This window comes from Bos indicus x Bos taurus, chromosome 9 (genome assembly GCF_003369695.1).
Source record: "Bos indicus x Bos taurus breed Angus x Brahman F1 hybrid chromosome 9, Bos_hybrid_MaternalHap_v2.0, whole genome shotgun sequence".
NCBI lineage: Eukaryota > Metazoa > Chordata > Mammalia > Artiodactyla > Bovidae > Bos > Bos indicus x Bos taurus.
Window position 1 is genome coordinate 17045570 of NC_040084.1, and position 288358 is coordinate 17333927.

The following is a 288358-nucleotide window of genomic DNA, read 5'->3' on the forward strand; positions in this document are numbered from 1 at the left end:
AGCAGGTAAGGGATATGGAAACTTAGCAGCAAACATTGGCCCAACAAGTGAAAAACCCTTCACCAATACAATTTCTAATCAATCTTTTAACTGCTCAAAGGAATCTGTATTTAGACAGTTTAGAACATCTCATGCCTCTCACAGTTGGGAGGCTCTGAACAATCACATGTGGCCGGAAAAACCTATTCAGGCAGGCTAGAGGACTTTCAAAGGAGTTTGTAGGTTGAAACACTGTCACACCCAGGAATTATTAACTGGAACTGTAAGTTAACTCTTTTTTCAGAGAGAGGTAGTGGGGGACAGCCCCCCGTAAAGTCAGAGGTGTAGGTGAAAGCACAAAGCAGAAAGTAGGCATACTCTGGTTTTGGGGGTAGATGTTCGAGAGTTTCCAGGGGGACTCTTGAGCCTCCTTCCTCATGACCTTTGCCATGGGCGGAGCTCCTGCTCCCGGCACATAGGATTCTGAATATTTTTAAATTTGTCTCTGCCTTGGCAATTTTTTTCATTATGTCCTGAAATTTATTGCCTTTTTGTTCATCACCAATCTGCTATTAGGTCCATCCAGATATTTATTTCAGATATGACATTTTCTGTTCTAGAATTTCCATTTGTTCTCCATTTAAAGTTTCTATTGATGATCTGAGATTTTCTATCTCTCTCATTTATTAGGGGCAAATTTTCCTTCATACCCATGATCTTAGATGCAATAGCTGCTTTAATAATCCTTGTCAGCTAATACTGCTGTATCATCCCAGTTTTCATTGTCTTTTCTCCAGAATTTAAATAATAATTTCCTATTTCTTTTTATTTGGCAGGGTATATAGTAGATTTTATCCACAGTCTTGTGAAGTATACATTGTATTAATAGACACTCCAGACTTTGTTACATTTCTCCAAAGAAAAACTTTGTGCAGGGAGCTATCTTGTCTTAACTCAGATTCAAATTGGAAATAGTCATGTCTGTAGTGAGTGGTTATTGAAATTTCGCCTCAGATCTTTTAGCTTAACTGGGCTGCTTGAAATATTTCTAGTATCTGTGAGGTTCATGGGTCATACAGAGAGATCTGCATAGAGACTACACAAACAATTTTGGTCTTCCCTTTTTGTCTCCCTCCTTTCCATTATTTCTACCCTCATTTTTCAGTTGCAGTAATTGTCTGAAAGTCTATCCTCTGAACAATGAAAGTTGCTTTTTTTTTTTTTTTTTTTTAATGTCTGTGTTGCCCACCTAGGATAACACATACTGTCTGTATGCCTTTTAGACCTGTCTTGGTCTAAAACTCATTAAAGCTCACATGGTACAGTTTCCTTCTTCCCATGTGGAACCCATGCTTGCTTTTGGCCACTTACCAGTGTCCCCAAATGGTTACTTTTTATATTGTGTCCAGAGGAGTTCAAAGTTGTTATCTGTAGGAGACTTGGTCCAATAGGAGTTATTTTGCCATTATATTGAAAACTTTGAAGCAAGATTTTTAGTAGCAGAAAAGCACCAAAAAACAAAGGAAGAATTATTTCCAAGAATGTTTATGTGATTAAAAGTTATAAACACAGCCCCAAACAATATCCACTGCAGCTGCTATTCTCATAATTGACTAGAAGCACCCCCAATCCAATCCACCCCCAACGGTAGTAAGGACTCAAAAACTTAATTGCTTCCAGGAATATCTCTAAGGACTCCAGACCTCTTATTTTATTTTTAAAAGCAATATCATATTATAATGTTTACTACCCGTAAAAGCACCATTATATAAAACTCTTACTACTTCACAAAACAGTCAGAAGAAACTGTTGGCCAACAAAAAATAAAGCACACATCCTACATGATTTTATCTATCATGGTCTCACAGCAAATTAATCTGATTCCAATCTGTTAAGATTTAATTTAGACTCATACATTGGGCACTAGTATAAGAGTTGTGGTAGGATTTGGTCTTCAATCCACATAAAACAACAAGACTCCTCCTCTTAAGATGAGCATTATTCTTCCAAATCTCCATATAAGCTATATCCTGGGATGTTCCATCCTTTGTATTCCCTAAACTTTGGGACTGCCAACTGATCATATGCATTTTTATAGGCATAATTTTAAAACTGCTTAATTATTCCACTTAAAAATTGGTATTTTCTAAAGGCAGACTTGTTTTATTTACAGTCAAAAGTTTTTCAGGTTTCACCCTGTTCAGCAAAGTGGTAAACAATCTGCTTAATAATGCAGGAGACTAAGGTTTGACCCCTGAGTCAGGAAGATCACCTGGAGAACGAAATAACAACCAGCTCCAGTATTCTTGCCTGGAAAATGCCTTTAAATAATGACACTGATTTTCCTCAGCAATTTGTATAGCTATTAAGAAGGCTTTTAACAGACATATTTAACAATGATACTTTGCTAAAATAAAGGACTAATTTCCCAAAATGTTTCCTTTGAAGGACGATATTCCTTAGTGTGTATGTTCTGGCATATTCAGTTTAAAGGAAGATCAATATCATCATTACAGCCGCACATCTGACATTTTTGGATACATGGATGATCAAAGTAGCAATCACACTAAACTTTTTCCCGCCTCCTACTTCTCCCTCACCTTTCTAATCTTCCTGATGCAGATGAATTTCCTGAAAAAAAAAAAAATAGATTGCTTCAGAAAATGTGGTACTGAAGCTTTGTACTATAGAACACTTCAGTTCATTACTGAACCTATGTGACTTCATATTCTTGATGTTCTCAGGTTTCAGTTTCAAATTAATTCTTTACCCAGAGAAAGGGACTGTATTTAATCAAATCAGCAGAATTCCCAGCATCAGACCATGCACAGGGGATCCCTTTAACAGAGCCTTGTTGAAGAGAAATGTAATGACGTCTACTCAAAAACTTTCAAGTTTGAGTATTCACACTGGAATCAGAGCTCTGACTACAACTAAATGAAGAATAAATACCAGAAATTGAAGTAAAAACTGATTTTGGAAAATTATGGACGCTTGTAAGAGAGACCTCTAATAGCTATGGTGACAAGCACCCCTTCTTTTCAGGAGCTCTCATTAGTGAAGCCACCATGCGCCCCCCGGTTTGGAAAGTCCATCTTCAGAAGGACAGGCAAACCACTCGTGTGTCCTGGTTTCTGTTGGCCTCTGCTCGGTTTTTGGCACGCGGCACACTATAAGTCACATTCCTACTGTTCTTTCATTTATAGGATTTTCTCTCTTGGGACTCGATGAATGTGTCTGGCCTAAAAACATCCATTTCCAGCCTGAAAATTATTTTGCAGGATCTGAAATGGATTGACTGCTTAGAGCTTCATTTGGCATCATCAGTAATAATGTGGGATATGCTATTCCTCATTGCTTTTCTTGCTCTGTTCTGGTTCCATTCATGAGCTTCGTCCAGGAAGTCAGGATTGAACTCAAAGACATTATCTTCCCTGGAAAAAGAAAATCTGTGCCAAAGATCAGAGCCCTGGAAAAGTCCTGCTGCAATTGTCTAGCCAGTGCAGTTTTCCCAGAGCCATGAGGAGGAGGTAGGAGGAGGTAAGGATGTTTCTGAAAGCTGTGGTGGCCCGAGGTGCCCTACGGGTGGGGGTTGGCAGGAGAGGGGAGTGTTTGTGGCCTCTTGTCCATAGAGTGGGGACTGGTTGCATGAGTGTTGTGTTCCTTTTCCTGGAGACCCAGACCTCTTATTTCAGCACACACCTGTTCATTTCCAGAAGAAAAAAAGGACCAAGTCCATTTTATAAAATGCTAAATGGAAGAAAAATATAAACCTGAACTGTGTGGAAGAGAAGCAGTAAAATGCTTGACAAAGTAAGCATTTTTTTTTTTTTAAGATCAGGGAATGTAGAAACAAATTGGGGATGTTGTGTAATTGGTAGTTATTATTTAAACACATGGAGAAAGGAAATGGAGATTTAAAACCTTTGGGGATTGTAAAAAGAAAAATATACATTTAAAAATAAACAATGTATTTTGAATGATGAGAGCACAGTAATTTACTTCATTTTAATATAAGGGAAAACACTAGAACAAAAAATAAATTTCCTTTATAGAGACAAAATGCACGACACATTCACCATGGCTTTGTGCTCAGGTCAGACTCAATTTAATGTCCAACTATTATATAAAAGTAGAGTAGCTATTTAATGGAGAAATGGGAAATGACATCCAACTGGCTCTTGCTTGTGATTTTTAACTAATATCTGTTATCCTCAAAAGGCCAAGATGAAATGGTCTTGGCTAGAGGTTTTCAAAATATGGGAAGCAAAGAATTCTTCCTTCAGGTTAAATCTTATTCCAAAGACCCAAATTTAAAATGGCTAAAATTATTGATCTGTCAGTTAAAGATGATGTATAAGCCACTGGCTATGGTCCTGGATCCCTCTCCCCACATACACCCAGTATCAATTAAGCCTCAGTGTGACTCTGCACAGTCATTCATAAAGGGTGATTGAAATGTGGGTAGAACACGGAAGGAGAGATTGCTGCCTCAAGGCTTTACAAAGATATATATTGATGGTACCTCCCCCTTCTGTTTTTAAAGGTGTTTATGCAAAATATATCTTTATGAATCCGTGATCTCATAATTTGCCTATTTTAAATCATATAATTAGGGTTAGGGTACCTACTTTACTATGTACCAAACTCTAGCCACATGCACTTTACATAAGATTTATGAACTTGCAAGATAGGTATTTCCATTTCTTTTTTTTTTTTTTTTTTAATTTTATTTTATTTTTAAACTTTACATAATTGTATTAGTTTTGCCAAATATCAAAATGAATCCACCACAGGTATACATGTGTTCCCCATCCTGAACCCTCCTCCCTCCTCCCTCCCCATACCATCCCTCTGGGTCGTCCCAGTGCACTAGCCCCAAGCATCCAGTATCGTGCATCGAACCTGGACTGGCAACTCGTTTCTTACATGATATTTTACATGTTACAATGTCATTCTCCCAAATCTTCCCACCCTCTCCCTCTCCCACAGAGTCCATAAGACTGTTCTATACATCAGTGTCTCTTTTGCTGTCTCGTACACAGGGTTATTGTTACCATCTTTCTAAATTCCATATATATGCGTTAGAATACTGTATTTATGTTTTTCCTTCTGGCTTACTTCACTCTGTATAATAGGCTCCAGTTTCATCCACCTCATTAGAACTGATTCAAATGTATTCTTTTTAATGGCTGAGTAATACTCCATTGTGTATATGTACCACAGCTTTCTTATCCATTCGTCTGCTGATGGACATCTAGGTTGCTTCCATGTCTTGGCTATTATAAACAGTGCTGCGATGAACATTGGGGTACACGTGTCTCTTTCCCTTCTGGTTTCCTCAGTGTGTATGCCCAGCAGTGGGGTTGCTGGATCATAAGGCAGTTCTATTTCCAGTTTTTTAAGGAATCTCCACACTGTTCTCCATAGTGGCTGTACTAGTTTGCATTCCCACCAACAGTGTAAGAGGGTTCCCTTTTCTCCACACCCTCTCCAGCATTTATTATTTGTAGACTTTTGGATTGCAGCCATTCTGACTGGTGTGAAATGGTACCTCATAGTGGTTTTGATTTGCATTTCTCTGATAATGAGTGATGTTGAGCATCTTTTCATGTGTTTGTTAGCCATCTGTATGTCTTTTTTGGAGAAATGTCTATTTAGTTCTTTGGCCCATTTTTTGATTGGGTCGTTTATTTTTCTGGAGTTGAGCTGTAGGAGTTGCTTGTATATTTTTGAGATTAGTTGTTTGTCGGTTGCTTCATTTGCTATTATTTTCTCCCATTCTGAAGGCTGTCTTTTCACCTTGCTAATAGTTTCCTTTGATGTGCAGAAGCTTTTAAGGTTAATTAGGTCCCATTTGTTTATTTTTGTTTTTATTTCCAATATTCTGGGAGGTGGGTCATAGAGGATCCTGCTGTGATGTATGTCGGAGAGTGTTTTGCCTATGTTTTCCTCTAGGAGTTTTATAGTTTCTGGTCTTATGTTTAGATCTTTAATCCATTTTGAGTTTATTTTTGTGTATGGTGTTAGAAAGTGGTCCAGTTTCATTCTTTTACAAGTGGTTGACCAGATTTCCCAGCACCACTTGTTAAAGAGATTGTCTTTTATCCATTGTATATTCTTGCCTCCTTTGTCGAAGATAAGGTGTCCATATGTGCGTGGATTTATCTCTGGGCTTTCTATTTTATTCCATTGATCAATATTTCTGTCTTTGTGCCAGTACCATACTGTCTTGATAACTGTGGCTTTGTAGTAGAGCCTGAAGTCAGGTAGGTTGATTCCTCCAGTTCCATTCTTCTTTCTCAAGATCACTTTGGCTATTCGAGGTTTTTTGTATTTCCATACAAATTGTGAAATTATTTGTTCTAGCTCTGTGAAGAATACTGTTGGTAGCTTGATAGGGATTGCGTTGAATCTATAAATTGCTTTGGGTAGTATACTCATTTTCACTATATTGATTCTTCCAATCCATGAACATGGTATATTTCTCCATCTATTAGTGTCCTCTTTGATTTCTTTCACCAGTGTTTTATAGTTTTCTATATATAGGTCTTTAGTTTCTTTAGGTAGATATATTCCTAAGTATTTTATTCTTTCTGTTGCAATGGTGAATGGAATTGTTTCCTTAATTTCTCTTTCTGTTTTCTCATTATTAGTGTATAGGAATGCAAGGGATTTCTGTGTGTTGATTTTATATCCTGCAACTTTACTGTAGTCATTGATTATTTCTAGTAATTTTCTGGTGGACTCTTTAGGGTTTTCTATGTAGAGGATCATGTCATCTGCAAATAGTGAGAGTTTTACTTCTTCTTTTCCAATTTGGATTCCTTTGATTTCTTTTTCTGCTCTGATTGCTGTGGCCAAAACTTCCAAAACTATGTTGAATAGTAATGGTGAAAGTGGGCACCCTTGTCTTGTTCCTGACTTTAGAGGAAATGCTTTCAATTTTTCACCATTGAGGATAATGTTTGCAGTGGGTTTGTCATATATAGCTTTTATTATGTTGAGGTATGTTCCTTCTATTCCTGCTTTCTGGAGAGTTTTTATCATAAATGGATGTTGAATTTTGTCAAAGGCTTTCTCTGCATCTATTGAGATAATCATATGGTTTTTATTTTTCAATTTGTTAATGTGGTGTATTACATTGATTGATTTGCGGATATTGAAGAATCCTTGCATCCCTGGGATAAAGCCCACTTGATCATGGTGTATGATCTTTTTAATGTGTTGTTGGATTCTGATTGCTAGAATTTTGTTAAGGATTTTTGCATCTATGTTCATCAGTGATATTGGCCTGTAGTTTTCTTTTTTTGTGGGATCTTTGTCAGGTTTTGGTATTAGGGTGATGGTGGCCTCATAGAATGAGTTTGGAAGTTTACCTTCCTCTGCAATTTTCTGGAAGAGTTTGAGCAGGATAGGTGTTAGCTCTTCTCTAAATTTTTGGTAGAATTCAGCTGTGAAGCCGTCTGGACCGGGGCTTTTGTTTGCTGGAAGATTTTTGATTACAGTTTCAATTTCCATGCTTGTGATGGGTCTGTTAAGATTTTCTATTTCTTCCTGGTCCAGTTTTGGAAAGTTGTACTTTTCTAAGAATTTGTCCATTTCTTCCACGTTGTCCATTTTATTGGCATATAATTGTTGATAGTAGTCTCTTATGATCCTTTGTATTTCTGTGTTGTCTGTTGTGATCTCTCCATTTTCGTTTCTAATTTTGTTGATTTGATTTTTCTCCCTTTGTTTCTTGATGAGTCTGGCTAATGGTTTGTCAATTTTATTTATCCTTTCAAAGAACCAGCTTTTGGTTTTGTTGATTTTTGCTATGGTCTCTTTTGTTTCTTTTGCATTTATTTCTGCTCTAATTTTTAAGATTTCTTTCCTTCTACTAACCCTGGGGTTCTTCATTTCTTCCTTTTCTAGTTGCTTTAGGTGTAGAGTTAGGTTATTTATTTGACTTTTTTCTTGTTTCTTGAGGTGTGCCTGTATTGCTATGAACTTTCCCCTTAGGACTGCTTTTACCGTGTCCCACAGGTTTTGGGTTGTTGTGTTTTCATTTTCATTCGTTTCTATGCAAATTTTGATTTCTTTTTTGATTTCTTCTGTGATTTGTTGGTTATTCAGCAGCGTGTTGTTCAGCCTCCATATGTTGGAATTTTTAATAGTTTTTCACCTGTAATTGAGATCTAATCTTACTGCATTGTGGTCAGAAAAAATGCTTGGAATGATTTCTATCTTTTTGAATTTACCAAGGCTAGCTTTATGGCCCAGGATGTGATCTATCCTGGAGAAGGATCCATGTGCGCTTGAGAAAAAGGTGAAATTCATTGTTTTGGGATGAAATGACCTATAGATATCAATTAGGTCTAACTGGTCTATTGTATCGTTTAAAGTTTGTGTTTCCTTGTTAATTTTCTGTTTAGTTGATCTATCCATAGGTGTAAGTGGGGTATTAAAGTCTCCCACTATTATTGTGTTATTGTTAATTTCTCCTTTCATACTTGTTAGCAGTTGTCTTACGTACTGTGGTGCTCCCGTGTTGGGTGCATATATATTTATAATTGTTATATCTTCTTCTTGGATTGATCCTTTGATCATTATGTAGTGACCTTCTTTGTCTCTTTTCACAGCCTTTGTTTTAAAGTCTATTTTATCTGATATGAGTATTGCTACTCCTGCTTTCTTTTGGTCCCTATTTGCATGGAAAATATTTTTCCAGCCCTTCACTTTCAGTCTGTATGTGTCCCCTGTTTTGAGGTGGGTCTCTTGTAGACAACATATGTAGGGGTCTTGTTTTTGTATCCATTCAGCCAGTCTTTGTCTTTTGGTTGGGGCATTCAACCCATTTACGTTTAAGGTAATTACTGATAAGTATGATCCCGTTGCCATTTACTTTATTGTTTTGGGTTCGAGTTTATACACCGTTTTTGTGTTTCCTGTCTAGAGAATATCCTTTAGTATTTGTTGGAGAGCTGGTTTGGTGGTGCAGAATTCTCTCAGCTTTTGCTTGTCTGAAAAGCTTTTGATTTCTCCTTCATACTTGAATGAGATCCTTGCTGGGTACAATAATCTGGGCTGTAGGTTATTTTCTTTCATCATTTTAAGTATGTCTTGCCATTCCCTCCTGGCTTGAAGAGTTTCTATTGAAAGATCAGCTGTTATCCTTATGGGAATTCCCTTGTGTGTTATTTGTTGTTTTTCCCTTGCTGCTTTTAGTATTTGTTCTTTGTGTTTGATCTTTGTTAATTTGATTAATATGTGTCTTGGGGTGTTTCGCCTTGGGTTTATCCTGTTTGGTACTCTCTGGGTTTCTTGGACTTGGGTGATTATTTCCTTCCCCATTTTAGGGAAGTTTTCCACTATTATCTCCTCAAGTATTTTCTCATGGTCTTTCTTTTTGTCTTCTTCTTCTGGAACCCCTATGATTCGAATGTTGTAGCGTTTAATATTGTCCTGGAGGTCTCTGAGATTGTCCTCATTTCTTTTAATTCGTTTTTCTTTTATCCTCTCTGATTCATTTATTTCTACCATTCTATCTTCTAATTCACTAATCCTGTCTTCTGCCTCTGTTATTCTACTATTTGTTGCCTCCAGAGTGTTTTTAATTTCACTTATTGCATTATTCATTATATATTGACTCTTTTTTATTTCTTCTAGGTCCTTGTTAAACCTTTCTTGCATCTTCTCAATCCTTGTCTCCAGGCTATTTATCTGTGATTCCATTTTAGTTTCAAGATTTTGGATCAATTTCACTATCATTATTCGGAATTCTTTATCAGGTAGATTCCCTATCTCTTCCTCTTTTGTTTGGTTTGGTGGGCATTTATCCTGTTCCTTTATCTGCTGAGTATTCCTCTGTCTCTTCATCTTGTTTAAATTGCTGAGTTTGGGGTGTCCTTTCTGTATTCTGGCAGTTTGTGGAGTTCTCTTTATTGTGGTGTTTCCTCGCTGTGTGTGGGTTTGTACAGGTGGCTTGTCAAGGTTTCCTGGTTAGGGAAGCTTGTGTCGGTGTTCTGGTGGGTGGAGCTGTATTTCTTCTCTCTCCTTTCGAAGAGTTGGGTTGCTTTTCTGGGTGCCTGATGTCCTCTGCCGGCATTCAGAAGTTGTTTTGTGGAATTTACTCGACGTTTAAATGCTCTTTTGATGAATTTGTGGGGGAAAAAGTGTTCTCCCCGTCTTACTCCTCCCATTTCCATTTCTAATTGAAGATTCATAAATGAAAGTTCAGAAAAGTTAAATCTCTTGCCTGAGTCAAAAATAAATAAATAAATAAACAAAGCCAGTGGCAGATCCCTACGCCAAATTTGGACTCTCAGATATAACATGTTGCCTTCTAATGAAATTTTTCTAGAATCACATCTTATCATCTTTAAACATAAAAAATAATCTTATCTAGCATAAATTAATGAAAGGCAGATTTTTTTCCTCTTTTAAGCATTTGAGCAAAGTGATAAATAGCTACTTGCAGTGTCTAAGTTGTTAACATAAAAAATATATATATTTAATTAGTTGATGTCTTCATGAGTGAGATTTTCTTTTCCAATTAAGAATTACTGATGGAAATCCTGCTTAGATATTAACCAAGTGACAGAGGTAAAGGCATAACACTTTTAGAGATAATTGGTAAATCAATATTAAAAGTAGCTTGTTTGGCTGTTTTGTTGACCTGTCAATCCACTGAACAGAATTTTAAATCTTTTCTGTGTATTATGACTGTATAAAAGAAATTTTGGATTTTCTTCATTCCATTTTAAAGTTACATTTAATTAATTCTGTTATGATATCACTTAAATGACAGAATCACATTAATATGATTTCCAGCTTATCCTTTGGAATTAAATATGATTGATTTCTTAGTAATGAGATGAAAAATAATATTAGTAGTAGGCAAGTTTATTAAAAGCTAGTTGATCTTATAATAATTTCCCCCAGGGTAAGATGTTAGAAGATCATAGAGAACAGAATTGTACACATTAAATCTTGGACATGATTGAAGAAAGATCTTGTTCTAATAACAGAATCTTGAGCTACAGATTTTATCCTGATTTTCCCCAAAAGGTCCAACAGACATTTACAGGAGCACTCATTCACCCCAATTAGAAAAATCCATATATTTCATGGTCAGTTTGGATTATCCCTGTCTCTCTACTAATATCTCTAGGAATCTAGAACACTTTAGTCCATTGGTCAAAGGGGTAACTTATTGAAATCATCTGCTGAATGAAGACTATATTAAGTGTTTATGTGGCCCATTGGCTGTGTGACTAAACAAGTAGTTGTTACTCTGGCTCCTGAATTAAGATGAGAATAAATAAAATCAGCAACTGAGAGAGTTTCATAACTCTCTGTCCTGTGGTTAACATGGTGGAAAAAGCCAAGTAGACGATTATGATCCTCACTTCTCCTATTAGTCAGGATTCTCCAGCTGAACAGAAGATGATAGATACATGCATACACACAGAAATAAGGAGATTTATTATAGGAATTGACTCACATTTGGAGACTGAGAAGTCCTACAGTATCCTGTTCATAAGCCAGAGAACAAGGAAAGTTGATGGTGTACTCAGTATAAGCCTGAAGGCCTGAGAACTGGGGGGAACAATAGAATAATTTCTGGAGTCCTAAGTCTCAGAAGGATTTCCATGGTGGCTCAGTGGTAAGGAATTTGCCTGCGAATGCAGAAAACACAAGAGACACAGGTTGGATCCCTGGGTTGGAAAGATCTCCTGGACTAGGAAAAAGCAACTCACTCCAGCATTATTTCCTGAAAGTTCCATGGACAGAGGAGCCTAGTGGACTATAGTCCATGGGGTCACAAAGAGCTGAACACACACACACACACACAAATCCCAAGAATGAGCAGTTTTGATGTCTGAGAACAGGAAAAAATTGATATCTCCGTTCAAAAAGAGAGAAGAAATTTACCCTTTCTTCAAATTTTATCTATTTCAGTCTTCAGTGGATTGTCTGATGCCTACCCACACTGGTAAGGGTGGGTTTTCTTTACTTAGTCTACTCAATCAGAAGCTAATCTCTTCCAGAAACACCCTCACAGAAAAAACACCCTTACATACCCAGAAAAAGTATCTTACCAGGTATCGGGGTATCCCGTTCCCAGTCAAGTTGATAACATAAAATTAACCATCACATATTTCATTTCAAAAAAGTAAAACAAATCACAATATCACATGTCTGGCTGAGTCCTGGAGATTAGTGCCACCAGTGAAGACAATATATATAGAAGTGATCATTCCAAACACATCATGAGTTAATGTACTTGTTGTCTTGAGCAGAAGATAGGTAGATCTTAGAGAATGAGTGGATTGTCATAAACTCAAATACCTAGCATTCCACTTGCTGATAGTGTTTCATATTATATGCATTATCATTTTGCATTTTATATATTTAAACATTTTATATTTATTTATAAATATGTATTATTTCTCCATCTCAAAGGTCAGTAAACACCAGTCTTTGTGTTAGTTTAATAGGAGTAATATCATATCTTTATTAATTTGCTTTAATGGCTCTTTACCTCTCAAATCCTTTTATCTTCTTCTCAAATCTGTATGAGGCTTTGCAACCTTGACTGCATAAGTCTGATAGAACCTGGTGAATAGAAAACAGTAGGTCTGCAAGATGACATGGTAAGTTCCTATTGCCAGAAGGTGGGAAATGATTCTGATTAAAAGCCAGGGGCCTGACTCCTCAGTAATGTTCTGGGGAATTTAGAAGCCTGGAAATTTCAGGATATTCCTTCTAAAATGAATATAGTCTGAAGCTCCTCATACTCTTTACCACTAAGAATGAGACACCACATATGATATATCCTTTTGTATTTTGCAGGAAAATATAATTGTCTGGGGCGTGCTGCTCTGGTTCACTTATTGAGTAGCTCAAAATTCTACTATTAAGATAAAAATAGAAAACAGTAGGTATTTTAACTGATTTGGGCTGTATGACTATATATGCATTTTTTTTTAAACTGGGACCCTATGACTATGAAATTCAGCATTATTCATAGTACCTGTGGCATACCTGGAAGTTAGGTGGCATTTGTGATGAGCCATGACATGGAGAATTCTATGTTTTTGCGTAAAGCCAGGTAACAAGTAATTCCCCAGTAATTATTTTCCCTTAGAGAAATAATTATTGGCTTGCTGCTGAGCCCTGTAGAGATTGAATGCCTGATTATAGAGCTAGGTACCACAGTAATCTGAGCTGCCCCTCATGAACTGGGAGTTATCAAATGTTACAAAGCAGAAAAATCAGGCATGTTCCTTGAACTAAATCATAAAATGTTATTGTGGGCAGTATCTGAAGGCACAAGCGTGTCACTTTCACGAGCAATTCACGCTCCCACTGTGTTTCCCTTTGCCACATGTCCACTGCTCCTCAAACCACAACTGCTGATAAAGGGACACGCTGTCAGTAAGAGCCAAAGATTTCCTGAAGACCTTTCATAGCACTCTGGAAACAGGAATTCAAGAGTTGAGGAACTACAGCTCCACTCACAAGTTGAATTATATGGCACCTAATTCTTTTAGCAAAAGAGAAGACGGCTAGAAAAGACAAAGATGAGGATCTACATGAGAAAGTGGTGAATAATTGTTTGGACAGAAAAGAACTTGGAAAAATTGGTATCAGGAGTGGGTTTCTAGGATGTTTTGGAAAGAAGCATATGGATGGAACTTTTGGAATGGATTCCGAGTGTGAGGATGTACCGTGTGAATGTTTACCAAAAGGCTCCCAGTGCAATGGGGACTCTGAATACTCCGGTAGTTTTCAGTCACCTCTTTCCCAAGCCTCCTTTCTGCTTGGCCAAAGGATTCCATGACCTTGATGGCAAGGTCAGAGACAGTGTAACAACAAATATTTCCCCACTCCATGGCCCCACTGGGTCCCCTTTCTGCTGAGTATCCAATTTTCCAGCACCAGTAAACGAAAGTAAAGTTATTACTTCCTAGGGAGTTAGCTCAGAGAAGGCAATGGCACCCTGCTCCAGTACTCTTGCCTGGAAAATCCCATGGACAGAGGAGCCTGGTAGGCTGCAATCCATGGGGTAGCTAAGAGTCAGACAGGACTGAGCGACTTCACTTTCACTTTTCACTTTCATGCATTGGAGAAGAAAATGGCAACCCACTCCAGTGTTCTTGCCTGGAGAATCCCAGGGACGGAGGAGCCTGGTGGGCTGCCATCTCTGGGGTCGCACAGAGTCGGACACGACTGAAGCGACTTAGCAGCAGCAGCAGCAGCGGCAGCAGGGAGCTAGCTAGCTATCTGATTGTGGACTGAACATTAGACCTTTTCCATCATGAAAGGAAGAATAATTTTCCCTAACTGGACCAAATATATACTCTGGATTAGGTTTTCCTTCCATTTGTGACACCCTTCTCCCACCAACCCCACCTCTGAGTTTGCTGAATGCCTTATTCACAGCATTGTGGCTGATCAAAGAGCTAATTTCATGCAGACAAATTAAGAACTAATTAAGCTAACACTCACGGAATTTACTGCTAACTGTGTATCTTATCACCCCAAATCAGCTGACCTTACAGAAAGTTGAAGCTGTCTGAATGGAAATAAGATAGAAGATAACATCTGATAAAATTAGGGTGCTATCCTATGTGTATATTCCCTGAACCAGATCTGGAATATAAAAAACAAAGACTAGAAGCAGGTTGTACACCTCTCACTCTCATACCTAGTGAACCCCTCAAAGTTCGTGGTTTCCTTTATGGTTTTGTGTCCAACTCTCTTGTCTTAGAATCCCCCCCAGGAGATTTTATAACACACTTTAAGTTCTTCTATCAGGGGTCTCTACAATAGTTTCAATGAAGTGGTGGCTGTTGCTTCCGTTTGTCCAGCTCAAGCTTTTCTTATCATAAGACAAAGATGCAAAATACAGGGTTATTGATCTCTTCAAGGGAAAAAAGTCTGCTTGAGGTAAGGCTGTAATATTTTTAAAATCCAAAGTCTTCCCTAGGGTTCCTTCTAATATAACAGCAAAACTTATTGGGAGACTCCAGAAAGTTCAGAAAGACCACAGAAACATCATAGAGATAAGACCACCAATTAATTCTCTTCCCCAGAAATGGTTGTTTGCTTCACCTTATGAAAACAATCTCAGTCACCTGAAATACTGGCTGAGAGCAAATGAAATATTTAATGATTCAGAGGGTCAGAAATCATAAATACTAGTGATGGCTTTGTGACAACTGTACGTACATAATGCCTTCATCTGGGTGCCCTCGAAAATATAACTTAAGGAAAACTTCACGTGCTAATATTTTTGGATTGACGTTCAATTCAATGATGCAATAGTAAACTGTACAAACATTTTGAGGCAAATTTCATTGTGTAGGTATATATTTTAAATTTGTTCAGTTGTTATATACTCTAATTCCTTTGTCTTCTCTTGTTTCTCAAGGATTTAATTATTTGAATACAGAATACAAAACAAAGCAAAAATTCAGCTGCTTTACTGCTAGTGTTGCTCAAAGGCATATTTCTACTGTCTTCCTAAATATTTCATCAAAATATGCCTGACTGTATTTTATAGAATATTTTATTTACACTCTGCTGTGGCTGCTTTTTGATTTTTTAAAAAATACACTTTTTCTTCCTTTTTAAGACAATTTATTTTAAAATAATTCTGCTTTTCAAGTTCATTTCATAAAATAATGCTAATTTCGTTTTTAGGATTGTTTACAATTCCCCACCAAGGCAATTCCACTTTGGAATAGCTTTATCCCAGTTTTAAAGCAATCATGAAATGTAGGTTTTTCCCTTGGAAGTCTAGGTTGTTGTTGTTCAGTCACTAAGTCGTGTCCAACTCTCTGTGACGCCATAGACCGCAGCACACCAGGCTTCCCTGTCCTTCACTATCTCCCGGAGTTTGCTCACTCATGTCCATTGAGTCAGTGATGCCATCTAACCACCTCAGATGCTTTACTGAAAGATATCTAAATAAGAAAGAGCAAAATAAGAATGATCCATTCTTTATTAAAGCCAAAATGAGAGAACAAAAAATTACTGTAAGGCAACAAAGTGTGGAATGTGGTGTCTACAATTTAATTGTCAAAGGTGTATATGAATTCAAGCTAGTCAGTAGATCGCACATGTAAATTATCTTCCCACAAGCATCAGGGCAGGGCAATCTAATGGTTAAAGGGAAAGGCACAATAGGTTGGCCCACTTATTTGTGTCATCTTGCCAATCTCTGCCATTGTACTTTTTTTCTCGGTGATGACATGCTACCGTTTTTGCATAAATTGTTTGTTCTGCTTTCCATGGACATTTCCTAACAAACCATTAGCCTGTCTCAGATTTCTAAGTAATACCCCCAAATGAGTAATAGACCATACTCTATCTGCATGGCCTTTTATGATTATTCTTTATTTTAGATGATGGCTGTTGTGTGCATTATTTTAAATTAGAGACGGAAGCAATGTGGAATAAATTAGTGAACATTCCTTTTCTACCAAAACAGCTTTTAATTAAACAAATATTTACTAAGATTCTGCCTTTGCTTTCCAATATTTTAAGTGTCAAAGGTAATAAATCTTATTCTTTGGTTGTCTTTTCACAACTTATATGTCTTTTCACATATAAGAAATGGAAGATCTTGTAATAAAGGGAAAAAAATAAGGAAGAAATTTCCATTTATTAATCGTCTAAATTAAATCATGTCAAACCTTCTCCCTTGTGAGTTTAAGGACATACTATGTACCTTGCTGGTATCCTTTATCATCAACCGAAGATACTTTGGGGTGTGAAATGGAATGCTTTAATAATTACTCTAGGAAAACCAGGACTATCCCAGGCAAAGCAGGAAATACTGTTACCCCATAATATTTTTTCTTCCAAAAACTTTATTTTGTTCACTTTTTAAGAAATATTGGAAAAAATGGGAAAAAATTCATTCTACTATTCTTTCTTTTCCATAATTTTTTCCCTTACATGGCTTTGCAACAAAAATTCTTAATGTTCTGTTATTGTTATTCATGGACCACTTCTTTAACATGTTTGAAATGCATAAAATGTATAGAATTATAAATAAAACTGTTTTATTTTGAGATGCAAGAACTAAAATATTATTAGAAAATGAATTTGTGGTGTAGTGACGTATACACTGTTTTATAAATGCATTCAATTATGAGATAGAGCAGGTAGTTTACAATAACTTTAAAATAGTTATAACAGTATTTTGAGTTTTATATTATAAAAATACTTATAATTTCTTCTGGTAACAAAATCATAGATACCACTAATATTACTGAAATATGTTGCCTAGGTAATAAAGGAAGAGACCTAAATTTCAATTAGGTATTAATGACTATAAATGTGCATTTCTTCCCTTCCAAATTCGAGAATCTCTTAAATAATCTAACACAAGTTAAGGACACTTAGCTTAGAAAGCCAATATAGTAAAATAAACTATTTTACCAGTTGGGCCCTTATAATTATTATGGCCTTACAAATTAACTTTCCTAGAAGTTGTGTCTTCACTTTTTAAATCACAGGAAAAAAAGTAAAAGTTACGTAGACATGAGTTTTACATAACATTTTACTAAGATATTGTATTTATAGCAGTGTTCAAGAGCAACATGATCCTGAAAATTAATTATGTGACATATTCCACTTATAGATTATACCCCTCATTTACCACACTGCAATAAAGTGGATGTTACTTTTCTTTAATCTTTTTTTTTTTCCCTTATTGAGCTACAACTATTATATAAGTGGCTAACAATAGGACTCAGATCTGTGTCAATCAGGGTTTCTAATTTTTTATAGTATGGCACATTTTTCTGAACTTAAATGACACAGTGCTTTGCTTTTAGTGAAACTGCATTGTTTATGTCAAATGGTAACGAACTATTAATACAACAGGTCAACTTTGGTTGCATTTCAAATAAAAGTACCCTTGGTACTTCTAAATGGAGTTATTTAAGATCAGAGCTGCTCGTCCTTATTTTCAGAAATGTATTCGGTGCAATTAAAGCATGAAATTAAATCATTCTTGTTCCTTGGAAGAAAAGCTGCGACAAACCTGCTGTTGCTGCTGCTGCTAAGTCGCTTCAGTCGTGTCCGACTCTGTGCGACCCCATAGACGGCAGTCCACCAGGCTCCTCTGTCCCTGGGATTCTCCAGGCAAGAACACCGGAGTGGGTTGCCATTTCCTTCTCCAATATGACAAACCTAGCCAGCATATTATAAATACAGTATACTAACGCATATATATGGAATTTAGAAAGATGGTAACGATAACCCTGTATACGAGACAGCAAAAGAGACACTGATGTATAGAACAGTCTTATGGACTCTGTGGGAGAGGGTGGGAAGATTTGGGAGAATGGCATTGAAACATGTGAAATATCATGTATGAAACGAGATGCCAGTCCAGGTTCAGTGCACGATGCTGGATGCTTGGGGCTGGTGCGCTGGGAAGGCCCAGGGGGATGGTATGGGGAGGTTGGGAGGGAGGAGGGTTCAGGATGGGGAGCATGTGTATATCTGAAATTTAAAAAAAAAAAAAAAAATCAAAAAAAAAAAGTACCTTACCATAAAGTAAAAGACTCAACTTCAACTAAGTTGAATTTAAGAATTAAAAAAAAAATAAAAAATAAAAAATAAAAAAAAAAATAAAAAGCAGAGACATCACTTTGCTGACAAAGGTCCTTAGAGTCAGACCTATAGTTTTTCCAGTAGTCATGTATGGATGTGAGAGTTGGACCATAAAGAAAGCTGAGCAGGGAAAAATTGATGCTTTCAAACAGTCTTTCTGGAGAATACTCTTGAGTGTCCCTGGGACAACAAGGAGATCAAACAAGTCAATCCTAAAAGAAATCAACCCTGAATATTAATTGGAAAGACTGATGCTGAAGCTGAAGCTCCAGTACTTTGGTCACCTGATACAAAGAGCAGATCATTGGAAAAGACCCTGATGCTGGGAAAGATTGAAAAGATGAGGAGAAGGGAATGACAGAGGATGAGATGGTTGGATGGCATCACCAACTCAATAGACATGAATCTGAGGAAACTCCAGGAGGTGGTGAAAAACAGGGAAGCCTAGTGTGCTGCAGTTTATGGAGTTGCAAACAGTCAGGCATGTGTTAGCAACTGAACAACAACAGCAAAGGATGAATAAATTCTGTTCATCTAATAAATTTGCTCAGTATTTTTTTATACCATCTTAAACGTCTTCAACCTATCAGCTTTCTAAGAAGCAAAATGATTCACCTTTCACTTGATACTCTATAATGAAAGAAGAAGCAGTTAAACTGAATACCCTTTGCCTAAACAGACATGGAGATTGGGATAAAGGAATTGTAGGCTGAAGCAGCTATATAAATGATAAAGCAAACACAGTGTGATACCCATGATATTATTTGGTTTAAAGTGTTCTCTTTCAAATTACCTTTAATATATGCTAAGTACATAGAAAAGGCAAAGAAAGAAATAAAAGCAACAAAAATACTCTCATAATATTTCTCAAAGTCCTAGAATAATTTCCTCCATGGAGTCAATGGAAAAAATTGAAAAACCCACTTTTGGCCAAAGTGCCCTATGTTGTTAGAAAGTGTGCTTTTTAACAGAAAGTAGAATGCATGTCTTTTTATTTTGCTTCCTCACTGTTATTGGGTCATACAATAACCTTTGAGCATACTAAGTTTTAACCAACATGTTATTCTTGAGATTTTTTTTCTAAAGAATTTAGAGGCCTCTTCAACCTCTGCTGCCCCCAGTCAGATGCCCTCTTTCCCTGTTCAGTCTAGAGAATTGACTGGATGGCCAATACAGCTTCAATAAAGTCAGAGAAACAGCTGGAACTCAGGGACATCAGGAGCTCTGGGGCCAAACACCAACAGGACCACATTTTCATCTGTCTCTGGGGCTTTCTGCTTGCCCTATTTCTTCTCTGAGGCTAGCATCTTTTCTGAAGATCTGGAAACATAGGCCTTCACTCTTTCCATAGTTCATAGCTCATATGTCTGTCACTCTAAAACATTTTATGCATCAAATGTCAAAGATTATTATTTAACATTATCTTTTGACACAGTTCTACTCCAAAACTCTCTGTGGAAGGACTCAGGTTAGCCTAGCTTTGGTCAGGGCCAACTGCTGTGCAAAGCAACTCTGACTATCCAGACAAAACACAGGAAATGGCATCCCCATTGGAAAGACACATTTGGAGGGTACAAAGAAGAAATTACCAAAATTTTAAAAGTTACCCTTTTAAAGTGAGCAGTACTTTAAAAGATAGTACAATATGTGCCCACTGTAAGATATGCAATGTAAGAATGATGATGTAATGGTGGTAATTCACGATGTTTTAAAAAGCAGGTTATATTATAGACTATCAAAAACTAGAAAGGACCTATTGTGTAGCAAAAGGAACTGTACTCAGTATCTTGTAATAAAATATAATGGGAAAGAATCTAATACACACACACACACACACATATATCTGGAGAAGAAAATGGCAACCCACTCCAGTGTTCTTGCCTGGGAAATCCCATGGACAGAGGAGCCTGGTGGGCTACAATCTGCTACTGCTGCTGCTAAGTCACTTCAGTCGTGTCCGACTCTGTGCGACCCCATAGACGGCAGCCCACCAGGCTCCCCCGTCCCTGGGATTCTCCAGGCAGGAACACTGGAGTGGGTTGCCATTTCCTTCTCCAATGCATGAAAGTGAAAAGTGAAAGTGAAGTCACTCAGTCATGTCTGACCCTCAGCAACCCCATGGACTGCAGCCTTCCAGGTTCCTCCATCCATGGGATTCTCCAGGCAAGAGTACTGGAGTGGGGTGCCATTGCCTTCTCTGGGCTACAATCTATGGGGTCACAAAAGAGTCAGACATGATTTAGTGACTAAACAAAAACAACAACACAAGTGTATATGTAAAACTGAATCACTTTGTTATATATCTGAAACTAACACAACATTGTAAATCAACTATATTTTAATAACTTTTTAAGTTAGAAAACTAAAATGAGTTTACATTTTCATTTATATTGGCCCACATGCCATGAAAAGGAAGAGTTTATCATGATGTTTAAGAAAGATTACAACTAAATAAAAATGATTCAAATAATGTACTTTAAAAACTCATAGAAAGCAAATAAAATATTAATAGAAAGTTTTGTAAGAGTACTTAAACTACAGTTCAAACAAGTGTGCATAATATGCATGCAATATATGAAATACAAAGAATGCAAATAATATAGTAAACTTGGAAATTCATTTTAAAAAATTAAAGCTTTTCTTTTCAAGCAGTCCCTATGTAAAAAGAATGGATGGCATATTAGGCCACAGGGGTAACACCAGTAATTTCCTGAAAAAGTAAATCATATGAACTATAATATTTCTACACCATACAATAAACCAGAAACAAAGGGATAATAAGCAATTAAAACTCAAGAAAAAACTGTTAAATGCTACTATATTACATAAAGTTCAGAATTATGATTCCAGAATTTTACAGAATAGCTAAAATTAGAATATCATATTAGATCTCATGGGAGATGAAAACACCAAACTTAAAATCATTACTGTCAATATTTTCATTTTTAAACAGAAATAAAGCAAATATACTGAATGTTCAATTCTGAGAAAAACAAAACAAATTTATATAAAGGATAACATAATAAGAACCACAGAGGAAATCAGTAAATTATAAAATGGAGTACAAATATAAATGAATACAATAAATTATACTTATGAGAAGTTAGCAATAACCGCTGGCAATTCCAAATAAGAGAAAAGACAAACACAAGAAAATCAAATTAGGAATGAGATAAAAGATACAATGACCTGCATTGTATAAGATTGCAGATTTTGTAAGAGAATATATGAAATTTATCCCTGTATTTCTCAAGGCACAGTTTTCAGCTCTTCTATTTAAGAATTTCCTGGAATATTAAAGGTACAAAAGTTTAGGTCTATCAGAATTAGAGCTAATGGGTCAGAATATTTGGAGAAGGAGCCAGGAATCTGCATATCTATCAAGTCATACTTATTCATATTAAAGTATGAAAATTACTGCTCTCCTCTAAAAAAGTTAGGTTTCTATTTGTCTATAAAATTGCATTATAAAAACTGAATAAATAATAATGGTTAAGACATGGAAATGCCCCAAGAATTTTATCTTCATAAACTATCTGAGCAAAACAAAGTCTTTTATAAGAAGGTTAAATAAAGTCTAGTTACAAGAAGGTTTCTGATATCAAAACAGGATAAAAACAGTATTGCAAGCTATCCCAACCAAGTTCACTTTAGACTATAACACAAGAACTCTAAATTATTAAGAAATAAAATTCAAAAGCACATTAAAGGAATTAGCCACAACAAAAATGTGGGCCTTGAAAAAGGATTGATCATTTAATAAAATAATATCCTGTGCAGGATAAAAGCAATAGAAAACATCATAAAAGAAAATATTATGAATTTAGCTACATAAGATGGAAAATAAATTAGGGAAAACATGAAGCATAGCTGGGAATATAAATATAGTAAAGATGACAAGAATGGTTTATAGACTCAATAAATATGAAAATTTTAATAGAGAATTCAGGAAACACTGCAATTGAAATTTTGGTGTGGAAAAAACACAAAAATCCAGAGGAAATATACAAATGAAATAATGATAAATGAAAATTTCTCAACTTATATAGTATTCAAAGTATTACATATTTTTAAAAGATAATAAAGCTGTTAAAATATGAAAATCACCATCCAGCTAGCAAAGATTATGAAGATGCTGATTGGTAGTAATATAGTAATCTACCTCAAGCACAAGCTTGAAAGAAAGATTCTGAAAAAAAAAAATGTATCCATCATGTAAAAATTCTTTTATTAGGCACGCCTAGGTGAAACCAGCTCAGAAGGAGTCAACTTACCTGGGCACCTAGCAGAATCTGTTTTCAGGAATGGTGATGGTGGAGCTTTGGAGTCCTATTCACAGCATCATTGGAACTGGTAACGTGTCTGAACTAGGCTAAGCGACCTCCGTGGGGTTTCCTTGCTGAACAAACTCTGTTGTATAGTTAGATTGTTCCTGTTTTCATTTTCTGAGATTAACTATCAGACGTTACTTTTTATCAGAGACAATCTTGAGTGAATTCTGTTTGTTGCAACTAGGAGCACAGATTGATTCAGAAGCTAGTATGATGAACATTGGGGTACATGTGTCTCTTTCAGTTCTGGTTTTCTCAGTGTGTATGCCCAGCAGTAGGATTTCTGGGTTGTATGGCAGTTCTATTTCCAGCTTTTTAAGGAATCTCCATACATTTTAATCAGTTCTGATGAGGTGGATGAAACTGTAGCCTATTATACAGAGTGAAGTAAGCCAGAAAGAAAAACACCAATACAGTATATTAACACATATATATGAAATTTAGAAAGATGGTAACAATGACCCAATATTTGAGACAGCAAAAGAGACACAGATGTAAAGAACAGACTTTTAGACTCTGTGGGACAAGGCGAGGGTAGGATGATCTGTGTGAATAGCACTGAAACATGTATATTATCATATATGAAATAGATCACAAGTCCAGGTTCAATGCATGAGATAGGGTGCTCAAGGCTGGTGCACTGGAATGACCCTGAGGGATGGGAAGCGGAGGGAGGTGGGAGGGGGATTCAGGATGGGGGACACATGTACACCCATGGCTGATGTCAATGTATGGCAAAAACCACTACAAAATATTAATTTACATACAATTTAAAAATGAATTAAAAAAAAAAGCTAGTATGTGTTGCAGACAGCTGAACTTGAAGGAGTATATCTAGGATTATTTTTCCTGTTTGATTGGTTCTGAGGTGGTAAGGTTATAACTTATACTATAAACTGTTAACACTCTCTGGCCCAACAGATGGCTCATTACTCTCACCTGTGGTCACCTGGCATTAAGTGCGCATTGATGGAAAGACTTTGAAGGACCCAGTATCCACTTCTATAAAGCACTATGATGACCATGAAGGTTGTGAGACGGACCAATGGCCTCTAAGTGAATTGGAATGTTCCAGAAATAAAATGACAAATTCAAAGTTCTATTTTTTTTTTTCAGGCAGTCAGAAAATCAGGAATTTTCTGTGATTGTGCTAAACAAATTTCTTATTACTGGTAGCCACAGGGCTGAAAGTGCAATAAATAAAAGTAAACATGAAATCCTATGACTTGACAATTTATCACATCAGTTGAATTATAACTTGTAATGAATAAGGCACCAAATTGTAATGAAAAAGGCACCAAGAACTGGCATAAGGACTCACGGAAAGCTATACATGGTTTAAAGCAGTAGTTCTCAACCTGAGATGTGGCCAGCCCCAGGGAGTTTCCATAAGAATTTGTAGGTGCTTTCACTGGTGGATGCTACTAGCATTTATCACTTGAGTATGAATGACTTTAAATTCCCTAAAACACGTGGAAAAACCCTGCACACACACACACACACAAATTGTCTCGCCTAAAATATACTTAGCACTCCTATTGAAAAGCACTACATTTGAATGGTAAGTACTCTTCAGTCAACTGAGTCCCCTTTGTCTACAAAAGCATCCCCTGGTCTCCTGGCAGTTATGGTTGAAGTCCACCATATGGTCTTGCTTGAAGACCACCCATGAACAACCCTACCAATATATTCACCTGAAAATATGAAACAGGATCAAGTCTAGCTGTTTTATCAGGAAAAGATATTAGCAGTGCTTTAAAGCCTAATACTCTATCTCACTTAAGAGTATTAAAACATTTAGTGTTAATAGTCCCAAACAGGTAGTCCGAACTTGGAATGGGTCCTCCATAGTCACCAACACACCAGCTCCAACTACCTTTCTAGTTCCCATCTTTAGTGTCCTGTCACATTGTCCTAGTTCTAAAATTCCAGTCAGGAAGAGAATAAGAGTGAACTCCATTCTATAAGGAACTTCTCAGAAAGACCATGCAACTTATGCCTCTCATTGGAAGGACTTGATTATGCAATAAAGCCAGATGAAAATGGAGGGGTATGGTTTTCCTTAAGGCATATGGTTGTTCCTATAAAAAGTGGGTTCTGAGATTAATGTAGAAAGAGAAAATGAGTATCAATGTAGTGGGCTGCAACTAACAATTTCTGCCACACAAAAGGAATTCAATACTTCCATGTCCCTTCCCAAGTTATCCTTTTTCATAGACTCTGGAGTGTAAAGGATTATGCACCAAGCAAAATTCAATGTTACTTCCTAATTGATATCAGTTAGCATTTGTAAAAATGTATGAGAATGGGATCCAATGGTGCTAAATAGAGAGAAACATTGTTACATCTGGCTGAATTTACTGAGATAGATGTATTGACCAGAAATTTTATATTCAGTTTTCTCAATGAGGTACATAGAAGTAGTTTTAACCTCCTCTATCATCTTAGTGAAGTATGTACTTCATGGTATACTAGACTAAACAAGTTTAAAATGCAAGAAATTTCTTTTTATACCAAAGATAAAAGAATCCACAAGTTTATGGAGAAAAATGTTATGTAAATATATTATGTGAAATTTACTGTGATTTTGAAGGTAAGAATACCAAGTTATGACCGAATTGGTACCAGTCATAATCCAGAAGATAATATTTGGCCATAACACAGAAAAATACATTGGATCTGAAAGGCTTCTAAATCTTTGAAAAATATCACAGTGGCTAACTCTTTTATGACAAGAATATTGATAGAATTGCTGGACATTTAAAATGGGCTTGTTAATTTCAAAGATGATGAAGGTATCATGGACTGGCAGAGGTGACATTGTACTACTTAACAGAATTGGGCATGCTTACTGTGATACACTGCAGGGTAGAGTGGTCATCAGAATGATAGAAACAAGAAAAAAGTCAAATAAATAACCTAACTCTACACCTAAAGCAACTAGAAAAGGAAGAAATGAAGAACCCCAGGGTTAGTAGAAGGAAAGAAATCTTAAAAATAGGGCAGAAATAAATGCAAAATAAACAAAAAAGATCATAGCAAAAATCAAAAAAGCCAAAAGCTGGTTATTTGAAAGGATAAATAAGATTGACAAATCATTAGCCAGACTTATCAAGAAACAAAGGGAGAAAAATCAAATCAATAAAATTAGAAATGAAATTGGAGAGATCACAACAGACAACACAGAAATACAAAGGATCATAAGAGACTACTATCAGCAATTATATGCCAATAAAATGGACAACTTGGAAGAAATGGACAAATTCTTAGAAAAGTACAACTTTCCAAAACTGAACCAGGAAGAAATAGAAAATCTTAACAGACCCATCACAAGCACAGAAATTGAAACTGTAATCAGAAATCTTCCAGCAAACAAAAGCCCAGGTCCAGATGGCTTCACAGCTGAATTCTACCAAAAATTTAGAGAAGAGCTAACACCTATCCTACTCAAACTCTTCCAGAAAATTGCAGAGGAAGGTAAACTTCCAAACTCATTCTATGAGGCCACCATCACCCTCACACCAAAACCTGACAAAGATGCCACAAAAAAAGAAAACTACAGGCCAATATCACTGATGAACATAGATGCAAAAATCCTTAACAAAATTCTAGCAATCAGAATCCAACAACACATTAAAAAGATCATACACCATGACCAAGTGGGCTTTATCCCAGGGATGCAAGGATTCTTCAATATCCGCAAATCAATCAATGTAATGCACCACATTAACAAATTGAAAAATAAAAACCATATGATTATCTCAATAGATGCAGAGAAAGCCTTTGACAAGATCCAACATCCATTTATGATAAAAACTCTCCAGAAAGCAGGAATAGAGGAACATACCTCAACATAATAAAACCTATATATGACAAACCCACAACAAACATTATCCTCAATGGTGAAAAATTAAAAGCATTTCCCCTAAAGTCAGGAACAAGACAAGGGTGCCCACTTTCACCACTACTATTCAACATAGTTTTGGAAGTTTTGGCCACAGCAATCAGAGCAGAAAAAGAAATAAAAGGAATCCAAATTGGAAAAGAAGAAGTAAAACTCTCACTGTTTGCAGATGACATGATCCTTTACATAGAAAACCCTAAAGACTCCACCAGAAAATTACTAGAGCTAATCAATGAATATAGTAAAGTTGCAGGGTATAAAATCAACACACAGAAATCCCTTGCATTCCTATATACTAATAATGAGAAAATAGAGAAATTAAGGAAACAATTCCATTCACCATTGCAATGGAAAGAATAAAATACTTAGGAATATATCTACCTAAAGAAGCTAAAGACCTATATATAGAAAACTATAAAACACTGGTGAAAGAAATCAAAGAGGACACTAATTGATGGAGAAATATACCATGTTCATGGATCGGAAGAATCAATATAGTGAAAATGAGTATACTACCCAAAGCAATCTATAGATTCAGTGCAATCCCTATCAAGCTACCAACAGTATTTTTCACAGAGCTAGAACAAATAATTTCACAATTTGTATGGAAATACAAAAAACCTCGAATAGCCAAAGCTATCTTGAGAAAGAAGAATGGAACTGGAGGAATCAACCTGCCTGACTTCAGGCTCTACCACAAAGCCACAGTCATCAAGACAGTATGGTACTGGCACAAAGACAGAAATATAGATCAATGGAATAAAATAGAAAGCCCAGAGATAAATCCACACACCTATGGACACCTTATCTTTGACAAAGGAGGCAAGGATATACAATGGAGAAAAGACAATCTTTTTAACAAGTGGTGCTGGGAAATCTGGTCAACCACTTGTAAAAGAATGAAGCTAGAACACTTTCTAACACCATACACAAAAATAAACTCAAAATGGATTAAAGATCTAAACATAAGACCAGAAACTATAAAACTCCTAGAGGAGAACATAGGCAAAACACTCTCCGACAAACCGCACAGCAGGATCCTCTATGACCCACCTCCCATAATATTGGAAATAAAAGTAAACATAAACAAATGGGATCTAATTAAAATTAAAAGCTCCTGCACAACAAAGGAAACTATAACCAAGGTGAAAAGAAAGCCTTCAGAATGGGAGAAAATAATAGCAAATGAAGCAATGGACAAAGAACTAATCTCAAAAATATACAAGCAACCACTGTAGCTCAATTCCAGAAAAATAAATGACCCAATCAAAAAATGGGCCAAAGAACTAAACAGACATTTCTCCAAAGAAGACGTACAGATGGCTAACAAACACATGAAAAGATGCTCAACATCACTCATTATCAGAGAAATGCAAATCAAGACCACAATGAGGTACCACTTCACGCCAGTCAGAATGGCTGCTATCCAGAAGTCTATAATCAATAAATGCTGGAGAGGATGTGGAGACAAAGGGAACCCTCTTACACTGTTGATGGGAATGCAAAATAGTACAGCAACTATGGGGAAAAGTGTGGAGATTCCTTAAAAAACTAGACAGAGAACTGCCTTATGACCCAGCAATCCCACTACTGGGCATACACACAGAGGAAACCAGAATTGAAAGGGACACATGTACCTCAATGTTCATCGCAGCACTGTTTATAATAGCCAGGACATGGAAGAAACCTAGATGTCCATCAGCAGATGAATGGACAAGAAAGCCATGGTACATATACCAAATGGAGTATTACTCAGCCATTAAAAAGAATACATTTGAATTAGTTCTAATGAGGTGGATGAAACTGGAGCCTATTATACAGAGTGAAGTAAGCCAGAAAGAAAAACACCAATACAGTATACTAACGCATATATATGGAATTTAGAAAGATGGTAACAATAACCCTGTATGTGAGACAGCAAAAGAGACACAGATGTATAGAACAGTCTTTTGGACTCTGTGGGAGAGGGAGAGGGTGGGATGATTTGGGATAATGGCATTGAAACATGTATAATATCATATATTAAATTAATCGCTAGTCCAGGTTCGATGCAGGATACAGGATACTTGGGGCTGGTGCACTGGGATGACCCAGAAGGATGGTACAAGGAGGGAGGTTGGAGGGTGGTTCAGGATGGGGAACATGTATACACCCATGGCAGATTCATGTTGATGTATGGCAAAATCAATACAATATTGTAAAGTAATTAGCCTCCAATTAAAATAAATAAATTTATATTTAAAAAAATAATAATAAAGAAAAATTATTGAATGCATTATTGAACATGAAATGTGTAAGTTCAAATAGATGCAAAGTGAACTAAGGTCTGTGTGCTTTGCATAAACAAATACATTCTAAGTCTAATGACAGAGAGATAACATTAACATCATAGCAAAAGAGCCCGGCCCATCCCCAATCCCAGATCTGAGTCAGGTAAAGACTGAGAGTCATTTGCATACAGTATGGGAAAGAACTGCAATAATATCCTGGTCTATCTGGTAAAATTTTATTATATCCTTTTTCATGCAACTTCTGCCCCTAACTGTGAAATGGGAAATACTTATATTATTCCAAGGGGCTTCATCTTCATGGTTACTGCTCAGAGTACAGCTCATATGAATTGTGTGGTCTATCTGCTTAGCTCTGTGAATCATGAGTATGAGAAATACCCACCAAACTCATTTTTTTTTTTTAAGTAATGAGACGTTTAGGAGGTAGCAGACCAGAGTGTTGTATTTCTGGGCACTAACTTTAGGCAAGAAAAAGAAGTTGGCAAAAGAAAATGTTAGTTGTTTTTTTTTTTTTTTTTCCAGAAGGCTTTGCCAGATTTTTCTCAGGAAGTAAAGTCCTAACATCTGATTTCCATTAACCAGAACTATGTCACATAGTCATAGCTGCAGAAAAGCTAGGAATTTGAGCACAATATGGCCAGTCTCTAGAAGAAAACAGCATGACTGAAGCAGGCGTGAATGGGTATTCAGGCAGGCAAATCTTCTTAGCTCAATTGTAATATGGAAATTGATCAAATTCCATCTCATTTGGGGCCTCATAGGAGTCCATGCCCATCTTGTGATAGCCCTAGTTTCTAAGGATGCAGGTTTAAAAGCTAAATTTAGGAAACACTATTGACTAATGAAGAAAAGGTTACAATTTTAGAGGACTTCCCTGGTGGTTCAATTGGTAAAGAATTTGCCTTCAAGGCAGGAGACCTGGGTTCAATCCCTGAGTTGAGAAGATCCCCTGGAGGAAGTCATGACAACCTGTTTCAGTATTCTTGCCCGGAGAATCCATGGACAGAGGAACCTGGTGGGCTGAAATCCATGGGGTCACAAAGAGTCGGATACCACTGAGCGACTAAGCACACAGCACATGTGAGGCCTCTTGAGGGGGAAGGAATTAGGGGCAAATTAGGAGGTTGGGATTAGCATATATGGGCTTCCCTGGTGGCTCAAATGGTAAAGAATCTGCCTGTAATGTGGGTGACCCAGGTTTGATCCCTGGATTGGGCTGTCCCCTGTAGAAGGGAATGGCAACCCACTCTTGTATTCTTGACTGGAGAATTCCATGGACAGAGGAGCCTGGTGGGTTACAGTCCATGGGGTCACAGCTGAGAGACTAACACTAAGACACTAAGATTAGCATATACACACTGCTACATATAAAATAGATAACCAACAAGGACCTACTATACAGCACAGAGAAATCTCAATATTCTGTAATAATCTATATGAAACAAGAATCTGAAAAAGAAGATAGGTAGAGACATAGATACAGGTATATCTGAATCTCTTTGCTGTACACCTGAAACTAACACAATATTGTAAATCAACTATGGTTTGGTCACTAAGTCGTGTCCGACTCTTGCAACTCCATGGACTGTAGTCCTGCAGGTTACTCTGTCCATGGGATTCTCCAGGTAAGAATACTTGAGTGGGTTGCCATTTCCTTCTCCAGGGGATCTTCCCAACCCAGGAATCAAACCCAGGACTCCTGCATTGCAGGCAGATTCTTTACCGACTGAGCTACAAAGGAAGCTGCAAAAATCAACTATACTCCAATTAAAAAAAAAAGAAAAAGAAAGGCCTCTTGAATGTCCCCTCCTTATCAAAATAATACACCAAAAACAATACCACCTTTTTGGGGGAATCACCACCAAAGACCAAAGAAAACAAGATTGATGATTCCTATCATATCACCATTTACCTGGACTGTCCTGTGTAGACAGAGGACTGTTGGAAATAATATTTGATTAGCATAGTTTAATCAGGTGGTGAATGCAATTGCAGCTGCTCTTCCAGATGGAAACTCTTTCTTGGAGCAAATCACCATGGCTCTGAATACCTGGAATATATTTATTGTCTGTTTTTTTTTTTTTTTTATCACTTCTATCACAGTTATCAGGAAACCCCAGAAGTGATTTACTTTCACATGGACAGCTGCACACATTCAGCATCCCACAGTGGGGCTATGCCAGCTTATCAGCACTGAGACTCAATTTAGTCCACGGGAACCTCAGTTACCTCATCACCTCCAAGGCATCATTGTGAATCTACTTAAGTGAGAACACTGTGCTCAAATAACATGGTGAAAATGGAACTTGAGACATCTTTGTAAGACACATGTCTGAAAGCAGGAGATAAATGGTATTTGCCACTTAAGTAATGGGAATGGCCCAGAGCCCCAAGACATGATGGAAGATCCCCTTTTTTCTTAGAAGGTGCTCTCCAAAATGCAGAGCTGGATACAAAAAAAGGTAAGAGTAGTGTATTTGGAAAGTGATTCCAAGAAACAGAAATAAGGGGAATAGGGAGAGTAAAACAGGAAAAAAACAAGAGCCAACTTATTGAGTCTTGTCAATTCCACCCAACTTTGTGAATTGCAGAGAACGTACCTCAGAAGTGTCCACCTAAGGGAAGACAAGAGGGTGATTTATTCATCAGCTCCATCTTCCACTAGTCAAAATTTGTAATTTTCTAAACTGTGACTGCATGAATCCTGAATGGGTTTACACAGAGCCCCATACCACATCCTCATAGCTGCCCAAGGATAGGAAGTAAGAAATATATAGTTAACATTGGACTTTCTGTGTAGCAGTACAATATGCCTCAAACTTTTCTGCTTGAGCATGTATTCTGCATTTTTATATGCTGCCCATGGAGCATAATTCCTCTGTACTTCCAGACTGCCCATGCATAAACACCCTGTTAACACCAAGTGAGGTTCTGCGAGTCTCCCACACCAACACATCAGGGGCGCCCAGAGACAAGAAGCAAGGACTGTGCGAATGCGGCTGAGGCAACAGTGTTTGCTGCCACTGGTTGCGAAAGCCATATCAGAAGCAAAATGCAGGCTAAGAGAATGTGAAGTGATGTAATGGAAGTTTTAGATAAATGCTCCACAAAGCATTTGCCTTGCATACTCCAAAGCATAATACTCGAAACTCTTAGGACTTTCACAGTAACAAAAAATCCATTTGGATATGTTATTGCAACCATTGGCTGAATGACCCAAAGGCTGCCAGTTTTAACTATGCCCTGAACAAAAGAAGGCTCTCTGGTATGACTGGTATTACTACACAGATGCACTGTTCTTGAAATATTTATGGCAGATTGTGATGATGGGTAATGACTCTTACAAACCTCAGTAGGAAATTAATAGCAGATGTCTCTAAAGTTTGAAAGTAAATAATTTCCTCTTGAGAGGAAGCTTTTGTCTTCCTTTGAGCTCTAATAAGATCAGAAGGCCTAACTCTAAAATTAAAGACACCATGAGCCTGATCTGCCTTTCATGAACCGAGCAGCATCTGATCAAGCCATAAAATTTGGGGTCAACAGCAGCATGCCAACTGGATTTTGTGTATATGAGATTGAATGTAGGTAGGTGCACAAGTGAGTTCCATAAGCAAGTTTCTCCTGTAAATTTTGGCTCTGCACTTCCTTTACCATCCTGCCTCTACCCTCAGGTCAATCTCGTGGAGTTCTCTACAACCAGATGATTCAGAAGAAAGCGTTTGAGCCTGTTTTCCATATTGCTGAGCAGTACACACTGGCACTTTATTGAAGTAGGTTTTGGGAGAAAGTCCCACTTGTGTGACTCTGAAGGGCATTGGAGATAAGAAGTAGTCATGATAAGCAGAAATTCCAACAGTCATTCTTATGATTCATCGATTCCTTTATAATGGCTACTAGTTTGATGAACAATCAATTGTTCAGAACGAACAAGGTTAGAGGATGGAAGACAAGGATGTTTGAGGACAGCTTATGTAGATAGAATGGGTCTTGAGTGTTAGATTATTTTTACTAATGTGTTTGCTAAAAATGTCTCCACTGCAAATAAAGCTTTCATAATCAAGCTTTCATAATGATCAGCTCTGTGGATGTCAAACTGGCTCATTGTGCAGCCAACTCAATGATTTTTCATTAAGCTTATTAGCAAGGAGTGCATGTTGGTAGGAACAGATGTCATGTGTAGGCTCAATGACATGAATTTTCTCTTTCCAAGACTCACCTGGTTGTTATTAGAATTGAATATTCAATTTGCCAGTGGCTGGATTTGCCCCTGATCCTCTGATAAGTAACAAACCCTAAGGGGATCCTTCGACCAGCTTGTGGAAGATTAATTATACTAGACACATTTTACTTTCATAAATGAGGTAGTAATTTGTCCTCCCTGCAACAGACGCTTCATATAGATTTGGATTTTTTTCTTCTTGACTTACCAAACTTCTGACAGTAAAACCATCTGTGGGTTTTATTTAGTTCTGCATCAAACATCATAACATCCTAATGCATCATCTTTAGAGCCTAGGAACTTATTTTTCAGCAAAACAAGTAACTAATTAAGATATATATATATATATATATTATATATATTACATATATTTATTTATATATTATATATATATACATATTTCACTACTTTTAATGTTCAAATTGTATTTTCTCCCTAGAAAACATCTTTGCTATCTTTTCAAGAGATATTTTCTGAATTTCAATATGTTGCTTAACCAAATATACAGATATGATAAAGGTACAGAGGATGTTAAAATATATGTTAAATTTCCTTGGCCCACTGAAAAGTTATCTTTACAAAGGTAATGAAATGTAAAATGATTGGATTGTAGGATGTCCCAGAAAACTCTTAGCTATCTCCAAACACCAGGATATTGTAAATTTCCCACTGGGATTCTGATGCATAGGCATGAGTCTCCTCCATGGTCACAAGCATCTTTTGAACACCATTTCCTTAAGATGGTTTCTATGGTAATGTAACGGAGAGAGCAATAGAGTGATATAGATGCTGTTAAATGCATTTTTTAATGGTGGCACATCTGATACTATTAAAATAAACAGCTTCAATGTTATCACTTAAAGAGACACAAAACTTGGCCTCATTGGCTTAGAACACTGCAAACATGTAAGGCAACATTACAAGCTGGGGAACACCCATGTTAATTAAAGTCTATTATTTTATTTTAGATAATATTAATTAACTATATTGCTAAAAAAGAGAAATAAAATTATTCCATTTTCTCTCTCTCCTCTCTGAAGAGTATGCAGCGGGGGTGGGCATGGTAAGTCAAAAAAGGTGAAAATTATTTGTGCCATCTGTTGGTGAAAAATGTTGATTTGATTGCAAAGTCTATTCCTTTCAAACTTCTAATGGCAAAAACTTGGAATTGTTCATTCTTTCATAATGATTTTACACTTTTATGACTATAGCCTGCTGTTTATATGCTTTAACTATATCTAAGCTTTCTATACTATTTAGAAAACCACCAGATGCCTTTGAAGCATATATTAATAAAAGCAGAGTAGGATTATTCATATTCACAAGCTAAAAAACTGAATAAGCTTAATTGTTTTCTCATAAAACACTTGATTCAGTCCATTTAACACACGTTTACCTAGCCAAGTGTCTGGTACTTCCCAAGATTCTATTGGTTGTTTTGTTAATTTATCCAAAAGCAGCTCTCAAATTGGTTACTGGTTCACTAAATAAATGATTCTATTTCCTTCTCCAGATCATCCACATAACAAAAAAAAACCACCATACCATTTTCTGAAAGGAGCCAGAACTGGACGTGACTGGTTGAGATGGAGAGGAGTAGCTAGAAAGTGGGGGGAAAAAAAACTAGATAATCTTTCTGCACTAGATTATAAAACTCCCAGAGTAGTAGGTGATCCTGTCAGATTAGGGTTTCAATCCAAGCTCTGCCAAAACTTACTTTCTTGAGGTTGGGAAGATGTTTATCCTTTTGGACAACTAGAATGTATCTTTTTATGGAATATAATGAATCTCAGCCCATCAGCTAAGGTAAACAAAATAATAATACATGTATTAGGTCCTAATACACATGCATGCATCAGTTAATGGAGCAAAAATCATTGGATTGAAATTCTACACGTTGATGTTTGAGGTTGATATCACTGTCATTCCCTTTGATAGTAACCCTTACAAGTATTTGACTACTCTGTCATTAGATTCCAGTGATATTGTATTGACATTTTGGACCAAACAATTCTTCGTTTTGAGAGGTCTACTCTGTCCATTGTAGAAATTTAGCATCATCTCTGGCCTCTACTCAACAGATGCATGTAAAAGAGAAAGAATAAGAGGAGCTGAGAATGATCTTGATGGTTTCTAAGCTGGGGAATTACTATTGCCTGACACAGAATTCCTATTTACCAAAGATATCTTGTTGACTAATCTCCTCTTGAAAAATGACAAGTACTTGGGATTGGAGAGAAAATAGCAATCTATGTGTTCTGGAGTGGTGACAAGAAGTTAAAATATTAAGAGATACACTTAGTGTCTTAGCTATCATCTAAGAGTCAAGGTGTGGAAAATTCTGAAAGAGATGGGAATACCAGACCACCTGACCTGCCTCTTGAGAAACCTATATGCAGGTCAGGAAGCAACAGTTAGAACTGGACATGGAACAACAGACTGGTTCCCAATAGGAAAAGGAGTATGTCAAGGCTGTATACTGTCACCCTGCTTATTAAACTTATATGCAGAGTACATCATGAGAAACGCTGGGCTGGAAGAAGCACAAGCTGGAATCAAGATTGCCAGGAGAAATATCAATAACCTCAGATATGCAGATGACACCACCCTTATGGCAGAAAGTGAAGAGGAACTCAAAAGCCTCTTGATGAAAGTGAAAGTGGAGAGAGAAAAAGTTGGCTTAAAGCTCAACATTCAGAAAATGAAGATCATGGCATCTGGTCCCATCACTTCATGGGAAATAGATGGGGAAACTGTGGCAGACTTTATTTTGGGGGGCTCCAAAATCACTGCAGATAGTGACTGTAGCCATGAAATTAAAAGATGCTTACTCCTTGGAAGGAGAGTTATGACCGATCTAGATAGCATACTGAAAAGCAGAGACATTACTTTGCCAACACATGTTCATCTAGTCAAGGCTATGGTTTTTCCTGTGGTCATGTATGGATGTGAGAGTTGGACTGCGAAGAAAGCTGAGCACCGAAGAATTGATGCTTTTGAACTGTTTTGTTGGAGAAGACGCTTGAGAGTCCTTGGACTGCAAGGAGATCCAACCAGTCCATTCTAAAGGAGATCAGTCCTGGGTGTTCTTTGGAAGGACTGATGCTGAAGCTGAAACTCCAATATTTTGGCCACCTCATGAGTTGACTCATTGGAAAAGACTCTTATGCTGGGAGGGATTGGGGGCAGGAGGAGAAGGGGACAACAGAGGATGAGATGGCTGGATGGTATCACCGACTCGATGCACATGAGTTTGAGTGAACTCCGAGAGTTGGTGATGGACAGGGAGGCCTAGCGTGCTGCAATTCATGGGGTCACAAAGAGTCAGACACAACTGAGCAACTGAACTGAACTGAATTGAGTAGTCAAGGTAGTTATGCTTTGACTGCAGACCATTCTCTGGTCTACAGTGGGGTATAGAGATCAATATCTCTCAAGGTGTACTTGCACCTTGAGAAGATTTGTGATTTTACTGACCTTGAATGACAGAAGACTCATGTCCAGTTGGAACAGATACTAAAAGTCATGTGATTTCTTATTGTTGTTGTTTTAAGGAATCCTTCCTGGAAACCAGAAAAAAGAAGCTTGTCATTTCATCATTATGGCCTCTTGACTTTAGAGTTGGGGGTTCAACCTGCCTGAAGACATACATTCAAGCCCATCTCTCTGCCAAACCCCTCATCATGCCCTATATGCACTTATAGTCACTCTGCCCATATCACAGGTGGGTTTTCCATTCTCCCTCCCAAAACAGAGGTTATATCAACAAGTTCTGACTGTTTCCACTCTTGGGACTCTCTTGTCACTTCTATCTTCATCATTTCCCATCTTATTTTCCTCTATAGTTTGTTCTATAGTTAAATGCCAGCTCCAAGATAAATTCCCAATTGTCCTAAACTTTGATCAACGTCCTCTAAAATATTCTTGAATGAAATAAAAATTGACCATTTTCTAGAATTCACTATATTCCAGTACATCTCTTACCTTTACTCAAGAAAGACTCAAGCTTTTCCAATGGCTCCAACTCTCTAAGAGATGAGGAAAATATAATTTCTTGCCCCAGTAAACCTTTCAGATGAAAAGCTGTCTTTTTGTACAGAGATGCTGAAGAAAGGGACAGAGCACTACTCACGCCAACCATTTTTTGTTTACCTTCTTCTTGGTCTCTCCCTACCTACTTTTCATCGCATTTTCCACTGTATCTCTTATAAAATTTCTTTTTCATGTAATACATACATATTTCCTTACCTTCTTAATCTCAGTGAATTATCTCACTTTATGCTTTCTACAAGTAAAAATGTTCACCCAGATACATGACATATACATACATAAATTTTTTTTGAATCATCATACCTGAGAAATGCATTTAAAAAAAAAAAACCTACTTCAGAACAAAATATATATTTTCAAAAAATTTACTGTGGGAATTGTTGACTAAAAAAATATATTCACAATCTAAAAGTTGAGATCTGTATTTTATTTGGCAGGAATTTTTAGGACTTCTAGCCTGAAAGGCAGCATCTTCAGTCACCCTGAGTGAACTGTTCCAAGGAGGCAATGGGGGAAACCAAGATATATAGCATTTTTGTAACAGAAGAAAACAAGATATCTCAAGGAATTTAGCACATTTTTATGTGTGCAAAGATTCAAGAGTCAGGGTTCACTGAAATCATTCCTTTGATATGCGCCTTAGACATGTCAGGCCGCTGTTCTGTTTTCACATCCTGAGTTTTTTCAGAGCTCACTGTTGGGGTTGGCTGCAGTTCTGATGGCTGCTAGATGGCAAACATTCTTTACTTTCTTTTGTTTTCTCGGGGCTCACCAGCTCATCATGGTTATGGCTGCAATTGCTGATATCTCTGAAATTCTTTGCTTACTGATATGGCACCAATAATCCATTTCTCAAGCTCAGTTCAATTCAGTTCAGAGTCACTCAGTCTTGTCTGACTCTTTGCCATGCCATGAACCACAGCACGCCAGGCCTCCCTGTCTCAGGCTAAAGAGAACTTGTTACAACATACTCAACTATTGACACAGAGCCTGAGATTGAGCAGGTAATCAGTAATTGTCTTCTCAGGGAGACTAGATGGGAGAGGGGTGGTGAATAAACTCACAAGCCACTGAAAACATGAAGTAAGGTAATTTTCAAGGACATCATGAAACCAAAAACACTCTAACCTTCAATTTGCCCATTAATTTTCAGAAATTTGGCCATAGTCAACGGAAATTAAGACTCTACTTCTTAATGAGCAAAAGGAAATGAGTAAAGAACAACTTTTCATGGAGGACTTCTCAGGAAAAGTTAAGATCCAGGCCCCTGCTGGAAAAACAAAGCATCCAAATAGGATGCCCCTCATCATTGTCAGACAGATGCATATCACATAACTGCTTGCACATAACTATGATCTTGATTGATCAAGAAAATAAACCATTTAGAGTGTGTTATGCCTAGCATGGGTCCAATTAGAATATACTCCACTATTCACACATATTCTATATCTTATTACTCAAAATATTCATTTTCATTTCTTAAAAAATAAGACAAATGAACTATTAAATGAAAGTCAGTAAAGGGAATGCCCACTCATTAATATCACACGTGGCTTTAACTTGAGAGTTACAGGACCCTTAGGTGAACTTCACTAAAAAAGTCTGACAAGCTTCCATGTAGATCTTTTGACTCTCCAATTTTATGATCATTTTCATAGCAAAATGTTATGTATTAAAAATGCAACAGCACTCTAAAATTTTACTACTTAAAACAAATTTTATATTACTATTCAGGGTAGCTGAAATGTATAAATATGTCACTTTGTAAACAAAGATTAAGCGAAATTTTTAAACTAACTACTAAGTGACAGAGAAGGTTCTACAACAAACAAAATAAATAAAACCCTTGCTTCTTTCATTCTAATTTAGAGAGACAACCAAGCTTCAAATATATAAGTATATACATTTTTTAGCTAATAGATAATACTACGGGTTCTCTTTTACTTCTGATATTTTTGACTCAGCTCTCTTTTTTTTTCTTAGCCTAAGATTTTTCTTCACATAAACAAATGAAAAAAGTAAAACAAACACACACACGCAACTCTTAGTTTCATTGATTTTTCTATTGTTCTTCTGTTCTCTAGTTCATTTATTTATTCTCTAATTTTTATTATTATTTTTTCCTTTTGCTAACTTTAGGCTTACTTTGTTATTTTTATAATGTCTTCAAACATGAATCTAGGTGGTTTACTTGAGAAATGCAATTTAAAAAGAAAATTTTAATTTTTAAGTAAATGTTTGTTGTTATGAACTTTCCTCCTATTACTGCCTTTGTTGCGTCCTACAAGTTTTACTAGGTTGCATTTTCACTTTTGTCTGTTCTCAGGTATTTTTAAAATTCTCTTTTGATTTTCTCTTTGATGCAATGGTTTTTAGAGTGTGTTGTGTAGTTTCCATGTGCTTGTGATTTTAGTTTTCTTTCTGTTATTGATTTCTAGCTTCATTCCACTGTCATCACAAATTCCTTGATATATTTCAAACTTCTTTACTTCTCTGTGATTTATTTTATGGCCTATTATGTAATCTATCCTGAAGATTTTTAAGTGTATGTTTGAAAACAGTGTATATTCTGCTCCTAGAAAGTTCTAGGAACAGAATACACACACATACATATATGTGTGTGTATATATGTTATGGACATATCAGTTATGTCCATTTGGTCTATAGTGTTGTTTAATGTCAGTTTCATGATTGGATATTCTATACAGCATTGTAAGTATTGAGGACTTCCCTGGTGGCTCACATGGTAAAGCATCTGTGTACAATGAGGGAGACCCAGGTTCAATCCCTGGGTTGGGAAGATTCGCTGGAGAAGGAAATGGCAACCCACTCCAGTACTATTGCCTGGAAAATCCCATGGATGGAGGAGCCTGATAGACTACAGTCCTTGGGGTCGCAAAGAGTTGGACACAACTGAGCAACTTCACTCACTTCACTATAATTGTTCCCTTTGATTTTTTGTATTTGTTATATATATTTAGGAGTTCTGACATGGGGTATGTATATATTTAAAATTGTTATATGTTCTTTGAATTAACTCTTTTTATAAATATATAGTGAATTTCTTTGTCTCTAGTGACAGTTTAATTCTTAGAGTCCCTTCTGTGTAATATAATTATATTCACCTTCTTTTTGTGATTTATCATATTCATAGAATTTTTTTTTACCCTTCCACTTTCAGTCTATATATCTGCAGTACATCTTTATATCTGCAGTGACTCTCTAGAAGACATGATAGCAATAGATTATTTTAATCCGTTCAGCTACTCTATGTCTTTTAATTGGGGATTTTAATTCATTTACATTTAAAGCAATTATTGATTGATAAGGACTTACAATTGTCTTTTTCTTAAGTGTCATCTTTTATACAGATCTTTTGTTCTTGCATTCCTCTCTTAATGTCTTCTTTTGTTTTTTGATATTTTTAGTGGCAATTTTGTTTGATTCTTTTCTCTTTATTTTTTTGCATAGGTTTTCCTTTGTGGTTGCCATGAAAGCACAGAAATTAAAATTGAACGGTTGTGAAAAATTATTCACCAAAAAAATGATATCTTGGGAGAATGGATATATTCCTAGAGATAGACAATCTGCCAAGACTGAAACAAGAAGAAATAGACTGCCTGAACAATCTAATAGTAACAAGGATACTGGATAATAATAAAAAGTCTTCCAACAAAGAAAACCAAAGGACTGGATGGCTACATGTTTATATTCTACTAAACATCTCAAAAAGAACTAATAACATTTAACTCTTTCAAAATAAAAGAACACCCCCAAACTCAATTCATTAGGAAAATATAACCCTGATTCCAAAGCCAGTCAAAAAACACAAGAAAAGTACATTCCAGTATCCCTGATAAATATTGATATAAAAATCCTCAATAAAATACTAGCATATTGAATTCAACAGTACTTTAAAAGGATCATACACTGATCAAGTGGGGTTTATCCCTGGAATGCAAGTATGGTTCAACCTATGCAAATCAATAAGCATGATAAACCACATTAACAGAATTCAAAACAAAAACATACAATCATTTCAATAGATGCATAGAAAGGATTTGAAAGAAATTCAATATCCTTTAATGATACAAAAAAATCAACAAAATAGATATATAAGGAACATTCATTAATACAATAAAGGCAACATGTGAAAAATCCAGAGCTAACATCATAATCAATGAGGAAAAACTGAAAATTTATCCTCTAAGGTCCAGAACAAGGCAAGAATACCCACTATCACAACTTCTATTCAACACATTACTGAAAGTCATAGAGTAATTAGACAAGAAAAAGAAAAAGGGTATCTTAATCAAAAGAGAAGTAAAATCATTTCTGTTTGCTTATCTCATGATTATATATGTAGAAAATCCAAGACTCCTTCAAGTCCAAGACTCCTTTATCACCCAAAAAAGTGATAAAACTAAATAAATAAATTAAACAAAGTTACAGGATACAAAATCAACATGCAAAAATCAGTGGTGTTACTATGTACTGCCAATAAACAATCAGAAAGAGAAATTAAGAAAACAACTTCATTTGTATTACCAATAAAAAAATGCTTAGGAATTAACTTAACCAAAAAGGTGAAAAAATTATATACTAAGGATTGTAAAAGAATGTTGAAGGAAATTTTAAAAGAGACATATAAATAAGGAAAAAATAAAACATGCTTATGACTTTGAAGAATTAGTATTGTTAAAATATCAATAGTACCAAAACCTATCAACAAATTCAGTGCAATCCCTACCAAAATCCTAATGACTTTTTTTGCAAGAATATATAGAAAAAAAAAAAAAACTAAAATTTATAAGAACCACAAAAGATCCCAAATAATCAAGGAGCAGGAAAAACAGAGTTGGAATCACCACAAGTCCTTTCTTCAAACTATACTGCAAAGCTATAATAATCAAAATAGTATGGCACCAACATAAAAACCAGCCTAAGTACAGACTAATGAAACAGAAAACTCAGAAATAAAGCTACATATTTATTGTCAATTAATTTTCATCAAGATACCAAGAACACACAAGGGTAAAGGATAGGCACTTCAAAATTGTCCTTGGGAAAACAGGATGGCCACAAGCAAACTAATAAAATTAGGTCTCAGTGTCACACCATATAGAAAAATTGCCTCACTCAAAATGAAAGGTTAGAGTTTTACAAAGGAGTTGCAAAGCTCCTAGAAAAAACTGGGAAAATATTCTTGACATTGGTATTGGAAATAATATTTTGGATATGACACCAAAAACATAAGCAAAAAAAAAAAAAAGAAAAAAATAGACAAGTGAGATTATAACAAGCTAAGAAGCTTCTGTGAAAGTGAAAGTGAATTCGCTCAGTCATGTCCGACTCTTTGCCACCCCATGGACTGTAACCTACCAGGCTCCTATGTCTGTGGGATTTTCCAGGCAAGAATACTGAAGTGGTTTGCCATTGCCTTCTCCAGGAGATCTTCCCCACCCAGGGATTGAACTCGGGTCTCCAGCATTGCAAGCAGAGGTACAGCAAAGGAAATAATGAAATTAAAAGCAACTGGTAGAATGAAAGAAAATATTTGCAAACTATACATAAGATGGAGGATTTATATCCAAAATATGTTAGGAATTTAAACAACTCAATACCCAAAATACAAACAACTCAATTTAAAAATGGGCAAAGGAACTAAGTAGACACCTCTTGAAAGAAGAAATTCAAATGGGTACCAGTATGTGAAAAGATTCTCAACATCTTTAACCAGAGAAATGCAAATCAACACCATAATGAGATAACACCTCGCACCAGTCAGAATGGCTACATCAAAAAAGACAAAAATAACAACTTTGGAGACAATGTGGAGAAAAGGAAACCCTATACATTGCTCATAGGAAAGTAGATTAGTGCAACCACCATGGAAAATAGTATGGAAATTCCTCAAAACATTTATGCAGCAATCACATCTCAAGGTATATATGTAAAGGGAATAAAATCACTATCTTCAAAAGATATCTGCACTCCTATGTTCACTGCAGCATTATTCATGAGGCAATATGTGCAAACAATTTTGGCATCTGTCTATAGATGTTGTTCAACCACTAGGTTATGTCCAACTCTTTGCAACGCCACCAACTGCAGCACGCCAGGCTTCCTTGTCCTTCATCATCTCCCAGAGATTGCTCAAAGTCATGTCCATTAAGTCAGTGAGGTCATCAAACCATCTTGTTCTCTGTCATCCCCTACTTCTCCTGCCTCTATCTTTCCCAGAATCAGGGTCTTTTCCAATGAGTTGGCTTTTTGCATCAGATGGCCAAAGTATTGGAGCTTCAGCTTCTGCATCAGTCCTTCCAATGATTATTCAGGGTAATTTCCTTTAGGATTGACTGGTTTGATCCCCTTGCAGTGCAAGGTATTCTCAAGAGTCTTCTCAACACTACAATTCAAAAGCATCAATTCTTTGGTGCTCAGCCTTCTTTATGGTTCAACTCTCACATCCATACATGACTACAGGAAAAACCATAATTTTGACTATACAGAACTTGGTTGGCAAAGTAATGTCTCAGGCTTTTAATATGCTCTCTAGGTTAATCATAGCTTTTCTTCCAAGGAGCAAATGTCTTAATTTCATGACGGCTGTCACCATCCTCAGTGATTTTGGAGCCCAGGAAAATAGAGTCTTTCCTGTTTCCATTGTTTCCTTGTCAATTTGCCATGAAGTGATGGGACTGGATGCCATGATCTTGGTTTTGTGAATGTTGAGTTTTAAGCCAGGTTTTTCACTCTCCTTCACCTTCATCAAGATGCTCTTTAGTTCCTCTTCATTTTCTGCTATAAGGGTGGTGTCATCTTTATATCTAAGGTTATTGATATTTCTCCTGGCAATCTTTATTCCATCATGTTATTCATCCAGCCAGCATTTCACAAGATGTATACTCTGCATATTCATACACATACATAAGTTAAATAAATAGGGTGGCAATATACAGCCTTGATGCACTCCTTTCCCAGTTTGGGGCCAGTCTGTTTTTCCATGTTCAGTTTTAACTGTTGCTTCTTGACATGCATACAGGTTTCTCAGGAGGCAGGTAAGGTGGTCTGGTATTCCCATCTCTTGAAGAATTTTCCACAGTTTATTGTGGTCCACACAGTCAAAGGCTTTGGCATAGTCAGTAAAGACGAAGTAGGTATTTTTCTGGAATTCCCTTGCTTTTTCTATGATCCATCAGATGCTGGCAATATGATCTCTGGTACTTCTGCCTTTTCTAAATCCAGCTTATAAATCTGGAAATTCTCAGTACATGTGCTTTTGAAACCTATCTTGGAGGATTTTGAGCATGACCTTGCTAGCATGTGAAATGAATGCAGTTGTGCAGAAGTTTGAACAGTCTTTGACATTGCCCTTGTTTGGAATTAGAATGAAAACTGATCTTTTCCAGTCTTGTGGCCACTGCTGAGTTTTCCAAATTTACTGACATATGGACTGCAGCATTTTAACAGCATCATCTTTTAGAACTTGCAGTAGCTCAGCTGGAATTCATGAGTTTGAGCAAGCTCCAGGGAAGCCTGGCATGCTGCAGTCCATGGGGTTGCAAAGAGTCAGACATGACTGAGCGACTGAACAACAACAGCTGGAATTCCATCACCTCCACTAGCTTTGTTCATAGTGATGTTTTCTAAGGCCCATTGAGTTCACACTCCAGGATACCTGGCTCTAGTGTGAGTGATCACACTATCGTGGTTATCTGGGTCATCAAAATCTTTTTTGTATGGTTCTTCTGTGTATTCTTGACACCCCTTCTTAATATTTTCTGCTTCTGTTAGGTCCATATCATTTCTGTCCTTTGTTGTGCCCATCTTTGCATGAAATGTTCCCTTGGTATCTCTAAAGTTCTTGAAGAGATCTCTAATCTTTCCCATTCTACAGTTTTCCTCTATTTCTTTGCATTGTTCACTTAGGAAGCCTTTCTTATCTCTCCTTGCTATTTCTTGGAACTCTGCATTCAGATGGGTCTATCTTTCCTTTTCTCCTTTGCCTTTCATGTCCCTTCTCTTCTCAGCTATTTGTAAGGGCTCCTCAGACAACCATTTTGACTTTTTTCATTTCTTTTTCTTGGGAATGGTTTTGATCACTGACTCCTATACAATGTTACAAACCTCCATCCATGGTTCTTCAGGCACTCTGTCTATCAGATCTAATCCCTGAAATCTATTTGTTTTCTGCCATATAATCGTAAGGGGTTTGATTTAGGTCATACCTGAATGGCCTAGTTGTTTCCCTACTTTCTTAAACTGAAATCTGAATTTTGCAATAAGGAGTTTAGGATCTGAGCCACAGTTAATACCCAGTCTTTTCTTTCTTTTTTTCCTTTTTTTTTTTTTGCTGACTGTATAGAGCTTCTCCAACTTTGGCTGCAAAAAAATATAATCAATCTTATTTCAATATTGGTGGTATCCATGTATAGAGTCATCTCATGTTGTTGGAAGAGTGTTTTCTATTACCAGTTCGTTCTCTTGGCAAAACTCTGTTAGCCTTTGCTAACATTTTGTACTTTGCTACTTCATTTTGTACTCCAAGGCCAGACTTGCCTGTTATTCCAGGTATCTCTTGACTTCCTACTAAGTATCTCTTAGTACTTCCTACTACTTCCTACCCATTCCAGTCCCCTATAGATTTCAAGTATGGGGACTGGATAAAAAAAAAGAAAAATACATCTATTTACCCATCTCTCTATGGACCTAACAGAAGCAGAAGATATTAAGAAGAGATGGCAAGAATACACAGAAGAACTGTACAAAAAAGATCTTCATGACCCAGATAATCACAATGGTGTGATCACTGACCTAGAGCCAGACATTCTGGAATGTGAAGTCAAGTGGGCCTTAGGAAGCATCACTACAAACAAAGCTAGTGGAGGTGATGGAATTCCAGTTGAGCTATTCCAAATCCTGAAAGATGATGCTGTGAAAGTGCTGCCCTCAATATGCCAGCAAATTTGGAAAACTCAGCAGTGGCCACAGGACTGGAAAAGGTCAGTTTTCATTCCAATCCCAAAGAAAGGCAATGCCAAAGAATGCTCAAACTACCGCACAATTGCACTCATCTCACACGCTAGTAAAGTAATGCTCAAAATTCTCCAAGCCAGGCTTCAGCAATATGTGAACTGTGAACCTCCTGATGTTCAAGTGGTTTTAGAAAAGGCAGAGGAACCAGAGATCAAATTGCCAACATCCGCTGGATCATCGAAAAAGCAAGAGAGTTCCAGAAAAACATCTATTTCTGCTTTATTGACATGCCAAAGCCTTTGACTGTGTGGATCACAATAAACTGTGGAAAATTCTTCAAGAGATGGGAATACCAGAACACCTGACCTGCCTCTTGAGAAATTTGTATGCAGGTCAGGAAGCAACAGTTAGAACTGGACATGAAACAACAGACTGGTTCCAAATAGGAAAAGGAGTTCATCAAGGCTGTATATTGTCACCCTGTTTATTTAACTTATATGCAGAGTACATCATGAGAAACGCTGAACTGGAAAAAACACAAGCTGGAATCAAGATTGCCGGGAGAAATATCAATAACCTCAGATATGCAGATGACACCACCCTTATGGCAGAAAGTGAAGAGGAACTCAAAAGCCTCTTGATGAAAGTGAAAGTGGAGAGTGAAAAAGTTGGCTTAAAGCTCAACATTCAGAAAGCTAAGATCATGGCATCCGGTCCCACCACTTCATGGGAAATAGATGGGGAAACAGTGGAAACAGTGTCAGACTTTATTTTTCTGGGCTCCAAAATCACTACAGATGGTGACTGCAGCCATGAAATTAAAAGACGCTTACTCCTTGGAAGGAAAGTTATGACCAACCTAGATAGCATATTCATAAGTAGAGACATTACTTTGCCAACAAAGGTCCGTCTAGTCAAGGCTATGGTTTTTCCAGTGGTCATGTATGGATGTGAGAGTTGGACTGTGAAGAAGGCTGAGCACCGAAGAACTGATGCTTTTGAACTGTGGTGTTGGAGAAGACTCTTGAGAGTCCCTTGGACTGCAAGGAGATCCAACCAGTCCATTCTGAAGGAGATCAGCCCTGGGATTTCTTTGGAAGGAATGATGCTAAAGCTGAAACTCCCGTACTCTGGCCACCTCATGCAAAGAGTTGACTCATTGGAAAAGACTCTGATGCTGGGAGGGATTGGGGGCAGGAGGAGAAGGGGATGACAGAGGATGAGATGGCTGGATGGCATCGCTGATTTGATGGACGTGAGTCTGAGTGAACTCCAGGAGTTGGTGATGGATAGGGAGGCCTGGCGTGCTGCAATTCATGGGGTTGCAAGGAGTCGGACACGACTGAGCGACTGATCTGATCTGATCTGATCTATGCACAGTGAAATACTATTCAGCCTTAAGAACGAAGAAAATCCTGCTGTTTGAAATAACATGATGAACCTGTAGGACACTATGCTAAACAAAATACCTGTACACAGAAAGAGAAATATAGCATGATCTAACTTATATGTGGAATCTAAATTAGCTAATCTCATAGAGGCAGAGAATAAAATGGTGGTTCGTAGGATCTGGAATTAAGAGGAAATTGATGATTTGGTCAAAGGTTACAAAGTTTCAGTTATACAAGATTAATAAATTATACAAATCTGCTGTAGGCACTGGGAGCTTAACTCAGCACTCTGTGATGACCTAGAGGGGTGGGATGATGGGCATGAGAGAGAGGCAGAAACTAATACAACATTGTAAAGCAATTATATTCCAATTCAAATAATCTAATGTACAACATGGTGAGAATAGTTAACAATATATCATTCCATACTTGAAATTTAGAAAGATGGCTGATCTTATATTAAATCTCAACACACACATACACGCACAGTGATAACTATGTAGGGGTAATGGAGATGACATTTAATCAATATGTTATGATTATGGTGATCTTTTCATAATATATATGTTTCAAAGCATGAAGTTGTACTCTTTAGACACAATTTTTATGTGTCAAAATATCTCAATAAAGCTGTTTTTTATTAAAAACCAAAATTATATTAAAATTTTATTGGTAAACCAGGAATGAAAAGGTACTATGGAAAAAAATAAAGCAAGAGGGTTAGTGTGTAACATGATCCTAAATATTGTGCTGTATGAACAACAAAAGAGAGTCATTTATGCCAAAGAGACCGAAAATGGGGCCAGGAGGCCATCAGCAAAGTATAACTCACACAATCCATACCCGGATGCTGTGTAAACTTTTGACCTGGCCATCCACAGACCACCTGGAACTCAATTTTCTTTACTCCATGGAAACTGCAGCTTAGCAACAATCTGATGCTGTTAAGTAACTGAATGCCCGCTGACACCAATCACAGTTCTGTAAAACAATCCATGTAACTTCTGGAATGTCTTTGTCTGTTTTCTTTATACACCCTCACAATTTTCTGCTTCCTTTGGAGAACACTTGAGTTTCAACTCAAATCAGTACCTCCCAAATTGCAATTCTTAAAATTTCAAATAAACTACTCTTTTATTTGAAGCCTTCTGCATTTTTTCAGTCAAAATTACTAAGTTAATCTATAGTTTGGAGTCCAGATTTATTGCAGCTAGAAACTTTGAAAAAGCTTTACCTTTTTTCCTGTTTTGATATTATGTTTCTATTGCATGATATGATTGCTTCATCAGCTTAAAAAGTGAAATACCAAGATTATATATTTCAGTCATTAAGAAATTGCTAGCAAAATACCTAGACCTAATGCATTGGAGAAGGAAAGGGCAACCCACTCCAGTACTCTTGCCTGGAGAATCCCAGGAATGGGGGAGCCTGGTGGGCTGCCATCTGTGGGGTCGCACAGAGTTGGACACGACTGAAGTGACTTAGCAGCAGCAGCAGCAACATAAATTGGCCAAATAGTTTAACAACTGCTCTTTTTAAAACTTTGCTCTTTCACCCCAGTCTGAATTCAATTTGCCATTAATTGCAATCTGTCAACCTTTGAATTGGATCAGGTAGCCTTTATTTTGTGAGCCAGGGTGCTATTTTGTGATACTGTGTGCTGCTTACTACTTGCTAACTTCTACCCTAAAGGCAACTGCGGTATCAGGAATGAGTTAACATATCAATTAATTGATATTCAAAGTATAAAGTCCTTTGAGTATTTGAATCCAGTTGCTATCCTTACTGAGCAAGTCAATAGACAGTCTATCTGGAAAACAGGACCATAGTTTACAGAAAAAATGAGAAACTTGACTTCATTGTAGACTGTAAAATAACTGTAGTCTCCAGGCTAAACTCTCCTGACCGGATATCTTCTCAGAGGAAAGAATCCCCAGTGCCTTCCGCTGATAAGTCTGGGAGGAGAAGCACTGCTATACCTGGCTAACGCATCCATGGGAAGACCATGAGTCTCTGCTTATATGACTGTGCTCTGTATATTCTGGCCCAAGAATTAAAAAACTAGGAACACATTGTACCCCAAATCAGAAGTTAAGCTTGGAAAGAATATAAAGCTCATCTGGTTTAATCTCTGTGTAACAGATGTTTTGTACTATCTTGACCCAGTTTGAGGCCCTGGGCTAGAGGCCAGACAGTCCCCTTTCTTGAGCACCTGCTTAAGTCCACATCGCACAATACCAACCACATCCCTTGTGGGGGCTTGCACACTCTAGGCCACTGTACAGTCATCTTAATGACCCCAGGACTAGGTACCAGATGACTAAAACAGTGCCCCAGAGCCTGCTAAAATTTGTATTAGTCAATCCTGAACTTGCTAACCCTTCCTTACCCTTCCTTCCCACAGAAAATACAATAAAAGCATTTGCCCAAGCTCCCCCTCTCCCCGTGCTTGTGAATGACCCCCCAACTCCACCCTGAGCTTCCCCTGAGTGGCCCTGAATGGCGTCCTGTGTTATACCCAGGGAGCTGTGCGGAACAGAACCTTAAAAATCTGGTTCCTCCCTCGTGAGCAGCATCTAGTCTCACTACACCTCACGCTAGTTAATATGACTAAAACAATCTCCTTATCTTCCCAAAGAGAAAAGAAATGTATGAAAAAGAGAGATAAATCACCTGGATTTTCACCAATTTATTAAACTTGGGTCCAAAATTCAGGTTGTTGACCACAGTCTTCTAATCCACAATGTCTTTCTTCAAATTTAACATGAAAAGCAGAGATTACCAGAGAATAACAATATAATAAAATAATCATAATATTCCTAATGTACTGAGCAGCTAACTACCAAAATATTACTGTGTTTGGCAGTATACATACACAGTAGGTCTTCAGGGTATATATTAAAAAACTCAATTTGCACTTGAGAAAACTGATACTCAGAAAGGGAATTGGTTCAGAACAATTGGCTCTGCTTCATCACATATGAGGCAATTCACAGTCATAATTCAAATGTTGAAACTTCCAAATCAATGCACTAGTCATCACCTTTCACAAAGGATGAGATATTAGAATCAAAGATTCCTCTTCCTTCACTGCTGGAAAAGGAAAAATCAAGGCAGGAAGGAGATAAAAGATAGCTGTGAGTTTTTAATGAAAGCACAAAGGGAAATTAGCATAATCTTTAGTGAGGAGACTATGTACTTTCTACCCCTTCCTATATTCCTTTATTTAGACATTTCCTACACTCTAGGTTTTTTTCATCTTTTTTGAGTGCCTATAATGTACCAGACACTGTTCCAAGTATTTTACATACAATTCTCACAACAACTCAGTGATATATTTTAATTAACCCATTTTACAGATGAGAAAATTGAGGTACTCAGCTACTAATCCAGCCAATATGGCTCCAGATTCTACCATCCCTGCCACTGTACTAAACTTCTTTTTTCATATGATGCATGCTCATAAATCTGCTGTACTTGTGCATTTTCCCCAGTAAATAGATCCATCTGAAATATTCAGGAAAGCCTATTATTCATCCCTTGGTATCTGAGGAGGGGTGGGGCATAGGTTTCAGGACCTCCCCTTAAAAATCAGAATCTCCAGATGCTCAAGTCCTTATACAAAATAGAATAGTATTTGTATATAACATATACACATTCTCCCATATACTTCACATCATCTCTAGATTACTTAGGCAGTTAGTACAATGTAACTTCTATGCAAATAATTTTCAGCCTGAGGCAAACTCAAGTTTTGGTTTCTGGAACTTTCTAGAATTTTTTTTTTTTTTGATCCAAGATTGGTTGGATCTGCAGATACAAAATCCACAGATAAGGATGTTTGACTGTATACACAATTCTACCACATTTACCCCTTATATCTTATCATAGCCCCAAGGTATGTTCTGCATTCTGAGGGGCAGGATGGAAACAAGGCACTTCATGAGCTATTATTAGAATCTGGGCTATAACTAAAGTGGAAACCAAGGGATTTTTTTTGTAGAACCAGATTTCCTGGAGGAATGGGGAAGCTAACTTTGCATTAATGAATTTTCTCTGCTTTAACTCTGGAAGGACTATATTGCACATTCCAAGATCAAACTGTATATTTGTATAGATTGGATTGTGGCAGATTGGCGGGTATTTGACTTTTCATGGGAGACTTAATGAAGACAGGAGGAAGGCGTGTGGTATGATGGGAATCAGGAGCCAGATTTGGTGTGTCCACTTAGCTTTACTTTTTCAGCTTCACCTCACTTATGTAAGCGGCTGTTTTCTCCTCTGAGTATTTAAATTATTAAGACACAATAAATCATAGAGCATCTGGAAGACTGAAAGGCAAAGAACCCACTATGGAACCTAATGGCTATTGGAAGTATCTTTTTGGCCTAAAGGAGAAATGGAATTGTGCCAGACAGAAAAACAAGATGATGAATACCAAGACAAGGAGGGAATATTCTCTCAAGCAACATCAAAGACACTTTCCAAGGATTATTGCTTTGACCCAGCTGCATGCAATGCCCAATCAGTTAAGGGTGGAACATCTCATGAAGCCAACTCTTCTATAGGTAGATGTCAGATATATTGTGAGTTCAGTTCCAGACCATAGCAATAAATATCAAAATAAAGCAAGTTACATGGACCTTTTGGTTTCCCAGTGCATATAAAAGTCATGTTTATACTATCAGTTCAGTTCAGTCACTCAGTAGTGCCTGACTCTTTGCGAACCCATGGACTGCAGCTTGCCAGGCCTCCCTGTCCATCACCAACTCCCAGAGTTTACTCAAACTCATGTCCATTGAGTCGATGATGTCATCCAACCATCTCATCCTCTGTCATCCTCTTTTCCTACCACCTTCAATCTTTCCCAGCATCAGGGTCTTTTCAAATGAGTCAATTCTTTGCATCAGGTGGCCAAAGTATTGGAGTTTCAGCTTTAACATCAGTCCTTCCAATGAATATTTAGGACTGATTTCCTTTAGGATGAACTGGTTGGATCTCCTTGCAGTCCAAGGGACTCTCAAGAGTCTTCTCCAACACCACAGTTCAAAAGCATGAATTATTCGGTGCTCAGCTTTCTTTATAGTCCAACTCTCATTATCTATACATGACTACTGGAAAAACCAAAGCTTTGACTAGATGGACTTTTGTTGGCAAAGTAATATCTCTGCTTTTTCATAGGCTGTCTAGGTTTGTCATAACTTTTCTTCCAAGGAGCAAGCGTCTTTTAATTTCATGGCTGCAATCACCATCTGCAGTGATTTCGGAGCCCCCAAAAATAAAGTCTCTCACTGTTTCCATTGTTACCCCTTTTATTTGCCATGAAATGATGGGACTGGATGCCATGATCTTAGTTTTCTGAATGTTGAGTTTTAAACCAATTTTTTTCACTCTCTTCTTTCACTTTCATCAAGACATGCTTTAGTTGTTCTTGGCTTTCTGCCATAAATGTGGTGTTATCTGTGTATATGAGGTTATTGATATTTCTCCCAGCAATCTTGATTCCAGCTATTGCTTTATCCAGTCCAGCATTTCTCATTACTTACTCTGCATATAAGTTAAATAAGCAAGGTGACAATATTGTAGTTTAAAAGTGTACAATAGCACTATGTCTAAAAAACACTGTATATAACTTAATTTAAAAATACTTTATTCCTAAAACATCTAACCATCACCTGAGCCTTTAGGGAGTCATAATCTTCCTTCTGGTGGAGGGTCTTGCCTCAATGCCGATGGCTGCTGACTGATCAGGGTGGTGGTTAGTGAAGACTGAGATGGCTGTGGTAATTTCCTTAAATAAGAACCCAGCAAATTTTACTATATTGATTGACTCTTCCTTTCATAAAAATTAAAGCATTCCTCTGTAGCATGGAGAGCTATTTGATAGCATTTTATCCAAGTAGAACTTCATTAAAAATTGGAGTCAATTGTCTCAAATCTTGCTGTTGCTTTATCAGCTAAGTTTATGTAATACTCTAAATCCTTTCTTATCATCTCAACAATCTTCATTGAATCTTCATCAGGAGTAGACTCAATTTCAAGAATTGGAATTCTTTGCTCATCCCTATGAATCAAGTCCTCATCCATTCAAGTTTTATCATATTTTTACAGCAATTCAGATATATCTTCAGGCTCCAGCTCTAATTCTCTTTCTATTTCCACCACATCTGCAGTTACTTCTTCCACTAAAGCCTGGAAACCTTTAAAATGATCCATGAAACTTTAAATTACTTTCTTCCAAACTCTTGTCAATGTTGACGGCTTGACTCCTTTTCAAGAACCACAAATGTGTTTCATGGCATCTAGAACAGTGAGTACTTTGCAGAGGTTTTCAATTTATTTTGCCCAGATATATGAGAGAAATCACTATCTATGGTAGCTATGGCCTTAAGAAATGCATTTCTTAAATAATAAGACTTGAAATTTGAAATTACCCTTTGATCTGTGGACAGCAGAATGGATGTTATATTTACAGCATGAAAACAATGTTAATTTCATTATACATTTCTATCAGTACTCTTGAGTGATGAGGTTCATTGTCAGTAAGCAGTAATATTTTGAAAGGAATCATATTTTCTGAGCAATAGATCTCAATATTGGACAAAAATTTTTAAGTAAATCGTGTTGAAAAAAAAAATGTGCTGCAAGCTAGGCTTTGTTGTTGCATATATAGAGCACAGGCAAAGTAGATTCAACATAATTCTTAAGGGTCCAGGACTTTTGGAGTGGTAAGTGAGCATTGGCTTCTACTGAAAAGTTACCAGCTGCATTAACCCCTAATAAGAGAGTCAGCCTATTCTTTGAAGCTTTGAAGCAGGGCATTCACTCCTCCTCTCTGCCTATGAACGTACTAGATGGCAACTTCTTTCAAGAGAAGACATAAGAACTTGTTTAGTGTACCCACTTTCATTAATTATCTTAGCTAAATTTTCTGAATAATATGCTGTAGCTTCTACATCAGTCTCTGGAGAAGATCCACTCCAGCACTCTTGCCTGGAAAATCCCATGGACAGAGGAGCCTGATAGGCTACAGTCCATGGGGTCGCAAAGAGTCGGACATGACTGAGCGACTTCACTTCTACATCAGCACTTACTGCCTCAGCTTGCAGTTTGGTATTATGATGATGGCTCAAGAACCTACCTCTGTTAGCTTCAAACTTTTCTTCTGAAGCATCTTCTTCCCTCTCAGCCTTCATAGAATTCCAAAGAGTTAGAGTCTTGCTCTGGATTAGGCTTTGGTTTAAGGGAAATTTATGGCTGGCTTGATCTCCTATTCAGACCACTAAATTTTTCCAAATATCAGCAATAAGATTGTTTCATTTTATTATCATTCATGTGTTCACTGGAGTATCTATCCTTTTAATTTCCTTCAAAACTTTTCCTTTGCATTCATAACTTGACTCTTTGGCACAAGATACCTAGCTTTTGGCCTGTTTCAGCTTTTGATCTGTCTTCCTTGCTAATCATTTCTACCTTTTAAAAATTTAAAATTGGTGACATGAAATTCTTTCCTTCACTGGAACACTTCCAGATCACTCTAGAGTTATTAACTGACCTAATTTCAATATTCTTGTGTCTCAGTTAATAGGGGGGTCTGAGGAGAGGGAGTGAGGTGAGGGAATGGCTGGTTGATGGAGCAATCACATCACACACAGCATTTATCAATTAAGTCTGGGGTCTTACATGGGAATGTTTTTGTGGTGCCCCCAAATAATTGCAATAGTAACATTAAAGATCATTGATCACCAAAACAAATATAATAATGAAGAATTTTTAATTATTGTCAGAATTAACAAAATGTAGCACAAAGACACAAAGTGAGCAAATTCTGTAGGAAAATAGCACCAATAGACTTGCTCAATGCAGGGTGACCATAAACCTTCAATTTGTAAAAAATGTAATATATAATGCATATATACAATATAAAACAAAGTGTGAAAAAGCAAGATATGCCTGTACAAATGCCATTGATTTTTTTCCTCTACAGTTTTTAGTCCTTTGAGGGGCTAAAAGGAGTATCCTAATATCAAATGACTCCTCCCCATCAATAAAAAGAAAACACTTTTATGTAAAAATATTTTAGTTCTGCCTACCTCAAATATATCTTCAAGGCAGAAGTCTGCAAACTACATCCCACAGACCAGAACAAACCACTACTTATTTTGGTATATAAAAGAAATCCATGCATAGCAACACCTATTTAGTTATCAATTGCTTCTTCTGACAGCAAAGTTGAGAAGTTGAAACAGAAACAATATGGGTCATGGAACAAAAGTACTTACTTTCTGGCCGTTTTCAGTATAGATTTGCTGATTCCTGTTTCAAAGAGTCTTAAAGTTCAGAAGATGTCTGCAAAACCTGACCTCCTAAGCCACAGAAATTCAAGCATGTTTATTTCTCCATAGTTCAAGGGTATCTTCAAGATCAAGTATACCTCAAGGGAACTGATGTTCTTTCCACTACATCAGGCTTCTAACAAGCACATCGGTGGATAACTTTCTCCTTGCAGTATGCCACATAGTTCTTACATCAAGATCACCTCAGTACTGGTGAGGGATGCAAGAACTAGATTTATAAAAAGCACATTATCACAAAAATATCCCCAATGAGTCCCAGGATAGCACAAAAAATCATGTAAACTTTCTTAAACATCTCAGATAACTCATTTTAACTACTTTAAAGCAATTTGTTATATGCAAAGTAACAAAAATTTCCAGAATTTCACTCAACAAGCAGTGTTGTGACAAAATTGTATCAAGTGGTTTAATTACCAGATGTTATTATATAACAATGGAGCAAATTTTAGGCAAGTACACTAAATGTAGACATTAAGAATTCCTAAGGAACCAAGGATAAGGGACCCCTTTATATCATACAAGCTACTGGCTGATAAATTCATTTTCTATTGGTTATACTCTCTGTTTCCTAGGACTCCACCTCAGACACAAGATCTTAGAAGAAACTAAGGATTCTTTCAGTTCTTCCTTAATCAAGCATGCATTTCTTCTCTGCTCTTTAACAATACTATTCATTTTTCTCCACCCATTTCCGTGTTAGCTAAGATTTCCCTGGAAAGCAATTGAACTGGGACTTGATGTTCCTTACCTACAGGCTCTCAAACTCCAGGACAAGGAGAATTCCAGAAACTCATCCTGATTTCTTTGGCAAATCTACACAAAATCTCTTTTATTATGAACAGTTACCATCTTGTCTTTTCTATTCCTTTTTCAATATTTTATCTTCTATGGAATGTTATGGTGTAGTCAAGTCCCAGATGTTTCTTTCATGAAGTATTTTTTTAAGTTCTCTATTAATATCCAACTAGTTAAGGCATAACATCCATTTAACTGATCAAAATAAGCTTTTTTTAAAATAGAATGAAATTTAATTGATACAAATAATGCAGATAAGAAAAGACAATGTTATAGTTCATCACACTTATACAGATAACACACAGTTATCTATATCACTGTACATGTATATATGTTACATTTTTATATGCTATATATATAGTATAATACTGTAATAATGAACTTTCTGTCTGTGTGTGTGTATACACACACACACACACACATATATATATATATATACCACAATGTAAAACAAATTTCTGTGGGCTAACACACACAAAAAATTGTAAACTACTGTTTAAATGTCTTTCCTGTGTTCCCTACCCCATCTTTCAAAGTTCTTCCTTTAGTAAATGATTGCATTTGTAATTGTAAATGATTTATCTTTAAGAATGCATACAATTTTTGACAGCCAAAAGAACCTTCTAAGTTTGCTTTTCTAATTCTTTGTTTAATTGTCCCATCAGCTCAATTTAGCTCAACAATTGTTATCTCTGGTTTTGGCCCAAATGCAGGAGGAAATTTTTACAGTGTGAAAAAAAAAAAAAAAAGCCATTGTAGGACTAGAAATGTTATTACTAATTTATGCATTTATTTATATCTGCAAATTGATTAAATCTTATTTTATTATAAATCTGAAAGTGAAATTGTTTTAACATTTATAAATTTCTCTAATTCATTATACACAGGCATATTTAGATCATTGCTTTTAAATATCTCAGTAAATTGTTCTTTGAAACTGAAGTAATATATCTGAGGAAAAAAATAAACAAATAAAATTCCATGAAAATGAAAACAAGCACTATTCCCACTGAAGCGGACATCTGCCCTCAGTCTCAGCTACTGTAAACAATGGCAATGACAATCTCCCTCAAATAAATTTCATTACACCCTGGGGAGAAGGTAACATGTAGTTTATGAAGCAATGCACAACTGAGACCCTGGCTTTTATTAATATTTTTTATCATTTGCTCTTATAACTCCACCAATTAACTGACTTGGTAAAACTGTATTTTTAAAAAAGTCATCAGTATTCATTTTCTACCAATTTAAAGAGCCCGTTTTGTTTTGGTTTTTTTCTTTTTCAAATAGTTCATAATATAACCATGACTTTTATCTTTGTATTTTCAAGACGTATGCTCGTCATTCATCAGTGGTGGTAATGAATCTCATCCTCTTTGAATGTGAGTTGAACTAGATGACTTCCAGGGGTTTTTTCAGCTTTAAAAATCCTTACTCTGGTCCATAAGACACTGTATCAAGAGGTTTCACCTGTCTCATGAACAGTATCTGATGCTGTACCCCACCTGGTTCATGATGCTCTAGTCTCACAGGTGGGCCACCAGCCCCCAAAGAGATCAAGATGTTCCCTAACTGAGGTTCTTGCCCATGTTCTTCTGTTGAACATTCTTTCTCTGCTGCAGTTTCTAGATCCATCAGATCTCATCCAAAAACCCCCTCCTAAGGGATACTTTCCTAATAGTCTTTGGGAACACTCTACTCTCCATCATAAGACCCCGACAATTGTTTCCTTGCACATATCACTATACAGATATGTTGTATCTCTTCTTATTTAATTTTCTCACTCGATTAGAAATTCCATGAGGACAAGACATTCTCTATACTGTCCTACATTATCCTTTATATTTTCACCAGAAGGCACAGCTTTTAGTAAAAAGAATATTCATGTGTTTTTGTTTGAATAAGTGATTGAAAGAATCACTGAGTTCTTTTAACCCAGTCTGTTAAGCTTTTGAAAAATATTGCTTTAATTGGTTATTCTAACATGCTTGTCTGCTGCTCTGAGACTCAGACTGGATGCTTTATAATAAGCCATGGTATAGGAAAAGGATTTTGAAAATTGTCTCTCTGTCTTATAACATCCAAGGATCCAATGTCAAGAGCTGACTTCATCACCATTCATTTCCCAGTCACATTCTCATTTTTCTCCTTCTCTCATCAGTTCATTTGTAATCTTTTCATTAATACATTTATTTATTCATATAATTGGTGAGCACTTGCCAGCAATAACTATAGCAGCTGGGAAACCAGACAAAAGCCCTGTCTTCATAAGGTTCCACTCAAGTAAATTCCTACACATAAAATTTACTTCAAGAATAAGAGTACATTTCTTTCACCTTTATTTTCATCAAAGCATCTGATATAATGCCTTTCTTTCACAAAATGAGTGATCAAGAACTGCTTTTAAATTAAAATTACCAACTGTAACAAAACAAAACCAAGGACAACATTAATCTTACAGAAGGAACTGGCCACTCTCAAATGGGGCTTAGAAGGTGATGGCTTAGAAAAGCCATCACTCTTTTTGACTTTTCCTGTCACCACTCCACTCTGAAATCACCTCTTTCCTATACACAGAAATTACACATCTTTTCAAATACAGAGTCCTAGACATTCATCTTCCACTATGACTGTCTTTCTTCATTCTGAACATGGCCTCCCATTCTCACTATCTCAATAGCAATGATGTCCATCTGCCTAATTCTTTCCCTTCCCAATCTGTGTTGCCAGATTTGTTTCTGAGTCCTACTGTTAATTATTTCAGTAGCTTCCCAAAATGCCTTTAGTATCTTTCCACTGCTCAACAAATTGTGTGTACATCTTACTCTGTTGGACAACAAGCCCTACAGTATAATCTGAAATGAATTTAATTTATACCCCACCATTTTACTTGGGAATTTTGATTATCCAGCTAAGTAGAACTGCTTTCCCCAGACCTCTAAGAGCTGAATTCTGATGGCACACATCCTTATACACATACATATTGCTTTAAATCTCTATTGAAAAAACAGTAACTGTGCTCATTAAGAAGACAGATATCTGTGCTGCACTGTTGAGTTAATAACTTAGCTCCGCTTAATACTACCTGTGTGGCCTTTGTCAAGTTAGTAAATCTTTCTGAATTTAAGGTTCCTCTCCTATTGCATGGGATAAAAATAATACTTTCTTCATAGAATTGTAATTAGGATTAAATGGATTTGTATATGCAAAGGTCCTAGAACAGTGAGTAGCAAAATATATATATATATTCTCAAAAATCAATGTGCTTGCATGGCCAATCACTTCAGTTATGTTTGACCCTTTGCCACCCTACAGATTGTAGCCTGCCAGGCTTCTATGTCCATGGGATTCTCCAGGTAAGAATACTGGAGTGGGTTGCCATGCCCTCCTAAAGGGGATCTTCCTGACCCAGGGATCAAATGCAGGTCCCCTGCATCTGCTGCATCGCAGGTGGATTATTTACTACTGAACCACTGGGGAAGTCCACCAAAATCAATACTTAGTACCAAAATTCTACTTTCTCAGAAATAGAAAACCTTTTGAGACTCCCAAAGTTAACTTGATCTTTCTTTCCTTTGCACTTTTTCTGGCATTCTGCTGACATTTTTCTCTTACCTTATATCATGTCTCACACTTTCAAGATACTTGTAAGTATATCTGAGTTTCATCTATTAAAATGATTTGCCCCTTCAGTTCAGTTCAGTTCAGTCCAGTCACTCAGTCGTGTCCGACTCTTTGCGACCCCATAAATCACAGCACGCCAGGACTCTCTGTCCATCACAAACTCCTGGAGTTCACTCAGAATCAAGTCCATCGAGTCAGTGATGCCATCCAACCATCTCATCCTCTGTCGTCCCCTTCTCCTCCTGCCCCCAATCCCTCCCAGCATCAGAGTCTTTTCCAGTGAGTCAACTCTTCGCATGAGGTGGCCAAAGTACTGGAGTTTCAGCTTTAGCATCATTCCTTCCAAAGAAATCCCAGGACTGATCTCCTTCAGAATGGACTGGTTGGATCTCCTTGCAGTCCAAGGGACTCTCAAGAGTCTTCTCCAACACCACAGTTCAAAAGCATCAGTTCTTCGGCACTCAGCTTTCTTCACAGTCCAACTCTCACATCCATACATGACCTCAGGAAAAACCAAAGCCTTGACTAGACAGACCTTTGTTGGCAAAGTAATGTCTCTGCTTTTGAATATGCTATCTAGGTTGGTCATAATTTTCTTCCAAGAAGTAAGTGTCTTTTAATTTCATGGCTGCAGTCACCATCTGCAGTGATTTTGGAGCCCCCCAAAATAAAGTCTGACACTGTTTCCACTGTTTCCCCATCTATTTCCCATGAAGTGATGGGACCAGATGCCATGATCTTCATTTTCTGAATGTTGAGCTTTAAGCCAACTTTTTCACTCTCCACTTTCATTTTCATCAAGAGGCTTTTGAGTTCCTCTTCACTTTCTGCCATAAGGGTGGTGTCATCTGCATATCTGAGGTTATTGATATTTCTCCTGGCCCCTTAAAAGTAGATAATCTATGTAACTCGTTTTTTACAACTGATTTCTGAAATAGTGGCTGGACACATACTTGGAGCCTAGAACTGAATTTTTTGGTTAGCTTCACTGTAACTGGACAAAACAAACTAGTAAACATATTAAAAAGTAAAGTCATCACTTTGCCTACAAAGGTCCAGATAGTCAAAGCTTTGGTTTTTCCACCAGCTGAATACATTTGTGAAAGTTGGACCATAAAGAAGGTTGAGCATTGAAGAATTTATGCTTTTGAATTGTGATGATGGAGAAGGCTCTAAAGGATCCTTTGGCCTGTGAGGAGGTCAAACCAGTCAATCTTAAAGGAAATCAATTTTAAAAATTCATTGGAAGAACTGTTGTTAAAGCTAAAGTTCCAGTACTTTGGCCACCTGATGCAATGAGCCAACTCATTGGAAAAGATCCTAATGCTGGGAAAGATTGAAGGCAAAAGGAGAAAGGGGTGACAGAGGATGAGATGGTTAGATGGCATACTGACTCAATGGACATGGATTTGAGCAAACTCCAGGAGATAGAGGAGGATAGGGAAGCCCAGCATACTGCAGTCCATGGGATCACAAGTTATAGGAAATGACTTAACGACTGTAATGCCAGAGACCTTGATTCAATTCCTGGGTCAGGAAGATCCACCTGTGAAGAGATAGGTTACCCACTCCAGTGTTCTTGGGCTTCCCTTGTGGCTCAGCTGGTAAAGAATCCTCCTGCAATGCAGGAGACCTGGGTTCCATTCCTGGGTTGGGAAGATCCCCTGGAGAAGGGAAAGGCTACCCACTCTAGTATTCTGGCCTGGAGAATTCCCTGGACCGTATAGTCCATGCAATCTCACAGAATTGGATATGACTGAGCAGGTTTCCCTTCATTTCACTTCACTCAATGGTTGAATAACTACACGTACTTGGAGATAAAAACTGAATTTTTTGGTAAATGTCAATGCAACTGGACAAAACAAACTTGCTTTACTTGTTAATAAATTTTCTTTTTCCTATACCATATCTACAAATATTTTAAATCAGTGTTTATAAAACTTTGGACTAGGGATTCTTAAAACAAAAACTATTCTCATAATGATACCAAGGCATTTACTTTTTTATTCTCATTCTCTTACAAGTATACAGTAGAGTTTTCCTATGACTTAAGGACATGTGATAGCATGACAAAACAATACACTGATTGCAGAAGCAGATATAAGAATCCAACAGTCTTCTTTTAAACCAAAGGTTTGAAGAAACCTTTATATCTTGTGAAAAAAAAAAAAAAAGCACAGCTCCAGAGAGAACACAGTTCTCTAACTTGGATAATTTAGTGGCCTGAAAACCCATCTTCTGGTAATTACTGTTGATAAAACAAGCCTTGAAGACAAAGTTGAGCAGAGAGAGTAGTGCTCAAAGAATTTACTCAGGAAAGGTGTTCTTTAGTCACAGGTAAAGGAAGAGGAACACTTCAAAGAAACAAAACTGTGAAAAATAATCAGTGTCATTTCAAAATGCTCTGTTTGTAGTCAAGTTTTATGTCTGTAAGTCATTTTAACTCAAATTCTCTAAGACATTGTGTACAATGTAAATGCAATGAGTTTAAAGTCAGAAGGTGCAAGTTTGAACCTTGGTTCTATATAGTGATCAAGCCCATAATAATCTTCAACTCTGTAAGTTCTATTGGTAATTTGAAGCAATAATAATAACTGCTACTATTCATAGAGTGTTTACCATCTACTAAAAGCATTAGTATTCATTTGATCATTAAAACTCCCCAAAATAAGACACAAATTACTATTCATTTGAAATTTACAAATAAGGAAATTTAGTTTAAAAAAAAAAGTAAGGTGCAAAATATTAAAAAATTAATAAACACAAAAACTTAATTAGGGTTGGGAGCCCAGAAGTGGGAAAACACATAACTTACAAGTATAGCAGGGCCGAGCAGGAAGGAGAAAGACTCTTTTCCTGGCAAGGGCTCAGCCAATGAAAGGACATGGGCCCTTTGTTTATTAAAGCTCTCCCAGAAAAAAGCAACCAAGATGGCAGAGGAGTAGGTGGACGTGGACTACATCTCTCTCCACGGATACATTAGGAATACACCTTCAGACACAGAAGTACATGCAGAGCACCAGCTGAGAATGGACAGGGGTACCTGACCAGTGGAAAAAAATATTGAGAACTACACAAAACTCGATAAGACAAAGGAACTAGGGGGGGAAACAGAAGTGTTACTGGGATTGGACCTGTCCTCAGCGGGTGGGGAAACTGAAGCAGGAGTCTGATCCCCACATCAGGGCAATTGTCTGAGTCAGAAGAGAAACAGTTAAGGCTGAAAGTGAAATAGTTGATCTGTGGCAGCCTAAATGGAATGGGAATCAGATAGCCCTTGCCGCAGCCATATATATCTGGACAGGGAGGCAGGTCCCCTGGAAGATGCAGAGGATAGAAGCTGGAATTTAGAGATTGTGGAGCAATCCCAGGACAAGAGCTGCTATTGACTGCAGAGAGACGGATCAAGGGGATGTGAGGGAGGAGACTGTGGTGCAAAATGCCAGTGGAGGAAAGCCAGGCAGCCATGGAAGCAAGGAGATACTGCTGAGTCACACGTGGGGTGTAGAGCCATCACCATAGCTTCTCTCTCCCCATACGCCAGCGTCAGCAGCTGAACAATAGAGAGGCTGGCCCATCAAACACCTGATGCACTGAACTACTGAGTAGGACCCCTACCCAGAGAGCTTCTTTAAGTGACTATTGTGCCAAACTACAGAGTAGGACCCACCTAGGGAACCCATTTAAGTGCCTGATGTGCCAATCTACAGAGTAAAATCCCAGCCAGGATGGGCCTCTCTATGTGCCTGACATGCCTAACAACAGAGAAGGACCTGAGGCAAGGGAGCCCTCTAAGTGCCAGAATGGGCAGAGCTATGGAGAAAGACTGGCCAAAGAGGCCTTCTGATCACCAGCTACAAGAGGCTCGACAAAAAGACTCTGAGAGGGCCGTAACTCCTGGGGTGGAGGCAGTCCGTGTCCCTGCACACTTGGCGCCACCAGTGTCCCTGCCAGCCAAGCAGCTGCTGCACCTTCACCATCTACTCTCACTGGGGCAGAGCTGCCACAGGCAAAAAAAATATTTCATTTATACCCACAGGGTAGCTTTGGTCATTTCTGGACTCTTTGTGACCCTGTAGACTGGCCTGCCAGGCTTCTCTGCAAGTAGGGGTTCTCCAGGCAAGAATACTGGTGTGTATGGGCCAATACTAGATGCCATACTTTCTAGAGCACTGTATTTCCTGCTCCCCTAGCCGCCAACTCCCCTGAGTACCTGGTGCTGCCAGAACCCCTGTGACCCAAGCAGCTGCACCACCTCCACACCTGGCCTTCACAGGGACAAACCCAAGTCCTCCAGGGCAGCCTCGGGAGCAAACCCCAGTGGACAACCCACATGCAGAGGTGGAAATAAAACCACAGTTGAAACCCAGGGGCAGTGTGGCTGAGGAAAAAGACTCAAAACCCTCCTACCATCTGTACAAGATGCAGATTAAAACCACATGATCAACTAGGCAGCCTCTGTGTCTATGGAATATACAAAAGGGCACTGAGAGCTCCCACAAAAGATAAAGCACTAGTTCTGATAGCTGTGGACATTGGAGGAAAGAACACAGAGGAGTAGGACCAGTTAGAATCTCAGCTGCCTCCACAACAGGTCCAGAGATCAGAACAGTATAAAAGGGCATCACAGGGAAATGAGGTGGACTGTGACTCCCAGTGAGGGAAAGGACCCTGACAGCAGTGGCTCAAGAAAAACATTTATTATTCTTATGTTTTTACTTGTTCTATGAATCAAGGCAAATTGGAAGTGGTCAAACAAGAGGTAGCAAGAGTGAATGTCGACATTCTAGGAATCAGTGAACGGAAATGGACTGGAATGGGTGAATTTAACTCAGATGACCATTATATCTACTACTGCGGGCAGGAATCCCTCAGAAGAAATGCAGTAGCCATCATGGTCAACAAAAGAGTCTGAAATGCAGTAATGGATGCAATCTCAAAAATGACAGAATGATCTCTGTTCGTTTCCAAGGCAAACCATTCAATATCACAGTAATCCAAGTCTATGCTCCAACCACTAACGCTGAAGAAGCTGAAGTTGAATGGTTCTTTGAAGACCTACAAGACCTCTTACAACTAACACCCCCCCAAAAATGTCCTTTTCATTATAGGGGACTGGAATGCAAAAGTAGGAAGTCAAGAAACACCTGGAGTAACAGGCAAATTTGGCCTTGGAATACGGAATGAAGCAGGGCAAAGACTAATAGAGTTTTGCCAAGAAAATGCACTGGTCATAACAAACACCCTCTTCCAACAACACAAAAGACTCTACACATGGACATCATCAGATGGTCAACACCGAAATCAGATTGATTCTATTCTTTGCAGCCAAAGATGGAGAAGCTCTATACAGTCAGCAAAAACAAGACCAGGAGCTGACTGTGGCTCAGACCAGGAACTCCTTATTGCCAAATTCAGACTTAAATTGAAGAAAGTAGGGAAAACCACTAGATCATTCAGGTATGACCTAAATCAAATCCCTTATGATTATACAGTGGAAGTGAGAAATAGATTTAAGGGCCTAGATTTGATAGATAGAGTGCCTGATGAGCTATGGAATGAGGTTCGTGACATTGTACAGGAGATTAGGGATCAAGATCGTCCCCATGGAAAAGAAATGCAAAAAAGCAGAATGGCTGTCTGGGGAGGCCTTACTATGTAAAAGGAAGAAGCTGTGAAAAGAAGAGAAGTGAAAAGCAAAGGAGAAAAGGAAAGATATAAAAATCTGAATGCAGAGTTCCAAAGAATAGCAAGAAGAGATAAGAAAGCCTTCCCCAGCGATCAGTGCAAAGAAATAGAGGAAAACAACAGAATGGGAAAGACTAGGGATCTCTTCAAGAAAATCAGAGATACCAAAGGAATATTTCATGCAAAGATGGGCTCGATAAAGGACAGAAATGATATGGACCTAACAGAAGCAGAAGATATTAAGAAGAGATGGCAAGAATACACAGAAGAACTCTACAAAAAAGATCTTCATGACCCAGATAATCACAATGGTGTGATCACTGACCTAGAGCCAGACATTCTGGAATGTGAAGTCAAGTGGGCCTTAGAAAGCATCACTACGAACAAAGCTAGTGGAGGTGATGGAATTCCAGTTGAGCTATTCCAAATCCTGAAAGATGATGCTGTGAAAGTGCTGCCCTCAATATGCCAGCAAATTTGGAAAACTCAGCAGTGGCCACAGGACTGGAAAAGTTCAGTTTTCATTCCAATCCCAAAGAAAGGCAATGCCAAAGAATGCTCAAACTACCACACAATTGCACTCATTTCACATGCTAGTAAAGTAATGCTTAAAATTCTCCAAGCCAGGCTTCCGCAATATGTGAACCATGAACTTCCTGATGTTCAAGTGGTTTTAGAAAAGGCAGAGGAACCAGAGATCAAATTGCCAACATCCACTGGACCATAGAAAAAGCAGGAGAGTTCCAGAAACATCTTTTCTGCTTTATTGACTATGCCAAAGCCTTTGACTGTGTGGATCACAATAAACTGGAAAATTCTGAAAGAGATGGCAATACCAGACCACCTGACCTGCCTCTTGAGAAATCTGTATGCAGGTCAGGAAGCAACAGTTAGAACTGGACATGGAACAACAGACTGGTTCCAAATAGGAAAAGGAGTACGTCAAGGCTGTATATTGTCACCCTATTTATTTAACTTATATGCAGAGTACATCATGAGAAACGCTGGACTGGAAGAAACCCAAGCTGGAATCAAGATTGCTGGGAGAAATATCAATAACCTCAGATATGCAGATGACACCACCCTTATGGCAGAAAGTGAAGAGGAACTCAAAAGCCTCTTGATGAAGGTGAAGGTGAAAGTGGAGAGGGAAAAAGTTGGCTTAAAGCTCCACATTCAGAAAACGAAGATCATGGCATCCGGTCCCATCATTTCATGGGAAATAGATGGGGAAACAGTGGAAACAGTGTCAGACTTTATTTTGGGGGGCTCCAAAATCACTGCAGATGGTGACTGCAGCCATGAAATTAAAAGAGGCTTACTCCTTGGAAGGAAAGTTATGACCAACCTAGATAGCATATTCAAAAGCAGAGACATTACTTTGCCAACAACGGTCCATCTAGTCAAGGCTATGGTTTTTCCTGTGGTCATGTATGGATGTGAGAGTTGGACTGTGAAGAAGGCTGAGTGCAGAAGAATTGATGCTTTTGAACTGTGGTGTTGGAGAAGACTCTTGAGAGTCCCTTGGACTGCAAGGAGATCCAACCAGTCCATTCTAAAGGAGATCAGCACTGGGATTTCTTTGGAAGGAATGATGCTAAAGCTGAAACTCCAGTACTTTGGCTGCCTCATGCGAAGAGTTGACTCCTTGGAAAAGACTCTGATGCTAGGAGGGATTGGGGGCAAGAGGAGAAGGGGACGACAGAGGATGAGATGGCTGGATGGCATCGCTGACTCAATGGACGTGAGTCTCAGTGAACTCCGGGAGTTGATGATGGACAGGGAGGCCTGGCGTGCTGTGATTCATGGGGTCGCAAAGAGTCAGACACAACTGAGCAACTGATCTGATCTGATCTGATAGATACTTTTCGATTTTTTTTTCTTTTCTTTTCCCCCTCTGTTGTAGTTGTTGCTTATAATGGCACTATAACATCTAATTAAGCTTTGAGCTATTTTTTAAATAAATTACATTTTTTACTGTTGTCATAAACTTCTGCTTCTATCTCAGGCTTCTGTAGTTCTGTGGAGTTTTCCTTTTTTCCTTTTTTAATTTTAATTTTTAAGTATTTAAACATATTATTATTTTTTCTACATTTATTTCTTTGCTTGCCTTTCCTACTATTCTTTTCCCCTTGCAGCTGATCTTAATGTATATAAACTTTCTTTATCTACCTCTATTTAACTTTGGGTAGCTATTCTTCTTTTCTTTTCTTTTTTCTTTCCTTTACTTTCAACATATTTGTTAGCTTTATTTTCATTGCTTTATTCCCCACTTGGCACCTTGCTTTAGTTTTGTTTTCCAGTTTGTTCTTTAGTTAGTTTTGTTCTTAAATAGTAAATGTAATTTTTAGTTTCCTTTGATTGCTGGGTCAAAGTGTTGTATGTTATTTTTGTTTGTTTTGATTTTGCTTATGGGTTTATATGTATATGTGTGTATTCATTCACACTTTTTATTGTTGTTAAACCTCTGTCTCTGCATTGGGCTTTTGTACTTCTGTGGAATTTTCCTTTTTTTTTTTTCCCTTTCTTCCTTTTTTTTCTTTTCTCTTTTTTATAATTTTAATTTTTTAAACTTATTGTATTTTTTCCTACATTTATTCCTGTGTTTCCTTTCCTACTCTTCTTCTCCCCTTGCAGGTAATCTTTAATGTATATATATCTATTTTTGCTTTCTTGTCTTTCTTTCCTTTCCTCTCATCATATTTGTTAGTTTTGTTTTCATTGCTTCATTCCCCACTTTGCATCTTGTTTTAGTTTTGTTTTCTGGTTTGTGCTTTGGCTATTTTTGTTCTTAACTGGTAAATATAATTTTTTATTTCCTTTGTTCACCGGGTCAGTCTACTGTACTTTATTTTTGTGGGACTGTTTTGATTTTGCCTATGGGAGCATATGTATATGTGTATATTCCATTATTTCAATTATCATTTGCCTGATTTTGTAACTGCCATTTGTCTGAGGTTCATCTTTGGATTTTTGTTTTAATCTCACTTAATGCCATAACAAACCACTTGTGGAATCTTCATTCCTGATCAGAGATCAAGCCCTGAGCCTTTGGAGTGGGAGCACTGACTCCAAGACCCTAAACTACCAGAGAGCTAACCCCACAGAGTATCAGACAGTGAGAACTCACACAAAGGAAACCACTTGAATACAAGACCCAGCATCACCCAACCACCAGTAGCACTCTGTGCAGGATGCTTCATCTAAACAACAAACAAGAGTACAAACCAAATTACCAGGAGACAGGATTGCCACCTCACTCAGCTTTGCCCTCGAACAAAAAAACAACAACAGTAAAAAACAAACAACAAACAAACAAAAAAACAACAACAGTAAAAAAATCTCAGCACAAATCTCACCCTATCTGAACTTATACAAGTCACTGGACCAACCTTAGGAGGGCAGAAACCAAAAGGAAAAAAGAATTCAATTTTGAAGCCTGAAAAGGCAGAGAAATACTACCCCAATGAAGGAACAAATTAGAAACACAGAAGTCCCAATAATGAAGAGGAAATAGGCAAAATACCTAAAAAATAATTCAGAATAATGATAGTAAATATGATCAAAAATCTTGAAAACAAAATGCAAAAAATGCAAGAATCAATTAACAAAGACCTAGGAGAATTAAAGAATAAACCTACAGAGACAAACAACACTGTTTCTCTGTTTTATTTTTTTTCTCTGTTTTATTTTTACTGAAATTAAAAATATTCTAGAAGGAATCAATAGCAGAATACCTGAAGCAGAAGAACGAATCAGTGAGCTGGAAGATAAAATGGTGGAAATAACTTCTGAAGTACGAAATAAGGTAAAAAGAATGACAAGAACTGAGGATAGTCTCAGAGACCTCTAGGGCAATATCAAGCACACAAACATTCTAATTATAGGGGTCCCAGAAGAAGAAAAGAAAAGAGGAAAAAAAAAAAAAGAGGTATGAGAAAAATTTTAAAGAGATTATAGTTTTAAATTTCCCCAGCATGGAACAAGAAAGAGTCAATCACATCCAAGAGGCACAAAGAGTCCCATACAGGATTAATCCAAGGAGAAACACACCAAGATACATACTAATCAAACTAACAAAGACTAAACACAATGACAGAAAATTAAAAGCAGCAAGAGAGAACCAACAAGTAACATACAAGGGAAACCCCATACGTTTAACAGCCGATCTTTTAGCAGAAACTCTGCAGGCCAGAAGGGAATGGCAGGATATATTTAAAGTACTGAATGAGAAAAATCTACAACCAAGATTACCATACACAGAAAGGATCTCGTTCAAAATTGATGGAAAAATAAAAAACTTTTCAGACAATCAAAAGTTAAAAGAATTCAGTACCACAAAATCAGCTTTACAACAAACGTTAAATGGACTTGTATAGTCAAGAAATACAAGAGAAGGAAAAATCTACAAAATCAACCCCAAACAATTAAGAAAATGGCAATAGAACATATACATCAATGATTACTTTAAATGTAAATAGATAAAATGCTCCAACCAAAAGACACAGACTGGCTGAAGGCATGCAAAAACAAGACCCTTATATATGCTGTCTACAAGAAACCCTCTTCAGACCTAAAGACACATATAGACTCAAAGTGAGAGGATGGAAAAATATGTTTCATACAAATGGAAAGCAAAAGAAAGCTGGAGTAGCAATCCTCATATCAGACAAAACAGACAATAAAATAATGAAGATTCCAAGAGACAAGGAAGGATTATCATTTATATAGTGATAATGATTACAGGACCAATTTAAGAGAAAGACATAACAATTGTACATAACCATGCACCCAACATAGGAGCACCTCAATACCTAAGACAAATACATGCATAAAAGGAGAAATTGACAGTAACACAATAATAGTAGGAGACTTTAACACCCCACTCACACCAATGGACAGATCATCAAAATACAAAATAAATAAGGAAACACAGTCTTAAATGGTACATTAGATAAGATGGTTCTCATTGATATCTTCAAGACATTCCATCCAAATGCAGAAGAATCCACCTTCTTCTCAAGTGCACATGGACTATGCTCCAAGATAGACCACATCTTGGGTCACAAATCTAACATCAGTAAATTTAAAAAAATGAAATCATATCAAGCATCTTCTCTGACCACAATGCTATGAGACTAGATATCAATTACAAGAAAAAAAACTGAAAGAAATAGAAAATACATGTAGATTAAACAACATGTTTCTAAATAACCAGTAGGTTACTGAAGAAATCAAAAAGGAAATCAAAAAATTTCTAGAAAGAAATGGCCATGAAAACACAACTCAAAACCCATGGGATGCAGCAAAAGCAGTCCTAAGGGGGAAGTTTATAGCAATACAATCCTACACCAAGAAACAAGAAAAACATCAAATAGACAACCTAACTTTATACCTAAAACAACTGGAAAAAAAAAGAACACACACATACACAAAAAAATAGTAGAAGGAAAGAAAGTATAAAGATCTGAGCAGAAATAAATGAAAAAGAAATGAAACAAACAATAGTAAAGATTAGTAAAACTAAAAGCTGGTTCATTGAGAAAATAAACAAAATCAACAAACTTTTAGTCAGACTCATCAATAAGAAAAGAGAGAAGAATCAAATCAACAAAATTAGAAATGAAAGTGGAGAGGTTACAACAGACAAGGCAGAAATACCAAGGATTATAAGAGAATATTATGAATCACTATATGGCAATAAAATGGATAACCTGGAAGAATCGGAGAAATTCTTAGAAAAGTTCAATCGTCGAGGATTGAACCAGAAAGAAATAGCAATTATTAACAAGCACTGTATCAGTTAAATACAAGCACTGAAATTGAAACTGTGATCAAAAATCTCCTAAAATCAAAAGCCAAGAACCAGACAGCTTCACAGGAGAATTCTATCAAACATTTAGAGAAGAGCTAATGCCTATCCTTCTAAAACTCTTTCAAAAAATTGCAAAGAAAGGAACAATTCCAAGCTCATTCTATGTGTCCACCTTCACCCTGGTACCAAAACCAGACAAAGACAACACAAAACAAAAACTACAGGCCAGTATGACTGATGAAAACAGATGCAAAAGTCCTCAACAAAATTTTAGCAAACAATTCAGCAATACATCAAAAAGCTCATACACCATGATCAAGTTGGATTTTTCCAGGGATGCAAGGATTCTTCAATATAGGCAAATCAATCAATGTGATACACCATATTAACAAATTGCAAGATTAAAGCCATAAGATGATCTCAATAGATACAGAAAAAGCCTTTGCCAAAAATCAGCACCATTTATGACTAAAACTCTTCAAAAAAATGGTCATAGAAGGAATCTACCTCAACATAGTAAAAGCCATATATGATAAGCCTACAGCAAGCCTTACTCTCAATGGTAAAATGCTGACAGCTTTCCCCCTAAGATCAGGAACAAGACATGGGTGTCCACTTTCACCACTATTATTCAACACAGTCCTGGAAGTCCTATCTATAGCAATCAGAGAAGAAAAAGAAATAAAAGGAATCCAGATTGGAAAAGAAGAATTAAAGCTCTCACAGTTTGCAGATGATGTGATACTGTACATAGAAAACCCTAAAGATAGTATCAGAAAATTACTAGAACTAATCAGTGAATTTAGCAAAGATGCAAGATACAAAATCAATACACAGAAAGCACTTGCATTTCTATATATTAACAATGAAAAATCAGAAAGAGAAATTAAGGAATCAATCTCATTCACCACTGCAGCAAAAAGAATTAAGTATCTAGGAAATAACTTACCTAAGGAGACAAAAGAACTGTACACAGAAGATTATAAGACACTGATGAAAGAAATCAAAGATGGCATAAACAGATGGGGAGATATTCCATGTTCTTGGGTAGGAAGAATCACTATTTTGAAAATGACTATTCTCCCAAATGCAATCTACAGATTCAATGTGATCACTATCAACTTACCAATGACATTTTTCACAGAATTAGAACAAAGAATTTCACAAACCATATAGAAACACAAAAGAACCCAAATAGCCAAAGCTGTCTTGAGAATGAAGAATGGAGCTGGAGGAATCCTTCCTGACTTCAGATTATACTACAAAGCTACAGTCATCAAGATAGTATGATACTGGCACAAAATCAGAAATATAGACCAATGGAACAAGATAGAAAGCCCAGAAGAAAAAAAAAAAAAAAAAAAAAACAACCATGTACCTATGAGTACCTTATTTTTGACAAAGGAGGCACGAATATACAATGGGGTAAAGACAGCCTTTTCAATAAATGGTGCTGGGAAAACTGGACAGATACATGTAAAAGAATGAATTTAGAACACTTCCTAATACCATACACAAAGATAAACTCAAAATGGATTAAAGACCTAAATGTAAGACCAGAAACTATAAAACTCTTAGAGAAAAACATAGGCAGAACACTTGATGACATAAATCAAAGCAAGATCCTCTGTGACTCACTTCCTAGAGAAATAAAAATAAAAACAAAAATAACAAGTGGGACCTGAGTAAACTTAAAAGCTTTTTCACAGCAAAGGAAACTATAAGCAAGGTGAAAAGACAACAGTCAGAAAGGAGGAAGATAAAAACAAATGAAACACCTGACAAAGGATTAATTTCCAAAATATGCAAGCAGCTTCTACAACTCAATGCCAGAAAAACAAACAACTCAATCAAAGAGTGGGGAAAAGACCTAAACAGATATTTCCCCAAAGAAGGCATACAGATAGATAACACATGAAAAGATGCTTAACATTGCTCATTATTAGAGAAATGCAAATCAAAACTACAATGAGATATCACCTCACATTGGTCAGAATGACCATCATGAAAAAGTCTACAAACAATAAATGCTGGAGAGGGTGTGGAGAAAAGGGAATGCTCTTGCATTGTTGGTGGGAATGTAAATTGATATAGCCACTATGGAAGATGATATGGAGATTCCTTAAAAGAGTAAAAATAAAACCACCATATGACCCAGCCATCCCACTCCTAGGCATATACCCTGAGGAAACCAAAAATTGAAAAAGACATATGTATCCCATTGTTCATTGTAGCACTATTTACAATAGTTAGAATATCAAAGCAACCTAGATGCCCATCAACAGATGAATGGATAAAGAAGTAGTGGTAAATATACACAATGGAACATTACTCAACCATAAAAAGGAATTGCCTTTGAGTCAGTTCTAATGAGGTGGATGAGCCTAGAACCTATTATACAGAATGAATTAAGTCAGAAAGAGGAAGATAAATATCATGTTATAATGTATATATATGAAATCTAGAAAAATGGTCCTGAAGAATTTACTTACCAGGCAGCAGTGGAGAAGCAGACATAGAGAATAGACTTGTGGCTATGGGGAGAGGGGAGGAGAGGGTGAGATGCATGGAGAGAGTAACATGGAAACTTACATTACCATATGCAAGATAGATAGCCAATGGGAATTCGCTGTATGGCTAAGAAACTCAAACAGGGGCTCTGTATCAACCTAGAGAGGTGGAATGGGGAGGGAGAAGGGGGGAAGTTCAAAAGGGAGGGGATATATGTATCCCTGCGGCTGATTCATATTGAGGTTTGACAAAAATAACAAAATTCTGTAAAGCAATTATCCTTCAATAAAACATAAAATTTTTAAAAAAGCCCTTCCAACTTCTTTTCATCTCTATAAAATGTTTCTTTCCCTATGCCCTATAGGGACTTTCAAGAATCTCACCATTGCTGTAGAACCCAAAATGCAATTCTCTGCTGATCCTAAATAAACCCATCTTTATTAAAGAAATATCTAGCAGTCTATTTCTTTCAGGTCAACAAATGGGTCACAGAACTCTGGGCATAGATTTCAGTCTAACTCAAAAACTGTTATTTTCATTATAAAACTATTTGTAAGAAAGTAATTTGTAAACTATAAAAATGTACCTAAATGATTATTGTAAGTTCAAGCTTTGGGGATTTGGCTTGTGTGATCTCATTTTCTTTCAGAATATGTTTATTGATGTTTATGCCAGTGATTTTGTTAATGGAAAAATATTTGTGGCGTATACAAGACTTTGAGAAAACTTCAAACAGGAAACTTTCCTGTATGTGTGCCATTAATCCTGAGTTTCTCCAAATTATTTCATAATGGAAACCTTTTTCCATAACAATGACTTCTATATCAAATCATTAGTGTATCATAGAGTACATAGGTAACTGTGTAGCTCTTTATGGTGCCATCCAAGGACAGACCCTACCCACCATGGAATCCACCTACCTCTTCTTTGTAGAAAAGCTTTAGCCTCCTAGGCCTTCCCAAAATTCCAAAGAACAAATTTAGTCAGAGAAATGAGAAAATGAAGAAACAAAGCAAAACAGTCAAGAAAGACAAAATAATAATAGCTTGACTGTCACACAAAGTTACAAACTTTTAGTTCTTTTTCAAGGGCTATGGATAGCATCCTGAGCCATATCCCTGAGTTGTTTTGCAGATACTGAAACTCCCACTGGGTGGAAGAAGTTAACAACATGCTGACCACAAGAAACTAGACTCTAGGCTTGTTGGAACCAGAAGAATGATGACTTTAACTCCTCAAATACCACCCTATTACCTTACCACCAATCAATCAGAAGAATATCCAGCTTATCAAGCACCCTACAACCCTGTCCCTCACTTATCTTTGAAAATCATTTCCTAAAAACAACTGGATTTGAAATAGCTCAACTGGAATTCTATCACCTCCACTAACTTTGTTCATAGTGTTGCTTCCTAAGGCCCATGACTTCACATTACAGGATGTCTGGCTCTAGGTGAGTGATCACACCATCATGATTATCTGGGTTGTGAAGATCTTTTTGTACAGTTCTTCTGTGTATCCTTGCCACCTCATCTTAATATCTTCTGCTTCTGTTAGGTCCATATCTTTTCTGTCCTTTATTGAGTCTATATTTGTATGAAATATTCCCTTTGTATCTCTAATTTCCTTGAAAAGATCTCTAGTCTTTCCCATTGTATTGTTTTCCTCTATTTCTTTGCATTATTGCTGAGCAAGTCTTTCTTAAATCTCCCTGCTATTCTTTGGAACTCTGCATTCAAATGGGTATATCTTACTTTTCTCCTTTGCTTTTCACTTCTCTTCTTTTCAAAACTATTTGTAAGGCCTGCTCAGACAGCCGTTTTCCTTTTTTGCATTTCTTTTTCTTGGGGATGGTCTTGATCCCTGTCTGCTGTACAACGTCATGAACCTTCATCCATAGTTCATCAGGCACTCTGTCTTTCAGATCTAGTCCCTTCAATCTATTTCTCACTTCCACTGTATAATCATAAGTGATTTGATTTAGGTCATACCTGAATAGTCTAGTGTTTTTCCTCACGTTCTTCAATTTATGTCTGAATTTTGCAATAAGGAGTTCATGATCTGAGCCATAGTCATATGTAATTGATATCTAGTATCAGTGCTCAGCTTTCTTCACAGTCCAAATCTCACATCCATACATGACCACTGGAAAAACCATAGCCTTGACTAGACGGACATTTGTTGGCAAAGTAATGTCTCTGCTTTTGAATATACTATCTAGGTTGGTCATAACTTTCCTTCCCAGATGTAAGTGTCTTTTAATTTCATGGCTGCAATCACCATTTGCAGTGATTTTGGAACCCCCAAAAAATAAAGTCAGCCACTGTTTTCACTGTTTCCCCATCTATTTCCCATGAAGTGATTAGCACTGAAGAATTGATGCTTTTGAACTGTGGTGCTGGAGAAGACTCTTGAGAGTCCCTTGGACTGCAAGGAGATCCAACCAGTCCATCCTAAAGATTAGTCCTGGGTGTTCATTGGTAGGACTGATGTTGAAGCTGAAACTCCAATACTTTGGCTACCTGATGCAAAGAGCTGACTCATTTGAGAAGACCCTGATACTGGGAAAGATTGAGGCCAGGAGGAGAAGGGGATGACAGAGGATGAGATGGTTGGATGTCATCACTGACTCAATGGACATGATTTTGGATAAACTCCTGGAGTTGAGTTGGTGATTGACAGGGAGGCCTGGCATGCTGCGGTTGATGGGGTCTCAAAGAGTTGGACATGACTGAGCAAATGAACTGAACTGAATCGAACTGAACTGAAAAGCCATTAGGGAGTTTAGGTCGTTTTTGAACTTTAGCCTCCCATACTCCTTGGTTGGCCTTGCAATAAACACTGCGCTTCCCTCCACTTCATCCTGGTGTTAGTAGATTAACTTTGCTGAGAAAAGATGAACAAATCCAAGTTTGATTTGGTGATGGCTTACATAGTAAAGAATCTGCCTGCCAATTCAGAAGATGCAGGAGATGCTGGTTCAATCCTTGGGTCGGGAAGATCCCCTGGAGAAGTGAATGACTACCCACTTCAGTATTCTTGCCTGGAGAATTTCAAGGAAAGCGGAGCCTAGTGAGCTATACAGTCCATGGGATCATGAAGTATCAGACATAACTGAGTGATTAACATGCTGACTTAAGCACTTGCCCCATGTGTTTAAAAGCCTTTAGAAACATTTTTTTTTAATGGATATATACCTTTCCATAAAATGGCTATAACATGATTTGCATAGCACTTCCACTTTATGGGGATAGAATTTGTTCCTGAGTTTCAGCTTCTCTAAAGAATTCTAAAATGAACATGTTTGAGTAGTTTTCCTCTGTATGAGACAAAAATTCTCCTCATGGTTTTTCAGCTCAATCTTGAGACTGTTTTGTAGCAGTAGATGAGAGTGCTCATTGCAATGTGTCCTTACTTGTCAGTGCTGATTAATCTCACTTAGCAGCAAATAATTTTCATTATTTGTTAGCCTTCAAAAGTATGAACTTACTATTTTTTCATTTCAGCTTTTTTCTAAGTTTTGAATAGCAACTCCTTTGTGGCTTTTTTTTTTTTTGGTCACCTTTATGAGATTTTTTTTTAATGAGATTTAATTAACAAATAAAATTGCAAGCTATTTAAGGTGCAGTGTGATGATTTGATGTACATATACATTATAAAATGTTCCATCCCTCATCATTAATTAGCACATCTATCACTGCACATATTTATTTTTTTTCTTTTTGGTTAGAACACTTAAATTCTATTCTCTTAGTACATTTCAATATTACAGGGCAGTGTGATCAACTATAGTCATCATGTTACCACGTTAGATGGTCAGATTTACACAGTATTACCAGACTTTCCCTGTTTCCAACCCTGACAACCACTTTTTTACTGTTACTGAAAGTCTTAACGTTTTTTTAATTCCACATATAAATGATATCATACAATATCTGTCTTTTCCTATTTGGCTTGTTTTACTAGAGACATTACTTTGCCAAAAAAGGTCCGTCTAGTCAAGGCTATGGTTTTTCCAGTGGTCATGTATGGATGTGAGAGTTGGACTGTGAAGAAAGCTGAGCGCAAAAGAATTGATGCTTTTGAACTGTGGTGTTGGAGAAGACTCTTGAGAGTCCCTTGGACTGCAAAGAGATCCAACCAGTCCATTCTGAAGGAGATTGGCCCTGGGATTTCTTTGGAAGGAATGATGCTAAAGCTGAAACTCAAGTACTTTGGCCACCTCATGCGAAGAGTTGACTCATTGGAAAAGACTCTGATGCTGGGAGGGATTGGGGGCAGGAGGAGAAGGGGACGACAGAGGATGAGATGGCTGGATGGCATCGCTGACTCAATGGACGTGAGTTTGAGTGAACTCTGGGAGTTGGTGATGGACAGGGAGGCCTGGCGTGCTGCAATTCATGGGGTCTCAAAGAGTCGGACATGACTTGGCGACTGAACTGACTGACTGACTGACTTAGCATAAAGCCCTCCAAGTTTGTGGAAGGCAAATATTGTTACTGTTGTACATTTGTTATTTGTTGTTGCTGTTCAGTCACTAAGTCATGTCCAACTCTTTGTGACCCCAGACTGTAGCACACCAGGCTTTCTGTCCTTTTCTGTCTCTGAGTTTGCTCAAGTTCATGTTCATTGTTACACTAGTATCCATTATATTATATTATCAATTTGAATTTCCTTTGTGTAAGTAGTCTACCTTATTCCTATTTGTTTATTGAGATTGAAGTTTTCTAATTGATTCAAATGAGCTTTATATATATTAATAAATTTAACTCCTTTTCTGTCACGTGCATGTGCAAAATAATCTTTGTGTATTAATTTCTTGTTGCATTTTAATTTATAGAATATTTGCATATTAAGTTGATCTATATTTCTCATTAAGTTTTTTTCTATTGTTCCATAGCTACTGCTTTCCTGTATAATTTCTAAATCTTATCATTCAGTAATTCTTCTGTCAGTATAAAAAGAAATAAAATAAATGCAGGCAAAATCTCCAAGGAAAAGCAAAAATACCAACCACTTATTAGGTTCCTTTATAGGTGCCAAATATTATTCTGGAGCTTGCATTGCAGAACAGAATCTCATATTATTGTCCCCAGGCAACTTAAATTCTAAAGGAAAAAAGAACAAAGTGAGTTAAATTCATTACTAAATTTAGTGCAGTTTTGTTGAATCTTCAAATGTAATACAAAAATATTACAATTTCAAATATGCTATTTAATAAGATCCCTGAGAAATTTTGCATATAGATCATTCTCATTATTCATTCAGTAGTTATATTCTATAAATTCACCACACACATGAATTAGCAAATACCTAATAATTATTCCCAAAGGAAATACTGGGTAAGGTTTTTGAAAGTCTCTGGTCACAACATTTTCATCAACAAATCAATACTTAACCTTGTTTTATATGTCTCCATTTAAAGATGCTTTACTTAATACATTATTGATTCATTAATATTTAATTCACAGCTAAGAGCACTATAACTTAGGCCTGAGTATATATTATCAGATACATGTTTGTTTGTTTTTTTCCATAAGGCACTGTACAGTCTTCTTGTACTTAGAAGCAGTAGACAATAGATTTGCATTATTCTTCAGAACCATTTTAAACAGTTAAATCGTAGTTAATCAAATAAAAGCACAAAATGGCACTAAATAGATGACCAAAAGGACACATTTACAGTTTGAGAACTGAAACAAAAAGATAGTGTCAACTTGTTGAACTTCAGCTGATAATGTGCATATTGGATGATTCAAATTTTTTGCCATTGTGCATATGCACCAATGACCACAAAAGCATGGAATTTATTGATTCAGATTGCAAAACTAATCTTATTGAGTAGATGAATTCAAAAATGCTGAATGAATGAATAATTAGGATGAATTGATTACTCACCTTTTATCTAGTCACTTTATTGAATTCTCGTATTAACTAATCAACGTTTTCCAATTGATAATCTGATTTTCTGTGTATATTATCATGTATAGTAGAAATAATGCTTTTTTTCCCTCATTCTTCCCATTGACATTTAAAATGAAGTTTCATTCCCTTATTTATGGGAATAAATTTCATCACTATTATTTCCATCTTATCAACTAATTTTTAATTCTTTATCCATTTTTAGGAAACCTGAATAAAAAGTCTGTGTTTCTCTCAGTTATTGACTTAGGCCCTGTAAGTGTAATTCTAACATGATGGTACAGTTTGCCTTTCCTTTTACTCAAGGTAGTGTTCTCTGGAGGAGGTGGACAGCTCGCATTTTTTGCAAGACTTTTTCTTTCAATTTCATGCATGACTTGACAAGATGTCCATCTTGAGCATTCACATGCAAGCAGAAATCCCAGAAAATATCACAAATTAAAAGGAAAAACAGTGTATTCCAGTACCGTTGTCAGCATTGATAACTAAAAGTAAAATCTATTTGTGAGGAAGTTACCTGCACAACTGCACTGGAGATGACAGGATCTCAGATGGCGGTGCCAAGGTTTCCATTGTGTTAACAGGATGGAGCTCATTGACTGTGGCAGGTGTTATTGAAACTTCAAGTAAGTCTGTCAAATGTAGATCCCTTTTCCCTACATGTCTGCCATTTTCATTCTTATCTTTGTTATCAGCCTCTCCCACAATTACCTTTGTCTATTCCCTTCATGTTCATAGCTAAGGTCTCACTCACAACCAATTAAGGAACTCCATTGCCTTTTTCCCCTCTTCCAATAAGCATTTAGAAATTACTTCCACCACGGAGAGGGAAATTTCTCCCTCTACCCAACTTGACTGCTGTGACTGGTCTAATGATAAAATTACTACAAGGCATATTAACAGGGAAAAATAAATTAATTGAATTTGTGCACAAGTAGGTGTCATAAAACAGGGCCTGAGAAGTGACCAAAGCAGTCAGCTTTTATGCGTTTTAAACAAAGAAATATAAATTTGTGAGGAGTTAATAGAACAAAGAACTTAGGTTTGGGGTGCTTAATTAGTGAAGACTCTAAAAAAAATAATTGGTTTGGTGTAAGAAATTAAAGGAGTACCAAGGTTTATTTGTACCTAGTCTGCCTGCAATGCAGGAGACCTGAGTTCAGTCCCTGGGTCAGGAATCCTGGGCCCCTGGAGAAGGAAATGGCAAACCCACTCCAGTATTCTTGCCTGGAAAATCCCATGGACAGAAGAGACTGGCAGGTTACAGTCCATAGGGGTCACAAAGAGTCAGTCACAACTGAGCGACAAAGGCAAGGTTTATTTATTCAGGTTTCTCATCCCCAATTCTCTATTTCTGGTGATAATGGTGTCCTTAAACCTCCAGATGCAGGGAGGGCACCTTTCAAATAGGAGATCTTCTGCATTCAGGGAGACATATATAAGCGTCAGAGTGTCTCTCTTGCACTGACTCTTTATTAAGTAACTTAAAATCAAAATAAGTAACATGCAATTGAAGCATATTTTGGGATGATGTGTCTGGGCCCCAGAACTCCATTGTCCTGCTTTTCTTAAATTGGACATTTTTGAATGGACAATATTGCACTTCTTAAGGTAAGTTTAGAAGAATTGAGAAATATCTTTAAGTAAATTAGTATGTTTGAGGTTTAATATCTTGATGACTAGGAATAAGTGATGTGGGAAAAATAAAATGGGATGCCTTAGACCTCTTGTTTAAATGTTTTAAAGATTTGAAAGCTGCTAACTTCTATGTAAAAGCTGGTCATTTAATATCTCTGAATTTTGATATGACGTTTCTGGGAGATGCTGCATTTTTATGCACATTCTCCATTAGGGCTACTAAGAACATTGTGAATGCACAGGTGATTTATTAATGCTTAGCAAGTTCTTCTAAAATCAGGCTCCCCCACTGTTTGGAAGCCTAAATTTTAGAGTTTTGCCTCATTCTCTCCATAGGGTACTTTCTCATATGTTTGGAGGTTTATTTTTCAAGTACATAGAGCTCAAACCAACTTTAGAGTTCAAGTTAACTGTGCATACTGGTGGGGGAGGGGGCGGAAATGAATAAATCCTTGATACAAATCAGGTGGTTCTGAATTCAGTAATATGTTTCATTGCATCAAGCACACTTTTGCTTGATATAAAAGCATTCTTACATATTTAATAGCTAGAGTTAATTATCTAAGCCATATTATGTGCTTAAATAAAGTCTGTAGGGTAAAGTTCACAGGATGGTATCTCTTATGACTCAAGGTTTTTTAATATTTTTTTTTTTTCCTTTTCAAGACTTTATTAGCATGACTAACACTTTTCAATAGAATTAAGATATAGTTCTTTTTTTTTGGCAAAAACACATTTGAAATATCTTTCAAAAACTTTTTTTTTTTAATTTTATTTTATTTTTAAACTTTACATAATTGTATTAGTTTTGCCAAATATCAAAATGAATCCGCCACAGGTATACATGTGTTCCCCATCCTGAACCCATCTCCCTCCTCCCTCCCCATACCATCCCTCTGGGTCGTCCCAGTGCTCTAGCCCCAAGCATCGAGTATCGTGCATCGAACTTGGACTGGCATCTCGTTTCATACATGATATTTTACATGTTTCAGTGCCATTCTCCCAAATCTTCCCACCCTCTCCCTCTCCCACAGAGTCCATAAGACTGTTCTATACATCAGTGTCTCTTTTGCTGTCTCGTACACAGGGTTACTGTTACCATCTTTCTAAATTCCATATATATGCGTTAGTATACTGTATTGGTGTTTTTCTTTCTGGCTTACTTCACTCTGTATAATAGGCTCCAGTTTCATCCACCTCATTAGAACTGATTCAAATGCATTCTTTTTAATGGCTAATACTCCATTGTGTATATGTACCATAGCTTCCTTATCCATTCATCTGCTGATGGACATCTAGGTTGCTTCCATGTCCTGGCTATTATAAACAGTGCTGCAATGAACATTGGGGTACACATGTTTCTTTCCCTTCTGGTTCCCTCAGTGTGTATGCCCAGCAGTGGGATTGCTGGATCATAAGACAGTTCTATTTCTAGTTTTTTAAGGAATCTCCACACTGTTCTCCATAGTGGCTGTACTAGTTTGCATTCCCACCAACAGTGTAAGAGGGTTCCCTTTTCTCCACACCCTCTCCAGCATTTATTATTTGAAGACTTTTGGATCGCAGCCATTCTGACTGGTGTGAAATGGTACCTCATAGTGGTTTTGATTTGCATTTCTCTGATAATGAGTGATGTTGAGCATCTTTTCATGTATTTGTTAGCCATCTGTATGTCTTCTTTGGAGAAATGTCTATTTAGTTCTTTGGCCCATTTTTTGATTGGGTCATTTATTTTTCTGGAGTTGAGCTGGAGGAGTTGCTTGTATATTTTTGAGATTAGTTGTTTGTCAGTTGCTTCATTTGCTATTATTTTCTCCCATCCTGAAGGCTGTCTTTTCACCTTGCTAATAGTTTCCTTTGATGTGCAGAAGCTTTTAAGGTTAATTAGGTCCCATTTGTTTATTTTTGCTTTTATTTCCAATATTCTGGGAGGTGGGTCATAGAGGATCCTGCTGTGATGTATGTCAGAGAGTGTTTTGCCTATGTTCTCCTCTAGGAGTTTTATAGTTTCTGGCCTTACGTTGAGATCTTTAATCCATTTTGAGTTTATTTTTGTGTATGGTGTTAGAAAGTGTTCTAGTTTCATTCTTTTACAAGTGGTTGACCAGATTTCCCGGCACCACTTGTTAAAGAGATTGTCTTTTCTCCATTGTATATTCTTGCCTCCTTTGTCAAAGATAAGGTGTCCATATGTGCGTGGACTTATCTCTGGGCTTTCTATTTTGTTCCATTGATCAATATTTCTGTCTTTGTGCCAGTACCATACTGTCTTGATAACTGTGGCTTTGTAGTAGAGCCTGAAGTCAGGTAGGTTGATTCCTCCACTTCCATTCTTCTTTCTCAAGATCGCTTTGGCTATTCGAGGGTTTTTGTATTTCCATACAGATTGTGAAATTATTTGTTCAAGCTCTGTGAAGAATACTGTTGGTAGCTTGATAGGGATTGCATTGAATCTATAAATTGCTTTGGGTAGTATACTCATTTTCACTATATTGATTCTTCCAATCCATGAACATGGTATATTTCTCCATCTATTAGTGTCCTCTTTGATTTCTTTCACCAGTGTTTGATAGTTTTCTATATATAGGTCTTTAGTTTCTTTAGGTAGATATATTCCTAAGTATTTTATTCCTTCCATTGCAATGGTGAATGGAATTGTTTCCTTAATTTCTCTTTCTGTTTTCTCATTATTAGTGTATAGGAATGCAAGGGATTTCTGTGTGTTGATTTTATATCCTGCAACTTTACTATAGTCATTGATTAGCTCTAGTAATTTTCTGGTGGAGTCTTTAGGGTTTTCTATGTAGAGGATCATGTCATCTGCAAATAGTGAGAGTTTTACTTCTTCATTTCCAATTTGGATTCCTTTTATTTCTTTTTCTGCTCTAATTGCTGTGGCCAAAACTTCCAAAACTATGTTGAATAGTAATGGTGAAAGTGGGCACCCTTGTCTTGTTCCTAACTTTAGAGGAAATGCTCAAGAGCTAACACCTATCCTGCTCAAACTCTTCCAGAAAATTGCAGAGGAAGGTAAACTTCCAAACTCATTCTATGAGGCCACCATCACCCTAATACCAAAACCTGACAAAGATGCCACAAAAAAAGAAAAGTACAGGCCAATATCACTGATGAACATAGATGCAAAAATCCTTAACAAAATTCTAGCAATCAGAATCCAACAACACATTAAAAAGATCATACACCATGACCAAGTGGGCTTTATTCCAGGGATGCAAGGATTCTTCAATATCCGCAAATCAATCAGTGTAATACACCACATTAACAAATTGAAAAATAAAAACCATATGATTATCTCAATAGATGCAGAGAAAGCCTTTGACAAAATTCAACACCCATTTATGATAAAAACTCTCCAGAAAGCAGGAATAGAAGGAACATACCTCAACGTAATAAAAGCTATATATGACTAACCCACAGCAAACATTATCCTCAATGGTGAAAAATTGAAAGCATTTCCTCTAAAGTCAGGAACAAGACAAGGGTGCCCACTTAATATTTATTTTTAATTAGAGGAATACTGCTTTACAATATTGTGTTGGTTTCTGCCATGCATCAACAGGAATCAGCCACAGGTATACATGTGTCCCTCCCTCTCCATTTTCCCTCCCACCTCCCACCCCATCCCAACCCTCTAGGTTGTACCAGAGCCCCAGTTTGAACTCCCTGCATATGACTCAGGTTTTTAACTTAAAAGATCATTCTGGGTTTAAGTCATGGATTGAAAGCTATTATTTTCATTTCTTCCAGGAAGTAAATATACAAACATTATGCATGTACACACACAACAAACCATCCAGAAACAACAGTCTCAAAATAACTTTTTTTATTTCCATACAAGGCTATCTGAATCTTTTCTCAAAAGGTTATTCTTAGATCATCTATTTCCACTTCTTTCTCTCTCCCCTAATTCACATAAGCTAGAAATGTGCTGCCTTTCCCACCACCATGACAGCATCTTTGTGTTCTCTGTTGATACTGATGGGAGCATCACCCAGGTTCAACTCTCCTTGAATCACCATTGGAGAAGCTCAGTCAGTTGTTCTCTTATTCTTTTCACCAACCTCATTCTCACTTAATCAGGTGAATATCCCTTTCGCTTCCTATAAAACTGATCTTTCAATAATCTTCATGCTTTTAAATACAACAATGTTGCAGTTAAAACATTTGCTTCCCACATCTTTGCCAATTCATAACTCTCATTTCTTCTCAAATTCAGGTGCCAATTTGCCATTTTGAATCATTCTTCCATTCTTTTTTTTTAAATTAATTAATTTATTTTAATTAGAGGCTAATTACTTTACAATGTTGTAGTGGTTTTTGCCATACACTGACATGAATCAGCCATGGGTGTACATGTGTTCCTCATCCTGAACCCCTCTCCTACCTCCTTCCCTATCCCATCCCTCAGGGTCATCCCAATGCACTGGCCTGAATGCCCCATCTCATGTATCCAGTCTAGACTGATGATCTATTTCACAGATGGTAATCATATCTTTCAATGCTATCCTCTCAAATCATCCCATTCACCTTCTCCCACAGAGTCCAAAAGTCTATTTTTACATCTGTGTCTCTTTTGCTATCTCGCATATAGGGTCATCGTTACCATCTTTTTAAATACCATATATATGCTTTAATATACTATATTGGTGTTTTTCTTTCTGACTTACTTAAGTTTGTATAATAGGCTCCAGTTTCATTCACCTCATTAGACCTGACTCAAATGCATTCTTTTTAATAGCTGAGTAATATTCCATTGTGTATATGTACCACAGCTTTCTTATCCATTCATCTGCCAATGAACATGGCTGCTTCCACGTCCTAGCTATTGATTCCTCCATTCTTAACACTTTCTGTCTTTGTTCCTCCAATCAACACCTGGTCAACATATTTGAGTTCAATTAGAAGCATTTCTATTTACAATTATTAATATTTAGAGCTACAGTAACACTCTTCAGTTATTTCAACATTTTTGTATTTCAGATTCAATTGCACAGTAATTATTTGAGGAAAGAGACCAGATTTTCTATTATATTGTGGTTCTCATAGATGTTACAAAGTATTACACGTAAAATAGTCTAATTGTTGACTAAATGGATGATGTGTTAAAACATCCATGATGAATTTATAAATGTTCCATTCTTTTCAAAATACCATTTGAAATGACACTTAAAAGTAGGCATTAGGTTGTGTGTGTTTCTTTAAGAAGATTTATATGTAGGCATACTTATTTTAGTAGCATATTATGATTAATTTCAGCAATATTCAAAACATTTTTTCATAAAACTATAATTAAAGACAAAAAATAATTGATCAATATTTTTACTTTGAGTGAGAACTAAAGAAAATTGAACAACTATTTATATCTTAAGTTTTATGGACTGTTTTGAAAGCTCATCTTTTTCCTTTCATTCAATCTTTCAAAGTTCTTTTTTAATTACCAAATTTATTTATTTAATAAACATTGATAAATTACTTAAACTCTGTCATTTTCCTCATGTGTAAGACTGTCAAGCAACGAGGTTTACACAGTTAAGACAGAGGTTTGACTTCAAAATGTTCATCATCTGGTAAGGAAATAGAGTAAGAGGGAAGAATTTGCAGAACTTTTGATCCATAAATTCAATTTATTGGAATTTACCTGAAGGAAATAATATTAGGTCATGCAGATGTTTTTATTTCATACTGTAAATGTATCCAATTTAAAGTCACTAGAATGTTAATCAGAATATCTTTACTATTCAGAGAAATAACTAAATATTAACTAAGATATAAATTGTAGAATATAAGATCTCTCTTAGATTTAATGTTTTTCTCTATTCATTCTAAATGGCATTAAGCATGTTGATCAAACCCAGTGGCTTTAATTTATAGGTCCATACCCTGCTGCTGCTGCTGCTGCTAAGTCGCTTCAGTTGTGTCTGACTCTGTGCAACCTTATAGATGGCAGCCCACCAGGCTCCCCCATCCCTGGGATTCTCCAGGCAAGAACACTGGAGTGGGTTGCCATTTCCTTCTCCAATGCATGAAAGTGAGAAGTGAAAGTGAAGTCGCTCAGTCGTGTCCGACTCTTAGCGACCCCATGGACTGCAGCCCACCAGGCTCCTCCATCCATGGGATTTTCCAGGCAAGAGTACTGGAGTGGGGTGCCATTGCCTTCTCCGAGGTCCATACCCAAGTAGAGTATGTTGCATTACTTGTGGATGAAATGACAAAATAGGGATAATTTCAGGTTTAAGGTGGGGAGATCTATTCTTATCCCAAGTTTAGCTGAGTCTAAAGGGTAATATTTGCCAATTTAAGAGAGGTATCCTTCATAACTCATAGCAAAATATTCTGAAACTCTATTCATGGTTGATTAATTGTGTTCTAAGTTCAAATTCAAAAGTATATTCAGATATTAAAGGCAAAAATGTAAATAAAATTAAAAAGGAAAGATCAATTTTAATAAGAAAAAAAATTAAATTCTGAATAGTCGAAAAAATTGAGCAGCTTATGTAAATGGACAAATAAATCAAGCAATTTAAAAAAAGTAGTAGAAAGTATATTAAAATATAATTAAAATGTCCAAGTTCCTTAATAATAAGATAAATGTAAATTGATATGAGAACACAAAACACAAAAGTGGAAATGTGAAAAATGCTATCCAATGCTGGTAAAGATGCAAGAAAGCAGGGTCTCCTGTTGCTAGAAGGCATATAAACTATTATAAACAATCTTAAGAGCAATTTGACAACTTAAAAAAAAAAAACAGACTTCAAAATGTAGATTTGGGGCCTATACATCTTACTTATGGGCTTCTCTGGTGTCTCATACAATAAAGAATCTACCTGCAATGTGGGAGACCTGGCTTTGAACCCTGGATTGGGAAGATCCCTTGGAAAAGGAAATGACAATCCGCTCTAGTATTCTTGCCTGGAGAATACCATGGACAGAGGAGCCTGGCAGGCTACAGTCCATGGGGTTGCAAAGAGTCAGACATGGCTAAGCAACTGACTTAGAGATACAGCAACAGAGATCTGGAGAAGAAGCTTCTGGAACAACAAACTAGTTGGAAAATCTACATGGTAATTTTAATGAATTTCTGGATGTTGAATGTTGAGCTTTGAGAGTGAGAAACTCCTAGGGCCACTGTCTTAGGGGACCCCACCACACTTTTGTGATTTTTCCTCAAGGAACTCTATCAGTTCCTCACAGTGAGAACGTAAGATCCTCTCTTGGCTGACATAGAAAGAGGGAGCAATAACCATTGTGAAACAAGGCAAAAATCCTCCCCATAATGAAAGCTCACTCTCAACCGTAAAGGACTTTGTCAGAGTTCAATTCTGAAACCCTGTCCCATCAGGAAGGAGGAATTCTTCTCCATTCCTTCCCCTCAAGACTTCGTACTTCACCTAAGAGGTGAATGAAAGAATAGTCAATAGGGATCAGGGCTGCAAGGAAATAGATTGAGAACATTGCAATCAGAGAAGGGAGTAGAGGAAGGAGAGAAGAAATCTCCATCACTAGATTTATGAAGGTCACAATCCAAAGGCCTGAAATTTACTGAGAAGGTTTTAAAACCCTACCTCTTCCACATAACCTACCTAACATGGTTCCAGTATAATATCAACAACAATGTTTTACAGCTAAACAAATTACGAAACATAGGCTTTCTGGGAAGGAGTACTTAGGCAAGACAAAAGTCAGGAGGGGAGACAAAAACACACACAGCTGAGGAAATGTAAGCCAATGTTGCCTATAGCTACATTAAATATTAAATATAGTCTAACTCCTAGCCAGGTTAACATCAGTCCTCACACAATACCTATTGCCCCATTTCCTAGTACCTGCAACAGAAGGTCCAGCTTTCAACAGAAAAAGAAATGCCAAAAGGCAAGAAAAAACACTTAGAAGAGAAAATACAATCATCAGATTAGACTCAGATATGACACAGATGTTGGAATAATCAGAGTCAGGAATAAATGACATTCTAATGAAAAAAAATAGATAATATAAAAAACAGATAAATAACATAAGTAAAGAGGTAGAAACTCTAAGTCAAAAGGAGATACTTAGAAATCAAAACACAGTAATAGGAATGAGGAATGCTTAATGGGCTCATCAGTAGACCCAAAATGATTGAGGAAAGGATCAATGAACTTAAATATAGGTCAAAAAAAGTTCTCAACTGAGGAGTAAATTTTTAAAAAAGGATGAAAAATACATTTTAAAGACCACAAGCTACAATATGGTTTTGGTTTGGTGTGTGTTAATGAGTTGACAATGGTTATTTCTAAATTGGCAGTGATATTATTAGTGATTTTTATGTCTTCTTCATGTATATCTTTAGCCTCTTTAATATACCCACCTTTGACAATACCATCTATTCAAATTGTTAAATAGGTACCATTTCATTATAACTGATCATTGATAATTGGATTAAGTGTTATGACGTTTAATATTATTTTTGTTAAAAGATCCTAATTTGGCTACAGAAGCTGAGTATATGGAGACGCACATAGTGACATGCACAGAAGTTTTGTCTGCAAAGGAGGAGAAAGGTCTTGTGGAGAACACACAAAGAAAGAATAAAAAGGAAGAGGATGGAGCATTTGATCTTCCTATAGCGTCTGGGACTTGGTTTGATCTTCTGTGAGTAAGGCGTAAGTGGGGAGAGTGTATTGAAACTGTTCATTTTGTGAAGTTATATATTTGCTCAGCTATTTTTAGGGTGTATGATACAAAATGCAGCATGAGCTGGAGAGAAAGGCTCTCAGTCGTATAACCCAGGTTTGGCTGAGAACTGGAAACTTGGCAAGCACTTGTAGTCTGCAGTCCCTTAGAGGGAGTGTCACAGCTACTTCAAGCAACCCCTTTTGCCACAAATGGGAATGTGCTGCACATTGAACTGTACGAGAGTATGTTTGCTGCGGAATTTCACCATTAAGATCATCATCTCTGGAGCCAGCCTGCCTGGGTTCAAAACGTGGCTTTGCTACTTAATGGCTATGAAATCCAGAACCTGGTTGTGCATCAGATTCCTCACTTGTCAAATGAGGAAGTTAATAGTACTTATACATGGTTGCTCTGAGGATACATTTAAATGACCCATACCAAGCATAACATAACACCTCACATAATAACTACACAATGAATTACCATCTACAATGCTTTTGCCTGATAAAATGGCCTTGCATACAGATGTTCTAGTCTTTTCTGGGCATCAAAAAGTAGCTGAGGGAGGATAAGACTGAGATTCTGTCTTCTTGTCATTAGGAACTACAAGCCAGTAGACATTTGGGTTATCTTTTAAGAGGAAAAATATCATTAATCACAAAGAACTCAAGATTACATAATTCAAAAAAGTTATCCAAATTTTTAGTTCAAAAATATTATTAACTCTCAATATTTTCACTTCTTCCCTATAATGTTTATCCTTCAAAATGGAATGTACAGAATAAGAATGAAGATTGTCTACAAATCTGGATGATATAAACAGAAGAAGCACCAGAATGGAAGTCAGAAAGTGTGGATTCTAGTCTTCATTCTGAAGTCATCCTTGGGGTGAGTGACTTTAAAACTCTAAGGCTTAGTTCTTTTAGCTGAAAACTAAGGATACTGAAATATATCTTCTTGTAGAATGAAGTGTTATACTGTGAAAAATCTCTGGCCTGACTTTCAGAAAGATCAGGATGTCACTGTACTTCTTGATTATTTCACTCCAAGGATGCACTTCATCTCTCAGCCTGTACACTGTCAGAATACTGAGACTATCTGAAATAGAATGGCTTTAGATATTTTGTTGACAAATTAAAATATGGTATAAATAGAGGTAATCAAACAGTCAGATGGGACCAATTTTTTATTTTTGATTTGATTGAATTTACCATGTTGAATCGGAGAAGGCAATGGCACCCCACTCCAGTACTTTTGCTTAGAAAATCCCATGGATGGAGGAGCCTGGTAGGCTGCAGTCCATGGGGTTGAGAAGAGTCAGACACGACTGAGCAACTTCACTTTCACTTTTCACATTCATGCATTGGAGAAGGAAATGGCAACCCACTCCAGTGTTCTTGCCTGGAGAATCCCAGGAATGGGGGAGCCTGGTGGGCTGCCGTCTCTGTGGTCGCACAAAGTCAGACACGACTGAAGTGACTTAGCAAGTAGCAGCAGCAACCATGTTGATTAAAGTTGCTTTAACACTTTGCTTCAGTTCCTATATTAAATATGAGAAAGTTTTAAGACATTATCTACATCAATTCTACTATTTTACATATTAGAAAATTACCCTCCTGCATTCGCAGACAGATTCTTTACCACTGAACCACCTGGGAAGCCAATTTATTTATTTGGCTGCACTGGGTCTTAGCTGTGGCATGAGGGATTTTCAGTCTTTGTTATGCCATGTGGGATCTTTAGCTGTGGCATGTGGGATCTAGTTCCTTAACCAGGGGTTGAACTCAGGCCCCCATCATTAACAGTGTGGACTCTCAGCCACTGGACTACCAAGGAAGTTGAAAGGGAACTGTATTCTTTTTCATCTTACTTCTGGCTAATATGGTTAAGTTTGTCTCTCCAAGACCAATCTATGCACGTAGTATAAATTAATTGTTTGAAAGAACTCAGTTACTAATTTGAAAAACATACTCAAATTTATTGAGCATCTTTACATGTATATTTTGCATATTATTTACTCTTTATTCCTATAGCTCAGGAAACCTCTTACCCATTTTCAAAAACCCCAGTAAGTCATTGTGAAAGGGCACATTTCCCTTTTTATAGGTCAAAAAATTTAGAAGTAACTATACCTAAATTGTAATATAAAGTCAGTACAAGAAGTATTTTCACAGAATCTAACATAGGTATAAAGGGAAAAAAAGTTCTTAAATAAATAATTGCATGTGATTCTAATAGTTGGAGGTTTCTTAAACTAGTCAGCCTACCTCAAAAGTCTTTAAATTAGCATGGGACCCTCAACAGTCTTTCCTATTTTCACTGAAGTCAGGACTTGAATATATCTGATGATCAAATGATCAGGACTACCCTTTGATAAATAGAAAATACTATAGAAGATTTTATAAAACTTATTTTATCTGAGAAGTATCACTAAGATAGCAAAGTTAGGATAAATACCCCTAAAGGTGGTGAGTTTCTGCTGGGTGGGAGAATTCTCTGCATTATTAAAGTGATGAAACTACTGAGCTTATAATGACTTATCTTTATTTCAAAAGTGCATTCCCCCCCGCCCAGTTCTGACGTTTATGCAGCCTTGCTCTCCTAACCTTTTAATCTGTCCCCCCATTCTCTTTATTCTCTTTCTACTGTAGGAGCAGCAGGCCTCCATTTCTGACTGTGTATGAATTAGAGGCCCACATCAAGCTGTGTGAAATGCTTGAGTGACAAAATAATGGAATGATCCCAGGGACTCTGGAGTCATGGAAGAGATATTTATTGCTTAGCAACCCAGACTGATGTTAAGAGTTTTGCTAAATGCAGATGGTGAGTAGGACTGTTGAAAATCAAAATTACTTTGCTATAATTTTTTTAATTGTTCTTGACAAAAAATATTAATTAATTTACCCATTTATTTGATTGATTGATGTACGTGCTTTCTGGCCAAGCACTAAAGTGGCAAATATAGTTAGGTAAAGGACCATAGAAATAAAATTAAAAAAAAACTCAGGAGATAAAAACACCCACAACTTCTCCTGGAGGATAATCTGCATCTCTGAAATGATATTCAAGTGTATGTCTCTCCTCATGGTTGCTACTCAATCTAGAAAGCGAAATGGTCTTTGAAAGCCCATTGAAAATAATGATATGTTTCTTAAAAACTATATTTATCAACAATACACGTTCAGTCCAGACATCATACTTACTATTCTATGCTTGGGGCCTTTGTTTGCAGGAAAAGTAAATAATTGTATTGCTAAGGAGAGTTTCACTGGTTCTTGAATTAATTTCAAATATGCCATGGAGATCCAAATATGAAATATGAAACATTTGTTTAAATGAGAAGTATATGTTCAGTTTATGTCATAATAAAAATCACATGTGCTGCTATGAGGAATGATTATTGTGATGACCTATTTTATCAGTTTTCATATACCTGTAAGCCACCATAAAAACTGAGAATAAGCATTTATTGTTAATATTTTAGATATGATATTTTAAGGATAAGCCACCATAAAATGGAAAGCTCCAATATGAGGGTGGTATTCCTTTCTCAATCATGAACATGAGAATATTTTCTATTTTCTAGTTAGCAGGATGATAACATTAGGAAAATAACAGACAATATTTTGAGTAATTACCAGTATAGTTCAGACCAGCAATAAAGGGAGATGTTTTATCTCAAAAAGTAGCTGGATACAAACAAATCAGAATACTCAATTAACAAAGCTAATTTCCTTAAAAAACTGGACACAAGAAACAGGCAAAGAAACAGACATAAAGTAAGACCACATTTTCTGTGTTTTTTTTTCCCCTGCTTTTCTCTTTTTTCTTCTTTCTTTCTTTTGATCTCTATCTTTCTTTCTTCTTTTATTTTCTTCCAGTTTGTTTGTTTAATCAGGATTTCAATTTCTTCTTCAATCAGTTTCAGTGCTTTGAATGTCTCTCTAGGAATTTGTACCTTTCATTAAAGTATCTCATTTGTTAACATAGGATTATTCTGGTATTCCTTTATAATCCTTTTTTTTTTTTTAATTTCTGTAATACCAGTAGTAACATTCCCTCTTTCATTCCTGGTTTTACTAACTTGAGTCCTTTCCCTTATTCTTGATCATTCCAGCTAAAGGTCTGTCAATTTCATTGATCTTTCAAATAACAAATTCAAGCTTTCATTGATTTTCTCTATTGTCTATTTTATTTATTTTCACACCAGTCTTCATGTTTTCCTTCTTTTTGTGTGATTTAGGCTCAGTTTTCTCTTCTTTTTCTAATGTCTGATGGTATAAGCTTGTTGAGCTGACATTTTTTTCTTTTTTAATTTAAGCACTCATAGCTACAAATTTCCCTAGAAGCATTCAGTTCAGTTCAGTCGCTCAGTCATGTCTGACTCTTTGCATCCCCACGAACTGCAGCACGCCAGGCTTCCCTGTCCATCACCAACTCCCAGAGCTTGCTCAAACTCATGTCCATTGAGTCGGTGATACCATCCAACCATCTCATCCTCTGTTGTCCCCTTCTCCTCCTGCCTTCAATCTTTCCCAGCATCAGGGTCTTTTCCAATGAGTCATCTCTTCGCATCAGGTGACCAAAGTACTGGAGCTTCAGTCCTTCCAATGAACATAAACATTATTTTCTTTCAATCCCCAAATTTCAATATGCTATGTTTACATTTCCATATATCTCAAAGTATTGTCTAATTTCCCTTGTGATTTTTTTCTTTGACCTATTGATTATTTAGGAGTGTGTTGCTTAATTTCCACATATTTATAGGTTCCTGAATTTTCTTCTGTTATTGAGTTCCAATTTCGTTCCATCGTGATCAGAGAGTATTCTTTGTATTACTTCAACCCTTTTACATTTATTGAGATACAGTCTATCCTGGAGACTGTTCCATGTGCACTTGAGAAGAATGTATATTTCTCTGTCATTGGATGGAATGTCCCATATCTGCTAGGTCTAGTTCATATACAGCCTTGTTCTATACTAATATTTCTTTGTTTATCTTTTGTCTAGCTATTTTATCCCATAGTGAAAATGGTACTTTGGAGTCTCTAATTATTACTGTTCAATGGTCTATTTCCCTTTCAACTCAGTTTTGCTTCATATACCTTAGGCTCTGATATTAGAGGCATATGTGTTTTACTTGTTTTCCTTCTTGATGGCTTGTCATTATTTCATTATTATAAAAGTGTCCTTCTTTACCTCTAGTAACAATTTTTGTTTTAGAGTGTAATTAGTCCGCTATTAGTGTAACTACTCCAGCTCCTTTTTAATGTTTGCAAAGTGTATCTATTTTCATTCTTTTCTCATATATTTGTGTTTTTAAATCTAAAAAGATGTCTCTTACACCCAGCATAAAGTTGGACGATTTTTTTTATAAAACTCTATCATGCCAATATTTTCCTTTTAGTTGTAATATCTAATCCTTTATACTTTAATGTGATCACTAATAAGATAGAATTTAAGTCTGCCATTTTATTTATTTCTTTATTGTTCTTCTATCCCTCCAATATCACCTTTATTCAGATTAAGTGGGTATTTTCCAGTATACAATTTTATTTCCTTGTTGTTTCTTTTACTATATATTTTGTAGTTATTTTCTAAATGGTTATCCTGGGAATTAAAAGTAACAGTTTATAAAAATCTAGTTCAGGTTACCACCAAGTTAATTAAAATATCATACAAAAATTTTGTTTCTATACAATGCACTTTCTTTCCCCTCCTTTGTGTTCATATACAAATTACATTTTTATATATCATTTACTACCAACACACTGGAGAAGGCAATGGCACCCCACTCCAGTACTCTTGCCTGGAAAATCCCACGGACGGAGGAGCCTGGTAGGCTGCAGTCCACGGGGTCGCTAGAGTCAGAGACGACTGAGTGACTTCCCTTTCACTTTTCACTTTCATGCATTGGAGAAGGAAATGGCAACCCGCTCCAGTGTTCTTGCCTGGAGAATCCCAGGGATGGGGGAGCCTGGTGGGCTGCCGTCTCTGGGGTCGCACAGAGTCGGACACGACTGAAACGACTTAGCAGCAACCAACACAGACTTACAGTGGTTGTTTATGCAGTTTTATTTTAAATTAGTTTTGAAAGAAAATGCCCAAAGATACATTTACATTTTTTAGAAAATATTTACCTATGCGGTAACCATTACCGGTGCTCTTTATTTCATCATTTGGATTTGTATTACTATCTAGTGTTCTTCCATTTGATACTGAAGGATTTCCTTTATGATTTCTTATAGGGGACTAGTGAAGGTCTGCTAACAATGAAAGCTCTCCATATGGTTTATCTATGAATGTTTTAATTTCTCCTTTATTTTTGAATGATAGTTTTGCTGGAGATAGAATTATTGGCTAAAGGTCTTTTTCTTTGCTGTTGTTTCTATTCACTGTAGTTGTTTGTTATTGACTGTTCTTCACTTATCTTTAAAATATGTATTCTTTGTCATGACTCTGAAGTTTCTGTTCAATTGTGTTAATAGTCAGCTATGTAAAGAACCCTATGCATGCATGCAGCCTTCTAGATCCTCAGAAATATGTCATCCTTATGGTCAGTTCATTCTCCAGATTATGTTAACCTGTTTTGGTTAGCCTATTTGCTCCAACTGTTAACCACCGTCTCAGGCAATCAGAATATTTAACAATTTCCTCCGATTGTTTTTGAATGTCCCCAGAGAAAAGGCTATTCTCACTAGGTGAGTTCCAAGTCGGGTCAAGTAAAAATAGACTTGCCAGTAACAACCATCAGACAAAACAATGAGAATTCTCTGAGAATGGGTCTTTGGAGGAGCTCCAGCCCCATTGTGCACTTCTCCATGCTGTCAGGGCTGTTGGATTTCACCATGATTGTGTGTTATTTTCTTTTAAAGCTACCACTGAGCTCGGTGGGAGGGTATGGGAATAGGGAAAGTTAAAATGCCACAATGCTTACTGCTTTTACTGAAATTCAGCTGTTTTTACAGATTCTGTCAAGCCTCTGGTTTAATTTCTAGAGTTCTCAAAAAAACCTGACAATTTTTGCATTGTTCTTATTTTATGGAAGGGAGAATATTCAGAGGTCCTTATTCCCCTATGTTTGCAAATATTTTTTGTTTAGTTTAGATTTGTTTGTTTTGTAATGTTTTTAAGCACAGCATCAAATCACACAAACTTCAGCTTACTCTATTACTGGGATCTACTCTACAACTAAATACTAAGGACAATAATGAGCACCACAATAGCTAGCACTTATCAAGACCTTAGTTGTAAATATCAAGACCTTTCATAGTTGTAAATATTTTTATGTTTAATAAGTCTTTAAAAAATTATTGGAGTATAGTTGATTTATAACATGTTAGTTTCAGGTGTACAGCAAAGTGAACCATATAGTTATATATATATAATGAATGTTTTAAAAGCACAATTCAGCAGGCATTCTCAGTATCGCCTTTTACAAATGTAGAAGCAAAAGCATGGGGGACTTGCCCATCACCATACAGTAAGTGGTAGTCAGGAATTAACCTAAAAAAGCTTTAACTCTCAAGTCCTCATACTTAGCACACTAAAGCTAAAAACTGAAGCTTCATTAAAAATATCTTAACAACGTTACCTGGCTTTCTTATGTAGAATGACTTCCTAGAATATAAATGGAGAAGGGAGAAGAAATATTTTTTATTTAAAAGTTGATTTGGACGGCTATTCTCAATATGGGGTTTCCCTAGTAGCTCAGCTGGTAAAGAATCTGCCTGCAATGCAGGAGACCCCAGTTCAATTCTTGGGTTGGGAAGATCCCCTGGAGAAGGGATAGGCTACCCACGCCAGTATTCTTGGGCTTCCCTGGTGGCTCAGGTGGTAAAGAATCCACCCGTAATGCAGGAGACCTGGGTTCGACCCCTAGTTTGGTACGATCCCCTGGAGAAGGGAATGGCTACCTACTCCAGTATTCTTGCCTGGAGAATCCCATGGACAGAGGAGCCTGCTGGGCTACAGTCCATGGGGTCACAATGAGTCAGACACGACTGACAGACTTTCACATTCACTCTCAGATATATTTATAAAAGATGTCAAGATTGCTTATAAGAAAATAATGCATCAGAGGGACAGAATGAGGACTGAGTTAGAGCCTGTCTGGTAACCAGGGCAGCGTATTGCACCATTTCGTCTGCTAATGCACCAATATGTAGAAGTAGCTATAGAAGAAGGCAGATACAACCCCTCACTTTGGACATTGCTTACTCGTAGATTTTTAAAATTAGATTCTTTTAACCACTTATGAGATAGAATCCATTCTTTCAGGCAATAAAATAGAAACTCTAAGAGGTAAACTCTTAAATATATGATAGGCAATGTTCTATATACCTTACATTCATTGACATTTTTCCCATCACAACAATCCTGTGAGATAGCTATTATTATTTTTGTTCCCACTTTACAAATGAGAAAACTGAGGTAGAGAGAAATTAAATAACTTTCCAAACTCAAGTGGAAGAGCTGATATCTGAACGCTAGACAGTCTAACTATAGACTGATTTTTTACCATTCCAGTAAACTCTAGAGGATTGCAAGACCACTTCCTTGGAACCACAAAATGCCACATGAAAAATTTAGATTTTTTAAAATATTAAAGACTATATTAAACTATAAAATAAAAATTTCAATCCAATAAGATTAGTTTTATGTCAGGATGCCTTTTAATCGTGTCTTGATGGAATGATGCACTTCATATCAAAACTTTAAAAATACTATATAAAAACTTCAAGCCCTCTCAAATCCTCCATTACCCAGGGGCTACTTCAAAAAGGACATCAGTTTTGATAATTTTTTATAATTCAGGAACAAAATTTTCCATGTGTCAGAAGAAAGTCAGGCATGAAGAGGGTAAAGGACTTTCCCAAGGTCACTCAGAAAGCTGGGGATAGAGCTGAATTGCATGGTAAGTTCTCCATCCAATTCCTCCTGCATATTCCTGCCACAGTAATTCACTTCTTAAACATAGTTCCAGTGCACAACAGAGTACCGCCACCACTGAACTGACTTATGTGAAACACTAGAGTTTTCTCACAGCACAGAGAAATGCAAGTCAAATGCATGCCACTGACAAAATCATACAAAATTAAGTACATATTGTCCAAAACAGAAGAATCCATGATTCATTTTCAGATAACCAGAAGGTAGGAGACTGCTGTTCTCTTCCAGTAATCCCATTTCCTTAAATGGAGACTTCTTGTAAGTTTCACTTCTGTTCACTGTTTTACCTTTAAAATTACAGCAATTTTCCATTTCCTAGACTGATACTCGATATATTTGAAACATCCTGTTCCCTTCCTGTGGCCATTTTGACCTTCATTGAAATTATGAAATATTTCAAGCTCCCTTGAAGCTTTGATATCCTTTTAGTCTTATGGAAATCTTACTTTTAGAAGCTGTTTCATCATTATTTCTATCAAATTCTAAACTCAATCCCACCTCCATTCAACCCTTAGATTCTGGGCTAGCTAAGCAATATTGCATCTAAGCTGACTTTGATCATTGTATGTAAGTTTCTTCAGAATTCTATTTTAGTTCCCTGATGCCTTTGCATATTGATTTCTTTGAATAGAGTGCTCTTCTCACCATTGTTTTGTCCAGTTAATCAGTCAACCTTTGGCTTTCAGCAGTTGCTCCCTTTGTGAATATATTCCTGACCTTGTGGCTTCTGTTCATCACTGGACTTTCATGCCACATCATAATTCATTTATCACTTTGCTATTTAGCTGTATCTCCCAAACCACATGAGAACTCCTCTTAGGGAAAGGACTGAGATCCATTTGGCACATATTCACGGCATCTGATAAATACTAAGAATGCAATATCTGCTTAAAATTAATATATTGGTGAAATCAATTTAAAAACTTATCTGTTTGGAATAATGGAGTTGTTACCAAGTTTGACTTTGTAAAACTCCAAATGTTACAGAATATTTAATGAAACAATAACTATGCTTAAGTGAATAGCTCTTTTGGTGCCAAATACATTAAATAAGACAAATATGTAGAGAAATTAATTCCTAATAAGTCATAATTCATATACATTGTAAACCAGATCATTAATTCAAAATCTGGTTTATAACGTTGCTGATCTCTAATAATGAAAAAGCTAGTCTAGGCTTCACAGGTGGTGCTAGTGGTAAAGTGCTAAAGAATCCACCTGCCAATCCAGGAGCCACGGGTTCTATCCCTGGATCAGGAAGATCTCCTGGAGTAGAAAATAGCAAACTGCTTCAGTATTCTTGCTGTGAAAAACCTCTAATGTGTGATACACAGAGATAAAAACTTTGATTTCCTGGGCAGGTGGCTTACAAAAACTGTTTATTTCACTTGCATTTGAAAAGTTTAATACTTGTTGAGCAAGTAATTTTTTTCATTATGTGTTATTATTTTGACAAAAAGAATGATATTCCAAAATAAAAAGTGTATAAAAGAAATTTTGTTACAATTATTCATCATCATTCCATTTTCCAGTGGTGTACTCTATATCATGACAGCATTTATAAAACAGGAGAAAAGCAAAAAAGTTAAATTTAAGTATATTTGACCCCATAAAGAATTTTGAAAATTTTTAGTATCTGCTACCAATCCGCTTGAAGTGTGCAGGTCTTACCAATAAGAGTGTAAAAAAAAAGAAAGAAGGAAAACAAAGGCAAAATGCAAAATAATCTATTGCTGTCATGAATTTAAGACTTGTCAAGTTACTGGGAAAATTGTCCAAGCATATGAAGAGTTTTAACCTCACAAGTAAAACTACATTGTTCTAAAACAAAGTATCATTCCATGTGAAGTCAATTTACTCTCCTGAGGTATCTGAATATTGTTATTCAGGACACTGAGAGAAGAATAAACATACTTAAAGCTGTGTGGAAGAGATAATTTACCTCACTCACATGAATATTTTATTTAAAAGAATAGTTTCATCATTTCACTAAAGAAACAATTTAGTTACTATATCTCCTGCTTTACATGCTTTTTTTATTCATTAGGTGATTATCAGCACATGAAAAAAAATAGATGACATTATCACACTCTATTTTTTTTAAAAAATTATATGCTTAAAATAACCTATTAGGATACTTGTAAGTATATTTTTAAAAAGAAAAATAGAAAATCACCTGTACAGGGAGAAAAAGCTTACTTTTTCTTGCTTGAGAAGAGTAAAAGATTAAATAATATGCTTTAAAAATTACATATGATCAGCCATTACCCAATCTGGTTTTCTTAGTACCTTTGGGCATTTAGCATATATTTTGTCTTCTCCTCATATTTATTGTGTACTCACTGCATTTATATTTTAATCTGTAATTATAATTAGGGATTTTTACTTTTATATTATGTATCTACCTACAACATGTTGTAATACATATACATTAGTAGCCAAATGAATAAATAAAATGTAATTATTTTGCTTCTTTTACTGATCTTACTCTCTGCAATCACAATTGCTATTATTACTAATACTAATTATTATTATTTTCTCCCTCACTACAAAAAAGCAATCATATGAATTCTGTATTGTATTTCCCAAAATCCAGAGACGTAGCTGAAATAAGTGATAGCAAGCTTTTTCACAGCAAGTGAAATTTGCTCAGTCGTATCTGACTCTTTGCAATGCCATGGACTATACAGTCCTTGGAATTCTCCAGGCCAGCATACTGGAAAGGGTAGCCTTTCCCTTCTCCAGGGGATCTTCCCAACCCAGGGATCAAACCCAGGTCTCCCACATTGCAGGTGGATTCTTTACCAGCTGAGCCACAAGGGAAGCCCAAGAACACTGGAGTGGGTAGCGTATCCCTTCTCCAGCGAATCTTCCCGACCCAGGAATAGACAATTCAAATATTATCTTGATGAGCAGTTCCTCAATGTTTGAAATCTCTTTGAAAGAATGAGTTATGTGTCAACTTTGAAACAATCACTTTCAGATTTTTCCTTATCCTCCAGAATTTTCAGATGTAAATCCAAATCCTTCTCTTTATTTGCTGTTATGAAGACATAGATCTATTTTCAGACACAAGAAACATGGCAATAATACATCCTCTAGAGGAGGGCATGGCAACTCACTCCTTATTGTTGCGTGGAGAATCCCACGGGCAGAGCAGCCTGCAGGCGACAGTCCATAGGGTCACAGAGTCAGACATAACTGAAATGAATTATCATAAAATTATGCACACTCATTATTAAACTGCTCCAACTCCACCATTTTCCATAGAATCTTTCCACTTTAAAACCTCATTCCTCTTTGTATAACTCTAAGCAATTCATATACACTAGCAATAGTTTAGCCTATGTATGTTTACATGCATATGCTTATAGTACTGTAGATTTTATTAGCATTTGATTTAAAGGCATGAAGAGTCTTTCACACCTCTGATATTTATATCTTTCTTAAAATAGCTCCCATGAATTTATTCTATTTACCTATTTATGCTTTCCTAACAGAGAGCCATAGCTTCTTTCCAAATGAATTTAACATTTTTGTTCTTCCTCTGCCTCACCCAGAAGGCAGAGACAATGCCCAACATTTCTTTTATAACTAAGCATCTCCTTAACCCTACCTGGGAGCTGATTAATCTGAGCTGCCTACGTGGAGACATTTATCTGACTTGATAGGAGAGTTTCCATAAGCACAGCATCTTCACTGTTGTTGCAGAAGAAATGATACCATTTGGGCTGGTGGGGGTGGTGAGCAGTGGAAGAGTTGAAATAGTCAGTGACAAACATTGGAGGCTGCTGGTGAAGGAGCCTTAAGGTAAATACTCAGATGCCTTCAGCTAGACAACAGCTGAAGAGGAGAGGAATTGTGACAACTGATTCTCTGCAATGTCAGTCATGATTTTTGCACCTACTCTCACAACAACAAGTGTATAAAATAATCCATAATTTCAAATCTATATTCCAAACATAAAAAAAATTAGTTCTAGCTCTCCTCCCTCACAATTCAAATGATTTTGTGATGTAAACACTAGGTTATACATCCATATTGATAAAAATGGGACTTCCAGGTGGTGGTAGTGGTAAAGAACCCGCCTGCCAATGCAAGAGAAGTAAGAGACGTGGGTTTGATCCCTGGGTCAGGAAGATGCCAAGGAGGAGGGCAGGGCTACCTGCTCCAGTATTCTTGCTTGGAGAATCCCATAGAGGAGCCTGGTGGGCTACGATCCATAGGGTCGCAAAGAGTGAGATTCAACTAAAGCAACTTAGCATGTACACATGCATGCCTAAAAATATATTAGAAAATTTCCACAGCAAGCTACTTTTACTAGTATGTTCAATCTTAATTTCCATCTTTAAAAATGGTAGTTTGTTCAGCTGAAGTTGAGGACAACCAATGTATGGTTTAGACTTGAGACGTTCTCAGAGGCCAGTCACATGTACAGCGATGGCAGCTTTGAGACCTCCCATTGCAAATGAGATTTGTCACAAGCCAATATTTAAGGTGACCATATAGACACACAGAACAGTGGCATCCAAAATTTTACCCTTTAGATGAGGTGAACCTGAAGCATTTTGTCTGGAATTTTTAAACTTCATGTGGTCATAGTAGAAAGGAGCTTAGGACTGAAAATAGGAATTCACAGCTGATATATCTGTCAGACTCTCAGACTTCCTCACTCATCTCACAAGCAGAACTCTTACCAGCCAGGAATTAAGGACTCAGCCAGAATATAAAATATTTCTCTACTGGAGAAATGAAATCAGATCAGAGAAAAGATTCCCACCTATCTGGCCATGTCTATATAAATAGAACATTGTTACAGGTCTTCACTCAGGTGCCTGGTCCCCTTCTTAGTGTCTCACATTTAAATATAAACATTAAGAGTAATCACTGTTTGAAGAATGCTTTTAACTCAAGAAAATGTCTAAGATAATAAAAGAACAAATAAAAGTAAGGGAGGGAAAAAAAGAAATCATTATTAGAATCCTCAGGGCAAGAGGTGGTGAGAAAAATATTCTATCCACAAAACAAGAACAAGTTTTTAGTTTTTTATTGCTGCATAATAAATTACCACAAACCTGTGGCTTAAAACACTGCTGCTGCTGCTGCTGCTGCTGCTAAGTCACTTCAGTCATGTCCGACTCTGTGTGACACCAGAGATGGCAGCCCACCAGGCTCCCCTGTCCCTGGGATTCTCCAGTCAAGAACACTGGAGTGGGTTGCCATTTCCTTCTCCAATGCATGAAAGTGAAAAGTGAAAGGGAAGTCGCTCACTCATGTCCGACTCTTAGCAACCCCATGGACTACAGCCTACCAGGCCCTTCCATCCATGGGATTTTCCAGGCAAGAGTACTGGAGTGGGTTGCCATTGCCTTCTCCAGTGGCTTAAAATACTATAAACTTATTATTTCACAGCATCTCTTTTCAGAGACTTATATGGCTGCAACCTCATTTGAGGTTCAGGTCCTCTTATAAGCCAATTTGTTTTGGTGAAAGAGATCACTTCTTTCATGGCTGTAGGACTGGGATCCCACTTTTTGCAAGCCATAACCCAGAACTATTCTCATTTCCTAGAGACCACCCATCAGTTACTTGCCAGGGTGATCCCCAGAAGCGTGAATGTTACCTGTCTCCAGCAAGGAGTACAGCTCTCTGACTTCCTCTATCATTGTTCTTTGAGCCTCCTTTTGAAGAACTTAACTAATTATCTCAAGCTCGCTCATTATAATCACCCTTTCGATTAATTCAAAGTCTACTGATTGTTGTTGTTGTCATTGTTCAGTTGCTAAATCAAGTCCAATTCTTTGCATCCCTATGCTGAAACCCTGCAGCATGCCAGGCTTCCCTGTCCTTCACCATCCCCCAAAGTTTGCTCAAATTCATGTCCTTTGAGTTGATGATACTATTTAACTACCTCATCCTCTGCTGCACCCTTCTCCTTTTGCCTTCAATCTTTCCCAGCATCAGGGTCTTTTCCAATGAGTTGGATCTTCGCATCAAGTGGCCAAACTATTGGAGCCTCAGCTTCAGCATCAGTCCTCCCAATGAATATTCATGGTTGATTTCCTTTAGGATTGATTTGATCTCCCAGGGACTCTCAAGAGTCTTCTCCAGCACCACAATTTGAAATTATCAATTCTTTGGCACCCAGCTTTCTTCATTGTGACTAGTGATCTTAATTGCATGTGCCAAATTCTTTAACATAATGTGATATAATCAAGGAAATAATATACCATCATATAGTTTCCTCCCACACTCAAGAAAAGATAATTATATAAGGTATGAATATGAGAGGCCAAGAAGCTTGGGGACTGTCTTAGAAATCTGCCTACCATGCTTTGGGAAAAAAATCAGAAAAGAAATAACTTTTTATAACATAAAATATAATTGCTAAACATATTTCAATAGAAAGTTTGAAAGAATGATAAAGAAATAGAAATTCAGAGAGAGACAGAGACAGAAACAGAGATGAGAGAAGAGAAAGAGAAAACTAAACCATGAGCAAAAATCAAGACTCAGGGAAACTATTTAGAAAATTCAACACTCAACAAATTGGAGTTTTATAAGAAATAGAAAAAAAAAAAAAAAAAAAACTCAGAGGAAAAGAGTTAAAGAAAGCAAGCAAAAGAATTTTCCTAAAGTAAAAAATATACATTTCTAATAGAAATGGCCTACAGTACCCAGCAAGCGGGCCTTCCAAGATGCCTCAGTGGTAAACAGTCTGCCTGCCAATGCAGGAGATTCAGGTTCAATCCCTGTGCCAAGAAGATACCTTGAAGAAGAATATGGCAACCTAGTCCAGTATTCTTGTCTGAAAGATCCCTTGGATGGAGGAGCCTGGAGGCTACAGTCCATGGGGTCCCAAACAGTCAGACACCTCTTAGCAACAGAACAACAACCCAGCAAGAGAGTAAAAACAGATAGATTCACAGTAGAACACATCATTATAAGATTTTAGTATAGGAAATAAAAAATTCTAGAGTCTCTAGAGATTTGAAAGAAACAAGTTGTGAATAAAGAAGCAAAACTGATATTTCTCATAAGCAGCACCACATGTTAAAAGCCACTGGAATCAGTCCTTTAAAATTTTGAGGGAAAATGCTTTTCAGACTAAAACTTCACACAGCCAGATGCTCATCACATGTCAGAATAGAAGGGCATCAAGGAATTTTCATGTCTGCCAGGGTTCTAAACACTTATCTCCCATGACACATTTTTTGAAAAGTCCTGAGAAACATTCCTCAGCAAATTCATGAATCAAGGAAGGGAAAAGTGGGATTCAGGAAATATGGGATCAAATCAAGAAGTCAGTGGATGGATTTCTCAAGGTGTATGTGCTCGGTCATTTCAGTTGTATCTGCTTCTTTGCCACCCTTTGGACTGTAGCCTTCCAGGCTCCTCTGTCCATGGGATTCTCCAGTCAAGAATACTGGAGTGGGTTGCCATGCCCTCTTCCAGGGAATCTTCCCAACCCAGGGATCAAAGTTGCATCTTCTGCATTTCAAGTGGATTCTTTATCCCTTGAGGTAACAGGTTGGAATTGTTAGAGAACAGTAGATTATGGAAAGGTAATGGAGAGCTACAAAGCTAAATTTATAAATTAAAAATATTGAGATAGCAAACTGGGAATGTGTAAGCTAGGGAAATTATTAACAATAAAAAACACATATTTATGCATTACCTTGGCTCTGGAAGAAGTATTTACATAAATATAATGATGAAAGCAATGGTCATTGATTTAATTACAATTACTGGAGAGATAAGTTGGGAGAAATAAAGGGAGTGGTAAGAAGATTTCAAAGAGCTAAACCTTCATCAAAAGTTAGAATCTGAAAATCATCAACCAAGAAACATTCTTAGAAAAATATTATTTGAAAACATATCTACAAAAACAGCTGACTCAAAACTGCTTGAAGGATAAGACTAAAATGGGATTAGCTCTTTCTCATTATTAGCTTATGTTATTATTTGACTTATAATAATGTGCTTATATATTTTTTAACTTCTTAACCATATAGAACATCTCCTGTAGCTGTTGCTTGTATCATTATTGTATTTCAGGTAATCTTTTAAGGGAAAAAAGCACTATTGCATTGTTTTGGTAAATAAACACAGAAAGCTAAGCTTTTAACATGTAGAATGTTAGTCTGTCCCAAGATCATCCTAACAAATTGAAACTTCTTGAGTTCTACTTTTTTCTAATGCTAATTATGGCTTGAATAAATATATTAAGAAAAACCTACATTTGTAGCACTGTAGCAGTATTAAAGCAATTCAGTTCATCTGATATTAGCTATCTTTCAACAACTATAATGAAGGTAGAATATTCATTAAATATACATATTAATTATTGATATCAAATATTTGTTGCTTTACAGATTAAGAAATTGAAGTTCACAAATTAAGTAAATACTCAGAATTATGTTTTTTCTCAGAACCAATCATCTTACATTAGTATCATAGTATCTAACATTAGTAGCATAGTATCTAAACATTTCTTACCACACCATGCTTTTTCCTGGATTGTATTATATATTTTATTTTATTTAGAATATCTAGATCATGTCCCATTTTAATAGTCAAAGTGTTGTGCTTTTTTATATGATGTTTTTAAAAATTTCAAATATATAACACTGTGTGCATCCACTAATGTCATTGTGAAAATTGATTTCCTTGTTATATAATTGTAGGTAGGAAATATGTTTATATCTGATATATATATTATATATATATACACTGTTTATGCATTTATAATTTTACTTCTACTTTGCTGAAAAAAATACATGAATATATATTTACTCTAGAGAGTTCTTCAATGCATAGAATGTATACTATGCTTCTTAAAAAAATGCAAACAGCAAAAAGATCCACTATGTAAATCAAGAAAATAGGAGGCAAACATTAGCTGACTGACCTTTCCTTCAGCCCTTCCACGCTTCACTTCAGAAGACTCCCCACCTTTCACCCTGTCTTCAGGATATACTAAGACACTGGCACTGAGAGTTATTGGTTCTCTTTCTAGAGAGCTGCCAGATTTGAGATTTCCTTTGGATTCATTTTCATTTCTCAGAAGAACTCAGCCAGGAGCTAAGAAAGAAGAGAGATAAAAAGGAGACTTCAGCAGTAGAAGACGATGACTTCAGTAGAAAGGAACAGTAGTTCATTCTTTTTCAAACAAAATCTTCGTGAATTTGGGGTTCTCATAAATGCCTCCTAGTGCCATGCAAAGCAAATAAACAGCAAAGACATAGTGATTCCAGGATGGATCCCAGAAGGACAATTCAGCTTATCACATGCCAACATTCAGTTCAGTTCAGTTCAGTCGCTCAGTCATGTCCGACTCTTTGCGACCCCATGAACCGCAGCATGCCAGGCCTCCCTGTCCATCACCAACTCCCGGAGTTCACTCAAACTCACGTCCGTCGAGTCGGTGATGCCATCCAGCCATCTCATCCTCTGTCGTCCCCTTCTCCTCCTGCCCCCAATCCCTCCCAGCATTAGAGTCTTTTCCAAGGAGTCAACTCTTCGCATGAGGTGGCCAAAGTACTGGAGTTTCAGCTTTAGCATAATTCCTTCCAAAGAACGCCCAGGACTGATCTCCTTCAGAATAGACTGGTTGGATCTCCTTGCAGTCCAAGGTTTTATTAGGGAGGCAGAAAATTGAGAAAATCTATACAGGAAGCTCCCCCACATCCTCAGGTTCTTCCTCAGGTTCTTTGAACTATTTTTTAGATACTAAGTACATATATATCCAAAAATTGGCACCATAAAGGAAGTGGGCTTGCCAATTTCATAAAGAACAGATGAATTAGTGTTGTTTTATTTTAATTAAATGTATGTGATGTAACTCTGGCAATAATTCTTGTCCGGTATCTCAGCTATTTCCAGGAGTGTTGAGAAAAGTAAGATATGCCAACACAGCCATATTCTGTGAAGCTAATTACTTGGAAAATAGTTTCAAACAACAATGACAAATTGCAATGACTCTAGTGCCATCTAGAAAACTTTATCTGCATTTTGACAGCTATTTATCTAATAGCTAATAAATATCAAGCAAACATAATTCCTGCTCTCAAGAAGTTGTCTACTGAAGTTGGAAGGATCATACATTTTAAAAACACAATTGTATAAAGCATGAATGGGGGTGGTTACTTTGTGCTGGCATAACTGAGCAAAGCATATGTCTTAGATTGAGAATATGGAAGTCATCCTAGTAGAGGTGGCCTTGAGCATAATTTTTGAAGATGAAGTAAAATAGGACTCAATTTCAAATTGGGTGTAAGAGAACAGAATGGATAACTATTAGGACTGTGTTTAGTGAGCAAAACAGAAAGTCAACTACCAAGGCTTAAAATTGATAGGATTTTTTTTCCATGACAGATACTCTTTGAGTAGGAAACATAAGGCTGGTGTCTTTGCTCAAGGAGTTGGTGAAGGATTCAGGCTACTTTTAGCTTCTTTCTTTGCCACTTATAATGGGTAGCTTTTGTTCTCATGGGCATAAGATGACTGTCCTAATTTCAGCCATCATGTCTCCATTTTAGTCAGAAAGAAAGGGAGAAAGATGAAGGAGAACAAAAGTGTGCGCCTCCATCTTCCATTTTTACTAGAACAATAGCCTTTCTAGAATTCATATCCAGTAGACCTTAGCTGTTTTATTATGTACCAAAACTTGATCACATGCCCATCCTCAAAGGCAAAGAAGGGGAATATTTTAACTTGGCATATTGCTTCACCAAATAAAAATGAAGTTATTCTAGGAAGGAGAAAATCTATATTGTACAGGAAACTACCACCAGGATTTCTACTTATGAGAAGATAGAGTAGTTGTATTTTGTCCAATTCCATTGCTAAGTATTACTAAAAACTTTGGACTTTATATATAAAACAAATACAAGACTCTGAAAGGTGAAGAGAAGGCAGACTGTCTAGGGACGTTTGAGGAACAATATGGTGATGACTTCTCTAGATTTGATTTTGGCTTCACATATCACAAACTTGGAGCTGAAGAATACTGCAAATTTCAAACCAGACATGACAACAAGTAAAGAAAAAAAAGTGAAGTGAAGTGAAGTGAAGTTGCTCAGTCGTGTCCGACTCTTTGTGACCCCATGGACTGTAGCCTACCAGGCTCCTCAGTCCATGGGATTTTCCAAGCAAGAGTACTGGAGTGGGTTGCCATTTCCTTCTCTAGGGGATCTTCCCGACCCAGGGATCGAACCTGGGTCTCCCGCATTGTAGGCAGATGCTTTACCATCTGAGCTACCAGGGAAGCCCAAAGAAAAAAAAGGAACCAACAAAACCCTTTAATCAGAGAACCGGGAAAGGAGCAGAACTGAGAAAAGAGCAGCCTACTAAGTCAGAAAACTTTCAGACCGTCACCACTCTACTTCAGCCAAACACTGTGAAAAAGTATCTGCATCTACAGACATAAAAAACAAAGGCTGAATGAAAATTCTAGATTACCACCCTCGTGGATCTCTGAGGATGAACAAAAACATTTCCACTAAGTGATGTAGAGAAGGCCGTATGGGAAGGTGGAACTTATATTTCTTACCTTCTCACTACTCCCTGACCACCATCAGTAAAGGCCACGTGGGAAGCCTAGCTTTCATATGATTCCTCCTCTGATGAGCTAGTGTTGGAGGAGGCCTAGAGGAGAGAAGAAAGGACTTGCAATATCTCCCAATGGTTAAAAAGAAAACTCACCATGATGTCAGTAAGCCAGAACTCACACTCCTACCTGACAATAAGAAGGAGCAGTCTCTTTCTTCTAGGTGTCGATCAGGGCCACTAGAAAACCTAAACTTCTATCTCCACTGGTTAATAATGAGGTAATACTCCCCTCCCTTTCCCCTGCTGGAGTAGTATCAAAGGAAGTTAGTTGAAATAAAAGTTCTAAATAAGTTCTTATGTCTCCTAATATGAAAATGTCCACATCATTAAAAAATCACTCATTATACCAAGAAACAAAAGATATTGAAAATGAATTTTAAAATCACCAGAAGATACCAGTAGCAAGAGGATAGGGATGATAGAATTATCTGAAAAATTTTAAATTACCTCATGAGCGAAAAAAACGGAGAGAAAGAAAGAAAGCCTCAGCAAGAAACAGTCTCTGGTAAGAGATAGAAGCTATAAAGAGAACAAAATGGATATTGCAAAACAAAAAATACAACTGAAATAAAAAGTTTGGTGCATGGGCTCAAAAGCACCAGTTGCAAGGTAGAGTAGTTTGGAGTGTTAGTTTAGATTCTTTTATTTTCTGTGTGTAGATTTTTGATTTGTGGTTACTGTGAGATATATAGGACCAGCTGGCCAAAATATTAACTATGGAACCCCAAACTCCATAGCCAGAGACTTAAGGACCTTGTTCCACCCAACAGTGAGCTAGAACTAGCCCCAGGATCTCTCTAGGGCCTTGGCTCCACCACCAGGACTGAAGCCAGCTCTAGGAATCCTGGACCCTGCCTCTCTATGCCACTAGTAGGCAGATACCAGTTCTTAGACCAGAACTTCAGTCCCACTCACCAGCAGGACAGTACCTGACCTGAGACCCTATGAGTCTGGGCCTTGCTCACCAGCAGCCCAACCTGAGCTCTGAGACACCTTGTGAGATACAGGACCAGCCCCCTTGTGGGCGGGGCTGGGTCCCCAGGGTTTCTGGCTGCAGGACTCTGGGGGTCTCAGGGCTAGTGCAGGCTAACTGGTAGGCAGAACTGGATCCCAGGGTCTCAAGCTATAGGTCCCTGGGGGACCTACATTGTGTGTGTCTGCCCTTGGGTGTGTGGGGCCAGAGCCCAAAGGGCCCCCTGGGACTGCTGGTGGATGGGCTGGGCCCTGACATGGCACATTGTGGGGCTATGGTAGCCCTGAGGCTGATGTCCACAGGCTGGTGGGTTAGACTGGGGTCCAAGTGATCTCGGGACTTGCATCCACTCACTCGTCCTGGGGTTAGTTTCTGCCCCAAGTGGGTGGAGCCAGATGCTAGTTCTCTGCTGTATCACCTATGTATCCCAGAACTGGTGTTGGCAGGCTGGTAGATGGGGCCAGGTACAGGAGGTCCTGGGGTTGATGTCTTCTCAGTGGAAGGTCAGGGTTAATTGTCTTTAAATATTTGAAGGACAGTCATGTAAATGAAGGGGGAAATACCAGAAGTTGCACTTACAATGACATAGTAGAGAAGCACTATTAGGTTCAATATCAGGAAGAATTCTATAAGAATAATTGAACAGGTTTCCTCTGAGAAGGAACCACCCCATTATAGAAGAGTTGATGAGGACATTGGTGAGCATTAGCCAAGAGTGTTAAAAAGGAAATTCCTTAAGGTCTGTGACATTAAGTTAAATGACTTCCAATTAGTTTCTATAACTCTATGAGTTTAAGACAAAAATTACTGATACATTTTCACATATGATTTCACTCAATCCTGTTTGCCAAAGATAAATTATATTTGGCACAAATTAAGACAAAAGCCTGTAATGTTTCAATGTAAAAGTATTAATTGGATCACTGAAGATTCAAATCTATTGCCTGGATTTCATAAAACAATGTTCCAAAAAACTAATTATTCTCATCTCTGAATGGGGGCATATTTCTTATCCAAGACTTCGGGATATAATTCGTGATAAAAGTGGCCTATTTAGAAAGGTATAATTTTCTTTAATATCATGTTTCATACAGGAAAGTACTCAAAGATGCATAGCTGCTTCTACAAAGCTCAATTTTAAAAACAAAAAAAAATGGTAATACTTGTCAAAATGTACAAACAGAATATGTTTCTCCAAACAATTCTTAAAAGAAAATTTATATAATAAATTATATATGGGTTATGTTCTATAGCCAGAAAGTACTTGCCTTCATTTCAAAAATTAGGTGTTTTGAGAAAAGCAATCACACCTATAATTATGAATAACAATACAGCCTGAAATATTAACAACTATATCAACAACAACAAAAAATGTGAGCTTGAAATATTCAGGACTCAATATCCAGCATATTCAGAGCAACAATAAATGCTATATAAACACTAGTAAAGTGAGTGACATGAACTCTCACACACAAATCGTATGACAACATAGAATTTCAGTTTTCACACCATTATATCTGATTCCACAAATGGACTTTTAACCAAGTTAAAGTCCAGAGCCCTTAGGTAAACATTACTATTTATGCCTTTAGAGTAAAGAAATACTAAATCACATCTCAAGATGCACATTATGAAGAGATAATTGTGGAAATAAGTGGCCTTAGAAATAATATCTTAACATTTTTAAGAGGAAAATAGTAAAAAAAAAAAAGACTGAAATAGGTGGCATTAAACTTTTTTAAAATGTGATTTTTAACATGTTATTACCGAGACTCAAACTTTGGCTAACCACTCTCTGGTCAAGAAGTTATATTCCCTCATAAAGCCTTAGAGACACATTTTCTAAGATTTATGAGATATTTGGTGAAGTATTTGGGGAAATATGTGAGTAAATCAATATTTTCCTCTTAAATCTTTGAAGCACAAGAAAAAATATACCTGTTTAGTATAAACAGAAGATTTAGGAAATACATGAGAAAAACCAGTACGTGCTCATGAGACTGTTTTATCAAGGAAGGATCTCCTGAGAAGCATGTGACTGCAGAATTTCTTCCATCCACTTTCTTGAGAAAATTGCTTCATGCATGGCTGACCAACTGATTATGTAAAGATAGAAGGAGACAGTAAGAAATGCCTTATTGCTTTTATAAATAACTGAATTAAGAAGCAAGACACTTTAAAATTCAAGGCAATTTTGTTCGATGAGAAAGGCCTAATTTGGAAGGGAAGAAATACGATACTAACTACCTGGGTGATTTGGGGTGAAACACAATATCCTTGTCACCAGGACAAGTCATATCATAAGTTCAGTTCAGTTGCTCAGTTGTGTCCAACTCTTCATGACCCTATGGACTGCAGCACACCAGGCTTCCCTAACAATATCCTTGTCACCAGGACAAGTCACATCATAAGGATTGCTACTAATGAGTGTCCTTGTGGTGTTGGATGCTTTACTCAGTTATCTCTTTTAGTCTGCTGTACCTGAGCTGATTATTTAACTTCAGTCTTCAATTTCCTCACTGAAGCAATGATAGTTGTGAATATTTAATAGGACCAAGTACTCAGCATTTAGCACAGGGCCTGGCATCTAATAGCCATGTGATAAATGGCTTTTTAGTGTTATTAACTCTTGACTCATACTTTAGATGTAGGAATTTTTTAAGGATGGAGGTCACAGTGAGTTAACGGAATAGATTAGGAAACAGAGTCATGACACTGTTACATAAATTTTGTAAATGGCTGACATGTTTCATTTGGCAGACAATACAATATTTGGCCCATGGAATGTTTTCCTTTTCATATTTAGAATTATTTTTCAATGTATAAAAATAGATGGCACAAACCAATTGCAATTTCCAGCTTTTATTGAAAATGTGAAATATCTGGTCATTTTAGGCCCACGTGTGTGCTTAGTCACTCAGTCGGGCCCAACTCTTTGCAACCCCACGGACTCTAGGCAAGAATACTGGAGTGGGTTGCCATTTCCTCCTCCAGGGATCTTCCGAACTCAGGGATCAAAATCGGTCTCTTGCATTGCAGGTGGACTCTGTGTCCTCTGAGCCACCGGGGGAGCCCAATATTAGGCCTACCAACACAGATGGCAACCATCAGGCTTAAGATGGAACTGTTCTTTTCAGCAGAGGTTCTCAAGTTTGGCATGGTTTTCACTTTTATTATCTTCACAACAATGAAAACACAATGAATACAATTTATAATTTTGCCTCAGAAAATTGTCCACCATTATTATTATCTTTCTTAGACTTTTTTCTGTAGGGTTTGCAAATCTGGTCGAACTCTCCATTTAACTGAACTACCCAGGTAAGTAAGATAAGTGGCTCTATTTTTATTTTTTTGGTAACTTCCATACTGTTTTCCAAAGTGACTAAACCAATTTACATTCCCACCAACAGTGCGTAAATTTCCCCTTTTCTCCACATCCTCACCAGTGTTGTTATTTCTTGTCTTCTTGGTAGTAGCCATTCTAAGAGGTATGGTGTGGTAACTCATTGTGATTTCCCTGTTGAACACCTTTTCCTACTTGCTGAGCACCTTTTCACACCTATATTTCCCTGTTGGCACTTTTTTGTACCTGTTTGGATGTCTTCTTTTGAAAAATGGCTATTCTGTTCCTCTGTCCATTTTTCACTTGGATTGTTTCTTTTTATTGTTGGTGTTAAATTATATGATTTCTTTATATATTTTATATACTAACCCTTTTCAGATATATATTTTGCAAATATTTTCTCCCATTAAATAGGTTTATGCATTTCTTTTAATATTTTTTTTTTTATTGTGCAGAATGTTTTTCTTTGATATAGTCCCACTATTTGAGTTTTGCTTTTATTGCTTGTGCTTTTGGTGTCATATTAAAAAAAATCATTGACAAGACCAACATCATAAAGCATTTTCCTTACTTTTTTTCCTATTTGTATGTCTTATTCGTTTTCTTTCATCAAAGTCTTGTAGTTTTCCGTTTTCAGACTTTTCATTTTTTGCTTAAATTTATTCCTAAGTATTGTATTGATTTTGATGTTTTTATGAATTGTATTGTTTTTATTTTTTCTGATATTTTGTTGCTTGATATGTACTGATTTCAGTTTGTTGATTTTATATCTTGCAGTTTTACTAAATTCCTTGAATAATTTCAATAGTTTTTTAGTGAAATCCTTAGGATTTTAAATAAAAGATCATATCGTATGTATATAAAGATAATTTTACTGTTCCTTTCTGATTTTGATGCCTTTTATTTCTTCTTTTTTGCCAGATTATTCTGGCTAGGAATTCCAGGACTGTATTGAATATAAGTTTGTCAGGAATTCCAGGACTGTATTGAATATGTTTGTCTTGTTCCTGATCTTAGAGGAAGAGCTTTAAAACTTTCATGCTGAATATGATGTAGACTATAGGTTTTTCATATGGGCTTTATTATGTTGAGGTATGTTCCTTCTGTGGGCTTCCCTGGTAGCTCCGATGGTAAAGAATATACCTGCAATGCAGGAAACTCTGGTTCAATTCCTGGGTCGCGAAGATCTCCTGAAGAAGGGATAGGCTACCCACTCCAATATTCTTTGGCTTTCCTGGTGGCTCAGACAATAAAGAATCCACCTGCAATATGGAAGATCTGGGTTCCATCCCTGGGTTGGACAGATCCCATGGAAGAGGGCATGGCAACCCACTCCAGTATTTTTACCTGAAGAATCCCCATGGACAGAGAAGCCTGGCAGGATACAGTCCATGGGAACACAAAAAGTCAGACACGATTGAGTGATTAAGCACAGCACATTTTCCTTCTGCAACCAGTTTGTTGAGGGTTTTTATTATAAAAAGATGTTGTATTTTGTTAAATGCTTTTGTGTACCTATTGATAATCATACGGTTTTTACTTTTATTTTTTAATGTCGTATATCACATTTATTGATTTGTAAATGTTGAACCATGCTTGCATTTCAGAGATAAATCCCACTTGATCATGCTGTATGATCCTTTTAATGTCCTCATGAATTTGGTTTGGGTAATATTTTACTAGGAGCTTTGTATCAATAACCTCAGATATGCAGATGACACTACCCTTATGGCAGAAAGTAAAGAGGAACTCAAAAGCCTCTTGATGAAAGTGACAGTGGAGAGTGAAAAAGTTGGTTTAAAGCTCAACATTCAGAAAACGAAGATCATGGCATCTGCTCCCATCACTTCATGGAAAGTAGATGGGGAAACAGTGGAAACAGTGTCAGACTTTATTTTGGGGGGCTCCAAAATCACTGCAGATGGTGACTGCAGCCATGAAATTAAAAGATGCTTACTCCTTGGAAGGAAAAGTTATGACTAACCTAGATAGCATACTCAAAAGCAGAGACATTACTTTGCCAACAAAGGTTCGTCTGGTCAAGGCTACGGTTTTTCCAGTGGTCATGTATGGATGTGAGAGTTGGACTGTTGAAGAAAGCTGAGCACTGAAGAATTGATGCTTTTGAACTGTGGTGTTGGAGAAGACTCTTGAGAGTCCCTTGGACTGCAAGGAGATCCAACCAGTCCATTCTGAAGGAGATCAGCCCTGGGATTTCTTTGGAAGGAATGATGCTAAAGCTGAAACTCCAGTACTTTGGCCACCTCATGCAAAGAGTTGACTCACTGGAAAAGACTCTGATGCTGGGAGGGATTGGGGGCAGGAGGAGAAGGGGACAACAGAGGATGAGATGGCAAGATGGCATCACCGACTCAATGCACATTAGTTTGGGTGAACTCCGGGAGTTGGTGATGGACAGGGAGGCCTGGCATGCTGCGATTCATGGGGTCGCAAAGAGTCGGACACGACTGAGCAACTGAACTGAACTAAACTTTGTACCTATATTTATGAGAAACTTCAGTCCTTAATATTCTTTTCTTTTAGTGTCCTTATCTGGCTTTGGTATCATGATACTATTGGCCTTGTAAAATGAGTTTATGGGTGTTCCCTCTTCAGTTTTTTTTGGAAGAATTTGAGAAGAATTGGCATTAATTCTTTAAATATTTGGTAAAACTCACTGCTTCTGGGCTTTTCTTTTGGGGGAGCTTATGATTCTGATTAAATCTGCTTACTAGTAATTGGTCTATTCATATTTTTATATTTCTTTCTGATTCACCCTTGGTAATTTGTACATTTCTAGAAATGTATCTATTTCTTCTAGATTATACAACACTTTGGCCTGTAAGTATTCAGGGTAGAATCTTATAATCCAATATATTTATGTGATATTAGTTGTAATATCTCATCTTTAATTTCTGATTTTCTTTATTAAGGCTTTTTTCCTAGGCTAACTAAATTGTTGTCAATTTTGTATATCTTTTTACAAAAGTTGCTTTTTGTTTCACTGATCTTTATTGTTTTCTTAGCATTTATTTTTTAATTTCATATCATCTTTATTGTCTTACTTTCATTAACTTTGAGCTTAGATTTTTTTTTTTTTCTCATTCTTTGCATTGTAAATTAGGGTTGTTTGTTTAAGATCTATTCTTTTAATATATGTATTTATCACTTGTAAACTTTCATCTAAGAATTACTTTTGTAGAATTTCATAGATTTTGATATGTTGTATTTGCATATTAATTTATTTCCAGATACTATTATTTCTTTTTTTTATTTCTTCTTTGACTCATTGGTTGTCAGGAACATGTTGTTTAATCCCCATATTTTTTTAAGTTTTCCAGATTTTCTCCTATTGAGTTCTAGTTTCATGCCATGTGGTCAAAAAAAATACTTTGTATGATTTTAATCTTATTAAATTTATTAAGACCTTTTTTGTGACCCATAATATGATCTGTCCCAGAGAATGCTCTGTGTGGACTGGGGGAGATATGTGTTCTGCTGCTATTGGACGGAATGTTCTATATATCTGGTAGGTCCGTTTGCCCTAAAGAATGGTTCGAGTGCAGTTTCTTTGTGACTTTTCTGTCTGGATTATCTATCTATTGCTTCTAAGTGGGATATTGAAATTCCCTACTATTTCTGTGTTTTTATGTCTTCTTTTAGACCTATCAGCATTTGCTTAATATATTATGTGCTCTGATGTTAGGTGCATATGTATTTAGAATTGTATCTTCTTAATGAATTGATCCTTTTATCGTCATATAAAGGCCTTCTTGTCACCTGTTACCTTTCTCAGGTTAAAGTCTACTTTTGTTTGAAATAAGTATAGCTATTTCACTTTTCTGGGTTTCCAGTTGCATGGAATATGTTTTTTATTACTTCACTTTGAACCTATGTGTGTCCTTAAAACTAGAGTGAGTCTCTTATAAGTAGCATGTATTTGAGTCTTATTTTTTATTCTACATAGCCATTTGCGTTTTTTGATTGAAGAATTCAGTCCTTTACATTTCAATTAATTATTAATATGTAAGAACTTAATAACATCAAATTGCTTTCTGGCTGTTTTATAGTTTCATCGTTCCTTTTTTTCTTGACTGCCATATACAGTGATGGAATGGTGATTTTATGGGATAATATGCTCTGATTCCTTTCTCTTTTTTTTCCAAATTTTAAACTTTTTATTTTGTATCGTGGTAAAGCTGACTAACAATATTGGGGTGGTTTCAGGTGAACAGTGAAGGGATTCAGCCATACATACACATGTGTGTGCATGCTCAGTCGCTTCAGTCATGTCCAACTCTTTGTGACTCTATGGACTACAGCCCACCAGTCTTCTCCATCCCTGGAATTCTCCAGGCAAGAATACTGGAGTGGGTTGCCGGCATGCTGGGTTGCCGGCATGCCCTCCTCCAGGGGATCTTCCCAGCAGAGGGAACAAACCCCAGCATCTCCTACACTGCAGGCAGATTCTTTACCACTGAGCCACTGGGGAAGCCCACATACACATGTATCCCTTCTCTTTCTCTTTTGTAAATATATTTTAGGCTTTTGCCTTATGGCTACCATGAGGCACACATAAAAAAAAAATTTAGGTATAACAGTCTATTTTATGCTTTATAGAAACTTAACCATGATCATATATAAAAACTCAGCCATATTATAACCCCTTTCATGTTGTTATTGACACAATTTTCCTCATTTTATATTTTGTATTTATTAGCAAATTATAGAAGCTATAGTTAACTTTAATATCCTTTTCTTTTAGTCTCCATACTTCAGTTAAGAGGTTAGCACATTATCATATTACAGATCACAGTTTTCTACGACATACTTTATATTTACCCTTAGAGTGTGTTGAATCTTCCATATGTTTTAATCTTATTAATTAGGATCTTTCTATATCAGCTTGAAGAACTTCTTTAAGAGTTTCTCATAAGATAGCTTTCAGTTCAGTCAGTTCAGTCGCTCAGTCGTGTCTGACTCTTTGCGACCCCATGAATCGCCACACACCAGGCCTCCCTGTCCATCACCAACTCCCGGAGTTCACTCAAACGCACATCCGTCCAGTCAGTGATGCCATCCAGCCATCTCATCCTCTGTCGTCCCCTTCTCCTCCTGCCCCCAATCCCTCCCAGCATCAGAGTCTTTTCCAATGAGTCAACTCTTCGCATGAGGTGGCCAAAGTACTGGAGTTTCAGCCTCAGCATCATTCCTTCCAAAGAAATCCCAGGGCTGATCTCCTTCAGAATGGACTGGTTGGATCTCCTTGCAGTCCAAGGGACTCTCAAGAGTCTTCTCCAACACCACAGTTCAAAAGCATCAGTTCTTCAGTGCTCAGCCTTCTTCACAGTCCAACTCTCACATCCACACATGACCACAGGAAAAACCATAGCCTTGACTAGACAGACCTTTGTTGGCAAAGTAATGTCTCTGCTTTTTAGCATGCTGTCTAGGTTGGTCATAACTTTCCTTCCAAGGAGTAAGCGTCTTTTAATTTCATGGCTGCAGTCACCATCTGCAGTGATTTTGGAGCCCCCCAAAATAAAGTCTGACACTGTTTCCACTGTTTCCCCATCTATTTCCCATGAAATGATGGGACCGGATGCCATGATCTTTGTTTTCTGAATGTTGAGCTTTAAGCCAACTTTTTCACTCTCCTCTTTCACTTTCATCAAGAGGCTTTTTAGTTCCTCTTCACTTTCTGCCATAAGGATGGTGTCATCTGCATATCTGAGGTGATTGATATCTCTCCTGGCAATCTTGATTCCAGCTTGTGCTTCTTCCAGCCCAGCATTTCTCATGATGTACTTTGCATATAAGTTAAATAAGCAGGGTGACAATATACAGCCTTGACGTACTCCTTTTCCTGTTTGGAACCAGTCTGTTATTTCATGTCCAGTTCTAACTGTTGCTTCCTGAACTGCATACAGATTTCTCAAGAGGCAGGTCAGGTGGTCTGGTATTCCCATCTCTTTCAGAATTTAGTGGTAAAGAATTCCCTCAGTTTTTATATGTTTAAATAAGATTTGTTTTCTCCTTTCTATCTGGAGAATAACCTTGCCAGATAGAATTATCCTTGGCTGGCTTTTTTTTTTTTTTCTTTTTTCATTTCAGCAATTTGAATATACCATTCTATTCTCTCAACTAGTAAGGTTTCTGCTGAGAAATCTGCCAAGAGGCTAATAGAGGTGGCTTTGTAGCTTATAAACTGTTATTCTTTTGCTGCTTTTAGGATTTTTTCAGTCTTTGAATTTTGATACTTTCATTACGATATGTCTTGGAGAAGATTATTTTGGTTTGAAACAATGAGATAATCCATTACTTTCATGAACTTCAACATTTCACTATTGATGCTCTCTGTTGTATTCTTTACTTCATTCACTGAATTCTTTAGCTTCAGAATTTCTATTTGGTTATTTCTATTTCTGTCTCTTTATTAAATTTCTCATTTGGTTCTTGTAGTGTTTTCCTGATGTTTCTGAGTTGTGTTTCTGTGTTTTCCTTTACATAGTTGAGTTTGCAAAAAGAAGCTATTTTAAATTCCTTATGGGTTAAATGACAGATCTCCATGTCCTTGGGTTTGGTTACTGGAGGAATATTATGATCTTTTGATGACATCGTATTTCCTTGAATTTTCATGCTCCTTGGAGTTTGGCTTTGATGATGTCATGTGAGAAGCAGCAGTCACCTCCTTTAATCCTTACCAGTTGCTTTCAAGTAAGAGTTACTCTCCATTACTCCTGATATATAGTCCCTGACTTTCTTCTGCAACCTCATACGGATACACCTGCTCCATGCTTCTTGCTCCCTCTTGTGGCATAAACCTTAAACTTGTATGCCTTCTAATGCACCAGGATGGCTGCTGGAAACTTGTTTTCTTTTCCTGAAGGTGGTACTACAACTCAAGATTGGGGGCCATTTTCTCTCGTCCACAGACTTTGTCCTATTTTATGCACGTGTCCCCTGTCCACTTGAGCTCACTCCTACTGCAGCACTGAGGAGTATGCATGAGGGGCTGCTCCTTCTTCTCATTTCCATTTTCATAAAATATAATTTTCCATCCTCTCACTTTCAGTCTTTGTGTGTCTTTAGCTCTGCAGTGGGTCTTCTTCTAAGCAGAATATAGATGGGCTTTTTTAATCAAATGATCCACCCTCTGTCTTTTGATTTGAGCATTTATTCCATTGATGTTTAAATGATTATTAATAGGTGTGTACTTATTGCCTTCTGTTTTTTTTTTCTTTTTTATAGTTCTCTGTAATTTTTTCTTTTAGTTTCTTCCCTTGTGGTTTGATCATTTTTTCAGTGGTATGCTTGTGTTCCTTTCTTTCTAGGTCTTGTGTACCTACTGAACATTTTTGATTTGTAGTTACCATGGAATTCATATATGTTAACCTATATCTACTTGTTTTAAGCTGGTAGTCATTTAACTTCAAACACATTCTAAAAGATCTACATTTTTTTTAACTTTCTTATATCACATTGTGTGTTTTGATGTCATATTTTGCAACTTTAGGTTTATCCCTTCTGTGCTTATTTTAGCAATAATTGATTTTAAAGTTTTTGTTTATTAATCTTTGTAGTAGCTTATTTAACCATTTGTTCCTCAGCCCTTAGTATATATTTGTCTTTCCTAGACGAACTTTTACTTTCCTATAGCTTTTTATCTCCCATTTAAAGAATAATTTTTAACATTTCTTTTATGGTAGGTTTACTATTGATGAACTCTTAGCTTTTGCATGTCTGAGAAGCTTTTTAGCTCTTTAAATTCTAAATGATAATTTTGTTTGGTAAGATATCCTAGGATGCATGATTTTCTATTTCACCACTTTAATTATATGTCACTCTCTTCTGGCCAACAAAGTTTCTACAGAAAAATAACCTTTATTTATTTATTTTTTTATATAATGCTCTGCTTTGCTTTTGCTGCCTTTAGGATTCTTTCTTATCTTTAACTTTTGCCATTTTATGTCTTGGTCTGATGATACCCTCTTTTGGACTCTCCATCCCATAGATATGATATAAAGATAGATAGATAGATATAGAGAAATAAATTTATGTTGTTTAAACCACCTATTTTATGGTATTCTGTTATAGCAACAGGATCTTACTAAGAAATTGTACTATAGAGACATATGTGTTTATTTCACTTCTATATTGATTTATTCTACTTCCCATCTTTATTTGGCTAAAATATTCTCTTTTCATGAGTCTTACATACTTTTTCTGGTCCTAATGACAGAAAGACATCCTGGAATGTGAAGTCAAGTGGGCCTTAGGAAATATCACTATGAACAAAGCTAGTGGAGGTGATGGAATTCCAGTTGAGTTATTTCAAATCCCAAAAGATGATGCTGTGAAAGTGCTGCACTCAATATGCCAGAAAATTTGGAAAACTCAGCAGTGGCCACAGGACTGGAAAAGGTCAGTTTTCATTCCAATCCCAAAGAAAGGCAATGCCAAAGAATGTTCAAACTACTGCACAATTGCACATGCTGGCAAAGTAATGCTCAAAATTCTTCAAGCCAGGCTATGTGAACTGTTAACCTACAGATGTCCAAGTTGGATTTAGAAAAGGCAAAGGAACCAGAAATCAAATTGTCAACATCTGTTGGACCATAGAAAAAGCAAGAGAGTTCCAGAAAAACATCTACTTCTTCTTTATTGACTATGCCAAAGCTTTTGACTGTGTGGACCACAACAAATTCTGGAAAATTCTTCAAGAAATGAGAATACCGGACAACCTTACCTACCTCCTGAGAAATCTATTTGCAGGTCAGGAAGCAACAGTTAGAACTGGACATAGAACAACATACTGGTTCCAAATAGGGAAAGAGTACATCAAGGCTATATATTGTCGCCCTGCCTATTTAACTTATATACAGATTACATCATGAGAAACACTGGGCTGGAGGAAGCACAAGCTGGAACCAAGATTGCTGAGAGAAATATCAATAACGTCAAATGTGCAGAGAACACTACACTTATGGCAGAAAGTGAATAAGAACTAAAGAGCCTCTTGATGAAAGTGAAAAAGGAGAGTGAAAAAAACTAGCTTAAAACTCAACATTCAGAAAACTAAGATTGTGGCAGCTGGTCCCATCATTTCATGGCAAATAGATGGGGAAGCAATGCAAACAGTGACAGACTTTATTTTGGGGGGCTCCAAAATCATTGCAGATGGTGACTGCAGCCATGAAATTAAAAGACACTTGCTCCTTGGAAGAAAACTTATGCCCAACCTAGACACCTTATTAAAAAAGCAGAGACCTTACTTGCCAACAAACCTCCCTATAGTCAAAGTTATGGTTTTTCCAGTCATCATGTATGGATGTGAGAGTTGGACTGTGAAGAAAGCTGAGCGCTGAAGAATTGATGCTTTTGAACTGTGGTGTTGGAAAAGACTCTTGAGAGTCCCTTGGACAGCAAGGAGATCCAACCAGTTCATCCTAAAGGAAATCAGTCCTGATTATTCATCAGAAGGACTGATGCTGAAGCTGAAGCTCCAGTACTTTGGCCACCTGATGTGAAGAACTGACTCATTGGAAAAGACCCTGATGCTCGAAAAGATTGAAGGTGGGAGGAGAAGGGAATGACAGGATGAGATGGTTGGATGGCATCACTTACTCAATGGAGATGGGTTTGAGTAAACTCCGGGAGTTGATGATGGACAGGGAGGCCTGGTGTGCTGCAGTCCATGGGGTCACATGGACTGAGCAACTGAACTGAACTGAACTGAACATGGAAGAAAACATGGTTTTATATACATAATGAGTATTCTTGCCTTAGTTCAGTTCAGTCACTCAGTCATGTCCAACTCTTTGTGACCCCATGAACCTTAGCACGCTAGGCCTCCCTGTCCATCACCAGCTCCCAGAGTTTACCCAGACCCATGTCCATCAACTCAGTGATGCCATCTAACTATCTCATCCTCTTGCCTTATTACCTGACTCTTTTACTTTCATGTTCAAAATAAGAAAAAACTCATTGCCCCAGTTTTTGGTGCCCACCTCCCAAATGAATCAAGAGTAACCAGAATTTGGGTCAGTTGATAACATGGTAGCAACAGTTACAATATATGTATAAATTTTTTCCAGAGGGAGAAAGGAAATAGGAAATATTATCTGAAAGGAGGATAAGGACCACTTCCAAAAGAGAAAGTTCAGATAGAGAAAGCAATAGATCATCTATGCATTCGTATTACAAGCACTTTTCACTGAGACCAATACTTAAAAGTATTCAATTAATGCTGGTTTTCTTCATTCTTTATTCAGAGATTTTCAGTGATGTCAGATTACCTTAGCAGCTTTCCATATTTTTAAGTGTTTTTGTAAGTTTGTTGATTAAGGATTGCACTCTTAATCCCTCAAACGAATTTAACTTTTGTTGTCCCTTATGTTCCATTCCTCACTTTCTCCAACTGAGAAACTGCAGGTAGTTTCTTTGGCAGAAGTTATACAGGGATTTTCCTCGAAGAATCTGCATAGTGTGCTGGAATTGAGTGTAGTATCTGAGGTCCATATGATTTGTAATCAAGTTCTATTAATTTTCTAACCAGGTAAGTCAGGTTTCTCTATAGTTCAATAGTATCCATTTCACACACTCTTTCAAATATAAAGAGATGACTATGAAAGGACACTGTCCATGGTCAAGTCAAGTGGTATTCAGATGTTTGCAAGAAGCAGCAGGTCCCTAAGGTGAAATACAGCATGGCAGGAAAAACTTGAAAAGTGTACTACAGAAGAAAAGGACAAAGAACTCTATATGCAATACAAACTTTCTTTTGAGGAAATAAATGGGATTTCAAAAATAAACATAACTCCTCCTCTGTTTTTGTCCAATGTAAAGAAATATGAAAATAGGCCAAAATTGCCTTGAGAAGACCAAACGGTTGAAATAAAATTATGCTGACTCATCAGCTTCCTTCCCATTTAACTAAGCAAGAATGAGAGACATTGTCAGTGAGGAAAATTTGCTAGTTCTATTATTCTGAAGTTTTATTGTGGTTATCCCATAGAGAAGTCATAGCACTAACAGCTGGAGAATTCAGGACAAGTCACTTATTCTCTTGGGGTCTTATTAAGTCACTAGCCACCGTGGTTGCTGATTTTCAGCACACTCTGAAAGGAGTTCAGGGTGGAGATCAAGAATGAGATATCCTGTTCTCTGGAAAAAACCAGCAGAACAAGTTTTCAGATAATTAGCTATTTTCAGGAGAAGATTTTCTGTGTCCAAATTACTGCATCTTCTCATATCTAGAAAAGCACTAAATTTATTAACAGAGACATCTAGATGATCCTCATAATTACCAGTGAAATTCTGCAAATATATGTGTTTAATTGCATGTATCCCCCCTTTACCAAAATCACATATATACTGACTTTCCCTGCTAGCTCTTCAGATCAGTTTCTCAGAGTTATCTGAGATGCTGTCCCTTGGGCTTTAGTCCTTATTTTGTCCCAAATAAAACCTAACTCACAATGAGGTTGTGAGTTTTTTGTGCTGTGGTTTTTCTTTTTATTCTTGGTCAACAAGGTAAAGGCAGGAAATCAATATCTATATTATGGTAGTAACGTCCGTAGTATGCATACTTAACAATTGAATTTTAAAATAATTTAAAAATATATAAGAGTTGGGATAAAATTTTCTATTTGAATAATCAGTGTTGGTCCCAACAAAACCCAAGTGTTTCAGAAAAGCAAAATATATTTTAAAGATATATAATGTAAAATATATCACTAGACTTCAAATGTTAATTTTTAAAAATAAACATATAAATTGAATTTAATTTATATTTAAAGTCCACTTTGAATTAGAATTATTTTCAAAATTTTTCTTTTGGAATTATCATCTAATAGGTCTTTACATTCAAGACATTTTCATTTTAAATTCTATGTTTTCTTTCTACATAATAAATGAGGTGATTACAGAAGAAAAGCAGTATTTTCATAAAACTCTTTAGAAAATATACCTTTACAAAAACCAAACATCACCGTGATAATGATTCATAGCTTAAATGTATCCACTTAATCTCCATGAAATTAAGGTTCTCATATTTTCATGTTTTGATACTTATCGTTTCTAAACAGAGATGTGGTTTAATTTTGAAGTGAAATAATGTGGTCCATGAAGTTTTTAAGTTGTACCAAAGTGAAAATGAAGTTAAGAGTGACCTGAAGTCGCTCAGTTGTGTCCGATTCTTTGTGTCTCCACGGACTGTAGCCTACTACGCTCCTCTGCCCACAGGATTTTCCAGGCAAGAGTACTGGAGTGGGTTGCCATTGCCTTCTCCAGAGGATCTTCCTGACCCAGGGATCGAACCCAGGTCTCCCACACTATAGGCAAATGCTTTACTGTCTGAGCCACCAAGGATGGCAAATAAAAATATTTGCTTCACCTTGCACTGAATTACCAGTGGACAAGCAATGTATGTATTTAGAACACAAGGAAAACAAGCAATATATTATACATATAATGAATTTAATATTTCACAGATGGGAAAATACACCTCTATTTTCCTTTTAAGCACGTATGTTAGTGTACAGTATTAAATGTGTGTGTATATGGATGTGATGAAAAGGGAAATGAGACAGATATGTATTCTGTGCAAGGTTCCAGGAAACTGCTGACCTTATTCTCAACCATCCTTCCTCTAAGCTTTCTTGCTTCTCATCTCATTCATTTTCTTTAAACCCTGCCTTGAAATATGAAAACTATAGTTTTGTAAAATAAATTGTCATAAAAATATGTATTTTATACTTTACGATCTCAGAAACCATTGAGCACCACACAAATACAATACATAAAGTTATAAACATCTAGAAGCAGAAGAATATCTTCTCAGCAATCTGTGAATACCACTTGTATTTTTCACAAATAAAAGAGAAGATGATAGTGATACTTTTACCTGATTTCATGTTTACTATTAGCTAAAGGCAGTGCAATCTTAATCATGCTTTTGAAAGGCAGGTAGACAGTTTATTTTTTAAACTATAAATTTTTACTTTGGTGATTTTTTTAAATTTATTTTTTAATTGAAGGATAATTGCTTTACAGAATTTTGTTATTTGCTGTCAAACCTCAGGATGAATCAGCCATAGGTGTACATATATCCCCTCCCTTTTGAAATTCCCTCTCATCTCCCTCCCTATCCCACCTCTCTAGGTTGATACAGAGCCCCTGTTTGAGTTTCCTGAGACATAAGCAAATTCCTGTTGGCTATCTATTTTACATATGGTAATGTAAGTATCCATATTACTCTTTCCATACATCTCACCCTCTCCTCCCCTCTCCCCATGTCCATAAGTCTGTTCTCTATATCTGTTTCTCCATTGCTGCCCTGTAAGTAAATACTTCAGAACCATTTTTCTAGATTCTGTATATGTGCATTAGAATACAATATATATCTTTCTCTTTCTGACTCACTTCACTCTGCATAATAGGTTCTAGGTTCATCCACCTCATTAGAACTGACTCAAAAATGCTCCTTTTAGTGGCTCAGTAATATTCCATTGTGCTTATGTACCACCACTTCTTTATCCATTCATCTGTCAGTGGACATCTAGGCTGCTTTCATGTTCTAGCTATTGTAAATAGTGCTGCAATGAACAATGGGATACAATGTGTCTTCTTCAATTTTGGTTTCTTCAAGGTATATGCCTAGGAGTGGGATTGCTGAGTCAGATGGTGGCTTTATTCCTAGTTTTTTAAAGAATCTCCATACTGTCTTCCATAGTAGCTGTATCAATTTACACTCCCACCAACAGAGCAAGAGCTTTCCTTTTTCTCCACACCTTCTCCAGCATTTATTGTTTGCAGACATTTTCATGATGGCCATTCTGACTGGTGTGAGGTAATATCTCATTGTGGGTTTGATTTGCATTTCTCTAATAATGAGAGGTGTTGGGCTCATTTCATCTGTTTGTTAGCCATCTGTATGTCTTCTTTGGAGAAATGTCTGTTTAGGTCTTTTCCCCACTTTTTGACTGAGTTGTTTGTTTTTCTGGTATTGAGTTGTATGAACTGCTTGTATATTTTGGAAATTAATTCTTTGTCACTTGTTTCATTTACTATTATTTTCCTCATTCTGAGGGTTGTCTTTGCACCTTGCTTATAGTTTCCTTTGCTGTGCAAAAGCTTTTAGGTTTAATCAAGTCCCACATGTTTACTTTTGTTTTGATTTCCGTTACTCTAGGAGGTGGGTCATAGAGGATATTGCTTTGATTTATGCCATTGAGTGTTCTGCCTATATTTTCCTCTAAGAGTTTTATAGTTTCTGATCTTATGTTTAGGTATTTAATCCATTTTGAGTTTATCTTTGTGTATGGTGTTAGGAAGTGTTCTAATTTCATTCTTTTACATGTAGCTGTCCAGTTTTCCCAGCACCATTTATTGAAGAGGCTGTCTTTGCCCCATTGTATATTCTTACCTCATTTGTCAAAAAGTAGGTACCCATAGGTGCATGTTTTTTTGTTTTTGTTTTTGTTTTTGTTTTTCTGGGATTTATATCTTGTTCCATTGGTCTATATTTCTGTTTTTGTGCCAGTACCATACTGTCTTGATAACTGTAGCTTTGTACTATAATCTGAAGTCAGGAAGGTTGATTCCTCCAATTCCATTCTTCTTTCTCAAGACTGCTTTGGCTATTCAGGTTCTTTTGTGTTTCCATTTGAATTGTGAAATTCTTTGCTCTACTTCTGTGAAAAATGCCAATGGTAATTTGATAGGGATCTCATTGAATCTGTAGATTGTGTTTGGTAGTATAGTCATTTTCACAATATAGATTCTTCCTTACCCAGGAACATGAAATAGGGCTCCATCTGTTTGTGTCATCTTTGATTTCTTTCATTAGTGTCTTATAATCTTCTGTGTACAGTTCTTTTGTCCCCTTAGGTAAGTTTATTCCTAGATATTTTATTTTTTTGTTGCAATGCTGAATGCAATTGATTCCTTAATTTCTCTTTCTGATTTTTCATTGTTAGCATATAGAAATGCAAGTGATTTCTGGGTATTGATTTTGTATCCTACATTTTTGCTAAATTCGCTGATTAGCTCTAGTAATTTTCTGATACTATCTTTAGGGTTTTGTATGTCATGCCATCTGCAAACAGAGATTTAATTCTTCTTTTCCAATCTGGATTCCTTTTATTTCTTTTTCTTCTCTGATTGCTGTAGCTAGGACGTCCAGAACTATGTTGAATAATAGTGGGGAAAGTGGGCACCCTTTTCTTGATCCTGATCTTAGGGGAAATGCTTTCAGTTTTTCAACATTGAGAATGTTTGCTATAGGCTTATCATATATAGCCTTTACTATGCTGAGGTAGGGTCCTTCTATGACCATTTCTAAAAATTTTTAATCATAAACAGGAGCTGAATTTGTCAAAGGCTTTTCCTGCATCTATTATCATATGGTTTTAATCTTGCAATTTGTTAATATGGTGTATCACATTGATTGATTGCATATATTGAAGAATCCTTGCCTTCCTGGAATAATCCAAACTTTATCATGGTGTATGAGCTTTTTGATTTGCTGCTGAATTCTGTTTGCTAAAATTTTGTTGAGGTGTTTTGCATGTATGTTCATCAGTGATATTGGCCTATAGTTTTCTTTTTTTGAGTTGTCTTTGTCTGGTTTTGGTATCAGAGTGATGGTGGCCTCATAGAATGAGTTTGGAAGTATTTCTTCCTCTGCAATTTTTTGAAAGAGTTTTGGAAGGATAGTCATTAGCTCTTCTATAAGTATTTGATAGAATTCTCCTACAAAGCTATCAGGTCCTGGGCTTTTGTTTTTGGGGGCATTTTTGATCACAGCATCAATTTCAGTGCTTGTAATTGAGTTGTTAATAATTTCTACTTCTTCCTGGTTCAGTCTTGGAAGATTGAACTTTTCTAAGAATCTGTCTATTTCTTCCAGGTTATCCATTATATTGCCATATAGTTGTTCATAATAGTCTCTCTTATACGCCTTGGTATTTCTGCATTGTCTGTTGTAACCTTTATTTTTTCATTTCTAATTTTGTTGATTTGATTTTTCTCTCTTTTTTTCTTGATGAGTCTGACTAAAAGTTTGCCAATTTTGTTTATCAACTCAAAAAAACAGCTTTTAGTTTTATTAATCTTATACTATTGTTTCTTTCATTTCTTTTTCATTTATTTCTGCTTGAATCTTTATGATTTCTTTACTTCTACTAATTTTGGGGTCTTTTTATTCTTTTTCCAGTTGTTTTAGGTGTAAAGTTATATTGTCTATTTGATGTTTTTCTTCTTTCTTCAGGTAGGATTGTATTGCTATAAACTTCCCTCTTAGAACTGCTTTTGCTGCATCCCATAGGTTTTGAGTTGTGTTTTCATTGTCATTTGTTTCTAGATTTTCTTTTTATTTCCCTTTTGATTTTTTCAGTAACCTATTATTATTTGGAAATGTGTTGTTTAATCTCCATGTGTTTGTGTTTCTTAGAGTTTTTTTTTTTTTTTTCTTGTAATTGATATCTAGTCTCATAGTGTTGTGGTCAGAGAAGATGCTTCATACAATCTCAATTTTCTTAAATTTACTGAGATTTAATTTGTAACCCAAGATGTGGTCTATCCTGGAGAATGTCCCATGTGCACATGAGAAGGTGTATTCTGCATTTGGATGGAATGTCCTGAAGATATCAATGAGATCCATCTCATCTAATATATCATTTAAGACTTGTCTTTCCTTATTTTCTGTTTTGATGATCTGTCCATTGGTGTGAGTGGGGTGTTAAAGTCTCCTACTATTATTGTGTTACTGTCAATTTCTCCTTTTATGTCTGTTAGTCTTTGTCTTATGTATTGAGGTGCTCCTGTGTTGGGTGCATAGATATTTACAATTGTTATGTCTCCCTCTTGGATTGATCCCTTGATCATTATGTCTTCCTCTTGGATTGATCCCTTGATCATTTGTTATCTCTTGTAATCTTCTTTATTTTAATGTCTATTTTGTCTGATATAAGGATTGCTACTCCAGCTTTCTTTTGCTTCCAATTTGCATGGAATATATTTTTCCATCCTCTCACTTTCAGTCTATATGTGTCTTTAGGTCTGAAGTGGGTTTCTTGTAGACAGCATATATATGGGTCTTGTTTTTGTGTGCCTTCAGCCAGTCTGTGTCTTTTGGTTGGAGCCTTTAATCCATTTACATTTAAAGCAATTATTGATATATATGTTTCTATTGCCACTTTCTTAATTGTTTGGGGTTTATTTTGTAGACCTTTTTCCTTCTCTTGTATTTCTTGACTATGCTGCTGCTGCTGCTGCTGCTAAATTGCTTCAGAAGTGTCCGACTCTGTGCGACCCCAGAGACAGCAGCCCACCCGTCCCTGTGACTCTCCAGGCAAGAACACTGGAGTGGGTTGACATTTCCTTCTCCAATGCATGAAAGTGAAAAGTGAAAGTGAAGTCGCTCAGTCGTGTCCGACTCTTAGCGACCCCATGGACTGCAGCCTACCAGGCTCCTCCGTCCATGGGATTTTCCAGGCAGGAGTACTGGAGTGGGGTGCCATTAAGTCCATTTAACATTTGTTGTAAAGCTGGTTTGGTGGTACTGAATTCTCTTAACTTTTGCTTGTCTGAAAAGCTTTTTCTTTCTCCATCAGTTTTAAATGAGATCCTTTCTGGGTACAGTAATCGTGGTTGTAGATTTTTCCCTTCTGGCCTGCAGAGTTTCTGCTGAAAGATCAGCTGTTAAGTGTATGGGCTTTCCCTTGTATGTTACTTGTTGCTTCTCCCTTGCTGCTTTGAATATTCTTTCCTTGTGTTTAGTCTTTGTTAGTTTGATTAGTATGTGTCTTTGTGTGTTTCTCCTTGGGTTTATCCTATATGGGATTCTTTGTGCCTCTTGGACTGATTGACTCTTTCCTTTTCCATGTTGGGGAAATTTTCAACTGTAATCTCTTCAAAAATTGTTCATGTCCTTTCTTTTTCTCTTCTTCTTCTGGGACTCCTATAATTTGAATGTTGGTGTGCTTGATATTCTCCCAGATGTCTCTGAGACTATCCTCAGTCCTTGTCATTCTTTTTACTTTATTCTGCTCTTTAAAAGTTATTTCCACCACTTTATCTTCCAGCTCACTGATTTGTTCTTCTGCCTCAGACATTCTGCTATTGATTTGTTCTAAAGTAGTTTTAATTTCAGTAATTGTGTTTTTTGTCTCTGCATGTTTATTCTTTAATTCTTCTAGGCGTTTGTTAACCAATCCTTGCATTTTCTCCATTTTGTTTTCAAGGTTTTTCATCATCTTTACTATCATTATTCTGAATTTTTTTTGGATAATTTGCCTATTTACTCTTCATTTATTTAGACGTCTGTGTTTCTCGTTTGTTCCTTCATTAATGTAGTATTTCTCTGCCTTTTCATTATTTTTTTTTTCTAGTTATTGTGTTTGAGGTCTCCTTTTCCCAGGCTTCAAGTTTGAATTCTTTCCTCATTTTGGTTTCTGCCCTCCTAAAGTTGGCCCAGTGGTTTGTGTAAACTTCATATAGGCTGAGATTTGTGCTGAGGTTTTGTTTGTTTTTCCTCTGATATTCAATGCTAAGTGAGGTGGTAATCCTGTCTGCTGATGATTGGGTTTGTATTTTTGTTTTGTTTGTTGTTTAGATGAGCCATCCTGCTCAGGATGTTACTGGTGGTTGGGTGATGCTGGGTCTTGTATTCAAGTGGTTTCCTTTGTGTGAGTTCTCACTGTTTGGTACCCCTTAGGGTTATTTCTCTGGTAGTTTAGGGTCTTGGAGACAATGCTCCCACTCCAAATGCTCAGCACTTGATCTCTGGTCAGGAACGAAGATTCCACACGTGGTTTGTTATGGCATTGGGATGAAGACAAATATACAAAAATGAGAAACCAATGATAAACCCCAGACAAATGGCAGTTACAAAATCAGGCAAATAATAATTAAAATAATGGAATATACACATATATGTATACACCCATAAGCAAAGTCAAAACAGTCCAACAAAAATAAAGTACAATAGATTGACCCAGCAACATAGGAAATCAAAAATTATATTTGTCACTTAAGAACAAAACTAACTAAAGCACAAACTGGAAAACAAAACTAAAGCAAGGTGCCAAGTGGGAAATAAAGCAATGAAAACAAAACTAACAAATATATTGAGGGAAAGGAAAGAAAGAATAGACATGAAAAGTTAAATAGAGGTAGATGAAGATTTATGTACATTAAAGATTAACTGCAAGGGGAAAAGGACAATAGGAAAGGCAAACAAAGGAAAAAATATAATTGGTTTTAAAAATTAAATGTTAAATTATTTAAGAAAGAAAAAAAAAAAAAAAGGAAAACTCCCCAGAACTGCAAAAGCCCAACGTAGAGGCAGAGGTTTATAACAACAAAAATGTGACTTAAAAAAAAAAAAGAAAGAAAAAAAAAACTCAAAAGCTTAATTAGATTTCATAGTGCCATTAAAATCAACAGCTACAACAGGGGCGGGGGGGTGAGAAGGAAAAAAGTCCAAAAGAATCTATAGAACAAATCAAAACATAAGAATAATAAATGTTTTTCTTGAGTCACTGCTGTTAGAGTCCTTTCCCTCACTGGGACACAGCCCACCTCATCTCCCTAGGATGCCCTCTAAAACTGTGCTGACCTCTGGACCTTCTGTGGGGGCAGCTCAGATTCTAATCTGGTCCTGCTCCTCTGTGTCTTGCCTCCAATGTCCACAGCTTTCAGAACTAGCATGTTTTCTTTTGTGGGAGCTGTCAGTGACCTTTTATATATTCCATATATATGTATATATTCCATAATACAGAGTCTGCCTAGTTGATCATGTGGATTTAATCTGCAGCTCATACAGCTGGTGGGAGGGTTTTGGGTGTTATTACTTAGCCACACTGTCCCTGGGTTTCAACTGTGGTTTTATTTCCACCTCTGCATGTGGATCATCCACTGGGGTTTGCTCCTGAGGCTGCCGTGGAGGTGGTGCAGCTGATTGGGTCGCAAGGGTTCTGGCAGCACCAGGTACTCAGGGGAGTTGGCGGCTAGGGCAGCAGGAAATATAGTGCTCTAAAAGGGTATGGCAACCAGTGTTGACCAGTATTCTTGCTTGGAGAGTGCCCCCTCCCTGACAGAGAAGCCTAGCAGGCCACAGTCTACAGGGTTGCAAAGAGTTGGACAGTATCAATGCGACCCTGCGTGGGTGCATAGGCGCAAGACTTTTTTTTGCCTGCGGCAGTTCTGCCCCAGTGAGAATTGAATGTGAAGGTGGGGCAGCTGCTTGGCTTTTGGGGACCCTGGTAGTGCCAACTGTGCAGGGACACAGACTGCCTCCACCCCAGGAGTTATGGCCCTGAGTCTTTTGTTGAGCCTCTTGTAGCTGGTGATCAGAAGGCCTCTTTGGCCAGTCTTTCTCTGTAACTCTGCCCGTTCAGGCACTTAGAGGTCTCTGTTGCCTGGGGTCCTTCTCTGTTGTTTGGTGCATCAGGCACATAGAGGGGGCCCCATGGCTGGGGTCCTACTCATTATATCCTTGTGTCAGGCACTTAAAAGAGCACCCTGCGTAAGAGTCCTACTCTGTAGTTCAGTGTGATTGTTCAGCTGCCAATGCCAGCATGTGGGGGCGGGGTGGGCGGGGCGTTGGGGGGAAGAGGCTATGGTTATGGCTTCACTCCCTATGCATGACTCAGCAGTATTGCCTTGCTTCCATGGCTGCCTGGCTTTCCTCCACAGTCATTTCCCACCACAGTCTTCTCCCTCACATCCCCTTGCTCCATCTCTCCACAATCCACAGCAGCTCTCGCCCTGGGATTGCCCCACAATCCCTAAACTTCAGCTCCCAGCTGCTGTACCTTCCAGGGGACCTGTGTCCCTGTCTTGGTTATGTATGGCTGTGGCAAGGACTGTCTGATTCTCATTCCATTTAGGCTGCCACAGATCAGCTGTTTCACTCTCAGCCTTAAATGTTTCTCCTCTGACTCAGACAATTGCCCTGATGTGGGGATCAGACCTCTGCTTCAATCCTCCACCTGCCAAGGGCAGGTCCAGTCACACTAACACTCCTGTTTTCCCCCCTAGTTCCTCAGTCCGACAGAGTTTTCCATGGTTCTATATATTATTTTCCACTGGTCAGGTACTCCTGTCTGCTCTCAGATGGAGTTCTGCATGCACTTCTGTGTCTGAAGCTGTATTCCTGATGTATCCATGGAGAGAGATGTACTCCACATCCAACTACTCCTCCACCATCTTGTCCTCCCCTCTTGGTGTGACTTATGACACAAGAATAATAGTTTCAGATTCATGTTTATGTTTCCCTTAAAAATCAGAATATCTACTTTTCCAAAGATTATAACAATTTACATACTGATCTCCCCCATACCAAGAGGCACAACTCTTTACAACATGAAAATCAATTACATGGATGAATTAAGTTCTTTTAAAAATAGATTTTTTTATACTACTTAAGCACTTGCTAAAAAGTTCAGCAGGGTCCTTGAGAGCATGCATGTGAAGTCACTTCAGTGATGTTCCTACTCTGTGTGGGCCTGTGGACTGCAGTCTGCCAGGGTCCTTTGTCCATGGGATTCTCGAGGCAAAAATACTGGAGTGAATTGCCATTTCCTCCTCCAGGGAATCTTCCTGACCCAAGGATCAAACCCACCTCTCTTACATCTCCTTTATTGGCAGGCAAGTGCTTTACCTCTAGTGCCATCTGGGAAGCCCTCCTTGACAGCAGGAGAATATTAAGAAACTTTGACCATCTGAGAGGGCAAATACTGGGCACAACTTTCCTTATGAGCTCTTTGTAACTATCCCATAAAATGTTGTTGTGGTCCATATTTTATATCTGAGGATGCTGTGACAAGTAATAATAATTTGAGCAGTACAGTAAGTGGCACAAACAGTAAGTAATAAACCAGGATTCAATTCAGATTTCTGTTTCTACAAAATTTGCATTTGTTCACAACACAACTGGTTCTCCAGTCTTCACATTTCTATTATTCTGTTTAGAAAGACAGAAAGAGAGCGAACCAGAGAGGGAAGTAGCAATATAAGATTGCCAAATTTTTCATTTGTTGAGTATGGACATTAAAAATAAAATGAGCAATTATCTTCTTTATTTATGCTGAAAATTGTTAGAAAAGCTGCAGGGAAGTGGCAATATAAGATTGCCAAATTTTTCATTTGTTGAATATGGACATTAAAAGTAAAATGAGCAATTATCTTCTCTATTTATGCTGAAAATTGTTAGAAAAACCCAAACTTTGTTTTCTACAAAATAAAGAGATAAATATAATCTCCTATGGGCTTCCCAAGTGGCTCAGTGGTAAAGAATCCACCTGCCAATGCAGGAGATACAAGTTCAATCGCTGGGTCAGGAGGATCCTCTGGAGAAGGAAATGGTAATCCACTCCAAAATTTTGCCCTGGAAAATCCCATGGACAAAGGCGGTTGGCAGGCTAATAGTCTGTGGGGTTGCAAAAGATTTGGACATAACTTAGAGACTGAACAACAATATAATCACCTGTAATATGCATCAGATCAGATCAGATCAGTTGCTCAGTCATGTCCAACTCTTTGCGACCCCATGAATCGCAGCACGCCAGGCCTCCCTGTCCATCACCAGCTCCCGGAGTTCACTCAGACTCACGTCCATCGAGTCAGTGATGCCATCCAGCCATCTCATCCTCTGTCGTCCCCTTCTCCTCCTACCCCCAATCCCTCCCAGCATCAGAGTCTTTTCCAATGAGTCAACTCTTCGCATGAGGTGGCCAAAGTACTGGAGTTTCAGCTTTAGCATCATTCCTTCCAAGGAAATCCCAGGGCTGATCTCCTTCAGAATGGACTGGTTGGATCTCCTTGCAGTCCAAGGGACTCTCAAGAGTCTTCTCCAACACCACAGTTCAAAAGCATCAATTCTTCGGCGCTCAGCCTTCTTCACAGTCCAACTCTCCCATCCATACATGACCACAGGAAAAACCATAGCCTTGACTAGACGAACCTTTGTTGACAAAGTAATGTCTCTGCTTTTGAATATGCTATCTAGGTTGGTCATAACTTTCCTTCCAAGGGGTAAGCATATGCCAAGCTAATTATACCTTCTGATGTTAAACAGAAAGGGGAAAGAAGAATGAAAATACATGAAGATGAAGTAGCATTAAAACTTTGAAAGTGAAAGGTGAAAGTGGAAATCACCCAGTTGTGTCCAACTCTTTGCGACCCCATGGACTTTAGAGTCCACAGAACTCTCCAGGCCAGAATACTGGAGTGGGTAGTCATTCCCTTCTCCAGAGGATCTTCCCAACCCAGGGATCAAACTCAGGTCTCCTGCCTTATAGGCGGATTCTTTACCAGCTGAGCCACCACTAACATCAACAAAAGTTCATTTCCTGTAGGTAAGAGGCTTACCTTGAAATAGTACATTGTTTTCATATAGCACATATAGGAATCAGAGCTAGCAGAACTGTTGGCAGAAGCCCTTCTTCACACAAATTAGTTCAGAAAAACAAAAACTGAGACGTTCCATAAAAACTGCATGGTTTGGTCAGAGGGATTTGCAGGGCCATGTTTGTCATCTCTGTTACAACAAAAATATTTTTAGACTGTAAAGTATTAAAAAGTGTCCTAGCCATTCCCTCCCTTTTAATTACTACAAAATGTGTACTCCTGACTATTCCAATGTCTTATAATAGTAAATAGTTCTTTACATTAAAATTTCCCTGTTTTATTTACTGTATGGTTTATGTCTCCTGACTGGGCTCTGGGAACAAATGAACTATGGTCTAGATGGAACCAGATTGGTTATGAACTGATAGTTTTTGGGACTGGTTAGTAGATGTATGTGGGTTTATTACATTATTATACGTCTGTGTATATTCAAAATTCTTCATAGTTAAAAGATAGTTAAAATCAGCTTTAAAAAATATGTCTGTAATGAAACATATGACTATTCATCCTAACTCATAGAAAAAAAAAAGTGTAAAGAGTTTTCCTCACGTTTTGCCAAGAAGCAAATTAGTGACAAATTTACCAAAAAAAAAAAATTGCTCTTTAGAATTTCTTACATATCAGAATTGCAGATGAGATATGGTAGATCTAAATACACATAAGTAATAGTTGAATTATTCAGGGACTCAGCATGAAACAAGCTGCACATTCAAATTAGAGTCTTTCAAGAAAATCTTATAAAGAGAATATGTTCAAAGGTGTATGCACTGTGATGATATTAATAGCAGAGCAGTTAACATTGGAGGACCCAAAAATATGAGGACAAATAGATGTTCTTAGAACCTAAAGAAGACAGTTCTATAAAGAAGGCTACCTTGAAAAATCACAGAGCACAGCAGTCTGGGGCAACCTTTCAAAAGAGACCTGACTTCACTCTTCTCCCTCTTTTGAGTCTCCGGCCGAGCCAAACTGGAGACCAGGCAGCAAGGGATCTATTGGCCCATACGTGTCAACATCCTCCAGGACAGAGATCAGAGTGGACTAGGGTGGAAAGTAAATATAAGGAGGTCAAGGAGAAGCTATGACAGAGGTACAAAGGTAGATACTCAAAAATACTTACAGTGAATAACACTGCATTACAGAGGAAAAAGAAAGGGTGAGGGAAGGGGAAGAATAAACCACATAAGATAGATTAGGGTGCACAGTAGCAGACTTATAGATTTGAGTACAAAGTATGCATTAGAATAGGTAGACAATATTGTAAATGCATAATCACTAAAACAAAGCAAAATCCTTGTCAAAGACCAGAAATACCCACTTCCAGAAGGAAGAAATATTGTCAAAGGGTCTTTCACAGATGTTGTATTTGCCTAGACACCTACCAGCAATGTAGTAGGATCTCTTTTCCTACACCTTACAGAACTATAGAACTTTTGAACTTGGCTAAGCTAGTAAAGTAATGCTCAGAATCCTCCAAGCCAGGCTTCAGCAATACGTGAACCATGAACTTCCAGATGTTCAAGCTGGTTTTAGAAAAGGCAGAGGAACCACAGATCAAATTGCCAACATCCGCTGGATCATGGAAAAAGCAAGAGAGTTCCAGAAAAACATCTATTTCTGCTTTATTGACTATGCCAAAGCCTTTGACTGTGTGGATCACAATAAACTGTGGAAAATTCTGAAAGAGATGGGAATACCAGACCACCTGACCTGCCTCTTGAGAAACCTATATGCAGGTCAGGAAGCAACAGTTAAAACTGGACATGGAACAACAGACTGGTTCCAAAAAGGAAAAGGAGTACGTCAGGGCTGTATATTGTCACCCTGCTTATTTGACTTCTATGCAGAGTACATCATGAGAAACTCTGGGCTGGAAGAAGCACAAGTTGGAATCAAGATTGCCAGGAGAAATATCAATAACCTCAGATATGCAGATGACACCACCCTTATGGTAGAAAGTGAAGGGGAACTAAAAAGCCTCTTGATGAAAGTGAAAGAGAAGAGTGGAAAAGTTGGCTTAAAGCTCAACATTCAGAAAACGAAGATCATGGCATCCGGTCCCATCACTTCATGGGAAATAGATGGGGAAACAATGGAAACAGTGTCAAACTTTATTTTGGGGGGCTCCAAAATCACTGTAGATGGTGACTGCAGCCATGAAATTAAAAGATGCTTACTCCTTGGAAGGAAAGTTATGACCAACCTAGATAGCATATTCAAAAGTGGAAATGTTACTTTGCTAACAAAGGTCCATCTAGTCAAGGCTATGGTTTTTCCTGTGGTCATGTATGGATGTGCAAGTTGGACTGTGAAGAAAGCTGAGCGCCAAAGAATTGATGCTTTTAAACTGTGTTGTTGAAGACTCTTGAGAGTCCCTTGGCCTGCAAGGAAGTACAACCAGTCCATTCTAAAGGAGATCAGTCCTGGGTGTTCTTTGGAAGGAATGATGCTAAAGCTGAAACTCCAGTACTTTGGCCACCTCATGCAAAAAGTTGACTCATTGGAAAAGACTGATGCTGGGAGGGATTGGAGGCAGGAGGAGAAGGGGACGACAGAGGATGAGATGGCTGGATGGCATCACCAACTCTATGGAGGTTAGTTTGAGTGAACTCTGGGAGTTGGTGACGGACAGGGAGGCCTGGCATGTTGCAATTCATGGGGTCACAAAGAGTTGGACACAACTGAGTGACTGAACTGAACTGAACTGAAGATGATAAGTAAAAAATGATATCTTAGTACAGCTGACCCTGTTTTCTTCACTAAATTAAGGTTCAGCTATCTGTTCAGTTCAGTCACTCAGTCATGTCTGACTCTTTGCAACCCATATACTGAAGCCCACTAGGCTTCCCTGTCCATCACCAACTCCTGGAGCTTGCTCAAACTCATGTCCATCGAGTCAGTGATGCCATCCAATTATCTCATCCCCTGTTGTCCCCTTCTCCTTCCTTCAGTCTTTCCCAGCATCAGGGTCTTTGTCAATGAGTCAGCTCTTTGCATCAGGTGGCCAAAGTATTGGAGTTTCAGCTTCAGCATCAGTCCTTCCAATGAATATTCAGGACTGATTTCCGTAAGGATTGACTGGTTTAGTCTCTTGCAGTCCATGGGACTCTCAAGTCTTCTCCAACACCACAGTTTAAAAGCATCAATTCTTTGGTGCTCAACTTTCTTTATGTTCCAACTCTCACATCCATACATGACTACTGGAAAAACCATAGCTTTGACTAGACGGACCTTTGTCAGCAAAGTAATGTCTCTGCTTTTTTAATATGCTGTCTAGGTTTATCATAGCTTTTCTACCAAGGAGCAAGCGTCTTTTAATTTCATGGCTACAGTCATCATCTGCAATGATTTCAGAGCACAAGAAGATAAATGCTGTAACTGTTTCCATTGTTTCCCCATCTATTTGGCATGAAGTGATGGGACCAGATGCCATGATCTTAGTTTTCTGAATGTTGAGTTTTAAGCCAGCTTTTTCACTCTCCCCTTTCACTTTCTCCAAAAGGCTCTTCAGTTCCTCTTTGTTTTCTTCCATAAGGGTGGTATCATCTGCATATCTGAGGTTATTGATTCCAGCTTGTGCTTCATCCAGTCTGGAATTTTGCATTATGTACTCTTCATATAAGTTAAATGAACAGGGTGACTACATAGTGCCTTGATGTAGTCCTTCCCTAATTTGCAACCAGTCTGTTGTTACATGTCCAGTTCTAACTGTTGCTTCTTGACCTGCCTACAGATTTGTCAGGAGGCAGGTAAGGTGGACTGGTATTCACATCTCTTTAAGAATGTTCCACAGTTTGTTGTGATCCATCAAAGTGGATCCACACTACTGATTGGCGTAGTCAATGAAGCAGAAGTAGATGTTTTTCTGGAACTTTTTTGCTTTTTCTATGATTCAGCAGATGTTGGAGATTTGATCTCTGGTTCCTCTGCCTTTTCTAAACCCAGTTTCAACACTTGGAAGTTCTTGATTCACATACTGTTGAAGCCTGGCTTGGAGAATTTTGAGCACTACTTTGCTAGCATGTGAGATGGATGCAATTGTCCAGTAGTTTGAACATTCTTTGGCATTGCCTTTCTTTGGGATTGGAATGAAAACTGACCTTTTTCATTCCTGAAGCCACTGCTGAGTTCTCCAAATTTTCTAGCATATTGAGTGCAGTATTTTAACAGCATCATCTTTTAGGATTTGAAATAGCTCAGCTTGAATTCCATCACCTCCACTAGCTTTGTTCATATTTATGCTTCCTAAGGCCCACTTGACTTCGGACTCCAAGATATCTGGCTCTAAGTGAGTGATCACAACATCGTGGTTATCTGGGTCATGAAGATCTTTTTTTGTATAGTTCTTCTGTGAATTCTTGCCACCTCTTCTTAAATCTTCTGCTTCTGTTAGGTCCATACCATTTCTATCCTTTATTGTGGTCATCTTTGCATGAAATGTTCCCTTGATAACTCTAATTTTCTTGAAGAACTCAAAAATAACATACACATGGCAAAAAATTATATACTAACATCATTAGCCAGTAAAGAAATTCAAATTAGAAATACAAGATATTACTACATATCTATTAGAATAACTAAAAGTGATAACACCAAATGCTGGCACTCATACATTGTGATAGGGATGTGAAATTGTACATCCATTCTAGAAAACAGTTTGGCAGTTTCTCATAAACCTAAACATGCACCTGTCACTTGACCTATTGATATACTCTTGGGTATTAGCCCAGAGAAATGAAAACGTACATTAATATAAATGTTCATGATGTCGATAGCACATTTACATTTGTAACAGCCAAACATTAAAAACCATAGATGAATGGTTAAAAGAAAAAACCATGGGACATCTTTACTGTGGAAAACAAAGCAGTCAGAAGGAATTAACTGTTGGTGCCTGCATATCTTGGATAAATCTGAAGGTGATAATGCTGAGTGGAAAAGCCTATCTCAAAAGGTATATATGACTTACATATATAACACATATATAACATTTCCACATATATAACATTTTCAAAATAATATTTTACAGATGGAGAACCAATTAATGATTTCCATATTTCATTAATTTTACGCAAATACATATAAAACTGATGAAATCTAAACAGGTCCTGTAAATTATACCAATGTCATTTTCTTGGCTTTGATATTATATTGTATTAAAAGCTATGCAACATGTTAATGGGGCTTCCCTGGTAGCTCAGCTGGTAAAGAATCTGCCTGCAATGCAGGAGACCCAGATCCCTGGGTCGGGAAGATCCCCTGGAGGAGGATGCAGCAACCCACCCCAGTATTCTTGCCTGGAGAATCCACATGGACAGAGGTACCAGGTGGGCTACAGTTCAAGTCAGATATGACTGAGAGAGTAAGCACAGCACAGAACAGCACAAGGTTACCACTGGGTAAACTGGATGGATGGAACAAGGGACCTTCCTATACATTTTTTGTTACTTTCAGTGCATTAATAATTGTTTATATATTGTCATATTAATACAAATGTATTTAATTATTATTTTATATATACTTATCAAAATCAACTTCAAAATGACAATATGAAGAATTATGTGTATACCATGATACTTTTGTATCCTCAACCTTTGTGGAAAAGGTTGAGGGAAAATGATATTTATTTACTTTTGCTTGCATGTGCATAAAGGAACTCCAGAAATATAACAGTGACAGCAAGCCCTTTTCCCCTAGGGTGGGAAAACTGTAGCAAATAGGAGGTTATAGAAAGGTGTATATTTGTTTTTTACACTTTGAACTATGTTAATCTATTTCTTATTTTAAAAAATAAGTGATCATTATTTTAGACATAAAATTAATTACAATGACCATGGACGATCTCCGATCATTCATGAAAGAACACAACACCAAAAAAATTTAGATTACATAACCTTGGATTTAGGGCAAGTATTCAAATTTAATGACTTTTACTTTATTAAAATTTTACTTTAATGTTATTTCTCTTATCTGTGGATTTAGGGAAACTGGACCACTGTGAAGTGCTGGGCTTGAAAATAACACTCAGAAAAACAATCCACTTGTTCACACCAATTTTACACAGGTGGCAAAACGAGTCTCTTTCGGATTTGCAGTCCTGTGGTTTCAGCATATGCAAAGCATTGTTCTTTAGGACTTCAGAAACAGGAAAGACAAAGAGATCCCTTAAATAACCTCCGCAAATTGAAATAGAATATGCTTTTCTGTGCTTTAGTGTTCCTTGGGAAATAGACTTGGGTGGTACTAGTTGTACATTTCCCAAAAAAGAAAACAAAGAACAAGAGAAATGCAAATTGCAAAACTCAAAAGAATTTTTGGAATCAGTCAAGAGCAAATGAGGGGCCTCAATAAAAATGCACATGCAGCATCTAAGCGCAATTTATTAATGGAGTAAAAGTAAAATGCCAGCCGCCAGAAACTAATAGAAATCAATGAGTGTCAATGCTCATAGTACTACTATGATGGAAACGCTCCATTTTTATTCATCTGCTACAACAGAGAAAAGTAAAAGTTGGTAACTTAGGCCAGTGAAATAGTAAACATACTCTGAGGCTATTCACCTTCAAAACTGCAATTATCTGCTATGCTAAAGGGCCATTTTTCTATGTATCTAAACTTTATGCATCAAGTTCAGTTCAGTTCAGTTGCTCAGTTGTGTCCAGCTCTTTGTGACACCAGCTCTTTGGACTGCAGCACGCCAGGCTTCCCTGTCTATCACCAACTCCCAGAGTTTGCTCAAACTCATGTCCATTGACTTGGTGATGCCACCCAACCATCTTATGTTCTGTCATCCCCTTCTCCTGCCTTCAATCTTTCCCAGCATCAGGGTCTTTTCAAACGAGTCCGTTCTTCACATCAGGTGGCCAGGGTATTGGGGCTTCAGCTTCAGCATCAGTCCTTCCAATGAATATTCAGGACTGATTTCCTTTAGAATTGACTGGGTGGATCTCCTTACCGTGCAAGGGACTCTCAAGAGTTTTCTCCAACACTGCAGTTCAAAAGTATCAGTTCTTCGGGCCTCAGCTTTCTTTATGGTCCAACTCTCACATCCACACATGACCACTGGAAAAACCATAGCCTTGACTAGAAAGACCTTTGTCAGCAAAATAATGTCTCTGCTTTTTAATATGCTGTCTAACTTTGTCATAGCTTTTCTTTCAAGGAGCAAATATCTTTTAATTTCATGGCTGCAGTCACCATCTACAGTGATTTTGGAGCCTAAGAAAACAAACTTTTTCACTGTTCCATTGTTTCTCCATCTATTTGCCATGAAGTGATAAGACTGAGTGCCATCATCTTAATTTTTTTAACATTGAGCTTTATGCTAGCCTTTTCCACTCTCCTCTTTCACTTTCTTCAAGCAGCTCTTTAGTTCCTCTTCACTTTCTGATGTTAGGGTGGTGTCATCTGTGTATCTAAGCTTATTAATATTTCTCCCAGAAATCTTGATTCCAGCTTGTGCTTCATCCAGTCTGGGATTTCTCATGATGTACTCTGCATGTAAGTTAAATGAGCAGGGCAACAATATACAGCCTTGACATACTCCTTTCCTAATTTGGAAGCAGTCTATTGTTCCATGTCCAGTTATAACTGTGGCTTCTTGACCTGCATACAGATTTCTGAGGAGGTAGGTAAAATGGTCTTGTATTCCCATCTGTTAAAGAATTTTCCACAGTTTGTTGTGATCCACATAGTCCAAGGCTTTGTTTTGGCATAATCAATAAAGCACAAGTAGATGTTTTTCTGGAACTTTTTGCTTTTTGTATACTCCCACAGATGTTGGCAATTTGGTCTCTGGTTCCTCTGCCTTTTCTAAATCCAGCTTGAACATCTGGAAGTTTTTCGGTCATGTACTGTTGAAACCTAACCTGGAGAATTTTGAGCATTACGTTGATAGCATGTGAGATGAGTGCAATGGTGCAGTAGTTTGAACATTCTTTGGCATTGCCTTTGTTTGGGATTGGAATGAAAACTGACCTTTTCCAGTCCTGTGGCCACTGCCAAGTGTTCCAAATATGCTGGCATATTGAGTGTAGCATTTACATAGCATCATCTTATAGGTATTGAAATAGCTCAGTTGGAATTCCATTACCTCCACTAGCTTTCTTCGCAGTGACACTTCCTAAGGCCCACTTGACTTCATATTCCAGGATATCTGGCTCTAGGTGAGGGATCACACCATCCTGGTTGTCTGGGTCATTAAAATCTTTCTTGTATAGTTCTTCTGTGTATTCCTGCCATCTCTTCTTAGTATCTCTTGCTTCAGTTTACATCTGTACTGTTTCAGTCCTTTATTGCACGAAATGTTTCCTTGGTATTTCCAATTTTCTTAAAGAGATCTATAGTCTTTTTCTACTGTTGGCCTCTATTTCTTTCCACAGATCGTGGAGGAAGGCTTCCTTTCTCTTCTTTCTAGTCTTTGGAACTCTGCATTCAGATAGATATATCTTTCCTTTTCTCCTTTGCCTTTCGCTTCTCTTCTTTTCTCAGTTATTTGTAATGCCTCCTCAGACAACCATTTGCCTTTTTGCATTTCTTTTTCATGGGAATGATTTTGATCACTGACTCCTGTACAATGTCACAAACCTCAGTTCATAGTTACTCAGGCACTCTGTCTATCAGATCTAATCCTTTGAATCTATTTGTCAGTTCCACTGCATAATCATAAGGGATTTGATTTAGGTCATATCTGAATGTTCTAGTGGTTATCCCTACTTTCTTCAATTTAAGTCCTAATTTTGCAATAAGGGGTTCATGATCTGAGCCACAGTCGGTTCCCTGTCTTGTTTTTGCTGACTGTATAGAGCTTCTCCATCTTTGGCTACAAATAATATAATCAATCTAATTTTGTTATTGACCATCTGGTAATGCCCATGTGTAGAGGTGTCTCTTGTTTTGTTGGAAGAGGGTGTTTGCTATGAACCATATGTTTTCTTGGCAAAACTCGGTTATCCTTTGCCTTACTACATTCTGTACTCCAAGGCCAAATTTGCCTGTTACTCCAGGTATCTCTTGACTTCCTACTTTTGCATTCCAGCCCCCTATGACAAAAAGGACATCTTTTTTGGTGTTAGATCTAGAAAGTTTTGTAGGTCTTCATAGAACCATTCAACTTCAGCTTCTTTGGCATTACTAGTTGGGGCATAGACTTGTGATGGTAATGGTTGGGGCATTACTGTGATATTGAACTGTTTGCCTCGGAAACGAACAGAGATCATTGTGTCATTTTTGAGATTGCACCCAAGTACTGCATTTCGGACTCTTGTTGACTATGAGGGCTAATCCATTTCTTCTTAGGGAATCTTCCCCACAGTAATAGATATAATAGTCATCTGAATTAAATTTGTCCATTCCAGCCCATTTTAGTTCACTAATTCCTAAAATGTCAGTGTTCACTCTTGCCATCTCCTGTTTGACTACTTCCAATTTGCCTTGATTCATGGACCTAATATTCCAGGTTCTTATGCAATATTGTTCTTTACAGCATCGGACTTTGCTTCCATCACCAGTCACATCCACAACTGGGTGTTGTTTCTGCTTTGGCTCCATCCCTTCATTCTTTCTGGAGTATTTCTCCACTCTTTTCCAGTAGCATATTGGGCACCAACTAACCTGGGGAGTTCATCTTTCAGTGTCCTATCTTTTTTGCCTTTTTGTACTGTTCATGGGATTCTCAAGGCAAGAATACTGAAGTCGTTTGCCATTCCCTTCTCCAGTGAACCATGTTTTGTCAGAACCCTCCACCATGACCTGTCTGTCTTGGGTGGCCCTACAGGGCATGGCTCATAGTTTCATTGATTTAGACAACGCTGTGATCCATGTGATCAGTTTGGCTAGTTTTCTGTGACTGTGGTTTTCATTCTGTCTGTCCCCTAATGGATAAACATAAAAGGCTTGTGGAAGCTTCTTAATGGGAGGGACTGGCTGTGGGGGAATCTGGGTCTTGTTCTGATGGGAGGAGTCTTGTTCAGTAAATCTTTAGTCCAATTTCCTGTTGATGGGTGTGGCTGTGTTCCCTCCCTGTTGTTTGTCTTGAGGCCAAACTACGGTAGGGATAATGGCAGTAATGGTGACCTCCTTCAAAGGAACTTATGCCAGCACTATTGTATTCAGTGCCCCTGTCCCCATGGTAAGCCACTGTCAACCCACACCTCAGCTGGAGACTCCTGGACACTCACAGGCAAGTCTTGCTCAGTCTCTTATGGGGACACTGCTCCTTTCTCCTGACTCCTGGTGTACACAAGGCTTTGTCTGTGCCCTGCAAGAGTCTGTTTCCCCACTCTTGTGGAAGTTCTGTGATCGTATCCCACTAACCTCTGAAGTCAAATCCCCTGGGGAATGTGCCAGACCAGTCAGTTTGCCGGATCCCCAGGTTGGGAAATCTGCTGTGGGTCCTAGAACTTTCATAACAGTGCAAGAACTTCTTTGGTATAATTGTTCTTCAGTTTAATGAGTCATCTGCCCAGTGGTTCTATGATGTGGCTAATGGCGATCTCCTCCAAGAAGTTTTATGCCATACATGGTGCCTCCCAGGTCTGCTGCAGCCAGAACCCCTATCCCTGTGGCTGGCCATTGATGACCCGTGCCTCCACAGGAGACACTGAAGCACTCAGTGGCAGATCTGGCTTAGTCTCTGTGGGATCCCTGGGTCCTGGTGCACACAAGGTTTTGTTTGAGCCCTCTGAGGGTCTGGTGGGTATGAGGTTTGATTCTAAACACGATTTGCCCCCTCCTACTATCTTGTTGAAGCTATCCTTTGCCCTTGGAAGTGGAGTATCTTTTTGTGGTGGGATCTAACATTCTCCCGTTGATGGTTGTACAGCAGCGAGTAGCACTTTTTTAGTTCTTGTAGGAGAAAATGAGAGCATGTCCTTCTACTCCACCGTTTTATAAGATTAAAGATAATTTTATTTATCTGACTGCATTAGAAGGCTTGTGGGATATTACCTTCCCAGGGATTAAACCCATGTCCTAGGCAATAAAGGTTTGGAGTCCTAACCCTTGCACTGCTAGGGAGTTCTCAAAGCTAATTTTTAGTATTAACTGTCTATGCATTTACTTTTCTCATTGCTTCTCTCAATATATGTACAAAGCATTCATCAGTTTAGCCAATATTTATAGGAAAAAGGCACAGACTTCAAGAAACTATGAAAGTAAATTTGAGCTCTAAGTTAATTTTTTTTAAGTACAAATAATGTATGTGTGTGCTCAATTGTGTCTGACTCTTTGCAACCCAGAGACTGTAGCCTGCCAAGCTCCTTTGTGCATGGAATTTTCCAAGCAAAGATACTGGAGTGGATTGCCATTTCCTATTCCAAAAGTACACATGGGAACATATAAATGGATTTGCAATTGGACAATCTAACATTACTGGGGAAAGGCAAGTGTCTTGAATTTCAGTGGCAGCAACCCAGTGAGACCAGCAGGTCTATTGGAAGGGTGCTTTGAAGTGGGAAAATGTCTGGAAATAGTTTCCTTTTTTTGTGCACACTTTCTTCCATTGAGACCATTGTAGTTACCAATATGTCTTCCAAGTTTGGGGACATTCAAAGCAAATATTCAAAGAATGATAACAGCTGACCTCACTGGCCTGAGCTCTCATCCCCATACATACCAGTTTGGCCCACACTCTCATTCCCCTACAGTTTCTTTTCAAATGTCCCCTTATTAAAGAAGATTTCCTTGGCAGGCCTCACTAAAAGAGCACACTGCTGTGTACCATTCCATTTTCTTCCCAGTACTACTACTACTTCCTGCTTTATATTTACTTGACTATTGTCTCAATCCCCCTCCAGAATGTCAGCTCCATGATGACAGGGATTGGGCAGTTTGATTCACTTCTGTGTACCCAGAAACTGGAAAAGCAATGACACAGTAAATACATCTTCTTAAACCTTATAAGGATTCTGTAAGTAAATATAGATGCTAAACAAAATTGAGTTCCCCAAAGTCACTCATTTACTCAAGGGAAATTTTATGACTCAAAGCCATGTTTCTGAGTTCTAAATTCTGTTTTCCCTCCATGCCACACAGCTTCTCTTGTTGATATTGTGAATTTCTTTAAATATGGGAATTTTCATCAAGGCTTTGTGGAAATGGGACGATGTGAAGAGTAAGCGTCCACCTAACGGAAGCATGTGCCTTTTTAATTAGTTTGTTAAAGAATTCCCCTTTAAGGGGAAAAAATAAAACCTTTTTTCTCCCAGAAACGTACAAAATATTTAAGCATACTTATAATGAGGAATGCTTCCCAGGTGGCTCAGTGGTAAAGTATCTTCTTGCCAATGGAGGAGGCATAGCAGAGGCGTGTTCGATCTCTGGGTCAGGAAGATCCCCTGGAGTAGGAAATGGCAACCCATTTCAAGATTCTTGCCAGGAAAATCCCATGGAGAGAAGAGTGTCAGGCCACAGTCCATAGTGTTGCAAAGAGTCGAAACAACTTGACAACTAAACAACAAATAATAAGGAATAATACAGATACAAAAAACGTGTCACTTCTCAGGATAAACCTAGATGTTAACGCAGAAACATTAGTAAATCTATGAAATTAACCATAACCATTTAACAAGTTAGTGAACATTTATAGTTTCTTTTATAGCTTAGAACCTCTGCTAAGGCCATGGAGTTACAAAGATGAATAAATAATAATTAATGTCCTTAAAAATGTTAAATCCACTTAAAGATATAGACATGTTAGTAAAAATATGATATAATGGAATCAGAGACCTTTTGTAAGTTGGTATGAGAGCAAAGGGAATCAGTAATCAGTTCTGCATAAGAGCACAAGGCAGAAAAATTGCTGTTTGAGCTGCATCTTAGAAGATGAGTAGACATTCCCAAGTCCAATATCAATAGAGGGAGTAGCAGATATGTGGACCAGGAAAATGGCATCTGTATTCCAAGGGCTAGGACATTTACTATATCTGGGCATCAGGTAAATGAGGAGGTACAGCTGGAAATGGGACTGTCAATAAACATAGCAATACCATTTCAGTGTTCTTGAGATTCAGTGAGATGATGTATATAAAACCATCACCATAGTGCCTCACTTAGTACTGAAGAAATTCTGGCACTTGTCTTGGAATAGAGGAATTGAGATTTTTATATATCCGCAATTCCAAAAAAAAAACACGTCGCTTGGTACCAAAATAAATCCATTGTTTATCAGGATACCCATGTATATTGTTTACACAGAGCAGTATTCAAAACCAGAGACTCCAAACAGCAATCTCTTCTGTTGTTTTCAGGGAGAACCGATACATGTGACAGGAAGCTTAAGAAGTAATGAAACAATCCTGTATTTAATTAGAAGCAGCCAAGATATAGACTTCACTTGCTTAGATAGCAGGTTGATTTTACAGAGAAGAGGGTATGAGTTTGGTTTCTTTTTCCATTACTCATAACTTCAGTCCTTAGGGAAATGACAAGATAATTTAATTCTTAAACACTCATTTGGGAGTGTCAATGATAAATGATCGGAAATATTGCTGCTCCCAACACACTGCTTTTCTTATTGGTTCTCACCTCTGTGCTCTCTTTTCTTCTCCTCGCTCAGCCCCAAGAAACGAACTTGATATTGGAGTGATAAAGCTTGTCACAATAAACGTAATCTTCTGTCAAAATCATTTTCTTTCCCCCTGCTCATTGTTTCCTCTTAAGAAAAAAAAATAACAACAACAAAACTTGAGCTTGATACTTGCACAGCAACTTCATACTTCTGTGTAATTGAGAGTCAACTAATTAATTGCATTGTTTGTGCCAGTCAGCACAAGAAACTTGTAATTTTCCTTGTCACTGCATCTTACAATCACATAATAAGCAGCTGTAACGCAGGGCTATTGAATTACACAATAAACAAAAATTTCCCATCATTTAACATTTGTTCAAAGACTGTGCGGTGGGTCCACGAGCGCAGAAAGAAGAGAAATGTGCACTTATCTCATGAACTCAATCAATGCAAACCACAAATTTTAATTAATTATTTAGGCTACCAAAATCTGTTGTTGTTGTTATTGTATTAATGCCTAAATCATTTGAAAAGAATATCCTAATCTTGCATGAAAGCTTGGCCTTTGTTGACATCAATGTGCCTAACAAATGGCGATTTTGTATTCTAATTTAGAAATTGTTTATTTTGCAGATGAGTAAAGAAAGATGCTTGGGCTACTTATGTTTGTCACTCAGACCTGAAAAATGTAAAGACTATATTATGAAGAACAGGGATTAGGAATCTCTATCTTTTGTGCCAGAATGAGGCCGTATGCCTGTAAAATTTTACTGTTTCTACCTCTGGACCCGTGAACTTTCAATCCCCATGGCTGTAGCCAAGATTCCCACCAGGTCCTTCCTCACCACAATTCCCATTGAATGTCAGGGACTCAGTGGGAAGCACTGAGCAGCCAAGAGCCAGAATAATGCCTTCCTTGTAGGAGGACCGGCTCTCCCACCCTGGCTCCTGCCAACCGTCCCTCCTGACCGCCTTAGGCTTCCTTCCCTGTAGGCTATTTTAGTTCATCATAACCTCATACCTTCAGAAAAATCTTCCTTCACCATCCTGTGCAAAACTGCAGTAGGCATTTCAAGATGGAAAACAATGATCCCATGAAGGACCAATGTGTGGAAATTTGTATTTAAAACATTTAATGACAATGGAAGTGCAATGGTGCAGAAAGAGGAGAAATGAGGTTAACTTTGCTTCCTGGTGCTAAATATTGGGCTCTTAAAGTACCATGACTTTTCATTGTGACCTTTGATGCCGAAAATCTTCTTAGAATGTATTAGTAAATTTTTCTTCTTGAGTAAGTAATATCATGTAGTCATTTTTGATGATTCAGAATCTCACAGTATCTTATTAAGAACAGATAGGCAGATTCTCTTTTAAAGTAACACATTTATTTTTCAATTATATGCTTTTAACTAAAAGACTTTTAGGAAACCATGTGGTTGAAAAAATATTTTTCAAAGAATTACCCTGCAAGGTGAAATATTAATTCATTTATTCATTCTTCACACATTCACTTACTGATCGTTTAAGTAGTTCCTGCAAAGTGTGAAGCTCAGTGCCAGGCCCTAGAATTCATGATGAACACTGAAACCTCCAAAAAAGGAAGAGTGTACAGATCAAGTTCACATTATACTCTCCTTAGATGCTGTTGAACACTCCTAAAAACCCATCTGTAGACATGCAGCAGCAGCATCTTCACGGCATGCTGTAGAAATTCTACAAACACAGCATGCTGCTGCTGCTGCTGCTAAGTCGCTTCAGTCGTGTCCGACTCTGTGCGACCCCATAGATGGCAGCCCACCAGGCTCCCCCGTTCCTGGGATTCTCCAGGCAAGAACACTGGAGTGGGTTGCCATTTCCTTCTCCAATGCATGAAAGTGAAAATGAAAGTGAAGTTGCTCAGTTGTGTCCCACTCTTCGTGACCCCATGGACTGCAGCCCACCAGGTTCCTCCGTCCATGGGATTTTCCAGGCAAAGTACTGGAGTGGGGTGCCACTGCCTTCTCCACAAACAGCATAAATGCAAGAAAAATATCTCCACCTGGAAGAATCAAAAGCAGTTTCTCAAAGGTAAAGGCCAGTGAACTGGGACTTAAAGGATGAGGAGAAGGGGATTGGCATTTCAATCACATTTTTCAATAACCCTATATTGTCTTGCTCTTCATTAACAATTATTCTTAACTTTCTAAGGGGCCTCATAAAGACTCTAATAAAAATGTTAATATATGTGTATCTACACACACATAAAACCTTTTTATCAGTGGACATAGGTTGCTTTCATATTTTGGCTATTGTACAATACAATTGTGGTTCTAATTGCGCAGGAGTATGTCAAGGCTGAATATTGTCACCCTGCTTATTTAGCTTATATGCAGAGTACATCATACAAAATGCCAGGCTGGATGAAGTACAAGCTAGAATCAAGATTGCTGGGAGAAAACAAAATAAGCTCAGATATGCAGATGACACCACCCTTATGGCAGAAATTGAAGAGGAATTAGAGAGCCTCTTGATGAAAGTGAAAGAGGAGAGTGAAAAAGTTGGCTTAAAACTCAACATTCAAAAAACTGAGTTTTTTGATCATGGCATCCTGTCCCATCATTTCATGGCAAACAGATGGAGAAACAATGGAAACAGTGACAGATTTTGTTTTCTTATGCTCCAAAATCACTACAGATGGTGACTGCAGCCGTGAAATTAAAAGATGCTTGATCCCTGGAAGAAAAGCTATGACCAACCTAGACAGTGTATTAAAAAGCAGAGACATTACTTTGCCAACAAAGGTGCATCTAGTCAACGCTATGGTTTTTCCAGTAGTCATGTATTGTTGTGAGAGTTGGACCATAAAGAAAGCTGAGTGGCAAAGAACTGATGCTTTTGAACTGTGGTGTTGGAGAAGACTCTTGAGAGTCCCTTGGACTGCAAAGAGATTAAACCAGTCAATCATAGTCATTGGAAGGACTGATGCTGAAGCTGAAACTCCAGTAGTTTGGCCACCTGATGCAAAGAGTTGACTCATTTGAAAAGGCCCTGATGCTGGGAAAGATTGAAGGCAGGAGAAAGGGACGACAGAGGGTGAAATGGTTGGAAGGCATCACAGACTCGGACATGAGTTTGAGCAAGCTCTGGGAGTTGGTGATGGACAGCGAAGCCTGGCATGCTGCAGTCCATGGGGTTGCAAAGAGTTGGATACAACTAGGCAGTGACTGAACTGAACTAACTGAACTGAAGTAATACCTCAATGAACATAAGGGTGAATTATTATTGTTCACTTGTTAAGTCCTGTCCAACTCTTTTGAGACCCCATAGACTTTAGCCTGCCATACTTCTCTGTCAATGGGATTTCCCAGGCAAAAATACTAGAGTGCATTGCTGTTTCCTTCTCCAGGAGATCTTTCCAACCCAGGGATCAGACTCCTGCTTAGCAGGTGAATTCCTTACCACTGAACCACCTTGAAAGCCCTGAAAATAAGGGTGAATATATTTTCTCAATTTAGTGTTTTTGTTTTCTTCAGAAAGATACCCAAAAATGGAATTTCTGAATTATATGATAGTTTTACTTTTTTGAGTAACCTCTATACTGTTTTCCATTGTGGTCCTACCAATTTACATTTTGACTAACAGCATACAAGGTCACCCTTTTCTCCATATCTCTGCCAACACTTGTTATTTCTTGTCTTTTTGTTGATAACCATCTAATGTCTTTTTTGTGAGGTTGTAGTTCATTGTGACTTTGATTTGCATTTCCCTGATTGATGAGTGATGTTGAGCATCTTTTCATGTGGCTGTTGACAAGCTGTATGTCTTCTTTATAAAAAATGTCTATTTAGGTCCACAACCCATTTTTAATAGGGTTGTTTGACTTTTTGATATTGAGTTGTATTAGCTCTTTATATATTTGGATATCAATTCCTTATCAGCTATTTCAGTTGTTGATAACTTGTCCCATTAAGTCAGTGGCCTTGTTGTTTTGTTGATAGTTTTCTTTACTGTACAAATATTTTTAGTTTAGTGAAGTCTCATTTGTGTATTTTTGTTTTTTTCCTTACCAGAAGAGACATATCCAAAAAAAGTATTGCTAACACAATTATCAAATCACATACTGCCAATGTTTTCTTCTGGGAGTTTTATGGATTTAGGCCTTACATTTAAGTTGTTAATCCATTTTCAGTTTGTTTCTATATATAGTATGAGAAAGTAGTCCAGTTTGATTCTTTTGCATGCAGCTTTTCAGTTTTCTCAACACCATTTATGTAAAAATCTGTCTTTTCTCCAATGTGTATTATTGCATTCTTTGTCATAAATTAATTACTTATACATGTGTGGGTTCATTTCTAGTCGCTTCAATATGTCCTGTTGATTTATGTGTTTGTTTTATGCCAGCACCATACTGTTTTAATTTACTATAGCTTTGGAGTATTCTTTTGAACCAGGGAGCATGATACCTCTAGCTTTGTTCTTTCTCAAGATTGCTTTGGCTATTTGGGGTCTTTTGTGTTCCCATACAAATTTTAGAAGTGTTTGTTCTACTTCTTTGGTATTTTAATAGGAATTGTATTGAATCTGTAGATTGCCTATAGTCATTTTAATAATACTAATTCTTCCAATCCATAACACAGTATATGCATCCATTTGTGTCCATTTTCATTTGTTTTGACAATGTCTTATAGTTTTCAAAGCACAGGTCTCTCACCTCCTTGCTTAAATTTACTCTTAGGTATTTTATTCTTTTGATGCTATTATAAATGGGATTGTTTTCTAAACTTCTCTATCTAATCATTGTTAGTGTAAAGAAATACAATCAATTTCTATATGTTAATCTTGTATCTTGCAACTTTACTGAAATTTTTATTGTTTCTAATAGCTTTTTGGTGGTGTCTTTAAGATTTTCTATATACAGTATCATGTTATCTGCAAACAGTGATGTTTTATGTATTCTTTTCCAATTTGGATTTCTTATCATATTTTTTGTGTCTGATTACTGTGGCTAGAACAAACATTCAGTACTATGTTGAAAACAAGTGATGAGAATGGACATCCTTATTTTCTTCCTGATCTTACAGAAAATGCTTTCATCTTTTCAACATTGAACATGATGTTAGCTGTGGGTTCATTATAAGTGGCCTTTATTATGTTGATATATGTTCCTTCATTACCCACTTTTTTGATATTTTATCATAAATGGATGTGGAATTCTGTCAAAAGCTTTTGCTGCATCTATTGAGATTATTATGTGACTTTTATCCTTCCTTTGGTTATTCCAGTGTATTGAATTAATTGATTTGTGGATACTGAATCATCCTTGGACCTCTGGAATAAATTCCACCTGATCATAGAGTATGAGCCTTTTCATGTGTTGCTAAATTTGGTTTGCTAATATTATGTTAATTTTTGCATCAATATTCATCAGTGATATTGGTCTGTTTTTGCTTGCTTGCTTGTTTGTTTTTTTGGTGTCTTTATCTGTTTCAGTATCAGGGTGATGATGCCTTTGTAGAATTAGTTTGGAGGCAATTCTTCTCTAATTTTCTAGAACAATTTAAAAAGAAGAATTCTAAACTCTTCTTTAAGTGTTTGGGTAGAATTCACTTGTGATGCCCTCTGTCCCTGGATTTTGTTTGTTAGCAAACACTTGATTATTTATTCAATGTAATTCCTGGTAATCATTCTATTTATATTCTTCATTTCTTCTTTATTCAGTCTTGGGAAATTGTGTGTTTCTCGGAATCCATGCATTTTCCTAGGTTGTTCAACTTATAGGCATTAATTATTTGTAGTAGTATCTTTTATCCTTTGTATTTCTGTAGCGTCAGTTATAAGCTCTCTTTCGTTTCTGATTTTATTTATTTGGGTCCTCCCTTTTCTTGATGACTCTATCTAAAGCTTTATTAATTGTGTTCATATTTTCAAAGAATCAATTCTTAATTTCAATGGTTCTTTCTTCTGTTTATTTAGTCTCTTTATTTCCACTCTGAACAATTTAACTTTCTTTCTTCTGCTAACTTTAGGTTTTTGCTTTATTCATTCTTCTCTTGTTTATTTTAGGTATAAATTTAAATATTTATCTAAGATTTTTCTTGTTTCCTGAGGTAGGCTTATTTCACTATAGTTTTCCTCTTAGAGTTGCTTTTGATAGCTCTATAGATTTTTGAACATTGTGTTTCCATTTTCATTTATCTCAAGGCATTTTTTTTTTAATTTCTTTTTGATTCTTCAGTGATGCATGGTTGTTTAGTAGCACATTGTTTTGATTCCACGTGTTTGCTTTTTCCACTTTGTTCTTGTTGCTATCTGGTCTTATGCTGTTGCGGTCAGAAAGGATGATTGCTATGACTTCAGTCTTCTTAAATTTACTGAGACATGCTTTGTGGCCTAGCATGTGATCTATCCTGGAGAATGTTCCAGATGCCCTTGAAAAGAATGTGTATTATGCTGCTTTGGGATGGAACGTAGCATATATGTTTGTGTGTGCGCGCGTGTGTGTGTGTGTATATATATGTATACACATTCATGTGTATTTTATATATATAACAGGCCAAGCCATAGGACAATATCATGACAGTGGACTTCAAAGGAGAGGAGTGCATAGTGGTCAGACACCACTGGAGAGAGGCCCATGAGTGTCAGCAGGGTGGCAAAAAGGCCAAGCCAAGGTATTTCTTTACATCCACCAAAGATGGGAAATAAGCAGAAGAAAATCACTGCTCCTGAGATGGATTGCAAACAAGTTGTTTTCCTCAGAAAAATTTGAGCTTTTATGACATCCTTTTATGACAATGTTCATACAATTATTCAAAATGCTAAAATAATTTAAAAGAAAATGTTTCTTAAATGCTGCTATAATTTTATATTCATATTTTACATGTTTGTTTTATAGAGCTAAATAAGATATCTTTTAACTAATTATCTATAATTTGCCAATGTTTTCTTGTAACTATCTATATAACTTATACTACATTTGTACAAGAATATGAGTATTAATCATACCAATTTATAAGGTAAAAATAAGAAGGCTTCAGAGATTGTTTTTCCCAGATGGAATGGACTGAGTCTATTAAGCACTAAAGACGAGGATATTAGTAAAAAATGGTTAGAGACATTACTTTGCCGATAAAGGTCTGTCTAGTCAAGGCTTTGGTTTTTCTAGTGGTCATGTATGGATGTGAGAGTTGGAACATAAAGAAAGCTGAGCGCCAAAGAATCGATGCTTAGGAACTGTGGTGTTGGAGAGGGCTCTTGAGAGTCCCTTGGACAACAAGGAGATCTAAACAGTCCATCCTAAGGGAGATCAGTCCTGGGTGTTCATTGGAAGGACTGATGTTGAAGCTGAAACTTCAATACTTTAGCCACCTGATGTGAAGAGCTGACTCATTTGAAAAGACCCTGGTGCTGGGAAAGATTGAGGGCAGGAGGAGAAGGGGACACCAGAGGATGAGATGGTTGGATGGCATCACTGACTCAATGGACATGGGTTTAGGTGGACTCCGGGAGTTGGTGATGGACAGGGAGGCCTGGCATGCTGCAGTTCATGGGGTTGCAGAGTCGGCATGACTGAGTGACTGAACTAAACTGAACTGATGCTAAAAGAAGTGAAAAGAATAAATATTTTTCAAACCTCCAGCCATTTAAAGAAGCATAATTATTTCTTTAATATGCATTATTTATGAGTTTCTAATTAATAACATTAATAATTGATTCTTTTTCTGATCATGTTAAGTTGATATGGCATTGAGAAGAGTATATTTTTCATGACCAAAGCCTATTGCAAAATATTAAGGCCACCTTAAGTAGTAAAACTTTAAGATAAGGTTTTCTTTGAAAGTGGTTTATAGAGTTGGGATGAGGGAAAATTATATACTAATAAATCAGTACTGTTTTATATATATGAGATCTAAAGATGGACTGGTCTAATTCATCTTGACTGATTGGTACGATAAGATTGTTCAGTAAAGCATTAGTGGCTGGTTTTATCACAAAAATTATATTAAAATAGACTAAAGAGAAGAAATGCCTTGAATTTTTCATCTTAGTTTTGACTAGGCTCTATAGACACAGCTTCTGATAGAGTGCAACTGTAAGCATAAACTTAGTTAAAAACCAGGGCCTCCTTGGCAAAGAGATGTCTTAAATCTGATGTGAGACATGCCACAGGAGAAGTCAGGAATGTGAAATTTATCTGAATGGCAAATATATGGATGTTTTTGCCATCTGTACTTACATAATAATTTGATATATAAAACCAATTCATTTTATATACCAAAATATTATTTTTATAAGTTATACAAATGAGGAGCTGCAGTTTTCAATATGAACTTTTCCCAATAAACTGTGTTGACATCTTGAAAATAGCCTATTTTGTCTGATATAAGTATCACTCTGCTAGTTTTTTGTTTTTGTTTTTTCATTTCTATTTACATGAATACTTTTTCATACTCTCACTTTTGGTCTGTGTGGGTCTTTAGATCTGAAGTGAGTCTCTTGTAAGCAGCATATATATTAGGCTCGTTGTTGTTGTTTAATCAACTCAGCCATTCTATCTTTTGAGTAGAGCATTAGTCCATTTATATTTAAAATAATTATTGATAGGTATGTGCTTTTTTCACTTTCATGCATTGGAGAAGGAAATGGCAACCCACTCCAGTGTTCTTGCCTGGAGAATCCCAGGGACAGGGGAGCCTGGTGGGCTGCCATCTCTGGGGTCACACAGAGTCGGACACGACTGAAGTGACTTAGCATGTACTTATTGCCATTTTGTTCATTGATTTTTGCTTGACCTTATAGTTCTTTTCTGTTCCTTTCTTCTTATTTTGCTTTCTGCCCTAATGACTTGATGTGTGTTTTGTCTTATGTTTGGATTGTTTTCTTTGTATTATGTATATCTGTTAAATAGTTTTGATTGATGGTTGCCATGAGGTTCATGTATAATAACATATATATATATATATATATATATATATATATATATATATGATTATTTTAAGTTGATGAACTCTTAAGTTCGTAAACATTCTAAGTACCCTTCATTTTTATCATCTCCCTGCTTAATGTTTTGACATCATTATTTCACATTTTTTGTTTGGTGTATCCCTTTACTTACTGTGGATATAGATGATTTTATTATTTTTGTCTTATAACTTCCATCTGATTAACAGCTTTATGAGTGGTTGATCTACTACTTTACTATATGCTTGCCTTTATTTATGAGGGTTTTTTGGTGTGTGTAATTTTCATATTTCTAGTTGTGGGCTTCTCAGCTTAGAAAAATTATTTGAACATTTCTTATAATGCTAGCTTAGTGGTACTGAACTCTTGTATGTTTTTCTTGCCTGTAAAATCCTTTATCTGTCCTTTCAGTCTGAATAATAGCCTTGCTGGATAGAAGATTCTTGTTTGTAAATTTGTTTTCTTTTTCACCACTTAGAATGCTTTGTGCTACACCATGCTGGCATGCAGATTTCTCCTTAAAATTGACTAACTGTCTTTTGGGAATTCCCTTGTATGTAACTAGTTACTTTTCTCTTAGTCCTTTTAAGATTTTCCCTTTATATTTAATTTTTGTCATTTTGATTATAGGTTCATCTTGCTTGAGACTCTCTGTGCTTCTCAGGCATAGATAACTGTTTCCTTTCTCAGATGAAGTATGTTTTCAATCATTATTTCCTCAAATAAGTTTGCCACCTCTTTCTCTTTCTTCTATTGGGACCTCTAGAATGTGAATGTTAATATGCTTGATTTTGTGCTAGAAGTCTCTTAAATTATCTTTATTTTTTAAAATTATTTTTTCTTTTCAAACTTGGGTAGTTTTCACTACTCTGTCTTTAATGATCATTTCTTGGCATCATCTGATTTACTACTGCTTCCTTCTAGTGCATTTTTAATTTTGGTTAATGTATTCTTCAGGTGTTTAATTCTTCTTTATAGTTTCTAAATATTTGTTAAACTTCACATTGTATTCATCAATTCTTCCCTGAGTTCACTGTGCATCTTTATGATCATTACCTTAAGAGATCATAAAGAGGGATCATAAAGAAATCGTAAAGATCATAGAGAGATCATCCATCTCTTTATTGGATAGATTGCTTATCCATCTCTTTATTGGATAGATTGCTTATCTCTATTTTGCTCAGTTCTTCATCTGGAGTTTTGTCCTATTCTTCTGTTCAGAACATATTCCTCTGTCACCCCATTTGGTATAATTCTCTTTGTTTATTTCAGTGTATTTGGTAGATAAGTTACATTTCCTAATCTTGGAGAAGTGGCCATATGTAGAAGCTGTTCTTTAGGGCCCAGAACTTCACTTCCTGTCAGTCACTAGAGTTATATCCTCTAGGGGTGCCCTCTATCCGGACTGCAGGCACCTTTCTATAGTGGCAGAGCCATCTACTGTGCATCTGCTAGCCACTGGCTAGCCGGCTCTCAGGACCTGCCTCATTCAATGGCTGCTAGCCAATTGGTAGGTGGGTAGATAGGTAGCTGGATCCTGGGACAGCTTCCTGAGGGACTGGTGGGTCCTGGAGCTGATGCCAGCAAGCTGAAAGGTGGGCCCAGGCTCCAGTATGACTGGCTGCTGGCCCAGGGGTCCCAGGACAGTTGTTGGCTTGCTGGTAGGTAGGTAATCTCCTGGTACTAACTAGCTAGAGGAAAGACACTAAAATGGAATGTCTTTGTGTTAGAATGAGCATCCTAAATTTGCTGCTGCCAGCTTCTCTGTCGCCAACAGGTATCCCATTGGCCTCCTTCCTCTCTGAGATCAACAAATGTGTCTGACTCAGGTCCCTGGAACTCGGGGCATGTGAGATTCCACGTGTGCCCTTCTAAGAGCTGACTCTCTGTGTCCTACAGCCTCTGGATTCCCACATGCAAGTCTGCTGGCCTTCAAAGCCAGGCATTCTGGGGTTTTGTCTTCCTGGATGCCAGACCCCTGGTCTGGAGAGCTGATATTAGACTCCTAACCCTCACTCCTTGGGGATAATCTGTGCGCTTATGACTATCTTCTTGTTTGTGGGTCAGCTACCTGGGAGAGTCTTGATTATATTTTCTCACTGCCCTTCCTACCTGCCTTGTTTGGGTCCTTCTTTTGATCTAAAATAGGTCATTTCATAAAGGCAGGGGAGGGATCTCCTTCGTGAATGAAAATAATCTGGCCAGTCCATCCGCCCTGCAGTGTTAGCTTGTGGCTGTTGCTATAGCAAATATCTGTGTTTTATGAATACCACTGAGTAACACGAGCAGTCAAAGATGAAAACAGACTTGATTAAATGCAGACTAAGTGACCTTTAAAATTATTTCATTGTCTCTGGACAGTGGTTTGGGTTATTGTGGACAAACAGCTACTCAGTATATATTTGTGGTGCTTGGAACTGCACCTATACGAGGTCAGGAAAGCACACTCTATGTGTCTACTAGAGTATTTTCTCTTAGAAATATACACTGGCCAGCCACCTTTAATGTGGAGAAACCCACAGTGAACATTAAAACGCACAGCAAGTTAGCTTGTCTGAGCTCAGCTGCATTTTTCTAGCTGAGTACAGTGACTTATTTACCATCCCAAATTATTTTTTCTTCCAGCAAGCTTGAATGCTTGTGGTATTTAAAATAATCAAAAATCTTACAGAAATATACAGTATAAAATGTAAGCATGCTGTTAAACTATTTTAAAAAGATAAGTTTTATTTTAAATAATCTCTTAAATTTCACTCTTCCCCTGGGGCTCTTACATGACTACTTGTGACATGTTGCTGCTCATTTTTGTCTATCTAGAAATATTTGAGTCACAGTTCAAAATTAGTCTTTTCTTATCCTGTAATATTCAAAAGTCACATTATTTTAATGTTCTGGGCTCCAACTATCCATATCCATGACACTAAGAAACTTATTTACATTAAAGTGTAAAGGACTCATGGCTAATAGAATATGACAAAACTTCAAGAAGTATTTATATTTTAAAATACAGGAAGTGGGTTCTTGGGCAGGAAACAGGGTATGTTTTCTAGAATCTCTTGAATCTCAGCATACAATTGATTTTGAGATAGTGTCAATAAAACAGGTTCCAAACCAAAAATCTGTCCAGACCTCACTTTTAACAATAAAAGGGATTTGGCTAACTTGGAAGAATAGCAAATAATATCAGATCCTAGCTCCTAAAGACAGAAAAGGCAGCAAACAGAGTAGAATACTGAATTCCCCTGGCAATCACATTGCTCCAAGAACTGTCTCAGATGTCTGCATTATTATGTAATACCATCGTCTTAAGATCTTTTCAAGAGGGACATATTAGTCCTATTTTAGGTATAGAAAAACTGCCATTTACAGAAACTGAATAGCATGATCCAAATTGCATACTAATAAGGAACAAAAACAGAAGTTTAAACAGTTTTTCTGCCTCCAAATTCCAGGGTCTCTGGATAGACACCTGGTTCATTTTGTCTGAACAGAGGGAATCTAGTCAACAACTACCACGTTTTAAGCACTCTCTGGACTGAGCACTGCCATATGGCAGCTTGTTTAATCCTCATCACTAAGCTGTGGAGAAAATACCATTCAGCCTACATTAATACTTGAAGACATGATTGGTCAGTTTGGTAAAGGTTAGAGAACTGGCCAGTAATAAACCTGAAATTTGAACCAAGGTCAGCCTGGATCTGGATTCTAATTCCAAGTTTACCAAAGTTTCTATGTCAGATATCTTTGTCTCAACTAAAAATGGATGTGTGTGTGTATGTGTGAGTCACTCAGTCGTGTCTGACTCTTTGTGACCCCATGGACTGTAGCCCATCGGGCTTCTCTGTCCAAGGAATTTTCCAGGAAAAATACTGGAGTGGATAGCCATTCCCTTCTCCAGGGGATCTTCCCAACCCAGGTATTGAACCTGGGTCTCTTGCACTGCAGGCAGCTTCTTTACCATATGAGCCATCAGGGATAATCAAGTTGCTAATTGTTAAGTCACTTCAGTTGTGTCCAACTCTGTGCAACCCCATAGATGGCAGCCCACCAGGCTCCCCCATCCCTGGGATTCTCTAGGCAAGAACACTGGAGTGGGTTGCCATTTCCTTCTCCAGGATAATCAAGCACAGAAGGCAAAAACTATTTTGAGCAGAATTTTCTCCAATTTATATGCATATTTTTTATCCAAAACAGAGGAGATTCTACAGCCCTACACACTCACTATTGTAGCTACTTGCTGCTGCTGTTGCTGCTGCTAAGTCACTTCAGTCGTGTCTGACTCTGTGCAACCTCATAGACAGCATCACACCAGGCTCCCCTGTCCCTGGGATTCTCCAGGCAAGAGCACTGGAGTGGGTTGCCATTTCCTTCTCCAATGCATAAAAGTGAAAAGTGAAAGTGAAGTTGCTCAGTCGTGTCCGACTCTTCGAGACCTCACGGACTGCAGCCCACCAGGCTCCTCCATTCTTGGGATTTTCCAGGCAAGAGCACTGGAGTGGGCTGCCATTGCCTTCTCTGGTAGCTACTTGATGAAAGGAAGTTTTTCTTTTATATTTAGTCTAAGTGTTTTGATTTTAAGACAGTTTTGTGACTACCAAGTTTCTGTTCTCCAATACTTACTGGGCTTTGTTGTTTGTGGTAATGTTTTAGAATTCTGGGGGTGGGAGGAAGGTGGAGATAGAGACAGGAGAGGAAAAGAATGGAAACTCCTGGCAAAGAAGGACTTTGCTAATAGTACATCCAATTAAAAAACAGAGAAAATATAGTATTAATTTAGAAGTTTTATCTATATAATGAGAAAAAACTCTAATACCTGAAACATCCTCTTACTTGCCTGAATTTACTTTTCACTCAGAAATTTGACTCCATGTAAAAATAGGCATATGTTTCAGTACCCAAGTTTTTGACATATGTATTTCTCAGTAACTTTCCATAAAAGGGAAATACTTCCTGCCATGCATTACTCATCACAGTCAAAGCATTTATATTTAATATTTCCAAATCCAACAGTTTAAATGTACATTTTTATCCATACCAATTCGCTTGGAAGAGGTCAGGGGGCATGGTGTGTTTCCTGGCTGTAAGTGTGTGTGTGTGTGTGTTTGTGTGTATTAACAGATGGAATCCAAGTGGGTTTACTAAGTGAAACAAATTACAAGGAAATTGTGCTGCCTTCCACATGCTCACAATTGTTATTTCTTTATTTTAATTGTTTTATTATTTGCCTTGTATTTTTAACTAACTGTTTTTTTAACAAAAGACAAAGCCCTTATTTGGAAGTGAAGTAAAAACAAAGGACTGAATCTGAGAGTCATGCTTTGCCGATTCAGATCCAGAAGTAAGCTGTTTGTTTTAGGGTAGACAGGATTTGAAGCATCTGGGAGATAGCATGTAAAAGGAAGTATTTCACAACTTCTGAAGCTGAGACATGAATACAATGTAAACAAGTCAAGAAAACATAATGCATTGTACTTAAAAAAGATACATTTGCTCATCTGTAAGTTTTACATTAATATATATATATGTGTGTGTGTGTGTGTGTGTGTGTGCACACATATATATATCCATCTTTAGGAAACAGTAGATACTCTGTCACTAAGCTCTTGTACTCAAAGTGTGGTCCGTTGATGAGCATCATTGGTGTTTCCTGACCACTTGTTGGAAATGCATCATCTCAGGCTGCTCCATAGACCTGCTGAATCAGAATCTGCATTTTAACCAAGTCCCCACGTAATTCATATGAGCATTAAATTTCAAGAAGCACAATTGTGAAAGGCCAAATCTACTTGACTTTCCATATTATTCAGGGTCCCCCTTCACACCCAAAGATCCTGCGTGTGCAAACACGGCTCTACGAGCTGTGTATACATATCCTCAGTGGATCTCACCCTGGTCACATGTTAGAATTACCCAGAGAAAATGTTTTAAATAAAACTATCAGGCCTTACTCCAGATAACATAATTTAATTAGTCTGAGACAGGATCTGAACAAAGTTCTTTTTAAAGCTCTCCTGATAAATGAAATATGGAGCAAAGGGTGAAAACAATTGCATTATCCCATTCAACTTTTACCTGCAAACATAAAGGTGTGTAAGATTACATTTATAGAGGAACTTGCTCATGGTTGCCAAAAATGCATTTAAACTCGTTTTTCTGATTTCAAACACTTGCTCTTGCATTTTAAATCAACCAAGTGTTAGGGGCTTCAGGCCAACCAGTTCTAAACTCCCCGTGTGTGATTATTCCAACATGCTATACTCTGTGAGAAAGCCTCTGAGAAAAAGGAGAAAAGACAGTGGACTCCAGGACCTTAAAGCTGGGCAAGATTGGGTTAAAAACAAGTGCTTCTCCATGAAAGTAGACCAGCCTAGTGTTGAACTCATTGAGAATATTCAATGAGCCAAGAATGGGCTGGCAAGTCACAGGGCGAGCTGTGAATCCATACTCACTTTCCCAAACTGGATTAGCACATGAGGAGACTCAAGAGACACGGGTTCGATCCTTGGGTCAGGAAGATCCCTTGGTAGAGGAAATGACAACCCAGTCCAGTACTCTTGCCTGAAGAATCCCATGGACAGAAGAGCCTGGCAGGCTACAGTCCATAGGGTTGCAAAGAGTCAGACACGACTGAGAGTAAGCACAAGCGTGTAAGTGTTACAAGAGACAATCAGGTGTGTTGACAAAAGTACCCTGGGCACCGCCTCCAGACCAAGTAACCTACCCTTTGGGGGCTGTTTTATCACTGTAGCCCATCACCACATTTGTGAGCAAGAGATCTCCTGAAATTTCAATCGGTTATCCCAACGTGAGATGACCAGTCAGAGGCTAATGTGTGGAATGTTCCCACAGCGTCGGGAGGATGTGAGTCATGCCTTTGTGCATCATTTAAACAAGCCATGTGTAGATTCTTTTAAGCATTTGCCATAAATGGCTCCCTATATCGCCATCTGTTCACTTTAGGTACAAGAAATATTATAAGATCATTCTTGTTAAATAGATTTCCAGTTTGCTGTTTGGAAAGAGTTTCTGTTTTTGTTTTTGTTTTTTTTTTTCCTTCCTCCTATCTTTGGAAATATGTGCAAATTAAGAAGAAATGGACATTTTCTTTCACACTCTACTAGGAATAGTGTTAAGACGATCTCTCTGTCAGCTGGCCCAATTCTAGGGACTAGGTCTCTCTCAGGGAGCACTGGAAATCCTAGTTTAATCCTAAGATGTGAATGTTGACTTTGAAAGTCTTATTTAACTGACGGATGTGTGAAATCACACACAGAAAACTCCCCACTGGGGACAGTGAAAATGTAGGGAGTAACAGTTAAGGAAAATGGCAATGCTATAACCTCACTGGCTTTCTCATTATATATGATCAGTTTTCTGACACGGACATTTATTTTGTGATACATAAGATTGTACTCACATTTATATATGCCTGTTTTTAAAGTAAATGCCAAAATTACACAGACTTGAAAGTCTGCCTCCTGGAAAAAACTGACATATATAAATATACCTTATTTCTGTGCAAAAAAAAAAAAAAAGCAATATTCTCTTTAAATGGTAAATGGTAGTGTTCTACCTTTGAACTATGGATCTATTAACTTCAAGCCAATGACATTTTGAAAGGAAAAAAGAAAACTATGATGTGAAAAATCATGACAAAAGGTAAGTTTAAGTAAGTAAGTAGCCCTATTTTGTATGTAAATTCTTTGTATTCTAATCTCTGACTTCACTCGATGGCACAATAATCAAAGGTCACAACGTTTTAAAATACTAATTTTGTAGCATTTTTTTTAGGACAAGTGAAGAATAAGAAAATAAGTTTGTAAATATGAAGAAAACCTTTAGTTTTATTATAAGGATCTTCTGCCTGAATTTGCAGCTCTGAAAAAGCTTCTATTTTAAAATAAATGATAAACCCCACCTTCCGTGGTTCATGGATCTCCCTGTTCTCGAAGCCTAAGAAGGCTGATACCTTTTGCAGTGTCCAGGAAGAGGGAGTCCGATTGTGAGTACTGAGCACCTGCGGCCTCCGCACAACTCAGAGGCGCTCTGCCCCCTGGTGGACGGTTCAAGCACAGGTTTTTGAGAAAAGATTTGGAGCCATCATTTCTCACATCCTTTTCCTACCAGGCTCTTCTCACCTGAAAACTCAAGTAGAAGCCCCACGTTGAAAGCTTTTTTTTTTTTTCTCATTCATTTAGTCCAAAAATTTCCTTTGGTTATAATATAAAAACCCAGGAATGCCCAATCAGTCCATCACAGCTAAGATAAGAACCGTATGAGATCAACCCTTTATCATTGGTTATCACGGCTTTGCACAGGTAAGAAAAAAGCAGAGAAGTGGAAAATGAGACGCTGAGAGAAGACATGAATGTGGTGAGGGCCTTTGGATACTAGAAAACAATTGGAAATCTCTAGACAAGAAAGAGGAAAGAGGGTTTAAAAATCAATGAGAGGATGCTACAGGAAATGAAATATTTTGCAATTTCCTCTTGGCCAGGAGAGCCACCACAAACCATCTCTCCTGCTCTCTTTTGGCCTCTTGGCTGCGCGTTGCCAGCCCAGAGCATAAGCGTGAAAAGTTTCAAGCCTCAGTTGCTTCTAGTTTAGCCATGTTTCTTCCATTTGGGCTAGCTTGATTTTCTTCAGTCCAACCTCTCTCAAAAAGCCTTCAAGTTTTTCTCTGCTGCAGGTGTCCTGCATCCACAAAAAGGGCAATGACAAAATAACTGCTGGAGAGGAAGTACCATCTGCTGAGCGATAAAAAGTGTCAGGGATCTTGATAAATGCTCTATGTGTATAGGCTTCAAGCCTTTGCAACAAATCGCAAGTAGGCTGCATTTGAGGAGAACCACACAGCAATAACATGCTCTATTTGCAACTCGAACCTGGAGCTTTCTGATTCCAAAAGCTTTATTTTCTACCTGTAAGGCAATGGCACCCCACTCCAGTACTCTTGCCTGGAAAATCCCATGGATGGAGGAGCCTGGTAGGCTGCAGTCCATGGGGTTGCTGAGTCGGACTCGACTGAGCGACTTCACTTTGACTTTTCACTTTCATGCATTGGAGGAGGAAATGGCAACCCACTCCAGTGTTCTTGCCTGGAGAATCCCAGGGATGGGGGAGCCTGGTGGGCTGCCGTCTGTGGGGTTGCACAGAGTCGGACACGACTGAAGTGACTTAGCAGCACTCTGATGCTTGGTCTCCTCCTCTTAGGTCTCTGCCTGCCCCCGCCCCAAGCCTGCTTCTAATTCAGCTTCTCCTTTTCTGTTTTCTGTATTTGAAGTACCATGTACTGCCTTGGAATCTCATTCTCTAGCCTGAAGTCTAAACATTCCTTCTAAGAATGCTGATTTGGAAAATTCCTGGGATCACAGAATTGACTAAACTCTTTGCAGACTGTGTCTAATTCCTTTTAAATTCTTCCTACAGGTATACACTAAATCCCACATATTGTGGCCATACTTGCCAGTCCACCACAGTATCATTAGTCATCAATTAGTCTCTCTTGAAGGCTCAAGCTCCTAAATGCAACCCAGAATCCAATGAAGCAATCTTTCCATAATTATAGAATTACTCCCCAATGCATTGTAGAACACAAAAGGACTTTTATTTCATTATTTTCCTAAATTTCATTTTCAATTACACATTTTTGAAAGGTGGAAACGGCAATTTGCAGTCACAGTAACTCCATCAAATGCACATAATCTGAGCTTTTGCTGCTTGAGTAAATTATAGTCCACTCAGTGTTTCCTATATTGTTCTGTAGGAAATTTCTTGAAGTCAATAACCATTCATTCATAGGTACAGTGTCCATTTTTTAAAAGGAAACTCTAAAATTCCTAGAAACACAAGACAATATTGGCATTTAGGGATGAGTATACATTCATATATTTTTGTGAAAATTTGTGCAATTCAACAATATGGAAAATGTTATTTGCTACCACAGCCAATGAAAATATATTTTCATTTCTATGTAAGTTAAATATTTCCATCTCCCATATAAGGTTCTGCAAAAAGTCGTATGTTTAGTTTATGAAACAATCTATGCTATAGGCAGCAGTAACTGAAAAGAAGCTTAACAGTCTTAACTACATACCCCTGGGATGAATAATACACTTTGCATAACCATGTGCAATGCTGGATGAGGAGTCTAGATTTCTTATAACTACAAGGGTTTGCAAGCTTCTACTTCATACAGTATGCCCCCAATCCAGTTGATTCAGCAAAGGAGTCAAGCAAAAATTTAGGTAGGTCATCTATAAATGGAAAACAACCCGTTTGACTAAATTGACCACATTTTGTTAATATGAGGACAAAATCATTGCAGATGCCCTATAAAGAAATCATTTGTAAGTGGCTATTGGTTTCAATTAATTTTGCTCTCTCAGGCTCCTAGAAGTTGGCTTAATTGCTTCTTAGGCCCAAGAAAATGCCTAACCAAAAGACCAACAGTACATAAAAATAAATTATGTGCTCTATGCACAGTCCTCTCTCGGTAGTAAGCTAGATCTCTCCATAGGAGAAATGTCACACAAAACAAACAAGAGACGTTGGGGATACAGCAAAAATATACGATTATCTAATGCCTACAATTTTCTCTTATTCCAGTGACAGGTGTCAGTGTTGATCAAAATTTTCTTTTGTACTTAGTTTACATGTAAACCTTTGAATAGGATATTTTCAAGAGTCTTTATGCCAGAGTAAAGGTCTGCACAGCAGGGAAGCAGTGTACTTCAGCTCAATACATCTATTGTCTGACAGTCTGGACTGGGAAGCTTCAAGCAGGGAGTGAATCCATTTTACAAAGACAACTTGCTTCTGCAGACAAAAGGTATCAACTGCAGAAAGCTCTCTAAAGAACAAAGTGTGAATCTTCTTTGGCATAATGAATGTTCCACAGAGACGTTCATTTTCCATGCAGGTAGTCCTTTGGGGCTACTCCATTTATTTAGAGCATGCATTTTTCATCTTTTAGTGTGTAACTTGCCCTGTACTAGGGAGTCCTCAGAGTGAATTTGAGATAACAACTAAGTATTTTTGAAATTTGAAACAGAGATAAATTTAAAGCACTATTGATATTATATCCATAGAAGTATCAGGTCAATGACAAATTTCCAAGATTCAAAAGCTTGTTAGTTTCTGGGTTCCCGGGAAGTCTGAGGGTTGGTTCCATGAGTCACAAGGAACCAGGTTCAATTTTAGCTTCTCTAAGCTTTTTGAAAACCCTTACTTGTCTTTCTAATAATTTTGTTCCTACTCAGACTTCAATAGCAAGGGAAAAGAAACAGGTTTTTATCTTTAACATAGGTTTTAGGAGTTTTACTATTTTGAAGACTTTTGGAGAAAGGAGCTAGTTCTCTTGGTTACTTTTCATGTTAGCACACAAAGGAATTACAGATGGGAAGGAGAGTGCAAATGACTAGCAGAAAAAAGTCTCATGCATTTAAGATTTTTTTACAAGTCAAAATATACATCCTCCTGTTGCCACCCATTCCTTAATTGTATAAGAACTATTCCTATCTCATCTCACTCAATTCCATGGCTCACTCGATTGGGATTAAAAATACTTACCTTGCAAATTATATCATACTCATCAGTTTCATCAGTGGCATTAATAAGAAATATAGCAGCAGCTTGCGCTGAGTCACCCATTATATCCCCCATTTCTGGGGATTTAAATGTGTAAAATGACAAGTACATGAAATTAGGAGGAAAAAGAAAGCAATCTGAAGACTTTGGCACTAGCACACATAACATTTTGTCTGAGTTGTTCGTGTGGTTTGACAATCACTACATACAAATTAAAAAATTATAAATCTGCAGAAAACAAACAATCCATAGGTGTTGGTTTTCCATTTAATACTCCCCATCTCCCATTTTCACCCACCCATCCCATATAGTTTCATTTATAATAAAAATAGAGATCTTAACATCAGAATTTTGCTGTTAACTCTTCAAGGTTTCTCTGTGCTATCCAAGTCACACCGGAATCCGCAAGTTTCTCCAACCAAGTTTAAATAAACAAAAACTGAATGAAGATTGTGGGATGCCAAAGTAACTGTTAAAGGAAGCTGTAACACAGAGTTCTCCCCAAAAGACAGGGTGTTGGTGTCTAGTTCAAGTACTGTCAGGCTGTATGTAGCTCTGTCTCAGACAGGCTCCAGACAAGAACTACAAGTACCTCTAATTCTAGAGGGCCTCATCCATGGTATCAAAGCAGTGCAGGGCTCCCTTTTCCATTGTTGGTTTTCTAAAAGTTGCAGCCCCCTTGCAATGTGCTGCTGAAGGGTCAGTGCTGAAACGGGTTTGCAGGGAGGAAGTGAGCCTTTTCCTCAGCCAGGCAGCTCTGTCCTTAGTTTGAACAATTCTCCTTTAGAGCTCTCTTAGGGCTGTCCTGGTTTTCTCAGGATCCACAGGCCTTGCTCAAAAGAGACAGCCTCGTTCAGACCCAGTAACAGTGAAAGAAGAGTCGACCTACCTGTGGAACCAGACACAGCATGGTCCCCTGAAGGGCGCTTAGGCGACCCCATTGTAATTAACAAGTCAGTTCGTGCACTTGAAGCCTATCAGTTTATGGAAAGCTTGTTTGAAGTCCTCGTTGGACATGGTGTAGATGATAGGGTTGATGAGGGAGTTGAGATAGCCCAGCCACGTGAAGAAATCAAAAATGGCCTGGTGGAACCAGCAGGATGTGCAGATCGGGATGGCCAGGGAGATGATGAAGAAGGGCAGCCAACACACGATGAACGCGCCCAAAATGATCCCCAGGGTCTTGGTGGCTTTGCGCTCCCTAGCGGCCATGAGTTTCTTCTTCTCCAGCAGGGCGTCGGAGACGCGCACTTTGACTTGGTTCACGTACACAGGAGACCCGGATTCGCTGGGTACCTCCGGAGCCCGCGAGTTAATCGAGGTGACCGAAGACGTGGACCCGGGGGAGTCGGTAATCAGCTGGGCTCGGGTCAGACGCTTGCCGGTTCTGTTGGGCGTCTGTTTCAAAATCCGGGAGCGGGCTTCCACGTAGATGCGGCCATAGAGGGCGATGAGGAGCAGGGTGGGGAAGTAGAAAGCGCCCACCGTGGAGTAGACGGTGTACAGGACGTGGTCGGTGTTCACCACGCAGTTAGACATCGCCTCAGCTTTGGCCTGCCGCCAGAAAAAGGGCGGCAGGGAGATGCAGATGGAGAAGACCCACACCAGCGCGATCATGACCGCGGCCCTCTTAGGAGTCCTTTTCGCCGAGTACTCCACGGCATCCGTGATGGCCCAGTAGCGGTCCAGGGCAATGACACAGAGGTGCAGGATGGAGGCTGTGCAACAGGTGATGTCCGACGACAGCCATAAGTCACAGACCACCTGGCCCAGCGTCCAGCGGCCCGTGACCGTGTACATGGTGCTGATGGGCATCACCAGGATGGACACGAGCAGGTCGGTGACCGCCAAGGAGGCGATCAGGTAGTTGGCCGGGGTATGCAGCTTCCGCGTCCGGTACACAGTGGCAATCACAAAGGCGTTGGAGAGCGTGGTGGCCAAGGTGAAGAGCGCCAGCAGCAGGACCACGACTACTTTCCAGGGCAGGGCGATGAAGTCCTGGTAAATGTACTCCTCGGCGGCGCTGCAGTTGTGGGAGGGACCAGCCGAAAGGTTGGCTTGAGAAAGCCCAGTCTGGGAACTCGCGGACGGTGGCTGGGGACACTGAGCGGCCACTGCCTCCATGTCTCTCCTCGCCCGTGGCCCCGGAGCGCAGCTCTGGGGCATGGAGCGCACGAAGATGAGGATGAGAGGACCGCGGAGGAGACTGCAGTCTCGTCCACCCCGGGAGATTGTCCTTTCCGTGGAGGGTTCCTTAATTACGCCTCCACCCAGGTTCTCAGATCAAGCGAGAGGTCGAGGGCGAGGTTGGCTGGCTGGCCCATTCCCCGCACCTCCAGTGCGCGCAGCGCTGCCGCCGCGTCTCCGGCCGCTCCCGGCTAAGCCCCGTCTCAGCCTCGGGCTGCCAAGGACTGGTCCAAAGAGCCACACTCCCCTCCGGCTCCCACCCGGGCGTCTAGAAAGTGGAAAGCTTGGTTTGGTTTGGGGAGGGAACATTGGCAAGGTGGGATCTCTTACCCCAACTGTTCGGGGCTGAGCGTCTCCTAACCCGGGCGCTCCAGATTCTGCAGACTCGACCCGCAGGAGTTTGCTGGCTGTCGAGACCAGAGCTTGCAGGCCAGCGAGGAGTCCGGGTCTTGCATTCCCGCCCTCCTCCCCAGGCTGGGGCAGTTTCCTGCGGCGGCCGCAGCTGCCCGAGCTGGGTGGAGTGAAATCTGGGCACCGCGCGGAGCCGCGCCTCGCGCCGGAGCTCTGCCCTCCCTTCTTTTTTCACGCGCTGGCCGCTCCTGCGAGCTGCCCCGCGGAGACGGGGTGTCGCCAGAGGAGGGACTCGGGGGCTCGGGCTGTGGCTGCTCGAACCGCGCGACTGGCGCGCCACCTCGGTCCCCCGGGCACCGCGCGGAGCCTGGCAGCCGGGCGCACGGGTCTGGGGAGCCTGGAGCCCAGGGCTCACGGGGAAGGGGCAGGTGTCTGGGGGGAGATCGAGGGACGCGCGGACGCCAGTCCAGGAGGAGCTTGTGAGTGGCGGAGCGGATAGGCTCCTTTTATAGAGTCCAGGTCCGGTCCGCCAAAGCCGCGCAACTCGTGCAGCTCGGCGAGTGCCGACGCCCGCGCCCCATCACCTTCCCTTTTTCTCTCTCCCTCGCTCCTATCCTCCGCCCGGTTCCCTCCCCGCCAAGGAAGCTCCCGCCGGGTCCTACCGCCTTCTTCTCCACTTTCCACCCCCTGGCCCCTCTCCCAATCCGAACCACCACCCTGACACCGCAGTTCTGGCTGGAATGGGGGTGAGGGCACCCTGTGCTTGCCTCTCTCTTCTTCCCAACTTGCTGCCGGCCCCTCGGGTTAGACCCGCACCCTCAGCCGCGGGCACGCGCACCGCCTTACTAGGCTCTAATCAGATCCCTTATGAGACTCCCACCTACCGCAGCAACCCCCCCGACCCCACCAGGGCCGGCCTAGAGCAGGTAGAGCCAACCCCAGGCTCTGACCTCTCCGCTCGGGAATTTTATCCATCCTCGCGGGCCACACCCAAGTTAGAAGGAGGCGCCAGTAATATCGCCTTAGAAGGAAATGGCCCATCCTGCATTTTATACTTCGGGATTCAGGTCAGAAACCCTCGGTACAATGCAAACTAATTTTTCATATCTGATTGTAGGAATCTGTGCTTTCAGGGTAACCCCACCCCTTCAACTGTGAGTCAACAGGAAAGCAGAAAGGCGGGAAGGAAGGGAAAAAAAAAAAAAAAACTTCAAAAATGTAAAAGTATCACAAACAGAAGCATACTGTGAAATTAAACAGACCACTCAACCTCCCCACTCCAGCCGCGCGGCTGTTGGGTGCCTCTGGAAAACAGTTTGCAGTGCCTCGAAAGGAGGTCATCAGAATTCGAGCGAGGGAAAAAGAAAAAAAGAAAAAAGCAGGCTCTGGGACCAAGACCACCAGCACTATCCCTGCGTCTCCTTGAATTTCAACAAATACATCGGAGTATCAGCCACGTGTGGCGCCAAGAACTACTAGTACCTAGATCCCATGACCCCGGAGCAGGTGCTTGGTATACTGTTCCTCCTCCAGCCCTCACAGAAACCCAGGTAGAGTAGAAGTACAAGTCCGAGAACATTCAAAGAAAAGCACCAGGAAAGGGCCACCGTATTTTCAGCCGTGGGAGCTGAGTTCTCGTGAGCTATTGCGAGTTCCAAGCGCCTAGCTCCGTGTTTGGCAGTTAGAGTGCATTCAATAAAAGTGATCTTATCATTGAACTTCTCGGGATAAATTTTAGCGTATTTTAAAGAGAATTCTTCAATTTGGAGCCGAACATTATCTGGCCCATCCGTTCGGCTTAGTAGAGTCACTGAGATCCTTTGAAAGAACTTTTTTTTTTTTTTTGACCAAGGTGATACAACAGTAAGTTCCGTTGATTCACGCGTCTCTAAGAAAACAACCAGAAGGCAAAAAAAAAAAAAAAAATCGAGTCCCTGTTCTGTGCTGGGAATTCTTCTAGACATCTGGGGTATAAAGGCCAGTGGGGCAGACCCAGACCCAGTTTTCAAACAGTTTACATTCTAGAAGAGGCAGACAGGCAGTAATAACATAAATAGTGTTATTAACATACTTTCATGTAGCGTTGTTATGCGGAAAATGGAACACATGCATGTATTGAGAGCGAGGATACTTCTTTAGGTGGAAACTCTCCAAAGTCATCCTCTGGCTGCAGCCTAGGCTGCAGCAGCCAAGCTGGGCATAAAGGCACAACCTTCTCTTTCCTTTCTCCTGCTCTCTAGCACCCAGCACTGCTCGGGTAAATTTAAGCTTCATTTGCACCGCATTGCAAGGGGTCTTGCCCATCCTTCCATCCCATCCACCCATGTCCGGCCCCTACCGAGTTAAATATTTTGCAAACTGCAACGCTTAGAAACCGCAGCAAAAGAAAGAGAAGCAGGCAAGCCTAAACCACTAGGTGGGGGCGTTGGTCAGGATGGAGCAAAAGTGTGTGTGTGTGTGTGTGTGTGTGTGTGTGTGTGTGTGTGTGTGTGTGTGTGATGAGGCGGGGAATTGGGGGCGGGAGTATGGATACGTATTAGGGGAGCGGGCTAAGTTTAGAGAGAACTGCTTGAAGGGATTCAAGGAGGAGAAAGAAGTCAAAGAGGAATGTTAGAGGCTTGCAAGCAGTCTTTCCTTTTGCAACTTAATTGCTCTTCCTCGGGCTTGGCTTTGGCGAAGTGGGGGACCTGTGGCTTTCTCCAGCCACGCTTTCGCAATTTCGCGAGTCCCGGACCCTGAATGCAATCTGCCAGCACTGGGCGGAGTTTGTTTTTTTCCCTGTTTGGTTAAGAATTGAGTGAACACACCCAGCCATCACATAGATGGTATTTTGGCAGAGTTTAGTGCAGGACTATGTTTCATAACAGGGCTCCCTCATTTCACCCACCCGTTTTTTGCGCTTACAAACATATAATACATAGATATTTGCACATGGGTGCATGTTTGTGAAACATGCCAGAGGCCAGGATCTTTAAAAATCGCTTACGTGGGTCGCCCCTGCAGAGGAAGGTTCCCTGGCGGCCCCTCAGTCCCCAGCCGCTCTGGGCAACGTCTCTTCAAGTTTGAGGGAAATGCAGCCGACACAGCTGGAGCGCCAAGGAGGGAATCGCGTTGGGGTACAAAGAGCGCAGCAAAGGTTAGTTAGGGGGAATGGACCTTCTGTTTGGCCACCCGGCACTAAAACTGCAAATCAGCGTGCTCCCCTCATCAACTCCACGCAGGTGACTTTTCGGCAGAAGCTGGGGAGGTGGAGGATAATGCTGGAACCACGGCGACGTCCGTGATCAGACACGAAGCCAGCCTGATACTGCAGACGTGAGCTGCGCAGAGACCAGAGAAACGCCCTTCCGAGAGATCTCGCCTATGCTACTGCGAAACGCCAGGCTCCTTCCTCCAGAGTGGCGGCATAGCGCTAACGCGGGGAAGAGAAGCCCGCCCCACCTCCACACTCGCGGTAGAACTTGCAGCGCAGCAACTCTGGTTTGGCTGGAAGCCAGCCAGCTCGAGGGTCTGTGCGTTTCCAGCATCCCTAGACTCCTTCCGGCATTTCCCAGAAAAAGACTTTAGCTCCAGGGCGCAGGAGCAAAGAACTTGTATATTTACCTTTGCTTTGCAGAGGGGGGAAGCCGAAATTCTCAAGCTCTCCTTGCTTTGCTCCATTTGAAAACTCCACAAGCAGTCCCTAACCACAAAACGTGGGAACCTGGCAAACCACTTCTTGCAAATCTTGCTTCCTGTCTGTGGCCACTGTTTTTTTTTTTGTTTGTTTGTTTGCCTGGTTTTGATTTTGGGGGGTGGGGGGGTGGAAGGGGTTGCTGTTGTTGTTGTTTCTGCTTCCACTCAGGAAATGGGCAGCAGGAGACCAGGAGCTTTGTACAACCCATTTCTAGGTTCCTCTTGTATTTCATCGAGTAACTAACTATTCCTTAAGGAGAATACCGGTAGCAATCAAAGTACAAGTCTCCCTTATGTCTTACTTGAAACTATGGAAATGTTCTGATAAATGAACACACACACACATACAGATGTATACACACAATTTTTGCAGCCAGACCTTTTGAGGCTCCATATTATTGACACAACATTGGGATTTTGATTTGGTTTTTGTGTCATGGTCCTTATATGTTGGGTGCTCAGTAAGGGATTTTTAAGACAAAGAATAAACTGAGTGCTTTATTCTAGAAGTGCCAGGCTGGCATAAATTAATCCCTGAGAATTAGTACCTTGGTATGTGTTTGCATATGAATATAAATATTGTATAAGTTATACATATATTTAAAGAAGAATGTAGACAAAAATCAGAGTATGTATATATAACTTGTTTGTGTGGTAGTTGCTTGGTTGTGTCTGACTCTTTGTGACCCCATGGACTGTGGCCTGCCAGGCTCATTTATCCATGAAATTCTCCAGGCAAGAATATCGGAGGGGATTGCCATTCCCTTCTCCAGAGAATCTTCCTGACCGAGTGATAGACATGTTCTAATTCCTGTGTCTCTAGTAACGACTACTTTGCTAGTTGCAACAGATACCCACAACAGGTAGATTACTGCTAGTTCCAAGTTAGCCCAGTTCAAACTAGTAGAAGAGCCAGTTCCCAACTTAGTTCTCAATCAGGTATTACATGGCTGAAGAGCTAGATCTTATAAGAAAATGTCCAACGCAAAGCTTAAAGTTATATAAGCATGGTTGCTTGCGGGAAAGGAGAACTGATTTTTTTTTTTCTCTTCTTTTTTTTTTTTGGACAAAGAATAGGTTTTAGCAATGATAAGAAATCTTTGGATAGAAGAACAATGCCAGTGAATTCACTAAATTTAGGAACAACTTGCCACCACCAGTGGGCTGTTCTGTTCAGGATGAAGTCTCTCCTAAAAAGTGAAATCGGAGATTTAACAGTGAAGCTGTCCACTGGCTTAAGGAAAGAAGCAATAGAAATTGCCTTTTGCCTTATATTCAGACTAGGAAATATTGCATCACTCTGTGATTCACTCCAGATTTGAAAAAAAAAAAAAACCAAGCTATTTTATTACTTCTTCACCTGTACTTAACAAATAACAGCTTTATACTTTATTGAGGACTATGTACCATCTAAACCTTATACTACATGGTTCATGCATTCTCTCATTTAATTCTTATAACGGCACTAGGAGCTGACATTTTCATCCTCATTTTCTGCCAAGGAAGCTGAACTTGGAGAATTTAAGGAACTCTACCAGTGCCAGACAGCTGCTGGTAGAACTAGTCTCTCTTCATTTCAAGGTCCACCTCTTTGCCGATTGCCTAGACCAAGTCAGCCAGGCAACTCAGCTCTGATGGCCCTTTTAACCATCTTGCCTGTGGCTTTAGCTCATCCCACCTCTGAAGTGACATCAAAGTTCATGGCTACTTAAATCTCCAAATATTGGTTAGGAACCTACATATTTTTTCCTGGGGGTGGTGATGGTGATGATAAAAATCAGGTAGAGGACTGTACACCATGGTTCTATTGAGCCAGCTGATCATCAATTCCTAAGTAGCACTAATAGGTGATCACATAGTACACATTTTGAAGTCCACAACCCAAACACTTTAACATCTTTTCTGGTCCCATTTAGTTACCTTCAGGATTCATTCCCCCTCCCCCCCACCCCCGCCCCACATCTCATGTGCCTATTTTTCTCTCTTCTTCATTCTTCTTCCTGTCTCCTAATCCTTATCACTTCTTCCAAAGCCTGACACACATATGCACTAAATAAAAAACACAATAAGTTTAAATTTGTTTGGAAGAAATGTTAAATAAAGTTCTACATTTATAATAATGTCAATGTAAATATCAGAAAAATAACCTTAAAAATTGAATTGCTTTTATTTTTCTCCTGTCCGTTGAATGCAATTGTCTTTTTTGTTTTCCACCAGTGGGTCAAGGACTTAAAAAAACAGAGGCGTTTTCCTTGAGAGAAAATTATTCAGATAAAAGTTCTTTAAAAGAGATCTTTTCAACTAGAAATCAGCAGTTTGGCAAGTTAATCTAATAAGAACTTGCCCAAATCAGGAATGTAAACAAAATGAATCTAGATTTCAAAGGACTAAAAATTCTGCCTTTTATCCATGGAAGAGCTCCTCCCATGAGGAGGATCTTCTTTATTTTATTTTTATTTTTAAATTTTTTTGGAGTATGGTTGATTTACAATGTTGTGTTAGTTTCTGCTATACAGCAAAGCAAATTAGTTACACATACACATATATCCACGCTTTTTTAGATTCTTTTCCCATCTGGGCCATTACAAAGTTTTGAGAGGAGTTTCCCTGTGCTATACTTTAGGTCTTTATTAGTTAACTATTTTATATATAGTGGTGTGTATATATCAATCCCAATCTCCCACTATATCCCTCCTTCCACCCCTTTCCCCCTGATAACCATAAATGTGTTATCTATATCAAATCTTATTTCTTCTTGCTTTACATACACTTCAAACATGTTTAGCTATGTGAGTTCCAAGGACTCTGAATATTAGAAGCATCATATTAGAAAAGGATGAGAAATTACGTCTGGTAAGCATATTGAAAGCATTATGATGTCACAGCTATTATCATTATTGCAAAATAGGAGATCATAGGGTAAACTTTAAAAATAGAAGCTTAAAACGATGATAAAAACATAATTTGTGTTAACATTTAATAGTATGAAATATAGTATTAATTCAGTCACTTTCTACAAGTGATGTAAAACCAATTTAATCGCAACTAAATCAAAAGAGAGAACATATTTTAAGGAGAGCTGGGCCCTCAAAAATCGAGAGAAGAATTGAGCCACCAGCCCCCTTGGACCAGGAAGGAACACAGCCAATCCTTAGGAACAATCCACACACCAGACACAATCAGGACTCTCCTTTTTCTGTTGGTTCTTGTCTGTGTTGACTTTTTTCATCTGTTTCACTGTAGACAGACTTTCTCCACAATGTTGAAAACACAATCACTAGTACTTTCTGAAGACTACATTTTACAGCTTCTATCGTCTTATAGAAACTAATTTGAATTCCTTCCAAGTTCAGAAATACTGAGAAATGGATTCTGCTACTGAACAAAATGTATACCATGATAGGTTAACATTCTGAATGTAACACCTGGAAAGACTGAAATGTGGTGGAGGCAAGAAGAATTAGACAAACTAGAATCTCAGGGAAGAAAATGTATTGCCTAGAGCTATCGATGATTGCTGTTATATTTCCTTGAGGCATCTGTGGTTCTGGACACAGGCTGTAGTTTAGACTTGGTACAGGAAGAAGTATTCTACTGAGAAAGAGAAGTAAAGCTTTAGATAGTCACTGGGGCCAGTATGACAGCTTTGAGTCTAGAAGTGCCCCCAAATGTATGGCCAGTCTTCTTTGTGGACCCTGGCTATGTGTTGCAATAAAACAGGAAACCAAGGAGGTGAGTAGGAAAATTCTAACAGGCAATTTGAAATCCACCCATTTGGTGTGCTTAGAAGAAAAACTCTCTTGAGGGAGAAGAGGGCCTACAATATACATAGATTGAGGTTTCAGAAGAGACAGAGACTTTCCAGGCTCTCAAGCAGAAGGCCAGGGTGGCAAGGCTCAGGGAACAGAATACATCATAGATGGACTAAGTCTAGTTACAAATTGGCATGGACTCAGTTCGATGTCTGACTGGTCAGTGGAGTCAGTTCTCCATGCATTCTGCCTAACCTAGGAAAGAATGAATGCTCTCCGGGAAAAATCATATCATCTGAAGCCTCTAGAATCCATTTATTTAAAATATCTGATTACAATATTAAAATGATACATGCACAGTGATAATAAAAACGTGACCAGGAATAGTAAGTAGAAAATCAAAACAGTAGAAGTAAATCCATCCACAATCCAGATATTAGAGTTAGCAGGAAAGGACTTTAAAATAACTGTCATAAGAGGGTGTGCAAGAAAGAACCCCCCCCCCACCACATTGTTGGTGGGGACTGTAAATCTGTGCAGCCACTATGAAAAACAGTATGGAGGGTCTTCAGAAAATGAAAAATAGAATTAACGTAATACCCAGCAATTCCACTCTTGGGCATATATCCAGAGAAAACTATACATAATTCAAAAATAAACATGCACTCCAATATTCATTGCAGCAACTATTTACAATGACCACAACCTAAAAGGCCATCAATAGATGAATGGATACAGAAGATGTGGTACAAATGCATAATGGAATACTACACAGTTATAAAAAAGAATGAAACATGCCATTTTGCAGCAACATCAATGGACCTAGAGATTTTCATACTAAGTGAAGAAAGTCAGGAAAAGACAAATATCTTACGATATCACTTACATGTGGAATCTAAACCATGATACAAAACAGATATATCTACAAAACATAGAGAACAGATTTGTGGTTACCAAGGGGAAAGGAGGATGGGGGAAGGGATGGATTGGAAGTTTGGGATTAGCATATGCTAACTACTATATTTACCTAGAATGGATACAGCAAGGTCCTGCTGTGTAGCTTGGGAAACTAGATTTAATATTCTGTGATAAACCATAGTGGAAAAGAATATGAAAAAGAATATATAACTGAATCAATTCGCTATAGAGCAGAAATTAACGCAACATTGTCAATTAAGTAAACTTTGATAAAATAAATTAAAAATGTGCTATAGAGTTAGGAGACAAAGAAGACATGTCACGTAATTTCTCAGTTTTGGTAAATGTTCCCTGACTGTTAGGTGTTAACATAAGGGGAAACTGGGAGAGGGAATGTAGGAATTAAATGTAATATTTTTGTAACTCTTCTATAATTCTGAAATTGTTTCCAAAAAATGTTTAATTTTTTACCTATGAGAAGACTGAAGGATTTAGGATGATGGATCAGGGTAGCTATGAGACATCTTAATGAATATGTTTTGTGTAATTATGATCTTTGAGCCATGTGGAAGTATGAGTCATTAAGAAATAAATTTAATATTTTAAAATAAGTGCAAAAAAGAGGGAGGATTTTTGAATGAATTTTATTTAGCTACTCTTTAGATTTTGTCTGAAAATGTATGTATTAGGCTGTGCATGTAATGCACTATTAGAAGGAAGAGATGATAGATAGAACGATAGATAATGAATAAAATAAAATAAAAGGAATTATGTAGGATTTAGTGCAGAAAACATTCAGTCCTTAGGATAGCATATTCTAATTTAACAACAAAATGAAGTTCCCATTGCTGCTGCTTATATAGCACAAAAGTACATCACCAGCTTTGCCAGCGATAATTTAGAGATAATGTGAGTGTTTTGCTTTAATGACTCCTAGTCAATGTGCAATGAATGAATCTGTGTTGCCTTTCCCTACTTCTCCTCTGCAGACCTCAGATGGCCTTTGCCAGCAGAAAGAAAATGGAGATAGAGCAGGTTTTATGGCAGCCTCTCCTCAAATACACTTTGAGTACACAAAGTAATGAACAGAAAAAAAAAAAATTGATAGAGGAGCATAATGATAAAAAAAAAGTTCCTTTTTTTTTTGCTAAAATTATAATTTTCCACGTTTACCTGAGAACCCACAGAGTTTGGATCTGCAGATTTGCAATTATTTAAATGTACAAAATGATTAAATATTTTCTTTTATTTGCATGTGCCATTGCATGCTAATTGCACTCTACTGTGAAACTAAAGGTCAGATTTTTAAATTTGACCATATTTGCTAGTGAGGTTTTGCTGTTGACAGATGGTAATGTGACTGTGTGCCTAGTATCTCTTCTATGATAATGTGCAGCTACTCTATGGCCATGCAGGCAATGATGTTTTTACATTATATTTTTCATTATTATTCTGCATATCTCAATTTACATAAATTTGAAATCAATTTGGCTACAAAAAATGAACTAGGACACATTTTCATTTTTAATGCAATTACTGAATTTGCTTAAGGGAAAAAAACATATTCATAAGAATGGCTAACTCATATTTTCTTTAATGCCAGGTACCTTATATCCATGATTTGCTTCAAGGATTTGCCAGTGGCCAAATCTCACTCTGCTCTCCTCATTGAGTTTAAGGACAAAGCTGTGTTCTATCAGCTCTTCATACAAGTTCTCCAGATTCCTCCATGGATTCATAAAGGCTGATTTCTAACACAAGGGTAATGGAAACAGCTAAACACTTTTTTTGGTTAGTACTTCCTTCACAATAAAGATTATTTGAACCAGCCCCTCCAAAATGTTCTTTTTCTCAAACTTGAATCTGGAAATTCTAGATTAAAGTGATGATTTCTCTTATTGGAAGATTTTACTTTGCTATCAAATTTGTGTTCCATACTTAATTTTCTACTCTTACCAGATTATATGTTCATCATGTCTTGGTCTCTTTGTTTCCCTATGGAAGGACATACTTTTTTTCCTGGATGGTTTTGCAAGGTGTTTTCATTATTGTTGTCATCTTTGCCTTTGTGTGCAAATGTGTGCATTAAAATTTTTATTTCACTGAACAAGGACTTAAAGATTACAAATGCCTAAGTGCCTTAAATCCCTTTTGCAAACTTCTTTTCGAAGGAATATTTCATTAACTTTAAATTAATTTCAAGTTATTGAGTTTACAACAGAATGCCTGGATGAATTTTCATTTTGTTTTAAATATCTGTGGGAGAACAAGACACTATTATTTTATTATTTTTTATCTAGTTTAATGCTTAATAGAGCATTCCATTATTTTATGCACGACTAAAAAAAAAAGTTGCCACTGATTAAATTCACAATCCTTTCTCATTAATTAGAATGCCCCATTGAAAGAGCTTTTCAGACATATGAAAATTTAGATTTTTAATTATTTATCACTTCTTTGCATACATAAAAAACAATTACTTGGTTAAGGCATATTCATAATTTATTTAGGTTGAGAATCTCAGTCTTCTGGGTCATTTTCAACATAGTCATCAATTTTCATGTTTTCTCACACATCATCATCTGTGTCACCCTGAGAATGGGTACTACAACATTTTTGTGAGTATATCCCACTGTGATTTCTGCTATTTTTCTACAATGGAATATTCTGTAGCTTTTTCTCAGATTTATAAGAAAATGTAATGAGTGACAACCACATCACAACCTCCACCAGTAATTATACAATACAGCCCATTTCAGAGATGTTCAAATATGGAAGAAAATGTTCATCTTAGACTTGATCAAATACAGTGAATTCAAAATGTTTAACAGCTTGCATGACTATACAGGTCTTCAGATTATCAGCTTTACCTGCATATTCATTATAATTGGTGTTTATATAGTCCATTTTGTGTGAGAAAATCAAAATACTTCACAAATAGTAACAGTGCATATTCTAATCATATATATTTAAAACCTATAAGTGATATAATCTCAGAAGTTTGATATCATCTCAGATGTCCATCTCAGAAGTTTGACATTTAAAATGTCATTGTTAACATGCCACAAGAGCCAGAATAAATATTACAGATTAAGAGAATTTAGATCTCATTTGTGAATTAATTTTTTGTGTCTAATTCTGCTAATCTGACTTATGAGAATTGGGAAATAACAAACTGAAGACAATTTTAATAACTATAATACAAGAAAAAAAACTGTTGCTCTAAACACTCAAACTCCTACTGTACATCACAGGGAACTCTGCTCAATGTTATGTGGCAGCCTGAATGGGAGGAGATTTGGGGGAGAATGGATACATATATATACATAGCTGAGTCCCTTTGCTGTGCACCTGAACCCATCACAACATTTTTAATTGGCGATAGTCCAATATAAAATAAAAAGTTTAAAAACTAATAAAATAGCACATAGAAAGCTTTTTAACCAGAAAAAGAAGAAAATTTGAGAGCTGCTAGATACATCCAAAATGATGTAGTAGGGCATGAAACTAAGATCAATGGGAGGAACAATTTAATAGGAAGTCAGAGTTCCAACAAGCTTTTGAATGAGACAAGAATGCAAAGAAGTCTTAAAATATCAGTATTCAAGTCCATTCTAGAATTAGTTTTAAAAAAGAAGCAATGTTACAATGTATTGAATCAGTCATCAATTCAGTTCAGTCTCTCAGTCGTGTCCGACTCTTTGTGACCCCATGAACTACAGCATACCAGGCCTCCCTGTCCATCACCAACTCCCGGGGCTTGCTCAAACTTATGTCCATAGAGTCAGTGATGGTATCCAACCTCTGTCATCACCTTCTTCTCCTGCCTTCAGTCTTCACCAGCATCAGGACCATTTCCAAGGAGTCAGTTCTTCACATCAGGTGGCCAAAGTATTGGAGCTTCAGCCTCAACATCAGTCCTTCCAATGAATATTCAGGGTTGATTTCCTTTAGGATTGACTGGTTGGATCTCCTCACAGTCCAAGGGACTCTCAAGAGTCTTCCCGAACAGCACAGTTCAAAAGCATCAATTCTTTGGTACTCAGCTTTCTTCATGGCCCAACTCATGTCCATACATGACTACTGGAAAAACAATAACTTTGACTAGATGGACTTTGTCAGCAAAGTAATGCCTCTGGTTTTTAATATGCTGCCTAGGTTGGTCATTGCTTTTCTTCCAAGGAGCAAGTGTCTTTTATTCATGGCTGCAGTCACCATCTGCAGTGATTTTAGAGCCCAAGAAAATAAAGTCTCTCATGGTTTCCATTGTTTTCCCATCTATTTGCCATGAAGTGATGGGAATGGATGTCATGATCTTCATTTTTTGAATGTTGAGTTTTAAGCCAACTTTTTCACTCTCTTTCACTTTCATTAAGAGGCTCTTTAGTTCCTCTTCACTTTCTGTCATAAGGGTGGTGTCATCTGCATATCTGAGGTTATTGATATTTCTCCCCTAATCTTGATTCCAGCTTGTGCTTTATCCAGTCTGGCATTTCACATGATGTACTCTACATATAAGTTAAATAAGCAAGGTGACAATATACAGCTTGACCTATTCCTTTCCCAATTTAGATCTAGTCCATTGTTCCATGTCTGATTCTATCTGTTGCTTCTTGACCTGCATACAGATTTCTCAGGAGGCAGGCAAGGTGGTCTGGTATTCCCATCTCTTGAATTTTCCACAGTTTGTTGTGATCCACACAGTCAAAAGCTTTAGCATAGTCAATGAAGTAGAAGTAGATATTTTTCTGGAATTCTCTTGCTTTTTCTATGATCCAGTGGATGTGGTCAATTTGATCTCTGGTTCCTCTGCCTTTTCTAAGTCCAGCTTGAATCACAAGGGAGGGAAAAGAAAGAGATAAAGATAATAGACATCTATGAGGATTCTGGAGGAAGAAACCAGAAGACATGCAATAGTCAATGATATAGATGAAGAAAACTTGACTGCACTGAAGGAAATGTTTACTTATTGAATAGCTTATTTATTATGTGCAGTTCTGAGCCAAATAATAAGAAAAGATGTACATATAAATACAGTCCATTACGTTCATTTACTTGCTTGTTTTCTTTCAAGATATATATTATATATATATATATATTTAAATCATGAAATAATTGATGCAGAAAATAATAAAAAAAAGATTACCTTCAACAAGAGGAGCACAAATAAATGTTTGTTTTATCTCTGTCTGGTGATGAAGTACTGTCTGCAGAATTTTGACAGAATAAAGTTAACACAAACGGATTTCTATATCCAGGCGAAATGCTTTTCAATATTGCTATATAAAGGGAACACAGTCTTAGATATGGAAGAAATTATACACTTTAAGAAAATCAAAGCTATATTTATCTGAAAATTTTGGAAGGATATGTACCCAAATGTGATCCCTTGTTATTCTTTGGGTTAAAGAGATTCCAATGATTGTCACTTTCTTATTCTCATTTGAATTGTTTTCATTTGAAATTAAGTATGAATTTCTATTCTTTTAGATAATTAAAATTTTTATATTTTTATAATATATCATTAAGCACCTTATAGAAATGCAGTAATAGTATTGCTATACAATCCTAATCCTTGCAATTTATTTAATATTATGTAATATGCATATTATGAAAGTGAAAGAGGAGAGTGAAAAATCTGGCTTAAAGCTCAACATTCAGAAAACTAAGATCATGACATCTGGTCCCATCATTTCATGGCAAATAGATGGGAAAAGAATGGAAACAGTGACAGACTTTATTTTGGGGGGCTCCAAAATCACTGCAGATGGTGACTGCAGCCATGAAATTAAAAGACACTTGCTCCTTGGAAGAAAAGCTATGACCAACCTAGACAGCATATTAAAAAGCAGAGACATTACATTGCCAACAAAGGTGCGTCTAGTCAAGGCTATGTTTTTTCCAGTGGTCATCTATGGATGTGAGAGTTGGACTAAAAAGAAATACGAGTGTCAAAGAATTGATGCTTTTGAACTGTGGTGTTGGACAAGACTCTTGAGAGGTCCTTGGACTGCAAGGAGATCCAACTAGTCCATCCTAAAGGAAATCAGTCCTGAATATTCATTGGAAGGACTGATGTTGAAGCTGAAACTCCAACACTTCGCCAACCTGATGCAAAGAACTGACTCATTGGAAAAGACCCTGATGCTGGGAAAGATTGAGGGTGGGAGGAGAAGGGGATGACAGAGGATGAGATGGATGGATGGCATCACCAAGTCAATGGACATGAGTTTGAGTAAACTCCAGGAGTTGGTGATGGACAGGGAGGTCTGGCGTGCTACCGTCCACGGGGTTGCAAAGGGTTGGACACAACTGAGCAACTGAACTGAACTGAATATGCATATTATATTCAAGTGAAGCAAATTAGTTCAGTTTTAATAGTTATTGAAATTGCACTCTATCTGGTAGAAATAAAGCTGCCTAAGGTACAATCTGCATGCCAGAATATAAATGAAACTCTGTTTAAATAAAGACAGTTTATGTACAGATTATATGGGTGTATTTGATTTGTAAGCTCTTCACAGGTGTAAAGGAAGTTTCCTCCTTATCTGGAAATTACAGCAAGCATATGTATGTAACTTGAGCAAAATTACATTGAACTTATACCCAAACTTGGAAAACATAAGGCTCCCCTGGTGGTTCAGATGGTAAAGAATCTGCTTGCAATGCAGGATACCTGGGTTCAATCCCTGGTTTGGGAAGATTCCCTGGAGAAGAGAATGGCTAACCACTCCAGTATTCTTGCCTGGAGAATCCCATGGACAGAGGAGCCTGGTGGGCTCTTCATATTTCAACAAAGAATTTTGCTATGCATCTAAAATTATATTTAGTAATTGTAGCTTTTCATCTATGTATTATAACCTATAAAATTTGCAGCTTAGAAATATTTCTGGAAAGAATGGACTGATTTAAACACTATAAAATTTCACTGTAATTTCATGCTCATATTGAATACAAAGGAGAAGATGGGATGAATTGAGAGAGTAGCATTGATATATATATACACTGCTGCTGCTAAGTCACTTCAGTCGTGTCTGACTCTGTGCGACCCCATAGATGGCAGCCCACCAGGCTCCCCCATCCCTGGGATTCTCCAGGCAAGAACACTGGGTTGCCATTTCCTTCTCCAATGCGTGAAAGTGAAGTCACTCAGTCGTGTCTGATTCCTAGCGACCCCATGGACTGCAGCCCACCAGGCTCCTCCATCCATGGGATTTTCCAGGCAAGAGTACTGGAGTGGGGTGCCATTGCCTTCTCCATATATACACTACCGTGTGTGAAATAGATAGCTAACAGGAAGCTGCTGTTTAGAACAGGAAGCTCAGCTCAGTGTTCCGTGATGAACTAGAGGCTATGGGAGAGAGGCTCAAGAGGAAAAGGATATATGTATACAAATAACTGATTCACTTTGTTGTACAGCAGAAGCTAACACAACATTGTAAAGCAATTACATCCCAATTAAAAAAAAGAATGCTTCTCAGGAACAAAATATCAGCTTATTCTGAATTTCTAAGCATTGTATTTAAAATCATAACAACATTGCATCTATACTGGAATGCCATATCAATAAAATATTTATATCTGTTCAGCTAGATCTGATAATAATCATTTTTGTACAAAGCTTTTCCTCCAAGGAGCACTTAATAGATTCTTGACTATTTTTCTCTTTTTATAAAGTGGCTTAAATATAAACAGAACTTTATTAATAGTCAAAGTCAACATTTACTTACAAAATAGAGCAGAAATTCTAATGCCCTATGGTTGTGTGAAGATAGACGTTATGGATTCAGAGTCAAGTAGAAAATTCAGTAAATATTTGTATCATGAGTCGACAACAGCTATTTCAGCCAAGGACATTTGAAAGTGAAAGTGAAAAATCATTCAGTCGTGTCTCTTTGCAACCACATGGACTATACAGTCCATGGAATTCTCCAGGTCAGAATACTGGATTGGGTAGCCTTTCCCTTCTCCAGGGGATCTTACCAACCCAGGGATCAAACCCAGGTCTCCCACATTGCAAGTGGATTCTTTATGAGCTGAGCCACAAGGGAAGTCCAAGAATATTGCAGTGTATAGCCTGTTCCTTCTCCAGGGGATCCTCCTGACCCAGGAATCGAACCAGGATCTCCTGCATTGCAGGTGGATTCTTTACCAACTGAGCTATTAGGAAAGCCCAACCAAGGGCATAAAATTCATAATTGCTAGTATGAAGATCTTTATGAAGGTGTTTTAAATTTAATATTTTTCATCAATACAAATTTACTTTGACATTTTCTGAGTATTGTTGTTAATGTTTCCACATAAGGCTAAATTCTTTTCAGACTTCATTAAATTTATTTGGGCTTATTTAAATATGTCATTGGGAATTCCCTGGTGGCTCAGATGGTAAAGTGTCTGCCTGCAATTTGGGAGACCCGAGTTCAATCCCTGAGTTGGGAAGATCCTCTGGAGAAGGAAATGGCAACCCACTCCAATATTTTTGCCTGGAAAATCCCATGAACAGAGGAGCCTGGTGGGCTACAGTCCATGGGGACACAAAGAGTTAGACACGTTATGCTAATTCTCCAGTTTAGACTGAATTATGCACCTTGATTGCTCTGTAATAGTATCTATTTGTTCTCTGAACAGAGAAGGTAGAATGATGCTGAAAAAAAAAAAAAAAAACAGAAAATTAAAGTATTTGGCTTATATTTGGCCTTAGGGATATTTAACTTATTAGATAGTATCTGATGATTTTCTACATATATCCATTCTCCCTTTTTCTTTGGTAAGAGAAAACTTGGTTGATGCACCCAGCTTAAAAAGAAAAAAGTACATTTTCATTTTTTTAATTTTAATTGGAGGATAATTACTTTATAATATCTTCCATATATCAACATGAATCAGCCATAGGTATACATATGCCTCAGTTCAGTTCAGTTTAGTTGCTCAGTCATGTCCAACTCTTTGCAACCCCATGAACTGCAGCACTCCAGGCCTCCCTGTCCATCCTGGAGTTTACCCAGACCCATGTCCATTGAGTTGGTGATGCCACCTAACCATCTTATCCTCTGTCGTCCCCTTCTCCTCCTGCCTTCAGTCTTTCCCAACATCAGGGTCTTTTCAAATGAGGCAGCTCTTCGCATCAGGTAGCCAAAATATTGGAGTTTCAGCTTTAACATCAGTCATTCCAATGAATATTCAGGACTGATTTCCTTTAGGATGGATGAGTTGGATCTCCTTGCAGTCCAAGGGACTCTAAAGAGTCTTCTCCAACACCACAGTTCAAAAGCATCAATTCTTCTGAGCTCAGCTTTCTTTATAGTCCAACTCTCACATCCATACATGACTACTGGAAAAATCATAGCCCTGACTAGACGGACCTTTGTTGACAAAGTAATGTCTCTGCTCTTTAACATGCTGTCTAGGTTGGTCATAACTTTCCTTCCAAGGAGTAAGCATATGTCTACTCCCTCTTAAACCTCCTTCCCACCTCCCTCCCCATCCCACCTCTATAGTTTGGCTTTGGGTTCCCTGTGTCATACAGCAAATCCCCACTGGCTATCTAGTTTACATATGGTAATGTGTATGTTTCAATGCGAGACTTCCCAGTTGGTGCTAGTGGTGAAGAACCTGCCTGCCAATGCAGGAGACATAAGAGATGTGGGTTCAGTCCCTGGGTTGGAAAGATCCCTTGGAGGAAGGCATGGCAACCTACTCCAGTATTCTTGCCTTGAGAATTCCAGGGACAGAGGAGCCTGGCATGCAGTCCATTGGGTGACAAAGAGGTGGACATAACCAAAGGGACTTAGCATGCACTCACATACACACGTTTCAATGCTAGTCTCTCAAATCATCCCACCTTTTTGCTCCCCTACTGTGTCCAAAACTCTGTTCTCTATGTCTGCATCTCCACTGCTGCTATGTAGATAGGTACACTTTCTCATCTCTTTTGTAGAGAAACAAGCAGAAGTTCGTGGGTGGGATTTGTGGGAAATTCTGTTTGGTAACTGAGACATGGGTTCTTGACACCATCTTGAACGGGGGTGGGCGGGTGGGGGAGCTTGAGCATGGACATCTCATGCTATACTGAAGCTGAAGCAGAGAGACTGAAAGCATAGGTGGCAGTTTATTCCATAAAACTGCCCTTTCAGCGCTGAACTGCCTACCTCCAGACTTCTTCGACTTTAGTAGGTCACTGCTATTTCCGGACTCTAAGCTAGCAGCCAAAGACAGTTCCCAACTTACCTAATATGTAATGTGGACTCTTAGTAAGTACAATATGATTACGGTCCAGTCATAAAAATGCTTTGGGTACCCTATTGCAAGCATGTTAATCAGAATGCTAAGCTTTTTCACAAGTCTTTTCTAAGAGGTAACTACTTACACATTTTCTTTCAGTCTCTGAATATTTTCTGAGCAGCCAGTCACTAAGGCCTTAGAATTCAGATATTTTGAAATGTATATGTTAAGTTAAATTACTAAATTACTGTTGTTCAATATTACTAGTAAATCAATCATTTAAAAGCATGACTAATTTTGAACTTATATGTTTAATTTAACCACATAGCTAAATACATAATTTTAATATTATCTAGAACTTTCCTTCCTTCCAATTTCCTTCAAGGTAAATTGGAAGTGGTCAAACAGGAGACGGCAAAAGTGAACATTGACGTTTTAGGAATCAGTGAAATAAATGGACTGGAATGAGCAAAGTTAATTCAGATGACCATTATATTTACTTCTTTGGGCAAGAATCCTTTAGAAGAAATGGAGTAGCCCTAATAGTTAGCAAAAGAGTCCAAAATGCAGTATTTGGATGTAATCTCAAAAATGATAGAATGATCTCTGTTTGTTTCCAAGGCAAACCACAGTAATCCAAGTCTATGCCCCAACCAGTTATTCTGAAGAAACTAAAGTTGAACAATTCTATGAAGACCTATACGACGTTTTAGAACTAACACCAAAAGAGATGTCCTTTTCATCATAGGGGACCGGAATGTAAAGTAGGAAGTCAAGAGATACCGGGAGTAACAGGCAAGATTGGCCTTGGAGTACAGAATGAAGCAGGGCAAAGGAGTTTTGCCAAGACTAATAGAGTTTTGCCAAGAGAATACACTGGTCATAGCAAACACCCTCTTCCAACAAAATAAGAGAAGACTCTACACATGGACATCACCAGATAGTCAATATTGAAATCAGATTGACTATATTATTTGCACCCAAAGATGGAGAAGCTCTATACAGTTAGCAAAACCTGACCGGGAGCTAACTGTGACTCAGATCATGAACTCGTTATTGACAAATTCAGACTTAAATTGAAGAAAGTAGGGAAAACCACTAGACCATTCAGGTATGACCTAAATCAGATACCTTATGATTATACAGTGGAACTGGCAAATAGATCCATGGGATTAGATCTAATAGACAGAGTGCCTGAAAAACTATGGACAGAGGTTCCTGACATTGTAAAGGAAGCAGTGATCAAGACCATCCCCAAGAAAAAGAAATGCAAAAAGGCAAAATGGTTGTCTGAGGAGGACTTACAAATAGCTAAGAAAAGAAGAGAAGCAAAAGGCAAATGAGATTAGGAAAAATAAACCCAATTGAATGCAGAGTTCCCAAGAATAGCAAGGAGAGATAAGAAAACCTTCCTCAGTGATCGGTGTAAAGAAATAGAGGAAAGCAATAGACTGGGAAAGACTAGAGAGCTCTTCAAGAAAATTAGAGATAACAAGGGAACATTTCATACAAAGAAGGGCACAATAAAGGACAGAAGTGGTATGGACTTAACAGAAGCAGAAGATATTAAGGAGAGGTGGCAAGAACACACAGAAGGACTATACAAAAAAGATCTTCATGACCCAGATAATCATGCTGGTGTGATCACTCACCTAGAGCCAGACATCCTGGAATGTGAAGTCAAGTGGGCCTTATGAAGCATCACTATGAACAAAGCTAGTGGAGGTGATGGAATTTTAGTTGAGCTATTTCAAATCCTGAAAGACGATGCTGTGAAAGTGCTGCACTCAATATGCCAGCAAATTTGGAACACTCAGCAGTAGCCACAGGACTGGAAAATGCCAGTTTTCATTCCAATCCCAAAGAAAGGAAATTCCAAAGAATGTTCAAACTACTGCACAATTTCACTCATTTCATACTCTAGTAAAGTAATGCTCAAAATCCTCCAAGCCAGGCTTCAGCAGTACATGAACCATGAACTTCCAGATGTTCAAGCTGGATTTAGAAAAGGCAGAGGAATCAGAGATCAAATTGCCGACATCCATCGGATCATCAAAAAAGCAAGAGAATTCCAGAAAGACATCTGCTTCATTGACTACACTAAAGCCTTTGACTGTATGGATCACAATAACCTATAGAAAATTCTGAAAGAGTTGGGAATACCAGACCACCTAACCTACCTCCTGAGAAATATGTATGCAGGTCAGGAAGCAACAGTTAGAACTGGACATGGAACAACAGACTGGTTCTAATCAGGGAAAGGAGTATGTCAAGGGTGTATATTGTCACTCTGCTTATTTAACTTATTTGCAGAGTACATCATGCAAAATGCCAGACTGGATGAAGCACAAGCTTTAATCAAGATTACGGGAGCAATAACAATAACCTCAGATATGCAGATGACACCACCCTTATGGTAGAAAGCAAAGAAGAGCTAAAGAGCCTCTTGAATGAAAGTGAAAGAGGAGAGTGAAAAAGTTGGCTTAAAACTCAACAATCAGAAAACTAAGATTGTGCCATCCGGTCCTGTCACTTCACAGCAAATAGATGGGAAAACAATGGAAACCATGAGAGACTTTATTTTTTGGGCCTCCCAAATCACTGCAGATGATGACTGCTGCCATGAAATTAAATGACACTTGCTTCTTGGAAGAAAAGCTATGACCAACCTAGGCAGCATAGTAAAATCATAGACATTACTTTGCTGACAAAGGTCTGTATAGTCAAAGTGGTGGTTTTTCCAGTAGTCATGTATGGATGTGAGAGTTGGACTATAAAGAAAGCTGAGCACTGACGAGTTGATGGTTTTGAACTGTGGTGTTGGAGAAGACTCTTGAGAGTCCCTTGGACTTCAAGGAGATCAAACCAGTCAATCCTAAGGGAAATCAACCTTGAATATTCTTTGGAAGGACTTATGTTAAAGCTGAAACTCCAATACTTCGGCCACCTGATGCGAATTACTGACTCATTGGAACAGACTCTGATGCTGGGTAAGATTGCAGGCAGAAGGAGAAGGGGACAACAGAAAATGAGATATTTGGATGTCATCACCAGCTCGATGGACATGAGTCTGAGCAAGGTCTAGGAGTTGGTGATGGACAGGCAAGTCTGGCATGCTGCAGTCCATGGAGTTGCAAAGAGTTGGACACAACTGAGCTACTGAATTGAGTGACTGAGAATTTTCCTTCTTTAAATAAAAATGCATATTTGAATATTATGAAATTTTGCTTCCTTATTTATTGTTGTTCAGTCTCTCAGTCATGACCAACTCTTTGCAACCCCATGGACTGTAGCACTCCAGGCCATCCTGTCCTTCACTGTCTCCTGGAGGTTTCTCAAACCCATGTCCGTTAAATAGGTGATCCCATTCAACCGTCTCATACTCTGCCATCCCCTTCTCTTCCTGCCCTCAACCTTTCCCAGCATCAGGATCTTTTCTAATTTGTAGGCTCTTCACATCATGTGGCCAAAGTATTGTTTCCCTGTAGTTGTAAAAGTAAACATACTGGGCAATTATTTTACTTTAGAAGAAATTACAAGCTTATCTTGGCAGATGTATTTTCCTTGTTTTTGATTAAACAAATATTTACTAAGGACCCTCACACAACAATGGGGCTTCCTTGGTGGCTCAGAGGGTAAAGAATCTGCCTGTAGTGCAGGAGACCCGGGTTCTGTCCTCGGAGAAAAGAATGGCTACTCACTCCAGTATTCTTGACTAGAGAATTTCATGGACAAAGAAGTCTGATGGGCTTCAGTCCATTGGATCACAAAGAATCAGACATAACTGAGCGACTAACACATGTTTACACAGCAACAGATATAAAAGATCACATCCCAGAATAGGGAAATTAGTTCTGTTCTCTCCAAATTGTGTGATAAAAGGTATCTGAGCACTATTCTAATTTTAAGTTTTAATTTGTTTACTATTATCAGGTTTTCTCTAAGAGATGATGGCATTGTCAATTGCATTTATTACTTTCTACCTGGAAAGAAACTTGTGGCCACCCGAAATCTACATGAACTGAAATCTTGGAAATTTGGGCTGAAGGCAATGCAATAGCATTATTCATCATCTGGAAATCTCAGCCTTCTCTAGACACTAGACAAGAATGCTATCAACTGGAATTTCTTTTTTTAGTACTGAAAAAAAAAAAAAAAACCCTGCCAAAACCAAGTACTTCCTACTTTAATTTGAAAATTTTCCAATTGAATTCACTTAAAAATGCTAAAGTGGTTTGAATAAATACTTAAGAATTTTTATTTTTGAGACCTTATGCAGAAAAAGTAACTTTAAAAATGTTGGTATAGAACATAAAAGATTATTTCCTTTTGGCACATCCAGACATCTTGTTTTTAATAGTATAATTCAGAATTAGCAAGGGCATAAGTGTTTTATGCTTCCTTCTCTGAAAATATGTTTTCTTCAAAATAGGCCAGGACCACCTTTGAAAAGTCATCAGTTGGTTATTTCTCCAAGAGGAAAAGTTATTTCACTAGGTGTGACAACTCTCCTTTGTGATGACAATGATTTTACTCTTATACTCTGTCACTTTGTAGTAGAAGAGTTTTCAATGTCAAGTGATCAGGAGGACTGACTTTCAGCAAGATTGAATAGCTCACTTTTTGGCTAAAAACATGGGTGGATATTAAATAGTTGCTAGTAATCTCTTTAAGTATAAATCTTCATTGGTATTAAAAACAAATAAACAAAAATACCAAAATCTCCTTCTAATGTTAGTCTGACACTGTTTCCACTGTTTTCCCATCTATTCCCCATGAAGTGATGTGACCAGATGCCATGATCTTCGTTTTCTGAATGTTGAGCTTTAAGCCAACTTTTTCACTCTCCTCTTTCACTTTCATCAAGAGGCTTTTTAATTCCTCTTCACTCTCTGCCATAAATGTGGTGTCATCTGCATATCTGAGGTTATTTATATTTCTCCCAGCAATCTTGATTCCAGCTTGTGCTTCTTCCAGCCCAGCGTTTCTCATGATGTACTCTGCATATAAGTTTTTGGGCATTTTTTGGGGGGTGCTCCAAAATCACTGCAGATGGTGATTGCAGCCATGAAATTAAAAGACGCTTACTCCTTGGAAGGAAAGTTATGACCAACCTAGATAGCATATTCAAAAGCAGAGACATTACTTTGCCAACAAAGGTTCGTCTAGTCAAGGCTATGGTTTTTCCAGTGGTCATGTATGGATGTGAGAGTTGGACTGTGAAGAAGGCTGAGTGCTGAAGAATTGATGCTTTTGAACTGTGGTGCTGGAGAAGACTCTTGAGAGTCCCTTGGACTGCAAGGAGATACAACCAGTCCATCCTAAAGGAGATCAGTCCTGGGTGTTCTTTGGAAGGAATGATGCTAAAGCTGAAACTCCAGTACTTTGGCCACCTCATGTGAAGAGTTGACTCATTGGAAAAGACTCTGATGCTGGGAGGGATTGGGGGCAGGAGGAGAAGGGGACGACAGAGGATGAGATGGCTGGAAGGCATCACCGACTCAATGGACGTGAGTTTGAGTGAACTCCGGGAGTTGGTGTTGGACGGGGAGGCCTGGCGTGCTACAGTTCATGGGGTCGCAAAGAGTCGGACACAACTGAGAGACTGAACTGAACTGAATGTTAGTCTCTTGGTTTCAAGGAGATTCCTGACCAGTGATTTCTGATTTTTGTCTATGTTTCATGTAACAGTGTTTACTAGAAGGCTTTAATGTATTCAAAGTCAGCAAAAATATAAAAGTTCATTTTTTACACAAAATATATAGTTCTTGATATAAATGGATACAAAAATATATTCTTTGTGACCCAAAGAGAAAAAAATAAGTACATCAGATCATTAAACTAAAATAAAACAAGCATTTGATGTGTCTGATGTACTATCAATGCTTAAGAGGGGGCAAAAAGCAAATATCAGTTACAGAGAAATATCAGGTTAAATGTTATAGAACAAAAAATAATGGCAAAAGTTAAAAAGTTTACCGGTGATATTGTTTTGTTGGAAATGTAATGGAAGTTCATTACTCTTATATTCTAAACACAATGTACAAATATTTTCTCCTTTGACTTTTCTTAGAAATATGTTTGCTTATGCTCTCTATGGAGAAAAATTTTCCCACATTAGAAACTGCTCAACTTACATGGAGAACTTTTTTACCTGTTCCCCTTTTCTCAGCATCTTTCACCCTGCACTGCCTTCTTTATGAAAAGTTTACCTAAACTTAAGAAAAGAAAGTTTACAGTTAAAGTGGTTGCGATTTTCTCTCTCATCTTTTCATCATTGGATTTACAGCCTGCCTTTAATCTGGTCTCCTTAAACTATGAATAAAATTATTAACTAAGTTTTTAAAAAATATTTTTAATTCCTATGTGACTTTGATTTTTAAAACCATTCACTATGCAAATTGGAGCAGATACAGTCCTTCAGAATTAATTGAGCTATTACAACAGAAACATGAATCAGAGGTGAATACTTTGGTAATAATCAAGTTTTCAAGAAAATTTTACATGTAATAAGTAGCCAACTCTCAGACACTTTACCCTTTTACTTTAGCCTGAGCTTACTGGATGGCAATACCGACTCGATGGACATGAGTTTGAGTAAACTCCGGGAGTTGGTGATGGACAGGGAGGCCTGGTGTGCTGTGATTCATGCGGTCGTGAAGAGTCGGATACGACTGAGCGACTGAACTGAACTGAGCTTATTTTCACTCTTTCATCACTTCTCTTTTTCCATCATATTCATAGTCTGTTCATCCCACTTGACTGAGCACATGCTCTAAAAAAGGACTGCTTCCAGATCAGAACTAGCTCAACTCAAGATACAATAGACCCCTGGAGTGACAGCCTTTATCCCCATCTCATATCACTGAGATTATATCTATCAGTTCAGTTCAGTTCATTTGCTCAGTCATGTCCAACTCATTGCGACCCCATGAACCGTAGCATGCCAGGCCGCCCTGTGCATCACCAACTCCTGGAGTTTACCCAAACCTAGGTCCATTGGGTCAGTGATGCCATCCAACCATCTCATCCTCTGTCGTCCCCTTCTCCTCCCGCCCTCAATCTTTCCCAGCATCAGGGTCTTTTCCAATGAGTCAACTCTTCACATCAGGTGGCCAAAGTATTGGAGTTTCAGCTTCAACATCAGTCCTACCAACGAACACCCAGGACTAATCTCCTTTAGGATGGACTGGTTGTATCTCCTTGCAGTCCAAGGGACTCTCAAGAGTCTTTTCCAAAACCACAGTTCAGAAGCATCAATTCTCCTGTGCTCAGCTTTCTTTATAGTCCAACTCTCACATCCATACATGACCACTGGAAAAACCATAGCCTTGACTAGATGGACCTTTGTTGACAAAGTAATGTCTCTGCTTTTTAATATGCTGTCTTGGTTGGTCATAATTTTCCTTCCAAGGAGTAAGTGTCTTTTAATGTCATGGCTGCAGTCGCCATCTGCAGTGATCTTAGAGCCCAGAAAAATAAAGTCAGCCACTGTTTCCACTGTTTCCCCATCTATTTTCCATGAAGTGATGGCATCAGAGGCCATGATCTTAGTTTTCTGAATGTTGAGCTTTAAGCCAACTCTTTCACTCTCCTCTTTCACTTTCATCAATAGGCTCTTTAGTTCTTTTTCACTTTCTGCTATACTTACACATATGTTCCTGCATGAATTTCATGCAGGCATAATAAATGAAAACATTCATTAATTATACTGAAGTCTGTAGCATTGCTGGATGTCATTTTCTTTCACTGTACAAGGAGCTACCTCTACCAAATTATCATTAAACTCTCTTTCATTGTTAATGTTCCATAATTCTATATGCAAAGTGAAGAATTAGAAAATTCATGAATTAGAATGATATTGGTAACATTTTTAAGGCTAATATTTGGTTAAAGGAAACTGACAATCAACGAATTAGAAATATTTGTTAATTGTGCTGTATGATCAACAAAATGACAATAGCAGTGATGGCAGCTGAGTTTCCCCATCTCCCTGAGATTGTGGACATCCCGAACGTGTGTCTTTTTAAGTAATTAATTATTTGAAGTATAGCTGATTTACAATGTTGTGTTCATTTCAAGCGTAACAGCAAAATGGCTCAGTGATGCATACATATATACATATACTTTCTTTTTCGGATTCTTTTCTCTTATAGGTTATTCCAAAATATTGAGTATGGTTTCCTGTATTATATAGTAGCCTCTGTAGTATATGTATTTTATATATAGCAGTGTGTGTATGTTATTCCCAAATTCCTAATTTATTCCCCCCTCACCTCTCCTCTTTGGTAACCACAAGTTTGTTTTCTATGTCTGCAAGTTGGTTTCTGGTTTGTAAGAAGTTCGTTTGTATCATTTTTTTCGATTTCATATATAAGTGATATTGTATGTTATTTGTCTTTCTCTCTCTGACTTACTTCACTTAATGATAATCTCTAGGTCCATCCATGCTGCTGCAAATGGTATGATTTCATTCTTATTAATGATTGAGTAATATTTAATTGTATATATGTACCACATCTTCTTTATCCATTCTTCTGTTGATGGATATTTAGGTTGAATGTGCTGATGCTCTTCACCTCCAGGAAACCTCAGGTGCTCATGGGTGATTGTCTCACTCACCATGGAGCACCTGCGTAAGTGTCAGACTTTTCTCAAGAGGTTGGCTTATCTTTATTTCCTTCCATCTGAGGTCACATTTTAACACTTCTTCCATCTCTCTGAAAGTAACTTTCATTTTTTCTTCTTTTTCTTTTCCCCTCTGTTCCAAAGAATGATCTCCACTACCCACTTGATCTTCTAATATTATTTTCTTACCATACAAGCTGTAGTGCTCACAAAATTGGTTGTCTTCTGATCATTTTCAAATCCCTTCATCCAACAAGTACTTTTCCCAGCTTCTTTCCATGTGAACAAGACTCAGGTGGAAGATACACCGATGAGCCCGGCCATCTGACCCTCATGATCTTGCCTTGTGCTGCATGAGGCAGATGCCGGTGATACTGTCGGATAAGCACCTACACATGTGGGCGTAACTATCTGAAGACGGAAACCGTGTGTATCTCCTTAATATCGTATCCCTGACTTAGTTTCTCTGGGCTGCTTTGACGATTTACCTCCAACTAAGAAGCTTTAAATGGAGAAGGTAATAGCACCCCACTCCAGTACTCTTGCCTGGAAACTCCCATGGATGGAGGAGCCTGGTAGGCTGCAGTTCATGGGGTCGCGAAGAGTCTGACAGGACTGAGCGACTTCCCTTTCACTTTTCACTTTCATACATTGGAGAAGGAAATGGCAACCCACTCCAGTGTTCTTGCCTGGAGAATCCCAGGGACGCTGGAGCCTGGTGGGCTGCCGTCTATGAGGTTGCACAGAGTCAGACACGACTGAAGCGACTTAGCAGCAGCAGCAGGAAGAAGCTTTAAAAAGCAGAATTATTTTTCTCTCACAGTTTTCTAGGCCGAAACTCTGAATTCAAGAAGATGAAGGGCTGTAGTCCCTCTGAAGTCTCTAGGGAAGAGTCCTTCCTTGAGTCTTCTAGCTTCTCCACATATTCCTTGGCTTGAAGCAGTATAACTCCCCTGTTCATTTATGTAGATTTCTTCCTTGTCTGTAACTGCATATTCTTCGCTCTTATGAAGACCCCAGTCTTGGGATTTGAGACCCACCGTGTCCAGTCAGACTTTACTAATTATATCTGCAATGATCATGTATCCAAATAAGATCACATTCTGAGGATCTAAGCAGATGTGAATTTGGTGAGGGGAGGACATATTTACTGCTGTCCCCAACTCCCAGAATATTTCTTAGAACTCTTTTTTAATATAGAATGACCATGATTAATAAGTGTTCAGTAAATGAATGGCTTACTGAAGGAATAATTAATAAAGGTGTTATGGGAGCACATTTGAAGAGCACTGACTTCAGGATAGACTGTATGAGAAAAGCTTTTCAGGAAAGAGTAGCCTCCAAACTAGCATCATTAAGACTAGTGACTATTAGGGTGAAGGGAGGAATAAGGGAATGTGGACAAGAGGAAATGGTGTTTCAGGTTGTGTAGACAGCATGTACAAAGACTTTGAACAAAAGAAAACATGGGACATTCATGGTATTACAATCAGTGTAACTGGAGTTTGGAAGGGGCAAGTCTCAAAGGTTCATCCATGAAGGGTCTTACAAAGTTCTGTCTGATCACCTACGCTTGAGTGCGCATGGGCATGTGTGCACGCGTGCACACGCACGCACACACACACACACACACACACAGCCTTTTACCCTTTTGTCCCCCAGGAGTAGCTCTTTAGCAGTCCTAGAGTTAGAGATAAAAGGAGCTTTAGCCCAGTGGTTTTTAACTCTTGCCAAAATGATCAGTCTCTTTGAAAATCTGGTAAAAACTGTGAACCCCTCTCCTGAGTAAAATGCACTTCTTTATCAACACAGTAAATGTTTAGAATTTGAAAGTTAGTCTATGGTGTATGGGCTTCAGGAAAATAATTCCTAATCAAGACTGACAATGACCAGCTGTTCTTCAGAATTGCTTTTGCTCAAGTCCCTTGGATCTAAGAAGGGTATGTAGAAATCTAAATTCTGGGAAGAAACTAACTTGTCATTGTTATCTGTGAAAACCTGAAAAACTAGGAATGAAGTTTCCCTAAGAAATTTATACTCTTATCAGAATGCATAGGTGTTAGGTTTGTTAAGTATATGTGTTGGACTGTGCCCAGCAGGCCTGAACACCCTGTACTTGCCCAGTCTCAAGACAGAAGAAAGAACACAGAGTCAGTGACAGATTCATCTGTGGTTAATGGATGGGAGATCTTACATGCATGAAGCAAGGTCCTGGAATGACACCCCACCCTGTTCAATGGACAGCAGGCAGGACATGGCAGCAGTCCTACGAAGGGAGGGGAGAGGAAGATGACCAGTTGTAGGGGGAATTGATGTCAGGTTAGCTCACTGGTAACCTGACATACCATGGAAACCAGCAGAGGATCACACCCCTCGCCCCTCCCCTTTGATAAGCTATCATGGTGGAACCATTCTGATCTAAAGATTAGACCAGTCACTGGCTCGGACCAGGGGAAAGTACACAGGCCTTTCCCGATTAGACTCTGCTTAAGAGAGAAGGTCAGTCATGTGAGTAGCAAAACAGAGATGGGTCCAGCAGGGGCTGTACAGACAGCAAGAGGAAAGCCAGCTCCTGTTGCCTGCTCATGGGATAGGATTACTGTTTTCAAAGTTAATCCATCTGGTTTGCATTTCTAAAATGCATGAGAAAATAGAGCCTGCCTCATGGCTTTGTTGGGAGGATTAAACGAGTTAATATAGGTAAAATACACCTGGAAGGTGAGCACATAAATGTCAGCTGTCGTGATGATTATCATCCTTGGTATTATCTTTATTTGTTGCTGTTCAGTTGCCAAGTTGTGTCTGACTCTTTCTGACCCTATGGACTGCAGCATGCCAGGCCTCCCTGTCCCTCACCATCTCCTGGAGTTTGCCCAAGTTCATGTCCATTGAATCTGTGATGCCATCCAACCATCTCATCCTCTGTCACCCTCTTCTCCTTCTCTATCTTTAATATTTTACATTATATTTATATATTTATATTACCTTTTTAATTCTCCTGAAATATTTACAGTAATAAAATCCAAACTATGGGTATCCGAAATGGGTGCCATCTTTTTCATACACATACCATGTGATCTATAACTCTGTGTTCCTTTCCTGTCTACAGAATGTCCTGTGACAGATTCAAGTGTTGATATTCTCTATGTTTGGCTCTAACAGTGGCAAAGACTTTCCCCAGGAGAACTCAGCCCTGGCTCACTTTGAACCCAGGGCATTGGGATAAGCATGGCCAGGATGGACACTAGTTTGATCTGGGCTCCTATCTAGTTCATGCGCCATCTTCCAGTCTTCCTTGATGCTATTCCATGACTTCTGCAACTGTAGACTGTTCAGAGAAAAGACTTAGCACAGTGTAGGTATTGATCTGTTCTAGCGGGCCACAGAGATTGACTTCCTTCACACTTTCTTCTCCTCTTCTCCCTTACTTCCTGTTCCTCCTTCTCCTTCTCTTCCTTCACTTTTACCTTGACCTTCACTTTCAGCTTTGCCCCAGAGTCTAGATCCATGAGCCTAGGCGATCTGTGGGCTGCTGCAGCCCAGGGCACCCCTGATTAAGGGCCTCCTTGCCCCCTGCAACAGGTGCCATCACATTTACCTGTTGCGATAAATCTCTCAAGGCACATCAGCTCTTACAGAACTAAACTTCCCTCCTCACTAAAAATGGGGTACTCATTTTTTGTTTGTTTCTTTTTAACTTTTTAGTGGAGCATAGCTGTTTTACAATGTTGCATTAGTTTCTTCTGTACAGCAAAGTGAATCAGCTCTCTGTATACATATATCCCCTCTTTTTTTGGATTTCCTTCCCATTTAGGTCATAGCAGAGCATGGAGTAGAGTTCCCTGTGCTATGCAGTAAGTTCTTATTAGTTATCTATTTTATACATGGTGTATGGGTACGGGTTAGGGTTAGGGTTAGGGTTAGTGTATGGGTTTCCCAAGAGGCACTAGTGATAAAAACCTACCTGCCAATGCAGAAGATTAAGAGATGTAGGTTTGATCCTGGATCAGGAAGATCCCCTAGAGGAGGGCCCACCAACCCACTCTAGTATTCTTCGCTGGAGAATCCCTTGGACAGAGGAGTCTAGTGCGCTGCAGTCTATACAGTTGCAAAGAGTTGGACACATGGAAGCAACTTAGAATGAAAGCAGGCCCACATCAATAGTGTATATATGTCAAGCCCAATCTCTCACCTCATCCCACACCCTCCCCTTAGCATCCATACAAAATAAGATCATCTATACCATTGTTTAAGATTCCACATATATGTGTTAATAGAAGATATTTGTTTTCACTTTCAGAAAATGGGGTACTTTCAAGGTCACTAGGATTCACTAACTTTTAGCTGTGAGTCCAGGTTAACTTGTTCTACATATCGCCACATACGTCATAATATAAGGGCTGATTGTGAATGGGATAGAATAGCATGTGGCAGGAGGGATGATGCAGGCTGGGACTGATGTGATTTAAAAAAAAAATTTGGCCTGACTGCAGAGCTCAACCAAATGCATAGGCCAGGCCGTCACCTTCTCTGGCTGTATAAGTAGCCAGATCGTAGAGACTGCAGTCCCACCACTTCTGTCACCACTGCATGGCCTGCTTCTTCTTAATGTTCACCCCTCAGGTCTCCGCAGAGGGATGAGTCCAAACTGTCAAACACACTCTCCTAGCGCTCTTGGGGACATGGCGAGGGATGCAAAGGTTGTGGGCACACATGTCTCTGGAAGGACTGACTGTGTCAAATCCAGTAAACAAAGCAGGACTCCAGACTGCGTAAAGCCTACAAATCCCTTTACTCTATGGCTTCCCAATATATGCAGCTGTTCTTTTAATTGCTCTGTTGCCACAAATGTCTAAATCTAGAATCAGTGATTGAACAAGACTTTAGAGAAGCCAACCAACAGTCAGAAGGCTCTCATCCTCTTCTTGATTTTAAACTTTACAAATCTCACTAGACTAATCTGTAGGTACCATCCCCCTCAGGCATTCTGCAATGTGCTCAGCCCTCAGTTTCTAAGAGCAATTAGAATAACTTTAGGTACACATGTGTGTTAGTTGCTCAGTCATGTCCAACTCTTTGAGACCCCATAGACTGTAGCCCACCAGGCTCCTCTGTCCATGGAATTCTCCAGGCAAAGAATACTGGGATGGGTAGTCATTCCCTTCTCCAGGGGATCTTACCAACCCAGGAACTGAACCTTGGTCTCCTGCATTGCAGTTGGATTCTTTACCGTATGAGCCACTAGACAAGCCCCAAGCTTAGTACAGGCTGTACTAAAATGATAATCAACAGGGGAAAAGCATCTAATTCCATTACATACTATTTTGCAAGGAGGAAAAATGAAATTTGCTTATATTATTTTAAAGATTACACTGTAAAAAAATTTTTTTAAAGAGTACCCTAAGTCTGAAGTAGTACTTTTGTCTGTCCAGGATGTAGAGGGACATGTATATACTGCATAGTATGAAATGGTTACTAAGGACCTGAAAATTTAGTTCTATTCTCTTTCTCTTCATCTTACAGAAGGAAAAATGAATGCCCTGAATAATTGAGAGCGGATCATTAGAAGCTGCACCATCACCCATCCCCTAGAAGTGGGGTGAGGCGTATTGGGGTTGGACTGTGTGAAAAGTGCTTGCATGCATGCTCAGTTGTGTCCAACTCTTCGCGACCTCATGGACTGTAGCCTGTCAGGCTCCTCTGTCCATGGGATTATCCTGGCAAGAATAATGGAGTGGATGGCCATTTCCTCCTCCAGATGATCTTTCCAACCCAGGGATCAAACACAAACTGTGAAAGGTACATTAAACTAATAAAGAAAAGAATTATGTTGTACATTTTCTTCTTAGTATTAACTTGCAGATACTAACTAAAATGTGTTAGTAGCAAAATAAAATATATAGCTACCACTCAACCCTTCAACTATATCACCAAACCAATCAGAAGATATAACAGGTAGAAATAAAAAATATATTGCCATTTCCTAGGTAGTTAAGAATAACTCTTATCCTCAAATTTCTACTAATACCACACAAAACTATACAGAAACTGACTCAACGCCTTTACAAGATTTTTTCAAGAAAGGAGTAGAACGTTCTTAACACTTTTTTCCAAAATCAGTCCATCATTTTTAATAAGATCATTTTTAATATTTGTTTTGCAATTGTAGATACATTTCATCTTACTGGATAGTCTGTTGAATGTGCTCTGTTTATGACATAGCTGAAGATATTGCTAATATTTTCATCATATTCCACAAAATGTCTCCAATATCATGTGCTAATTTTTAGTAATCAGTATTTCTGACTATAATATATCAATAAAATCCCATCTTGATGTTGAACTACAAAATGGATACTTTCTATTCAACCTTTGTAGGCATTTTTATTTAGTGTTGATGTGGATTTACACAAGGGTTTGAGATGGTAGCTTTTGCTTCTTTCCTCAGCATGTCCTACTGGAAAAGTTCAGACAGATATGGACTGAGGTCCAAACCACAGGTCTCCCGGAATGATAGTGGACAATGACAGCATCTCCTATTCTTTGCCCTTGTCAGTAAAGTGATGACAATAATACTCATAATTTCCAAGGATAGTTGAAAAGATCAAAGGAGACAACAAATTCAAAATACTTACAAGTGCCTGGCATTTAGTAAGAACTTAACAAATGCAGTTTCCTTTGTTTTGTCCCTTTGGGCTGGCCCCTGTGTCTCTTTATGTAATAGGTTCTCTGGTCAGATCCTGGAAGACTGGGGTCTTGGCATCCTTTCTAGTTCTAAATTTTCTCTTTTACCCTCCGTTGGCTCTCTGAATATGAAATGAGCCTTGGTCTTTTCCAGTTTTTTTTTTTTTTAATCTTTTCGATGATATTAGTTTTCATTAGAACTATGCTTTATGTCCAATTTCCCAGTAATGCGTTGAAGTTAACATTTTCAATTTCTATCATCACAAGGTTTGTGATCACTTCAAGTCCATTCGTTTGGCTTAGCCTAGCAGACACTTTCTAAATCTTCCCTTCCACGGAGTTAGTGAGGATTGATAGCATCTCCTGTGCATGGGGCTGCCCTGGCAGTCTCTGATCACTTGACTTCCTCAGGAGTCACTGTCTTTTTGATCAGAAGAATTTTTTATATTAAGGTGAAGCGTCTAACCAGGAGAAATCACTCTGAACTCACTTTGAGGGAGGCATGTTTTAAGTTTTTCATTTTTTTAAAAGTTTTTTTAGATGCTCTGGTTTATGCACAAGAATATGTATGTATATTTCCCAAGCATATGTATGCACATTCTACTCTAAGGAGAAGGAAAAATTTGAGATGTTGTTTACTTATTATAAGGCTTAGGCACCACTACTTAATTATTCTGTTTTAAATTCCTTCCATTTTAATCACTAGTATTATTCTTCACTTCCTCTTTTTGACAAGGCACATGCCAGTGAGAAGCCTGACTAGGGTCCCCAAAATCATTATCAGATCTACCAAAGAACTACATCACTTGACACATTGTAACCTATAGTCGAATCTAGCCAGTTGCCCGTTGTGTAAAGTTTTTGGGAAAATGTGCATGTGCATGCTAAGTCACTTCAGTCACATCCAACGCTTTGTGACCCTATGGACTGTAACCCGTCAGTCTCCTCTGTCCATGGGATTCTCTAGACAAGAATACTGGAGCGGGTTGCCATGCCCTCCTCCAGGGGATCTTCCTGATCCGTGTGAGATCGATCTCACATCTCTTAACCTCCTGCATTGGCTGGTGGGTTCTTTACCACTAGTGCTGCCTGGGAAGCACACAACCATGTCCATTTATTCACATATTGTGTACTGCTGCTTTTGAGCTACAGCTTCAGAGCTGAGTAGTTGCCATAAGAATGTAAGGATTACATAACTATTTATCGGTTGGATTTCTGGAGAAGTCTGCTCATCTAAGTAGTTTAATTGGGAAATGTTTCTTTATAGGGTACCTGTTGATACAGAAGGCCCTTTCTGTTCTTGAATCCCCTCCTGGGAAGACGTGGTATTGTGAATTTCAAGGCTCTGGGGTGTGGCAGTGTTGACAGATCTGGGTGTAAGACCAAGTCATTCGACTTCTTCAAACTATTTCGTATAGTGGGCCATCAGTAAATATGACTTTTTCTCTTTTCTTTAAAAGGAAGTTTTATGTTGAATGTATCAATGTGTGAACCCTGATGATGTGGGATGTTAAATGTTTAAGAGGTCAGAGGCAGACTTTTCCGTAGTTAGCAATAAGTAATTCATTTTTTAAGATCTAATGCTAATGCACCATATTTCTTTGTATTTAATCAGTCTTCAGACTTCATTCAATACTTAGCATTTTCTCCAATACTTAGATTTTTCTCCATCTCATTTTTAAATATAATTTTCTCTTTCCTACTTCCACATTATCCATTGCTGTCCTAAAACACTTGATACCTTGTCTTTTCCTTGATATATTTTATTGTTTATGTTTTCTAATATCATTTCCATCACTTCCACATGAAAACAGATCTCCATTTTACAGTGTTAGAGCACTTACCTCTTAAATTCATGTCTCTTCACTAACTCTATCTTCATTTTTGTCCCAAAGCAAGATATGGTTATTGCTGTCACCCAATATTTTAAATCTCATCAGTTTTCCCTTTTCTAAAAATGAACCGACTTGAAAAATTGTTGGTCTATTCCTTAACCCAAGCATAAGTTTCTCTGCTTTTAGATCACAATTCAGCTTATAAAATAGGCTTCTCCAATGTACTCAAGGACAGCATTTACAGTACTTCTCCAATGTATTAAGTACAGTACAGTTTTCAGGTTCAAGTAGGTGTTTCTATCATTTAGCTGATTAAGAAAAACTTAACTGAATTAGGGACTTTCCGTAAGTCTCTAAATATAAAATATAACAGAACAGCATGGAGAAAAATCTCCTTTAAAAAACTTATTTGTTTTTGGCTTTGTTTCTCCTTAGTAAAAGGATGAATGAGTCACTTGAGTGTGAATATTATTATTCCACATGCTGGGTGGAGGGCATTGTCACTTGCAAGTAGAATCCTCCAAAGGATGGCTACCCCAAAGGGTGTACCAGAGCGATTTCTAATTTTTTTTTTTTTTTTTTGATAAATGCTACTGCAGTTCAAGTTGCAGAATTAGCTGGGGAAAAAATTGAAGCAAGACTTCTGAAGCAATGGCAGGTTGGTTCTAGACAGGTGTTCAAAATAAATCAGAGTTCTCACATTTGATTGCCTGGAACTAACTCAAACTGTCAGTATGCGGCTGGGTATAAATCATGCAGTTAAGATAGAGGACTGCAAACAACTTGAGCTGTAGTTTAGATACTGGAAAAGAACTTCAAGATCAAGCTCTTGGGGAAATAATCAACTGAGAAGAGTCAAAGTTAGTGATATTATTCAAAATATTTTAATGCCAAGTGCACAGATTATATTATTAAAATGGAGCCAAGTAATAATTAAGTTGCATCAAGAATAATAATTAAAGTGTATCTCATTTAATATATTCATTTTATTAAAAAAATAGTTGCTGGAGTATGTAAGTCACCAAGGCTTAACTATAAAGAATAAAAAATAGCAAATATCATTCTCATGAACATAAAATCATCTGAATGTCTACCAGTAGCTGGAGGTCCTAGTGCCACTGATTTTTTCATAACTAGAATATTCACTTCGGTCCAATTCATACTTAAAATTCTGCAATATAAGGCAGAATCCACATTTATGGCCTCAAAGGAAGGCTTATGAGCTCATTTGGAGACAAAAATACCCATGTACTTTCTCTCTCACCTGGGGGTTCTGAATTTTTTCAACCTAAAAAACACATTTAGAGCCATAATTGAAGCCACTAGGTGGTGTTTTGAGGAGTTCCAAAGAGCCCTGGTCCTTTACGTCTCAGATCAGAAAGAATTCAGAGAGAGGAAAAATGATAGGTAAGGGATGGTTTATTAGAATAGGATCCTTATGAGGTTTACAAGTGGGCAGGGGAGAAGGTACCACCCCTCAGAACTTAGTGGGCTACAGTTTTATAATCAAAGGAAAATTGGGAGGTGGAAAAGACCACCTTCTTCCTCATTCTTGAGTAGACATCACACTTCCACCATCAGCTCCTTCTCATGTTGAGTTGGGGAGTTTTCTTTTTCCTACCTTGTCAAGCCAGGACTGTCATAGCACTATGGAAAAATGATTTCAGACAGGTCTTAGCACAATGAAGGTCTTTCACTTAGCTAGAACTGTTGATGTACAGAGGAGTAGTAGATAACAAAATTTTTAGTATGCTCTATGAAACACAAGCTGAAATCAAGATTGCTGGGAGAAATATCAACAACCACAGATATATAGATGACACCACTTTAATGATATGAAATGAAGAGGAACTAAAGAGGCTCTTGATGAACACGAAGGATAAGAGTGAAAAAGCTGGCTTAAAACTCAACATTCAAAAAACTAAGATCATGGCATCTGGTCCTATCACTTCATGGCAAATAAATGGGGAAAACGTGGAAGCGGTATAAGATTTCATTTCCTTGGGCTTCAAAATCAATGAAGACAGTGACTGCAGCCTTGAAATTAAAAGACGCTCACTTCTTGGAAGAATAGCTATGACAAAACTAGACAGTGTATTAAAAAGTAGAGACATCATTTTGCCAACAAAGGTCCTATAGTTAAATCTGTGGTTTTTCCATTAGTCACGTATGGATGTGAGAGCTGAACCTTAAAGAATACTGAGGGCCAAAGAAGTGATGTTTTCAAATTGTGGTGCTGGAGAAGACTCTTGATAGTCCCTTAGACAGCAAGGAGATCAAGCCAGTCAATCTTAAAGGAAATCAATCCTGAATATTCACTGGACAGACTGATGCTGAAGCTGAAGCTCCAGTACTTTGACCACCTGATGGGATGAGCTGACTCATTGGAAAAGACCTTGATGCTGGGAAACATTGAGGGCAAGAGGAGAAGGGAGTGGCAGAGGATGAGATGGTTGGATGGCATCACTGACTCAATGGACATGAGTTAGAGGAAACTCAGGGAGATTGTGAAGGACAGAGAACCTGGCATGTTGCAGTCCATGGGGTCATAAAGAGTTGGATATGACTTAGAGACTTAACAGCAACAATGGGATGCCAAAGGATGTATCTCCATTCCCTCTCACACACATCAATTTGTGTGGCATTTCAACATTCTTCACTTCTTTGGTTGAAGTATATATTTATACCCACATTCATTAATTGTATGATTGAAATTAATTGAACAAAAATAAAAACCTGCTCTCTTGAGTGATCATTAATTTACAGGGATCTCCCGTACTTCTTTTCTTTACTTACAATTCCCTAGTGGGTTTAACTATTTAATCACCTACTTTGTTACTTTACTCTGTCCCTGTCATAATGAGCCCAGAATTCATCTAGTCCAAGCTTTCCACTTTAAAGGTGAAGAACTGAGGCCAGATGATGTTTAATGACTTCCTGGGGAGGCACCAGTTGTCTGTCTCCTAAACAATCTGGGGATTGAATTTAAAGAGATACAAGATTGAGGCTTCACTCTGCAAGTCCAACTTGATTAATGTCTCTGAGCCTCAGTTTCTTTCTCTACTTGTGACAAAACGAGAATATAAAACATTCTTCTTTTCCCCCTGGGAGAACTTATTCTTTCTTTTCTAGCCCTGGAATCACCCCATTGTAATGTGAGTCTTGGAACCTCTATTTTTCCCAGAATTAGTTATTAGATTAGAGCCTAGGAACAAAGGTATCAACTCTTAGTTTTTTTTTTTTAGCTCAAAACACAAGGTGTAAACTAATATCACCTTAATAATAATAAGATATTAATAATTATAGGGTGGGATCTTAATAAATAATAAGATATTAAACTAATAAGATATTGCTTCCCTGGTGGCTCAGCTGGTAAAAAATCCACTAACAGTGTGGGAGAGACCTGGGTTCGATCCCTGGGTTGGGAAGATGCCCTGGAGAAGGGAAAGGTTACCCACCCCAATATTCTGGCCTGGAGAATTTCATGGACTCTATAGTTCATGGAGTAGCAAAGAGTCAGACAGGACTGAGCGACTTTCACTTTCACTTTTTCAAACATTTAAATAACAATGAAGGTTTTTTTTTAAGTAGCTGCAATTTGGCCACAGCAATCAGAGCAGAAAAAGAAATAAAAGAAATCCAAATTGGAAAAGAAGAAGTAAAATTCTCACTGTTTGTAGATGACATGATCCTCTACATAGAAAACCCTAAAGACTCCACCAGAAAATTACTAGAGCTAATCAATGACTATAATAAAGTTTCAGGATATAAAATCAACATACAGAAATCCCTTGCATTCCTATACACTAATAATGAGAAAATAGAAAAAGAAATTAAAGAAACAATGCCATTCACCGTTGCAACGAAAAGAATAAAATACTTAGGAATATATCTGCCTAAAGAAACTAAAGACCTATATATAGAAAACTATAAAACACTGGTGAAAGAAATCAAAGAGGACACTAATAGATGGAGAAATATACCATGTTCATGGATTGGAAGAATCAATACAGTGAAAATGAGTATACTACCCAAAGCAATCTATAGATTCAATGCAATCCCTATCAAGCTACAAATGGTATTTTTCACAGAGCTAGAACAAATAATTTCACAATTCGTATGGAAATACAAAAAACCTTGAATAGCCAAAGCTATCTTGAGAAAGAAGAATGGAACTGGAGGAATCTACCTACCTGACTTCAGGCTCTACTACAAAGCCACAGTCATCAAGACAGTATGGTACTGGCACAAAGACAGAAATATAGATCAATGGAACAAAATAGAAAGCCCAGAGATAAATCCACGCACATATGGACACCTTATCTTTGACAAAGGAGGCAAGAATATACAATGGATTAAAAACAATCTCTTTAACAAGTGGTGCTTGGAAAACTGGTCAACCACTTGTAAAAGAATGAAACTAGAGCACTTTCTAATACCATACACAAAAATAAACTCAAAATGGATTAAAGATCTAAACATAAGACCAGAAACTATACAACTCCTAGAGGAGAACATAGGCAAAACACTCTCCGACATACATCACAGCAGGATCCTCTATGACCCACCTCCCAGAATATTGGAAATAAAAGCAAAAATAAACAAATGGGACCTAATTAACCTTAAAAGCTTCTGCACAACAAAGGAAACTATAAGCAAGGTGAAAATGCAGCCTTCAGAATGGGAGAAAATAATAACAAATAAAGCAACTGACAAACAACTAATCTCAAAAATGTACAAGCAACTCCTGCAGCTCAATTCCAGAAAAACAAATGACCCAATCAAAAAATGGGCCAAAGAACTAAATAGACATTTCTCCAAAGAAGACATACAGATGGCTAACAAACACATGAAAAGATTCTCAACATCACTCATTATCAGAGAAATGCAAATCAAAACCACAATGAGGTACCATTTCACGCCAGTCAGAATGGCTGAAATACAAAAGTCTACAAGCAATAAATGCTGGAGAGAGTGTGGAGAAAAGGTAACCCTCTTACACTGTTGGTGGGAATGCAAACTAGTACAGCTACTATGGAGAACAGTGAGACGATTCCTTAAAAAACTGGAAATAGAATTGCCTTATGACCCAGCAATCCCACTGCTGGGCATACACACCTAGGAAACCAGAATTGAAAGAGACACATGTACCCCAATGTTCATCGCAGCACTGTTTATAATAGCCAGGACATGGAAGCAACCTAGATGTCCATCAGCAGATGAATGGATAAGAAAGCTGTGGTACATATACACAATGGAGTATTACTCAGCCATTAAAAAAATACATTTGAATCAGTTCTAATGAGGTGGATGACACTGGAGCCAATTATACAGAGTGAAGTAAGCCAGAAAGAAAAACACCAATACAGTATACTAACACATATATATGGAATTTAGAAAGATGGTAACGATGACCCTGTATGCGAGACAGCAAAAGAGACACAGATGTATAAAACAGTCTTTTGGACTTTGGGGGAGAGGGAGAGGGAGAGTGTGGGGTGATTTGGGAGAATGGCATTGAAACATGTATAATATCATATATGAAACGAATCGCCAGTCCAAGTTTGATGCATGATACTGTATGCTTGGGGCTGGTGCACTGGGGATAACCCAGAGGGATGGTATGAGGAGGGAGGAGGGCTCGGGATGGGGAACACGTGTATACCTGTGGCAGATTCATGTTCATGTATGGCAAAACCAATACAATAAAAAAAAAAAAAGTATCTGCAATTCAGCAGAACAATTTTTTCCTGGTTCTTCCCTAGCATGATCCTCTCTCCGAATAGATAAAGACCTCATGAGCTGGGGAGTGAATGGAGAATGGGTGATTAAGCCATCAGCTTGGAAGTGGGTCTGTCTCGCTGACCTATCTTCCTGTCTCAGAGGGAGTAGGAAGCAGTAACAAAATGTTCTTAAATAATTTTGAAGGATCAGACATTTGAAGGCCTCCTCCTGTCCTCTCTGAACTGACTTTGTGGCAAACCTGTTGATGTCCCCCTTCATCACAGGAGCCTAGAACAAGGACAGATCACAGGGTGAGGAGCCGAGAGTGCTCAACGAGAGCCTAACAGTAAACATGAAGGAACTAAAGAATACACATACATTTTCTATACCTTGGACAAAAGGTTGGAGGGTTGAGAGGGGCTGCCAGTACAACCACTAGAGCTACCTGAGCTACTTTGGGTATAAACCCCCAAGAGAGACAAGACACCTGACACCTCTGTGGGTAGAGGAGAATTAGAAACTGACCATCAACATCATTAAAAATTCCCCCAATGATAATTCTATATCTCTATGAAGCTCAGTAGGGATGAGGTCACTCACATCCTCTTCCCCAGCACCTAGGACCAGGCAGATTTGTCGAAGACCCTCCTTCACCTTGAGTCAATGTCAAAGCCAGTGGTTTGCAGAGGCAGGAGAACAAGCTTAAAGGCATGGGAAGCTACTAAATTTAGCTCATCTGACATAAAAATAACAAGATTACCTTATCTTTATCAGACTGATTAGGAGTTCTGAATCAGAAATTAAAATGATAAATAGGAAAGACAGAGTTTTGTTCCTGTGAGTACTTATCTTTGAAATGGGTATTGATGTTAGTTTCCTGTTACTGCTCTAATATATTACCACTACTCAGTGACTTAATACAATACAAATTCATTTTTTTAATAATATTAGAGGAATCCAGGTATGGGCAGGATTTCATTCCTTCTGGAGGTTTTAGAGAATATGTTTCTAAAGGCTGTCTTCACTCCTTGGCCAGTGACTTCTTTCTCCATCCTCAAACACATCAGTATAACTTCTTCAAATCTCTGTCTCTCTGCTTCTCTGACTTGTTGCCTGACGTATCCACTATTTAAGCACCCCTGTGAGGCCCACCTAGATAAGGCTTTAAATTTAGTTAATTAATTAATTTCAATTTAATTAATTTAATTTTGTTACATCTGCAAAATCCCTTTTGCCCAGTAAGGCAATATATTTAAAGGTTCTGACAATGAGGATGTAAGCATTTGGGAGGAGCAGGAATTACTCTGCCTACCACAGTGTGTGTGTGTAAAAGAGAGAGAGGGGGAGACGAAGGGAGAGAGAAAAGCAGTGTGCTTCACAAATCAGCCTTCAATTAAAATATTTAAGTTCCCATTCTCTAGGTTCAGTTCAGTTCAGTCCCTCAGTCGAGTCCGACTCTTTGCGACCCAATGAATCGCACCACACCAGGCCTCCCTGTCCATCACCAACTCCCACTCAAACTCAAACTCATGTCCATTGAGTCAGTGATGCCATCCAGCCATCTCATCCTCTGCAGACCCCTTCTCCTCCTGCCCCCAATCCCTCCCAGCATTAGGGTCTTTTCCAATGAGTCAACTCTTCACATGAGGTGGCCAAAGTACTGGAGTTTCAGCTTTAGCATCAGTCCTTCCAATGAACACCCAGGGCTGATCTCCTTTAGAATGGACTCGTTGGATCTCCCTGCAGTCCAAGGGACTCTCAAGAGTCTTCTCTAACATCACAGTTCAAAAGCATCAATTCTTGGGCACTCAGCTTTCTTCACAGTCCAACTCTCACATCCATACATGACCACAGGAAAAACCATAGCCTTGACTAGACGGACCTTTGTTGTTAATGTCTCTGCTTTTGAATATGCTATCTAGGTTGATCATAACTTTTCTTCCAAGGAGTAAGCATCTTTTAATTTCATGGCTGCAATTACCATTTGCAGTGATTTTGGAGCTCAGAAAAATTAAGTCTGACACTGTTTCCACTGTTTCCCCATCTATTTCCCATCAAGTGATGGGACCAGATGCCATGATCTTTGTTTTGTTGAGCTTTAAGCCAACTTTTTCACTCTCCACTTTCACTTTCATCAAGAGGCTTTTGAGCTCCTCTTCACTTTCTGCCATAAGGATGATGTCATCTGCATATCTGAAATTATCGATATTTCCCCCGGCAATCTTGATTCCAGCTTGTGTTTCATCAAGCCCAGAATTTCTCATGATATACTCTGCATAAAAGTTAAATAAGCATGGTGACAATATACAGCCTTGACATACTCCTTTTCCTATTCGGAACCAGTCTGTTGCTCCATGTCCAGTTCTAACTGTTGCTTCCTGACCTGCATATAGGTTTCTCAAGAGGCAGGTCAGGTGGTCTGGTATTCCCATCTCTTTCAGAATTTTCCACAGTTTTTTGTTATCCACACAGTCAAAGGCTTTGGCATAAGTCAATAAAGCAGAAATTGATGTTTTTCTGGAACTCTTTTGCTTTTTCGATGATCCAGCAGATGTTGGCAATTTGATCTCTGGTTCCTCTGCCTTCTAAAACCAGCTTGAACATCTGGAAGTTCACGGTTTACGTATTGCTGAAGCCTGGCTTGGACAATTTTGAGCATTACTTTACTAGCGTGTGAGATGAGTGCAACTGTGTGGTAGTTTGAGCATTCTTTGCCATTGCCTTTCTTTGGGATTAGAATGAAAACTGACCTTTTCCAGTCCTGTGGTCACTACTGAGTTTTCCAAATTTGCTGGCATATTTAGTGCAGCATTTCACAGCATCATCTTTGCAAAGCCGATACTTCTGAAATTTGGTGATGGAGAAGACTCTTGATAGTCCCTTTGACAGCAAGGTGATCAAACCAGTGAATCCTAAAGGAAATCAATCATGAATATGCATTGGAAAGATTGATGCTAGAGCTCCAATCCTTTGGCCACCTGATGCAAAGAGCCACCTCATTGGAAAAGACATTGATACTGGGAAAGATTGAGGGCAGAAGGAGAAGTGGATGACAGAGAATGAGATGGTTGGATGGTATCACTGACTCAATGGACATGAGTTTGAGCAAGCTTCAAGAGATGGTGAAGGACAGAGAAGCCTGGGGTGCTGCAGTCCATGGGGCCACAAAGAGTCAGACATGACTGAGTGACTGAACAAAAACAGTATATTTTTTAAACTATCAGAAACTTGGTTACTTTCTTTTGCCTAGAAAAAGCTTCCCTTGGCTAGAAAAATGAATGTATAATGCCTTTGCTTCACATAATATCAGAATTAGCATAATATTCCTAAGAGGACTTTCATCAGATTTTATAGCTTTGAACAAATAAAAACAAACAAAAATAAAATTAATCATCACATAGAAAAAAATGGTCATCAGCCCTCTTCCACCATACTTTTGAATTTGTTCACACCACTTGATCTTTGCCTGTTTCTCTAATCTTTCAAACCAACTGCTTAATTTCACTTCTCTAGTTCAAAGTGAAGTCTATTTTATTAACCACTTGCCACTTAAAAAACCACTTTCCCTTTCGCTTGTTTATGCCCTGCCCTGCACTTAAAAGGCCCTTTGAAAGCCCTCAAAACCTGGCCACAGAACACCATCCTCACCTTTGAAAGCTACAGCAAACCTCATCTCTCCTTTGAGAGTTTCTAAATTGCAGGACACCACAGACTGAGCTAATGGCTCCTTACCCAGTTCAGTTTCTGTGTCTTTATTGTAGAATTTTCCTGCATGTGCATTGATTTTATATTTGACTTCATCATGAGACTGTGTGTCTTTGGAATATAAAGCTACAGGTTTGATCACCACTATATCCCACACTTTACGAAGGAGGTGAATAGTGAACACAAATATTTGGTGCTCAATATATAGTTTTGAATCTAGATGAAGGATGAGGCACTTAAGTTACAATTTAAAAAAAGACGAAATAAAAGAATTAGAACTTCCTTGATAAGACAAAGTTTTAATGAACTGAATAAGACAAAATTTTAATGAACTGAATTTTAAGAATTGTCCTTGTTTATTACTATAGATATTGGAAAGAAGGATTTTCAAAAAAGTCAACTTGTTTCCAATCCTTCAATTCTTGAGAGGTGGGATAAATGCTCATTTTTATGGTAGCAAATCCCAAATAATGACTAAAACACCATTACATTCCTCGTGAAAGTTTTGATTCTATGCTTTTAAAATCAGTTTATATTGTTTCTCAAGTCACTGTGCCCAGAGGGTCACTATTGAAGGATAAAAGAAAAACAAAACACAAATAAGTTGATTAACCTACACTGGCCTGTAACAGGAGATAGATTAAAGAAGAATCTGCATCCGAGTCATTGTTTGTGTACATGTGCTATAAAGAGGGAAAATACTTCAAGCTAGAACTGAGAATCACAGCAGTTGATATTTGACAGGGGTCCACATAGTATAAACTCCCCCACGCTGACAGTGGTCACCCAGCCTGTTTACTGGGATACTCTTTGATTCATTAGAAAAATTAGGCCTCTCAGCCAGCCCTGGCACCATGGTGAAGGAGTCCAAAAACACTGGAAATGAAATGGAGAGTAAAGATCACCCTTTTGAGGGATGATAAGAAAGGCTTATTGGAAAAGGAAATGGTAACCCACTCCAGTATTTTTGCCTGGGAAATCCCATGGACAGAGGAGCTTGGTGGGCTACAGTTGATGGGGCTGCAAAGAATCAGACACAACTGAGCATGCTCGCAGACATAATAAATGTTTATAATACTTTTCATAGAAATAACAGGTAAAAAACACAAAAAATAAAGAAAACATTTCTAATCTCACAGTACAGTACCTTGAAAAGTACAGTAGTACAGACACAGAGGCTAGCATCGAGTGAACTACAAGAAGAGCTACTGACTGGAGAAGGGAAAGAAGATGGTAAATAGTAAAACTGAAGGGTCTAGAGCAATAGGAGATGGAGCGCAAGCTGCAGTTTCACTCACACCTGATGTTGATGGCACAGGTGTCAGTTCCTTGCTGGATTCAATTCTATCTACCCGCTTGAAAAGACCATCCAGTGATGTCTGGGTAGTAGCTCTTTTTTCTCATCATAGATGACACATTGCATTCTGAATGACTGCTGCAACCTTCATGTACCACTCTACCTTCGGGTCCTGTGCTTCAGAAACTAACAGTGCCTCCTCAGATAAAGAAAATCCCCCTGCCACTTCCTGTGCTGTGAATCTCTTCCGATCTTCAGTTGCTTCTTCTCCCTCTTGTCTCTCTTCATCCTTTCTCCACATCACCAATTCTTGGCACCTCTTGCAGGACCAACTACATCACCACTCTTTTACGCTTGCTTCCGGACATCCTGGACTTGAAATAAAGATACTGTACTCCTGTACCCTGTACAGTGCTGTACAGTAAAGCACACAAAGGCACAACCACTTGTAACGGATGCGTGTGTGTGACAGTGTGCATCAGACATGTTAACTAACTTACGTGATTGTACATGAAAATGCATGCTCTCATCTTTCAAAGTCCATAACTTGGAGCTTCATATGTAGCAGACTTACTGTGATAGGATTGCAACCACTTTTTCATCAATGGCTCACAAATCTAAATATCTAGACCTTTATTCTCTAGGATGGATCAGAGAGGAACTATCCATTCTTAGCGTGATGGGCCTGGGCCTGCACAATGGCATCTAAGGAGTAAACTGCAGAAACTGTTACTTCACGCATTTTCACTAAATCCCCCTGTATCCCTGGGTGCCTCACTTCTACCCTGTATGTATATATATATATATATATATATATATATATATATATATATACCATTGAGTCCAAAGCTCCTCTCATACAATTTCTCTAGAAAGAAGTCTTTCTGAATCGGCAAGTAGATCAGGGAGGTGGAATGAGGCAAGTTAAGAGGAAAAATGGAGGTCTAATCACTCTGTGTGCAAAGGTTTAAATTACCCTTCAGCTCCAACAACACCCCTGAGTTCTGTGGCACCTGATGCCTCTCAGGATTCCGTCAGGGGAGCATGTTCACTACTCAGAAGAGTCTCTGCAGAAAGAGTGGCTTCCCCCTCACTCCACTATATCAGGACAGATACCATTCTTCCATCTACCTTCTCTCACTCAAAAACTCATGGAAATCTCTTTTCCATATATTTTTCATTCCCTGCTCTCTTTATACTTGTATTTATAAAGTTTGCTTTATTTCTGTACTGTCATTTCAATAGCATTCCATAAAGTAGAAAAGATAAGTGTGTGCTCAATTCAACAACTTTAACTGGGGCCCTCAGTCATTATGGTTCATGGCTGTAAAGCACTTGCCTGTTAGAAGAAGTGATCACATCAATTCCAACTTTAGAAACTTTTTTTACTGTCTTACGGTCACATTGTAAACAGTATCTCATACACACATCTTTATATAATCCTAAAAAATTTCCCGTAGTGAAATTACAGAGTCAGGCAGTATGACTGTTAAAAGGTTGATGTATCTTATATGTGAGAAAACTTATATTGGTTATCATTAAGCATGGGCTTCCCAGAGGGCTCATTGGTAAAAGAATTCTCCTGCCAATGCAGGAGACATAAGAGATTCAGGTTTGATCCCTAAGTCAGGAAGATCCCCTGGAGGAGGGAATGGCAACCCACTTCAGTATTCTTGCCTGGAGAATCCCATGGACAGAGAAGCCTGGTGGGCTACAGTCCTTGTTGCTGCTGCTGCTGCTGCTGCTGCTGCTAAGTCGCTTCAGTCGTGTCTGACTCTGTGCGACCCCATAGACGGAAGCCCACTAGGCTCCCCTGTCCCTGGTATTCTCCAGGCAAGAACAGTAGAGTGGGTTGCCATTTCCTTCTCCAATGCATGAAAGTGAAAAGTGAAAGGGCAGTCGCTCAGTCGTGTCCTACTCTTAGCAACCCCATGGACTAACAGCCTACCAGGCTCCTCCATCCATGGGATTTTCTAGGCAAGAGTACTGGAGTGGGGTGCCATTGCCTTCTCCGGCTACAGTCCTTAGGGTCACATAGAGTTGGACATGACTGAACGACTCAGCAAGCACACAGAATTAAGCATGGAGTTGACTCAACAGGATAAGTACTTTTTTTTGCAAATTCTCTTTTACAAATTTCTCCAAGCTAGGAGTAGATGCTGAGTTTTATCAAACACCTGTCTATTTTATATTGAGTATATGTTTAATTTTCTGTGTATTATTAATACAAATAATTACTTAAAAAGATTTAATGTTGTTGCACTATCTTGGAATTATTAAAGAAAAGTCTACTTCATTAAGGCATATTATTCAAAATAATTTGATTCCTAGTTACTATCTTTAAATTTGGGTTTTGGCATTTTTTTGTAATGTGTTTAGTCAGATGTTATCTTTTTAAAATTTTTACTTTCTTATAAAAATTTATTACAGTTGTTATATTTGCCTATGAACAGAATTAGGAAGTCCTTGTTAGTCAAATGTCTGGTTCTATTATCACAGAGTATTCCAAATTTACCTATAAAATCCTTGGACAGAGGAATTGTCTCCCAATTTTATTTAGAAAATAAAAAGCTTTAAACTTTGGCTTCAAAACATAAGATAAAAATGTAATGTGTTAGGGATACTAGGAGACACTTCAGAGATAGTTCTGTTTGGGAGGCAGCATGACATAATTGTAAAACCTCTTCTCTTGGAATTAAACAGCTCTATCTTTGAATTATGTCTGCACTACATAGTGATAGGTAATTTACCTGAGGCACATATAAAGTGGGATAATTTTTTGTCATTTAGTCATTAAGTCATGTCCTATTTTTTTGTGACCCCATGGACTATAACCCACCAGGTTCCTCTGTCCATAGGCTTTAATAACTAAGTAAGACATTATTCATAAAATAGTGGCAGAATAGAACAATACGTAACTTTTTCATTTATATACGTAGCAAAATTCATGAAGTTGTCCTCCTCTAAAATAATGCTATGATATCTTAGCAAAAATTTAGATCATTAAACAGAGTGAAGGTATTATACAATAGAATCTATTGAGAATTAAATGTTTGGGTGTATGTTTTTTTTCTCATTTTAAATATTAAAAACAGCTACAACTATCTTGAGCATCAGAAATGAAAATATGAACTTTTTGGCAGGTGAAATATGTCAGTAAATAAGTTTTTGGACCAAGTATTCTGATGTAGATATCTGAGTTGAAAATCATTAAAAGAGCTCTGTTTGGGCTCAGAGCAAAGCTGGGAATATTTAACAATCTAATTCCTTAAAGCACTATGATTCTGATTCAGCAGCTCTTGGGTGGGACCAGATAATTTGCATATGTAGCAAGTTCCCAGGTAATGTGTTGCTACTCCAGTGACTATACTTGGTGAATTACTACTACAGAGAAATTAATCCTTCTGCCAACAAAATCATGTCCTGAGACAAACCATCAACCATAGTCAGGGTTTACCATAAACTGCATATCTTTTGGTAGTCACAAACGCATAAATGGTCAGAGAGGTTCTAGTGTCTCAATTTTTCATACAAGGAACTGACCATGTGATAATGGCCTCTGTCAAGAGAATCTTTTAAGCATCAAAGAACTTTAAAACCCCAAATTCCACAGTGTACACCAGTCACTGTTTTTAATGGTGAAAAATTCCTTACAGTCAGAGATTTCATCCTTTTAGTTAACACAAATCCCTGAGGTTTTTATGTAAAAGTCAAGAAAGATTAAGAAAACTAGAATTTTTTTTTTAATTTTATTTTATTTTTAAACTTTACATAATTGTATTAGTTTTGCCAAATATCAAAATGAATCCGCCACAGGTATACATGTGTTCCCCATCCTGAACCCTCCTCCCTCCTCCCTCCCTGTAAACATCTTGAAAGCAGGGAATATATTTGTATATCATCAGTACCTTGTTATACATCTGGCTTAAAATAGAAAGTTAATCTTTTTTGAATAAATGGGACGAGTTTGTATTTGTTCTGGATTATTTATGTTCCTTTTATTTTTGTAGTATTTCCAGTTCTATAATGAGATACTCCAAAGTGAGAACTATTTGGAATACCAAAGAAATAAATTTAATTCCAGCATGTCATCTGAGAGAAACACACAACAAACAAGGAAAAGTTGTTATTTTAATGACTCAAGGAAGGTAATTTTTTAAAAATGAAAAGTAAAACTATAAATCTAGCCAGAAATACATTCCAAGAACAAATGTTTTAAAAAGCATATGACCTATATGTTGCTTTCTTCTCCAATTAACATGTGCCAAATTGGTGTAAAAAATCATGAAGTTCATTTACATGACATTAGCAATGCTCTAAAAGAATGTTAAGAAAACTCAAAAAATTTAATTGATATATAAAAATATCTTTTTTTCTTAAAATACAAATTATAGTGCTTATTAGAAAACAAATCTTGGAGCATAATTCACAATGCAGAATTCTTTAAAATACATTTTTATTTTAAACTTTTGCTGTCATAAAATGAAAACTAAATGCTCAGACATTTTAGCAAATTAAAAAAAAAATCTGCAAAGTATCATCCAACCAAAGTGAGTAATAATACAAGTAAGCACTAAGACTATATCTAAGCAGCCACCATTTTATATGAGCAGAAAACACGGAGAGTATACAATTACTGAAAGTCATCGAGTGAGTTTAAGGCTTCTCACAACTCAGTCCATCTGGTAGAACGAGTTAACAATACCTTGAATTTATTGGGCTTGGACAAGGCTCTAATTTAAAGGAAAAAAAAAAAAAAAAACCTAGCCAAATATTCACAAACAAAGCCCTCTGTCAAAGAAGATTACCTTTCCTAAGAGGAAATCATTGCAATTCTACTACACACTTCAGTATTTTTCATTAACATTTTGCATTAATATACAGTGAATTTCTTAAAAGAGAATAAAGCATGTCATATTTCCCCATTTATTTGATCATTGCATTAATTTCCTATTCGCACTGTAACCAATTAACACAAACCTCACAGCTTAGAATAATACAAAGCTATTCTTTTACAGTTCTGGAGTCTAGAATGTATCAGGAGTACCATGTTCCTTCAGGAGACTTTAAGGGAAAATCCATGCGTTGCCTTTTCTAGCTTCTAGAGGCCACCTGCATTCCTTGGCTTATGGCCCAACCATCCATTTTCAACAAAATAGCATCTTCCAATTTTTCTCTATGTCCCTCTGCTTCCATTGTCACATCTCAGATCTGGTCCTCCTGTCCCTCTCTTACCTGAACACTTATTATTATACTGATTATCCAAAATATCAAATTATCCAAAATAATCTCTTCATCTGTGCACAATCCCTTTAGCCAGGTAAGGTAACATGTTCACAGATTTCAAGTACTAGGACGTGGTCATCTTTGGAAAGCCATTATTCACCCAACCATAGGTAGTATGGTTCCAAGAAAAAGCTAGTTCTTTTTCATGGAAGCCCCACTATAGTCTTGCTAAAATAGTGTTCTGTAGAACAAAGTTTAGGAAGTTTATAGAAGTTTATAGAAGAATATGAACAACATGCCAGACACGGGAAGCAGAAATGAGATAATAAAGAATACTCTGTACAACTAAGACCAGTTCACTGGAGAGAAGCAACAATCCCTGGAGCCTGTGGCTTGTGACTGGAACCAGTTGCATCAACACAAATGGTCAAATGAGGGAAAGAAAAGCACCAGGACCCTGTTCTGACATGATTCCAGATTCCTTAACTGCTATGTTGAATGCTCTTTAAAATGACTTAGAAATTATGGAAAAGCATAATAAAGGAATAAAAGATCAGTGTGAATATGCTAACCTGTTGGACTAAGGCAATTTGCATGTTTAATGACAATGTGCCATGATGCATGGTTAATGGGATTTGAAAAGTCCATAAGGTTATAGGAAAGGTATGGTGAGTTAAGTGCCTTATGTCATGCTAAACAGCATACTTCCTTGGCTAAGCCAAGGCAAAGAAAAAAAAAAAAAAAGAAGGTAAACTCTTGTTTCAGTTAAAAGATAGTGTTGCATGGTGATTACCAGCCCACAGTCTAAGGCCAGGTAGCAATATAGAACAGTTGTTCCGGGGGAAGGCGCCAAGATGGCGGAGGAGTAGGACGGGGAAAACACTTTCTCCCCCACAAATTCATCAAAAGAGCATTTAAACGCCGAGTAAATTCCACAAAACAACTTCTGAATGCCGGCAGAGGACATCAGGCACCCAGAAAAGCAACCCAACTCCTCGAAAGGAGGTAGGAAAAAATATTAAAGACAATAAAAGAGACAAAAGAGGGAGGGACGGAGTTCCATCCCGGGAAGGGAGTCTTAAAAAGAGAGAAGTTTCCAAACACCAGGAAACCTTCTCACTGCCGAATCCGTGCCGAGCTTTGGAAGCACAGAGGACAACATAACAGGGAGAAAAAATAAATAAACAATTAAAACTCGCAGATTGCGAGCCCTACGGTAACTCCTCCAGCGGAGAAGCAGCGCAGACGCCTGCATCCGCCATTAGCAAGCGGGGGCTGGGCAGGGAGGCGCGGCGCGGGCTGCATCGCTGAGAGTAAGAATCTGGCCTGAATACCCTGAGCACTATCTGAGCGAAATAATTTGGGCTAGCAAACCAGACTGTGGGATATCTACCATGCGAAAAGCCAACCCTAACCTAAGACACCGCCAGCCCGCGCACGGAACAAAGGACTAAACAGAGGTAGCCGGCTGCAAACCTTCCCCCTCCGGTGACAGGCAGCCAGAGCCGGAAGGGGGCAATCGCAGCCCCAGAGAGACATTATCTATAAAACTGGCTTCTTTGCTAACTAAAACTTATTGGGGGTCTGGACGGTCAACATCTGCCTGAGAAGGTGCGCCGGTTTTACACCCAGATAACCAAGTGGCGGGGAGGCGATAAGTCGCAGCATTGGCGCTCGCCAAACACCTCATCACCTGAGCTGCTCGGACCTGGGAAGAGCACAAAATGCAGCCCCAACTGAGTCTGCGCCTCTGAGGACTACCTGAGTGCCTGAACCTGAGTGGCTTGGACCTGGGAGGTGTATGCAACCCAGGGCCAGCCTCGGATTGTTCCCGGCGGAACAACCTAGAGCCTGAGCAGTGTGGGCAGGGAGGCTACAGGCGCCGTGAGCGGGGGCAGACCCAGTGTGGCTGAGGCACTGCGAGCGCACGCCAGTGTTATTTGTTTGCAGCATCCCTCCCTCCCTCCCCATAGCGCGACTGAACAAAGAGAAGAAATACAGCTCCACCCATCAGAACACCGACACAAGCTTCCCTAACCAGGAAACCTTGACAAGCCACCTCTACATACCCACACACAGCGAGGAAACGCCACAATAAAGAGAACTCCACAAACTGCCAGAATACAGAAAGGACACCCCAAACTCAGCAATTTAAACAAGATGAAGAGACAGAGGAATACCCAGCAGATAAAGGAACAGGGTAAATGCCCACCAAACCAAACAAAAGAGGAAGAGATAGGGAATCTACCTGATAAAGAATTCCAAATAATGATAGTGAAACTGACCCAAAATCTTGAAATTAAAATGGAATCACAGATAAATAGCCTGGAGACAAGGATTGAGAAGATGCAAGAAAGGTTTAACAAGGACCTAGAAGAAATAAAAAAGAGTCAATATATAATGAATAATGCAATAAATGAAATTAAAAACACTCTGGAGCCAACAAATAGTAGAATAACAGAGGCAGAAGATAGGATTAGTGAATTAGAAGATAGAATGGTAGAAATAAATGAATCAGAGAGGATAAAAGAAAAATGAATTAAAAGAAATGAGGACAATCTCAGAGACCTCCAGGACAATATTAAACGCTACAACATTCGAATCATAGGGGTTCCAGAAGAAGAAGACAAAAAGAAAGACCATGAGAAAATACTTGAGGAGATAATAGATGAAAACTTCCCTAAAATGGGGAAGGAAATAATCACCCAAGTCCAAGAAACCCAGAGAGTCCCAAACAGGATAAACCCAAGGAGAAACACCCCAAGACACATATTAATCAAATTAACAAAGATCAAACACAAAGAACAAATATTAAAAGCAGCAAGGGAAAAACAACAAATAACACACAAGGGAATTCCCATAAGGATAACAGCTGATCTTTCAATAGAAACTCTTCAAGCCAGGAGGGAATGGCAAGACATACTTAAAATGATGAAAGAAAATAACCTACAGCCCAGATTATTGTACCCAGCAAGGATCTCATTCCAGTATGAAGGAGAAATCAAAAGCTTTTCAGACAAGCAAAAGCTGAGAGAATTCTGCACCACCAAACCAGCTCTCCAACAAATACTAAAGGATATTCTCTAGACAGGAAACACAAAAATGGTGTATAAACTCGAACCCAAAACAATAAAGTAAATGGCAATGGGATCATACTTATTAGTAATTACCTTAAACGTAAATGGGTTGAATGCCCCAACCAAAAGACAAAGACTGGCTGAATGGATACAAAAACAAGACCCCTACATATGTTGTCTACAAGAGACCCACCTCAAAACAGGGGACACATACAGACTGAAAGTGAAGGGCTGGAAAAAGATTTTCCATGCAAATTGGGACCAAAAGAAAGCAGGAGTCACAATACTCGTATCAGATAAATTAGACTTTAAAACAAAGGCTGTGAAAAGAGACAAAGAAGGTCACTACATAATGATCAAAGGATCAATCCAAGAAGAAGATATAACAATTATAAATATATATCCACCCAACATGGGAGCACCACAGTATGTAAGACAAATCCTAACAAGTATGAAAGGAGAAATTAACAATAACACAATAATAGTGGGAGACTTTAATACCCCACTCACACTTATGGATAGATCAACTAAACAGAAAATTAACAAGGAAAAAAAAAAAAAAAACATGTATCTATAAAGCTCACTAAAGCAAAGCACAGTAAAATGAGGTATGGCAATAAAAGGCATTAAATTTATCAAATAAAAAAAATAATAAAGTGCTGAAAAATTAAAGCTGTCAAAAAAAAAAATTAAAAAAAAAAAAAAAATAGAACAGTTGTTCCGCCACCCTAACTGCCTTTAGCTCTTTGTACCTGTTTCCTCATCTGCAAAATGAGGAAGATATCTACATTTATAGTGTCTGTTAAAAACTAAAAGCTAATTTAGTTGTACTGCCTTCCTTGGGCTCAATACTTTAACTTACTGTTATTACAATTGCTCTGGTTTCCCAGGAGGAAAATGAAGGGCAACAATGGCAGGAAAATGTGGCCCAGAGCTACTCGTATTATGTCTTCTTACACTGTCTTGTCTAAAGAAAAGTGGATGACTGTCTGGCTATACACGTTCTGCAACAGCGAGATGAAGGAAAGAATAATTCTCTGAAAATCCTAATTGATTACATGGAATCTCCTTTCATCCTACTAATAGAATACAAAGAATGTCCTAAACAAAAGAAATTCCTGGTTCACAAACATAGGTGGTTTTGAAATCAGTTTAGGACATGAAAGCACATCGTTGCCACCGGAATTTCTGTAAGTCCCCTTGATGATTGTAAAGTGCAGCAAAGGTTGCTGGTTAAAAAACTGTTAACTAATGAGGAAGGAACATTGAGATTCCCATGGAGCAATGAGCTCCAGGTCTACACTTTATTGCTTTTGAGTTCATATTAAAATTTGATTCTCTTAGTTTTTGTATAATATATTGAATCATTAAATTAAATGGCAATTTCATATGCATTTATTCTAAGTAGTATTTATGTAGAATAGCTCTTGTTCTAAACAACTAAATGTCCAACAATGGGTGATGGATAAAGAAAGTGTGGTATATACATTGTTGTTCAGTTGCCTAGTCGTGACCTACTCTTTGGGACCCCACGGACTGCAGCACACCGGTCTTCCCTGTTCTTCACTATTTACTGCAGTTTTCTCAAACTCATGTGCATGGAGTCAGTGATGCCATCCAACCATCTTATCCTCTGTCATCCCCTTCTCCTGCCTTCAATCTTGCCCAGCATCAGAGTCTTTTCTAATGATTCAGCTCTTCAATTAGGTGGCCAAAGTATTGGAGCCATTGTATATACATACCATACAATGGACTATTAGGCCACCAAAGAAAAGAAGAAAATCCTGTCATATGCTACAACTTGGATGAAACTTGCAGATATTCTGCTAAGTGAAATAAAACTATCACAAAAGGATAAATACTGCATGATTCCACTAGTATGAAGTTTTTAAAGAAGTCAAACTCAGAGACAGAAAGTAGCATAGTGCTCTCTAGAGGCTGCGAGGAGGTAGACATGAGGAGCTGCAGTTCAATGAGCATCGACTTTTCAGACATGCAAGATGAAATAGGCCAGAGAATTGCTGTAAAACACTGTTTATAATTAATAACACAGTACTGTCAGGGAAATAATTTTATAGGAGTAGATTTAGTGGTACACATTCTTTATAACTGAAAAAATGTTCTACTTAATGGAAACTAGATTTGCTGGCAAGTATAATACTAAGGACACCTCTTCCACCTAGAATGTCTTCACTTTGAATTCCACTGTAGAACTCATCAACTCTTTTTTTCAATTCATGTTTTCTTCTTTTTGCTTCATGTTTATTCCTTTTTTTATTGAAGTATACCTGATTTACAATGTCACATTAGTTTCAGGTATACAGCACAGTGATTCAGATACATATATATATATATATAAATGCTTATATATAACATATGATGTACTCTGCATATAAGTTAAATAGCAGGGTGACAATATACAGCCTTGACGTACTCCTTTTCAATTTGGAACCAGTCTGTTGTTCTATGTCCAGTTCTAACTGTTGCTTCCTGACCTGCATACAGATTTCTCAACAGGCAGATCAGGTGGTCTGGTATTCCCATCTATTTCAGAATTTTCCACAGTTTATTGTGATCCATACAGTCAAAGGTTTTGGCATAGTCAATAAAGCAGAAAGAGATGTTTTTTCTGGAACTCTCTTGCTTTTTCGATGATCCAGCAGATGTTGGCAATTTGACCTCTGGTTCCTCTGCCTTTTCTAAAACCAGCTTGAACATCTGGAAGTTCGCGGTTCACATATTGCTGAAGCCTGGCTTGGAGAATTTTGAGTATTACTTTACTAGCGTGTGAGATGAGTGCAATTGTGCAGTAGTTTGAGCATTCTTTGGCATTGCCTTTCTTTGAGATTGGAATGAAAACTGACCTTTTCCAGTCCTGTGGCCACTGCTGAGTTTTCCAAATTTGCTGGCATATTGAGTGCAACACTTTCACAACATCAGCTTTTAGGATTTGAAATAGCTCAACTAGAATTCCATCACCTCCACTAGCTTTGTTTGTAGTGATTCTTCCTAAGGCCCACTTGACTTCACATTCCAGGATGTCAGGCTCTAGATGAGTGATCACACCATCGTGATTATCTGGGTTGTGAAGATCATTTTTGTACAGTTCTTCTGTATATTCTTGCCATCTCTTCTTAATATCTTCTGCTTCTGTTAGGTCCCTACCGTCTCTGTCCTTTATCGAGCCCATCTTTGCATGAAATGTTCCCTTGGTATCTCAAGAGTACATCATGAGAAACACTGGGCTGGAGGAAGCACAAGCTGGAATCAAGATTGCCAGGAGAAATATCAATAACCTCAGATATGCACATGACACCACCCTTATGGCAGAAAGTGAAGAAGAACTAAAGATCCTCTTGATGAAAGTGAAAGAGGAGAGTGAAAAAGTTGGCTTAAAGCTCAACATACAAAAAGAAGAAGATTATGGCATCCGGTCCCATCACTTCATGGCAAATACATGGGTAAACAGTGGCAACAGTGGCTGACTTTATTTTTGGGGGCTCTAAATTCACTGCAGATGGTGACTGCAGCCATGAAATTAAAAGATGCTTGCTCCTTGGAAGGAAATTATGTCAAACCTAGATAGCATATTAGAAAGTAGAGACATTACTTTGCCAACAAAGATTCATCTAGTCAAGACTATGGTTTTTCCAGTGTTCACGTATGGATGTGAGAGTTGGATTGTGAAGAAAGCTGAGTGCAGAAGAATTGATGCTTTTGACCTATGGTGTTTGAGAAGACTCTTGAGAGTCCCTTGGACTGAAAGGAGATCCAACCAGTCCATCTTAAAGGAGATGAGTCCTGGGTGTTCATTGGAAGGACAGATGCTGAAGCTGAAACTCCAATACTTGGCCCACCTGATGCAAAGAGCTGACTCATTTGAAAAGACCCTGATGCTGGGAAAGATTGAGGGCAGGAGGAGAAGGGGACAACAGAGGATGAGATGGTTGGATGGCAACACAAACTCAATGGACATGAGTTTGGGTAAACTCTGGGAATTGGTGATGGACAGGGGCCTAGTGTGCTGCAGTTCATGGGGTGCATGACTGAGCAACTAAACTTAACTGATAATATATGATATAACATATATTAATAAATTAAATTATGTATTTGATACATTATATATATTAATTTCATGAATACATACCACATATATTTTTAACATTATTAATATATATGATCTATCATTTATATAAATGTTATATATTTAAATATATCATATAATTATTATTTATTATAAATATGATATATGTAAAAATGATATCTGATACATAATATAGTGATATAACTACATGTTATATATTTGATACTAAATAAATGTTTTATAGAAATATACTGTTTACAGATTTTATATCATTTATAGTTACCTACAAGTGACAGTCACTCAGTCATGTATAACTCTTTAGAAGCCTATAGACTGTAGCCCACCAGGCTCTTCTGTCCATGAGATTCTCCAGGCAAGAGTACTGGAGTGGGTTGCCATTTCCTCCTCCAGGGGATTATCAGACTCAAGGATCAAACCCACATCTCCTGTGTCTCCTGCATTCCAAGTGGATTCTTTATCCACTTGGTAAAGAATCCTTTATCAAGGAACCCCTTGTATATAGTTATTTATATTACATAGTTATATATATTAATTACACATATAAATATAATTTTGTATACTATATATGATCATATTCATAATTATATTCATATATATGAATTATATAATATGTAATATTTTGTATATATCTAATAAATATAATCTATTATAATATAATGGATAATATATACACATAGTTAATATATGTTATTGTTATATGTTATAACATACAATATATGTTATAATATATAATTATTGTTCAATCTCCAAGTCATGTCCAACTCTTAGCAACCCCATGGACTGCAGCACTCCAGGCTCTGTGTCCCTCACCATCTCCTGGAGTTTGCCCAAGTTCATGTCCATTGAATCAGTAATGCCATCCAACCACTTCATCCTGTCATCCCCTTCTCCTCTTGCCTTCAATCTTTCCCAGCATCAGGGTCTTTTCAAATGAGTCAGTTATTCCCATCACGTGGCCGAAGTATTGGAGTTTCAGCTTCAGCCTCAGTGCTTCCAATGAATATTCAGATCTGATTTCCTCTAAGATTCACTGCTTTGATCTCCTTGCTGTCCAAGAGACTCTCAAGAGTCTTCCCCAACACCACAGTTCAAAAGCATGAGTTCTTTGGCATTCTACCTTCTTTATGGTCCAGCTTTCACATCCATACATGACTACTGGAGTGGGTTTCTATTTTCTCCTCCAGGGTATCTTCCCAATCCAGGGATCAATCTCGTGTCTCTTGTGTCTCTCGAATTGGCAGGTGCATTCTTTACTACTGAGCCGCCTGGGAAGCCCTAAGGTTGAGAAACAGTCCTATAATTAGAGAACTTTCAGACCCACACCATGTACCTCCTGGGAGGTGAATCAATCAAAGGCCAGTGATGTAATCAATCATGCCCCCTGTGATTAAGTTCAGTTCAGTCGCTCAGTAGTGTCTGACTCTTTGCAGCCCCATGAACTGCAGCATACCAGGCCTTCCTGTCCATCACCAACTCCTGGAGCTTGCTCACACTCATGTCCATCGAGTCAGTGATGTCATCCAACCATCTCATCCTCTGTTGTCCCCTTGTCCTCCTGCCTTCAATCTTTCCCAGCACCAGGGTCTTTTCCAGTGAGTCAGTTCTTCACATCAGGTGGCCAAAGTATTGGAGCTTCAGCTTCAGCATCAGTCCTTCCAATGAATATTCAGGATTGATTTCCTTTAGGATTGACTGGTTGGATCTCCTTGCAATCCAAGGGACTCTCAAGAGTCTTCTCCAACACCACAGTTCAAAAGCATCAGTTCTTTGGTGCTCAGCCTTCTTTATGGTCTAACTCTCACATCCGTACGTGACTATTGGAAAAACCATAGCTTTGACTATACAGAGCTTTGTTGGCAAAGTAATGTCTCTGCTTTTTAATATGTTGTCTAGGTTTGTCACAGCTTTTCTTCCAAGGAGCAAGTGTCTTTTAATTTCATGGCTGTATTTACCATCTGCTCTGATTTTGGAGCCGAAGAAAATAAAGTCTACCCCTATGATTAAGCCTCAGTAAAAAAAATAAATAAATAAAACCCAAAGAGGAGGAATTCAGAGAGTTTTCCATGTGCATGTCTTCCATCTAGCTGTTTCTGAGTTACATCCTTTAATATTAAACCAGTTATCTAGTAAGCAATATGTGATTTTGAATTCTGTAAGCTGCTATAGCAAATTAATCAAATACTAGGAGTTAGTCATAGGAAACTTTATAGCCTTACAGTCAGAAGCACAGGTAACGGCATGAGCCCTGATTGGCATCTAAGTGGAAGGTGCAGTCTTGTAGGACTGAGTCCTTCCCCTGGGGAACCCAGTGCTATTATATCTCTAGGGAGATAGTGTCAGAACTGAGATAAATTTGTGGAACACCCAGCTGGTGTCATACAACTGCTTGGTGTAGGAAAAAACCCACACATTCAGTGACCAGAAATGAAGTCACACTGTCAGCCTAGTGTGAGAGGAGAGGAGAAACAAAATGTTTTTCCCTTTCAGTTCAGTTCAGTTGCTCAGTCGTGTCTGACTCTTTGCGACCCCATGAACTGCAGCACGCCAGGCCCCCCTGTCCATCACCAACTCCCGGAGCTTACTCAAACTCATGTCCATCGAGTCAGTGGTGCCATCCAGCCATCTCATCGTCTATCGTCCCCTTCTCCTCCCGCCCCCAACACCCCCCAGCATCAGTGTATTTTCCAATGAGTCAACTCTTCCCTTTACTCAGACCTAAAACTGAGAAGGAAATGGCAACCTACTCTGGTACTCTTGCCTGGAAAATCCCATGGACGGAGGAGCCTGGTAGGCTGCAGTCCATGGGGTCGCGAAGAGTCAGACATGACTGAACGACTTCACTTTTCACTTTCATGCATTGGAGAGGCAATGGCAACCCACTCCAGTGTTCTTGCCTGGAAAATCCCAGGAACGGGGGAGCCTGGTGGGCTGCCATCTATGGGGTTGCACAGAGTCCGACATGACTAAAGCGGCTTAGCAGCAGCAGCAGCAGACCTAAAAGCATGTCTTTCTAATATGTATCTAGGAGTTTATGCCTTTGCCTGTCACTAGAAACCCAGGCCTAATGTGGACAACTTTGAAAGCACTTGATAATCTCAAAAAACTTTCACTTCAGATTCTCAGGTGAAATTCTTTTTAATAGCTCTCTCTCTCTCTGCATATCAATGACAGATTCCAATTACACTTTATAACTTTGGTGTTCTAAGTTAATTGTTATCTTAACATGTATTCTGATATACTCTTAAAGTTCATCCCTCTAAATTGTTTTCCATTAACCTGTAAGAATGACGCTTCTCATTCTGTGGACCTCACTAAGTTTTATCCTCCTAGGTTTTACTTATCCTGTACAAACCCAATATACACAACTATGAAAGTTACTTTTGTGAATAAATTATTCTATTAAAATGAATTTTATACTCTCTTCATTTTCAAATATTTCATTAATCAAAAGGTTATCTTGATTGGTAATGAGATTGATTCTCTTACATGGCATGGTGAAAGTGTCTGACTCTTTTTGACATTATGGTCTGTAGCCCGCCAGGCTCCTTGGTCCATGGAATTCTCCAAGACAGAATACTGGTGTGGATTGCCATTCCCTTCTCTAGGGGATCTTCCAGATCCAGGAATCAAACCTGCATCTCCTGTATTACAGGCAGATGATTTACTACCTGAGACACCAGGATAAATCAATTACATATTTGGCATAGTAATAAAAAAATTCTAAAGAGCATGAAGGACTTCAACAACAAGTAAATTATTATAAGACTGATAGGCCTAGAACATCCCAAAAAGAAAAGTTATAGCAAACTTCCCCCCAAGTTACTAATGTATGGAAAAGGATTAGGCACATTAATTGTTTTGAGAGCTTGAAATACATTATAATAAATACACCTTAATTTATTAGTGATGACATTTTCAATATAGTCTGAAGTGGGGAAAAAAAAAATCAACCAGATTTAGTCATGACTTCCTTGACAGGAAAAGTTGTGAAAACACACATTCTATATAATCAGTTCATGTATGTTCTTTCTTATTTCCTTGTCACAGAAGAAAAAAAGCACTAATTAGTAGGATACTTTCCTGGGAGATGTATGCTGAGGACAATGATTGATTACATTCAGGAACAAATTGCCAAATACTTCAATGCTTTCATTTCTATTTAAGAGTGAATATTGAAAAGACTGTACATCAATGTCCATTTTAGAACTACTTAAGATCCAGGAAAGAATGCCATGTGGAAAGGCAAATAAAGCTATTGATTCCTTCAAAAACATAGTAAATTAGGCTAAAACAGAAAGAGAAGATAAAAGAATGTATGTAATACTACAGCTAACCTTATTCTGATGAAAAATTGATAATGCCCAGTGAAACTGCATACCTCAAATTAGAGCTTGGAGATTTCCTCTTATCAACTATAGCTCTGATTTTGGGGCAAGTCAGTTATGATCTTCCAGCTTCCCAGATGGCTCAGTAATAAAAGAATCCTCCCGCTAATGCAGATCTTGGTTCAATCCCTGGGTAGGGTAGATCCTCTGAAGAAGAAAATGGCAACCCACTCCAGTATTCTTGCCTAGAGAATCCCATGGACAGAAGAGTCGGCAGGCTACAGTTCACAGTGTTGCAAAGAGTTGGACACGACTTGTCAACTGAGCAAGCACACATGTAATTACACTCTTGGATATAAATGCATTGACTTGCACATTGTTTACCACAAGGATGCTGAAGTACCTAAAAACTTTAGAGGAATATTTAGGATCCAAGTGCCCACCAAGAATTTGCTTGTATCTCTCTCAGAGCTTCTCTGGGACTATACAAGGAACTTCTAGTGTGTTTGATGTAAAGAGTGATTGTTTATTTCTCAAAGTCACTTATATACTGAAACTGAGACTTCACACAGCTGTCTACCCCACACCCACCCACATTTAAATGTGGACATGACACAACATGCCACACCCAGCTTACCGATTATGATTGGATTTGAAAAGTAACCTCAGCAATCTGAGGCATAGGAAGGATAAGGGAGTGGAGACCTCAATCTGCTCTGTAGAGAAGAGCATTTTACCATCGACATTACCAAGAATTGCCAATGTATGGTCATCGTGAAAAACACTTTGTCTTTTTGTCTGATTTATTCCTGTTTTTGTATTCTCTACAGATACTGCAGCCCGTTATTGCCTGTGACCTGGGTGGACTCCTCTCAATGCTCCATTCATATCCACTGCTTTCATCTAATGCATTTCCTTTTCTTTTTTTAAATGTATTATTTGTAGTAGTTAGTAATAATAGTTGCCATTGTTGTCCATGCAGTTAAAAGCAGACTTGGGTTAAGGACATGTGATATAAAGTACCGCTTATCAAAAAGCACTCTGAATTGCAATATTTATGATGCTTTATGGATTTATAGTGCTTTCTTACATTTACATGCATTTAATGCTCAAGATAATACTATGTAGTTGATATTTGTATTATTGTTATCATCATTCCTGCTTTAGATATGAGGGCTGCTTGCCCAAAATCAACAAAATTAACCATCTGCAAACCCATGTGTGATGCTCTCTCTACATTATTTGTTATTTCTTCTTTAACAGAAAGACAAACAGATTTTGTATCTTTCATTGCATTATGTTATTAATACGTAATACATTGTATTATGTATTTTTCATAATACATCCACATTTGCTGGATACTTCTAACATCTATATGTATCCTATTTGAATACTCAAAACAACTCATGGTCATAAACCCATGTCAAATTCTGGGCATTAATTGTAACAATAAAAATAGAGGCAGATAAAATACATTATATGCAAGGATAGAAACTTCAGCCATGACTAAATTTCAACTGATTTGAGTCTCACCATGGCCCTTACAGTCCCCTGAGGAGCAACACTATAGCCAGCATCCAACATAAGTCTCCAAGATTTTTGTGTCCTGGTATTTAATGTCCCCCTCCCTAACTGAGTAGGCTGATCTATGTAATGAACAGAAATGACTGAGTGTGACTTCCAAAGTCATGTTATTGCTCATTCTCTTAGATTGTTGTATAGCCTATCACCTATCATGTGGTAAGGATGCTCACACAACCCTATACATAAATTCTCAGGACAAGGAACTGAGGTCTCTGGCCAAAGCTAGCACTAACTTGACAGGAACATGAGTGAGCCAGGTTAGGAACAAAACCCTTCAGACCCAGTCAAGCCTTCAGACCATTACAGCTTCATGAGGGACCCAAACCAGAACTACTGAGCAAATCCATTCCTGGATTCTGACCCACAGAAACTGTGTGGAGTAATCAATATTTATTATTTTTATGCTGCAAAGTTTTGAGGAAATTAGTAGTGCAGCAATGCAGAGGACCCAAGTTCAGTCCCTGATTGAGGAAGATCCCCTGGAGAAGGAAATGGCAACCCACTCCAGTATTCTTGCCTGGAAATCCCAGGGACAGAGGAGCCTGGTGGGCTACAGTCCATGGGATCACAAAAGAGTCAGATATAACTTAGCTACAAAACCACCACCAATGAATGAACTAAGTCAAGGAAGAAGCTAGAAATACTAGTTCTTCACTCATTTTTATTACTTTAAGTATACCCAACTGTGCTGCATTCTTAGATCTGACAAATAGAATTAGATTCATAATGCATTTCACTTTCTGCAGTACATACCGTGAAATTCTTTCCAGTAAAGTTTCCTAATAAGAAAGTACATTGAATACTATAATAAGTAACAAAGATTTTAAAAATTATTTATTTTAATTGGAAGCAAATTACTTTACAGTATTGTGGTGGTTTTTGCCATACATCGACAGGAATCAGCCATGGGTGTACATGTGTGCCCCATCCTGAATCCCCCACCCATCTCCCTCCCCATCCCATCCCTCTGGGTTGTCCCAGTGCACTGACTTTGAGTGCCCTGCTTCATGCACCAAACTTGCACTGGTCATCTATTTTACATATGGTAATATACATGTTTCAGTGCTACTCTATCAAATCATCCCACCCTCGCCTTTTCCCACAGAGTCCAAAAGTCTGTTCTTTACATCTGTGTCTCTTTTACTGTCTTGTATATAGGGACATAGTTACCATCTTTCTAAATTCCATATATATATGCGTTAATATACTGTATTGATGTTTCTCTTTCAGACTTACTTCACTCTGTATAATAGGCTCCAGTTTCATCCACCTCGTTAGAACTGACTCAAATGCGTTCTCAGAATATAGTTGAGCAATATTCTGTTGTGTATATATACCACAGCTTCTTTATCCATTCATCTGCTGATAGACATCTAGGTTGCTTCCCTGTTCTAGCTATTGTAAACAGTGCTTGCAGTGAACATCGGAGTACATGTGTCTTTTTCAATTCTGGTTTCCTCAATGTGTATGCCCAGGAGTGGGATTGCTGGGTCATATTGCAGTTTTATTTCCAGTTTTTTAAGGAATCTCCACACTGTTCCCCATAGTTGCTGTACTAGTTTGCATTCCCACCAACAAAGTAAGAGGGTTCCCTTTTCTCCACACCCTCTCCAGCATTTATTCTTTGTAGACTGTTTGGTGGTAGCCATTCTGACCAGCGTGAGATGGTACCTCATTGTGGTTTTGCTTTGCATTTCTCTGATAATGAGTGATGTTGAGAATCTTTTCATGTGTTTGTTAGCCATCTGTATGTCTTCTTCAGAGAAATGTCTGTTTAGTTCTTTGGCTTACTTTAGGATTGGGTCGTTTATTTTTCTGAAGTTGAGCTACATGAGCTGCTTGCATATTTTGGAGATTAATTCTTTGTCAGTTATTTTATTTGCTATTATTTGCTCCCATCCTGAAGGCTGCTTTTTCAACTTGCTTATAGTTTCCCTCATTGTGAAAAAGCTTTTAAGTTTGCTTTTTTTTGTTTTTATCTCCATTACTCTGGGAAGTGGGTTACAGAGGATCTTGAGTGATTTACGTCAGAGAGTGTTCTGCCTATGTTTCCTCTAAGAGTTTTGTAGTTTCTGGTCTTACATTTAGATCTTTAATCATTTTGAGTTTATTTTTCAGCATGGTGTTAGAAAGTGTTCTAGTTTCATTCTTTTACAGGTGGTTGACCAGTTTCCCCAGCATCGCTTGTTAAAGAGATTATCTTTTCTCCACTGTATATTTTTGCCTCCTTTGTCAAAGATAAGGTGTCCATAGGCACATGGATTTATCTCTGGGCTTTCTATTTTGTTCCATTGATCTATATTTCTGTCTGTGATCTATATTTCTGTCTTCTTTCTTGATGACTGTAGCTTTGTAGTATAATCTGAAGTCAGGCAGGGTGATTCATCCTGTTTCATTCTTCTTCCTCAAGATTGCTTTGAGTATTTGAGGTTTTTTCGTGTTTCCATACAAATTGTAAAATTAATTCTTCTAGTTCTGTGAAAACTACCATTGGTTCCTTGATGAGGATTGTGTTGAATCTATAGATTGCTTTCGGTAGTATACTCATTTTCACCATATTGATTCATCCAATCCATGAACATGGTATATTTCTCTTTCTATTTGTGTCACATTTGATTTCTTTCATCAGTGTTTTATAGTTTTCCATATGTAGGTCTCAAAATTCTCCAAGCCAGGCTTCAGCAGTACATGAACCGTGAACTTCCAGATGTTCAAGCTGCTATTAGAAAAGGCAGAGGAACCAGAGATCAAATTTCCAACATCCGCTGGATCATCAAAAAAGCAAGTGAGTTCCAGAAAAACATCTATTTCTGCTTTATTGATTATGCCAAAGTCTTTGACTGTGTGGATCACAATAAACTGTGGAAAATTCTGAAAGAGATGGGAATACCAGACCACCTGACTTGCCTCTTGAGAAACCTATATGCAGGCCAGGAAGCAACAGTTAGAACTGGACATGGAACAACAGACTGGTTCCAAATAGGAAAAGGAGTACTTCAAGGCTGTATAGTGTCACCCTGTTTATTTAACTTATATGCAGAGTACATCATGAAAAACGCTGGGCTGGAAAAAGCACAAGCTGGAATCAAGATTGCTGGGAGAAATATCAATAACCTTAGATATGCAGATGACACCACCCTTATGGCAGAAAGTGAAGAAGAACTAAAAAGCCTCTTGATGAAAGTGAAAGTGGAGACTGAAAAAGTTGGGTTAAAGCTCAACATTCAGAAAACGAAGATCATGGCATCCGGTCCCATCACTTCATGGCAAATAGATGGGGAAACAGTGGAAACAGTGGCTGACTTTATTTTGGGGGGCTCAAAAAATCACTGCAGATGGTGATTGCAGCCATGAAATTAAAAGACGCTTACTCCTTGGAAGGAAAGTTATGACCAACCTAGATAGTATATTGAAAAGCAGAGAGATTACCCTGCCAAAAAAGGTCTGTCTAGTCAAGGCTATGGTTTTTCCAGTGGTCATGTATGGATGTGAGAGTTGGACTGTGAAGAAAGCTTAGCACCGAAGAATTGATGCTTTTGAACTGTGGTGTTGGAGAAGACCCTTGAGAGTCCCTTGGACTCCAAGGAGATCCAACCAGTCCATCCTAAAGGAGATCAGTCCTGGGTGTGCACTTGAATGGCTGATGCTGAAGCTGAAACTCCAATACTTTGGCCACCTCATGCGATGAGTTGACTCATTGGGAAAGACTCTGATGCTGGGAGGGATTGGGGGCAGGAGAAGAAGGGGACGACAGAGGATGAGATGGCTGGATGGCATCACTGACTCGATGGACGTGAGTCTGGGTGGACTCCAGGAGTTGGTGATGGACAGGGAGGCCTGGTGTGCTGTGATTCATGGGGTCACAAAGAGTCAGACACGACTGAGTGACTTAACTGAACTGTACTGATATATAGGTCTTTTATTTACTTAGGTAAATTTATTCCTAAGTATTTTATTCTTTTCATTGCAATGGTGAATGGAATTGTTTCCTTAATTTCTCTTTCTGTTTTCTCATTGTTAGTGTATAGGAATACAAGGGATTTATATGTATTCATTTTATATCCTCCAACTTTACTATATTCATTGATTAGCTCTAAGAATTTACTGGTGGTGTCCTTAGAGTTTTCTATGTAGAGGATTATGCCATCTGCAAACAGTGAGAGTTTTACTTCTTCCTTTCCAATCTGGATTCCTTTTATTTCTTTTTCTTCTCTGATTACTGTGGTTAGGACTTCCATGACTATGTTGAATAGTAATGGTGAGTGGGCACCCTTGTCTTGTTCCTGATTTTAGAGGAAATGCTTTAAGTTTTTCACCATTGAGGATTATGTTTCCTCTGGGTTTGTCATATGTGGCTTTCATTATGTTGAGGTATGTTCCTTCCATGCCTACTTTCTGGAGAGATTTTTAAATCATAAATGGGTATTGAATTTTGCCAAAGTTTTTCTCTGCATCTATTGAGATAGCCATATGCTTTTTATCTTTCAATTTGTTAATATGGCGCATCACATTGATTTGTATATATTCAAGAATCCTTGCATCCCTGGGATAAAGTCCACTTGGTCATAATGTATGATCTTTTTATTATGTGTTGGATTCTGTTTGTTAGAATTTTGCTGAGGATTTTTGCATCTATGTTCATCATACTGTTTTGTAGTACAAAATGCATCTGCTTTTTACAAGTCTCAATCTAGAAAGTTCTATCCTATAACAAATAGTGTTAGCACAGTGTTCCAATTATCTGTATTTCCTTGGCTCCCTATATCAGCCAAGCCCAGTTTATATAGAGAATTTCAGTCAGAATTCATATGTCCCAGGCTTGCAGCTAACATGGTTTCAAAATGACCACCAGCTAATCAAAATGATGAGATTTATCAACCTGAAAATATTCACCTCTAGAAGTATAGGTGGAATATATACCATAAAATGATTGGGGTGGGGACTGGGAATTATTATATTTTATAGAAGGGATGATATAAATGAAGAAAATTTAAAGTAAGTTAACCAATAAATAAAACATTTTTATAAGCAATTTTAAGAACATTGAGTAAAAAATGAATTGTCTATAATAAAGAAGAACTAAGGGGATCCACAAAGATAGTTTCAATACAATACCATAACCAGCTATGCTACAACAGTTTGGGGGAATATAATATGAGAGAATAATACTAATACCTAGTATCTATGGAGTATTTTATGTGTTGTGATAAGTGCTTTACATATATTATCAGAGGGAACCCTCAGAACTAAATCTTAAATTTTCCCTACTATTAAATTATTCTCAACAGCATACAAATATTCTGTAATTTCTCTCATTTAAAAGCAAACAAAAGATCTTTTGACCATAGATCACTCTAGCTACTGCTTTATTTCTCAACTTTCCCTGATATCTAATATCTAGAAAATTATTTATAGATACTTGTGGATTCCAATTCCTTGGTTCGCTCTCCTTTTCTTTGAGAAGTGGGGGAGGGGCAGCACATCTGACAAAGGCTCTCACCTCCATCACTCCACCGCTTTTGTCAAGTCACCAAAACCTTGGAGTCACCAAAACCCTTTAGTGAGTTCTCAATAATCATCTCACAGGTCTTATCAACATGTCACACTGCTGATCTCTCCCTCCTCGAAATGCTCAGTTCACGTGGTTCCAGAGAATTCTCTCTTTCCTATCTACACTTACTCTCTTGGTAATTTCAGCTGGTCTCCTGTCTGTAAACACCATCTGTACACAGAGGACTCCCAGTTTTTTATACCTGCAGCACAGAGCTTGCCTGTGAATACCAGACTCTTAAACCCAAGCCTTACTTAATGTTCTTTTCTAAATGCCTAGTGAGCATCTCAGTCTCAGCTTGTCCAAAACCAAGCCCATGATGCCCCCAATATTAACCTTCCCCAACTCAGTTAAATGGCAACTCATTCTTTTAGATAATTAGATGTTCAAGCCCAGAAACCTTGCAGCCATCACTGATTCCTTTCTTTCTCTCATACCTCTTATCCAATACATCAGCATATCCTGTTGATACTACCTTGGAAATACATGTAGAATTTACCACTTTCCAACTCTGTTGCAACAATGCTGGGCCACCTTCTCTCAACTAGATGACTGCAATGACCTCTTAGCCTTGTACCTTTTTTCTATTTTTGCTAACCCTATAGTTTATCCCAATAGAATAGCCTATTTTCCTTTTAGATAAGAAAGATTCCCTTGTTCCTCTGCTCAGAACACTCCAGTGTCCTCACTCAGAGTCAAATTAAGTTTAGAAAATAGTCTACAAGACTGACAAGGTCCCTCATGGCCTCTTTGCCTTATCCCCTATTTCTCTCTCCCTTGCCTGCAACTCTGCAGTCATATCACCCTACACATTCTTGGGACATGCCTGCCTCATGGCTTTGTTTTCATGGTCTCTGATTGGACACCCCTTCACTCAAATATACCATCCCTATGAGTGGCTCACTCTCCCATCCCTATCTGGTGTCTGCTCAAATGTCTCAGTCTTGGCAAGGAGTTTTCTCAGGATGATATTTTAGGGTGGAAATCATACCTGCACTGCTTATTTCTCTCCTACCTTTCCCAGATTTAACATTCCCACTCAGGCTTTCCTGGTGGTGCTAGTGGTAAAGAACTCTCCTGCCAACGGAGAAGATTTAACATGCTGGTTAGATGCCTGGGTCTGGAAGATCCCTTGGAGTAGGACATGACAACCCACTCCAGTATTCTTGCCTGGATAATCCCACGGACAGAGGAGCCTGGTGGGCTACAGTCCATGGGGTTGCAAAGAATTTGACATGACTAAGGAGACTTTGGACACACATGCACGCACACACACTATGCTTCTTATTATCTGATACACTGTTTAGTCCACCTGTTACTTCCTAGTGAATGTAAGTTCTATGAAGGCAGAAAAGAAAAACTCTAATGTTCTGTTTGCTACTGTCTACCCTTTGCCTAGCTTGTTGCAGAGTACACAACGAACACTCATTAACTGGCTAAGTGAGCAAGGCGGGATTAGGGGTATGAGGAGCTGCAGTATCCCGTAGAGGAAACTTGTCACACAGCTAGTCCACAGTGGAGTTGGCTACATCTTGACTCCACAGCTCCTTGTTCATTACCTCCAGGGCAGACACCATTCTCTATGGTGAAGGGCAGGCACGAGCTCTGGAAACAGGCAGAACTGAGTTCAAATGAAGGTTTTCCCACTTACTTTCTACATGACTTAAGGCAAGTTACATGTGCTGTGCTGTGCTCAGTTGCTCAGTCGTATCCAACTTTTGTGACCCTAAGCACTACAGCTCGCTATGCTCCTCTGTCCGTGGAATTTTCCAGGCAAGAATACTTGAGTGGTTTACCATTTCCTCCTCCAGAGGATCTTCCTGATCCAGAAATTGAACCTGCATCCTACGTCTCCTATTTTTGCAGGGGGATTCTTTACTTCTGTACTACCCGGGAAGCCTGTACAATTTAATTTTCTTAGTTTAAGAATGAAACTCATAATAAAACCTACCTCTATGGGTTGCTATAAAGATTAGACCTAAATTAGACCTAGATGTAGGTCATAAAGATATGACCTAAATCATATCTGTCAATTAGGAGTCAACACAAATGGCATAAAATCCAACTATAATACTTTGAAAAAGCAGTTATTTTTCTCTTTTAATGAGGGAATTGTGGATAAGCTATCTAAGACTGGTACAGCTGCTTAAAGAATCAAAGGTGAATATGGATCCAAAGATTTGCATTAAAGTGAAACATAAAACAAGCTAAAAACAGGTCTGTATACAGAAAAGACCAAAAAAATAAGTAAATTTTTAAACATATTTATTGTTGGTTGTGCTGGGTCTCTGCTGCTGCACAGGCTTTTTTTCCTAGTTATGGGGAGTAGGTGTTACTCTCTAGTTATTGTTCACAGGCATCTCTGCAGTGGCTTCTCTTGTTGCAGAGTAGGTGCTAGGGTGCACAGGCTTTAGCAGTTGTGGCACATGGGCTCAGTAGCTGTGTCTCCAGGACTCTAGAGCATAGGTTCAGTAGTTATGACATGAATATTTAGTTGCTCCATAGCATATGGGATCTCCCTGGACCAGGGATTGAACCTTGTCTCCTGCATTGGCAGGCAGATTCTTTACCACTGAGCCACAAGGGATGCCCATAAATGAATTTAAAAAAATTTCAGCAGTCTCTATTTAAGTGTTTACCTAGTGTGTCTATTTAATAATGATCATGGGTTACTCCAGATGTGATCATTATTGAATAAAAAACAATATTTATGCTCCTTGGGGGGGAAAAAAGATTTTGGTTACTGTGAAAAAGAAGTAATATTTGGTTATCCTCCTAACTGGACTCTTTCTTCTTTACTCTTAGTTAAAGAAATGCAAATCAAAATCGAAATGAGTTATCACTTCACACCAGTCAGAATGGTCATCATGAAAATGTCTACAAATAACCAATGCTGGAGAGGATGTGCAGAAAAGGGAACCCTCCTACACTGTAAATTAGTGCAGTGTGGAAGTTCTTTAAAAAACTAAAAATAAAGTTACCACATGATCCAGCAGTCCCACTCCTGGGCATATATCTGGGAAAGATGAAAAGCCTAATTTGAAAGATATACGTACCCCAGTCTTCATAGCAGCATAATATTGACCATAGCCAAGACATGGAAGCAACCTAAGGACCCACTAGCAGATGAATAGACAAAGAAGTTATGGGTATTAAACAATGGAATATTACAATGCTATTAAAAATAATGAAATAAGGCCTTTTGCAGCAACATGGATGGACCTGGAGATTATCGTGCTAAATGAAGTAAGTCAGACAGAGAAAGACAAATATCATGTGCTATCATTTACATGTGGAATCTAAGAAAATGACTCAAATGAACTTATGACAAAACAGATTCACAAACATAGAAAGCAAGCTTACAGATGCCAAAGGGAAAAGGGTGAGAGGAAGGCTAAATTTGGAGTTTGGGATTAACAGATCTACTTTATATAAAATAAACAACAAGGTCCTACTGCATAGCACAGGGAACTGTATCCAATACCTTGTAAGAACCTATAATGGAAAAGAATTCCAATAACTGAATACGTTGCTGTACACCAGAAACGGACAAAACATTGGAAATCAACTGTACTTTCAAAATAAAAGCACTTCTTAAGTGTGTTCAATATGCAACATGTAATGTTTGTTTCTAAAATGAAAAAAAAAAAATGTGGGGTTTTAACTTTGTCATTCATCGACTCTTAATATCTCTGCTACCAAGTCTGATGTCACCAATGAGTGGGTTGTGTCCATCAAGGTCTATCAGTTTCCTGATAGAAATCTTTGAGCAAGATAGCTGAAAATAGTGCTCTGTGGTAGGCTACTAAGGACCACTCCTTGACATCAATCTTTTTAGTGCAATCATTCTACTATGAATCAAAGAAGTTGTAATAAAATTGTTTGTATTTCTCAAATATTTTTGGTTGTCATATGAGACCTTGTCTGCAGATCTAAGATTCTGATGCAGAATTATCCTCCCAAACTCTTGATGCTGAGCTTAATGTCCTGTTCCCTCTTTAATATTTTTTTTGCTGATTTCCTCAAGGCCTTTCATCTATGCTTTGAACATGAAAATGAGCTTACAGCTATTACAAATAAAGTTAATTATTGCTTTATCAAGGAAAATAGCTCAAACCCTGCACGTCACTGGAAAATTCTCCATGCTTCCACACCAGTTTGATTGCAGTGATAACTGTAAACTCCGGAAACTGTCTCTAGGGCCAGGTGTGTGGTCTTCTGCAAGCTTCTGAAAAAGGCCACCAGTTCACATTCTCCGCTGCTGCGGAATAATTTAACACACTTCCGAGCAGCTATGAGATGATGATCCCTGTATTAGTGACACGTATCTTTCAAGCGCCAGGCTCATATCACAAACTGCCCACTAAATTCTTACAAAAAGATGTCCTACACAAGCTTAGAATGATCGTGTCCCAATCCACCACACCCCACACTGTCTCCCCACCAGAGCAATCTGCTTTCCCCCATCTGTATCACCACCCATCCTGCAGTTCAGTCCAGAACCGGACAAATAATTATTGAGAACTGATGTTCAGGAACTATTCTAAGCATCACATACACAAGGCACATGGTCTGGGAGGTTAACAAGTAGAAAATGACTATTCCAACAAAAATGATGTAAATCATGGCTTCAAAAAAGAGAAGTATTCATATGTGCGGCAGAGGAATAGCTGAAGTATTAGCCTTTCAAACATATCTGGTCTCCTGGGCCAAGAAAATTTAGCCCACGGATATATTTTTCAACATTTTCCACAGAGGAAACATCTCCAGAAGGCTTAAATCCCTACGCCGCACATGTGCTTGAACAACTTCATTTAAAAAAAGGGCTATACCATGTGCCTTGAGGATAAGAAGAAGGCTTGTTGCCAATCAAGATGGATGGAGAAGGAACTAGACAAAGAGCAAAAGCCTTTGATCATCTTAATGAGCAGACTGAGCTTATTGCTGGGTACCGAGAGGCTGAAAGTGTTGAAAAATGGATAGCTTTCTCATTGATGGCTTTTCATACACATCGACATCACCATGAAACATCCCAAAACATCTTCTGCAGTTTGCACTCAGTGGAGAACTTGGCTCCCATTATGTCCTAACTACTGATAGTTTATGTAAGTAGCCCTAGCTTAGTGCTATGGTGAAGGTCACCATATATTTGTGGATAGTGACTGGGTGCCCAGCTGTGGACCATATCCTCTGGGGAGACAATAGTGAGATTATAATCTTCCTTTAAAAATGATCCATTCATTCACATGACCTGTAAAATATCATGTCATTTGCTGTACTATAATGTATCTGCCTATATGCAAGGAGCAAAGTAGAAGGACCAGTACGAGAGAAATAAAGAGCAACGCCTGAGTAAAATGTGATTCTTCATGGATAATATATTCTTTTAGAGCCAGGCTGGAAGTTTAATGTGATGAGATCTATTAAGTGCTTTTTAAAATCGAAGAAGCCCCGCAAACACAAGGTCATAGCAGTGGTGGCAAATAGCATACTTCTCTTAATCCTCTATCCTGGATAATGGCTTCAATGTTTCTAACTCTTGTAATTCACATTTCTTATTTCCAACCTTTTTCTGCTATCATAGATCTGCTATAAGTTAAATGAAATGAGGATGTAAGAAATAGGGAAGCTGAGAAAGGGAAAACAGTGATAACATCAAGATGCAGGGATGTGGGCTTGAGGCCATTTAGCAGAAAGCGGTAGTGGTTTAAAAAGTTTGAGCTAGGGTTATGACTTCCCCCCAACACTTTCTTCAGCTGCCTGTCCACAAAACTGTGGTTTCTGACCAAAAGGAGAGAGTCAATGACTCTGAAGGCCCCAAATAGATAAGAAAGTCTTTGCAATATTCTTAGATCACACTTTGGTAGAGGCTGCCTTTCTCTCCATGAGGCCCAGATTCATTGATTGTGTGCTGAGCTACTGGCCTCTACACAGAGACTGAAATTTGGGGCCATAAAGCAAATGGAGGCAGAAAGTGTCCTTGATGGTCTGCAGACCAAGAAACAGGACAGATACAAGCTAAATTATATTGTTGGCAATACTCAACATGTATTAAAAGGCATAGGGTTTTTTTTTTTTTCTTGGAATATAATTGCTTTACAATGTTGTGTTAGTTTTTGCTGTATAATAATGTGAAACAGCCTTAGTGGTAGTGTAGTGTCCATTGCTCAGCCACGTCTGACTCTTTGTGACCCCATGGACTGTAGCGAGCCAGGCTCCTCTCACATATGGCCTCTCCCTCTTGAGCCTCCCTCCTGCCCCCCATCCCACCCCTCTAGGTTGTCACCGAGCACCTGGCTGAGCTCCCCGTGTTATGTCAATGCTGTTCTCTCAATTTGTCCCACCCTCTTCTCTCCACCTCTGTGTCCACATATCTATTCTCTAAGTCTGTGCCTCTGTTCCTGACCTGCAAATGGGCTTACCAGTACCCTTTTTTTTTTTTCTAGATTCCATGTTGTTGTTGTTTTTTAGTCGCTCAGTCATGTCTAATACTTTGTGACCCTTCCTTCACTCTGCATGACAGACTGTAGGTTCATACACATCACTACAACCAGCCCAGTTTCCCTTCCCTAAGGTTTAATTTTCTGAAATGAATTATCGAGTTTGGACAAAAAATTTATATACACAATAGTTATGGTACAATGGCGGGTCTGGTTTCTTTAGTTTTAATTGGAGGATAATTGCTTTACAATGTTGTGTTGGTTTCTGTGAATCAGCCGTAAGTATACCCATGTCCCCTCCCTCCTGAACCCCTCTCCCCCCCTCCACCGTACTCACCCCTCTTAGGTCATCACAGAGCACCATGCTGAGCTCCCTGTGTTAGACAGCAACCTCCACTAGCTATCTGTTTTACATATGGTAATGCATATGTTTCAAGCTACTCTCTCAATTCGCCCCACCCTCTCCTTCCTCCACTGTGTCCACAAATCCGTTCTCTATGTCTGCATCTCTCTATTCCTGTCCTGCAAATAAGTTCATCAGTATACCATTTTTCTAGATTCTATATATGTGTGTTAATATATGATGTTTTTTCCTCTTTCTGACTTACTCCACTCTGTATAATAGGCTCTAGTGAGGTTCATCCACCTCACTAGCTGCAGCTGCTGCTGCCACTAACTCGCTAGAAGTGACTCAAATTCATTCCTTTTTACGGCTGAGTGCTATTACATTATATATGCATACCACATCTTCTTTATCCATTCATCTGCCACTGGACATCTAGGTTGCTTCCATGTCCTGGCTATTGTAAATATTGCTGCAATGAATGTTGGGATGCATGTGTCTTTTTGAATGATGGTTTTCTCAGGGTACATGCTCAGTAGTGGGATTGCTGGGTCATATTAATTCAAGTACTCAGAGCCATCAGGAGAGTAATTTGATGACATCAGTAGCTGCAAGATTGGTTTCGTTGACCCCAAGACCTCATTCACTTCCTAAACAAATAGGACTTCTGAAATGAAGGATTATCTGAAGAGAATGAAAATAAAATTTTGACAGAGGGTTTGTATTGCCTCAGTTCCTGGATTCTTGGGAGAGCCACTCTTGCAACAAAGTGCAATATACCCTCAGAAAAGAAGTGGCAGCAAATGGCAGTGTATTCTTTCCTCTGGAGCCTCAGCAGTGAGTGATAGATGAGGTCCAGTTGAGCTTCTACTGTTTTCATTTGCTTCTATGTTTGGGACTGTATTTCCCTCGTCTATTGTTTCTGACTGAAGACAATCTCCGTCTCTTCACTTATCTTTTAATTAACCTGAAACTGAAACTTCAGGCCATATTGGAAGGGGGCCGGTGTTGAGGGGGCCACAGGCAGTATTGTGTGTGTGTGTTAGTCGCTTAGTAGTGTCCGACTCTTTGCAAGCCCATGGACTGTAACCCGCCAGGCTTCTCTGTCCATGGAATTCTCCAGGCAAGAATACTGGAGTGGGTAGCTTATCCCTTCTCCAAGGGATCTTCCCAACCCAGAGCTCAAACCCAGGTCTCCCACACTGCAGGCGGACTCTTTACCAGCTGAGCCCCCAGGTGGTGTTGGGATGTGGGATTTCCAAGACACTGCAGCTATCATTCAGAGCATTCTTATCCAAATGAATTAGATAAAAGAAATGTCATACTTCCTGCTCCACTGGGTTTTTCTTCAGAGATCTCTCTCCAAAATACCAGAATATTTTTAGAAGTTTGAGTTTAAATCAAATTTAGAAAGTCTTAATTGTCACAATATCTGCTAATTGGAGGCCATGTACTAATTAGTCATGTGTTTGTATCATCACCCTTGTCCATTTTCCCCACAGTCCTTTTCCTTCTTCTCTGCAATGACATCCATCATCAGCTTATTGCTTATGCTTTATTTCTAGCTTAGTCTTAATATTTCAAAATATTTCATAACCAGAAACATCACTAGAAGACATCAGGAACATCATTAGCCATTGACTATTAAGAAGCCACTTTATCTAATATGAACAGTTCCCTTAGTATGGTTGTTTCTGTTGAGAATATTGGACAAACTTCAGAGCACTTTGCGTTTAACAGTCTGACTTGAAATTTACATGGACCTCGCCTAAAAGTCTCCATATGAAAGCACCACCATCACTGCCTTGTCCCACAAGTGTTTCAATGGAACTCAAATCCATTCTTAATGTCCCCTTAGAAAAGTTGCCATAATAATTCACAGACACCTGTGCTCCTAACCTCCCTGGTGGCTCAGACGGTAAAGCGTCTGCCCACAATGCGGGAGACCTGGGTTCAATCCCTGGGTTGGGAAGATCTCCTGGGGAAGGAAATGGCAACCCACTCCAGTATTCTTGGGCTTCCCTTGTAGCTCAGCTGGTAAAGAATCCACCTGCAATGTGGGAGACCTGGGTTTGATCCCTGGGTTGGGAAGATCCCCTGGAGAAGGGAAAGGCTACCCACTCCAGTATTCTGGCCTGGAGAATTCCATGGACTCTATAGTCATGGGTTCGCGAAAGAGTTGGACACAACTGAGCAACTTTCAGGTGCTCCTAACTTATTTCAGGAATGAAGGGACAGCAGCACTGGGACGGAGGTGGGAAGGTGAAACCAGAGCCAGGGGAGCCAGAGTACAGGGGACCTTTGGTGCTTAAGCAGGGAAGGCCACAGAACCAGAACCACAGTCTCAGTGCGATGACTGGGGCTCACATCTGAACAGGATAAGGGTCTTGGAGCAGTTCAGGAGCAAAATTCAAGAGCCAAAGTATCATGAAGGTGAGGATAGAGTATGGAATTTTCTGGAAAATCGGTATAATTTTCTGGGATCCCTCTGAAGGAGAAAGGCATCTCACATCCTCCTTTGCAAGCTAGATCCACTACAGTCCAGCATCTGACACTCCACACTAGTGATTGAGTTTTCATTATTTCCTTAAGTCAAAGATCTCCTTTCCATGAGCTCCTATGACCCCTTTCACTAATCCAGTCAATAGACATTCAGTGAGGATTCATTGTATGCCAGGCTAGTGCTTGTGCTTTTGAGGGCAAAAGCGGAAGTGAAATAGACATGATCCATGCATGCGTAGAGCCCTGACTCTTTGAAGGAGACAGATATTATTCAAAAATTCAAGTGAGCAAAAATGTAAAATGCAATTACTGAAGCCAAGAAGAGCAACTACTGTTGCTAAGAAGAGGTACATCGTACTCTAAGAGCCATTCTCTGTTATAATATTATAAGGTGTTTGATTTGGTTAAAGAAGACAGAGGAGGTACTTCCTGGGGCATTGTTGCCTTAACCAAGATGTGCCAGAGGGATAAGGGTTCATTTAGGCAGAGAAGACAAATGCATGGGTCCTTCAGTGATGAAAGCTGGGCCAGGGTGGTTAACTAAGGGAAGTCCACTGTGTTTGGAACAGTGAAGTCATGGGGATGGTGGTGGGTGGTGAGGCTGCAGGGAAACCAGATCCAAGAGGGGTTTCAGTCGCCATGTGGTGGAGTTTCCTTTTCTTCCACAGAACAACAGGGAGACGTCAAAAGTAAAGCAAACATGAATTCAGGGGAGACACCAAGTTGTGAAGAAACATCTTATTTCCATAGTTTTCGCTATTTCTCCTTCATTTCTATTTCAAGCCCATTATACCAGATAGAAAATATGTGTCTCTTCCCTTTCCTACAATCTCATGTATATCTTTTCAGGTTGTACTAGAGTCTTTCTTCCAGTATCCAGAAGACTTCAGTGTGAATGGTTCCACTTGCAGATGCATTTTTGATGTGTTTGTGGTGGGAGGTAATCTCTGTGTCCTCCTACTCTACCATCTTGATCTCTACTCTCCCAGCTGGAGAATACTTAATCATTATCCACTCACTATAAATTTCATCAATTTAAGTTTCCTCAGTTGATGTAACACTTTCTTACAACCTAGCCTGAGAATGGCATCTATTTCCTAGGGGTCCTCTCTTGTCAATGTCATCCAGGAAGATGAATATTGCTCAATCTTTCCTCATTATTAACCCTCACGTGCCATCATCATCTGGGCACCCAGTCTAGAAACATGAAGTTATGAGTGTCTCAAATGGCCCAAAAATTCAAGGACCAACAGGTATAATGCAGATGTGAAAATATACTGTTGCAAATGATTTTTAAATATATGGTAATATGATCAGATTTTTCCTAACATCCTAGCATTCACTCTGGATGCTCTGTAGTGGAAGTACAGAAGAGATACGAAAGTGGAGGCAAAAAGACCACACAGGATATTACAAAAAATTTCAGGTTTGTAGATGGTAATGGTTTGGGATTGGGTGGTGTGGATGAGTTAGAGGTAAGGATATGGGTTCATAGTATATTTATAGGATAAACATGACAGAATTTGATTAAAAATGTGGATACTGGGTTGAAGGAAAGAGAGATAACCCTTGGGTTTCTGACTTAGGCAAATGGACAATGGAATTTACTGAGTGAGAAGGCATTATCTTCCTTCTACTAGAGGAAGATGTAGGTAAGATCCTAAGTTGATTATGACATGTTGAGTTTGAGATGCTTTTGAAATATTTAAGAAGATATGTATTAAGCTGCTTGGCAATGTAATGGATGTATAGTAAAGAAAGAAGTCCGGGCTAGAAATAGAAATGAATGAGACCTCTGCATGTGGATTCTATTTGAAACTATGGTTATAGGTGAGAGTGCCTGGAAGAAGAAGAAATGAAGAAATAATGCAGAAACAATGAAGAAATAATGCAGAACTGAGCCCCGTTTCGTATTTACACTGCCGAAGTTTCCTTTGGACTGATTCAAAGCCAAATAAGACCAAGCATCTTTCTCTGTAAGTCTTGCCTGGTGGCTCAGTGGTAAAGAATACACATGCAGTGCAGGAGACATAGCTTCGATCCCTGGGTCAGGAAGATCCACCCCCAAGAAAGAACCTGCAACCCACTCCAGTATTCTTGCCTGGAAAATCCTATGGACAGAGGAGCCTGGTGGGTTATAGTCCATGGGGTCACAAAAAGAGTCTTGGACATGACTTAGTGACTAAATAACAACAACAACCATCTTCCTCTGTATTAAACATCAGCCGGTGGTCCATCACAGAATACAGAAATATCAACACCTCTGACTTTTAGGTAAGCCACCTGCCCACCCAGATTCCTCACTTCTGGGCTAATGAGTGTTTGTTCTCTTTTGTTTCAAGATTTGAGACTTTCAATCCCAGGGTTTTTGACAGTAAGTATCATAGACTGCTTTGTCTTTGTCCCTGTACAGTGACAATATCTACAGCCTATTTTGTTTCACCAGGATTCTAACTTAAAGACTCAAAATGAATATGCCCACTATAAAAAGAAAGTGTGTTTCTAATCTGATCAGTTACATAGAACAGAGTAAACAAAACCTGAAAGAGCCAAACAACTTACTAAGGACTTTTTTAAAAGGAAGTTTGTTCAAATGTAAATATTAAGTAATATATTTTAAGTCTCTGCTCAAGTCTAAAGTTCAATTCATCTATCGAGTTCTATCCTAGAAAAAATAAATATATGCACACCCGTTCCCAAAATAAGCACAACTTGTTTCTCTGCAAATAAATGTGTGCCAAAAGTCTCAGAATTTCTGATAGGGTAGGATGTGTTGGCTCTTAAGAAGGAGGTAATAGTTATTTAATAATTAATCAAACAACAAGCCTTTAAAAAAGTGTCACATAGTGAGATTTTTCTAATTTTCCAATGTTTTCCTTTGACTATTCATCGAACAAAAATGAAAAAGCCATTACTCCAAATTTAATAAAAACAACATGTTAAATATAGTTTTAAAATGGGAACTAAGATGACGAAAAGGAGAAGCAATGGCTTGGGCAACATTTAAAATATATTTATGTTGATTTGTTTCAAAGGTTTATATATTTACATAAATTATGCCTAAAATTAATTAAACCTATGGAATGCTGGGCTTCTATTTTTTTTAAGAGGTGTAAAGGTAGGTTCTTTGTGTAGTGGATCTGAGAGTGTTCTCATCTTAATTCTTTGATCTTCATGGAACATTGAAGTGATAATGATTCCTGGTGTTATTTTGCTTGTAAATGAGGGGGAAGCCATCTGCTCTTACACTTCTATCAATTAACCAGCTGTATTTATAGAGCACTATTGAGGGGATGCCAAGAAGCATGGGGGAGAAAGCATGGTCAATGACACCAATAAGCTAACAGAGGATGTGTAAAGGAGACCCAAAGTCAAACGTCATGGCATGGGCCATAAACCTCAAGAGAGGAGATGTCAGTGGAGGCTAAGGTATTCAGCAGTAGCTTCACAGAAGAAGTGGGGTTCAAGATGTACTTGAAAACGTAAGTGCAAAAAGAATGAAGAGTGTTTTAACTGAGAGGAGCTGTATAAGGCAAGAATGACAACAATGATATTTGTAACTCGGTGTGCCTTAGAAAGCATCATTACGAACAAAGCTAGTGGAGGTGATGGAATTCCAGTTGAGCTATTTCAAATCCTGAAAGATGATGCCGTGAAAGTGCTGCACTCAATATGCCAGCAAATTTGGAAAACTCAGCAGTGGCCACAGGACTGGAAAAGGGCAGTTTTCATTCCAATCCCAAAGAAAGGCAATGACAAAGAATGCTCAAACTACCGCACAGTTGCATTCATCTCACACGCTAGTAAAGTAATGCTCAAAATTCTCCAAGCTAGGCTTCAGCAATATGTGAACCGCGAACTTCCAGATGTTCAGCTGGTTTTAGAAAAGGCAGAGGAACCAGAGATCAAATTGCCAACATCCACTGGATCATGGAAAAAGCAAGAGAGTTCCAGGAAAACATCTATTTCTGCTTTATTGACTATGGCAAAGCCTTTGACTGTGTGGATCACAATAAACTGTGGGAAATTCTTAAAGAGATGGGAATACCAGAACACCTGACCTGCCTCTTGAGAAACCTATATGCAGGTCAGGAAGCAAGTTAGAACTGGACATGGAACAACAGACTGGTTCCAAATTAGGAAAATGAGTACGTCAAGGCTGTATATTGTCACCCTGCTTATTTGACTTATATGCAGAGTACATCATGAGAAACCCTGGGCTGGAGGAAGTGCAAGCTGGAATCAAGATTGCTGGGAGAAATATTAATAACCTCAGATATGCAGATGACACCACCCTTATGGCAGAAAGTGAAGAAGAACTAAAAAGCCTCTTGATGAAAGTGAAAGAGGAGAGTGAAAAAGTTGGCTTAAAGCTAAACATTCAGAAAACTAAGATCATGGCATCTGGTCCCATCACTTCATGGCAAATAAATGGGGAAACAGTGGAAACAGTGGCTCACTTTATTTTTTTGGGCTCCAAAATCACTGCAGATGGTGATTGCAGCCATGAAATTAAAAGACGCTTACTCCTTGGAAGAAAAGTTATGACCAACCTAGATAGCATATTGAAAAGCAGAGACATTACTTTGCCAACAAAGGTCTGTCTAGTCAAGGCTATGGTTTTTCCAGTGGTCATGTATGGATGTGAGAGTTGGACTGTGAAGAAAGCTGAGCACCAAAGAATTGATGCTTTTGAACTGTGGTGTTGGAGAAGACTCTTGAGAGTCCCTCAGACTGCAAGGAAATCCAACCAGTCCATTCTAAAGGAGATCAGTCCTGGGTGTTCTTTGGAAGGACTGATGCTGAAGTTGAAACTCCAATACTTGGCCACCTCATTCGAAGAGTTGAGTCATTGGAAAAGACTCTGATGCTGGGAGGGATCGGGGGCAGGAGGAGAAGGGGACGACAGAGGATGAGATGGCTGGATGGCATCACCGACTCAATGGACATGAGTTTGAGTGAACTCTGGGAGTTGATGATGGACAGGGAGGCCTGGCGTGCTGCATTTCATGGGGTCACAAAGAGTCGGATATGACTGAGTGACTGAAATAAACTGAGCTGCATATCAAAACCAACAGAACCTCAGCCCTATTGAAATAGAAATTAACTTGAATCAATTATTAGGGATTCACTTAGGAGAAAGTTGGAACAAACTTAATTTCTTTCTATATTAACAGGCTGCTAAAGGCAAAGATAAATGTCATGACTGCACACACACACACACACACACACACACGCACACATTTTGTTTCTGTTTTTGTTTTTTCTTTTTTGATGCCAAACAAATTTAACAGTTTTCTCTTACAGGCAACAGATATATGTTTGGACACATTTCTGCATTTGATTATTCAAAATGTTTTACATACAAACAGAGCAGAGACACAAAGAAGGTATCTGAGAAAAGCTGGACCATAGCCTCACATACAACACCAAATCCTTGCCCTTGGCAGTGCCTGAATGAGCCCTCCAGAATATAAAGCCAGTCTAGCTTTCACAAGTGTGCTCATGCAGCTCAGATTTTGTCTCTACCAGCTAAATATATTACAGCTCCTCTCCATCCATAAAAGAGAGGAGGGTCTTTGTATATAAAGTAAAAGGAGTAAGAGCGTTGTAGAAAATGGGAATTCCAGATATTCAGAAGTCAGCTTTAATCCATTCTTTGGATGAATCAGGATTTGCTATAAAGGCTGCTACACAAAATAATTCCATCGAAAGAAGATAACAAATCTTCTAATCATAAAGAAGAGTCGGTAACTTTGATGCATATCACTCTCACAATTTATTTTGTATTTCCTTTTTATATGTACAGCTTGAATATCTGAGACTTAGGTAGGAGAGGCTCTGCTAGATCAAATATTTAATCTTGCTTTGAATTTAGTTTAAAATTGGAAAGCTCCCAGTTGTGATGACTCCTCAAAATTTGTAATTTAAGTAGAAAACTCTGAAAACAAGGACTTCTTAAGTCTAGACTATGGTTACATCTATTTAATTGCACTTTTTCTCATGTATCTCTAAGATAGACTGTTACACTTAGTAGCATAATTACAATGCTATAACAGATTTCTTTCTCTTAAACTAACATCTTCATCTGGTACATTTCAAGACAGATCAATAGAGTACATAAACTGACAGCTATTTGGGATTTTGATACACTTCACAAAATCAAGAAAAGATATGCATCATTTTCAGAGTACGCTATTTTAATTTTCTTAAAACCTGAAGGTGATATCTCCAAAAACTTTGAAGAAGACAAAATTATTTTGTAAAATTGTTTTTATATACAATCATGAATTATAGGTAGATATCATGTTAAATATACTATATATTACATACTATATATCAAACACAGAACTACTAAATTTATACACTTTATTTTCTGATAAAAATCAGAAATATTAACCCAATTTCAAACTTATATCTGGTTCTTTGTATATGAAACTACAACCCAGTATATCCTCCTAGATAATGACTTTTTATACTATTTGTATTCATCTATAGAATATGCTTTTCTTCTTGGGGGCTTTTCTCTATTTTTTTATCTCCACTAAAGTTTATCCAAAGCAGAGACATTACTTTGCCAACAAAGGTCCATCTAGTCAAGGCTATGGTTTTTCCAGTGGTCATGTATGGATGTAAGAGTTGGACTGTGAAGAAAGCTGAGTGCTGAAAAATTGCTGCTTTTGAACTGTGGTGTTGGAGAAGACTCTTGAGAGTCCCTTGGACTGTAGGGAGAGCCAACCAGTCCATTCTGAAGGAGATCAGCCCTGGGATTTCTTTGGAGGGAATGATGCTGAAGCTGAAACTCCAGTACTCTGGCCACCTCATGTGAAGAGTTGACTCATTGGAAAAGACTCTGATTCTGGGAGGGATTGGGGGCGGGTAGAGAAGGGGACGACAGAGGATGAGATGGCTGGATGGCATCACTGACTCGATGGATGTGAATCTGGGTGGACTACGGGAGTTGGTGATGGACAGGGAAGCCTGGCGTGCTGCGATTCATGGGGTCACAAAGAGTCGTACAAGACTGAGTGACTGAACTGAACTGAACTGAAAGTTTATCTCCACATCCAAGCTAAGTTTTACTGTTGTTAAATCTTTAGAAAATTGTTTTATCTCAACATCTAGCCAACTAAGTCTGTGGGGGAAAGTGGGGGGAAAGGAGGGATAGGCAGAGAAATGGAAGATTATTATATTTAGTTAATTTTAGAAACATTTTAACTGGAATGAAACTCAGGTTCAGTTCAGTTGGGTCACTCAGTCGTGTCCGACTCTTTGTGACCCCATGGACTTCAGCACGGGAGGCTTCCCTGTCCACCACCAACTCCCAGAGCTTGTTCAAACTCATGTCCATCGAGTCAGAGATGCCATCCAACCATCTCATCCTCTGTCGTCCCCTTCTCCTCCTGCCCTCAATCTTTTCCAGCAACGGGGTCTTTTCCAATGAGTCAGTTATTCACATCAGATGGCCAAAGTATTGGAGTTTCAGCTTCAGCATCAGTCCTTCCAATGAATATTCAGGACTGATTTCCTTTAGGATTGACTGGTTGGATCTCCTTGCAGTCCAAGGTACTCTCAAAAGTCTTCCCCAACACCACAGTTCAAAAGCATCAATTCTTCATCGCTCAGCTTTTTTTATAGTCCAATTCTCACATCCATACATGACCACTGGAAAAACCATAGCTTTGACTAGACGGACCTTTATTGGCAAAGTAATGTCTCTGCTTTTTAATATGCTGTCTAGGTTGCTCATAGCTTTTCTTCCAAGGAGCAAGTCTCTTTTAATTTCATGGCTGCAGTCACCATCTGAAGTGATTTTGGAAACCAAAAATACAAAGTCTGTCACTATTTCCATTGTTTCCCCATCTATTTGCCATGAAGTGATGGGGCTAGATGCCATGATATTAGTTTTCTGAATGTTGAGTTTTAAGCCAACTGTTCACCCTCTCCTTTCACTTTCATCAAAAGGCTCTTTAGTTCTTTTCTTTCTACCATAGGAGTGGTGTCATCTGCATATCTGAGGCTATTGATCTGTCTTCCCAAATCTTGATTCTAGCTTGTGCTTCATCCAGCCCAGCATTTTGCATGATGTACTCTGCATATAAGTTAAATAAGTAGGTGACAATATACAGCCTTGACGTACTCCTTTTCCTGTTTGGAACCAGTCTGTTGTTCCATCTCCAGTTCTGGTAGTATAGTTAGTTGCAAGAAGCAACTAACTGTTGCTTCTTGACCTGCATACAGATTTCTCAGGAGGCAGGTCAGGTGGTCTGGTATTCCCATCTCTTTAAGAATTTTCCACTTAAAATTCTTTAAGAATTTTAAAACATTCTTGTAAAGGTCTAAATAGGTGTGTTTTTTGTTTCTTTTTCTCTTTCTTAGTTATTAATTAAACAATAGTGTTTTGGGTAAGTCTTATTAATGTAATACACAAAATTGTGGACAGATAAAATTTTCATATATTTATTATATATCAGATGTGCTTGAAATTCACATTTTTATTAAAAGATCAGTAAGCATGCAGTTAAGCTTGGAAATAGCATTGTATTTTGAATACCATGAATTATTTTTCTATCGCTAAAGACTTAAAACCTTTTTTATTGTTTGATTTCATTTGTTATCTTTTGCATTGTGGCATAATTGACATATAATATTGTATTAGTTTCAGGGGTACAAAATAACAAACAAAGTAAAAAATAATTAAAAGTTAGTGTTAGGATCCTTTGAACTTAAATTGATAAATTCAACTGTTGATGTGCTTCATACACATAGAGTAAGAAAAATTTAATGATTTTGGTTTTATTATTTTCAGAGGTTAGCTCTAAAGCAGCTTCCTACCATTTATATTAACTATTTGGTACTGAATGAGCCTATCAAATACTAACATGTGCAGAGAAATAAAAAGTTTGTGTTAGAATGAAAATGTACTTTCTTCATGAAATGATTTACAGAATCAAACAAATGGCTCAAAACATATCTCACCTTAGATAAGATTCCAGTTTCTCTATGAACCTGGCCAATAAGTTAGCTATTTAAACAAGGCTCCCATGTCATAAAAGCCATAAAAATTAATAACTTTAATTATGAAATATATTTTTGCTTTTATAGGGATTTATTTTTTAAAATTAATCGGTTTTCATCAGTTAAGCAATGGCACCCCACTCCAGTACTCTTGCCTAGAAAATCCTATGGATACAGGAGCTTAGTAGGCTGCAGTCCAAGGGGTCGCTAAGAGTTGGATACGACTGAGCAACTTCACTTTCACGTTTCACTTTCATGCATTGGAGAAGGAAATGGCAACCCACTCCAGTGTTCTTGCCTGGAGAATCCCAGGGATGGGGGAGCCTAGTGGGCTGCCGTCTATGGGGTCGCACAGAGTCAGACACAACTGAAGTGACTTAGCATCAGTTAAGTACAGTATTTTTAGCAGAGAACTGTTTTTGCAACATGTTTGAAAGAAATAATGATTTTTTTTTCTTAGCCTTTGTTTATACTCTCAGATTCATCAAAAAGTTTCCTGATATCCAATAGAAAGTTCTTTGTGGACATCAAAATGGTACATGTCCAGTATTCCTTATTCCTTTCTTCCTAGACATAGCTTCTAAACCCATAGAATTATTTCCTCCAGCTAATATCATTTTCAATATCATTTTTTTCATTTCTGAAACTCCTATTCTCCTAAAGCTATCTGTTGCCCTCAAGTTTAAATGTATATCAATACCTCTGAACACAGATCTCAAACTCTTCCACCTGCTGGCCCAGGATAAAGCACATGTATATATCTCTGTTTTCATCTGAATTTCTCCTCAAAATTCACACTTTGAAAATTTATTTTATTGATGAATATTAGTTATTTTCAAACTACAAGAATATTCCTTTCTATTCCATTTAGGTTAATATCTGTATTTTTGTAACTTATATATTTGTTTCTTTTCTTCCTATTAATAAATTCCTTAAGAAATGGTTTCAAGTATTCCTTAAATATGTATTCCAAAATATGGAACTCTTAACTGAGCATCTTATTACTTATTGGACATCACTTAAAATAAACAAAGTGAAACATGGGTTTCATTCTGTTAAGCCTGGAAATTTACTAGAAACCAGGGCTACCGTCTATGGGGTCACAGAGTCGGACACGACTAAAGTGACTTAGCAGCAACAGCAGCAGCAGGAGCAAATGGATGAAATTGGTTTCTTTGAGCAACAGTATTTGAGAACAGTGAAAAAAGTGTGATAATATTTAATGACCTATGTTAATACATGATAAAGTCCCTAAATTGTAATTTACAATCAAAACAGTTGGTGGCACCTTTGAAGCAATTTCTTGTCTTTGGCAGTATCTATGTTGCCTGCAAATTCTTACACAGTTACATTGAAATACAAAATCTTCATAATTACGCTGGTTTAGATATATTTCCTGATGTTCAGATAATCCTACTTTAATAAAAACTTCTATTGATTATACACTATGAAAGAAAAAAAATTAGTGACTGTGCCCCCCCCAATAACAGTACTTATTACCCAAATATTTTGGCAAGAGTTTTAGTCTGATAAAAAGTGTACTTCCTCTTAAAGGCAAATCAGGAATTCCTTGGAAATAGCATTTCTTGCCTAGGTTAAAAACTCAATAAAATATTGAGTTGACAGTAAAATATTGGGTTGGCCAAAAAGTTCATTTGGATCTTTCCCCAAGATAACAAACCTGAATAAACTTTTTGGCCAACTCAATAGATACAACCGTGTGGGAAGAGTAGAAGAGACTTATTAAGAACTTCTTAAATGCCCCCAAACCCTCTTTGATCCACTTTCCCATTAGGCTTAAAATTCCTACCAGAGAAAATCATTCTTTGAGCTAAAATTATTATGAACTCAGCATAATCTCTTTAAATGTTAAACTTCCCTGAAAGGTTTGTAATGCATTGAGGCATACACACTGTTAGCACCAAAAGAGATCAGGTAGAATAAATCAGTGATGAGATAAACAGGCAGTTGTGTAAGGTTTTATAGTTTTTGTTTGGGCAGGTGAGGTATAATTAATCTCACTTCTTTCCTGAATTTGAAACCAAAAAGAAGTAAATTCACACTGAGAAAGAAGCAATTCTATAAAACTGGGTTGAGAACGCAACTTTGCCCAGCAGCCAAATGTACTTCTAAGCACTTTACCAGGAGTCTACCAACTCACCCCACAATGGCTCTGGAGTTCAAACAAGGAAATTGGAGGGGATGTCCTGTTGTTTTGGACAATATGGTATCCAAGAGAAATAAATTCAGACACTAAAGTGCTAAGGACAGATTTTAATTACTAATATACTATTGCAATTGGGAAGCGGGTCCAGCTTGAAACAAACACAACTTGGATTTGTTTAGAGGTGACTGGTATTTTAAAGGAGAATGAGGAAGTCAGGAGGAAGGATAGCATAAAGTACAGCAGAGTCAGGGAACTGAAAATTTACCCAGGGTCAGTCAGTGCCCATGCCAACTGAGTCAGCTGTGTCTTTCAGTTGATAACTAAAAGACATCAGGATTCTATCTTCCCTAGGACACTGAAAGACAGAGACCCCACCATTCTGGATAGTTCCATCTCAAATAAATGGCTTTTAGGTTCTCAAAAAAGACACAAGATCCTCTTGAATTGTGGGAGCTACATAGAAAAAAGATTCACAGCTGTAAGCCCTTTTCATAAATGCTTTAAGAAGAGGAGAGCACAGCCCAGCTCAGGTATTAAGTAAAATAAACAGTAAATTTTTCTGACAGCTCTGCACTTGGCCAGATTAAAAACTCAAAAAGGGGCTGGCTGGATTGTTCCAAGGTTGCAACCTTAGGCTATTAGAAGCCCTTTTAAAGTATGGTCAAGTCTCTAAGCAGGGGTTTGAATGTAATATTCTGCTGAGAGTTTTTGCTGAGAGTGTTCAGTACCCCATAAAGAAATGCTCAGAAGGGGCTGGGTTTGCTCATGCTCTGTTCCCCTGCTCCATCTCTGAGGATGGCTTAAGGAAGGTAAGAGTCACCTTGCCTGTATAACCAGGAGGGAAAATGTTTCTATACTTTGGAAGGAGGAGAATATACTAGTAGGAGGTTAAGAATGGATCCTCCTAGAGCAGTGTTCTCAACTGGGATAATTTTGCCCCAAGGGAACATTTGGCAATGTCCAGAGACATTTTTGTTTTTCACACATAAAGGAGGTGGATAATGCTAATAACAGGCTTCCCAAGTGGTGCTTGTGGTAAAGAACCCGCCTACAGATGCAGCAGACACAAGAGATGTGGGTTCGATCCCTGGGTCAGGAAGATCCCCTGGAGAAGGGCATGGCAACCCACTCCAGTATTCTTACCTGGAGAATCCCATGAACAGAGGAGTCTGGTGGGCTACAGTAAATAGGGTTGCAAAGAGTCAGACAGGACTGAAGTGACTTAGCACGCAATGCTAATGACCTAGTAGGTAGAGGCCAGGGATACTGCTGTAGGGAAAAACAAATGATGGTTTCCACACCCTCTGATCTTCTAGGTGAGACCCCTATAATAACAGACTAATGAAGAAAGCAAATCAAAGTGGATTAACATATGTACAAGGGAGATATCTAGAAAAAAATGAGTAACTCAAAAAGTGCCTTTAGACTTCAAGATTAAACACTACCCCCTAATAGCCAACGTTGTCCTCTTTGGGGGAGTAAGTGATTTTTAGGACAGATAAATGAACGAGCCCTTTCAAGAAAACATGAGAAATGCTAGATTGTGACAAAGTTTCCCTGGGTGTGGCATCAATTACTAGTCTCCTCTACTGTGATGAGTCAGTCTTCTCTGGACGATGAAACTCCCTGGAAGAGAATTTTTGACAATTGAGCTCCTTTTGGAAAATCTGTCTTTAGGTAGATAAAGGGAATTCCAAAAAAGCCTCTGCCTGCATTTACTGTTTAACAGGCACCTACAGCTCAAAATGATCACTGCACCAAGGGGTATGTTTTGGAGTGGCATGCCCTGCTGCTCCCTTTCACTGCTGAACACCCTGTAATGCACAAGAATTATCCAGCCCCAAATGTCAATAGTGACAAGGTTGAGAAATCCTGCCGAAGACTTTACAAAGCACTTTAAGATTTCTTACTGGTATTCTTCTCACAATTGCTACCTAAGAAAAGGATGAAAGACACCATCACTAAACACAAGAAAGAACTGAGTCTCAAAAGGCTGAAAGATTTTCCAGCATTACCCTCTTGAAGCCAGAATTCTGACTGTAAAGAGCATGACACTCCTTTTGGAAGAGAGGTAGGAATGCAAGTGAAGACCCATCACTCCCTGAAATAACAGATTTAAAAGAAGAGCTAAGATGGAGAGACTTTCCTCATTAAGGAAGCAAAGGAAGGACTCATACTGGAGCAGAATGAGGTCTATGAGAAGAAAGTTAGGAAGAACTTTAGCAAGAAGCTTCAGTAACCTCTCAGTTAATGTCTGCTTTGCCAGAAAAACACGGTAGAAAACAGAAACTTTCCTACACTAACCATATTTGAAACATGCTATTCGGTGGAGAATATTGACAGTTCACATCAGTATGAACTGATATGGAGAATTGAAATGAGGGTGGGATGAATGGGAAGGTTGAGATTGACATGTGTAGACTATCGATGTTACATATAAAATAGATAATTAATGAGACCCTACCGTACAGCTCAGGGAGCTCTCCTCAATGCTCTGTGGTGACGTAAATGTGCCAAGATTCCAACACGGAGGTGATACGTGTAAACATGTAGCTGATTCACTTTGTTGAACAACAGAAGCTATCACAATACTGTGAAACAACTATACTCCAATAAAATTAATAAAAAAGGAGGAAAATTGAATAGATTTTGAAAATTGATCATTATAACTTACTGTTACTGGTGGGATTTCCTTATCTTCCCATAAATTCTTGGTGGTTTTTAATATTAGATGAGGTCGTGCTAATTTTGAAGAGCAGCTTCCTCCCAATGAAGATCAAATTTAGCTGCTGCTTTCCTTGCTGGTACATAGTTTCAGGGATGCCTCACAGATGAGGTATTTGTGACGATGTCAAATTTGTGAGATAAAGTTAAATGTGGACAATGGCAGGAACTGTTCGAGAAGAAGACTTCTAGAACTGGGGAAATGGTGCAGTTTTGTGAACGCTGAACAGAAACTGAAAGGAACACATGATTAACTTGTTGCTCCCTATGAATTATAACACATGCTATTATCATCACAAGTAGAGGCCTGAGTTAGAATTTAGAAAGAACAGCCAGTGATATCAAGCAAGTGAAACAATAAAAAGGGTGCATGCAGAGTCAGTCTTCCAAATGCTGACACTATGGTGATACAGATAATTTTGCTAAAATTAGCAAAATTAAGTTCTCGTGGACTCCAGGAGGACAGAGTCCTGTTGGGAGAGAGAGAGAGACATAAATAATCAACTATAATAAAACATGACAAGAGTTATATTAATACGATAAAGTAATATGAATGATGAAAGGAAGAATGGAATAAGAGGTAGAATATAAAGGTGTATTAGGGTTCTCCAAAGAAACAAAATGTGTGTGTGTGTGTGTGTGTATGCATGCACATACACACATGCCTGCTTAGCCACTTCAGTCATGTCTGATTCTTTGTAACCCCACAGGTTGTAGCCTGCCAGGCTCCTCTGTTCATGGGATTCTCCAGGCAAGAATACTAGAGTGGATTGCCATGCCCTCCTCCAGGAGATCTTTCCAACCAAGGGATCAAACTCTAGTCTCTTAGGTCTACCTGCACTGGCAGGTGGGTTGTTTACCACTAACACCACCTAGGAAGCCATGTATATGACCATCACACACACACACACATACACACACACATATATATATATATAAAACAGAGAGGGAGAGATTTGTTCTATCTATATTAATATGAATTGGCTCATGTGGTTATGAAAGCCATGAAGTCCCCTGCTTTACTCTCCATAACCTGGAGAACTGGGAAAGCCAGTGGTGTGCTTCAGTGAGAGGGTCTGATGCTACAAATCTGATTTGAGTCACAAAACCAAAGGAACTGGTGTCTGAGCACAGAAAAGGAATATTTCAGCTCAAGCAGAAAGAGAGTAAATTTGCTTTTTTTCCCTCGCCCTTTGTTCTATTTTGGGCATTCAGTGGATTGGATGACTCTTATCTACTTTGGGGATGGCCATCTGCTTTACTCAGATCACCAATGCTAATGTTATTCTTTTCTGGAACCGCCTTTGAAGATACACCAAAAATAACATTTTATCAGCTATCTGGACATTCCTTAGCCCAGCTGACACATGAAATTAACTATCATAAGTCCACCCCTTGTCAATTTTACAGCTATACACATTTCCTTAAACCACAGTTACATCCAATAAAGACAATAACAAGGTCTTAATCCCACCTAACGTATAACTCTGCTGTGCACAGTTGACAGCACACTAATCCCTTGTCTGTAAGAGGAGGTAAAGTCTTTGAATGACATTTACTCTTCTTCTGATAGCCTGGCACTTAAATGCCATGAAGCAAAATTAACAATATTTTAATAAAAAGTTAATACATCTTAAGTTACGTAAGAGATTGAAAGGAAAGAAAAACAAAGATATTTGCTTAACATATGTCTGTGTTAGTCATCCAGTTGTGTCCAACTCTTTGCAACCCCATGGACTGCAGCCTGCCAGGTTCCTCTCTCCATGGAATTCTCCAGGCAAGAATACTGGAGTGGGTTGCCATTTCCTTCTCCATAATATGTGTGCTGAGTCACTTCAGCCTTGTCTGACTCTTTGTGACCCCATGGACTGTAGCCTACCAGGCTTCTCTGTCCATAGCATTCTCCAGGCAAGAATATTGGAGTGGGTTGCCATGCCCTCCTCCAGGGCATCTTCCCAACCCAGGGATTGAACCTGCATCTCTTAGGTCTTCTGCATTGGCAGGCAGGTTCTTTAGCACTCGTGCCACCTGGGAAATCCAGTATATGTATATATACTAGTATAAATGAGTTCCGACTGCTCCTGACCCAAAAGCCAATAAAGAGATAAGGTTAGTGGGAATGAAATTTTCCTTTATTTTGGAGGCTGGCAACTGGCGGGGAGGACAGACTTCTATCCAACTGTCAACTCCCCCTCAGTGGGCAAGAGCCTCTATAGACTGAGGGATGGGGCTAAACGCAGAAATAGCACAGTCAGCTCTGACATCATCTTGAAATTGGCTATGCAGTGGTCTGATCACTGTCATCTTGATTGTTTTCAGTACAGTTAGTCTTCAGTTCCAAAATCATTTTGTTCCCATTTCTTTGAGGCCAGTTCTCATTGCGGCAGCTTGTGTCATGGCTGGGCTTCCCTGGTGGCTCAGATGGTAAAGAATCTGCCTGCAATGCAGGAGACCCAGGTTTGATCCATGGGTTGGGAAGATCACTTGGAGAGGGAATGGCAACCCTCTCCAGTATGCTTGCCTGAAGAATTTCATGGACAGAGTGGGGCACGACTGTGAAACTAACACACTATGTTATGGCGACAGAAGGGAGCAACAGAAGATGAGACAGTTGAATGGAATCATCACCTCAATGGACATGAGTTTGAGAAAACTTAGGGAGAGGGTGAAGGACAGGGATGCCTGACATGCTGCAGTTCATGGGGTCACAGAGTTGGACATGACTTAGTGACTGAACAACAATAAGACAGCTCAAAAGATATGGCTCAGAATATTATCTATAGCCCTTGAGGAGGAGCTAAAGTCCTTGACTTTGCTCAGTGACTGAAGTATCGTTATTTTTGTCTAGTTTGATGGTTTTCCTTTGCTTTTGCATTTTCTCACTTAGATGATTAAACCTATTCTCTGGCTAACAAATTTTTTTCTGCAGACAAAAATCTAGGCAAAGGACATGGTATTGGGAGGACCAGAGCATGCTGCTCAGTGTCATATATACACACACATGTATTTACTACAAAATAAGGAAGAAATACTCATGACAATTTCAGTTCTTATTTTTGTAATCAATCACATGGTTGTAGCTAGGATTTGCAATTACATTTCTCTAGTACCCATTCTGTGTTATCTTGACCTTGAGCAAGAACCTCAGCTGATCACGGTTTGTTTACAAGCTGAGTGACCTGTACCTTCAATCCTGAAGGGTCTGGATGATTATATTGCAATTATTTAAATAATTAATTAAATTATTAATGAATCAATCAAATTATTATTAATTAAATATTATGTAATTGATTAATTAATTAAATTATCATTAATTAAATAATTTTAAAAATATTCGTTTTTTAATAAAAAAATTTATAAAGTAAATAAGGCCCACAGAAAAGCAGAAACTTATTTACATCCCATTCACATTTAGCCTAAGATGATTTTTCTTAGATACTAAAACACCCCATAGTTGACAAGCAGGATTCCTGCAGGCGAAAAGATCCCTTATTCTAGCAAAGAATTTTATTTCCTATTTTGGCTATTGTTGTGTTGTTGTTCAGTTGCTCAGCTGTGTCCCACTGTTTGCCATCCCATGGACTGCAGCATGCCAGGCTTCCCTGTCTTTCACTATCTATCAGAGTTTGTTCAAATTCATGTCTATTGAGTCAGTGATGCCATTCAACCATTTAATCCTCTGTCAACCCCTTCTCCTCCTGCCCTCAATCTTTTCCAGGATCAGGGTCTTTTCCAGTGAGTCACCTCTTTGTATCAAGTGGCCAAAGTATTGGATCTTCAGCTTCAGCCTCTGACCTTCCAATGAATATTCAGGGTTGATTTCCTTTAGGATTTACTAATTTGATCTCCTTGTAGTCCAAGCGACTCTCAAGAGTCTTCTCCAGCACCACAGTTGAAAAGCATTGATTTTTCCGGTCTCAGCTTTCTTTATGATCCAAATCTGGATAAACCATAGCTTTGACTAGATGGACCTTTGTCAGCAAAGTGATGTCTCTGTTTTTTAATACACTAAGTTTGTCATAGCTTTTCTTCCAAGGAGCAAGAGTATTTTAATTTTGTGGCTGTCATCACCATCTACAGTGATTGGTGGTTGATAAAAAATTTTAAAACAAAATTTTCTCCAAGATAGACACTATGAAACTGATCACCAAAGCCTTTAAGAAGAAATGGTGCAGGACTATCTGAATAACTGCAATGGTCCAATCCAGGCAAGATTAATCTACCCACAATCATCTTGCCTGGATTGGGTTGTTATAGTTTTCCACTGACCTTAATCACAATTGTGCTAATGCTAAGTAATGCCCTAAAGGATTTCCTATATTCCAGACATAGTCTTCCTTACCTCAATTATGGACTAGTAGCCCAATTTTCGGAGAAGGCAATGGCACCCCACACCAGTACTCCTGCTTGGAAAGTCCCATGGATGGAGGAGCCTGGTAGGCTGCAGTACATGGGGTCGCTAAGAGTCGGACACGACTGAGCGACTTCACTTTCACTTTTCACTTTCATGCATTGGAGAAGGAAATGACAACCCACTCCAGTGTTCTTGCCTGGAGAATCCCAGGGACGGGGGAGCCTGGTGGGTTTCTGTCTATGGGGTCGCACAGAGTCGGACACGACTGAAGTGCCTTAGCATAGCATAGCATAGCCCAATTTTACCTTGGTAGTCAGGATCAGTCACCCCAACTAACACTGTAACTCTCTTCCATGTTTATTGATTCAGAGACACAAGGAATCTGAAGTGTCCAGCAGACAGTCTTAATTTTCAGTTCAACAGCATCTTTGTTTTGTGTCCCAGTAGAAGCATTTCTCTCTCTGGGACTAAGACCTCTAGGCCAGAAGAGCATAAAGTCAGAGGATCTAAGGGTCATACCACTAAGTGACACCATTCTCATTTTCATTGTTTGATTCCTGGACTGTGAATCCCGGCTATGAAAGAAACAGCACCATGTATTGCGCTCTGATTCAAAAAGAATCTGGGAAAACTTCCCAGAGGAGATTACATTTTAGTTACATCTTAGATCAGATATACTATAATTTTTTAAAAATAAAGGGGATAACTAAAGGATAGAGAAGCATAACCAAAGGCATGTATGGTTTGACCAAAAAGTCATAGTCTTCCCAGAAGAGATGTCTTCATTTGAGAGCAGCACAATCTGAAAGGGTGATGAGATAGGAGATATGAAGAAAGTATGGGCCCTTTGCAACTTCAGAAGTCTGGACTCCAAATGAGGAAGTTTAAAACATGTGAGAAACAATAATAAAGCCTGAACTAGCACTGTGAACACTTCTGAGGCAAATGTGTGGCCTTTTCTCATATTAAGTAATTCTGACACTAACACCTGGAGGTAGTGGTTAAGGGCTTATTTCCACAAGACCACACCCCACTTCAGATGCCAGATGCATGTGGTGGCTCCCCAGCATACCCACTGGTCTGTCCAACTCGACTCTGTCTGAATCAAGAGTTCCCATAACTTCCTCCTCAGGTTTGGAAATTTGCTATGGTGGCTCACAGAACTCAAAGAAACCCTGTGTTTGCTATTACCAGTTTATTATAAAGGATATTATAAAGGCTAAAAGTAACGACCAGATGAAGTGGTACTCAGAGCAAGTTTTAGAAGGGTCCCAATCACAGGAGTCTCTCTGTCTCTGTGGAATTTGGGATATTCCATCCTCCTAACCGTATAACTCTCCAAACCTCTTTATTTAGAGTTTTTATGTTAATTTTATTCTTAGGTATGGTTGATTAAATCACTGGCCATTGATGACTAACTAAAGCCCCAGTCCCAGGACTTCCCTGGAAGTCCACTGGTTAAGAATCTGCCTTCCAATGGAGAGGATGCAGGTCCAAACTCTGGTCATGGAACTAAGATCCCACATGTCTTCCAGTGAAGGGGATGAGGGAAAAAATTAATTGTAATTAATTTAATTATATGGGCAGAAACTCCAAATCAAAAAAAAAAAAAGAAAAGAAAAAATCCTTAGTCTCTCTCTCCTCCCCAGAGGTCAGGAATGGAGTCAAAAGTTCCAACCCTCTAATCACATGACTGATTCCTCCAACAACCAGTCCCCATCCTTCAGGAGTCACCTCATTAACATAAAGTCAGGTATGGTTGAAAGGAATTTATTATAAATAGCAAAATATTCTGCTCTTGCTATCATTCAGGAAATTCCAAATGTTTTATAAGGAGCTCTGTACAAAAAGGGCTTCCCTGGTGACTCAGCTGGTAAAAAATCTGCATGCAATGTGGGAGACCTGGGTTCGATCCCTGGGTTGGGAAGATCCCATGGAGGAAGGTATGGCAACCCAATCCTGTCTTCCTGCCTGGAGAATCCTCATGGATAGAGGAGCCTGGCAGGCTACAGTCCATGGGATCACAAAGAGTTGGACTCCACTGAGCAAATAAGCACACAGCAGACTGTACCAGAAACTGGGGATAGAGATCAAATATATTTTGTATTACAGTTACCACGGATTCCCAATGTAGAAGTTATATTTAGAATTTGGGAGGTGATTTGTTGTAGGAGTAAAAGAAATGAGAAAAGCCAAAGGTATCCCTGGGAATATCTTGTCAAGTGTCTGGTGAATGAACAATAAAAAGTTAAAAGATTCTGAACTTAAAGGAAGAGGAAAAATATTGAGAAAATGACATAAAAATAACAAATTATTTTGTGTACATGGTCAGAAAGAAACCAGCCACAAACAAGCATATAGCAGTATTTTAAGATACAGACTTGAAATGTAAGAGAACACTAATGGCTAAAAATATTTATTATATTTTATGTATTAGACGTCTGTCTCTTGGTAATTTATTGAGCATTTCTCAGCTCAGAATTTGGATTTTTTTTTTTTTAAGTCTTGCAGTTATTGCCTAAAGGAAACTATCTAATGTGGGAGATGAGATAAGCACACTGTTTTACAGTGAGTAATGCATATACAATAATATAATCCAGTACTAACATTTACATAAGTGTTTACAATACTGAGTGTGTATTCTAGAGAAATTCAGAAGGAACAAGAAATCAGTCATAGTGCAAACAGGCTCCACAGAGTTACCCTGTGAGTGGGTTGGGTCCAGAAGACTGTAGAACTTAAATAAACAGAAAGGAGAGGAGTCTAATCCAAGGCGGAAAGAACCCAGATAATGAGTACTAAACATAATGCATTCTCTGGACAGTGGGGACACTAGTGATGTTTTTTTCCTCTCTCTTTTTTTTTTATTGAAATATAGTTGATTTACAAGTTGTGTTTGCTTCAGGTATACAGCAAATTGATTCAGTTATTCATTTTTAGATTACTTCTCATTATAAGTTATTAAAAGATAATGAGTAGAGTTCCCTGTACTATGCAGTAGATCCTTGTTGATTATTTTATATATAGCAGTGTGTATATGTTAACCCTAACCTCCTAATTTATCCCTACACCACCCCTTTCCCCTTTAGTAATCACAAATTTGCTTTCTATTCCTATGAGTCTATTTCAATTTTGTAAATATGTCCATTTGTACCCTTTTTGTAGATTCTACATATTAGCAATATCAAGAATGTGGAAATGTTAGTATCTCAGTTGTGTTTGACTCTTTGTGACCCCATGGGCTATAGCCTGCCAGGCTCCTCCATCCATGGGATTTTCCAGGCAAGAACATGGGGGTGGGTATCCATTCCCTTCTCCAGGGGATCTTCCTGATGCAGGGATTGAGGCTGGGTCTCCAACATTGCAGGCAGATTCTTAAATAGTTGGGGAGCAATAGAAAATTAAGTTGACTAAGTGGGGTGAAGACATAATTATAAGGTAGCTGATAAATATATATGTACATATATATACAAATACAAGTGTACATATTTAAATTTAATTTAACAGAAGATTAGAATCATAGAAAGATTAATTCTAAACTTAATGATATAAATCAGTATTTAAGTAATAAAATACCCCCCCCACCCACAGTGGATACATTCCAAGATAGCCAACAGATGCTTGAAACTGTAGATAGTACCAAACCCTATATATACTATGTTTTTTCATATACATCTATAGGTATGATAAAGTTTAGCTTATGAATTAGGCTTAGTGGTGGACTAACACTAACAATGGTAGCTGGGCCATAAAGAAAGCAGAGCACTAAAGAATTGATGCTTTTGAACTATGGTGCTGGAGAAGACTCTTGAGAGTCTCTTGGACAGCAAGGAGATCCAACCAGTCAATCTTAAAGGAAATTAACCATGAATACTCATTGGAAGGACTGATGCTGAAGCTCCAATACTTTGGTCACCTGATGCAAAGAGCCAACTCATTGGAAAAGACACTGATGCTGGGAAAGGTTGAAGACAGAAGAAGAGGATGACAGGGGATGAATTGGCTAGATGGCCTCACCAATGCAATGGACATGAACTTGGGCAAATTCCAGGTGATGGTGAGGGACAGGGAGGCCTGGAGCTGCAGTCCATGGGGTCGTGAAGAATTGGACATGACTGGGTGACTGAACAACAACAAAATAGAACAACAGTAATAAACATTATGTGAATATTATCTCTTTCTCAAAATGTCTTATTGTACTGTACTCAGCCTTTGTGTGATGACATGAGATGATAAAGTGCCTGAATTGATGATGTAGGCATTATGATGTAAATTAGGCTACTTTTGACCTTCTGGTGATGTCTCCAAGGATTTCGGTGACTCTGGACCATTGATCCATGACACTGCCCATGGTTAGATGTCAAGAGCAGATGATGGAGAAAACTGAGGGTCCCTGGCAGGATGTGGGGTTAGTGGGTAGTGCAAGATTTCATCATGCTACTCAGAATAGCACACAACTTAAAACTTATATATTATTTCTGGAATTTTCCATTTAATATTTTCAGGTTGCAGTTGGCCATGAGTAACTACTGGACCCTCAACAAGAGAAACTACAGAAGAGAAAACTGTATTTGATGGCTAGTGAATGCAGGAGTGTGTGCTTAGTCACTCAATTGTGTCTGACTCTTTGTGACCCCATGGAATGTACCCCACTAGGCTTCTCTGTCCATGGGGACTCTCCAGGCAAGAATACTGGAGTGGGTTATCATGCCCTCCTCCAGGGGGTCTTCCCAACCCAAGGATCAAACCCAGGTCTCCCACATTGCAGGTGGATTCTTTATCATCTGAGCCACCAGGGAAGCCCAAATGCAGAATATAATTCAAATTTCACCATCTACTGATTACCTACTTTTCATTTATTCCTTAACCACATATTTATTGAATGATAAATATTTGTGTTCCAGGCACTGTTCTTGTCCTTGTAACAGAGATATGCAACACACACAAGATCCTGGCACTCAAGAGAGTTTATAATCTAGTTAGGAGAGACAGGTAATATACCAGATAGTAGCAAATACATGAGAGAATAAGGAAGCTGTTTCAAATGTAGGCAAGAATGTTAAGATTAGAGTGAGAGACACTAGCCAATTAGCAGAGGAAGAAAATAACAAAATTTCAAATATGGAAAAATAGAGAAATGCTTGTGCCATTGACAGAGACAGGAAGTGAGATGAGAGTGGTTCAAAATGGAAAATAAGTTCACTTTGGATCATATTGAAGATGATGTGATAGCAACACAATTAATTCAGTAAACTATAGAGAGATAAAAACAAAAACTAAGAAAAAGTATTTAGCAGGACATATGCATGAGCTTCTGTGAAAAAAAAAAAATATATACATTTGCTTTCAAAGAGTAAACAGTCTGCTATGAAATAGGCAAGCTGTGGCATTAAATATATCCCAAAATTGCACTATATTGCAACTATAAGACGTCATTAAAACCTCCAAACATCTTTGTAGAATGAGCAAATTTTATCTGTCCTACATGACTTGTTTTTTAATTAAGCAATTGTTCACCCACAATGGCAACAGTAAAAAACCTAAGTCAACAATCTATAGCAACATGCTAGAAAACTATTTCAACAGTGAATGTGTTTACAAGGTAGGTTTTATGATTAAGCCAGACACAGAAGTCATGAAACCTCTTTGTTCCCATATGTCAAAAGTAATTTTTTCCAAAGTAGTTGACTCTTCATGGCAGGCTAGGGGAACTTGATAGTTAAGGAGAATATTTGCTTGTGAATCATATTAAGATGTCCTTGCCTTCTATTTATGGCTTGTTTTTACATCTAATGCCTTTTTCTAATACCCAAAACAAAGAAATGTTCCAGATTCTATCTGGAATCCTGTAAATATCACCGAATTCTCATGCTAAGGTTGGCTGCCTTAACTTCCATTGTACTGTCCTAGGTGATTAGATAAGGTGGGCTGAATCTTAGATTTGACTCTTAAATGTGACTGAATAAAGTAATTGTGAAAATACATGTTTCTCCTGACAAGCACCAAATGGGGTACATTTGAATGTCTTTCATTTCTGTTCCTCCTATTGCAGCAGTCATGACCTTTTGCTACTAAAGTGAAAATGAAAGTCTCTCCGTAGTGTCCGACTCTGCAACCCCATGGACTATACAGTCCATGGAATTCTCCAGGCCAGAATACTGGAGAAGAGATCCAGTATCTGGAGAAGAGATCCCCCCTTCTCCAAGGGATCTTCCCAATGCAGGCATTGAACCAGCCTCTTATGGCTCCTGCATTGGCAGGCTGGTTCTTTACAACTAGAGCCATCTGGGAAGCCCATAGGTAATTCTACAGAAGCACAGTGATCTGCCTCTGGTATCTCGCCGTTTGGAAGTTAGGGCACTTGTTTGACCTGCTTCTTTGGAGAAAGCACACCATCCTAGCCATGTAGGTCTCCTTGAAATCAATGTCACTTTAAAACCTAGTTGCTGCTTATGTAAAAACTCGACAGTAATGAATCCAAATATTCTTCACATTTGGTTAATACAAGCAGAGAAACAAGTCTGCTATTAACCATGCTAACATCTGCCGGAGTTTTATCCTGAAAGGTTGCCTCACTAGAGGCAAGGCAACTACAGCCATCAGCTTCCAACTAATTAATTGAAAGAGGCAACTTTCAGTTAGTCACACAATTTGCAGCAGTGTAGGGATTTGGGTACATCTGCTTCGACACCCCTAAGACAGCTCACATTCTTTACAATCCAAAGTATAAGCATGATAAAACACACTTTTTAAATTATCAAAAGATGTACATCTTGAAACAAAATGGTTCAATACATAGCTAAAAATAACAATTCCTCTCTATTTCTTACAAATATGTTGAGTTAGGCAAAAAGTCCCCTCCCGGGAACTTATCTTTGATAGTATCAGAGTAATATAACAATAGTCATAATCCATATTCATAATCTTTTCAAAAACATCAATCAAAAAGTAGTTATGTGTCATTATGCACAAGGTTCTAATCTGTGTCAAAGCTTGCAAAAACATTTACTCTTCTGAACTAAGACAAGAATGGCAAATAGGTTTCAAATCTCATGCCAACTCAAATCAATCGGTAATGGCTTCCAGAACACTATACTTTCAGAGAATTCCATGGTTCTTTTTGGCCTCAATCAGAAACAGTGCTGTGTTTGGTTAGTTAAGATTATTGTGGGGATGGGGGAAGCAATTACAGCTACCACGACATGAATTTGCCAGTACAACTTAAAGCAATGACAGATAAGTTTAGCTGTTAGGGCAGTGATTATTGAAGAGTTACCAGAGTCCTAGAATGTTCCTGGGAGCCATGAAATGATCCCTGTATTTCTGACACAAGATAAATGTGAAGTTTCTCAGTAATAGGTTAGTAGGGAAGAATTATACTGATGGGCAGTTCATTTATTTTGAGCCAAGTATTCAATGAAGTCCTAAATGTACATACATACTAGGTGTCACAGTCAGTCTTTTACACACTAACACTTTCAGTGGGTTAGAAATGTTTTCATTTCATTTGGGAGTGATGAGATTAGATCATGTGAGATGAGAACACTGAAAAGACATCTGAATAAAACAGTGTATAAATTAATCAGGAATCTGAATGCAGAAACCATCCCTTCAAACAGGAAGCCAGTGTCTATAGCCAAAAATTTCAAGTCAAGAATTTGGAAGCAGCTACGTCAAGGGAGTATAGCTTGACAAGCAGTTGCCACCAATGTCCTTGAACCTTCAAAGAAATGAATTAAACCATCCCATGATGTTAAACATGTCTGAGTTGCTTTGGTTACATTTCAGACCAATAAGTGTGTGAGTAAGAACATCAGGAGCAATTAAGGCTGTGAAAGTAAAATGGTACAGATGTGTGTTAAATTTGGAAGATTAAGTGGAAATTCTGGTCATTAAGTTCAGTCTTAATTAATTTAAAATAGTGTTCTTAATTTTTTCATATAATCATGCAAGCTATCACATCACTTCAAAGGACCAACTTGGCTGTAATTTTTTTATGAACTGAATTTCTTCCATACTAGACTTTAAATATCAATTACTAAATTCATATCTTGGGTTGTTTTCAAGAAATTTCATAATACATGAGTCTATAAAAATATTATAAATTTTGTTTGTAATAGTTACTATTATTTGGTTGTGCTATAGATATCAGAGTCTAAAGTTGACGAATTGAACTTTGTAATTCAAAACTTATAACAAGATGTGTTGACTCTTCCAGAATTACCAGGAATATTTTTATATATATTTTTTAATCAGAGAATTTTATAGTTTAGAATTTGCATTCAAAAAATAAAAAACAGGGAGTAATTAAGACAAATGGATGGAGGTTCCTGACATTGTAAAGGAGACAGGAATCAAGACCATCCCCAAGAAAAAGAAAAGCAAAAAAGCAAAATAGTTGTCTGAGGAGGCCTTACAAATAGCTGTGAAAAGAAGGGAAGTGAAAAGCAAAGGAGAAAAGGAAAGATATACCCATTTGAATGTAGAGTTCCAAAGAATAGCAAGGAGAGATAAGAAAGCCTTCCTCAGTGATCATTGCAAAGAAATAGAGGAAAACAATAGAATAGGAAAGACTAGAGATCTCTTCAAGAAAATTAGAAATACGAAGGGAACATTTCATGCAAAGATGGGCTCGATAAAGGACAGAAATGGTAGGGACCTAACAGAAACAGAAGATATTAAGAAGTGGCAAGAATACACAGAAAGAACTGTACAAAAAAGATCTTCATGAGCCAGATAATCACGATGGTGTGATCACTCACCTAGAGCCAGACATCCTGGAATGTGAAGTCAAGTGGGCCTTAGAAAGCATCACTACAAACAAAGCTAGTGGAGGTGATGGAATTCCAGTTGAGCTACTTCAAATCCTGAAAGATGATGCTGCACTTAATATGCCAGCAAATTTGGAAAACTCAGCAGTGGCCACAGGACTGGAAAAGGTCAGTTTTCATTCCAATCCCAAAGAAAGGCAATGCCAAAGAATGCTCAAACTACCGCACAATTGCACTCATCTCACACGCTAGTTAAAGCAATGCTCAAAATTCTCCAAGCCAGGCTTCAGCAATATGTGAACCGTGAACTTCCAGATGTTCAAGCTGGTTTTAGAAAAGGCAGAGGAACCAGAGATCATTGCCAACATCTGCTGGATCATGGAAAAAGCAAGAGAGTTTCAGAAAAACATCTATTTCTATTTTATTGACTATGCCAAACCCTTTGACTGTATGGATCACAATAAACTGTGGAAAATTCTGAAAGAGATGCGAATACCAGAGCACCTGACCTGCCTCTTGAGAAACCTGTATGGAGGTCAGGAAGCAACAGTTAGAACTAGACATGGAACAACAGACTGGTTCCAAATAGGAAAAGGATTACATCAAGGCTGTATATTGTCACCCTGCTTATTTAACTTCTATACAGAGTATATCATGAAAAACGCTGGGCTGGAGGAAGCACAGGCTGGAATCAAGATTGCCAGGAGAAATACGAATAACCTCAGATATGCAGATGACACCACCCTTATGGCAGAAAGTGGAGAACTAAAGAGCCTCTTGATGAAAGTGAAAGAGGAGAGGGAAAAAGTTGACTTAAAGCTCAACATTCAGAAAACAGATCATGGCATCCGGTCCCATCACTTCATGGCAAATAGATGTGGAAACAGTGTAAACAGTGGCTGACTTAATTTTTCTGGGCTCCAAAATCACTGCAGATGTTGACTGCAGCCATGAAATTAAAAGACACTTACTCCTTGGAAGGAAAGTTATGACCAACCTAGACAGCATATTGAAAAGCAGAGACATTACTTTGTCAACAAATGTCCGTCTAGTCAAGGCTATGGTTTTTCCAGTGGTCATGTATGGATGTGAGAGTTGGACTATAAAGAAAGCTGAGCACAGAGGAATTGATGCTTTTGAATTGCGGTTTTTGAGAAGACTCTTGAGAGTCCTTTGGACTGCAAAGAGATCCAACCAGTTCATCCTAAAGGAAATCAGTCTTGGGTGTTCATTGGAAAGACTGATGTTGAAGCTGAAACTCCAATACTTTGGCCACTTGATGCAAAGAGCTGACTCATTTGAAAAGACCCTGATGCTGGGAAAGATTGAGGGCATGAGGAGAAGGGGACAACAGAGGATGAAATGGTTAGATGGCATCACTGACTCAATGGACATGGGTTTGGCTGGACTCCAGGAGTTGTTGATAGACAGGGAAGCCTGGTGTGCTGCAGTTCATGGGGTCGCAGGGTCAGACACAATTGAGCAAGTGAACTGAACTGAACTGAAATAGTTTATGGTTAGATTATAGAAATATTCACTAGAATATGTAGGTATAATTCACAGATCGTATGCCATTTTTCTTTTAAAAAATTGACAGCAGAGCTTAATAAATAAATAAAAATAGGGCTTTAATAAGAGTTAAAGAAATGTAATCTGCCAAGTGAAACTGAAATCAATTTGATTATTAATATACAGAATATACTGGCATTATTTTGACCAAAATTGTGAATTATCTATGAATATTAGTTTTCTTAACAGCATCTATGCACCTTCTACTGAGTCTAACATTGTTAGGCTCTCAAAAAACTAAATTAAAAAAAACAAAACAAACAAAAAGTCACTCAAGAAAATGAATTTGGGTTGCAGGTAATATAATAAGTCAAGTAAAAATGCTACATTTTCTTTCCTGAGTTAACTGATGGTTGTTAAAAGTATGCAATAAAAGATGAAAAGGAATGAATGACAGCAAAGCTAGAAATTTTTATTACAGAGCACAAAATATATTTTCCACTGAGTAATGTAGACAATAAAAATGACAAATTAAAACAGAGGCTCTGTTCTTGATGGAAATATTCTAATTTTTAACTACCTATTAAAAACATTTATCCAGTTAGTGAATATTCAATCTAGTTTTATTTTATAGACCTTAGATATTTCTAAATAATGAAAGCCAATACATTTACAACCACTTTAACTGAAATGCACAAATTCTGTTTGCAGTAGTTTGTTCTTAATAAAGTACATTGTTTATTTTTTTTTCATTAAAGACAAGTTTTTTCTGTTATTTTAAGTTCCATTCATCACATTGTGTACCAATAACATACTTGGAAAATAAGTATGATAAAATTTAACGTAATATTGCATTCTAGAAAGTTTGAAAATGTTCTCATATAGAAAGAATATTTTAAGTAAAAATTCTTCAACATGCTACTCAGAATCCACATATAACAGAAGAGAATACTCTTATTTTGACAGCAGAGTCTTCTAGGAAACTTATTTTTGAAAAATGAGCTAGCATTTTAATTAATGGATTTCATTTAGGTCCCATTTGTGTTTTGGACTTCATTGCAAAGTTCTGGAGTAGGAACAGCTTTTAGGTTAGGGTGATACTTCCATTCTGCACATTGGCTGTCTGTCCATTGGCTTTTCATTCTAGTATCTGTTTCTTTTTTGGTTTCAGTGGACATTGAAGTCCATACAATAATGATATGGTGAATAAAGGTCAGAAGTAAGGGATGGGGAAAGTGAGATGGAATGAGATCAATTTAAAAAGCCGAACATGTTACTAATATTCAGATAAAACACATTTTTCAAGCCAGATTCCTGCATTGAAGAAGGAAATGGCAACCCACTCCAGTGTTCTTGCCTGGAGAATCCCGGGGACGGGGGAGCCTGGTGGGCTGCCAGCTATGGGGTCTCACAAAGTCGGACACAACTGAAGTGACTTAGCAGCAGCCGTTAGCAGCTAGCTCTAAGTAAAGTTTTTTCAGACTAAGAAACAGTCTTCTAAAGGCAAAAGAAATCAGATCTTGACACCTGATCTGAGGCTCAAGTCTAGCAAAAGAGGTGGCCTGGGCTTTGCTGGAAGGGACTGAGTAGGAAGAAGCAGGAGAGGAAAGAAGCTGGGAGGAATTGAGAAGGTGGGAGGAACTGGATCTGTGAGTCATCACAGTCATCTTGAAGGTGTTGCAAATGTGGCTGCAAAGGAGGCCAGGCTTAGGGTGAGCAGTCCAAGGTCAGACTTGCAGACAGGCGGATACAGGCCACCATTTACGGCCCAGAAATTCAAGGCAGATTAATGGAAGAGCCAGATGGTGGGGCAAGGACCAAAGAGGGAACCTATAAAGTAATCAGACTTAAGCTTCATTACCACACCTGGTCATTAAAGGAAGTCACGGCCACATCCTGGGTAAGTGACGGATGTAGGCTAAGAGTATAGCAGTCACTAAGCTGAAGCTAATGACCCTGGAACCCAAAGGAGCGGTGTCATCAAAATGTCACAATTCAGTGCAGCAGGAGCAAAACGGATTTCCTGTGAGACACATTGTCACTTGTGAATGACTCCGTTCTTATAACCAGCTACTTGTCACAGTCACAGCCTTGTGATCTGAAAAAGAGCAACTTATAATTAGTCTTTGCACTGGAGGATGCCCAGGAGCCAGACCTGAAATCGCATAGGAATGTAATGAACCCAGAAAGAAGTTGAAAACTTGAAAATGTAATATCCTAACTAGTAAATATATTCTGAGAAGGCAATGGCACCCCACTCCGGTACTCTTGCCTGGAAAATCCCACAGATGGAGGAGCCTGGTAGGCTGCAGTCCATGGGGTCACAAAGAGTCAGACACAACTGAGTGACTTCACTTTCACTTTTCCCTTTTATGCATTGGAGAAGGAAATGGCAACCCACTCCAGTGTTCTTGCCTGGAGAATCCCAAGGACGACAGAGCCTGGTGCACTGTTGTCTATGGGGTCGCACAGAGTCGGACACAACTGATGTGACTTAGCAGCAGTAGTAAATATATTGCCCTGATGTTTATTCTACAATAATTCCTAACTAATATTTCTGTATATATAATTTTCCTTTTAATGGTCATTTTATTGTGATAAGAACACTTGACATGAGATCTAGCCTCTTAACAGATTTTTAGGGTAAAATAATAAAATGAACAATGTTGCTAATTGTAAGCACAATACCATACAGCAGATATCTAAAATATCTGAAAAGCAGATATATAAAACTGAAAATACATTCATTTTATACATATATATATACTAGAGAAATATATTTAGCTTTATTTAATTGGGGATTTTTATTATTCTCTATGATGTTTACATTACTGAAATCCCTGATCCAATTAAAATGCTAAAATTTATTTGGAAAAGAGATACATAAGTACATAGATAAATTGATATAGAAAATCACATGTATATGTAAATACATATATATCAATTTTTATTTCCTGAGGATTATCAGTGATTTTGTTTCTTAAGGAGATATATGTGAGAATATATAAGCATTCTTGACATCAAAGTAGAAAAAGGGTTGGAATGATGTCTGAGAAGAACTTGCGTTTCCTCAAGGGGACTTGGCCTGTCTAGTGATTCAGCTGCTCCAGACAGTAAAGATCAGTGAACTGTCACTTTTCATCCCTAGCTGTTCAAAGTACCAGTCAGCTGCAGGGCTGGCCAGCATCTTTTGCTCACCAAACTCTTAGTGACTGCCAAGAGGCGCATGATTTGGAAAAGAGAGAGAAAACGTTTTAACTCAAACCCAAGCCACTGAGGGCATCCCTGGTGGCTCAGCAACACAGAATCTGCAGAAGATGTGAGTTCCTGACCCAATCCCTGGGTCTTGAAGATCCTCTGAAGAAGGAAATAGCAACCAACCTCAGTATTCTTGCCTGGGAAATCCCATGGACAGAGGAACCTGGTGGGCTACAGTCCATGGGGTCGCAAAGAATCAAACATGACTTAGTAATTAAACATGCCACTGAGCTTTACCATGTGCCTAAAATATCAAATTGCTTTTCATGTTATCTGAAGACACCAAATCAAAAATGGGAAATGTATAAATGTGTATTCTTTGAATCAATGTGAATTTGAAAGATACAAAGAATACAGTAATCCTTACCCAAGAGAAACAAGACACTGAAGAATGAAAAAAGATGTCCTTCAACCTGCAAGGAAGGGACAATGATGAGGCATGTCAAGTCTTTTCAAAGAAAACAGGCTGAATATCACTGTATTCCAGGAAGCGGCATAAGTGAAATGCACAACAGGCCAGGAATAAAATAGGACTGCATTGTTTTCATTTCAGTCACTGAAATAATTTCTTGCAGAGACATGTACATTTTTGTCTATCACAAACCAGGGCCATTTTTTAACAGAAAATCCACTATGTTGAAAATCTACATAAACTGTCAGGGAGAAAAAATTCTCTATCTTACAGCCACAAGGTAGAAATGGTTCAAAAGATAAGAACATTTCTAGGTATGTTCTGTTGGGCTTGATATTACTACCAAGACATCCATGGGTTAAAATTTAACTGATCATAAATTGCATGAATATGACAATCCACACAGAAAGGCTCCTATTTCCTCAGAATCTCATTCCCCAGGAAATTACATTTACTTCTCCACATCTCCTAATAAACCCCTTGAGAACAGGGAATGCAATTTGGGTCTCTATATATCCTGAGTGTCCAGCACAGTGTTTGACCAGAGATAGAAAATGTATAGCAAAACTTTTAATAAAAGATTATGTTTATTATCTGATTTTCTAGTGCATATTGACCAATAAGTGCTAGAAAGAAGGTATAACTCAGCAATTTACTTTATTACTTTTGGTGGAGCTTTAAAAACCTTTTGTAGTGAAGAAGATTGAACCTAATGGTTCTGTAATGTGATTCTACATTACATTGACTCAAGTACACTTTCTCTTTCATGAGAATGAATAATAGCATATTTTATATCAAGTGATTCAGGCAGAATTTACTCTTGAGACTGCATGAATGGCCAAAGTAGTTTTGAATGAGAATGTGTAAGAAGGAGTCCAAAAGTCTA

The 288358-nt window shown here is 38.2% G+C and overlaps 1 protein-coding gene across 1 annotated transcript; it reads right to left on the reverse strand.

The window, feature by feature from the left end:
- Positions 1-171128: 171128 nt before the first annotated feature.
- HTR1B (5-hydroxytryptamine receptor 1B) lies at positions 171129-177507 on the reverse strand. Its single transcript, XM_027550978.1, has one exon. The coding sequence runs from the start codon at positions 175293-175295 to the stop codon at positions 174084-174086; it is 1212 nt and encodes a 403-aa protein (XP_027406779.1). The 5' UTR covers positions 175296-177507; the 3' UTR covers positions 171129-174083.
- Between the last annotated feature and the right edge of the window lie 110851 nt (positions 177508-288358).

Excerpts from the sequence above, each read along its gene's own strand:
- HTR1B (XM_027550978.1), bottom strand. The coding sequence starts at position 175,295 with ATGCCCCAGAGCTGCGCTCCGGGGCCACGGGCGAGGAGAGACATGGAG.